The 227,126-nt window shown below is 46.9% G+C and overlaps 3 protein-coding genes and 2 long non-coding RNA genes across 7 annotated transcripts; 4 read left to right on the forward strand and 1 right to left on the reverse strand.

Annotated features, from left to right (window-relative positions):
• The first annotated feature begins 922 nt into the window (after nucleotides 1-922).
• LOC135904975 (uncharacterized) lies at nucleotides 923-14,405 on the forward strand. The gene is made up of 5 exons (XM_065435969.2): nucleotides 923-2,187; nucleotides 6,189-6,370; nucleotides 8,648-8,928; nucleotides 12,278-13,149; nucleotides 13,469-14,405. Exons 1-5 carry the CDS (start codon nucleotides 939-941, stop codon nucleotides 14,137-14,139), a joined length of 3,255 nt encoding a protein of 1,084 aa, XP_065292041.1. The 5' UTR covers nucleotides 923-938; the 3' UTR covers nucleotides 14,140-14,405.
• A 27,568-nt stretch (nucleotides 14,406-41,973) lies between these two features.
• Nucleotides 41,974-42,671, forward strand: LOC135905025 (uncharacterized). Its single transcript, XR_010565296.1, has 2 exons — nucleotides 41,974-42,086; nucleotides 42,269-42,671. It is a non-coding gene; the product is annotated as an uncharacterized lncRNA (long non-coding RNA).
• A 19,154-nt stretch (nucleotides 42,672-61,825) lies between these two features.
• Nucleotides 61,826-213,159, forward strand: LOC135904974 (serine/threonine-protein kinase TBK1-like). Of its 3 annotated transcripts, XR_010565273.2 has the most exons (22): nucleotides 69,047-69,231; nucleotides 86,549-86,665; nucleotides 88,556-88,696; nucleotides 103,578-103,707; nucleotides 114,761-114,851; nucleotides 118,830-118,920; nucleotides 140,411-140,568; nucleotides 144,116-144,226; nucleotides 147,655-147,834; nucleotides 151,382-151,568; nucleotides 154,182-154,363; nucleotides 169,520-169,621; nucleotides 172,128-172,236; nucleotides 178,635-178,759; nucleotides 189,828-189,904; nucleotides 191,424-191,463; nucleotides 194,244-194,345; nucleotides 195,401-195,497; nucleotides 201,427-201,623; nucleotides 202,587-202,628; nucleotides 206,607-206,678; nucleotides 210,501-210,556. XR_010565273.2 is itself a non-coding variant. In XM_065435967.1 (21 exons), exons 2-21 carry the CDS (start codon nucleotides 86,570-86,572, stop codon nucleotides 210,550-210,552), a joined length of 2,340 nt encoding a protein of 779 aa, XP_065292039.1. In that variant the 5' UTR covers nucleotides 61,826-61,968; nucleotides 86,549-86,569; the 3' UTR covers nucleotides 210,553-213,159. The 3 variants fall into 3 exon arrangements, 2 of the variants coding, with proteins under 2 accessions (XP_065292039.1, XP_065292038.1); XM_065435967.1 differs by lacking the exons at nucleotides 69,047-69,231; nucleotides 202,587-202,628 and adding an exon at nucleotides 61,826-61,968 and having other exon boundaries at nucleotides 210,501-213,159; XM_065435966.2 differs by lacking the exon at nucleotides 202,587-202,628 and having other exon boundaries at nucleotides 210,501-213,159.
• On the forward strand, nucleotides 66,329-67,044 carry LOC135905024 (uncharacterized). Its single transcript, XR_010565295.2, has 2 exons — nucleotides 66,329-66,438; nucleotides 66,958-67,044. It is a non-coding gene; the product is annotated as an uncharacterized lncRNA (long non-coding RNA).
• On the reverse strand, nucleotides 108,522-112,331 carry LOC135905023 (uncharacterized). Its single transcript, XM_065436022.2, has 2 exons — nucleotides 111,651-112,331; nucleotides 108,522-109,938 (listed from the first exon to the last, which is right to left on the reverse strand). The coding sequence occupies exons 1-2, from the start codon at nucleotides 112,121-112,123 to the stop codon at nucleotides 108,522-108,524; spliced, it is 1,890 nt and encodes a 629-aa protein (XP_065292094.2). The 5' UTR covers nucleotides 112,124-112,331.
• Nucleotides 213,160-227,126: the final 13,967 nt, after the last annotated feature.

The following is a 227,126-nucleotide window of genomic DNA, read 5'->3' on the forward strand; positions in this document are numbered from 1 at the left end:
ACAACCACGACTTCTTTTTGACTGAGCCTTGATAAAAACGCTCTTGTCTTGACAAATATGTTGTCAGGCTGGAAAAACTCATTTACTCGGGTAGGTTTTGCATGGACAAATTTTATCATTTCTCGCTTCAATTATAAATATCATCTTTTGTTCTTGCAATAGTTATTATTGCCGTCATATCTGTAGCATTTAACTCTTGTTTTCACAATTTTCAATTAATGATCTTGTCTATATTTTAGCCCAGATTTTTTATTTTCTTGAACCGTCGTACTACCCGATTCATGACCAGTCACCCAGAGTGGATTCCACCATTTCAATGAGGAATTTTAATAAATCAACCAGAGATCTGATGATAAGGGCAACGTTATTTATTGACAGTAAAAATTGGTGGGCGGTCTCCCTATTTCGGGAGTCCGTTGGATCTTGCAGCCGCTCTTACCCTTTTGGTCCTCTCCTGATAGATTGGTTGGTTGGTTGGCTGGTGCCTGGTGTTATGTCTCAACCCGCTACGGGGTATAAACCATGAATCGGTTCGTAGTAGGAGACAAAATGGAAAGATAAACATGAATTTTGTGAATAAACAGAAGATAATCAAACTACAGTCGCATTCATTAATGAATGATCACGCTGAAGGAATTAAATATTGTCCCTATCATGAGTTTTAGCGAAAAATTGAAGAGGAGGTGCTATTATTATTGTTGGTCATTTCTGAAAAAAAAAGACACTGAGAAAGTAACATTACAGTTTCTTTGTTCCGCTTACAAAATTAATGATGGCATCACATACGTTCCTACTGAAACAACCTAGTGCCGATGCAGTGCCAAGCGAAGTCCCAGCCCAAGCTGCCGAAGGGAATTGACCTTCCAGAAGCCGTTTGCTTTGAACCCTATAAGACATCAAGGAGGGCGATGAAGAAGAAGAAGTTCAACGTTTCAGACATGTTACCAGCCCAGCAGGCCGAAGAGAAGCAGCCGCGATCTTCCAGTCCAGAAGACTCGCCGCAAAATCAACAGAAGAAGAAACATCACGCCCGCCGGACAAGGAAGGCTGGTAAAAAGCCCGCACTCCATTCCTCTACCCGAACAAAACAACATCAGCATGCTCAAGTGACGGACGCTGCTGAGTCTGGCAAAGCAGAACCAGGAGCAGAATCAGCGCGCCCTAGATCCGGCAGCCTCGCAGCGAAGTCGACCAGCACTGCGTCAGACGGATCGGCGAAAACCAGCTCGGGTAGCCCTGGCGCTACTTCAATCAACAGGATCCCCGGTTCCGAGCGCAACACGATTCTCGAAGAACTGCCACTGGCCGGAGCTCGGGATCTCGCACCGACGTCATCCAAGAGACTTCGGGACGCCGAGGCTCACATACCGTCAGACGGATCGTCGCAAATCGGCTTCGGGAGTGTCGTTGCGACGTCACTGGTAGATAGGCCTCCCCACTACGAAGCTAACGCGATACTCGGAGAACAGCCGGGCACCGAGCCTGAGAGTCTCACGGCGACGCTGATCGACAGGGCTCTCGATATCGAGTTGAACGTATTGCCGGAGCGACTGCCTCACAGCGGTACCCCGGGGCTCGCGACCAAGTCACCCATGAGACCTCCCCCGGACTATGACGCGTACGTGCCGTCAGATCTGCCGCCGCAGACCAGTTACTGGAACGACGCTGAGCCACCGTCCAGCAAAGATCCCGACCTGCAGGGCCACACACCCCTCGGAGGTACACGGCGCACTAGTGCTGCAAGCTCAGCCGTGACATCAGCCAACAACAAATGTCGCGACTCCGCGTTGAGCACTCCCCTCCGAGGGTGGTGGGTTCTTAACATGCCATCGAATGACGCCGGTGCGTTGTCTCCGGAGAAGGAGCCGTTCGCGGGAACGATCGACGACAGGGAAGGTCGCCGTGGGGCTGACCGAAAGGGGACAGGGGCCGCCGAGTCGAGTACCGGGCCATTTCATAACCTTAAGAGCCCTGGCCTAGCGTCGGGCAGCCCCAAATGCGACTCGAGAAACGAGCGAGGACCATTCAAGCGCAAAACCGCAGACGCTGAACACAAGTCGGGTGGCAGAAGAGACTCCTCGTCGAGAAAGTGCGTCCTGACGGACAATGGCAGCCCGGACAATTCGGGGATGTCGAGGCAACGAAGATCCGGGCAGTTCCGAAGGGCGCCGAAGTCGGAGACGGATAGTGAGTAAACGTTCACGTTCCCTCAAGCCTGTGATTCTTTCGCCTTCACCCTTCACCACCAGGGAGCAAGGTGTTTTCTTTACACTTACTTGGACGCAAAATGCAAAAAACGATCGTGTACGAAGCATAGGTACGCGTTAAATGACGCCACCCGTTAAAATTAATCCGCAGTCGTCCACTGTACGGCGAGCCTCATAATCAGACAATCAGGAAATAAACCACCGCGTTTGTTAAGGCGAAAGCATTATTGGCGGCGAGGAGTTACGGAGTCGCCATCTATCGGAAGCGCCTCGCTGGCGTAGTATGAGGGATCACGTGGCGCGCTCCTCACAGGTTTTGCTGTCAGCGCTCACTGAAAACACCACGCGCGAGCTCTCCCGGACATTTCTGTAAGTACTTTCGAAACGAGAGAAGTTTCTTACTGTCTAAATAATAATCTTGGGCAAACTGAAAGCACACAGTCGTTTACAGACGCTATCTCTTTACCGAATACGTACAGTGAACGCCACTGCGCGCGGTCGTCGCGATAGAGTCTCCCGAACCGGCTTCTTGCGTGAAAGGTAGGTAAACGCTGAGAGCAAACTATGTAAAATATGTTCTTATAGTGTTTGTATAACGAAATGGAGCGTAATAGAATGAAGCCTCAATGCAGCAATCGCGCAGATTCGCAGCGACCGACTGCGCGTCTGCATGCTTGTCCGCGTACTGTTTCGCTTTCTCCGCGCGCGCGTTTTCGCACCGTGTCATGAGCTTTAGGCCGCAGACTATGAGCACTGGCAGTATACAAGCAACCATTGTTGCGTGGGCGCTATCAGAGCTGTTCAAAAATAATTTCATAGTAGAGACTTCGACGCCTACGGGGACTGTGATGTGCCGTCGCGACGATTCAATCTTTTTTTTTTCTTCTAATTTCTTTGACTTTTCAATGCTATTTTTCGAGTTGCGTCGCACTGTATGTTCATCGGTGTTCTCAGCGTGCAATTTCCCGCTGCTCCTTTTTTGTAATCCAGTGCGTTAATTCATAACACAAACATGACCATATGCCATGCTTTTTTAAAATGTGCTTCTTACCGCTGCCTTTCCACTCCACTGAAATTGCCAATATCTATAGCATCGACAAGTTCATAGACCAAACCGTAATGACATTAGTCGGGCAGCGGACTCGGGCGAGCGTCTCAGTGCGCGTTTTCAGAACATCGCAGACCGGGCGCCGTAGCAGAAATCTTCCTCGCGTCTGTGCTTGCTGCATACCCGAGTTGTAGCCGATGACTGTTTGCCGGTTTTATGTTTCGCGAGCCAAGCTTCACGCAGCTTCTTGTCCTGCGGTTACGTGTGAATAAGGCTGACACCGGCCTGTGTTACGTGCGTCCGGCCCTGCGGCACCGAGCAGTAGCCTACCATGCTGCGCGCCTTCAAAGGCAGCCACTACCTATTGTAGTGCTTTCAAGCATCGTAAAGGAGACACTCGAAGCGGGAAAATTTTGCCACTAAATGAGGACCGCAGCGTACGAGAAAATTTAAACTCGTTTTCAGCTCGCTTCGGCGCGCCCGAAGCAGCCGACGCGGCCGCTATGTCCACTTGATCCCTCCTAGCACGTCACGCCGACGGTGGCGCCAGCTTTTCCAGTGGTGGAGCTCGAGGCCAATACGTCCCAAGCGGCAGAAAACGCGGCGTTGTAGTCCACAACGAGTGCTGATAAAAAACATCGTCAGCGATTGCATCAGCGTCTTGTGTGGCCTCCGTAGTAACACCGAATTAAAGTTAGACCAGGGAAGAGTAAGGTGATTTAAGGTGGAGTAAGTGAAATTATGTGAATTAATGTGAATGAAGGTGAATGAAGGTGAGCTGAAGGCAATTACGGTTAACGCAGATTAGGGCAAGGTGGAGAAAGATGCATTAAGGTAGAGTTGTGGACACGTGACAATGCATGACGTCACGTATCATGGACGTAGCTAATAAAGAGAGAAGTCATGATGCTTTCGCATTCAAATATTGTAAGGATACATAAGTGACTATCAATTTTTATTGCGATTGTAATTATACAGATACTCCAAGCGCATTTCTGCCGTCGGCGTCGCCGTTGCGGTGAGGCTCCGCTCGAAGTCCAAGGGCAATAACAGCGTCGTCGCGCACCCTACGCTGCATGTGCGAATGAAAGCATGCGAAGGGAGCCGACGATCGGCAGCTTAATCTCGACCGCGCTATAGCCCCTTAAACTTCGTAAAGTAGTGCCACTCTCCTCCTCCGCCTTTGTTCCTCCTCATTTCTCCTCTCTTTCGCTCTCCCTCTTCGATCGTGGCGCTACCTACACTGCTCGAGCGTAGCAACGGCCCCAACATGCGCTCCTCGCCACTCCGTAGACGCTTCTCGAGCAAAAATGGCGCTGAAGCAAGGCACGTGGGCCCACGTGATGCTATTAGGCCAATAGAGACGCGGCGGCAGCGTCGGCCAGAGTGCGCGAGGAGGAGGCGGCATTCTTCAAAGCGTGGCACTACTGTACGAAATTTAAGGGGTTTTAGACCGCGCGAAAGAGACTTGAGAGGCACCCAACGTTTCGAGGCAACGTAGTAGGGGAGGGAAAGGGGCAGTGTACTACTCCGGTTGCAATTGCGCATGGGGCGGCTGCGCACGGTCACGTGGCCGTACGTTGAGAGCGAACTGCGTTAGGGGCAGAGTCTAGGGGCGTCGGCGGCTCGTAGCTTTGTGCGTGTTGTGTGTTTTCGGGGTAGACAGCCCGAATGTAACTTCGCTCGCTGCTGAAGCCGCGTTTCTTAACGCCAGCGTTTCGACAGTGAGTTCCCGCGTTCATTGAGTGAGGTGTCTTCATGACTGCTTGTGCGTGCGTAACAGCATTTAGTTAGTATGCCTATGTTTACAAATTTATACGGCCGATAAGACTACTATGCTTACTTCGTATAGCTTTCCACTAATTTGCTATAGCAATCGATACTTTACCTTTCGGGCGAAACTGCTTCTTTTCATCGTAATCTGGAAGTGCAGTGAAGACAATCAGTGCCATATTTCTTCCCTTCAAGCTCGGACCTGGCGCAACATTCGTAAAATCGCAGGACGAACACAAAATCGTAAATGAGAAATTCTGGAGATTTGGTAGGCATGCCATCCTATAACCTCCTAACGTCCGGAGCGCGTTTTCTCTCCCAGATTTTTCCACATTTGTAGATTATGCTATCTTGGCTTCCAGAAGAGTATAAAACCACAATCTATAGTATTTGAAATATTTGGGAGGGAGCGCGGCAATGGCCAATTGTCGTTCTTTATTCCTAGCTTTATTCGTGATATCGAAATGAAGCTATTGCAATCAGCGCCCAGATATTGCCCTCAACACAATCCTTCAACCATCGCAGACACCAAGAAATGCATAATCACACATGTATGCTTACGTAAGTACCAATAAATTAACGCAATTCTATCATTGCTGTAACATGCGCTCGCGCTTTGGCGGAGTTCCTATACCGCCATTTTAAAAGCTCCTATTCTGACGAGAAACAGTCGCACATGGATCATACTCTCCTGATGGCAGGACAGGTTCCAGAACAAACAAAAAAGCTTTTTGTCGGGTCACCGCAACGTTACTAGTCTAGTAACGTTGGGTCAGCGGTACTTTCGAATGCCGAGTGTGTGGGACGGTAGGCCTACACTCTAAAAACAGTTCGCGGCCTCTGGGGTGTATATTTGTCCCACAACAATAATCGTCATCAGCCTTGCTTGCGTTTCCTTTCTTGAAAACTTGGCGCTCGCTACTTTCCTGTCGAGAATGCTGCGTCACACTGTTAACGCGCATGCCGTTCGTGACTGGGAAGTACCGGGCTCGCAGCGTTAAAAAAAGAAAACGCGGGCGAGACAGATGACGATTATCGTTTGGGGACAAATATACACCCCAAAGGGTGCAACTGTTTTCAGAGTGTAGCGAGCTGTAAGCACCTTTTGCGGCCGCTGCGGTCGGGCTCCTCACGTGCTGCGTCCCGTTGGCCTTTCGCAGGCAACTCGACCAAACACCCATCGTCGGTGGGCAGCCTGACACCCGATGACACCCGCCTGTCGAAGGTCAGCCGCATGGCGGTGTGCACAGCTGTAGCCGCGTCGGTCACCGTCTTCGTCGTTGTGATGTTCCTGCTGATGCAGCTGCTTCCTGACGGAACCAGACATTTCCACGAGAAGAAGGTATACAGCCGCAACAGTTCTTGGGCAACCCTTATTTTCCAAGTCGATAGCACGCATTCGCAACTCGCATCGAATGCTCTCCGAGCGTGCTTAGTTCGTCCATGCTCCCACCGGGTGCACTGCACTGTTATTCAGCCGACTGCAACTCAGTTAAAAGGCAATCATTCTGGTACATGGTGGGCCCGCAAGTTAACTGCGTTTGAGCAGCAGTTGGCCACTATCGCGGTAAACTCGGCCGACGTGGTTTATTCAGGTGCGTTTATGTTCTCAGTGTATACAGTATACAGGGTACAGTGTATACCACCACCTTTTATATCTAAATTATCCTCGTTATCTCAGATATACATTCGGACTTCGTTTACTCTGAGATATCTTCGTCCTCACTTTTTTGTAGTTGAGACGTGTCTCATTGAGCAAGAACCAGAGAACAAATGCTCTATTTTTCTTAGTTACAACCACACGAAATAACTGACAGTGAAGCTAAAGAGAGCATAGAGGGTTGCATTGTCTCTTGGGTTAGCGTTCTTATGTTCGTTATTACAGCTATTTCAAAGAGAGCAGCTGTCACCATTGTAAGAAGATAAAGTCTGTTTCTTTTATTTGATATTAAAAAGAAAAAAAACAGTTCCTAGCCTATGCCAACGTACTTGCATTTCGGCAAGCACATCCTCCAACACCGATGTTTCGGCCGCACTTCCATTCTATGAATTTCGCTTTGCTGTGGTTTTGTTGTGTTCTGGTCAAAAGTTCCTAAGATTACGCAGCAATAAATGTCAATCCCAAATTTTTGTGAAAAAGACGCTCCGAAAGTAGCGAGTTTGAGGCAGTGTTGGAAAATTCAACTAACGAACACGATCACCTTCTTCGATCAATGAATGATGCAGCAGGTGACAATGGTTCGATTGGTCAACCACTCTATCCATCGATTTTAACCCCCCAATGCCACACCAGGGCTAGCTAGTGGAGAGTGCGTAAGACGTCGAATAATGTCACGAGTCGAGTTATTCTTAGGGTGACTTTGACGAAGCACTAAGGAACAACACTGCATCAGTTTAGGCGTTATAACCATTCAAAACTGTTCTGATTCATTGGCCGGGAAAAGGGTGCTTTATTTTGAGAGAAAATGAAGCGCCATGTTTCGCCTTACGGAACTTTTCGCCGGAACCATTGTGCGGGAACGCCTGCGTGGCGTCACGTATTGCTACTTGGGCCACTTTTCTGCGAGAAAGGTTTCGAAATTTGCTACGTCCAGCCTTTGGTTCCTTAATGGTATGTTCGACTGGTCGTTTCAGGGCCCTAGAGCACGTGTAAAACCAACACTGCAGCTGAAACACACAGACAAAATACAGTACTGTAGTTGCAGGCAAGTTTCTGTCGCAATGAAGGTAAAGCTACGGGCGCGTGTCTGCCGCACATGTGTTACCGCGCCAAGTAGTCCGCCAGCGTTTGACTGTGTTTTTGGCTGCTCGGAACAGACGCTGATTGGACGCAGCTTCACGTGCGACGCTTTTGCGTTTGCCCAGACGCGGAAGGGAAAAGCCGCAAAATAAGCAAGCTTTTACATTAAGTGATGTGTTTTATGTTATTTACCTGTTGCTAATAGGGGTTTGTTTTATCTTGCCCAGCTTAAACTAACGTGCATGAAAACACGGGGCTCTTTTCACAAGCGCTCTCACTTGTGCGCACTTTGCCTCCGTAGCTTTCCCTTCATTGCCACGGAAAGCTGTCCGCGAGTATAGTAGCATTATTTTGGCTTTGTGAACAATATGAGAGCATGATTGTGTAGTGAGGGCACTGTTTCCGGTGAAAGTGGTCCATACCGCTAAGCCGTCACTCGACTTGCATATTCATTCTACCCGCCGTGGTTGCTCAGTGACTATGGTGTTGGGTTGCTGAGCACGGAGGTCGCGGGATCGAATCCTGGCCACGACGGCCGCATTCCGATGAAGGCGAAATGCGAAAATACCCATGTACTTAAATTTAGGTGCACGTTAAGGAACCCCAGGTGGTCGAAAGTTCCGGAGTCCTCCACTACGGCGTGACTCATAATCAAAAAGTGGTTTTGGCAGGTAAAACCCCATAATTAATTTTTTTCGCTATTCGTTCTCGATGTGGCTAGTGGTCAGTCGTTTGCTCATAGTCAAGTGTCAGAACATGACTGGCCTCTGTCCAAGTTCACTTTAGAGTAACATAGTCAATACTCCTCCTCCGCCGTTCGGTCGGCGGGAATCGCAATCGTATCCGCGACCTCCTCCAACGTTCTGCCACTTTGCTCAGGTGTCCTTCTGGGTCGAGAACCTGGCCAACGCCTGCGTCACCGTGGACTGCGAGAAGGCTGTGCTCGAGCTCAAGTCGTCCATCGACACGTCCGTGGACCCGTGCAAAGACTTCTACGGCTTCTCCTGCGGTCAGTGGGGCCGCGCGAACCGCCACGCGAGTTACATGGAGGCCCAGCGTATCGCCTACGTCGATGCCGTGAACGCCGCTCTCTGGGATGCTGGCGAACTTGGCGCCGCGCCACCCGACGGCGTGACGCTGCCCTTCTCCGTGGTGTACAGGTATAAGCACATACAGTTTTACGGTTCGTAGGGCACTGACACTCGATCTGTCTTACGATATCTATATTTCTCTCAGTGGTTGGCACAGCAGAGACTTGTACTGGGTCGTTCACTGTTAAAAGGACGCTGAAGAGAAACACTCAGTCATTTTAAGCTCGCGAACGCATCATTCAAAACTTTATTTTCGTTGATTTAGCAGTAGGAAGGTAATTACTAGAACAGGATGGAACAGTAACATAGAACAGGATGGATGGATAGAACGAGATGGATTAGAATGCATTTTTTGTATACGTGGGTATTGTAGTCCACCAAAAATTATTCTGAAAAAATTCTGGGGTTCTCCGTGCCAAAATCACGATCTCATCCCGAGGCACGCCGTAGAGCAGGACTGCGGATCGATTTCAACCACCCGCGGTTCTTTGCACCAATGCACCGTTCTTGCACCCAGTAAGATCTTGATGAGGGCTAGTTGGTTCATACTTAGAACTGAGGTGAAACAGCGCGAAAAAGACGAGGACACAAGGAAATAGTATTTGTCTGCGGTATTTGTTTCCTTGTGTCCTCGTCTTTTTCGCGCTGTTTCACCTCAGGTCTTGCACCCAACGCAAAGCGCAATGGCGTTCTTGCAATTCGCCTCCATTGAAACGCGGCCGACGCAGCTGGGATCTCGTGCTGCGACCTCGTGCATAGCAGCACAATGCCAAAGCCACAAAGAAAGCACGACGGGTCCAAGAAGTCGTCGAAACTTGCTCTTTGACTTCTTAACGCGACAGCGTCAAGGAGCTCGTGTCGCAGAAAAGCCGGTGTCATCGGTGTCGGCGTCAGCGGCGTTAGCCGTGAGCGATAAATCCCAGCAGGCACTTCATGAATAAAAAAAAAACTTGCAAGATGGGCTGGGTGGGAATCGAACCAGGGTCTCCGGAGTGTGAGACGGAGACGCTGAGCCACGAGTTCGATGCTTCAAAGTGGTACAAAAGCGCCTCTAGTGAATGCGGTGTTGCCTTAGAAACAAGCTGTTTCTAAGGCTCAGGCGTGCGTCGCTTGCTCAGGCGCACATTTCGTTGCCGTGCCGAACGCTGCGTTGCTCGATGCTCACCGCGTCCGATGCGGGGCGCGTAGTCGCTGCGCTGTAGCCCATTGTCTTACACCCCTTGGCGGGTCGACGGGAACGCTATCGCGTTACACTCTTGAAGGCGAAGCTTCAGCGTCCTCCAGTTTTTTAAACGACAATGTAGTCTCTTTTTTTGGCAATAAATAATCGGCTAGGCCAGTGCCGAAGCAGTCCGTTTTCATGACGTATCGGTGAGCTGTTGCGGAAGATTCAAGGCCGCGTCGCCACCCGTTTTCCGTCCCTGCATAATTTGGGACTCTTCTGTGCCTCTTCTCAAAGTAAGACTGTATTAAAGCGAATAACTTCTACTGGCTCGTTCACCGCTGATACAAAGGCGCCGACGCTTATGGCACAAACTCCGACGTTTAGGCAAAGAATCTTGTGGACGTGCGGGGAAGTAGCTACTGCATCTTTAGAGTAGAGGGCTGCACACAAATGTCTCCTTTTTCGGATATAACACTCAAAAAACATTTGCGTTTTGAGGGTACGTGCTCATCGTCCTTCGCTTTAGAAATCCAATCTCAGACAGTGCGAAATACTATATCCGTATTAGCCTATATAATGGCTGCCCTTGAACGTCGTTGTTCGATGATTTCAACAAATGTCAGCCATATCCTCACACTCTGCGGAAAAATGTACTCTACGAAAATGCATTTTAATCCTCAGAAGATGAATTTCATACTGACACGTGTACTTATCTTTATCGGGAGACCACGTTTGGCCACCTAACAAATGTTATCGTGCAGCGCAGAACGCGCCTGCATGTAAAAGAAGTTTCTCGAATGTTATCTATGGTTCCGTCCCCTGTCTTTCACCGCAACTTGTGTTCTCTGATTGCATGTATGCGCGACGCGAATAGTGTAGAACTTTGTGGAAGACACGTGGGTCCCATCGCTAAATCTGGAACGTTCGATGGCTGATCTATAAAAGCCGACGCGCTTGACCCACTGATCAGATTTTCGACGATCGCCGACCGTGTTCGCCGCTATCGTTGTGCTATAAGTGTAGCCTCTTTTGTGGGCACAGGTTCGCCCAATAAAAGTTAGTTTTGTGGTTCACAGTACTGCTACTGTGTTATTCAACGTCACGACCACGTGACAATACGTATATTTTTTTCGTCAAGCATACCTCTCGCTTTAGGAATTTTTTGCACAAAGCAGAACCTTTGCAAGCGAATAATCGAACTGGCATCCCTACATGTAAATTTCTTACTTGAGGTGAACGTTACTTTTGCGACAATTCACACTGTAATTCAGTATTTAATTTATAATTGACCAGCACTATTCTAATGATTAGCCATCAATCAGTGTTGAAGAAGGAATTAGAGAACTGAAGCTAGCCAATGCGCAGGACATTTAATTACCATGAATCACAAGAATAGCATTCGTACTTTTCTTTTCTGAAGGAACCAGGTTTGAAACCAACCGTAGAACCAACATGGGTCTCTGAGTAGGTGCCACTAGACATGGGCCGCTCATCAATAAATTTCTTTTATGTATGCTTGGAGCACACGGTATGTGCCAGAGTTCACTTCTGGAATGTTCCACGAAATGTATTCTCATTTCTCTGGTTTTCCCCAAGGTATCCTTCCTCCTGCAGTGTAACTAGGATAACAGTGCGGAATGCAAGCTTACTTTGTGACACGGCTGCGGCATTCCACGGGAGGTGGAATGCAAAAACGCTCGTGCACCGTGCACGCGTTAAATAACCCGAGCTGTTCAAACTTAAACCGGAAACTCCCACTGCGGCCTGAGTCATAATCGGAGTGTGCTTTTCGCACGTAAATACCCAGATGTTATTCAAAATTTAACACATGTGTTGCTATTTACCTGACTACACACCGTGATATATCACGTAGAATATGTCTTCAATAATTACATCTAAATGACCAAAAACTCGCTGCCTGCCACGGGAACTTAGTTGATTCTCTCTCACCGAATGATCATATTCATTTCATGACTATAAATCATGTGCCTTTATGCTAGTAAGTAGAAAAGTTGCTAAATAGAATTATTGGGGAAAGCGCTGGTGCCAGGAGATGATGATTGCGGACACGGCCAAGCGCCATCTACCCGTTTGAAGGCATTTGGCCTGTAAATGTCATCGGCTCAGTATAAAAGCATTGATCGTAACCTTTCCACTGCATGCCACGTGCCTAGTGCATTGTGAGATCCGAGCACGGACAAATAGACCCCGGATTCGGCACTCATTTTGATTAACGTCACTGCGGCTGCGCAGGTCCTGCATCAAGTTCTTCGACCGAGCAGCCGTGGACATCGGCGAGATCTGGAGTACCTCCGGCATCGACGCCCACGTCTGGACTGCAGTGGCGAGCTTTGACAGCCTCTTCACCCTCGCCGTCGGCCACGTGCTGCAATACGCCATGGAGTCCGTCGTCGACGTGCGCTGGAGAGATGACGACAACGTCTCGTCAATGACGGGTGCGTACATCGCAGCGGGCACGGCCATCGCTCGACACCTTGAACCCCACTCTCGCAAGTTCCTCTTCGTACGCGCCATCAGAGCCCTCGGCGACATCGTGACGCGCGATCGCGTCCCGGACATTGAACACATCGATGACATCGTGGCTCAACGGATGTCCCAGCTGCGCTCGGCGTCCGAGACCATGGTGGTCGCTCTACGTGATCTGGACACCCCGAAGACTAACTGGTCGCGAGTTCTCGCAGATTACGCGAACATGGCCGGCAGGCCAGCGCCTTCGAGCGCGGTTGTGCAAGACCAGGCTGGCGTTCGGGGTGTTTTAGAAGAACTCGCAAACGCCGACCTGCGGGTCGTATCCGTGTACCTGACCCTCGTGCCCCCGGCCAAGTTCTTGGTCTTGGAGAGCGAAGTCCAGCGACGCGTCGTGTCTGGAGGTGACGACGAGCACAGGCACATCAAGCGCGAGGCATGTGTCCGCGCCTTGGAGCTGCTGTTCGGCGACGGCTACGGGTCGTGGCTCTCCGCGAACGTCCTGAGACCCGGAATCGCGGGCGACGTCGCACAGATTGTGAAGGACGTGGTGGCGGTCGCCAAAGACATGAACAAGGCTTTCTGGCGCATCCCTTTGAAACACGAACTCGTCGTTGCGCCAGCATGCTTCAGAAGCAGTGAGTAATGCGCGAAACTAAGCTAAACTACGTAAACCACAAGAGGGTTCCCGAAAGCAGTTTACTGTACAGACTATATACTCCGTATTCTTCAGCTTGACTTAGGCTGTCGCATTTAGTGTCCCTTTGGGGACATTTACCGAACAGACTAGTCATTCATTTTTCTTTTAAAGGCACACTAACGGCAAGACGACAGTATTCGGCGCTGTGCATTTTCGCTGCGTGCAAGCCTTCAAGATGCTATGAATGCAACATATTTCTACTCAATATCGAACATTATTCTAAACCGCCTTGTCCCATGTTTCGCTTTACTGAACAGTGATTCGCCGATCCGAGCGCGGGCTACCGGAACCACCAGCCCAGGATGCTTCCGTGCCGCCGGAGCTCAGAACGGACTTCGTCTCGAACACGATCCTCTTCTCCCGCCAACGAAGCCGCAACGGTGCGACGTGCGAGCCGCTGATCAGTCTGGCTGCGACTGTCATGCGTTGGGACGATGCTGAAGCCCCGCTGCGCCTTCTCGTGGCGGACTTCTACCATGCCGGCTCCACCGAGGCAGCCGTCAACTACGGCACGCTTGCGTACCACCTCGCCGCGCTCAGTTTCCGAACGACGCTGTCCAAGAACTGGACTTTGTCGTCCGACTATGCTCCCTGCATCGCAGACTACGTCCGTACCCGCCTCAGAATGTTCCCGCCTGGACTTAGCTGGGACCACATCATCGGTCGCCACTGGGCTCTCCAGGTGGCGCTGTGGGCAGCCGCGAATCGCGACTCCAAATTCAACTCGAGCGTAGCCCTCTCGAGGCTTTTCTTTCTGCGCTTCGGACACACGTGCTGCTCGCAAGCGATGGTCCCACTCCAACCTCGTGAATACGATGACGTCAGCGAGACATACAAATCGCGGGCGTCGTGCAACGCCATTGCCATGCCGGCGCCTGCCTTTGCCTATTCGTTCGATTGTGCAGGCATGGCCCGCATGGAGTGCTGAGTGCGCGGCACCTGGAAGATATTCGCGTCGCACCAAAGATTGACCACTTGTCCCCGTCCTCCCTGAAGTATGAACCCTGACGACGCAGCATTAGATTTCCTTTCTTGCTTTCTTTCCCTCTTTTTATTGTTTACCTAATGTATTAAATTGATGGTATCGTGTCTAGCTGCACATCCACATATCTGTCGTATCTGCGCATAATCGTATATGTTATACATATTTAATATAATGCCACAATGAGCCATTAAAAAGCATTCAAAATTCTACCATTTCGTTTTGATCCTCAAACATTCTGCAATAACGCCGTTTTAGTGTTTTTTTGCTTTTTACAGTTTACTCAATCCTCCTTGAATATACTTGATGTTGGATAATTTATTAATCATTGATTTTGGATCAAGTTGGATCAGTAATCGTGGGATAGTTCCCCATGGCACACTATCCCATGACTATAAATGTGCAAAATAATCGAAACTCACTGAGACTGACTAAAACAATGCACATTTTATTTAGGGCTCACACAGACGCGCCAAAATTGGGCTCACATGGACTAGCTCGGACTCGATTACCTGATTAAGTTTCCTGCTGGCTCACTCGGACTTAAGCTTACACGTATTCACTCGCAACACTGGATCAATCAGACCCACGAAATAATTGGCTGAGACTCATTCAATCTCGTGGAGTTGCGTGCGCTCACCTGCTTGATTCACACTTTTGAATTCACGCTTGGCAGATACGTGAGCAGCGGAGCCAACACAGCTCATTGGTGACGACAACCAGAAGGGTCAGTGGTGCTCAGGTATTTTGCACACACGTTCCCGCCTTATGGCCTCAATAACCAGCCGTCATTTATTTAATCTGGGCCAAAGATTCGATGCAATCCCTTCTGACACCGGTGAATAGTTGTGATCATGGGGTTGGCAACTTGGTATTTCAGTACACAGAAATTTAGAGCAGGGGGGGGGGGGGGGTGCATGCGTCCTGTGTTCAGACCATGCTACGCTCACTCACAGAATAACTTTCGCCCACTTGGACTCATTCGGGCTCACTCATACTCATGAGTACCTCGGGATTAGGGTAAGTCTACATATTAGTTAACCGACTTCTTCTCCCATGGCAATGTTTTGTGACGTTTGCTTCGCTATGCGACACGGGCCAACTGCCAATGGCGTAGGCAAAGTTTACTGCTCCGTGTGTGCATTTACGCTGCCATTTAGTTTTCTTTTATTTATTTAGTTAGGGACCCCAATGGAAGGTGTTACATGAGGGATGAGGTACGGAAGAAGCGCCTAAATACGTATGAGCGAAAATAATTGCATGTGAGCGATGCAGGTACACAAGAAGACAATTTTTAAAGCGTACAGTATAAAACTGCGAAATTATTGACGCATGTGCATTACACAGTCTTTGTTAACAGACGGAAAACTAATCAAGAAGATTAGTAGTCATTTAAACCACGAATAAATCACAATGAACAGTTGATAGCAGCAAAATTTTGTGGAACGCCGTTCCAGCGAGCAAAATGCTCTGAAAAATAAATAGCTTCCTCGGCCTCATTATAGAATTTGTCGAGCCATCAAATACATGAATATTAGCTGCATTGCTATTGGCAAAGATGCTGCAAATGAACTCTTGAACGCTATGCACTGTGAAGAGGAGCAATATCTGTTTTTTTTTTCATAAAAGAAAACACTCGTATGTCGCAAAAGTGCGCCCGAAATAACTGGCATCAATGCTTCCATGGTATGCGTCTATTCAATAAGTGAAGGAAATATCACGGAACTAAAGAACTATATGAGTTCTAAACCAGCAAAACATTGCATGCCGCTGATATGAAAGATGTAAAGGCGGTGAAATGAACAAACTGAGGACAAATATGTTAATGAAACTTTGTGCCTCAAGAGCCTTGTTTACATTTTTTGCACATATACAACGACCAGGGAAAAATCTCGACGCTGTCATTTCTCTAATCTGTTGCGCAGGAGCAGGTGTCACCGGTCATGTATTGTAATTGCACCGAAATCATAGTCGCAACAGAGAGCACATATAAAAATCAGGAGTTCTGCAAAATATATCAGGCTCAGTCAAATGAAACTGAGCGAGTGTAAACAGGGTACTTTATTTAAAAGAAGTCTCCATGACTGTTTGCACGTTTGTCCCACTTACTAACGAGTCGCGTGATGCCCGTCTCATAAAACTCATTGGGTTGCTGCTTCAAGAAATCCGTAACTGATTCTTTCACGTGATCGTCCGACACGAATCTGGTTCGCTTGAGCTGTTTTTTTTTTCAATTGCCCCAAAATGACGAAGCCCCAAGGTGACAGGTCTGGGCTGTATTGCGAATGTGTAAGCGTTTCCCTCTTGAACTTTACCAGTCTTTTTTATTAACCACATCATCGACGTGGGCACGGGCACTGTCGCGGAGCAAGATGAACTCATTCGTCAATTTTTGACGTCATGTGTTTTTAATTGCGACACACAGCCGATCCAACGTCTCACAATACCGGAAACGATTGATGGTCTCTCGAGGTTTAGCAGATCAGATCAGTAATGGCCCCTGACGATCCAAAAAAAGGCAACAACACCTTTCCGGCGGAAATGACGGCCTTGGCTTTCTTGGGGATGATGAGCTCAAATGTTTCCACCGTAAGGTTTGCCGTCGTGTTTCAGGCTCGTAGTACTGGCACCATGATTCGTGCCCGGTCACAATTGTAGGCAAGGAGTCGTCACCCTCATTGTGATGTCGGATCAGATGAGTCAAGGCTGCGAGGAACCTCTCCGTCTTTTGGCGGCTGTACAAAATCTTCGGCATCCATTACGCACACAAGAGCGGATAAACGAGATGTTCATGAATTATGGTGTGAACCGAATCGTGACTAATGTTCACACGCTCCGCCAGTTCATCGATGCTTATCCTCCGTTCTCGTCTAATCTGCTCATCAACCTCTGCAATTGTGCCGGGGGTGATTGCATGGAGGCTTTGGCCCGGTCTTGGATTGTCTTTGCAACTTTCTTGTCCCTCTTTGAACAGTTTGCTCGAAAGCTTCACAGTGGCCGATCAAACACAATGTTCGACGTACACGGAAGCCATACAACGACTAATTTCTTTTGGGGAAACACCTTTTGCTGTCTAAAACTTTACTACACCACGCTGTTCAACTTTTGGAGCGTCCATTATGTCACGCAACTATGTTCAATCCAGTGTGTGAGAGCATTAAAGAACATTTATCCGCACACCTGCGTGTCACTTCTGTAAATGAGAGATGCATGTGTGCCTGTGTGCTATGCGCATACCTCCCAGATAATGAACCGAGCCATTATTGCGCGGAGTGGGTTGGCTCACTTTCATTTGACTCGCCCTCGTAAATTAAAATGCGAAGATACAATGGAATATACAAATGGGAAGATACAATTTAATAAAGGGCAAAAAAAGTTCAGTGCACGGACACACAGAACCTCACAACCAGATACGTGTGTCTCCAATAAATCTACGTATCCAAGGAAAATTCACAGTATATGATGCGTCAAACAAGGCAAATAAACATGTTGCGCAATGACAGATTCACAGATCACAGAACCCCAAGGGCCCACTCTCCTCCCTCCATTCCTCTGAAGTATCACACTGGACGGAAGTCGGCGCGCCTTCCTCCCCGATTTTCTTCCTTGTAGACACAATACTGAGCCACTGTCATCGGCTCACCTATGCCCCCCCCCCCCAACCTATACTATCACTCGCACACAGCATGTGGCGCGCGGTCACGATGTTATCGCCCTTGGACTTTGTACGGGACATGAGGGCGACGGCGACGGCAGGAGTGCGCCTGGAATGCACATATAATTTCTATCGCAATACGTATATGTAGCTGTAGCGTATATGTAGAAGTAGCTTCCAAGATTTCAGTGATTCCGTATGTGCACGGCCTTTCACACAGACTTAAGAAGGTGGCTGGTAGTTACGCAGTGAAAGTGGTATTTTCAGCGAAAAACAAAATAGGTAGTCTGTGCTCTAAGGTTAAAAATAAGTTCGAAAGAAAGGATGATGCAAAGAAAGAATGTAGTGTCAAACATCCGCGCAAGAACCAGTTTGTTGATTGCGCGATGAACGTTGTATATCAGATCCCTATGACGTGTGGTCATGTGTACGTAGGGCAGACTGCGAGATGCATTAACACCAGGTTAAGGGAACACTTGTCCAGTCTGAAAGGTCGCCCTAGCACGCATTTGGCAATGCATTGCCAAGAACATGATTGCTCCCCTTGTCTGAGTAGCACCAACATTTTGTATAGGAACAGGAATCAAACCGCGAGAGAAATTGTAGAAGCACACTGGATTGGAAAACAAAAAGAAAAATGCATCAGCCATCCATCGGTTTCGTTGTTGGATAAAGAAAATTCACTTCTATCATCACATCTTTAACGCATATTATCATAAGCGGATGTTTCATGCACCTTGCTGTTCTTATGTTGACCGGGTGGCTTTGGTCCACGTCTTTGTTTTTTATCACAAGTGGTATATGCACTGTAAATGTGCTCTCTTGACTTGATCGCGCAGATCTGTGTGTATTATATGCGCTATAGGTGTGCTCTGTTTGACTAGATCGCGCAGATCTGTGGGTATATAAGCAGGTGGTTCTTCAAAAATAAAACCAGTTGTTAGAAAGCGCTCGTCCTTGTGTTTCTTCTCTTCTTCGTCCCTGTTTGTTGCGCACAATAAGTTTCAAGCTAAAGTATACGTCAAATGAAGCGTCCCATGGCCCATTAATTCCGCAAAAGAAGAAGTACCAAAATCGAACTTTCACCGTGCGACAATCCGCTGCGCCACAAGAGTGTCTTTCTTTTGTTGTTGTTTTTTTTTTGGGGGGGGAGGGCGGGGGCACCGACATGCAAGAATGAAAAGGAACCCATGTTGGCCACAATCGGATGCCTACTTGGCCACCTAATGTGGCTACCGAAGGAATATCGAAGAAAACGGGAGACGCTTGGTCCACAGGGGACCATACGCATACTGCTCGGTATCCTACACCAGCGAGACAATACATTCTGGAGAGGTCGCGCTCAAACGAACGCGCTGCAATCCGTCGAGTCCCCACAGTGATGGCGGTGAGGGAGCATTGTTTCTTTTTTTTTTCGTCTGCTAGCCAGAAAGCGTTCAAAACTCTGCCAGGCGAAAATCTACTGGGCCAGACAAAAATGAGCGCGCACCGAAGTGCGCCGCGAGGTGTTCGGGGAATCAGGAGTACAACGCAAGGCTGGTTCCGGCAGCCCGCGGTAGCGAGAACAGGAAAATTGAAGAGGATCAATGTTTTCTTGCGAATAAAAGTCAAAGCAGAAGAATAAATAAGAACGTGCTCACCTTTGCTGAAACGTAGTTACCTCCTTCTCTAAAGCAACAGCTATACGTTATAGATATAAGATATAAGATATACAAGATATAAACATGATTGTTAATTGGAAATTGTGAAAACAAGAATTGAATGCTACAGATATGATGGCAATAACTATTACAAGAACAGAAGATGATGATTATAACTGAATCGAGAAATGATAAAATTAGTCCATGCAAAACCTACCCGAGTAAACAACTTTTTCCAGCCTAACAAGATATTGCTGCGCCTGCAATCCGATGAAGAAGAGGACAACGCGGGTGTGCATGAGCGTTTTTGTCAAGGCTCAGTGAAAAAGAAGTCATGGTGTCACTCAGTAATAAAAAGGCGACTTATAATTACAGCAAAAGCATATTTCTATCTCTGCCACGTAAATCTATTTTGTAGTTAAAATGAACGTTATACTTCATTCCGATTTAATTTTACGTTTCAGTTTTTCTCTCTCCTCTTCCCCATAACTTTTAACCTTTACGAGCCGGCTTCTTGGCCAATCCCCCGTAGTTAAAGTGCTTTTTCTTCACTGGATTTAGGTTCCAGATACTGGCAAGTTCCTTTGGCACCATATGATCGACCTAAAACAGCATTTGTACCACCCGACGAACTATTCGAATTCTTGGTAATGTCTTTTGGCCTGTGTAACGCTCCAGACACTTTTGAGAGGATGATGGATAACATTTTACGCGACCTGAAATGGAACACATCTCTATGCTACCTCGATGACCTAGTTGTCTTTGCGGCTGATTTCCGAACACATCTCACGTCTCGAGCTCTTTCTGAAATTCCTCACTGACGCACGACTTCAACAAAACTTTAAAAAAAAATGTCGTTTGGGTGCCCGAAAGCTCACTATCCCTGGCGATGTTGTATCGTGATACGGCATCCTTCCGGGTGCATCGAAGCTCCGCGCTGTTGCCGACTTTCCACAGTCAAAGAAGTTAAAGGAGCTTCAAGGTTTCCTTGGTTTATGTTCGTATTTCCGACGTTTCACTCGAGATTTCGCCTCCATAAGTGCGCCCCTGACAGCCCTTCTAAGTGACGAAAGAGAACTTTACGCTTTGTTGCCCACCTGCGATGACGCCTTAAAGAAAGTAGGCCACCTGCTAACCTCGCCACCTGTCCTCCGCCACTGCGATCCTGCAGCCCCCACCATGGTCCACACCGATGTCAGCGGCGTCAGACTCGGCGCCGTACTCGCGCAACGAAAACTGGGGTTCGATGAATATGTCGTCGCCTACGTGAATCGAACGCTGACGAAGGCCGAGGCTAATTACTCGGTTACAGAGAACGAGTGTTTAGTCATTATTTAGGCCCTTGGAAAATTCCGTCCTTATTAGTGTGATCACCCTTTCGATCTCGTCACTGACCATCACACACTTTGTTGGGTATCTGCCGTTAAGGACCCATCTGACCGACTTGCTCGCTGGGTCCTTAAGCTACAGGAGCACGACCACCGCGTTTTCTACCGTCCCGGCCGCAAACACACGGACGCTGACCCCCTTTCTCGCTCACCGGTCTCCGCTGACTGCGCTTGCCCATCCGCCCTTGAGCCTATACTTACATCTTATGCACTGCGCAACATGCCGTCGGAGCAGTGCGAGGATCCCTGGATCAGAGCTCTCATCAGCATCCTTTTTGATCCATCCAGCTCTTCACCATCTCGCGCACTTCACTACTAGGCTACCCACTTCTGCATTCGCGTCAGCCTTCTTTATCGCAGTAACTACCTCTGTGGCGGTCGCAAGTGGCTTCTTTTGACAACCCGCCATCTCCGTGACCTTATTTGCGACACTTTCCACGCAGGCGCACAATGCGTAAATGTCGGCCTCTTCAAGACCCACGCTCGACTACGCCTCCGATTTTATTGGTGCGGCATGTATAAGTACGTCCGAATGTTCATTCGCTCCTGTGCTCTTTGCCAACGGCGAAAATTTCCTCCCGGACAAGTTTACCCGTCACAATTCCTTCTCTGCAATAGTCGACCCTTTGATCGGGTTGATATCGACAAATACGGACTGCTATCATCCACTCCAGCAGACAACCGCTGGATTATTGCTTCAGTGAATCACTTGACCCGCTGTGCTGAAACAGCCGCTCTGCCGACTACCACCATCAGCGACGTTGCATCGTTTCTGCTACGACATTTCGTTCTGCGTCCCGGTGCCTTTCGCGAACCTCTGATCGATAGAGGCCGCGCCTTTCTTTCCGATACTTTGAAGCCACTACTCGACGAATGCTGAATTGTCGACCACGACAGTACAGCGTACCATCCGCAAACTAACGACATGACCGAGCTCTTCAAGCGTACTCTTGACGATGTGCTCTCGATGTACGTCGCCTCTGATCATTCTAACTGGAACCAAGTTCTCCCTTTCGTGACGTATGCGTACCAAGTTCGTATCAAGCAGTTAGTATATTTTCCCCTTACTTTCTCCTATACGGACGAGAACCATTTAATACCTTCGATACCATGCTTTCATATACACCTGACGCGTCCGAAAGCACTCCCCTATCTGAAACTGCCAGACGTGCCGTGTAATGCCGCCTGCTTGTCGGCTCTTTTTATACCTTGGACCAGTGGCAGCAGCAATTCCGTCAACCTGCCGACCGTTCTGCACCAACCTTTTCTCCTGGCTCTCTCGTAAGGCTTCGGGTACCCGCTACCACACCCGACCTCTCCGCAAAACTTGCCGGAATATACCTTGGAGCTTACCGCGTTCTGGAGGAAACGTCCTGCGTCATTTACACCGTCGAGCCCCTCACGCCATCGATGGACCTACGCCATTGCGGCGGCGAACTTGTCCACTTCTCTCGCATTAAGTCGCACTACGACCCAATAGTGGTCTCTTTACCTTAAGCCGCCAGGATGGCGCATTTTTCTTCGGAGGGCGATTGTAACGAAAAAGATTAGCCTGCGCCTCAGCAACATCTGCCCTCCTTGGCAGAATGCTGGCGTCTGCTGCCCGTTCACCTGCGTTCATTGCTAGTAAATCTCTTGTACACACACACGCGCACACACGCACACACACACACACACACACGCACACACACACACACGCGCGCGCACACGCGCACACACACGCGCGCTCACGCGCACACACGCACACACACACACGCGCGCGCACACGCACACACGTGCACACGCACACATGCACACGCACACACGCACACACACACACACACACACAGAGGTTCACGGTACAGTCCGGAACCGACGTCACACCGACTTCGTAGAAGTCGGAGCTGACCCTCGCAGCGCGACCGGGTAGCCATTGTCCTGCGTCTTGGTCGGCGCGTTGGTAGGGGTCCCCGACGACGTTCCCGCGGAAACTCCCCCGCTCGCTGCCGACCCGGTTGGCGGTGTCGTGTTGCGGCACAAAGCGCGGTTCATCGAACTCATTCAGTCACAACGGCGACGAGGCTAGAGCGTAACGGTGGCGATCCTTGAAAGATGACGCCGCCGTCGTCGCAACTGGCTGGCAACACTTGCCCCTCAGCTGGTCCGTTCTTAACAGTATCTAAGAAGAAGTCGCTATATATCATGCGTCAAACAAGGCAAATAAACATGTCGCGCATACACAGATTCACAAATCGCAGAATCCTAGGCGGGGCGCTCCCTCCCCGCTTTTCCCCCTTGCGCACGCAAGACTGAGCCACCATCGTCGACTCACTCCCCTCCCCCTCCAGACTTTCACTCGCACATACAGCATGCGGCGCGCGGTGACGGTGTTATAGCCCTTGGACCTATACGGAACATGACGGCGACGGCAGGAGTGCGCCTGGAGCGTCCATACAATTGCTATCGCAATAATATAATAAGCGTATATGGCAACTGAAGCGTACCGTGACCCATTACCTTCCCGCAAGAGAAGAAGGAACAAAACTGAACTTTCACCATGCGACAATTCTCTGCGCCGCAACGACGTATCTTTTTTTTTTGGGGGGGGGGGGGGGGACCGGAATGAAAAAAATGCAGAGGAAAGCATGTTGTCCACAATCGAATGCCTTCTTTGGGCACCTAATCTGCCTACCGAAGAAATATCGAAGAAAACGGAGAACGCTTGGTCGACAGAGAATCATACGCACACTGCTCGGTATCCTACGCCGCCCAGACAAAGCTTTCCGGAGAGGTCGCACTCATGCGAACGCGTTGCAATCCGTCCAGTCCCCACATCGATGGCGGGGAGCGACCATTGTTTCTTTTTCTCGTCTGCTAGCCAGAAAGCGTCCAGAGCTCAAAATAAAAAGGAAGTCTCCCCGGAAAATCTACGGGCGCGGTGGTCGGCCGCGCTGCTCAGCTCAGAACTCCAAGACCAACTTTGGGCTTTCCAGCGAGCCATGGAGGCCGCAGGGGAGCAGCAGCCCCCAGTTGCCATCTAGGCGGCCCCAGGTCCAGGCCTCTAAATCGCCGGATTCCAAATAAAGTTATCTCACTCGCTCGCACTGCCAGACGAAAATCCGATCTGCCGGAGAAAAACGAACGCGCACCGAAGTGCGCCGCGTGGTGGTCGGGGCAACACGAGAAAAACGCAAGCGCTCTGGCTGGCTCTGGCAGCCCGCGGATAGCGAGAGCAAGAAAAGTACAGAGGCTCAATGTCTCCTCACGAATAAAAGTCAAAGTAGAAAAAAATTAATGAAGACGTCGTTACCTTTGTTGGCTTTAGTGTCTTGACATGGATGCTTTGGCGCTGGCGAAAAAAAAGTGTTTATGTTGTTTTCTGTGACATGACGGCACAAATGAACCACCACAACGCTTCGTTTCGTCTCATCGGAACTCGCTCCGTTCTTTGTCAACTTGTCTGATAGTGTGTTGATTTGGCTTGCCTCGTTGTATGGTCGGACGTACGACTTTTTAAAGTCATTGTATCTTTGGCGTCAAATGTTTATAACAACATTAAACCTACAAAGTTCCACAACTGAACACCTAAAGCACTATTTCGGAAATGTCAGTGCATCTTTCGCATCAAAAGTTTATGAGAACTTTATACCCATAAAGTTTCGGAATTGAAATCCACGCGCTCCGTAGATTCCGCGGCCTCCGCGTGATGCCGCTACGAGCCCGCTCGCCATACAAACGGCCTTCAAACTTTGTGCTCGGATGGTGCTCCTTGCTTTACCTTACTCCAGCACAAGTTCCAGTCTAAGTTCGCGATGTTCGCGCTGAAATGTCTTTTCGAGCCTGACAAAAACATTTTACACAAAATCTAGAATGACTTCCGGCGCCGGGGGTTGTTTTGGTCGGCGGTCCACGACAGTACGAAAGCGTATGGGTTTCCTTTGTAGCTTTGTGCTACAATTCGGTATGATGCCAATTTTTCCCTTTCATGTGGTTTCCTCCACCTTGCAGGCTCCCGCAGAACTGATTTGCCACTTTAAAACACCCGCGTTAGCAAACGTCTCCTGGGCGTTGGATCACGCGATTACCACTTAGCTGTTGACATTTATTTGCCTTTGATTTCCCCTCCCTTCTTTCGACCTCAAGAGTGCGCCGAAAACAGTTTTCTTCTCATTATTTTCTTCGAAATGCCTCCACGCTCAATCGAGGCCTGACAGCGTGCGGTCAACACAGATGAGCCAGGATTCAAAGTCATACTGGCAGAGTGGGCTAACCGTCCGCTGCAGGTGATGAATGAATGACGAGTCATTGGCAGCGTCGCTCAATTGGTCAGATGGATGGATGTTATGAGCGTCCCCTTTGTAACGAGCGCTGGGTTGCGCCATCAAGCTGTTATTTTATTGTCTAATGTGCAATGTTAAAAGAGAAAAAATAATGCACGATGAATTCCCATAAGCAACGTTTCTGAACCCGTATTGTGAACTTTCTTTTTATACGCCTCCGTTGTTTGTCGTTTCCCTACTTCCACCAATCTTCCACTGCCGTCACCCGCGAGATTATCTCAGCCTGGCTACCCGCTTGACGTTCTTTGTTGCCATGTTGCTCATCATACAGGCCACATGCTGGTAAGCTTCCTAGTTCTTTTCCTCCACTGAATTAATGTTACTCCTGCACAAATACCTGAACTCTCCCAGCCCGTTTACTTTCTTCAATATTCCTCCAGTTTGTTCTTCATAATTAATGTTACTGTGAGCTCCTTCCACTTCAAAATTTGTCTAGCCCATACCACCCTGCACAGGTTAATTTGTAGTCTTCCCTTGAACGCCCAATGTGAGGCGTCCTACTGACCTTTGGTTCTCATTGGACCACAGGTCTCCAGCGAAAGTTCAAAGGACATCCTACAACGAATATTTTGACGTCCGTCGGACATCCACGGAAGTCCCAACGATGTACTACGGATGTCCGTAGGATCGTTCGACGCAGAAGAAATGCATATCCAAAAAACGTCCACCGTACGTCAAAATCGGGTATTCGGACGTCCACAGGACGCTTAAAGACAACCCATTGGACCACCAACGTCCTACATGTCCAGCAGAGATCCGAAACGGGACATTCGAACGTTCCTAGGACGCATGTAAGCCTGTGGATCATTCTTGGATGTCCATGGGATCGTCCCATGCACACGAATTGACGTTCATAGAAACGTTCCACAAACGAATTAATAGGATATTCGGACGTCCAAGAGATGTTTAAATATGGATTATTCTTATTTCACAAACCCGAGTACGTCCTGAGGACATTTTTGTCAGGTTGTAGGGTGCCACTGGGACATTTTGCGTTGCCAGTGGTCCAAATGACGTTTCTGGGACATTTGGTTGAAGATTTAGGATATCCACAGGACGCCCATATTGATTACAAGTTAACATAATAGGGACTTTCGTCATAGAGTGATCTAGCAGTGCAGTAGGCCTGCTGTATTTTACACACCATTAACAAACTAATTTTGGCCTTGTGTTGTGTTGACTTCTTGGGCAATGATGAAAAGGACTTGCATGGCTCTTGATCCATCCCAGCGGTCCACATAAGGCGACCAAACATTCTTGTCGTGCCAGATTTGAAGTACCAGGAGACAGGCCAGGAATACACCCCACCGCAACTCAAAGCATGCTAAAGGCTGCAGTGCAGCTAAGCATTGTGCACATAATTTCCTTCTACAGTAAGCTAATACATACAACTTGATAAATGTGCATTAAATCAAAACATACAAGCTATACTTTCTTGTGCTAACAAGAACAAAGCTACAAAACTAAGTTCTGCAGGCTACTGAATCATTTGACTATCTCATTAAAAATATATTTCAATAAGACAGTGGCAGATCACGAGTTCAACTCTCATCCACACAGCAGTTTTCAGTAAAGCGCATCAATGCAAACAAATAAAATTCAATAATTTCATCATGCAAGCTCGGCCATTAGGAGTTATTTATGACGCACCGCAGTTATTAAAAGTTCGCATGAGTTAAACTGATTACAAATGCACTTTTTGTAGTAAAAAAAATTAATAATTCGCAGTGGGACTAATACGGAAGTTATCATGAGGCTTGCTGCGAGCTCACTTCCGTGGTCACAGGCAAATCAATGCAAAAATTTGCTGATGATTACAGGTATGATAACCACTTTAAGTTACCAGAGCCTTTGTCTAGGCCAGATTTAGTAGTTATACGCACTAACACGGGCTATGGTAAAGATGTCACAACTACATTAGGTCACATCCAGACACAAACAGCTGTTGCATGAGGATCCGTTTACAGAGCAAATGCGCTATGCACCCATAACAAATTCAGATAAATGTTACCAAAGCAAACACTGGCACTTTCGTGACTATTTCAGTTGAGCTAATATTTTGCAGATGCACCCCGACCAGTAAAAGAACTTTAAAAGACCTCTGCAAGGATGGGGGTACAAAAGAAATTAAAAGGAAGCCTACTGCGGGCTAGCTCACTTCAGCGGTTGCAGGCACATAACTGCAATATTTGGTGGAATGTTCACAGGTGTCTTAAAAATGAAGGAAGCTGCTCCAGACTTTCTGCAGGCCTGCTTCAGTGTTAGCACACAGTAGAAGTATTAAAGATTCCATAAATACACTGGGCATTAATAAAATTACTGAAGGATCACTTAAGCAGTTGCAGACACGAACATTACTGGAGAGTTTGCAGGTACAAAAGCAGTTACAAGACAGTTGCTTTGGCACAAAACCAAACTGATTTCGCAGGTACTAGAAGTTACAAGACACTTGCTGTACTTGGGTGGTCACAAGCACAAATTCACTGTATGTGTTCACAGGCTCGAAGGCCTCTAAGCAATAAACAGACGCTGAATGCGGCTTTTCCATGGTCGCAGCCAAATATTGCTGAAGCTTTCACAGGCACCTTGGTGACTACACAATTAACTAAAGGCTTGCAGCATGCTCGCTTCAGCAGTCATAGACACAAAAATGCATTGTATGAGTTCACCGGTACGAAAAGCCAACAGGATTTCTGTGGGCTTGCTTCAACGGTCTTACACAAACACAAGTTCATCCTGAAAGTTCACGGGTATCAAACAACCTCGATGGAAGTTACCAGAGGCAGAGCGTGGCTGTTCTTCCATGCCACCAGATACAAATACTACTGAAAAGATCACCCTTGTCTTGGCGACTAAATAGTTGACTCAGGCTCGCTGCAGGCTGGCTCAGCGTCCGCAGACAATTACATTGCACTTCATATGTATTAAGAATTTTAGTGGGGACTTTCTGTGGACTTGCTGCAAGAGTCACAGAGACAGAAATTATCCCAGAGTTGCAGGTACATCGGCCCGTAAGGAAGTGCCACGCTAGGTGCAGCCTTTCATCCATGGTTGCAGAAGAGAGCAGAAGAGCACGCTACACAATTCACTAGTCCTGCAGGATCGATTTCCAGTGGTCGCCGACACGAAAATGTACTGTTAAGATCAGAGAAACTAAGAAAGTTTTTCAGATTTCCGTGGGCTTGTTTTTGTGCTGATCATCAACGAAGAATGACGTCGACCCGAAGTGACACGAGGTTAATGGCAGGAACACAGAATGGCTGTAAATTATGCAATAAAAACATGTTAGAAATATGCATGAAAATTACTATTCACTATGTGCATGTTAACAACTTGCACTTTTTACAGCAATCTGCTGGTTCTGACAGCAACTTTGCTTCCTTGTAGCTTCATACAAACTTGCTGAGCTAACAGTTGTCAGAAAAGAAGTTGCAATGATTTCAACGCTGTACAAAGATAAAAGGAATTCTCCCAGTCTCTACGTCATCACAGCTATGTCAAGCGAGCTGATAACAGTAAAGAATGTCGCAGTTTCATCCGAAAAGCGAAGCAGTTATTGCGATAGTAAATTACCAGATAGCTATAAGTAAGCATTTGTACGTGTTATCGCCAGTGTAAATTACATCGCTCCCTTGTTAAATGAACAAATTTGTTGTGCGCGAAGCCAGACATGAACACGTCTCACTGACGGTAAACACGCTGTAGGAACGCTGGCGTGATGAAGCGAGGCAGCAGCGACAAGCGATCACTTCTTAATTGCTGCTTCCAGCTACAACGTGCTTCTAGAGCCAAGTTTACGTTGCGCGGGAACAGCTGCGCGGGAACAGCCACTCGCGGAGCCACAACTCACCGCAGCGCACGTCCGCGCCAGCGGAATATCGTCAGGAGTGTTCCTACCATTTCTATCGCAGTAAAAAAAAAGAGTTGCCGAATGTCGACTATATTATAGCTTCAATAAGAATACAGTGACAATACGGGGATGCAACAGTCTCGTAATCTAGTCCAGCGCGTCGAGCACACACGTCAGCACATACGCTGGGCCAACTGATAGCAAATGCGAGAAGGAAACTGAAGCAGCACGTTTGATCAACCGCGCTGTGTGAGAGGTGCTTCCATTCAAATACAAATGCCTTCAATAGTTCTGTTATTCGGAGCTTCCGTGGTTGTACGATTGTTCTTGCAATCGCGATTACGCAAAGAAAACTCAAACGGTACAGAAAGCTTAAGCGACATGGTAAATCACCTGACAGAAATTTAATTACCATTCAAAAGGCACAAACGTTCTCCATTACTAAAAAATTAAATGATTGAGTTTTACGTGCCAGAACCACGATCTGATTATGAAGCAGGCCATAGTGGCAGACTCTGGAATAATTTGGACCACCTGGGGTTCTTAACGTTCTTCTAAACCTAACTACACGGGTGTTCTCGCATTTCGCCCCCATCTAAACACGGGCGCCTTGGCCGGGACACCATTACTAAAGATACGACAACGTGCGAAGGTGCAGCAGTCTAACTACAAGCGTAAACGTTTAGATCGTTACAGACAGCTGAGACGTGCGTAAGCTTAATAGACCTCACCATCAAACTAGCATGCACTCGAGAGCATGTAAATAAACAGCAGTTTCATAAGTCGCTCAAAAGTTTCGCTATTTCCAAAAAGCAAGTGTGCAGCATTCTTTGGCACGAGCAATATACCGGCCGAAAAGTAACGTGACAATCCAGCAGCTTGGCCGGCCAACCATCACGTAGAGGAAGTGCTCGCATCGTGATACAAATACTTACAGAAGTTTAGTTATATCAACCCCACGTAGTTTTACGATTGCTCTCGCAATCGTGCTGTTGCGCAAAGGAAACTCAAACAGCAGACGAAGCTTAAGCGACGCGCTTAACTAGCGAGGTCGCGTGGCAGAAATTTAACTAACAGTCAACAGAGACAAAAGTTCCGCATTAATAAAGATATGACAGGGTGAGCGAGCAAAAGTATAAGTAGCGTAAACGTTTCGATCGTAACAGACAGCTGAGACATAAGCTTGACCTCACAATCATACTAGCGCGCACCGAGAACGGGATAAGCATCAGTTCACAAGAAGTCGCCGAACAGTTTCGTTACTCTCAGAAACGAACGTGTACGGAATTGTTTGACAAAAAGGCGTGGGAAAATTTAGCAGCGCGGCCAGCCAACCGTCACGTGCAATAAGTGCTCCGATCGCGATACAGGTGCTGTTACGAACGGCCTGCAGGGGTATTAGCCCCGAGAACGAACACGAGCGGCGCTGCGAGCGCCGCTCGCGTGACGTCAGGGAGGGGACTCGCGCCTGTCGTCTGCTACAGTTCGTGCGTTGTACGGGCGCTTTCTGCGGTGTTTTCGTTTGTTCGCCCTCGTTCTCTCTGCTTGTATACTTATGGTGGTCGTCTCAAATATATTTTTATGACGTCTTCCTTTGCGAACATTTATTCAAAGAGCTAATTTCTTAGACAACAATGCAGCTCTCGAAGGCAACGCTACAGTGCCAGCCGAAGCGACGCAGACCAGCCCATTGCGGGTTTTTCATACGCGGATAGACAATCGCAAAAGCATAGCCTATAGGAATCCAGTTATGATACCATACCTGCCGCGGTGCAACAAGTATGTCACAAAGCTGGCTATATATGACTACTACAGCAGTTACGTTGATTTTATTCCGCTAAAACAGGTTTGCTCACGACGAGTAGTTCATGGTATAATATCGAATTTTTGCATTTCCTTACAGAAACGCTCGGCAGTAGCACGGTGACTTAACTAATACTGGAGCTTAGATTCTACACGCCTCACTTGCTTCTTTAACTGCTTGTCAACATTAGGCGGTTCTTCACGTGTTTATTTTTTTTAAGCAGCGGAAATTTGAAGTAAAGTTAATGAAGGCTTACAGCTATTTACAGAGTACAAATAGGAATGTACCAATATATATTCCCTTTTCCGTGCTACACGTTCAACTCACCTCTTTAGAGCGCGTTTGTTAATGATTAATAATGCATGTTATGTTCCTCTTTTTTTGTCAATGTTACGAAGTGAATATCATTTATTTATTTCAATGCCGCAGTGTGTTTTGCATTGTTATCGTGGAAATATTTCACTGTGCTTTCATATATTGTATAACTGCAATGTTTTATGGCCACTATATAGATGTAATTTATATGGCGCTTGATGTGTTACCCCATGCAGCCATATTGTACCTAAGAGGGTGAGATTACCTCAAGCCGCGTCTGTGCGGCTTTTTTCCCTCATCCACCTCCATTTACCACTCCTCTGTACATGTGTGTGTGTAAAGGGAAATTAATAAATCAAATCACATCAAACTCACTTGAGAAATTTACTGGTGCTTGTTGCTTAAGGAATATACATGACGAATCTGTTTGGCCAACTGACACAGCCTGCTCGGCCCAATTTTTTTAGTGAAGTATGCCTGCTGGACCACATAGCTGCAGCCAGAAAGCAGTCGAAGCGTCAATGACTAGTAGTATGGGACATATTGAAGATATCGAAATTCCCCCTGTGGAGGGTCAGAAATCAAGTGAAAGTATATGCAAGGCTTGTGGTGCTTTCTTTATGAATGTTTGCGATTGGATTGGAGCAAACTTAAATTAGCCTGCAAGGTTCTCTTTTAAGTACCGACGAAGCGAATAGTTATCCGTTTGTATAATTAAATAATGCTGGATCGAGACAAGGTGAGACAAAAGGTGCTTGAATTTTCCTTTTGTAGGCAATCTAAGCTGCGTAGTAGTAGCTCGAGAATACTTTAGCCATTCCAGTTGGCACTGTAAAAAAATGCTTTATGGTTTTAGTTCGAAGTTGAAGTGAACTGATGGGTTTCGCGAACATAGCGTGCCTCGCCATACGGACAGTCGATTGCTACCGTTACGTGATCAGGGGTGTGCCATATTGTCGATAAAGGCTACTGAGGGCCACTATGATACATTTCATCACTTTCAATTGAGTGGCTGTCGATCTAAACAACGAAACTTTTCTCTCAGGTGATTGCTACTATGGTGTTTGTGAATTAACTATGTAAATACTCTACATGACACGCCGTCGTGTTAGCAGCCATGAGCAATTCGTTTTTTGGAGGCCTGTTTCAGAGGGGGATGAAAGTAGCAGCAAACATTTTCATAAGAAATGCGCGCCTAACTATTTTTTTACGCATTAATGAATGGCCATATTTGAATAGAACAACACAACAGAATAATAGGAATCATGATGATAGCTTCGCTGGGCAGTGTCTTTCTAATATCGGATAACATGTTGACGCCAATTACCAAATTTTTCTTCCACGTAAAATGCAATACCTCTCATAGCTAAATACTAAAGGAATGTTAAGTGTTTAGCGAAGCATCATACACAACTTCGCGCGTTGAATTTGCAGATATTCTCTTTTTAGTCAAAATTTACCGATAGACACGGCGCATATATGCATTGCAAAAACTTGTAGACCCCTTTAACGCTACTTAGCTTGCGATATCCAAGTCGCAAAGTTTCTCGACTCACACGCTTTTGAAGAAGAAACTGTGGTTAAGGTATTGCAGCTGAAAGAAGCCGACTTATTCTTCAATACGTACGGCTCGAGCCACCTATACCCCAATAATACACGAAGGGAACGAGCGCGCGCGCGGCAGCCGAGCGAGCCGGAGCGAGCGGCCTCCTGGCCGTGACGTCACTCGCGAGAGGGCGCCATTCCTCTTTCTCGGGGCTAATACTGACCTACAAAATTTTCCTAGCCAGCTGCTGCTGCTGGGTTGGCGAGCTTCCCAGAAGCGACCGTGGAACCCTTCCCCAACGTTACTAGACTAGCTTCAGTTGTAAAACTCCCCGCCCGCGCGCTTACAGTCGCTGTCGCCACTTCTGTGACAGCCGCCAGAGGGCAACGCTGTTCCATCGGGCTCCACTGCAGACGCCTCGTCACAGCCTTGAGCTCGTGCGGACGGGCAGTTTGCGCGTATTTCATGCTCGCTGACGTTCTCCCTTGTCCGAATTAGTGATACCACGAGAAAGCGGTATCCACCTACAGCAATAAGATTTATCGCGCCAGTTCGTTAATACTGAAAGAAGGGTAAACTGCACGAAAGGAAGAAACGCATACAGCGAAGCGCAGAAGCTGCGTTTCTAAATGTTGTTTCTTGCTGTCGTCTTAACGTTTCGCACAGTTTAGGCTCACGAGCCTGAATATCTGACCAAAGTGCGTGATTGTAGGATTATCTTCATCCCCACCGAAGCTTCTCACCACGCCAAAGAAGCGCTAGAAAAAGAAAGATGAGGTTGGTCTTTGTACACACAAGCCACACACACACAAAAAAGAAGTCGGATTTTTTTATTCCGTGAAGATGGTTAACCGGAGTAGCTGAAACGTGCGGCCCCTGTGTTTATCACTGGGTTAATCCCGAGGGTTCATTAAAGTATTTCTCAGTTATGAGCTTACATACACAATCGGCTGCGAGAGAGAACGACGTCACTGTCGGTATGTCCGCAGTTGTCGCTTGCGTTCGATGTCTCGAGTTTGCTCGGCGGCGTGGTTAGCAGCCTTCGCCTGCCATTTGCTGCTTGTGATTCTTCGAAATTAAATTTCTTCAAAATTAAATCTTTCCGTTACGTATGACCATGAGTGGCTCATACTCCCTTAAGCAATGGCTCATACCCCCGTAAACGCGGCCTCCCCATTACGACGACAGAAGTGAAGTGAAACTCTACGCTGGAAAGATGAACGGCCACACAGCCAGCTGTGGAAGACGACGACGAACGCCGGAGCAGTGGCACGAGCGCGTACTGTTGATTTCGCAGTGAGTTCCCGGTCGGCACGAGGAATCGCTCTGTTTCACGCCGAGCGAAGAGTCGCATTGCTGGGAGCACAGAAAAAGTGGTGCGCCGAACTGTCGACATCGTTCCGATAGCGGCCTATGCAGCCAGGTACGCAGCACGTCGGCATCGTCTGCTGATATTCTTAAGGAACTTGGCGAAAGCTACAGTTTCACGGATGAAATGCTTGCTGAAATTCGCCGCGAACAACGAACCACAGAATACACCAACGCTGCACCGAGTGCTTAGTCCGGCCCGCCCGCGTAGCCAGCTAGTCAGGAAGTGAAGCCGGGCGCGACTGCAGCGCCCCGAACGCGCGTGCTGGTGGCGGTTCCGCACAACGGCGCAGAGTTTTAAAACTGAAACTAGTCTAGTAACGTTGCCCTTCCCCACCTGCTGCGGCGACTCGCTTTGCAGGGGGCGAGGATGTGCCGCATCATCCCCTCGGCGCCGCTAGGACTAAACGCGGTCGGCTGACCAAATATTGTTAGTGGATTCGCCGTCACCATCACGGCTTGTTAGAAGTGGTGTAAATCCTGGGAAATGTCACGCGGCCGTCTCACGTGGCTTAGAAATCGTCGACAGGCGCGGCGGCCATTGTCTGCGGAGTCAACACTGGGATGAAGAGGCGCCTGCTCGGTTCAAGCACCGTGTCTGCGAGAACCCTCTCACCTTGGTGTGGTCAGTGCAACCTGTGCATAAGTGAGTGCATAAACCCTCCCCCTCAAAGGCGGATCGGCTGCGATGACTTTGGACGCTCCGAATTGGTCGGCGGTGAACTGCCGCTTTTCCTCACCTAGGGATCTAGGGAGGAGAGAGTGTATTTAAGAAGCCGTTGGCGGCTGCTCGGTGTGCATTCCTCTTTCATTCATGTTAGACTGATGAACTGTAACGTTCTCATGTAAATGTAAATGTAAAATACTATAAATAAACCCATATTCCTCGTTCACGATGAGAAGCAGTCCTTACCTTCAACAACGTCCTCACTGTGGATAAGTTGGACGACGGCACGGGCCAGCTACCACCTATTCCATGCCCGACCCCAACCATTACAGTGCCCACACGCGTTTAGTTATTTCAAACCTACGCCGTTTTACGATCCCTCTCGCAGTCGCGGTTACGCAAAGAAAACTGAAACGGCAGACGAAGCTCAAGCGACACGGCTAATCAGAGACGTTGGGCCCACGACACCAATTCAGCAGTCAACAAAGACCTACAAACGTTCCCCATTACTAATACGAAACAATAAAACCACGTGCGAACGAGCTATAGCCTAAGTAGCGTAAATGTTTCGATCGTTACAGGAAGCTGAGACCTAAGCTTGATCTTGTTACCCGCATAATAGAAGCCATCCGACCACGTGCAGATGGGCAGAAACCTAACAAGTCGCCCAAAAGTTTCGTTATTTCGAAAAATGAGCATGGCATGGCACTGTTTGGCCCAATGTGTATATATATATATAAATATATATATATATATATATATATATATATATATATATATATATATATATATATATATATATATAGTGAGCGCAACACATGCCTGACTTCAACTTCATCATCTTCGCATATCATCCATTGTACATCTTCATTTGCATGTATCATCACCAGCAACACAGCTTCATCTTCGTGGTAGCAGCACGAGGTCGGCCGCAATAAAGCGGTTCCTTATAAGTGGTGGACGGTGCTTTTCGTTCGCCCAGAGCTCGCGCACGCTCTCACTGGAGCTCCGCTCGGGTCGCCGCATAACACCACCCGCCATGCTCACTTGAGCGTGTATATGCTGCACGTGATGGTTAATTGGCCGGCCGCACTGCTGAGCTTTACCACCCTTGTCTTTACGACTGGTATACCAGCCGTAAAGACACGCGTGGTAAAATTCAGCAATGGGGCCGGGCCAATTAGCCACCACGTGCAGCAAGTGCTCCGATCATGATACAGATGTCTACATCTGTATTCCACGTCCCAAGTTCACGTACAAACCTGCACGCTTCATTCCTTCATTCCAAGATCAGCGACAAACTGTTCCATCATCCATAAAAACTACTATTTCCACTTATTGTATAGAATCCCGCCGCTCTTTGTAACGCCCTATATATATACGTCACATTCAGATATTGAAATAGACAATTAGTAGAGGAAATTCAGTTAATCCATCCTTACGCAGTTTTTACGATTGCTATCTCGATCGTTAAGCAAACAAAACACTAATAGCAGACGAAGCTTAAGCGACACGGTTATCACTACGAGCGCGTGATAGAGTCAACACTGACAAACTCTCACATTTAAACATAAAATGTGATCACGTGCGAAAGAACTAGTCAGCGCGCACGTTTCGTGGTTACAAAGCAGAGACGTGAAGTTGACCTTAACATCATACTAGCATGCATCCGTTCACTTGTAAATAAGGAGAAGTCTAGCAAGTCGCCCAGATGTTTCGTTATTATGACAACGTGCACCACACTGTTAGCCAGAAACAATATCATCCTTAAATACACGCGTGGTTAAAATCAGCAGCACGACCGGCCATCACGGGCAACAAATTCTCAGTAGGGATATCAACGGAAACGACAGTGCTGTTACTCCGAACGTACACGGTTTTACGATTACTTTGGCACTTGCGGTTACGCAAACAAAACGCCAAAAGCACACGCACCGAACTTTAAGCGACGCGGTTATCAGTATAGGAGCGCGCGAAAGAAACTTTCAACCGAGAAATGTTTCACTGTTTCTTACTAAAATTTGCGACCACGTGCGAGCGAGCAATTAAGCAGGCGCAAACATTTCGTTCGTTTGCATACATAACGAGGGTCCCGAATCCAGTAAAATTGATGCCTTCAGGTAGCATAAGTGGGTTTATTGACCAGTTACCTTCACCCACAAAGATCACGTTCTCGTGACACCTGCGGCAAGAAGGACGTTCCACGTCCGCCGCCAAGGTCTGTGAGTGGTGGCGCTGGCTAACACTCCCAGGGTTCTACTAGTAGACATAAATACCCAAGAAAGTGGATGGGGAAACGGCGCCGCGGTAGCTCAATTGGTAGAGCATCGCACGCGAAATGCAAATGTTGTGGGTTCGGTTGCCACTTGCGGCAAGTTGTTTTTCCATCCACTTTAATTTCCATTAATTTATCGTTTCTTCATTCCATTTATTAAACACAAGTAATTTCCCCTATGTTGTACTTGGCGTCAGTGTTTGTTGGCTTCTCATGATATGGGAGGAGTTAGCGGTTCTAAAGTTTCGCATTCACAAATTTCTTTTTGGTGGATCTCAACGCAGCGCAGAAATATGGGAAGGAGTAAGCTCGGAAGTTTGCAGAAAAGCTGTATGATGCGACCAAACGCAGCACAACAAATGGTCAATCACCGATTGATATTATCGTCGCCGCCCATTAGTCGAAAAGATTGCAGGGCTGCTAATAGAAAAACACTGACTGCATGAGCCGCCACTTATACCTCTTGATAGGCGTAAGACGCACAGGCGCGGCGGAAATAGAGCTGCAAAGCGCACGACGAAAACGTTCACCCAGAACTGACAAACGTTCACGCTGGAACTCATCACAGACAGACAGACAAGAAACTTTAATTGGTCCTAAGGGACTACGTTGTCGTAGTCGCGGGCTGCACCCCCGCCGGGGGTGGAAGACCATGATCTTCAGCCCTGTCGCATGCCCTTTGGACAGCCCGAAGCTGGACTTGAAGGTCGTCGCTCTTGACGGCTTCATCCCAGTCTTTTTGCTTGTTGAAAGGTGAGTGGCGCAACGCAGAACATTGCCACAGCATGTGGTTCAGGGTGGACCGTTCCTCGCCGCAGTCTGGGCAGCGGGGATCTACACCCGGAGTGTAGTGGCTCAGCCTTGAGCGAGACGGAAAGGAGCCCGTTTGCAGCATTCTCCGCACCGAGGCCTGGGGTCTGCCTAGCTTCGGGTGAGGAGCCGGAAACTCCCTGCGTCCCAGCTGGTAGTGAGCAGTGATCTCGTGGAAAATAAGCAGCGGCTTCGTGGTTCGGTCCATCCCCTGCGACGCCGGTCCCCTCGGACTGGCGCGGTTGATGAGACCTCGCGCCTGGTCGTGGGCCAGCACATTGGGTCTGATCGAGCCGGGGGAGACGTTCCGGCCCATGTGAGCCGGGAACCAAGAGATGACGCGACGGGTCATGCCTGTCTTGCGGGTCCTCAGCACCGCAGCAGCCTCGGCCGACACCGAGCCGGCGAGAAAGGCCATCGCCGCCGACCCTGGAGTCCGTGAAGATCTGCGCGCGCCCGGGTTCGCAAAGAGCCAGCGCCACTGCGACTTGCTCTGCGACGGACGCGTCGAGCGTTGGATAGACGCCACATTCGGGATCTTGCCCTAGGGGTCAACCACCGTGGCCACGTACGAGTTTGATCCGGTATACCGCGCCGCGTCGACAAAGGACGCCAGCTCTGGGTTCTGCAGGGCAGTCTTGATGAGTGCTCGGGCTCTGGCTGCGCGCCGGGCATCGTGTTCTGGATGAACGTTCCTCGGGAAGGAAGAGACTCGAAAGGCGTCCCTTTCACCCTGGCAGAGCGGGACGGCGCACGACTCCTCGGCCATGGCTGCCAGACCCGCCATCTCGAGTATTCGGAGGCCGGCCTTGGTGGTAGAGAGGCGAACGATCTGTGCTGTTTTCTGTGCTTAGCGCGAACTGAGCGTGTGAGAGCGCGGAGGGCAGGCCCCACGATACGTTCGTTTGAGGGATCGCCAGCCGTTTGTGCTCAGGCACGAGTAAGAGCGGGCGCGAGAGAGAAAATCTTGGGGCTTTTGCTCCTTGAATATATGACTCTCGTTTCGCCCGAGACGCCAGCGCTCGTTTCTCCCCTGGCGTAGCGATTTAATCTCCAACGGGGGTTTCCGTCGCCGCTTCCCCGGCCCCGTACACTCTCAAGTTCAACTAATGGCCACAGAGGGCGAAAAAATCGACCGCGCGCCACTGCTAACAAAGCCGACCTAGTAGCATCACCTCGGGATGCGTTCGTTAGTTCCAACATTTCCCGGTAGAGGCGTCGTAATAAGCGCAATTTTATCTTACAAACTTTCTCTTACAATTACCGAAGCATTTTCTTTTACATAAAAACAGGGCAAAATTATCATTGCTAATTAGATATTGTACTCTTTGTTAGTAAGTTTATTGTTTCTTCGCCATTATGAACGCAAATAGCGTTCAGCATCATCGATCTTTCACGTGACCTCTGGCCTGGATTTAAAATTTTTACCGGTATTTCCGAGTGCACGGCGGCACGGATTCATTCGTTCGTACACTCAAGACTGGTTGCTTCTTTGTTTCTAAAACTAGTTTCTTGTGCTTCTATGTAACTTGGGGTGAAGTTACGTGTTTGCAAGCGGACATGTAAGCCCGGCAGTTGGGTTTCGGTCGTGAGCCATTCGGAACAGGTCTGCATCGAAACGGGAGCTGGATTTTGCTGCGGCTGACAACGGCAATAACGGTGAGTCGTTTAACACCGCTGCTTCAATCGTTATATAATATCCGTCTCATTACCTTCCAGGCGGGCACAAGTTAACGAACTAGATCCTGCATTACATATGGGCAGTGAGGATCTCAGTTGCTGTTTCCTAAATAAACCTTTACTTGCGAGGCTGTCGTTTGGTTTACACACACAACCAGGAAAGAAAGAGCGATATCGGAACGCGCGTCTCATTTTTCATGTTATTGTAGCCGTGGTTGTAGGTGACTGAGTAGCCTTATCAATACACATATTAAACTTTTTTTTCGAGTCGGCCGGCAACGTCTTTCGTCCACAAAACCGAATAATCCTTTGGTAAAATGAAGTGAAAGTACAGAATTTAATGTATTAAACAGTTGCAAGCATGATAATTCACCCATATTTCGTACTTGTTGGTTCCAAATGTTCTTGCTGTTCAGATTGGTTTACCATAGGGCATTTATTTTTGCAGTAGTGAAGCGGTGCATCACGTTCTGGAGAAAAATAATGCATCAGTTCTAATAGCTTCATGACTTTCATGCATTTGCTTGAGTAACTAGCAGTGTGATCACTTCTAGATCATAAATGAACCCACAAATGTTCTCATTTGTGATCTTAATAGTACTTGCGCTGTTGACATGCATTGTAGTTAGGCAGACATCAATTTTATGGACAATAGCAATATTTATTTAACATGCTGCTTAAGCACCCTAGAATAGACAGTGTACATTTCAGGGTGTCTACCAAGTTGACATTTCCAAATTCCCTGAGTTTTCCAGGTTTTCCCTGAGCACCTTTGCGAAATTCCCTGAATGAGCCAGAACATTGTTTTATGTCAAGATAGGCTGACACCACGTTGCCCGATGCTGTCACTCCCTAGTAAGCATGCTGAAACAAAAAAAATGACTTAATCCAGTTTGAATAGTAAGGAGTAATATCTATTTTATTTAAAAAGAAAACAGAAGGAAGGTGATAGTAAAATGCACAGCGAAAGAAATGGTAAAGCCCATTCCAAATTGAGTCGAACATTTTCAAATACAAATGAAGAGGAGATGCATACATTAGTAAATATTTTTTTATATAAGCTATTTCTATCAACTGATAGCGAGCTCATCTGTATGAGGTCCTGAACTTTGTCACAACTAAGGTTCTCTCTCAGCAGCTGGGAAGTCAACCTCAACTGTCCTGACATACTCTCAGCTCGTACACATCTCAGTGTTGGGTTTCACTGCTTAAACAATTTATTTTGGTTTGGGTGAGGGACACCTGTGTCTCAGCGTCAGTCAACACTTAGTTTTTTTAGCTCAAGCTCCTTCAAAAAGGCGGCGGCACCCTTCCTTTCCCGTTAATTCCTTAGTGCGTCGGTCCTTTCTGTTCTCATCCTCCTCCTAGCACGCTTTCACCACATGGATCATCTGAAGCATCCTCTTGGTCAGTTGTAGAGTCAATATTTGATTTTTCGGACTTCCGAGGGGCCGCAAAAAAAAAACTGAAAAAAAACGGGCAGTCTGAAAAAAATTAATGCCTGTCTTTACCTGCCTTTAATGGCTAAAATTACCACAGGCACGACTGAAAAAGCTCTGAAGGCCTGCCAGTACGCTTATTAGGCATATCAGGGCTTGTACTGTGACAGGAGACGGGGTGCACGCATGTGTAATTAAGGAATACAAACTGTGTCCCGTGACAATTGCCCCCTTCCCACGCTTGTTATGCTTCACCGCCTAACATTAATGTACTGAGGCGAAGCTAAATTTCGGAGACTGGCATTACGCAACGCGCTGTGCTCTGCGAGCTTCAAAGCCAATTGCGAGGATTACAAAGGCGGAGTCGGTGCCATTGGTGATAGCGGCGAATTCTTTCAATGAAAAACACGGCACCGCACGGCAAGAAGCTTAATAGCGAACATAGAAGCAGCTAGGCCTAACGTTGCCGCGGTGGTGGTTACGGCTGCCAGTGGATCTGCCTGCGAGAGTGCCGGTTCGAGGCGGCGAGATAATCAAAATAGCGGCGGTGGCGGCTTTGATTAATGCCATTTCAGACCTGCAGTCAGGGAAATATACATTGACTATATGGAGTACGTGGTGGGCCGCAAAACCATGCAAATTATCGAGCATGTCCGAAAATCGGGCGTCTAGAAAACCGGTCGTTAACTACTCTGGCAATACATCGTGCCGATGACACGGCGTCAATGACGATTCGTTGCGATTCCTCTGTTACTGAAGCCAGCATTAACACGACTTTTGTTCCCTTTCAATAAAGTTACAGCTAATTTTCCCTGATAGAAGCACAAATTCCCTGAGTTTTTCCAGACTGTTCAAATTCCCTGAGAATTCCCGGTTTTCCCGGTTTTCCCGGTTGGTAGACACCCTGCATTTGCATGTGTTCTGTAGTCGCAAATAATTACAACATATATGTCACACCTTTTTGCATTTCATATTGCAAAACTTTGCTTTTTCAATTTCTGATTCAGTCAAAATTTCTGTTCCAGACATGCAGTAATGAGGACGGCACCAGTATAAAGCAACACACTCCACGCACTAAACAGAAGCTGCTGCCTGCTACGACAAGGTCATTGTGTGGACATTGGCTACTACTACAAGGTAAACAACATATGGTTCAGAAATAAATATGTTTGATCTATGCTGTATTGGCTTGCTGTTTGCAGCAGATATGAATGTTTGTTCATATATATGGTTCAGTATAATTGGTTCGAACATATAAAACCCACATAAATTTGGCTAATCTGTGCTGTATCTCACGTGTCACCGTTTTGCCCCAACAGAGTCTATGCCAAGCACATCTTGGTCATCACAGGAGCTCCTATCTGCACCAACAGGAAGGGGCTGGAGCCGAATTTGCAAGGCTTTTACACCAAGAACAAAGAAGCACATGCACAAGAATATGGATGAGATATCAAGTCTGCAAAGGACTGTGTTAAGACTGCAAAGAGCTTCAGCCACCATTCCACCAGCACGGACATTTGGCTGAGTCATCCAAGTAACTCAAAAAGGGCTTTCTAGAAATTCTTCGTCTTCAGATGCACCTGCAACATCTGACCAAGCACGGACGACGCTGGCCAAAAGATTGAGTTTCATCAGTTCGTCCTTAATCAGCTTCCAAGCCATGTTAATTCCGTTTGTGCGAAGTGCAATTTTTCTTCTATAAATGCAAGCTTTCTCATTGCCCATTTTTGTTAGAGGTTATTCATCCTCATCCAAATATAAAGGTCAACCTTTATATTTGGATATTTCGCTGATACTTAATACCAGTCACTGTCTAGCAGCCTAACATATCTGTAGCAGTATCTTCTAGTGTATGTTGTCATGCGCAATTACTCTCCTGAAATAGCTGATGCAGCATCGGCATGCGTCTTGCATTAACCTATGCACATGTGCTATGCACCATTTTACTTTTCTTGGTGTTTTTAGCCTTCAATGCTTGCAGAGCAGGGTGGCTTCTCTCTTGAATGCAAGCTTTCTCATTTTCCATATTCCTAGTCTCGTTGATAATTGCTCCTCTTCCTTGATAGCCTGGGTCTTTGTGCAAGCTACAGTGAAGTGATTGATTGCAGAATCTGGTTTTGCTGCCACACTTGGTTGTGGTAACTGTGTTACAGATGTGGGGGCCTGGTCAGTTGCATTGGTAAGCAGTCCCTCGAGGTAAGCATTTGCTCCTGCAGTCCGCAAAGCGACATAGACTCCCAGTATACACACACCGTAACTGGTGCGCCCCGTTCGTTCTGGCCTGCTGCAGCCATGGGCAAATTGTGCTTGTGGCCTACCTCGGCCATGATTTGCTCAAAACGGAGACCAGCATATGTGCTTACATGGTTCGAAGTGTATGAAGTTGATAGCCGTATGGGTGGAAAGGCCCGCAAGAATGGCTGCCGAAGGTGATGCCCACAAAAGCGACTTGTCCACATTGCGACAAAGTGGGACACAAAGTGTGAGCCACACATAGCGGCCCCCGAAAGAAAATAAATGTGCAGGTTGGAAAGGAGTTAACGCTAAAATGCCGGGTAGTCCATGTCGCTGTGTTGGTTGCGGCAGCAGATGCCTGCGTCACCTGATTGCTTCGCAATGGAAGTTGCTCATCTTCAACGGCAACTGTTGGTTCAAACAGGTGCAATGCTTTCTCCAATCTGTTTGTACCGCAGGTTGTCGCTCGTTACCAGACCACCACATGTGACAAAGGCAAGCATTATGCCTGTAAGATGGTTCGTAGCCAATGTATAATGTATTGTCTGAACCTCAAGCGGTGACTGATTGCCGTTTAATTTTGCTGTTATGTCACTTGGTTACGGTCGCAGTTTTATGTTTTTCGAATATTGCTGCCTGGTCGGTTGCACTGGGAAGCAGCCTCTCGAAGTAAGAATTTGATCCTGCAGTCTGCACAGCGACATAGACTCCCAATTTACGCACACCGTGATTCGTGCTCCCCGTTCACCCTTTCCTGCTGCAGCCATGGGCAAATTGTGCATCTGGCCTTTCTCGGCCGCGATTAGGCATGAACGAAGACCAGCATAAGTGCTTACATGGTCGGACGTGTATGAAGTTGGGTGGAAAGGCCCGCAAAAGTGGCCGATGAAGGTGATGCCCACGAAAGCGACTTGTCCATATTGAGACAATGTGGGACACCAAGTGTGAGCCACACATTAGCGGCCTCCAAAAGAAAAGAAACATGCAGGCTGGAAAGGAGTCAATGCTAAAATGATGGGTAGTCCATGTCGCTGTGTAGGCTGCGGCAGCAGATGCCTGCGTCACCCGACTGCTTTGCACTGCAAGTTGCTCATCTTTAACAGCGACTGTCGCCGCAAACAGGTGGGACACTCTGTCCAATCTGTTTCTGCTGCTGGTTGTTGCTCGTTAGTAGACCACCACGTGCGACGAAGTCGGGCACTACGCCTGTAGGTAGGCAGCTCAATGTACCCTAAGAGACCCGTGTATGTGAATGCTCACTGTTGCTATATGGTTCGTCGCCAATGTATGATGTATTGTCTGAACCTCATGCGGTGACTGATTGCTGTTTAATTTTGCTGTTATGTCACTTGATTATGGTCGCAGTGTTATGTTTTTCGAATATTGCGGCCTGGTCGGTTGAACTGGGAAGCAGCCTCTCGAAGTAAGAATTTGATCCTGCAGTCTGCACAGCGACATAGACTCCCAATTTACGCACACCGTGATTCGTGCTCCCCATTCACCCTTTCCTGCTGCAGCCATGGGCAAATTGTGCCTCTGGCCTTTCTCGGCGGCGATTAGGCATGAACGAAGACCAGCATAAGTGCTTACATGGTCGGACGTGTATGAAGTTGGGTGGAAAGGCCCGCAAAAGTGGCCGATGAAGGTGATGCCCACGAAAGCGACTTGTCCATATTGAGACAATGTGGGACACCAAGTGTGAGCCACGCATTAGCGGCCTCCAAAAGAAAAGAAACATGCAGGCTGGAAAGGAGTCAATGCTAAAATGATGGGTAGTCCATGTCGCTGTGTAGGCTGCGGCAGCAGATGCCTGCGTCACCCGACTGCTTTGCACTGCAAGTTGCTCATCTTTAACAGCGACTGTCGCCGCAAACAGGTGGGACACTCTGTCCAATCTGTTTCTGCTGCTGGTTGTTGCTCGTTAGTAGACCACCACGTGCGACGAAGTCGGGCACTACGCCTGTAGGTAGGCAGCTCAATGTACCCTAAGAGACCCGTGTATGTGAATGCTCACTGTTGCCATATAGTTCGTCGCCAATGTATAACGTATTGTCTGAACCTCATGCGGTGACTGATTGCTGTTTAATTTTGCTGTTATGTCACTTGGTTATGGTCGCAGTGTTATGTTTTTATAATATTGCGGCCTGGTCGGTTGCACTGGGAAGCAGTCTGTCGAAGTAAGCATTCGCTCCTGCAGCCTGCACAGCGACATAGACTCCCAATTTTCATGCACCGTGATTCGTGCTCCCCGTTCGCGCTTTCCTGCTGCAGCAATGGGCACATTGTGCCTATGGCCTTTCTCGGCCGCGATTAGGCATGGACGGAGACCAGCATACGTGCTTACATAGTCCGATGCGTATGAAGTTGATAGCTACATGGGTGGAAAGGCCCGCAAAAGTAGCTGATGGAGGCGATGCCCACGAAAGCGACTTGTCCATAGCGAGACAATGTGAGACACCAAGTGTGAGCCACACATTAGCGGCCCCCGAAAGAAAAGAAACGTGCAGGTTGGAAAGGAGTGAACGGCTAAAATCGGGTAGCCCATGTCGCTGTGTAGGCTGCGGCAGCAGATGCCTGCGTCTCCCGATTGCTTCGCAATGCAATTTGGGCATTTTTAACGGCGACTGTCGCTGCAAATAAGTGGCACACTCTGTCCAATATGTTTCCGCTGCTGGTTCTTGCTCGTTAACCTGACCACCACGTGCGACGACGACGGTGAGCCGTTTACGAGCTCGCGTCAATGATTCCAGCGTATCTCGACATGCAAATTTTATTTCTGCTATTGAACGAGAATGTACACTGCTTGTCTTCTGCCAATAAAGTCGCGCGTTCTGTTCACTCACTTGTGGCTTGTTTGTATGGGCGTCAGTAGAGGCTCTTGGCAATTAGAACGCACCAGCTAAGCGGCAGCGAAGGCATTGAGGCATGCCGCATAGCCTGCAGGGCAAGCACGGCACGTACCAGCGTACGCGACCGGCAAAAAACGGCCATATTGAATTTTGCGCTAAAAAAAAGTTTGCACTTCCGCTTCCGGATTGAGCAACGTCATCTGGCGTCCCCGAAAGTTAGTTCCATGCGCTGCCGCTGCTTATTTTCGAACCACTGCCAAAGGTACAGTTTCCCTTCTCTAAAGTTGTTCTTCATTCTATGGCTTCCCTTCGCGGTCGCGCCCGCGTTCAGTTCGCGCTGCGCGGGAAACGTCTCTTGTTTGCGACGGCGCCTCTTCGGATGACCGGGAATTATTATTGTGTTGTTAACTGTCACGACAGCAATGTAAACATGAAAAGGTTGATGCCACCAGTGAAATTCTGCCGATTCACAAGAAAATGGTACGAAAGAAGCAGACGACAGACATGGATTACTGCGGTGCGCCGAGCGAAGTAAACATCTGGCAAACGAAGCGAGCTCGTTCATTGATCACTCCTGAGTGTATGACGGTTTCTATATGTAACCCACGTGAAATTAATAATTACTCGGTACATAATCCTTTTATTCATATAAAAACTTTAAGTTCAACGAGCGCTTGTCCTGTCTTCTTTCTCGTGTTTCGTTTGTGTGTGCGCTGCCCAAGAATGGAAACCACGTCTGTTGTATGCGCTAGCAGTGGCCGAAGTTCCAGCGTGCCGAGAAATTGAATATGTGCATGATGCATTGAGCATGACCGGAGTTCATTCCCGCTTCACCACTGCACCGATCGATCGGGTTACTGGACGATACACACCCGCGTCTTGGTCGCGCCGGCATTGCTGAAGCAGGAATGATTAATAATACTTTCAACTTCCGTCTCTTGAGTACTGTTAAAAAATGGCCAAGCTGTCTACATTGCTGCCTCTATTCCATATTGTAGGGGACGTACTAGTTAAAGTTGTGTGCGCATGTCGTACATGTGCTATGCAGCGATATATCTTGTTTATTTCCGCACAGTGTCGATAGAAGTCCGTTGTCGCCATCAGAGACAACACGGATTTGTAGCAAACATAATGTGAGAAACTGCAAAAATGACTTTAGCTCGTAGGTGCCGTATGTATGTGCCGCATCGTATGTGCTGACGATTTTTCCGGCGGCACATACGATGTCGTTTCCAATTACCTGCTCAGCGTCCCTTACATGGTTAAGCAGACGCTGCCCTTTCGCCGCATTGCAGCCATAAAAATAATCGTCAAGCGTACCGATCTTCTTAAAGGCAAATATAGCGTGTGCAGTTTGTTTCACACTAAGGGGAAAACTCGGAACGTATTGCGTCGCGATGCGGCAAGCAATGGAGTCGTGCGGCGGCAGCAGCTCGAGCAGGCGCACACGCTTGAGGGGCAGTGTCGTGATCTGCGTCGTCTGCTACGGCGGCGCGCGCTGGCCGCATTTTCGGGAAGCGTGGTACTGTCAGGGGCAGTGCACCTATTTCATCGGTACTGCGGGAACTGAGCTGATATTCTTTACTAAACGTTGTGCGTCGCCACACTCTGATCCTTCATTGGCGATAATGGAGTTCCACAAACTTCTTTTGACAACATGGTTCATTTGTTCTTTCGAAGGGCCGGAGTACTGAGCGTATGCACGTATATTTCTTCACTGTGTGTGCTACCGTAATGAGCAGCGACAAAACGCACCAAGATGTGCGCGCAACGTGCTCAGTCTTTGTTTGACTCGAAAGGAAAACAAAGCACTCAACAATGGGAGTCGAACACGGTGAAACAAACGGACACGATTAAATGAACGTTTTAGGTTCAGACAATGAGCTGGAAGTGATTTTTCTCGATAATCATTCGCTACACCAGACAGACCCTGCCCGCCGATGGGGAATTGGACACGTCACGCTCGGAACTTCAGTTAGTATCTCGTCATGTCCCCAGCGGCAGCGATGACAGCGCTCATCCTGCAAGGCAGTGAAGTGTAGGATGACTTGATCAGGGATGTGTTCATTCGCTGCACGTCTCAGTCACTGACGATGGTGGATCGAAGCCTATCCTCGGGCGACTGATAGAGGGGATGTTGCGCCAGCGATACTTTCAACGAGCCCCAGACATTTTAAATGATGTTGGCGCCCGGGGATTGAGGCGGCCGCTCCAAGAGAGTGACTGCGCGCTCTTCTAGCAGTTCTTGCACAGCACGAGCAGTGTGGATCGGCGTCCTATCGCGTTAGAATATATAGTCGCCTTCCAGAAACGGGCCGTCAAGAATGTATGGAATCAGTACGTCGTCTATGACTGCCATGCAGCGATGAACTTACATTCGAGGCGTATCAGTGGGCGTCGCGCAACGCTTAGCAAAGAATACCGGCTCCTTTCACGCAGTAACGATGTGATCAGCGCCCTGCACCTGACAGTAGAACGTTTCTCGACAATGCGGCCAGCGTGCGCCGCCGTAGCAGACGACGCCGTTCAAGATCCCGCCCCTCGAGCATCTGCGTGAGCTGCTGCGCTTCGAGTTTTCCCCTAAATGTGAGAGAGACTGTACACCGCCCTTCGAAGGAAATGTCCATGCGCACACACCACGCGCGGCGCGAAACGTGCCCAAACACGCGCAGTGCAGGAGGCAATCAAGGCGGCGCGAACGAGAGATGGGAGAGGGGTACCACCGCTAATAGAATTTTGCTCCGCATGCGGCGCTCTCAACGCCGGCGCAGCAGCGCCGCTCTCGGTGCCGTTCTTGTCTATGGAGGAGGTTTCTTAGCGCGTGTTGTATGCGTTTGGTGGAGTTTGCTCAGCTGCTGGCTGCCCGCGCGGTGAGGCAGTGGGCGCGGACGCCACATGTGGTGATCGCTGTGTCTGAAGGGGCAAGGTTCTGGCTGGTGCTTTACGAAACGCTGGTCGCATTTTTCGTCGAGACGATAGACTGAATTTTTTTATGACCACTGCTCCAGGAGGGCACGTGTAACCAGCAAACGGGATGTTATAAATAAAGCAGGCGGCGCAGGATCTCCAGGGCACCCAAGGGGGAGCGGGGGCTCAAAACTGGAAGCAGGGCGGCCATTAAGTTGGTGCCGCAGAGGCCGAAGCGTGCCAGGGGGTGTTCGCATAAGAAAATTGGCACAGCCGATGTTTTACACCCGTGGCACGCGCAGGCCTCGGCGAGCCCTAACCCACGAAGCAGTCCGAGTTCAACCGTTGCCGCTTTGGTGTCCTGGAGGCGCCGCCAATAATGCGAAATGATGACATGTTGTTACAATTAGTAAATAACATGATTGAATATAATTACATCCAGCCGCCAACTTGTGACGCTGAATTCAGCGCTACCACGCCCCGCGACTTCTGCAACACCAGTCAGAACTTTGCCTCTGAAGGTACGACATCGGACTGACTTTCACGCGCCTGCGGCGCTGGTGCTGAGTCAGTCATCGTCACCGGCAGCCTTTCAGCCACCTGCGTTCAACCGCGGTTGCTAAGGCACTCTGCCTTCTAGATGTTCAGTATATCCGGCCCGGGCTCCACTACGGTCGCTACTGCTCCCGCAGAAACATCTGTGATGTTAGTTACAAGGTACATCGCCGCCAGGCGCGAGAAAGCTATGATCCGCCACGACTGACTTAGCACGAATGCCGCAGGTGCGAGACGGTAGATCTGTCCGACACAGCGCTCGCCAAATCGGGCGTCAGTGCCCGCTGCTTCACCTGTTATACCTTTTGCCGCGCCAGTAGCGAACGTCCGAGCGTAAACAAACTCGACCCCTCTCCGCAATGCCGGCACGCCCAACGTTTATAGATAGTTGGCAAGCCTAGGGACAAACAGCAACACGAAACCTCCTCCGTAGTGCCTAGGAAGAGTCATCTTTTCAAGGAGCAAAAGCCCCCAGATTTTCTCTCTCACAAACGGCTGGAGATCTCTCAAATGAACGTCTCGTGGGAAACGCCGCCCGCTCCCGACACTAGGAGAACCTGTCTTGCCTCTATCACGGCCGTACTCGACTCACTCGCGCGGAGAGAGTCGAGTCCGACCGTGGCTTGGGGTATGGGTGGCTCGAGCCTTACTTATTGTAGGATATGTCGGCTTCTTTCTGCTGGCATGCCTGAACCGCAGTTCCTTCTTCAAAAGCGCCTGAATCGAGAAAATTTGCGGCTTGGATATCGCAAGCTATGTAGCGTTGAAGGGGTCTACTGGTTTTGCAATGCAAATATGTGCCGTGTCAGTCCACAAATTTTGCGTAAAAAGAATGTCTGCGAATTCGACGCGCGAAGTTGTGTACGATGCTTGGCTAAACGCATATATTTCCCTTAGTACTTAGCTATGAGAGACATTGCATTTTACATGGAAGAAAAATCTTGGTATTTTGTGTCAACATGTTATTGGCGTTAGAAAGAGGCTGCCCAGCGAAGCTGTCATCATGTTTCTGATTACTCTGGTGAATTCTTCTTGTCAAATATGGCCACCTAATTCATGCGTAAAAGAAAGAGTAAGGCGCGCATTTAGTATGAAAGAGTTTGCTGCTACTTTCACCGCTCTCTGAAACAGGCCTCCATAAATCGAATTTCTGGCAGCTTCCACCACGACGGCCCGTCATGTAGTGTATTTACATAGTTAATTCCCACATACCATAGTATCAATCACCTGAAAGAAAAGTATCGTGGTTAAGATCGGGGGCCAATCAATTGCAAGCGATGAAATGTTTTATGGTGGCCCTCAGTAACATTTATCGGCAATATGGCACACCCCTCACCCAACGGTAGCAACCGACTGTCGTTATGACAAAGCGCGCATTGTTCGCGAAACGCATAAGTTCACTACGACTTCGAATTGAAACCACAAAGCAGTTTTTACAGCGCCAATTGCAATGCCTAAAATATACTCAAGGTACTACAGGGCAGCTTAGGCTGCCCAGAAAAGCAGAATTCAAGCACCTTCTGCCTCAATATATCTCGATCCAGCGTTGTTTAATTATAGAAACGGAGAACTATTCGCTTATTCAGTACATAAAAGAGAACCTCGCAAACCTTCATAAGGAAGACACCACAAGCCCTACATACTTCATTTGATTTTTCACCCTCCACAGGGGAATTATGATATCTTCAATATGTCCCATACTAATAATAAATGACGCTTCGACTTCTTTGATTGTTGTGTTCATATAGGAGGTTGTGGCCAAGTACTGCACAAGGGTGGCCAATCCTGCTCTGGTGAGGGAGTGCGTTACCGGTTCTGGTCACCGGGATCAGGCCACACTCCAGGCCTGTTGTGCAATTTTATCAACACGCGGATTCTTTTTTTTTAATCCGGTGGAAAATTGCCGGCACCGGGATTCAAACCACGGACCTCTTGCACGCGAGGCGGGTGTTCTACCTCTACGCCACCGCTGCGCCTTTCACCCCTGCACCCCTGCACCCCTCTGCACGGGGTGACAACGTGCCAGCTATTTCAGCCCGCTGCACATGTTCCAATCCAACCGGACGGGGCGCACTTCAGAGAACTGCGGATAACCGGCAGCCACGTGGCGTGGGGTCAGCTCAGGGGAGTTCTCGAGGGGAGGTAATTGGCGGAACTTCCCCATGAGCTTTTCGAGACACCAGACAATGTGTTACCCGGCCGCGCCACCCGGGATGGAGCAGAGTTCTACGAAGCCCCGCTGACGGTGGCTCCGGACCTTTACATCAGTGTGTGTGTGGCACGTGTATGCAGTGGCGTAGCCAGAAATTTTGTTCGGGGGGGGCTACGCCACTGGCCCCATATATTTATATACATATACATATACATATACATATATATATATATATATATATATATATATATATATATATATATATATATATATATATATATATATATATATATATGTATATATATATATATATATATATTTATTTATTTATTTATTTATTTATTTATTTATTTATTTATTTATTTATTTATTTATATTTATATATGGGGCCAGTGGCGTAGCCAGAAATTTTGTTCGAGGAAGCTTTAGCTCGGGTGCGTCTATTTCAATACATGTAGAAGGGGAATTCGTTTTTCCCTGCAACCACTTCACCAAATTTGAGGAGGTTTGTTGCATTTAAAAGAAAAATTTTAATTCTAGTGACTACTGGTTTCGAATTTTTCATTTAGGCGGTCAATTATTCATTAAAAGTTGGCCAAATCGAAAATTTTCAGATAACGAAACTATCAAGTTTAAAACTCCGTGACTCAACAATGAAAAATGATATCGCAATTCTGTAAATTGCAACTAATAGCACATCTACAGCGGACAAAATGGATATGTTAAACATGAATCTCAAAAAAATTTAGTATTGTGGAAATACGGCTTGTGCAGAACCCTTGCACACAATGTAACCAATTCTCGTAAGATACAAATTGACATAGCAAACTTGTCCGCTTTGACTGTTATAATAGATGCCGTTTACAGAACCACAATGTCTGTTCTTCATGCATAGCTATTAGATTGTAAACGTCGTGCTTCTATTTTTTCAGGCTTACGAATTTTTCAAAACTTTTTAAGCAAAATTCAGCCCTAAATCGAAGTTGTGTTTCCAACAGAACTAGGATTTAACTTTCTCTCTCAAATGCAACGAATTTCAACAAAAGCGATTAGCAGGATTGTCTAAGGAAAGCGTCTCTGCGTTTTACAAGTATTTGAATAGGCCGCGTCGGATTGGGCCCGAGCTAAAGCTTCCTCTTAAACAATTTGTCAAGGGGTCAAATCGATGAATAATAACTGCATTGTCATTTCCAAAGATGCTGCAAACGAATTCTTGAACGCTACGCACAGTCAAAACAATAAAATATGTATTTTTTCATAAAAGAATATACTAGTATGTGCCAAAAATTTTGCCCATAATAATTGATATCAATGCTTCCATATTTTTGTCTATTTAAGTAAAGAAAATATCACACGAACTATAATAAAAATATTTAGGATTTTACGTGCCAAAACCACTTTCTGATTATGAGGCACGCCGTAGTGGAGGACTCCGAAAATTTTGACCACCTGGGATTTTTTAACATGCACCTAAATCTAAGCACACGGGTGTTTTCGCATTTCGCCCCCATCGAAATGCGGCCGCCGTGGCCGGGATTCGATCCCGCGACCTCGTGCTCAGCAGCCCAACACCATAGCCACTGAGCAACCACGGCGGGTCACACGAACTTTAGAACTATATCAGTTCGAAACCAGGAAAGCAGTGCATGCCACTGATATGAAAAATTAAATGGCAATGAACTGAACAAGTCGAGGACAAATATGTCAACGAAACTTTGTCATTTAAGAACCGTGCTTACATTCTTGTATATATGCAATGGCCAGTGAAAAATCTCAATGACGCTGTAATTTGTTTTAATGTATTACGCAGGAGCAGCTGTCACTGGTCGCGTATCGTGAGTAATGGCACCGAAATCATAGTCGCAACAGAGGGCACGTATAAAAAGCAGGGATTCTGCAAGATATACGAGGGCAAGTCAAATGAATGTGAGCCAACAACGGGGTACTTTATTTAAAAGTAGTCTTCATGAGAATTTAGACTTTTGACCCATTGACTAACGAGTCGCGTGATTCCCGTCTTATAAAACTCCTTGGATTGCTGCTTCAAAAAGTCTGTATCTGGTTCCCTTGAGCTCTTTTTTCGGTTGCCCCAAAATGTAGAAGTCGCAAGGTGACAGGTCTGAGCTGTATGGCGGATGCTGCAGCGTTTTTCACTTGAACTTTGCCAGTTTTGTATTAACCACATAAGAGACGTGGGGACAAGCATTGTCGTGGAACAAGATGACCCCATTCGTCAATTTTCCACGTTGTTCGTTCTTGATTGCGACACACTGCCGTTCTGGCGTTTCACAATATCGGAAACAATTGATAGCCTCTCAAGATTTAGCAAATTCTATCAGTAATGGACCCTGAGGACCGAAAAAAAGGTCAACAACACCTTTCCAGCGGAAATGATGGTCTTTGCGTTCTTTGGGCGTGGTAAATTCGAATGTTTCCACTGTAAGCTTTGCCGTCGTGTTTCAGGCTCGTAGTAGTGGCACCAAGGTTCGTCCCCGATCACAAATGCAAACAAGAAGTCGTCATCCTCATTGTGATACCCGATCAGATGAGTCAAGGCAGCGCGAAACTTCTCCGTCTTCTCGCGATGGATCAAAATCATGGGGATCCATTGCGCACCAAAGAGCCGATAACCGAGAAGCTCATGAATTATGGCGTGAACCGAACCGTGACTGATGTTCAGGCGGTCTGCCAGTTCATCGATGCTTATCCTCCGTTCTTGTTTCATCAGCTCATGAACCTTTGAAGTTGTGTAGGGGTTGATTGCATGATGGTTTTGGCCCGGTCTTGGAATGTCTTTACAACGTCCTTCAAACCGTTTGCTCCAACGCTTCACAATGGTCAATGAAATGCCGTTTTCAACGTAAACGGCAGCCATACGGCGATTAATTTCTGTTTTGGAAACACCTTTAGCTGTCAAAAACTTCGCGACACCAAGCTGTTCAACTTTTGAAGTGTCCATTATGTGACGCAACCATATTCAACCCAGTGTATGAGAGCATTAAAGAACAGTTATCTTCACACCTGCGTGTCACTTTTGTAAATGAGACATGCCGTTTTCCTACGCGCATGCCTCGCAGATAATGAACCGAACCATTATTGTGCGGTTAGGGTAGGCCCACTTTCATTTGACTCGCCCTCGTACATTAGAAATGCAGATACAATGGGATATATAAATGCGAAAATACGGCTTGATAAAGGACAAAAAAGTGTCACTGGAAATAAAGTTCACTGCATGTATACACAAAACCTCGCAACAAGATATTTAAGTATACGTATAAGTCTCCAATGAGTCTATGTATGTAAGAAAAAGTAACTGTATGTAATGCGTCAAACAAGGCAAATAAACATGTTGCACAATCATAGATTCACAGAATCCTAGATTCCGCCCCCATTCCATCCACTCCCCCCGATGTATTGCGCGCGACGGAAGGTGGCGCGCTTGCTCCCCGCTTTTTAAAACCCCTCAATCTCCCAAAGTAGCGCCATTCACTTCTCTCCTCCTCCGCTCGGCGCCGCCTCGACGGTGGCGCCGCCGGCAGTGGGCCTGCCGTAGCAGACGACGGCTCACACGCTACGGGAGGAAATCTGCGGAAAAGTTCGTTCGAGTCCTGCGGAGCAGTTTTTTCAATCTAGATCTTGCTTTGTCAGTCGGTAACTGGCCTTAAGAATGTCGTGTCGGATTTGCGGAAGAAATAGAGAAAAGCACCATTATTCAAGGCGTATTTAAGGCGTAAAGCGCGCGCACGTTGAAAGTTCGTGTTGCTGAAACACGACACAAGCACGCGGTGTGCTCAGACACGCGAGTAATTACCAGAGTTTCAGGTTTTGACAGCGCGAAAGTATGTGCACGTGGTTTCGTAGGTTAATTTACGTACCTGCAGGATGCTTTTGTTCGGCCGGCGCGTGAGAGATTCCGACTGTCTGCGGTCAGCAATGCCTGGCAGCAGGGCCGTTTCTGTTCCGCGCCTTTTACAGATGTACGTAGCTCATGCACAGGTTGTGGTGGCCATGAGCAACGTTTTCACACATAGGCGGTATAGATAATTTTAACAACTTACCAGCATATGAAATCGTTATTTATTTATTACAGTGCAAATGGTTAGAATTTGATAGAAAAGAAAGAAGGAACTTGATGGGACAACTGGAAAGAGGTTCAGAAAATAATTATCCCCCTCCCTCATTGGCACCAGCAACACTTTTGTTGAAGTGCTAATTTTATCTCTGTATACTACGTGCGTCTGTATTCTTTTGCGTTGTAAGTTTTCACAAGGAAGCAGTGTTGCGTTAACTGGAACAGTCAAGGCACACAAGACAGAAGAAAAGTTGATTCTTGGGTTTTACATCCCAACACCACGATCTCATAAGGCACGCCATAATGGGGGCTCTGGATTAATTTTTTTTGCAGCTGGGGTTCTTTAACGCACCCCCAATGCACTGGACACGGGCCCGTTTTGACACGGGCGTCAAAAGAAGAGGTTGGAGGAGCCGTGTCACTTAACAAAGCCGCGCGTTCTTTGCCACTTGCTCGAAGTCAGCCCGCCCGATCTTGTGAATCCACACTTTTCTTCGTTTTGCGTTGCGCGCGGCGGATGGTAAAACAAAAAGCTTTTTGCCGTCACTGGGCCTGTTGTGGCAACCGTAGGCGCAGCAGCACGGCATCGCAATTAAGCACTCGGCCCTAACACATTGTATAAAACTACCGCGCTCCTTCAAACCGCCTGCCGTACTTCGTCGCGGAGGCCCAAAAATGGGGGTCGCAGGCTGTAAAGAATGGCGAGTTGCGCAACAAGATTGCCACCTTGCCACCCGATTACGACAAGGGGTGCAAGACGCGCACCTCCCCCTCTCCGTCGCTGCAGCTGCGAGGCGTTCAAAGAAGCGACCTTTGCGCTGGAATCCGCCGCCTTCCTCCAGCCCCTTCGACATTGTGACGGGACGAATTCGGTGTGTGGACAATGATTCCAGAGTTCCCCAATGCGGAGCTGATTTGACACGCCTGAAGAAGCTACCGCGGGAACGACTTATTTTTGCGCTTCTCACGGTTCTGCATGACGCAAAACAACGAGCGACCCTCGAGCGGCGTCGATATTTTCCGGAACGCCACCCCCTTCAACGCCGTCGCTTGGGCTTCGGAATGTGTGTGCCTTTGTGTCTGTAAACTGGTCTTCAGAGCAGCTGCGAGTTGGTGATGTGAAAACGAACAGCCGCCGCGTCGTAGGACCGGCGGATCGAGTGTATAAAAACTGTGGTTGTGCGAATGTTGGACACACTTCTCTTGAGCAGTCATGTTAGACTGAGTCACTTCTCTCATGCAGTCATGTTGGACTGTTACTCTTTTTCTCAAGCAGTCATGTTAGACTGAGTTAATTTCTGTAAATAAACCCTTTTTCCTCGTTCTCGATGAGAAGCAGTTCTTCACTTCATCAACGATCTCAGCGTAAATAAGTTGGACGACGGCATGGGCCAGCTACCTTCGAATTCATGCCGTACTCCAATCTTGGCAAAGGACCACGGACGATGGGATTGAGCCCCCAATCCTGACAAGGCCCAAGATTGGGGGTCGCAGCGCGCTGGAAAGAAAAGATATACAAAAGCGCGGCGCCTGCTCTGCGCCGGAAAGAAAAAAATATACAAAAGCACGGGGCCCGCTTTCACGTGACACAGATTGGCCAATGGGGGAGCGGAGGAAGCTGGGGCGACAGGAGGAGTGGAGGAGGAAGCGCCTGGGTGAGCGGGGTGGCGGAAAGATCTAAGAATGGCGCTACTTTTGGAAAATTGAGGGGCTTTACCGCTTTTCTCCTTTGCGCACACAAGACTGAGCCACCATCGTCGGCTCACCCATTCCACCTCCCCTCCTACGCTTTCACTCGCACATACAGCATGCAGCGCGTGGTCACGATTTTATCGCCCTTGGACTTTATACGAAACATGAGGGCGACGGCGACGGCAGGAATGCGCCTGGAGTGTCCATATAATTGCTTTCGCAATAATATAATAAACGTATCCGGAAACTGAAGCGTCCCGTCGCCCATTACTTTCCGAAAAAGAAGTATCAAAATCGAACTTTCACCATGCGACAATTCGCTGCGCCGCAACAATGTATTTTTTTTCTGTGGGGTGTAGGCACCGAAATGAAAAAAAGAACGCATAGGAAACTATGCTGGCCAGAATCGAATGCCTACATCGGACACCTAATGGGGCTACGGAATTAATACCGAAGAAAACATGGGATGATTGACCCACTGAGAACCATACGCATACTGCTCAGTATCCTACACCGGCGAAACAAGACTTTCCGGAAAGGTTCCGCTCAAGGAACACGGTGCAATCCTTCGGGTCCCCACAGTGATGGCGGCGAGCGACCATTGTATTTTTTTCTCGTCTGCTAGCCAGAAAGCTTCCAAAACTCTGTCAGGTGAAAATCCATTCGGCCAGAGCAAACCGAACGCCCACCGAAGTGCACCGCGCGGTGGTCGGGGCCATACGAAAAAAACATATGTGCTCTGGCTCGCTCTGGCAGCCCGCGGGTAGGGTAGCGAGAACAAAAAAAATTGAAGGGGCTCAATGTGTCCTCGGCAAATAAAAGTCAAAGTAGAAAAAATAAATAAGAACGTAGTTACTTTGGCTGGCTTGAGTGTCTTGACATGGATGTTCTGGCGTAGGTAAAAAAAAAAAATGTTGATATTTTTTTATGTGACATGACGGCACAAATGACCCACCCCAACGCATCGTCTCATTGGACCTCGCTGCGTGCTTTGTCAACCCGTCTGCTAGTGTATTAATTTGGCTTGTCTCTTTGTATGTTCCGATGTAAGACTTTAGAAAAGTCAATGGACCTTTGGTGTCAAATGTTTAAAACAGCATTAAACCCACAAAGTTCCGCAATTGAAAATTTAAAGCTCAACTTTGGAAATGTCAATGCACGTTTCACATCAAGAGCTTATTAGATTTATACCCATAAAGTTTCGCAATTGATATCCATGCGCTCCATAGATTCCGTGGCCTCAGTGAGATGCCGCGGCGAGCCCGCTCACAGTCAAAGCGCCGTTGAAACTTTGTGCTCGGATGGGACTGCTTGGCGTTATGTGACTGCCGGTGTATGGGCGTTGCCACGAAATCCAGCCCGAGTTCGAAATCTTTACGGTTAAATGTCTTTTCGAGCGTCAAAAAGACATTCTAGACAAAATTCAGAGGGATTTCCGGCGCCGGCGGTCACTTTGGTCGGCGGTGCATGAACAGCACGAAAAAATTTCGGGGGGGGGCTGAAGCCCCATAAGCCACCCCCCCCCCCTGGCTACGCCCCTGCGTGTATGTGAGCCCTCCTCCACCTCCAGAAAGGCGGGTCATCTTCGGTGACATCGAACGGTGACGTAGAACGATGACTGGATGAACGTTTCCTTCCGCTTGGAATCAAGGGGGGGGGGGGGGACCAAGTGTTTATAAGCAGCGATTGTTGGCTGCTAGTGTATGCTCGTCGTCGGGAGCTGAGTGCTCATTGTCGAATTAGCCTAGACCTGAGGAGGGAACGGAAGAAACTGGTACATAAGAAGCCGATTAATGAGTTAGCGGTAAGAGGGAAAATAGAGGAATTCCAGATCAAGCTACAGAACAGGTATTCGGCTTTAACTCAGGAAGAGGACCTTAGTGTTGAAGCAATGAACAACAATCTTGTGGGCATCATTAAGGAGTGTGCAATGGAAGTCGGTGGTAGCTCAGTTAGGCAGGATACCAGCAAACTATCGCAGGAGACGAAAGATCTGATCAAGAAACGTCAATGTATGAAAGCATCTAACCCTACAGCGAGAATAGAACTGGCAGAACTTTCGAAGTTAATCAACAAGCGTAAGACAGCTGACATAAGGAAGTATTATATGGATAGAATTCAACATGCTCTCAGGAACGGAGGAAGCCTAAAAGCAGTGAAGAAAAAACTAGGCATTGGCAAGAATCAGATGTATGCGTTAAGAGACAAATGCGGCAATATCATTACTAATATGGATGAGATAGTTCAAGTGGCTGAGGAGTTCTATAAAGATTTATACAGTACCAGTGGCACCCACGACGATAATGGAAGAGAGAATAGTCTAGAGGTATTCGAAATCCCAAAGTTAACGCCGGAAGAAGTAAAGAAAGCCTTGGGAGATATGCAAAGGGGGAAGGCAGCTGGGCAGGATCAGGTAACAGCAGATTTGTTGAAGGATGGTGGACAGATTGTTCTAGAGAAACTGGCCACCCTGTATACGCAATGCCTCATGACCTCGAGCGTACCGGAATCTTGGAAGAACGCTAACATAATCCTAATTCATAAGAAAGGGGATGCCAAAGACTTGAAAAATTATAGACCGATCAGCTTATACTGTCCGTTGCCTACAAACTATTTACTAAGGTAATCGCAAATAGAATCAGGAACACCTTAGACTTCTGTAAAGCAACGGACCAGGCAGGATTCCGTAAAGGCTACTCAACAATAGATCATATTCACACTATCAATCAGGTGATAGAGAAATGTGCGGAATATAACCAACCCTTATATATAGCTTTCATTGATTACGAGAAAGCGTTTAATTCTGTCGAAACTTCAGCAGTCGTGGAGGCATTACGGAATCAGGGTGTAGACGAGCCGTATGTAAAAATACTGAAAGATATCTATAGCGGCTCCACAGCCACCGTAGTCCTCCATAAAGCAAGCAACAAAATCCCAATAAAGAAAGGCGTCAGGCAGGGAGATACGATATCTCCAATGCTATTCACAGCGTGTTTACAGGTGGTATTCAGAGACCTGGATTAGGAAGAATTGGGGATAAAGGTTAATGGAGAATACCTTAGTAACTTGCGATTCGCTGATGATATTGCCTTGCTTTGTAACTCAGGGGACCAATTGCAATGCATGCTCACTGACCTGGATAGGCAAAGCAGAAGAGTGGGTCCAAAAATTAATCTGCAGAAAACTAAAGTAATGCTTAACAGTCTCGGAAGAGAACAGCAATTTACAATAGGCAGCGAGGCACTGGAAGTCGTAAGGGAATACATCTACTTAGGGCAGGTCGTGACGGCGGATCCGGATCATGAGACGGAAATAATCAGAAGAATAAGAATGGGCTAGGGTGCGTTTGGCAGGCATTCTCAGATCATGAACAGCAGGTTGCCATTATCCCTCAAGAGAAAAATATATTATAGCTGTGTCTTACCAGTACTCACCTACGGGGCAGAAACCTGGAGGCTTACGAAAAGTGTTCTACTCAAATTGAGGACGACGCAACGAACTATGGAAAGAAGAATGATAGGTGTAACGTTAAGGGATAAGAAAAGAGCAGATTGGGTGAGGGAACAAACGCGAGTTAATGACATCTTAGTTGAAATCAAGAAAAAGAAATGGGCATGGGCAATGAGGAGGGAAGATAACCGATGGTCATTAAGGGTTACGGACTGGATTCCAAGGGAAGGGAAGCGTAGCAGGGGGCTGCAGAAAGTTAGGTGGGCGGAGGAGATTAAGAAATTTGCAGGCACGGCATGGCCACAATTAGTACATGACCGGGATTGTTGGGGAAGTATGGGAGAGGCCTTTGCCCTGCAGTGGGCGTAACCAGGCTGATGATGATGATGATGACTTCTTTCTGGCTGCTGCCATATAGTCCAAAAAGCATATTTCACAAAAAAATATGGGCCGTACAGCGTATGTAAGTTCGCCAGACAGATTCGTCATGCATATTCCTCAAGCAACAAACACCAGTAAACTCAAGTGAGTTGAACGTGTGGCATGGAAAATAGAATATATATTTGTACATTTCTTTTCGTATTCTGCAAACAGCTGTAAGCCTCAACTAGCTTTACTTCAAATTATCGCAACCTAAAATAAACACGTGAAGAACCCCCTAATTTCGAGAAGCAGTTAAAGGGACACTAAAGCGAAACAATAAATCAGTTGAGGCTAATAAAGCATTGTTTGAGAAGCCTGCAGGCAGTCGTTTCAAAATAACAGTTTGATTATTAGATGATAAAATGAAGGTCGAAGTATCATTCTTTGAATTTCGCGCCGAAACCCCGACGCCGGTACGTCAATGTGACATCAAGGATTCCAAAGTATATGTGTTCGCATTTGGGCCACGTCGGCTGAGCAAAGGTTCCCGAAACTTGCCATGTTTAATATTTGGCTTCTTTAGAACACAATGTAGTCAATCTGTACCGGTGTAAATTAAGTAGGCCCTAAAAGATGCCATCAAAATCCATGATGTCACAGCGACCAGGTGCGGGAACTTGAAGGAGGCGTCGCCACCCGTCTTTCGTTCTTGCGCTTTTCTGGTTAACGAAGCGTCTCATCGTGGTAAGAATGGGGTTTTTGTTGTCATAGAAAGGTAATTTGCTGATGCAGAAGAAATCATTCTTATCTTTAGTATCCCTTTAAAGAAGCAAGTGATGCTGGTAGAATCTCAATTGCAGTGTTAGTTAAGTCCTCGTGTTACTCTGGAGCGTTTCTGTGAAGAAATGAAAAATTTAGATAATATACCATGAACTACTCGTCGTGAGCAAACCTGTTTTAGCAGATGAAAATCAAGGTAACTGTTATACACGTCATATATTGCCAGCGTTAATGACATACCCCGGCAGGTATGGTATCAACTGGATTCTTATATGCTGTGCGTTTGCGGTTGTCGTTCCGCGCATGAAAAACCCGAAATGGGCTGGTCTGCGCTCCTTCGGATGGCACTGTGGCGTTGCCTTTGAGAACTGTATTGTCGTCTAAGAAATAAGCTCCTTGAATAAATTTTCGTGAACGAAGACAGCGCAAAAATATATTTGAGACGAGCGCCGCAAGTATAAAAAATAGATGGAGCGAAGAAACGAAAACACTGCAAAGTCGCCCGGACACCGCCCCAAATGCAGTGTACCCTCTGCAGCAGACGACAGGCGTGGGTCCGTGCGCTGACGTCACGCGAGCGACGCTCGCGGCGCCCCTGTAGTTTGTTCTCGGGGTTAAGAACCGTAGTTTCATACAATAATTTATTATGTGAAACTCTATGTCGTGCGTGGTCCATGTGCTTTGCTTGCCAACTGCTGTTCTATTTAAGTTGTATATGCTTGTATCCGACATATTTTGTGCTGGAGTTTCTACGAGACGCAGTACGCAGTGCTTCTAAATTTGGCGCACTACAGTAAAGAGTCCAGGTACATTGTATATAAAAAAAAAATACTTCAAAGATTTGTTGATTGTTGTCGTTTTTGTTTTACTTCTTCACGTGAGTAATTCGCTCGCTCGAGTGGTCCGCGGGGAACGTGTGTCCTAACAACGCCTCCTCTAGAAAGATGCCTGCGGCGTCGCTCGCTTACCCATTGTAGCCGTCGCGCCTTGAGTTGCGGCCGGTTGTCAAGAGATGGCGCTACCTACAGCCCTATCTCCTCCAAGGGGGCTGGGGCGGTGTGGTGTCGCGGCGCGCGGCGGTAGCGGCGGCGGCTGCTTGGAAAGCGCGGCGACACAGGGAGACATCGCAACACATCTGTTCACTTGTACTTGAATAAACTGGTTGTGCTCTGGCTACTTTCGACGAAATTGTAGTTTCTTGCAGTTATGGCAATTGGTTCACTAAGTCTAAGTAGCGTTCACGAGTAACGTAACAAGAAGCCCGAAGCAGTTTGTTTTACACGTACACGCTCTCATCCTTGCATGTCACTTCGCGCAGCATTACTAGTAGCGCGTAATTCTGCTGAAAATTGTGGTGTACTCAAAGCAGGTTCAACGACAACATGAAAGCTATTCACTTGAACTTGGTGTGTGCGTAATGAAGGGTCCATCTTCTTTCTGGGGTTTTACGTGCCAAAACCAGTTCTGATTATGAGGCATGCCGTAGCTAGTGGAGGGCTCCGGATTAGTTTTGACCACCTGGGGTTCTTTAACGTGCACTACAACGCAAGCACACGTGCCTTTTTACATATAGTCTCCATTGAAATGAGGCCGCCGCGGTCACATTCCCTTAATTACAGTTTAAGCACCTTGCGGGACAGAGGTTTGCGGTCAAGGAACTTAACAACCGCATTCCTGTCGCTAGCGCTGACGGCATAGTTGGTGAACAGCGGCTTCATAAACTTCTTAGTGATGAGCTGCAGGAGAACCTTGCGATGGTCGCTGTCTGTGTTGCCACAGCTGAGAACATTAAGTTCCATGAGCGCTGCGACACTTCTCTCAACGCAAACCTCCAAGGGCTTTGTGAAATGTTTTCTGTGGGGAAGCACGTGGTCTACAAGCTTCCGAAGACCAATCAACAGTTTTGCGAGTTCTTGGCTCGGGTAGAAGAGCCCGCCCCGATCTTGGTGGGCAATGAGGCCAAGGAGAGGTGTGTTGCCTTTCTGACTCTGCAATAGGGCGATGCAGTTCGAGCAGTCAATGGTTTCACTTGCAGCTCTCACTATGAAGCCTCCAACCATGGCGACGCTGGCTTCGTCCGGACCTGTTATGCATGGTGTCAACGTTGTGAGGTGGTTCTTTAAGTCGTTCACTGCCTGGTCGAGAAACTTGTTACCGGTGGCAGGCATGGTGGGGCTGTGTTGAATGGGAAGCAGCTGCCTTGCGACGAATGATGTCGAGCTCTGAACGTTGCTCTGGTCGGAGGCAGCAACGATGCCTGTCTTTAGCATTTTTTCCAGCCCGCATATCGCGCTCTTCACGTCAAGTATATCATTGCTACCGCAACTTCGGCGCAGAAAGCCAAACATGGACTCTATCGGGTCACTCGACATTTTGCGTGTGAGCACAAACCGGAACTTCTTCACAGTCAGCAAGTGACGAATGCACTGCACATTTGACGTGGTCGCAAAGACAAGAGCGTGGTATGTTTCCTTGCTTAAAAAGCTGCCAGCTGCACTTTCCTTCCTGAGGTCTTCGATGTAAGCAAGAAAAACAATCTCGAGCCACTCTAATCTAGGATCATCAGCATCCGTAAACTGGCGGGCGTCGGCGTTGTTGCAATGGATGTGTTGTTGGCAGTTGCTGATGTCCATTAATGTAAACCACCTCTGTATCATTTGCATGAATTCAATTGTGGGTCCTGCTGAAGCGAAGTCCAGATCACATGTGTGGCCGGCCTGATCTTTGAGGTAGCAAAGTGCGGCAGTTACGGGAACTGAAAACAACTGAACCGCTGACCTGACGTTCATTTTTTCGATGTTTGTTGGATACAGGTGTTTTCTGGTCAGGAACCTTACTGGCCTCACTGTCGAGTTTTTCTGCATTTTATACAGACTTTTCACATACCTTGATGTGATCTGCTTTTCTTTACCGAATTCCTTCGCCAGAAACTGTGACCTCACATTTTTGATGATATGGCTTTGGTCGAAAGAAAGAAAAATCTCCTTAGAGGGATCGGCAGGGTGCGAAGCCTGTATGCTCGCCTTGCCTCCGCACAGAATATCCATCGCTGCCACATTCACCTTGTGGTTGTCGGTCACCAGCCGGACGATGTCGAACCCTATATCGGTCGTCTTCTTGAGCACGTGGCGTACAACTACTGCCAGCTGTTCTCCCGTGCAGCCTTTGGTAAAAAAATACCCTACAGGTATCTTAAACCTCGCATGCAGACCGCACAGTAAAAAGCACAAAAGAGAGTTGGCTAGGACTTCGTCTTCTGAGCTGGGAACAATATCTTGGAGTTCAGGGCCCATGTCAACATCACCTACAAATGCATCTCTTTGCTTGTTGTAAATCAGCTTCTCCCGAATCCTCATCTCGTCTACCACGAGACCGCACACCTTGGACTGAGGTGTTTGCAGATTTTGAAGTTCTGCTTCCAGGCGGCAACGTACCAGGTCGTTAAACCCGACTTCTCCGGCGACTGTTCCAATATATTTCTGTAGAGTGCTTCGACATGGTAGTCGGAGAACCCAGTCGAAAAAAACAATTGAAACCATTTGGAAATATCAATGGGTCCAACTGGAAACGGCAATTTCCAATTGGACCAAGTGTTTTCTCCAGCAGGACCATTTGGATCAGTTAGAACGGCCAATTGGTTCATATGGAAACCCTCCCTTCCAATTGGGCCAGATGGAGTCTCCAGCAGGACCATTTGGGTAAATCCGAATTGCCACATGGTCCAATTGGAGTTATCAAAACCATTTGGATAAAATTTAAGTGAGAAAATGTTAATGTCTCTTGTGTACAAAATTTGCAGATTTCTCTTTTCCTTTTGAGATTTGGACGCGAGATTCGAGATTGGATTCGTGAGATTGGAAGACACTATTTGTCATTTGGAGGGCAAGTAAATGGGGAACAACCGTAAAAAAAAAGTGGTCGCGATGTATTGATCATGTTAAACAGTAAAAAAAAAAAACTTGCACTTTTTTATGTGTTTCTTAAACACACGACTCAAACAACTTTTAGGCATAATGCAATTTGTAATTTAGCAATATTGTTTAAATATTAAATTTCACATCTATGAAATAATTCTTCCTTGGAATTAAATTTTGTCTCAGCGTCATTTTTTCCTTGGCGACCGAACGGGGCAGCATAATCGACATCAACATTAGCAACATGTGCTCGTGTGTGCAACAACCAACAACCATGGCAGCAACAAAAAAAGTCGTCGACAGTCGTGCATGCGTGCTGCACTGCATTCTGCGCTTTGTCCTGATCGCCCTGCGTGCTTCGTGCGGCACGAAATCGACAAACATTTGGCAATTGTGCCAGTGACAGACATAAAGAACTTCAAGCCTGACGACGACTTTTCGGCGGGTTTTTATATGGTGAAGTGGACAAATGCGGCCGGCACGTGTGCCCACTACCTTGCCAGAATTTTGCAGATCGGAGGTAAGTTGCCGCGTTTCCAAAGCTCTTGTAATTAATTTGCATTACTGCACTGCACAAGTGCACGGGTCACGCACACTCGCTTGAGTTAAATGATTGCACAGATATATGTATACGCTTTTGTGTAATGTAGCAAATATGCATGATGCACTGAACTAATTTCGACAAAAATGCTTCAAGTGTATTGCATGAGCGTTTCTTTAAAAGCAAGGTTTCCCCGAGAGCGTTGTGACAGCACTGGTGAAACGTATGAATCACTACGTGGGTGAGAACATTGCTGACATTGACAGAACAGCGAAAAATATATACTGATTAGAACAATTTTCTTGCATTTGCTGCTTGAACCTTAGCTACATAAACCGCAAATTGTTACTCTCTTCAACCTGGTTGGATTGCCGAATATTAAAATTGAGGTGCCTTTTTATCTAATATCAGCTTGCCTGTCGTGCCAGCTTTTGAGGGCAACAGGTTTTTCAGGATTCCATACACAATGCTGTCTTTCTTTTTTATCCATTTCTGCAGGTTGTGGCGCGACTAGACCGGAAAAGGACCATGAACAGTATCCCGCATTGCATTTTTCTTAGTAATAAAGCTTTAAATCCTACTTTTCACTTGTTGCCTCATTGTCACATGTAGTTATCATCTTAAGGAAGTAGTGGCTCCTTGATGTGAAGCAAGAAAAGCATGGGGAAGAGTATTAATGAAGAGATTCTCTTTCTGTGCTGTTCGTATTGTATTGCATCATATTAGATCACAATATATATGAACCAACTAGCCGAGCAACACGTAATAATGTGGTTCCTTATTGCTGTGCTAGGTTGCCAGATTCACACAGCGCAGGCAGGCGGTGCACAGTCGAAACCATTTGACCCGTCGAGCGGCTCCATTTGCACCATTTGGTTCCATGCCAATTGGCCCAATTGGTTCTATGCCAACTGCACATATGACCCAATTGGCAACAACCAATTGGTTTTATGCCAACTGCACCATTTGAGCCAAATGGTATACAACCAATTGGTTTAATGCCAACTGCACCATTTGAGCCAGATGGTATACAACCAATTGGCCCAATTGTTCCAAGTGGCCCAATTGGGTACTAATACACAAATGGGACCAATTGGAAACAAGTGGAAATTTTCCAATTGGGTCCAATTGTTTTTTTCAACTGGGAAGCCCCTCAGATCTGATGTGCTCGTAGGCCTTTGTCGACAGGTGTCGAATAACGATGCAATGTCTGATGGTGATTTCAGACCACTGTGGTTTCTTCGTCTTGTAATTCCTAACTTGGTCTCGAAGCAGCACTGCTTTCGCACTTCCGTCTTCTGCATCGGCCGCAACTTCTAAAAATGCACTCACTAAGCAGCTTTCCTTAAGCTTCTGCAGCTCTTGCTTGTACACGTCCACTGTTCTGCTTAGTCTATCAATTTTCACTCTCAGGGCGCGTTCTTTTTGTCGCCATCGCTTCCGCTGGACGGAAAAAGTTGAAGAATGCGGTGTTGGCGCTGTCTGTGTGGCGAATGACCGTTTAACAATGGCTTTGGTTTTTCGTTTCTTGTTCCTCAAAGCTGTGGCAACAATTGTGACCTGTTCGCTATTTTCTGCAGGCTCATGCGATGCGCCGATCGGTGCAATCGCGCCATGTTCAAAGCCGAGTGTGCTGCTTCTACCATCTGGGAATTGCCCGCTGGTTTGTCCAGCAGCACTTCGTGATGTCGCCAGCTCGGCAGGTTGTTCAGTTGAAGGTGCTCCCTTGCTTTCTGCGACCACATCTTCGTGTTGCTCGTCTCCACTCACTGACACGCAAGGCACACTTGGCGAAGGCTCGCGCTTGCGTTTTCCGGTTCCTCGATCTTCGGGTTTCGCCGGAGCGCCGCATTTCTCCGTGCGCGGCGTCCGGGCACTGAACACACTGGGCACTGCGCCTGGCTTTAGTAGACGTCGTCGTTTGCAGTCGTCTCGGAAATCAGATGGTTTGAAGTGCAGGCTGCACACAACAGTGTAATAAGATGTTGTGTTAGGTGCCGAAACCTCTCGCGCTATTGCAGTCATCCATCGCCTCCGCGTAGCGCTGTCGGATGGTAGCTCATGGAAGGACACTCCGGGCTCCTTTCGTCGTTCGCTTGAGGTGCAGCGTGGGACGCAGCAATAGCGCATCGCGCTTTACGTAACACACAGAACAAATAAAACTAGTGCTGAAGTGCGAAAAGAACGGAGCGATTGCAATTTGCAAGCAGCGAGCGGCGGCAGTCACGCAGATATACGTTATAAGTAGTTCTTCTGCTAGTAGATCTGCCAACACAATTTTAATAAAATAGTTAAACTTCATTAGATAAGTACTTATGAGAGACTCAAATCACTTTATTTGGGACTTTTTACTTTAAGCATTGTGCGCTTTTGTTTTCGTCTGCGTAAATTGTTGAAAACATGTGGAAGGCGTCGTCTGCCGTAGACACGTCGTCTGCTACGGCGCGCGCTCACAGCCGCGCCGGCCGCGCTTCCATGGGGTGATGTGCGCATGCGCGCATGTGTTGCAAGCGACCGCCGCAAGGATCGCTCGCTACCGCCTCACGCGGAACGGAGGAAGGAGGGAAAGGTAAGGGCAGCAGGTTTTCGGCGCACGCGGCAGGCATCTTTTTAAAGGAGGCGTTGGTCCTAAGCGCAGTGCGTTTCTGATTTCATCTACCATCGCGGACGCTGGCTCTGCGAGAATATCTGCGCGCTGTCCATGTGACAACACGGTCGCACAACGTCGGTTGACAGGTGGCCCAGGCGATTTTCGCTGCCCCGTCTTGTCTGGTGAGTAGTGGCTGGCGGAAGTAATGCCGTCACGATTTGTGGCATTGCCCAATGTAGCGCAATAGGGTTTGCCTGTTTTGTTTATCTGCAACCCGGCCAGCTCGTATCTCGATGGAATCCCGGTGTCGCTGCGTTCTGAACGTCTCCTGTCGTGAATCCTGGGCCTTGTTACTTTGCCCACGTTGCATGTGCGGTTCTGGGATTTTTGTTGTGGCCGGTGCAGCTGATTGCGCTATTGTTTCGCATTCAACTTGAAGTGGTGGCTAACTTCGTGCGAAACGTCACTTACTGCGAATTTTTGTCCCTTTACCTGGTGCATTTTCTCGAGCAAGACGGTGTTGACTTGCAGGAAAAACGGTGCTAAGAGGTCTTTTGTCTAGTGTGATAGTAGCCGTATTGCAAACATCAACGCTCGGCTGGTCGTGACCATGTTGTTCGGATTACCTTCAAGTGCTTGTTGACCATTGTCAAGGCCTCCTAAGGCGCGACATGCCTCCAAGTACTTGTATTAAAATATCGTTTGCCGTCTTGGCCGCAGCCGGTTCGTCTCCTTCGCTGTCAGTCAGCGGGTGTTATTCGGATGACGTAACGCGAATGCATCTTTTAGAACAACCTAGCGATGTCATCGCGAACGTATTGTTTTGCAGGCTGTTGACAACCGTCACATCTTGGTACCCGTTTCATTGTTTTTTTTTTTGGAATTGTTTTTTTCCTCTCCTGATGCTTCAAAACGACAAGCCCGCGTCGTCTTTCGTTTGTAAAGTCGTACAGGCAGTGATGTTCATTACTTCGTCTTAACAAATTGTATCAGCGGTTATTACATTCAAGTAGAAACAGTGTTCGCAAAGGTTAACACATTCAACTAAGCCTGAAGGCATCATTGTGTGTTATCAAAAGACACACAGCTTGCAAATTATAATTAAGAAATATGTGCGCCTTCTTAACCCAATTTAAAAAGGTAAAGCAAGAAATAGACTATTACAGGAATGCTTGTGTAGTCGTAAGCCACGAATCTATTTGTTGAGTTGCCATTAATTTAATTTACTGCACTGCCGGTAATCTTGATAAACAGTGCATACATAGTCTGTGCGAACATTACTTCAAGTCCGTTGTGCGAGGGCATCCCCCAATTCCAGGCACCTGGGCATACTGTGGTGTGCCAGGCTTTTGCATTCTTGTTGATCCAAAGTTCATGTCCACGTTGCAATCATTCCAATGAGCACAGTTTTGGCTGCTGCATGAGAAATAACATTGCCGAGAAGCCAAACTACACAGAACCAGGCATAGCTTAGCACTGTTCACCAAAAGTCGTAACAGTGCAGTGAAGAAAACACAAGAGTGCCATAGGAAAAATGTCCGTGCCCATTGCTAGTGCAGATTAGATTGGAATTATGTCCAGAACGTGTACCACTTCATTCTTGATTTAAAGGGCCTAGACCGCTCTGAGCATGAAGGCGATAGTGTGGTTTCTCTCTTATCTTCCCTGCCCTGCTTATGTGTACTCTCTTTCTGGTGGTGTGCTTCTTTAATAGACAAGTGGAGTCTATGCCAGTAATGAACATCACATTGGTGCTCTTTTCTAGTTCGAAAACACCCTCAATAGCTTAAAAGGACTCAGTTGTTTGGCTATGCTTTCAAGAAGAAATTAATGCCTATGTCATGTGACTGCTGTTTCCGTAATTGCTTTGTATAAGGTAGCAGACATTATTTTCGGCACTTTTGTACTTGTGTTCTGTGCATTTCTAGTTTTGACATTCCGAAACGTCGAACCTGTTATTGCACATTTTGGGCCTTCTGGCCTGCCGTATTCAATAAATGGATGAAATGCAGACATGTGAGGGGCATGGCTCGAAGGTCTGATATCCCTCGTAAATGGACTAATTGACGACTTTTACCCTGATGACGTGACATGTGTGTGACCCTGCTTGTATTATGGGTGAAGAAAAGACCGAAGAAGCCAGGAGGGAAGCACCATTGTTTTTCGTACTGTCAGAGGGTCCTTTAAGCAGTGCCTGAATTAGCACATGGTAAAGATGGTAAATCAAAACTAATTTGGTCTGATTCAAGTCCAGCTGCTGCAGTGATATTTATTCCACAAACACCTTAAGCATGGAAGATTGCTGCGTGCTTACGATGTTAAAGCTGTTTGTGTTTAATACTACAAGATATTTGCTTCACGGACTGAGATCACCTCTCAACTAATAAACAAAAACTTGCATAAAGGAGCAGAAACACGATTTAAATCTGGTTATGTTTTACTTAAAACAATAATTGCTTGCGCATGGTGATCTGCGAGCATAGAAGCTCGGAGAAGAATGAGGCAAGAAAATTTTCACTGCCAGATGTAAAGGACTGTGCTCCACCTTGCTCAGGACGGTAACAAGACCTGACAGCAAGCACTTTGCTGCAGTGTTTGTCATAATTGCAAGTTTCCAGCGACTTGTCCTTTTTTTTTATGCAAAGTGATGCAGCTTGAAGACAGGATGAAGTAATTAATCGTATTCATGCGTATTGAGGTTGGAAGCATCTTGGTGTTGAAGTCATGTCCACACCAATGCACGCTTAGTTTGAATTCCTGCTGTTGCACAGTTCAATTTTGTTTTATGGTGAGCCCATGTTGGCTCTATAAGCCCATCCACCTGAAAGGCGAAATTCGGGTCTTCTACCTAGTTCAACCTCAACTTTATTTTGCACCTTTCCATATATGGAAAGCTTGGAACGTGGCAGGAAAGCCAACAACTATGTTGGCTTGAAGGGCATTAGGCCTCCAATGACATGCATTGGCAACAGCTGCTGCGAAGAACATAACAGTGAGAGCAAGCGCTAAAAGCATGGATAGAGTGTAACATGTTGTGAAAAGATAAAAGCAATCAGACAGCAATAATGAAAATATAGAAAATAGCACGTCAACAAACAAAATGTACATAATGGTAAAGAAGAGTATAGGGACATGGTGTTGTCAGGCGACAGGCTAATGTACATTTTGCACAAAAAAACGAAGTAACAGTAATGGTAGCATTACGTCATCACTGCTCACGGGGAATCAAAATGAATACAACAAAACAAAAGGTGTGTGTTATTAGGTCTTGACCGTGTGCACTACACGATGCTGGCACTCCTATCCCAAGCATCGGTAGGGGCACTTCTTAAATTTTTCAGTAAAATATGGGAGTCTGGGGTAATGCCCACAGATTGGAAAAAAGCGGTAGTAGTTTCTTTTCTAAAACCTGGTAAACCCGCTACATCCCCTAGAAAGCTATAGACCCATTGCACTAACACGTTGTCTAGCCAAATCTTATGAGAGCATTATAAACATAAGACTCACATTCATCCTAGAAACAAAAAACCTAATAGACAAACACCAGTGCGGATACAAAAAGGGCTGCTCCACCACTGACCATCTCGTGCGACTAGAGCATGAAATACGTGATGCGTTTCTTCACAAGCAATACTGCCTTGCTGTTTTCTTTGATTTTGAAAAGGCGTATGATACCACATGGCGATATGGAATTCTGAGAGACCTGGCTGACATGGGAATTCGCGGAAGGATGCTAAATTCTCTATGCGATTTCATGTCAAATCGAACATTTCAAGTACGTCTTGGCACAATACTCTCGACTACATTCACACAAGAAAATGGCGTTCCACAAGGTTGCATTCTTAGCATGACGCTCGTCATAGTCAAAATGAACTCTGTAAATAAAGTCATCCCACCATCAGTTATGCACTCAATATATGTCGACGATTTGCAGAGAGCTTGCCGCGCCTCAAACCTACCCACCTGCGAACGACAACTACAAATAACAATAAATAATCTTACACAATGGGCTGATAAAAATGGTTTCCGGTTCTCAACACACAAAACTGTTACAGTTCTCTTTTCGCAGAAGCGAGGGTTATACCCCTGTCAAGCGGGCAAGTTAAGTGCACTTACGGGGAGTGCACTTCGGGACTGAGTCACACTTTAGGCAACGCGCTTCTTAACGGGAAAACAGAGTGCACTCGCAGTAAAAAAAGAAAAACGGCGACATGCTAAGAGCGCATTTTTAAAGATGTAAATTAGTAAATTAACAAGAGAAAGCTGCTAAAAAGCGATTGTTTTAAGTAGAATTAATATAAAAACAAACTTCATCTATTTGTCTCAACAAAGAACGAAGATGCTTTTATAATAAGTGTGTTGCAAGTCAATGCTGGCCAAGACGAATGCCTAGTCAATCCAAAACAGCATCGCGGCGTGCGGCGAGGTGGCAGGTGATCCTGCTCATGATCCTGCTAGAACAGAATATGAGTGAGTATATATGAGCAAAGATGGTGAGTTCGATATTTAGCTACACTGCAAAATGCCACGCACACGGCTCAAAGCACGACCGGCGTGGTCAGCACGCTTTCACACCAAAATAAACACGAACTGAATGAACATGGCGGCGCCGCAGTGCCGCATCATTCTGGCGCCGTTAGTTGCGTACATGATAAAATCGTATCTTTATTGTGCTGTTTCGCTTCTCGCTGAACACAAATTTTATTGTTAAAAGCTGCTCAATAACTGAAATGAACTTTTGTGTCCTTTTTCTATGCATTACATTTTGCGTCGTTGAAAGCGTTGGTGGCGAGGCCAGGCACTCCTTCAAACCGTTGGCGGCGAGGCTACACACTCGGCCAGCAAAGTGCGTTTCGTGAATGTACTCCGACTTGAGTGCACTCACCTGGGAGCACACTCCGCTGCGACGTTAAGATTTGGGAAAGTGCACTTAAAAACCGAGTGCACTCGCCGTACGTGCACTTAAAGGGACCCTGAAACGATTTTGGCGATTTTCTACAAACGTACTGAGTCGTTAGAGTAGGTTCTTCTGATCATTAATTGATGCATCTAAGTGCTCTGCGTAAAGCGTGTAATTTATTATAAGGTTTTAAAAATACACATCGCTGCCGATGGCAGCGCACTGCTCGGCGGAATTTTAAGCCGCCCCTACCCATATGGTGCAAATAACCCATATTACGTCACATGGGCGAGCTATATGATTGGCTGACCAGGGCGCGTGGTCGATAATTTTTCCAACTTTATGGTGAACAAATGATGCTCGTAATAGTTGGAATGTTAGTTACTTTGTTTTTGTAAAAAGAAAATAACTTAAAGAGAATACACAAGAATAGTTTTTTAGTACACTTCAGCACTTCCGGCACACAGCAAGTGCCGTCTGCTTGTGTTACAACGTACTCCATTTTGACGAGAGCTCCGCGGTCAGAGTAGGTTTCAGTCTTTTCGCGAGCACTATGATTCGACTTTGTTGCCTTGTGGACTGCAAACCTAGCGACCTGCAAACCGCGAGTCCAGTATTAGGGCAAACGCAAGCGCAACTTTCTGCCACATTGAAAAAAGCTAGAAAAACATGGTACGAAAGGAAAATTTTGGAATGCGATAAAAACGTAAAAAAGAAATGGGAAATTGTTAACTCCTTCTCAAACAGGGCAAATAATCGCGAAGCTATAACAGAAATTGCATATCAGGGTATGGTATACAAGACCGCCAAAGAAATAGCTGATGCGTTTGCTGATTTCTTCTTTAGCAGCGAGCTACAGCCACCTGCGCATGACAATCCCGTGCCCCAGCGCCTGCCACATTCTTTCTTTTTATTTCCAACTACATCTCAGGAAGTTCTAAACATTATAAACAACATGAAAATAACCGGCGCCGGCATCGATAAATTACATCCTTCCCATATAAAATTAATTGCACCCCTAATAAGTGATGTCCTTGCAGACATAATCAACGTCATGTTTAAATCAGGCAGTTTCCCACAACAGCTAAAACAAGGCAAGATCACCCCAATTTTTAAGAAAGGTGACCGCTCTTTAATTTCCAATTATCGCCCCATCTGTGTATTACCATTCTTTAGTAAGGTAATCGAAAAGCTAATAGAAAAACGTTTAACTAATTACCTTACAAAATTTAACATTCTCTCACCATTCCAATACGGCTTTCGCTCGGGTTACTCGACCGAACTGGCTCTCATTGCTCTAACCGATCAACTAAAACTAGCTATTGATGAAGGGAATTATGCAGCGTCAGTGTTTGTAGATTTAAGCAAAGCGTTTGAGAAAATAAATCACCGCATCTTATTTCGTAAGCTTGAATCATTGGGAATCACCGGCCCAGCGCTCTTGTTACTACAAGATTACCTAACAGACAGAATGCAAGTAGTAACCATTTCAGCCGTTCATTCTAAAACCATGTTCACTAATATTGGTGTGCCCCAGGGTTCCATATTGGGTCCGCTTTTGTTTTTATTATACGTGAATGATCTGCCTAACTGCCTGTCCTTTTCGAAATGTATACTTTATGCAGATGATACTACTATTATTAATTCCAATAAATGTATTACAACCTTAGTATCTAACCTTAATAGCGACTTACACAGCCTGATGGAGTGGTGCCAAACTAACCAGCTACAGATAAACCCGTCTAAAACAAAATTTGTTGTATTCACTTCCCACCAACGAACACTTCACTCCATTCCTCCTATCTTATTAGGCGGAAGTCCTATCACTGCAAGTTTTTCATGCAATTATCTTGGTATAGAAGTAGACAAACATCTTAAATTTACTGAACACATAACCAAACTAAAACAGAAGATTGCCTACGGGATTAGGGTACTTCTAAAAGCACGAAACATATTTGACCATCAAATATTACTATCATTATACTTTTCATTTATTCATTCCCACATCATTTACTGCGTTACTTGCTGGGGAAACACTTACGTAACCCATTTAAACTCATTGCAAATTCTACAGAATCAGGCTATTAGGATAATTACGTTTAGCCCATATAATAACAACGCCTCATATCTTTTACGAACTAATCACATTCTTACAGTCACACAACTCGTTAAATATAATCTAGGTACCTTTTTGTTCCGCCAAATCAATTACACACGACGCGGTAGCTTGTTACCACAGTCTTCTCTATTAAATACTAATATTACCAGGTTTGCAATAAATAGGAACTTCATTTTACCTAAAATTCATACTAATTATGGCAAACAGAGCGTCCATTTTTCATCTATCGCATTTTGGAACAAACTACCAATTTACATAAAAACACTTAAAATCCACGAATTCAAGAAACAACTAAAAGATTACATTATGTCGAATACTGATGCCTAGTCCATACTCATAACATTTCTTTCAGGGTCCCTTCATTTCATTTTCATTGCCATACCGTTAGGTTTCTGTTCTTGTATCACATATACATTAGAGTTAACAAATTCTACTATGTTCGTCACGTCATCTACGCAGTTACTTCATCAGTTGTGAACGAGATTGTGTTACAGAGATTTTTTTCATGACATTTATGCATATGTAATTCTTCAATCATGGTATTCATACTAAAACCTGTAATTTTTTAACAATGTGTTGAAAACTGCTGTGCTTTAGTTTTATTACGTTTACTTTGTAAAGGAGGTCCCATTGCAGTCTTTGACTCCGGGACCTCCTCCTGAATATTAACAACTTGTAATCATTCTAATGATCTCAATAAAAACCGATTCTGATTCTGATTCTGAAGGGGACAGGGTCTGGCCGCTTGACTGTGCCGGGATGAGCCACGAGATGAGCAGAAGGGCAAATGTGAACGGTCTGCACGGTGCAGCCACCTGGTGGCACAGAGCTCAACCATACACAGTAGCAGCCACGAAGTGTATTCTTTGCTGCTGGTGTGTGTTTTTCGCAGGAGTGTAATCATCAACACGTTGATTTATAAATGTTTAAAATGCTTTACACTTGGTTAGAGCAATATTAGCGCTTTGTTTGACTGGTTAAGCGCTGCGCCAGCAAGTGTCTGGACCGTGCAGACTGATCAGGCTGCTCACGTACGTCTACGCTAAAGTTCCTTCATCAGCTTGAGTTCATGCCTCCAGTCATTTGCCGAAATGACCAGCTTGCCTGTTTTTAGTGGAGTACCGGACACGTTCGGCGCTACGACAGAATGCTCGCAACGCACGCTGCTTCGATAGCTCTCGGTCGACGGCCAAGCGGCTTGCGGAGAGGTCTCGCGCGGGAGGGGGCGTGCTTCTAAACAACCGGAAGTGAGCGATGTGACGTTGCATCGTGACGCTGAACCAGTGAAGGCGGAGCTTAGCGCCGCTCGCTCGGCGAGCGAGTTGAGGAGGAAAAGCATAGCTAGGGAGGAGGGTAACTTCTAATCGCTTGCAGCTCCATTAATACGTAACGCTTCACTTAAATTGTGGTGCGAATGTTCTACTTAAGCTGTACGCTATGCGCCTACAAAATTTGTCCGAACCGTTTCAGGGGCCCTTTAACTTGCCCGCTTGGCAGGGGTATTACATTGCACTCCAGGTCTCACTTTACATGTTACAACGCTGCCCGTCAAAGAACACTATAAATTTCTAGGCGTAACGTTTGACACTAAACTGAACTTCCTGTCCCACATTAACGCAACTAAAATTAAAGCAAATAAAGCGCTAAATATCCTTAAGTAAGGTTTTATCACGTAAGCACTGGGGATCTGACCGAACATGTCTATTACGTATATACCGGTCCCTTGTACGTAGCATCCTCGACTACGGTAGTGTAGTTTATGGAGCAGCTAGGCAGTCCTACATTAAGCGACTTGATCCGGTTCACAATCTTGGCCTACGACTGGCGAGCGGTGCCTACAGGACATCGCCTGTACAAAGTTTATACGTTGACGCTAATGAGCCTTCATTACAGCACCGCAGAGCACAACTTACACTTTGCTATGTACTAAGAATTCGGTCATCACCACAACATATATGCTACAACATCGTAACACAGTGCCAATCACGAATACACTACACAAATAAACCAAACATGATTCGGCCACTCATCTTAAGACACGAACAATACTGTCAGACCTATGATGTTCCTCCCGAAGCCCTGCAGGTTGCCGAAAGGCCAGCAAGATTGCCCCCGTGGTGCAATTTTACACAGCTGTGTGACTGGACGTTAACACATATAAAGAAAAAAGACATTCCACAAGAGCATATAATACAAGAGTTCCGAGCTATCCAAGAAAAATACAAAAATTACACAGAATTTTACACTGACGGCTCTAAAACACAAGAATACCTAGGTGTCGGGATCATAACAAAAAATTGGGAAAATAGCATTCGCATAAATAATTTTTCTTCAGTCTTTACCGCCGAAGTTTATGCGATATGGATGGCAGTTAAGAAAATTACTTCCGACAAGCAGAAGAATGCTATCATTTATACTGACTCGTTAAGTGCCCTAAGAGCCCGTAACCTAAACTCCGCGTCTGAACCCCTGCTTGGCGATATCTTAAACATAGTATTTAACAAGAAATACGAAGGAACCATATGATTCTGCTGGGTCCCAAGCCATGTTGAGATAGCAGGGAATGAAGCTGCAGATAGAAGCGCATCCATGGCAGCGCACAAAAGCATCACACACATAACACTTCCATACAAATACAGCATCAGAGCGGTTCGTAAGGCCCTTGCATCAAAATGGAAGCAAGACTGGAACTCATACGTAAATAACAAGTTACATATAACTAAACCCCTGCTTCGCGAGTAGAAATCATGCACTCACCAAGAACGGTTCTATGAGGTAATGTTATGTCGACTTCGAATTGGACACACGCATCTAACACACAACTTTTTACTTCGAAACGAAAGTCCACCAACATGCGAGAAATGTCACGAAACGCTCACAGTAACCCACATCATTATATCATGCCCACACACTGAAACACAGAGATAGAAACATTTCAAAAATCTGTATCACTTACATATTCCTCTGCACCCTGCCTTAATATTGGGCGATGACCCACTAGTGCCATTCACTAACCTGTTCCAGTTTTTAGGTGAACCCGATTATCTACATCGACTTTAAGGTAATACAGCTATAACTACCTTAACATTAGATCTTATACTGTTCTGTGACTGGCGCAGGATGGCCTTAGTCGCCTTTGCGCCATTAAACCCGAATTAACCAACTAACATTGACAAAATGCGATTGCTCCAAGTAGTTTTGATATTGTATACAGTGCACTTTTTCATCTTTGCCAGCAGGCAAAATAAATGTATCGGATGAATGCAGAATTTAAAAATGTTTGTGTACTGAGCATAGTCTTGGCATATTTTCTTGCGTATGTCGCTAAAGTGAGACAAATAAGTTGCTTAATTTCTGCTAAATTTTGCATCAATCTCTAAAACTTTCGCTAAACCAGTTGAGTGAACTTTAATTTACTTGGGCATATCGGAACACTATAACATTAGCCAATGTAGCGTTAATAACCTGCTGCAGTGTCCACATTTGTCTAGCACCTGTGCAGGTGTTGCAGTAAAATATTTACTGGCAAGGTGTATTGGGCTTTTAATTTACTAGTGTATCTGCACAACAATGGATGAAGCAAGCTGAAATTTCGTGTTTACCTTCATATTGTTACGGTGGGAAAAAAGGACAAGGTCGTCGACGATGAAGACGACGAAGTGGCAACAGCTTCTCGGGATTCTCAGCTGCTGTTTATATACGCCTTGTAAACATTCTGTAAATAGTTTTATGCCCATGACATTTTGCTGGACGTGTGGGTTACATGTATTCGCCACGGAGCTCCTCAGTGGTCATCTTACCCAGTGTGGGACAATGCTTCCAGTGGAAGTCCTCTTTCCCCACCTTAACAATATTGTAAGGTTACAAACCCAAAAAACAAAAAAAAAAAACATGTCAGTGACACATTTCTTAGCATGAAAATAAAGGTGCTTGAGTCGCATTATCCCTGCAGATTATGTAGTTCTCGCACTCTTGAAAAGAGGACAAAATACTTTGACACGCACTTAGTCTTATGTTGTTCATTATGTGATGGTAGTTGCATCATCTTTACCATATTTCTACACCTTATCCACCTAAAAGCTTTGTGTAGTATTGATTTGTCCAAAAGGGGTGAGAAACAAAAACGGTGCATTCAGATTTGTTTGGACGAGTCCTATCCCGCCATCATTTATGCCGTTCTTCAGTCAACCTGTCTGATTATGCACTTGCAGTGTTCTAAATCTCGCCATACACTTTTTGCAATTAGTTTTGGTAAATCTTTTTCTGCTGCTGTTAAGGTTGTTTACCAGTTGAATGTATTTAGTGAAACTGTTAAACCTGCAGCGCTTACATTCATTCGAACCAGTTTTGTAGACAAAAAAAGGAAAAAAATATGCACTTTGTGAGCACAATGTGAGGCCTGCCAGGACCACTGTGCTGTGAAGCGCAAGCACCACTTATGTGAAGAGAACCATTGTTTCATCACGGTCACAGAGCTAACTTGCTGTACACTCAATTTGGGCCACTTGCTTGTAGTTCTTGAATAATAAAGTGCATCCTGAAAACCATTTCCAAAGCAACTTTTCTAATTTAAAAGTATGTAATATGTCCCCAAGATCCCAATTTTCATGTCACTAAAAGGTCGCCGCTCGCGAAATGGGCCAAAAAGTAGCTAAATCCAACAACAAAGTTGCTAAAATGGCAGCACTCACTGTGCACTGGGTGCATGGTAAAGGAGGCCAAGTGATAAAAATTAACCCTTTCAGTGTCACCGATGTGCCGATACATTTCTGCACTTTTGTCATGTCATGTCGCTGACGTACCTGTACGTTTTCCTCTTTTCAGTCGGACGTGCACAGTAACATGGAGTTGGCACACTCCGAGGTAGTTTCGCCATCTGTAGAATATTTCTGGGAACATGTTTTCTCGTCGCACTGGGTTTGCTCAGTCTAGGTTTTTGTTAGTGGGCTGCGGTACAATCCCCTTCCTGGGTGTGGTTGCGTTGTGCATAGGGTGCCTTGATGTCCTCCTTGCCCGCCTCTCTGGGCAGAGTAGGGACAACCATGCCATCTGCTAAGGCATCTGCTGTTGTATATCCCACCTTGTTTAGTGTGCTGTAAGTACACAAATATGCCACTAGATTCTCATCCGTAGGCGTATTTTGTGCTGACAAATTTGCTTAATGAGGTAGCAGGGCATAATAATAGATCAGGAAAGCTCACTTTTTCATCATAGTTTCACTCAACCTATGTTATGACGTGATATTGGCCTATAAATGCGGCACATTTTGCATCGAGGTGTAATGCAGTAATTGTTCGTATAGAAAGTATGCAATGTGGATCGCTGTTCTCGCACCACACACGGCAGGTACCATAGTTGACTGATCTTCACTGGCGTGGCGTGGGCTCATTCCCTTTAGTGTAGTTGGATGTTGCACCTGCCCCAGGCAAAGCTGGCTTGCAAAATGTCATGCTTACTAGTGTCATCACGGAGCATTAAAACACAAATTTCGATTGTTGAAATAATAAAAGCAAGAACACATAATATAATGAAGGCAATTATGGTGTTTATGTCAGTGTTGGGGAATATACTTGAGCAGCTATTTTCATGCCAGCTTCGAATGCACCTGTAGTTTAAAACAGCAGATGCATTGAGCATACAGAGAAAGCGTTTGAAGAAATAAAATAACAGAAAATGCATAGCATGGTGAAAATTGCATTGACAAATTGAACCAACCTCATAACACAATCTGTAAAGTAAAATGAAAGGGCGTATGCTGTGGCTATGTACAGGGCACAACAGGGCAGTTTCAGAGCTCATGGTAGGCTCACTACTGCCCACGTCTTGCTTCCATTTAACCACTCTTGCCCCAATTTGATGAAAGTGTATGTGTAGCTGCACTCTTGCACAGCTTGAGACAACTATCTTCTCCACGGCTTCCTTTTGCGACTCGCACATTTCTAGATTAGACCACAACATCCTGTTCAGTTAAGGAGTTACGACCTGCATGGGCAATTTTATGGTGAGCATGCTATCCAGCCAAATATTAATGCCCTTGAATTACTCTTCACAAGATTTCAGGGGTCTTATGACTGCATTGCCAGCAGAGTGAAGGTTGTGGCCATAACAAACATATTGCCTCGGTGCTCTTCGATAAGCATGCTCGTTGCTACTGGATCCCAAGACTGTGGTCTTGCGCGGTTCACACGGGTGGACCACTTTCTCAATGCTTGACTTTCGACACTTGACATGCTTGACATTCGCGATTCACTGAAGTAATCTTTTCAGGTCTGTTGGAAAGTGAAGCCTTCTCCAACCATTTCTGGAGTGGTTCGTGCACAACAGCACAGAGCACCCAGCCATTGCTTGCTGAAAACTAGGCCAGTGACTATGCATAGTTAACACGTGCTGATTCCGTGGAAGGTGCGTTAGGCAGTGGTGGACAGTGGCTATGAAAACCAGTCATGGCGTCGACACTGAAGTCCAAGGGCTAGGTGATAAATACATGTACACCTGTGAGCAAGAGTATATGGACCACAGACTCAGTGGAAAAAGCTTTCTTCGTAACTGCACTACAGCATCCCGCGCGGCTCACTGCATAGCTTCAGGGCAAAAAACCCACAATGTCATTTTGCCAAGTTTAGTGTACAAAGTGAAAAAGGAGAGTCACCTTTTACTGTTACATTTATTACATGTATGCACTTTTTTGTTCTTTGTGTATATGCCTGAAAAAAAAAAAAAATGCTTGCTGATGGGTGTTGCTATGTCTGGTATCTTATACCCGTGTCACACGGGCGTTTGGAAGGCCTTCCAATCGATAGTCAGTTGACTCAAAGGTCAAGTTCGAGCTGCTACACGGGCGATTTCGACGGCCGCCGAGTCAATAGTCTATCGAGTCAACGGAGCACCTTACAACTCTATCGAAATCTCGATGGCCTTTGAGCAACGGAAACGGAAACAGCGCGAACATGCCCTCTCGTTCACAGTGTGCTCCAACTCACGGTTAGAAAGAACAAATCAAACCAAAATGCTCTAAAAATACTATATATGAGTGTTATCAATTATTCAATAAAGTATTTTTGCCACTTGATATGCTCGAACTACACACACTCTCGACAACAGCGAGGTGCAGCGATGCAAACGTTGCCGCAGTTTCGCTACTCAACAACTTAAAAACTAAACATACATGTAAGACAATGTATAAACAATTGTTTTAATGTATACAGAAACATAAAAGAAATTATAGTGCTTTTTAAGTGGTTTTAATGTTGTTTAACTTTTTGTGACATGAAAACGAAAATAAAGATACGCAGCGCCACGCAATTTGGCGAGAAACACCGGTACCACTCAACGGCCTTTCAAAAGTGCCGTGTAGCAGCGCGGCAACTCCTTTGAGTCGATAGAGTTCTGGCGTTTCGAAGGCCGTCGACTGGAAGGCCTTCCAAATGTGCCCGTGTGACACGGGTATTAAAGGGACGCTGCAGAGGAAAATTATTTCAAAGAATGTCCCCACTCTATTTGGAGTGGCTGGCATGGGCATCCAGGCACCCTAGTTGTGCTAAGCGTCCACCTGCAGAGGGAAGGGGTTGCTCCTGAACTTTGCCCACTTCTGTCATAGCAATTCTTCCTTCAAACATTTGCGCTCAAGCGCAAGGCAAACACACCTCTCTTGTGTCTTTCTTCCACTTGTCATAAGTTTGTAGGTCTTTTTTTTTAATTTTTAGCTGACACTACGGCACTATTGTAGAAGCATGCATGTCGGAATAAAGATTGGAATGCGAGGACCATCCTAAAAGTAAATTTGCCATTATCTGTCTCATTTCTTTTTCTCTTGCATAACCGAAAATAAACCATTGTGTTTGTTTTATAATATCTGAGAGAAGAAAATACGCTAGGGGTGCATCACCTTTGAGAAGACCTGGCACTGAAAGGGTTAATTCGGACCACTGCACTACAGCGTCCCACGTAGCCCACTGCGTGGCTTCAGGGCGAAAAACCCACAGTGTCATTTTGCCAAGTTTAGTGTACATAGTGAAAAAGGAGATTCACCTTTTACTGTTACATTTATTACATGTGTGCACTTTTTTAGAGCGCAGCTCTTTGGCGTCCGTTCCTGGGTTTCGCGTCGGCGTTGTCGTCGGCCTCGTAACCTGCTCCGCCGCCGCGCATGCGCGCTGTCGGCTCTCCGGGCGAGGGAGGATGATGGAAGGGAGGAGGAGAGACTGTGGAGGAGGGCTGGCTACACAAATGGCTCTTTGGCGTCCGTTCCTGGGTTTCGCGTCGTCGTCGGCGTTGTCGTCGGCCTCGTAACCAGCTCCGCCCCCCTTTCATCCCCCCAGCGCTAGCAGCGACCGACTGATACCGCTTTCGTGAGTCCGCTACCGCACTCACGAAAGACGTCGTGCACTTCCTGCAACTCGCATTAACCGTCCATCGATCCACACCGATGTTAGTAGTGGGGGACTTTAATGTTGACATAAAGACAAACAGCAATTTCCTAACACTTATGCGGGAGAACATCCCGTTCCTCTCGCTCGTAACGCGTCCCACGGCTGTGACAACCTCGCGAGGCACTTGTATAGATCTCGTCTTTGAGAATCAAGCATTGGTGTACCAAGTCGAACATATATCAGTCTATTTCTCCGACCACAAAGCTTCCTTCATGACTGTCAAGAACTGTTAGTGGAGTCTTTGTTAAAGGAATACGTGTGAAAAATAAACAAAAAATTCTGTGATAGCGCATACATGTGTTGCTCGATTTCTTTGCCTCAATCTATCGAAAAGGTGAAACAGCTTATTTGCTGCGCTCAAATTTCGCATTAGGAAGTAACGTAATCGTCGGTAATTTTTTGTTCTTTGTGTATGTGCCTGAAGAAAAGGCTTGCTGATGGGTGTTGCTATGTCTGGTATCTTAAAGGGATGCTACAGAGGAAAATTATTTCACCTGTGTTAGTGAACTCTTCTTCTACGGTACCAAGGATGCCACATTTACTGTGCAGAGAAGCGGCTTGGTAAGCCAGAAAAGCCGCAAGAATAAAACACAAGTTGCGACGGGACCTTGAAAATCCTGCATCAGCTCACTGTGGCGGCATAGGTTCTGACGACATAGTTAATATTTTAATAAATTAAAATGGACTGTATTGAATACTAAAAAAGATAAAGATTTAACTTGGCAAGTTTTGCTAACTTTTACTGCGCCAACAACACCCAAATATGAAAGACATGCTTAAAAAATTTATGATGTTCTCTGATTTACCAGCACTGGGGTTGTGGTGCAAAATTAAAAAGAAAAAAAACATGGACTGACATTTGATTGCTTTAATTATCCACCTATTATCACAAAAATAGTTTCGCAAATAGTATCACAAATAGTATCACAAAATACTTCGGCAGTCCAAACTGATTATACCCGCTTTAGACGGTTGCCTTTGGCAATCATTGAAATCAACACTTGAACTTTAAAAGTGGCATTGAAGTGAATGGCTGTTGACTGTGCTTACATGGCTTTTCCGGCTAGACTTTGCTATCATGCGAGCACACAGAATTGCGGGTAATAATCGACAAAATGATGTATATGTTCTCGTTCCTTCTGTCTGTTTTCCTTTAAATTCTGTTTTATTTATTATGATGTAACATTTGCTTTCTTTCTTTAACTACAAAAAACACAATTGGTGAAATATATTTAAACATGAAGCTAAGATGGTTAATTCGTCTGTTTTCTATCTTTTGACTAGAGTACATGAAGGAAGGAACTCATGACAAACTCATTTGGTTTGACTGAGCCTTCACTGGCTGCCTGGTTGAATCGTGGCAGCGTACATGTGTAGTATTAGTATTAGTATATGTGTAGTATTTGTATATTAGTATTTTAGCATGGAGCTTGGGCAGAGGATCTTTCCAAGTGTTCATGAGAAGATCGGTCATGGTCCATGCTCACACAACACGCAGTGCAACAATGTGTGTTCCAAATGGTGCACCTTTATCGGTGGAGGCTGCCACCTCTCAGCTGCCCTACTGTCAACTGAGACCCTTGACCTCAGTTGAGGCCAATGATCACTAATATGTCAATGGCAGTTGGAGTTGCCAAGTAAACTTGGTGAACTCTCATTCACTTCAACTGCCATCGGCTCACTGGTGGTTGAAAGTGCCCGTTTAAATAGAGTATTACTGTTCCTGTTTGATGTTTCTTTAAAGAAGACTCAGATGAACTCTGCTGAGATGGCTGTGGCTTCCTCTGGCTGAGTGCGAGGTTCGTGGGGTCAAATCCCAGCCATAGCAGTTATGTTACTGCTGTTTGGAATGCTTGTATACTGAGATTTAAATTCATGCTAGACCTTCAGGTTAAAATTGGCCCATAGTCCTCTGTAACGGTGTCTATCATTGCCCACAATATACCTGCAGGGCATTGAACACAAACAAATGTATAGCAGTTGACGAAAGCATAGTTGCTGGTGCTCCCTAAAGCTCCTGAAGTCTGCAAAAACCTTTTGCTTCGGTGCAGAACGAACTTCTCGGCACAGTCATGTCTTACCTGCGGGGCTCGGCCAATTACGTCTGGAACACCAGGGATGTCCTTGGCAAGGGGGCCACCGGCGCTGTCTATCGAGGCGTCCACAAGGTTTGTTGGGAATAGAAAAAATAGGGGGAACCGAAAGATATTCGGGTTTGGAGTAACAACCATACGGAAATAAACAAGAAGAAAGGGGGTTAACCGAAGGGCCCGATTTTGATTAGTCATATCACGCGAGCGTTGCGGGATTGTTCCTCACCTGCGGCAAGTTGTTTTTTCATGCAATTTCATTTCCATTAATTTATCGTTTCTTTGTTTCATTTATTAAGCACAAGTAATTTCCCCTATGTTGTCTTTGGTATCAGTGTTTGTTGGCTTATGATATAACCATACTGAAACCAACAGACGTGAAGCCAAAAGAAAGGCATAGTGGAACTTGATCATTATAGAGTTTTGCCCTCGCTCTCACTGTATTACATACAGCAGACTACCCACTTACACACTGGGTCGTGCAATAAATTTCGCTAGTGTATGCAGACAGCCTCTATATACACTACGAAAGCACTCTGCATGGATTGCTAGAGGAAGGAGGTACTTTTCATCATAGACCTAGCATGCGCTTTCTTTCATGAGTTACTAAATGATTGTTTTCCTGTTTTCATTACATGTTTATTGAATGTTTTGTAGTGGGCAGCAGCAAGGCTATACCTTCGACACTGTTTACAGATTTAACCAAACTAGACTATGCACGAGAGTTTATTGGTCAGTTGCGTGATCCTAACAGTCGCATACTCGTGTGATGGTTTTTACCTGTGGGAGTGAGAGGTGCTGTTTAACACTCCAAGGGCTAGGTGATAAATACATGTACACCTGTGAGGAAGCGTATTTGGACCACAGGCTCGCCAGAAAAAGCTTTCTTTGTAATTAAGATACACAAACTGAAATTCAGGAGTGCACTAAAGAGTGTGCAATCCCAAATCAGGAGTACAGTCATGTTCAAGTTGTATTCACAGGCAGAGCAGAAAATTAGTTTTAACATGGAATGTGTGGTCCACATGCTCTTGCTCCTGTTAGTATGTAAATCCCCCAAAGTAAAAATCCTCACCTAGCTTAATTGGTAGTGTTACATGAGTAGTGGAGGCCCATTTATTTATTTATTTATTTATTTACTGGGGTGTATGAATATTTTAAACTTTCTAATAAATTGAATGGTGCCCTATTGCATACATTCTTCGAATTGAATAGTTGCTATTTGTAAGTGCAAATATTTTTCATATACTTTTAGAATATTTGAGAACATCAGCTGAACCCAGTTAGACATAAAATTGGAGAAAATGTATGGCAAATTTTCACCCCCATGGGCATGGTATAGACATAAAACAGAACTTGTGTAGTGGAGCAGGCTACATTGCTTAGGCAGCCATACTTTATAAGTCATACAGCAATCATTCATGCTCTCTGAAGAGTCGTGTGCATTGGAAGAAATGGCTTGTTTGCTCCTGATGCTGCATTTGTGCTTTTAATAAACAAAACTTACAACATATGTAATGCCGGAAACTTGCTAACTTTAATATTACTGGGATGCGAACGTCGTTCGAGAACTACCCGATATTATCTTCAATCCGATACAGGCACTATTCGATTTGGTTTTAAAATCACTATTTGCACACCCCTATTCATATATTTATTCATTTAGTATTTACTTATTTATTTGAAATACTTTTCAAGGCCCAAGGATATTACAGAAAGGAGTTAGTGGATACACTCGCATCAGCCAGTGCAAGAAGGGGGTAATTGGTGATTGCTGGGAGACGCCTTTGCCCTTAAGCAGGCTAAAAACCTGGCTGATGATGGTGATGAATCAATCATGAACTCGCATTCGTTTTGTTTTCCGGGACCTTCCAAGTGGAAATTTTAGTTTCTGGCCAGATGTTGACTTGCGAGATTTTTTTTTCTTTTTTCCTGTTAAATTCCTTTTTTGTGTGGTGATCGCTGCAGCAAACAGGTGAACCAGTGGCTGTGAAGACGTTCAACCAGGTCAGCCAGCTGCGGCCGCTCGAGGTGCAGATGCGCGAGTTTGAGGTGCTCAAGATTGTCAACCACGAGAACATTGTGCGGCTCTTGGCCGTCGAGGAAGATGTAAGTGTTCTTTCTTTTCTTTTTTTTTTTTGATGTTCAATATACATCAGGGGTGTGAAATTGTGACCTGTTTATCATTCAAGCGATCATGTGGCTTATATGAAAAATTAAGGCACTTGGGGAAAGTTTCTCTATGGACAACACACTAGGAAAGATTTTTTTTCTTGTTCAGTGTCGGCATTGATTACAGAGTTTCTGGCTAAATGTCTGAAGCCAGCACTGAATGACAGGCATGAAGCATCGTGCATCGGATCAAAGTGGGAAAACAGATCAGTGAAGGAGTTTGGCATGCAACTCACCTTCTTTTGACAGCACAGCCAGAGGAGATAGACCAATGTGAAATCTCTGGCTGCTGTGATGTAATACACATAGCATAAAGCAAATTCAAATGTGCACCTACGGATCACATATGACGAGAGCTGTCTGTACAGAATCCAAGTGAAGCCAAGCCATAGCTGGCTTAACAGGACGTCCACTTGCATCGTTCTGCCTGGTGTTGCCCCTTTATTGTTAAACAAGTTTGCAGCAATATACTTGTTCTTTTTGTTGGTTGTACTTATTGTGGTGTATTTTGTTCATTTAGGTGGAAAATAAACATCCATATTTTTTTTTTCCGATATCTTGTATGTCTCATTCTTAATGGTTAACCTCTTAACTGCTGTGGTGGATTACGAAAAATTTTTTATCAGTGCAAAAAATGTTGGCAGAAGTTGTTTATTATTTTCTTATGAAAATTGCAATAAATTGAATGCACACTCATTCGCAAAAAATGCCAAACAGTCACGATGAGTGTGCTATTGGAGCTCTTTGAGCCTAAAGAGGCTCAAAGAGCTCTAATAGCGCACGCGTGCGAGGCGGCCCGGCTCAGTGGAGCCCTGGACTAGGGGCCCATCCATGGCTGAAGAGGACCCAAGCTTCAAGTATGAAGACTACGACCTCGACCCGGTAAAACCTTAAAAGAGTCAATAAGGTTTTCCACTCCAACTTGTCATTGGCACAAGAGGATGCTCGTGATGGTGGGTTGTCTCATTATCGGCAGTTAAGGGGTTGGTGGCATCACCAGCTAAGTTACAGACCAGTGAGGGCTTTGTAGGCACAGCTATAATGCCCTCTGGACTGTTGCAAACTCATGCAGCCCCTACTCAAGGCTGTGCAGTGGGCTTTGTGCACGTGTGGAACTGTCCAGAAAGAGGAAATGCTTTCTCCCTCCTTTAGAAAGATTCCAACAAAATGTATTAACTGCACTTTGTGTGACCAGAGTAGCCAGCACTCATATGTCGCCCAAGTTTTGACGCCTTTCCCTCATTTACGTTATTGACGCTGTGCTGCTGCTTTCAGTACCAAGTGATACTCCTGTTGCATGGTCTCCAAAATTGGTCTACTGTACAGCCAAATCCTGTAGGCAGTAGGATTGGCATAGTGATATAGTTTGCCGTTGCCTCGTGAGTCGTGAAATTCCCCTTCTTTAGTCGTGCAGGAGTTGCAGCCCAATTGCAGTGTTGAAAAAAAACTCCACCAGTAGCCATCATGTTAATTGGTAGGTCACAGAAAGCGTGAAAGATGGCATGGATTTGAACAAGTTGAAGGAAAGGGTAGGTGGTCTTTTGAGTGAAGTTATTTACCATGCTAAGTGTACTCAATGTATGCATAGCTAAGTGCTCATGAAAGCATTGTCTGGTGGCTAGTGGCAAAACACATCCCTGTGCCCTCTTTCCATGTTAAAAAAATTTGCCAGGCCTCCTTCATTTTCTGATCGTCTCAGTGTGTTCTGCAACAATGTGTCATGTGTGCAATGCTGCATATTGTCATATTGCAGTGATAATGAACAGTCACCATTGCATAATGTAGGTCATGGATCTAACTGTTTATTGAGTGAATCTGTGCCCAGCAATACAAGTTACACCTGGAACAATGGTAGTGTAGGATTATGCCTCAGGAGCGAAGGAAAAAAAGACAGCTGGCCCGAATCAATGCTGTCGACCATGGTGAGTATGTAACGATAACCTTGAGACATCGCTAGAGGGCCCACAGTGTCTAGATGGACATGGTCGAAATGATGGCTGGATGGAAGGAAAGCTTGGGGAGGCGTCTGGGTATGACGGGTGACCTTTGTCGTCTGGCAGGGCAGACACGTGCATGTCCAAGCGCAGACATCTCCGGTAATTCCGGGCCTGACACCCGGAATTAACGGAGATGGAGAGTCAACCACAGAGATACGAGAAAGGGCATCGGTGGTGGTGTTGGCACTTTCCAAGGGGTGGATGTCGGTTGTAAATTCCAAAGTATAAGCGAGATGGCGGAGTTCGCATGACATGTACTTCGATGAGCTGATACAGAAAACAATAGCAATGAGCACACTCATCGACGGTCTAAAAATCTGATCTGCAGGTCAGGTATGTTGGCTTTTATAACATGACTTGCCAAAAGCTCCATCATAATCACTGGTGCTGCGTGCCGTCCAGAAAGTCCTACACAATTCATGTTGCCCATACAATCTGATATACCAGATTCAGTGACAACAGACAACAGATTGAACCAGGAATAACGTTTGAGAAACTTCCGATATAGAAAGGTGCATCTTGTGCTGAGCAATAACATTGCAACATTGATTGGCTCACGAAAAACATTCACCAATGTCCTAAACAATTTATACTCATGTCAGTGCCCCGCTCTTGAAAAGCATTGTCCCAATGCTGCAAACACGAAAACAAAAACAAAGGTACATGCAATGAAAAAAATAACAACAAAAAAGGTGCTGGTAGAACGGCTTAAGGCACACCACCTGCATTACTTCAGGGTGCGAGCGGCACCGCTGTGATTGTGTAATGCCGTCTGACGCAACCTCATAGTGCAGTGTGCAAATGTGTCGAAGGATCTTATAGGGTCCGAAATACTGTCGTGAAAGTTTCTAAGCCCTTGTTGGCGTATTGAGGTCCAAACCCAAACACGGTGGTCAGGCTAGTATTCCACATAGCGTCGTAGAAGATTGTAGCATCGCCTGTCGGTGTGCTGCTGGTTCTTGATGTGCAGGCACGTGAGCTCTCGGGCTTCTTCGGCATGCTGGAGATGGGAGGGGACATGCAGGTTGTCCTCGTCGGTGATGTGCTGCACCGTGGTGTCGAGCGTTGTCGCAGGGTTTTATCCGTAAACCAGATTGAATGGCGTCATTTGTGTTGTTTTTTGCGCTGCCATGTTGTATGCAAAAGTTACGTACGGAAGGATGGCTTCCCACAGCTTTGTGTTCGATGTTGACGTACATTTCTAACATGTTGGCGAGAGATTTAGTCGGATGTTCTGTAAGGAAATGCACCTGGAGATGGTAGGTGGTTGTCCTGCGGTGACTTGTCTGGCTGTGTTTCAGGATGGCTTGGGTGAGCTTTGCTGTTAAGGCCGTTCCTGTCAGTGATGAGGACTTTGGGAAAAGCCTATGGCAGGGAATTCGTTTCAGCAAAGCATGTAATGTAGTCCGTCACTGACGATCCATTTATTTTCATATGTTCCCGTCGGAACAGGTTCAACTGATCCAATCTGCAGTAACAGCTGGCAAGGGGACTAGATTGGCTATGGCAACCCCGCTGTCCTTGTTGCTGGTGTCCTGACAGTCTCAACACGTCTTGACTTAACGGGATACGTTGGTAGTCAGGCGTGACCAGTAGTACTGTATTTACTCAATTGTAACGAAAAATTTTCATGACTTTTGTTGCTTGAACTGGAACCTTGTGCTACGTTTGAATAATGTCAAAATTCACAATTTTAACGCAGAAATCCTATATTCCATGGCTTTTAGCGCTACAGTGGCAACCTGCACCTTTACGTCTTGATCCAATCCACAGACAAGTCGACCGAAGTAAAAACAGTTTTTTTGTTGGAATCAATGCAGTTTTCGGTGTACTTGTGACTCATGTTACAGTGCTGCAGTACCCTGTGGTCTTTCATGCTTCGACTCCACTTATTCATGACATTATGGTGACATAGGGCATTTGATATGATGCCTGCTTCTAGATACAAGCAATTTTGAGGCCGAGAAGGAGGGAAACTCCATCTTGGCTAGGTGGCGCGACATCGACATTTCGCGAGTGGCAGGACAAGCGGGAGGCCCTCTTTAAATGTGAGGCTGGTCGAAAGTGCTCTGTGGACCTTGTAGTGACTTAGTGCCGTCCCCAAATAAAATGGTTGTGTGGCCTTTTAAGAAGTACTTAATCTGAAACAAGCTCAAAGATGACGTGATCATGTGCGATCGCTTATGTAGATAGTTTCGCTTTCACTAGGCTTAGCTCATCCCAGCACAACATCCCACAAGATGTGCAGCTGATAGTGCTTTTGGCATTGATAACGAACTTGGCACAGCATCAAAAGCACTTGTCAGGGACGCTTTCAGTTCCGAATCATTCGAAATTTCATGAAAGTGAGGCTGTCCCTGAAAGTGAACACCCAAGAATACCGTCCAAGAAAAGTTGTCTCCACCTCAGACGGCGACAATAAGTGAAGAGAACTTGTTTCTGAATTATTTCTTGAATAAAGGTACCCTTTCTCCCATTCATCTCGTTACGTTTGCGGTTTTATTTGTTTTTTTATTTCTCGTGACTGGAAAGTAGACCCTCGCGTAAGAATCATGGTTATTTATCACATGCAGCTGGACCGTCACACATGGCATGTAGAACCTCTGATCTCAGTGATGAGGGTACAACCAGAAGGTAGTTGGCGTCGACTAGGGAGAAGTTCTTCTTTACGTGGGCTTCATTTTTCAGGGAAAATGAAGACAATCTGCACCTAAATACCCTAGGGATGATGTCGGCCTTTCCTTTGAAGTTCCGGGTCTCTTCATTGCTGTTCAGTATAATTGTCTGCGCTTATTATTCCCACGAAGGTGATGTAGCCTTGGTTGTCGCACGGCGGCAGGTCATGTGGTGCATGGGACATGCAGTTGGCATCGAATGTTTCTGACCTCAACTTGTAGGTCACGGTGATGTCAAATTCCGGCGCTCTGATGCACCACCATGCAAGGTGGCCTGCAGGGTCCTTCAAATTTACCAGCCAGCACAAGGTGTGAGAGTCGCATACGACTTTGAATGGCCTACCCTTCAGATCGGGTCGAACTTTTGCTGTAGCCCAATTGATAGCAAGTCAACATATTGCTGAGAATTAAAGTAAAATAACTTTTTGGAAGAATACTTCATCCTTTTAAATTATTTGTTGCTTTCCCTTTAGTGTCCTTTTAAAGGGCCCCTCACCAGGCTGCATTGCAAATTTTGGTTATACACTGGAAATGGTAAGGCGCCACCTAAGGAATGTTTTACCGAAATAATTTTCAGATAAGTTCATTATTCGAAGATAGAGAAAAAACTGTCCTGTTACTATGCCACCAGCAGGAGAGCATCACTGCCATTGGAGACGCTCTCTTTGCTTCGACTTGCATCTGCAAGCAGTGTTTCTTCCCTGCCTTCTTCCATAACGGAACCATAGAATAAAGAACAACTTTAGAGAAGGGAAACTGTACCTTCCACAGTGGTTCGAAAATAAGCAGCGGCAGCGCATGGAACTTACTTTGGCAGGCGCCAGATGACGCTGCTAAAACCGGAAGTGGAAGTGCAAGTTTTTTTTTTTTTTTTTACAGCAATATTTAATATGGCCGTTTTTTCCCGGTCGTGTACGCTTGTATCCGCTCGTACGCGCCGTGCTCGCCCAGCTGGCTACGCGGCAGCCGCGTAGCCGGTGCGTTCTAATTGCCAGGAGACCAAAGGGCCTCTACTGACGCCCACACGAACAAGCCACAAGTGAGTGAACAGAACGTGCTACTTTATTGGCAGAAGACGAGCAGTGTTGATGTACATTCTCATGCAACAGCAAAAAAATTTGCATGTCGAGATGCGCTGGATTCATTAATGCGAGCTCCTAAACGGGACTTCGTCGTCGCACATGGCGGTCTGGTGATGAGCGACAACCAGCTGTGCAGAAAGATTGGACAGAGCGTCCCACCTGTTTGAACCGACAGTTGCCGTTCAAGATGAACAACTTGCATTGCGAAGCAATCGGGGGAACCAGGCATCTGCTGCCGCAGCCAACACATAAACATGGGCTTCCTGCCACTTTAGCGTTCAACTCCTGTCCAACGTGCACCTTTCTTTTTGTTCTTTCGGGGGCCACTAAAGAGGGCGGCTTTGTCTCAATATGTGCATCCTCCGTTTCGTGGGCATCACCTTTCACAGCCACTTTTGCGGGTCTTTTCACCCACGTGGCTATCAACTTCATTCACTTCAGACCATGTAAGCATGTATGCTGGTCTCTGTTCATGGCAGGTCGCGGCCGCAGAGGCAGGCCACAAGCACAGTTGGCCCGCGGTGCATGTAAATTGGGAGTCCATGTCGCTGTGCAGGCTGCAGGAGCAGGTGCTTACCTCGAGAGACTGCTGCCCAATGCAACTGACCAGGCCGCCACATCCGAGAAACGTAACATGGCAACCATGACCAAGAGGGACAGCAACAAAACTCCCAATCCCCTCGGTGTACATGGCAAAAACCCAGTCTTTCAAGCAAGGAGCAATTCTGAATCAGACTAGCAACTCAATATGGGCATGACAAATCTTGCGCTCAAGTAGGAAGCCACTCCACTCTGCAAGTACTGAAGGCCACAAACAAGTGAAATGCTATGTAGCACGAATCGTCTCGAACAGGAATGGGCAATGAAAAAGCTCATATTCATGTGCGATACTTGGCACCAATGGAATAATTTGACAAGGCCGGCAAGCTAATTAAGAAAATGAAACCGACAGCATGAGTCACTGAAGCGAAAAAGAAAGGAAGTGTTGTGCCTAGATTTGCAAGACAACCCAACAGTTGCTTACTGTAGCTTCCTCAGTTTTCTTTTGGCAGCAGTTTTAGATGCTTTTACTCCCAGTTTTTAAACCGCAAATGCCAGAGGAAACGAAGGTGGACATAGAGCTGCAGAAATTGCCGTTTGCAGTCTGAACTACAAAACGGTGGATGACCGACCGGTCTCCTCGGCCACAATGGAGAACAGTTCACTTGTAACACCATGATGGTGTGCAATTGCCTCTATTGCTTGGGTAAATTTGTCCTCAAGCCTCGCGACATACCCATATGATGTGGTAGTTGGCACAGTGGGATGACCAAGAGCATTGCCCTTTATTTAAACACCCTTCTGTAAAAGTAGCACTCGTGGAGCTAGGGGCCCCTTCAATTGGACTGCCCAAACGCAATTGCAATGACCTAAGAAAGCCCTTGTCCTACCCGCAGTTGCTGTTGTCGGAAAGCTTGAAAAGCTTTGACACGCAACCATGCTGTTGCCAAATGAGCCCGAAGATATTCTCAAGTGGATCCTGACTAGCCCGCCGCGTCAGCAAGAATTGAAAATTAAAGATTCATGGAGGTCTTGCTACAGCAACAAGATTGCTTTGATTGTTACCTGCCATCCATACAAAAATCCTAGGTTGGCGAGGGCAACCAAACTTCCAGGACTTGATCCAAACCACGCAAGCCTTTAAACATTGAATGTGCTCTGTAGATGAGGTCATGGCACGGCTCATATGCTGCTCCTTTATGCGCAGTGCAGAACTCTTCAAAGCAACAAATAGCTTGTCCATCCTTTCTACAAAGCTGGCTATGTGTGGGGCAATAGGAGGCAGAACATTAAAAGCAATGAAGGGCTCAATTGCCAAATACACACTGTTGCCGAAGACCTCCGAAGCAAACATTTTCATGTTGCTGAAAGGAGTCTCGTACAAATGTCCGTCAGCATCCTTTGGCAGGGATGTTTAGTTTTAGGCGATGAGTGGACTCCCGAATATGTGTTTCCATGAAACAACATCCTTGCCAACCTTGAGGTCATACTTCCGTAAGTTGTTTCTAGTACACTTCAGTAAGTGTGACGGATCAAAAATAAAGCACACCTTCGTCCAATCCATTTAAAAAAAAAAGGACCTTCTTGGGTTATTCCGAGTACTGTCCCAAGTGCCCAATTGTTCGCAGCTTGGTCACAGATGAGTGCCTTTACATGGAGACCACAGTCCTTCACCTTACTTATTAGTTGTCCTAGCAAAATCAGAATGGGGCCAGAAGGAACTGTGCCGTCACCTATCATAAAAGCTACAGGTTGGAGCCACCGCTTCTCTATACCAGACACCAGAAACAAGAGTGCCTAGTTTGCTGCACGACGAGACCTTTGAGTGCCGCTGTCAACATAACCAACAACATCATGCTTAGAATTATACTGTAATTTTTACTGTTGGAAGTCTAAAGGTTTTTGCCAGGTACCAGTACACTTTTGAGCTACTGAAGTAGAGGTTAAGGGCAAACTGGCGGAACACTTTTAGCCAGCATCGTCCGTGCTTGTTCAAGGGTTGCAGGTGCATCAGTTGCAATAAATCACTTCACCAGTACCACTCACATAAGATACAGAATCTACTCTATACATAGGCCAATATCAACATGGCATCAACGAACATTTGCACACACGATTCGCTTGCGGCACATTCAGCAATATGACTACAGGCATAGCGCTTGCCTTCGTCGCACCTGGTGGTCTGTTAACGAGCGACAACCAGCAGTGCAAACACATTGGACAGAGCGTCCCACCTGTTTGAACTGACAGTTGCCGTTGAAAATGAGCAACTTGCATTGCGAAGCAATCGGGTGAACCAGGCATCTGCTGCCGTAGCCAACACAGCAACGTGGACTACCCGCCACTTTAGCGTTCAACTCATTTCCAACGTGCACCTTTCTTTTTGTTCTTTCTGGAGCCGCTAAAGGGGGCCGTTTTGTCTCAATCGTCCATTTCGTGGGCATCGCCTTTCCCAGCCACTTTTGCGGGTCTTCCCACCCACGTGGCTATCAACTTCATTCACTTCAGACCACGTAAGCACATGTGCTGGTCTCTGTTCATGGCAGGTCGCGGCCGCCGAGGCAGGCCACAAACACAGTTGGCCCACGGTGCATGTAAATTGGGAGTCCATGTCGCTGTGCAGGCTGCAGGAGCAGGTGCTTACCTCGAGAGACTGCTGCCCAATGCAACTGACCAGGCCGCCACATCTGAGAAATGTAACACAGCAACAATGAGGAAGAGGGACAGCATCGCAACGAATCTCTGCAAATCAATCACTTCACACCACTCATATAAGATACAGAATCTACTCTATACATAGGCCAATATCAACATGGCATCAGCGAGCATTCGCACAGACGATTCGCATGCGGCACATTCAGCAATATGACTACAGGCATAGCGCTTGCCTTCGTCGCACCTGGCGGTCTGGTAAGGAGCGACAACCAGCAGTGCAAACAGATTGGACAGAGCGTCCCACCTGTTTGAACTGACAGTTGCCGTTCAAGATGAGCAACTTGCATTGCGAAGCAATTGGGTGAACCAGGCATCTGCTGCCGCAGCCAACACATAAACATGGACTTCCCGCCACTTTAACGTTCAACTCCTTTCCAACATGCACCTTTCTTTTTGTTCTTTCGGGTGCCGCTAAAGGGGGCCGCTTTGTCTCAATATGTGCATCGTCCGTTTCGTGGGCATCACCTTCGACAGCCACTTTTACGGGCCTTTTCACCCACGTGGCTATCTAACTTCATTCACTTCAGACCGTGTAAGCACGTATGCTGGCCTCTTGTTCATGCGAAGTCGCGGCTGCCTAGACAGGCCACAAGCACAATTGGCCCACGGTGCATGTAAATTGGGAGTCCATGTCGCTTTGCAGGCTGCAGGAGCAGGTGCTTACCTCGAGAGACTGCTGCCCAATGCAACTGACCAGGCCGCCACATCCGAGAAACGTAACATGGCAACCATGACCAAAAGGGACAGCAACAAAACTCCCAATCCCCACGGTGTACCTGGCAAAAACCCAGTCTTTCAAGCAAGGAGCAATTCTGAATCAGACTAGCAACTCAATATGGGCATGACAAATCTTGTGCTCAAGTAGGAAGCCACTCCACTCTGGAAGTACTGAAGGCCACAAACAAGTGAAATGCTATGTAGCACGAATCGCTTAACCTGTACTTTGAATGAGGAGGAAGAATCGTCTCGAACAAGAATGGGCTATGAAAAAGCTCATATTCATGGAAAAAGAAGTGCGATACTTGGCACCAATGGAATAATTTGACTGGGAAGCTAATTAAGAAAATGAAACCGACAGCACGAGTTACTGAAGCGAAAAAGAAAGGAAGTGTTGCGCCTAGATTTGCAAGACAACCCGACAGTTGCTTACTGTAGCTTCATCAGTTTTCTTTTGGCAGCAGATTTAGGTGCTTTTGGCAAGCTTAACTCCCGGTTTTTAAACCGCAAATGCCAGAGAAGTCTAACATGGACATAGAGCTGCAGAAATTGCCGTTTGCAGTCTGAACTACAATACGGTGCATGACCGGTCTCCTCGGCTAGAATGGAGAACAGTTCACTTGTAACACCATGATGGTGTGCAATAGCTTCTATTGCTTGGGTAAGTTTGTCCTCAAGCCCCAGGACATACTCGTATGCTGTGGCAGTTGGCACAGTTAGATGATCAAGGGCTTTGCCCTGTATTTCAACAGCTTTAAACATCGTAAATAACTGGCTAGGATTTGCAACGTCCTGGTTACTCTCCTTCAGGAGGTTGTGGCATGAGCTGCACTGACTTTTCTTTAGGAATGTGTGAATAAGATATCCACACACATAGCAAACTATGTTTGACTTAAGCACATCATCACTTGCTTCTGCACTACTTTCAGAGAGCCCTTCTGTAAAAGCAGCACTTGTGGAGCTAGGGGCCCCTTCCATCGGACTGCTGAGGTTGGTCAGTTGCAGTGACTTAAGCTGAGTTAAAAGAAAGCCCTTGTCCTCCTCGCAGTTACTGTTGTCAGAAAGTTTGAAAAGCTTTGACACAACAGTGTACCTTAGACCTGCAGAAAACTGATAGGCATTTGGAGTTTCATTGCAACCATGCTGCTGCCGAATGAGCCCGAACATATTCTCAAGTGGATCCTGATTAAGCCGCCGCGTCGGCAAGGATTGAAAATTATAAGATTGGTGGAGTTCTTGCCACAGCAACAAGATTGCTTTGATTGTCACCTGCCATCCAGATATAGTCTTAGGTTGGCGAGGGGAAGAAAATTTCCAGGACTCATTCCAAGGCACGCATTTCTTCAAAAAATCAATGTGCTCTGTGGATAAGGTCATGGCATGTCTCATTTTCCGCTCTCTTATGCGAACTGCAGAGCTGTTCAAAGCATCAAATAACTTGTCCATCCTTTCTACAAAGCTGCCTGTGTGTGTGGCAGTAGGAGGCAGAACGTTAAAAGCAATGAAGGCTTCAATTGCCAAATACACACTGTTGCTCAAAACCTGCGAGGCAAACTTTACTTTCATGTTGCCGAAACGACTCTCATACAAATGCCTGTCGGTGATTTTTGGCAGGTATTTCAGCTTTAGATGATGGGTGGACTCGCATATATTGACTATGTGTTTCCTAGAAACAATATCCTTGCCAATCTTGAGGTCATACTTTCGCAAGTTGTTTCTAGTGCACTTCAATAAGTGCGGAGGATCAAAAATAAGGTATATTTTCATCCCATCCATTTAAAAAAAAAAGGGTCTTGTAAGGTTATTTTGAGTGTTGTCGCAAGTGCACAATTGTTCGCAGCTTGGTCACAGATGAGTGCCTTCACATGGAGACCACAGTCCTTCAGCTTACCTATTAGTTGTCTCGGCAAATTCAGAATGGGTTCAGAAGGAACTGAGCCGTCGCCTATCATAAAAGCTACAGGCTGGAGCCACTGCTTCGCTATCCCAGACACCAGAAACAAGAGTGCCGAGCTTGCTGCACGACCAGACCTTTCAGTGCCGGTGTCGGTATAACCAACAACAACATCATGCTTAGAGTCGTACTGCAGGTTTCGTTTGAGGGACATTTCATCAAAGATGAGAACGCATGCCCTGTCCATCAAATCCCAATTTTTCGTCTTTTCTTTTACAAAATCCAGAATCTCTGGCATCAATCCAGGCTTAAGCGATACTGCTGATAGCCAGGCTCTTAACGTTTTTACTGTTGGAAGGCTAAGGGTTTTTGCCAGGTACCTGTACGCTTTTGGGCTACTGAAATAGAGGCTAAGGGCAAACTAGCGGAACTCTTTTGGCCAGCGTCGTCCATGCTTTTTCAAGGGTTGCAGATGCATCTGAACACGAAGAATTTCTAAAATGTCTTTGTTGAGGTACCTGGATGACTCGGCCAATATCCGTGCTGGTGGAATGATCGCTGAGGCTCTTCTCAGTCTTGACACAGTCCTCCGCAGGCTTGCTATCTCCTCCAAATATTTTTGCATCTGCTTCTTTGTGCGTGGTGTAATAGCCTTGCGAATTCGGCTCCGGCCCCTTCCTGGTGGTGTAGATGGCAGTTCCTGCGATGAGGACCAAGATTTGCTTGGCGCTGGTTCTGTTGGGGCAGAAAAGTAATACATAAGATAACAGCACAGGCAAGAAGGTCAGCAGTTAGCCGCACACTAGCTGTGAACGCACCTTGAACGACGACTGGCGGAGTCGTGCTGACTGGGTCGTGAAGCCGAGTCAGACTGGGTTCAGTCATGCTTGGGAAAGGCTCTGTTGGGGCAGAACAGGAACACATCAGACGCAAGAACACAGGCAAGAATGTAAGCCGTTTGCCGTGCACCAGCTCTGAACGCACCTCTATCGACGGCTTGCTGCTGGAGGACCCCACGAGACATGCTTGGGACAGGCTCTGTTGGGGCAGAACAGGAACACATCAGACGCAAAAACACAGGCAAGAATGTCAGCCGTTAGCCGTGCACCAGCTCTGAACACACCTCTAGCGACGGCTTGCTGCTGGAGGATCCCATGAGACGTGCTTGGGACAGGCTCTGTTGGGGCAGAACAGGAACACATAAAATGCAAGAACACAGGCAAGAATGTAAGCCGTTTGCTGTGGGCAAGCTCTGAACGCACCTCTAGCGATGGCTTGCTGCTGGAGGACCCCACGAGACGTGCTTGGGACAGGCTCTGTTGGGGCAGAACAGGAACACATCAGATGCAAAAACACAGGCAAGAATGTCAGCCGTTAGCCGTGCACCAGCTCTGAACGCACCTCTAGCGACGGCTTGCTGCTGGAGGATCCCACGAGATGTGCTTGGGACAGGCTCTGTCCGGGCAGAACAGGAACACATCAGACGCAAGAAGACAGGCAAGAATGAAGAGGAGTGATCACACTACTAGTTCCACAAGCAAATGTATGAAAGACATGAAGCTATTAGGACTGGTGGACATTATTTTTCTCCACGAACGTCATGTACCGCTTCACTACTGCAAAAATAAATAAATTATTACCCTAAGGTAAAGGAAACCGACCACAAAGAAAATTTGGAACCAACAAGAACGAAATATGGTTTAATACAGCTGGTTTAGAACAACTGTTTAATACAGTAAATTCAGTGCTTTCACTTCAATTTACTTACTAAAAAAAGAAGGTTGCCGGCGGGCATGAAAATAAACCACTCAGTCGTCCATGCACACGGCTACAAGATGAAAATGTGACACAGGTTCCGATATCTCTTTTTTTTTTTTTCGTGAGTTTGTGTGTGTAACGACTGCCTGCTGCGAGTGTGCGGCGTTTCTCACACCCGCTGTCGAACAAAGTCTCCTTAATGTGACCAAGCAGCGCAACAAAGGAAGACAAGAATTAGAAGTGAACACTGACTCACAACTGCCCGTAACTAAAGGTTTACTTCGGTAACAGCAACGAAAGGTCCTGACTGCCCATATGTAATGCAGCATCTAGTTCGTTAGCTTGTCTCCGCCTGTAAGTTAACGAGACATAAGGATTCAGGCAGCGATATTAAACGACTCACCGGTACTGCTGTCCTCAGTCGCAGACTACGGTTCCCGTTTCAATGCAGACGTATGGCTCACGACCGAAACATAGCTTTCGGGCTTACATGTCCGCTTGCAAACACGTCACTTCAACCCAAGCTAACGCGAGACATCGAAGCGAAATGAACTTGTTTTAGCAACAAAGAAGCAACCAGTCTACGTGTATGAACGAATGAATCCGTGCTGTCGTGCACTCGAAAATACCGGTAAAAATTTTAAATCCAGGCCAGAGGTAACATGAAAGATCGATGATGCTGAACGCTATTTGCATTTATAATGACGAAGAAACAATAAAGTTACTAACAAAGAGTACAATAATTAGCAATGATAATTTTGCCGTGTTTCTTATGTAACAAAAATGCTTCGGTAATTGTAAGAGAAAGTCTGTAAGATAAAATTGCGCTTATTACGACGCCTCTACCGGGAAATGTTGGAACTAACGAACGCATCTCGAAGTGATGTTACTACGTCGGCTTTGTTAGCAGCAGCGCGCGGTCGATTTTTTCGCCCTCTGTGGCCATTTGTTGAACTTGAGAGTGTGCTACCCCTGACGGAACTAAGAGGATGCGTCGTGTTCATGTGACAATACCACCTCTTTGTTTGATTTTTTCTGCTGCATCACCCATTTTGAGCGGCGGCATTGGGCATTCCGCATTGGTTGATGAAACGAAGTCGCATGCCATGATCGGTGACATTGCAAACCGTGGATCTTGTGTGTGTATCCGTCAGTGCTTGTGGCCTTAACTCTCTCATTTGAAGCTTGGCTCCTATAAGAGGTGCATGACTTTCGTTTGAAATTTAATTTTGTGCATAGCAGCCATTTCATACTTCGCAGATGTGATCCCACTGTGTGATTTACACATTGCGCTTGTTTGTTTGCAATGCCCGAACCTGGTAAGGGGCCCTTTAAGCAGCAGTGCAGTTAGAGCTTAGACTGATGTTGAACACAGGCGTACTCCAAACTGACTAGGCAGCGGGACCTGTTCAGTGGTTTTATGCCTGTTGTCGCCCCCAGGTGGAGAACCACAGCAAGGTGTTGGTGATGGAGCTCTGCACGGGTGGCAGTCTGTTCACCATCCTGGATGACCCGGCCAACAGCTACGGCCTCGAGGAGCACGACTACCTCGTTGTTCTCCGTGACCTTAGTGGGTTTTTCTGCATCTCTCTCTGTGACTGTAATTCTGTTTGCCTCTCTCTTGAACGAGGTGCGCCTAATGCTTGACCTGATTGCCTGTGTCATTCTTTTGCTCATTATGAGGTTGTAGGCCTGATTGCCAGCCAGGGCAGCTGCATTTCAATAGGGACAGAAGGCAGAAATGCTCACGACTTTAAGGTGGGGGGGGGGGCACTAAAGGGACACCAAAGACAAATACTAAGTCAACAGGGACTGTTTAATTGCCATTCCAAGAACCTCGCAATGCTTGCTTCGTGACAAGCAATGACTTAGTTAACGAGAAAATTGTACCTGAAAGGTCGGAATACCTTTATCGCGATTCAAATTTCCTGCCACCCAACTGGAGAGTGGTGGCGCTGCGTAGGCCATCACTGCCCCTTGCAGCCGTTATGGAGTAAAACAGTGCCCAACAGAGTGTAGTAAGTTTTTTTCCACGAAACGCAAGCGTGAAGCCATGGAGAAACCAAGCCAAGACATAGCGATGGATCATTCTGGCATCCCGCGACATCACATGGAAGTGGAATTCTCTGCTACTTGCAGAATGTACAAGTTTCACGAGCCAGCAAAACCAGCGCAGCACTATGCAAAAACGAAGCTACTGAAACGTGAAAGCATGGGCAGCACTGAATTGAGCAAAAACAAAACCTTTCGACCGTCCGCGTTGTTGTCAAGTCAGTGAGTTCTTTTTCTAAAGATGAAATAAACCTGGACAGGTAGCATTTTCTTTCGTTTTATAATGCAATACAATGAAGTTTTTATAACAAGTGGTTGGGTACTAGTGACAAAATTTAAATGAGTGGCCTTCGCCATCGGGCAAGTACTTGAACTTCCCCGGGGAGTCTCTAATTATGTCCTGCATTTACCTCAATTCCTCGATTACTAAAGCTGTGTCCTGATAATATTGATGCCTTAGAGGTTCTCAAGCTCTAATGTATGACTTTAGCTTGGCTTAATATTTGTCTTTGGTGTCCCTTTAAGGGGGACGCAACTTTTTCATATGCAAAATGACCAAACAGCTATATTTTAAAAATCGCATTTTTAGTTTCTGTAATTCTTTTTTTTATCTGATTCCGAAATATATTCACTGAAAACCACGTAGAAGTGCTCTAAAAAATTTGTTGCGTCAACCAAGGTCGTAAAAATTTGTTAAAAATATGCAAAAATATGCTGTTTCAAGATGCAGCATCTCCGGAACAGTGCAACCGAGTGCTGCTTGACTTCGTTCGAAAGCGCATTTCTCTGTCTTCAAATTTGTGGCTTCAGCTATCTCCTCCACAGAGAAACAAGGGAACAAAAAGCAAATGATTGAAGGTCATTTTGAAGTCTCCAACCAGCCGTGCCTGCCACATGACTCCAGTAGGCTTCGCCATTGGTCGAGCGCTCACTTTGTAGGGGTGTCATCTGCTCGGCCTTTTGCACCTCGCAAGCTCTTGACCGTCTCCGTAATCTCGATGGGTGTGAAAATGGCTGCTATGCCTTTGTGGACATCGCAGAAGCGTAGCTGATCCATCTAATAGTGGCCGTCTCAGACTCGCGGCTAAGCATTCTGAGCATCGGTGATGCAGACTGTGCGATCAAGCTTTGCGTGCGGAAACCTCAGTCAAGTGGCTAAGCCTTTGGAGCATCAGTGCTTCGGAATTTGCGACCAAGCACATCGCACATGCAATCCTTGTACCCACGGCTAAGCGTTGCATGCATCGGCTCTTCTGGCTTGGCGATCAAGCACCTCACTCGCTGATTGCTCAGACCCGCGTCCATGTACTTTGCGCGCATACTCTGTGGACCAGGAGCTAGCATTTCGCACCTCAACGCCTTGGACTCTGATCAAGCTTATGTGCCGGCTCCATGGACCCGCGACTGAGCATTTCGTGCATCTGTGCCTTTGACTATCCGACCAAGCACATCGAGTGTCGACTCCTCAAACCTGCTGCTAGGCACTTCGCGCATCAGCACCTTGTACTGCATGAGTGAGTGCATAGAGCATTGACTCCTCAGACCCTCGTCTAGGTATTTTGTACATCAGCACGTAGGACCAGTGACCAAGTACGTCGCGCACCGGCTCTTTTGTCCTATATTGTCTCAATATCTCGTAACAGTATCTGTCATGCGACCCTCCTTCATAAAGAGAACCTCATCATGAGCTCTGTTCACTACGCCCCTTGAGCTTTTGCAGACACCAGGCTGCAGAAGTGTTACGAATTTCTGCGATCTAGAAATGGACAGACTTATCAAACCCAGAGCAAACACCTGTTCACCTATTCAGAAAACTAAGCCCACATGAAAATAATATGAAACACTGCAAGACTCTGTCAGGGTATCTACCAACTGGGAAAACTGGGAATTCTCAGGAATTTTGAGTAGTCCGGAAAAACGTGGGGAAAACCCTGGGAATTTGTGCCTCTATGAGGGAAAATTACCCGTAATTTTATTGAAAGGGTCGAAAGTCGCAGTAATGCTAGCTCGAGTAACAGACAGGAATCGTAATGAATTGTCTTTGACACCCGGTAGTTGGCTGGAGGAGTTGCCAGTGTACAGTCAACGACTGACTTTCCGGATTCCCGATAATTTGGACGGCTTCGCGGCCGTTCCGGACGTTTTGACGTGACCGCAGGTTCAAAACGGCATTAATCAAAGTCACCACCGCTGCCATTTTCATCACCTCGCCACCTCGAACCAGTGCTCTCGCGTGCTGATCCACTGGCAGCCATAGCCACCACTATGGCAACGCTAGGCCTAGCTGCTTTGACGTTCGCTATGAAACTTCTTGCCGTTAGGTGCCGTGTTTTTTATTGAAAGAATTCGCTGCTGTCAGCAATGGAATGGACTCCGCCTTTCTGGTCCTCGCAATTGGCTTAGAAACTTGGAAAGCACAGTGCATTGCATAATGCCAGTTCCCAAAAGTCAGCTTCACCTGTGTACAGAAATCTTACTAGGTGAAGCATACACAAAAGTATTGCAGTGAAGCATAAGTGTGGGAAGGGGCTATTGCCATGGGACACAGTATGTATTCCTTAATTATACTCGTATGCACCCAATATTTCCTGTTGCAGTAGAGCACCAATATGCCTAATACATGTACCGACAGGCCTTCAGAGCATTTTCGAATGTGCCTGTAGTGGCTTAGCCCTTAAGGGCAGTAGATGACATGCATTTATTTTTTCTAACTGGCCAATTTTTCGGACATTTTCGCGGCCCCTAGGGAGTTCGAAACATCAGACGTGGACTGTGCAACTGACCAAGATGCTTCAAATGGTCCGTGGGGCGAACGAGTGGCGGAAGGAGGACAAGAACAGAAAGGACCTATGCGTTGAGGAATGAATGGGAAAGGAAGCGTGCTGCCGCTGTTTTGAAGGAGCTTGAGCTAAAAAAAAAAGTGTTGGCTGATGCTGAGACGCAGGTGTCCCTCATCCAAACCAAAATAAATCTTAAAAGCAGTGAAACACAAACTGAGGCATCGTGCACTGTCTGAAAGTATGTCAGGACAGTTGAGGTTGACTTACGAACTGTTGAGAGAGAATCTCAATTGTGACAAAGTTGGGGCCTCATACCACTGAGCTTGCTATCAGTTGATAGATATAGGTCATATTCTAAAATAATTGCTTCTGTGTGCTTCTACTTTTTATTCGTAGTTGAGAATGTCCAACTTGATTTGCAATTGTTTTAAGACATTTTATTAGCTGTGCATTTTAGTAACTCCTCCCTTCTATTCTGTTATTGAATAACCCAAACACTACTGCTTCGTATTCAAATTGGGTTAAGTCGTTCTTTTTTTAAATTCTTTTTCATATGCTTACTAGAGTGACAGCATCAGGTGATATGGTTTCAGCCCGTCTTGACATAAAACATAGTTCTGCGTCACTCAGGGAATTTTGCAAAGAGACTCAGAGAAACCCTGGAAAATTCAGGGAATTTGGAAATCTCAACTTGGTAGACACCCTGCTCTCTACATAACTATGTGATACAAATGATTGTACTGTCTAACCACTCATACACAACAAACTAACCTAAACAACCTGAACAGTGTTCGAACAGACAAGTCCAGAAGTAAAACTGTAACAGTCTGAATGTTGTCAATCATCGTCACTGGAGTTCCCAAACGTGACATCAGACGATCCGCCTTTTTCATGGCACGACAGCGCATGCCACATGCCCTAGTGGATTAAGGGGAGATGCTACTCGAAAAAGTTTTTTTTTTATTTCTTGACCTAGCACTTTGAAATTTTAGGTATTAATAGAGTTTGTGATGCTGATTTCAAAGCTGTAATTGGTTTTCTTGTAGCTGCAATAGTTCCATAGTTCCAACAAATTTGATAACAGAATATAGGGCTTTTTGTGCACACTTTTTAGCTTATTAAAAATTTTCACACAGAATCCCAATATGGCTTATTTTGCTGCACATGAGCAGTATATTACTGAAAAGAACCTCAAATGTGGGCATAACATGCTACCTTTTTTTTAAAAAATCGAGAGTACCAAATCTATATTTTAAATCTCCCCCATCAGCATTTCAAGTTACGAAACAAAAAATCTGTAATGTATATTGCAACTTTATATAGATATCAGTACTCTAGAGTGTTTGAAGATGCTCTGTGCAAAATTTCGTCAAGATAGGACAATTTTAAATGCATGAAAGTTTGTGCACGACATGTCTGAATTGCCTCAAAATGAAAATTGAGAAAAACGCATTTGAAAGTTCTAAACATGTTTATTCTTCAAACTGCAGTGAGATTTGCATGAAACTTTATGCCGCAATAGAAGAATCCACCCTTTCCACAGTCAGTGCCTTTAAAAACATCCAGAACCATAGGTTTGTCCTTCTCGGCACTGGAGAATGGCGTCGTCAAGGCGCGCTCTCTTTGCCACGTGGCGACGATGAGCCCTTGCCTCAGCTGTCTCGCATGCAGACATTCTTTGAACTCTTCTGTGGTCACGGGATTGGCCCAAGGTGATGAGTTCGTCAGGTGGCAGTACACCAAGCTCTTGAAGGACGTGTTCAAAGCTTGAATGTCCTTTGTTGAACCATAACACAGCCATTGCGGCTGCAGTTTCTACCGCTGTCCGAGATGCAAACTTGGTCTTCGGACAAAGAAGCCAGATTTTGCTGTTCAAAGATTCTGCAGCATTTTGCGTCTTTCCTTGTAGACAGCGAACCAACAGTTTTTCATCCGTGAGGCGCTTGTATATAGGAAGCACGGCCAACCCCTGAGCCTTCGTGAGGATTGGGGTGTGATCTGGTGTAGGCTCCCCGAGAGCTTCAGCTCGCCTGTGTTTACACCAGGAAGTCGCCCCTTCTGGACAGTATCTGTGGCTTCCTGCGGTGTTGCTGGATGACGAGTGAAAGTACGAGGCCCAGATAGCACGATACATCTTCAGGAGATCACCCCTATTGGTGGTTATAGCAATACGATAATAGTTCTGCAGCTTCTGAATTGTGCCATCTTTCAACTTCTCTCCACGTGGAAGTCGTGTTGGAAGCTTCCTAAGTGCAGTGCCTAGACGCTTGGCTACGTGATTCGTGCATTCTTCCTTGTCCACAACTAGTTCACCATACACCTTGGCCTCAGCAACAGCGGTGTACGCTTTGCTATCCCCATCACTGAGAAACTTGGTGAGGCGCAATGGTGTCGCGTATGAAGGCGTCCTCCTCCATATACGCAAAGCTGCCTCAGTCTCCATAGCATGAGAGGAGCACTCTGTGTTTTTTTCACAAACGGGACTGTGAAATGCCTGCCATATTTCCTCCTCCGTACCAAGGTCTTGGTGTCGGCTACATGCAAGGCAGTAGTTGGAGAGCACCTCAAAATCTAGGCACAAACCAGTGTCCACAGACACAGCAGTGCCTATTCCATTATGGCTTTTATGTCCTCTTTTCTGCCATGTTCCATCATACATGACAGCAACATCAGCTCCACTCGCCTTCTCTTTTGTTATAATCCTTGCCTTCTCGAGATTTCCTTGCACAGCTTTGACAGCTGCGGCATGAACTTTTTTGCCAATTGCAATAAAACTCTTGTGATGCATGGGCGTTGACAGGCCAAGGATAGCGCAAAAACGCGATAGCTGTTCATGTCCGATGCCTATCGCACGCGCGGCCACTACAACTTTCACATTCACGGCGAAGCTGTCACGCGAGCTGCCGCTTCGATAGCTCCGGTCGGCACTGGCACCGATAGGATGTCCTTCTGGCACAACACGCCGTGAGCTATAGGCTACCCAAGCACCGCGAGCGGCGCCACTGCTCCTGACGGGTAGCGCCATCTGTGGCAGAAAAAGTCGAAACTGGGAATATCCACTGCGCATTTCTGCTGCGCCGCGCTGCAGCCGCTCGCTTTTTTGTGCACGTGCAGGGCCCTCTCCTCGCTTCGCACGTGCGGCGCGTCACAATGTATCGCCTTCAGTGCGGCTTCAAAAAGATCGGCCAGCTATTTTAGGAAAGCCAACTTGTTAAAAGGAGAAAAGCTCGTCAGTCACGTAAACTTTGTGGAGCAGACAATCAACGGCAACGAGGCACAGCTCAATGCAAAATGTATTTCCCAAGTGAGCGACAACATCGTGTACGACGTGTACCTCGAGTTGAGGGTCATTCTGTCATATGTTAAAAATACTGATTGTCTATACACACTGCGAAATGAAGCCGCGCACTCTCGGTGTTTTTCGTTGTCGAATATGAAGCGTATGCCTTAGTTGTTTTGATACGGCAGCCTTACAGTTGTTGTCGTCTACTGTCGGGGTCGAACGTGTGCGGCGTGCGAAAAAAAAAATAATTGTACGGCCATGGCATCCCACTGAAAAGCCTGGGAAGATACAACACTTGTGCTTCGCCCGTTGTAGGATCACCCACTGACTTGGTGGAGAGGCAGCTGAAATTTAAGCACTGCGAAGCTAGTTGAACTGCTCACCTCGTTGATTTCGGCGGTCGCGTCATGCCTGCACTCGAGTTTTGTGAAAGTATCGGCTTTACAGGTGCATAAAACCTGCTGCGCGAACGCAGTTCAGTGTGAGTGATGCAGAATTAAAGGCGCGATATGGTATCGTGCGCGTGATGCGCTCGCGTAATTAGCGCGCTGGTGAACTCACACTCGAAACACTGTGCTGAGTGTTTGTATTAGTAAACGTAAGCATATTATGTTGCCTTTATTTTCGCTTTATAGGGCAGCCTGGAGTATCGTGGCAGAGGTGCAAACTTGGAGTTAGATTTGGAAATGCGCACCATGTCATGTTGCTGAATATTTGTAGAGGCAAGTTTGGAAGGCAGCTGCATTTGAAAAGTAGTGGCAAATGGCTTCACTGTCTCACCCTTATTTTCATTCTTTCATAGCTGCAGTGGTCGTGCCATGAAAAGAGGAATTCTTGCTTTCGAGAAGGAGATGCACCTGCAAAGCTGGCATTACGGCTCAGTGCGAGCACGCACTGGCGCTGTGCATTTACGTCAACAATAAAGAAGTAAATTAATGCATCAGCCAGCCACAGACATGGGGCAAGCCAAGCGGAAAGCCAAAGAGACGCCTAGAACAAGATGTCTCGGACCTTTTCCCAAATGAGTTAGAAAAACATTCATGCTGTAGAATGCACTGCTTCAGTGAAGTAACTGTGCCAGTACTGAAGGTACGAGAATTAGGGGCTCGTTACGGCACAGGAGCCCACGACACATCAGTACTTCGGACCGCGCTTTCGCTTCGGCGGGGCCGCTTTTGCCATTGTGGACACTCAACTTCGCGCAAGAAGCCTTTTGACAACGTTCCCAGGTGGCGGCGCGACGCGCCAGTACCCCGGCTCGACTGAATAGCGCGGGCGCGCACGTGCAGTGGCCGCCTGCAAACTGATTGCGCCTGGCGGCGCGGGCGCCATCTATCCCCAGTTTTGCACTGATCGCTCGCTGGGGCAGCAGTGCGCGCTGTCGTCGCGCGCCCAAACTTGAGCTTGGGTTCCCTATGCGCGGCAGAAAGCATTGACTCGGGGCATTCATTGTTATTGCAGTACAGCTCGAGGAACGCAGAGAGGCCCTTACGTTTGCTTGCGGCGTCGCGGACGACGAGTCCAGTAGTGTGGCATGTTGGACAAACGGCACCGCTTACCATTGCTGTAAGCGCACCGATGTCGCAGATTACTCCGTTCACGGAATTATCACCAGTCATTGTTCTCTCGTTTTTGAAATGTCCTATCTTCTTTTCGGATGCGCTGACAAACTTGATCGTGGCGTCGGCGTCGTCGATCTCATCGCAGTTCCCGCAAGCCACCGTATCCCCGCAGCCTTGATTAGGCCTAGCGGCAGGCGAGTCGCGTTCTTCCACAGTTGCTTTGCGTTTCGGCCTACGTCGACGCCCTTGGTACTTGTTCTTGGTTCCATATTTTCGAGCTCGAAAATCACGCTTCTTTGAGTGATCCATTGCGGACTAGCAGAAACGTAGAAACGCACGGCAAGCGCTGACCGTCTCAAGCGCTCCGCGAGCCGAGCTGAGTACCACGTGACCAGTCGGGACGGCCGGATCGGCTGAAACTTGGCTGAAAACGGACTTCGAAACGGCTTCCTTTAACCAAAATACGAAACTGGAGGCAGTCCTGTATGCTAGAATAAGGCTTGATCTACCTCACCGAACAAACCGCACTAGTGGACGACGTCGAGTTTCCGAGAGGCGGGTGTTCTAAAACAGCCGTTATGCGCGCAAATTTGTGACTTAGAGAGCTACCTTGGCTGATGCAGATCGATTTTTCCCCAATTTCTCGTTCGAATTCAGCCTTGATATTTAGGAAAATAAGAGTTGAATGACCAAAAATAATTTTAGAAGCAAAATCTCAAAAGTGAAACTTTTCGCAAAAAACGCGATTTTTCGACCCGCATCTCCCCTTAATCACAAGACCTTTTGGAAAAGACACGCGCGCGGTCGCGCTGCATGATATGAAGGGAAAGTACCCCGGCAAAAAAAAAAAAGCGCACGGACGCTCACTGCAGCAAACACTTGTGCCGTGTACCGTGTTGAAACTCTACTGGAAGATCGACGGTGCAGTGCCAAAAATGTGCGTTGTGTAAGACTGCAACTCCACTTTAAAACAGAAAAGGGTCAGGGCTTCGTCCGGACTGCACCATGAACTATGTAGTTGCTGCCTTGCATTCACGGCTGTCAAATTTACCAATAAACCGCTGCGTTACACTTGAGCAACACTTCAAAAACACGTTGCTGACGCAGATTTTCTTGCAGCGTCGGCCTACTGTTGCTGGTGGTGGCAGTGCGTGCCTGACTTCATGTACTCGTTTAAGGCTTGGTAACACTGGGTCGATACGAGACACCGACGCCAATGATTCAGCACTGTGTCACTGAGACAATATGATCATAATAGGGCAACAACGAAGCAACCGACGGGCGTGAGTTGTCATATAGCGCGACGGGTTTTCTTGTCGACGGCACCAGGACTGGTTTCTTGCTTTCTGCTTAGCTTTCGGAGTTGATTTAATTGTTATCGTTTGACCTATTTTGACTCTGCCTTTTCTATCACGTTCCTTGGGCTGCAGTGCAGGTTTTGATATTCTTGCTTTCTTATCTTCACTTTTTCTAAATTTATGATGTGGCTGTTTGCTCACCCAAAAAGTGTGCCTGATGCGGAGGTAACAAACAAATGACAATCAGAACATTTTGTGTGGCAAAAAAAAAATGAAAAGGCAGAAATGCCACGACCTTCAGCCTGCATTTAGCTATGCAGCTAATATTCAGTGAGCCTTCCATTGGATTTTTTAAGCTTCCCAAAGCCTCCAAAAATTTCAAAGGAAAACATTTTTACTGAATGAAATGTTCTCAAGATATCACCCTTAAACTTGTATGGAAGTATCAGGGAGATATTCTCAATATCTCTGCCAATTTTCATCAACACTAAGTTAAGGGCTAAGTTAAGGAATAAGAAAGTTGGTTCTGAAAGCCATATTCTCCCCTTTAATGTGTACATATGTGCCACTCTTCAACGAACCTTTTTCACACCGACGTGGCTCACACCGACGTAGGATGAAGGACTGGGTAGGTACTGGGGTTCTAATTCTTTGTATGTGCCACTCGGTCTGTGCCGGCCTTCAATGAACCTCTGATGCCAACTGGGGTGGCTAGGTACGTGCCATTAGAAATGGGTCGCTCTACGATGATGAAAAGATCCTTTAAATTTCTCTAATGCTGAATTGTACCCACGTCACGCGAGTTCCTCAAGGAAAGCAGCCCGACGCTTTAGCAGGCTGTGCCATAAATGCATTGGGTGTGTGCTCCTTTTCAGTGAACGTCTTTCATGTGAATGCTTTAGTGAGCTGCGCCACGAGTGCACCGAGTATGAATTTCTCGCCAACCAGGCTCACTGAGTATGTGCCACTGGTCATGTGGCAAGTTGGAGAACAATTCCCTGCATTCGCACGTACCGGTGCACCATGCTCCTCATCTGCGAGGCCATGTGCGGGCTTCTCGGCAGCACCACTAGATGGTGCAGCATGTCCAGAAAGAAGCGCGAGAGATGAGCTTGGTTGCCGAATGTCGCGTTTCTCGGCGTTCACACACACCGGCACACCGTGCATTTTGGATGCCATGCGCAGGCTTCGCAGCAGCACCACTAGATGGCGCCGAGCATTCATAGGAAAGTGCAAAAGAGAAGTCCTGCTGCAGTACATGCTTCACACATAACTCGTTTCTACAGTGGCAATTCATTGTGTTGCTATGATGATTCAATGCTAAATGCATTTCCGTAGACAGTCGGGTTGGGGTGGGTTCTGTTGAATTTTGAGGTTTTGGTTGGATTTGTTGTAGGCTTGTTGTCCAAGCAGTGAAGATTAGCATTTCAGCATTGCATGAAGTAATGTTGGGTGTGCCGACAGTCCAGTTAGCAGGGAGAATAGGATGTGGGGTAAAGGACTTGCAGCAAGTGGAGATTAGGGAAGTTCTGTGACTGTAATTGCCCTACAGCCACTGTGCCATGTCCTCTCAAGATAAAGATGGATTGGAGAGGCTGGATAGTTAGTGAGTGAGCATGATTAATATTTCTTCTGTATCTGCTCGCAGGTGCGGGCATGAAACACCTGCGTGACAACAACATCATCCACCGGGACCTAAAGCCTGGGAACATAATGAAATATGTTGCTGAGGATGGCAGGTGAGGCTTGTTATGGCAATACAGCTACATTCAGAATGCACGAACGTGGGACAGTGGGCCCCAGTGGGACCACTGAGCTGCCAGAGCTGGACAGTCATTTTTCTGTGGTTGCTCCGACCACCGCCAGATGTATGTTCGCCACCCGTTCTTTCCTCTCTGGCTGGACACTTCTGGCTACCCCCGAGCTACCAGAACCTGCCAAGATGAGTTTGGTTTGGCAGCTCTCTGGAAGTTCTGTGGCTAGCAGATGACAAAAAGAAGTTATGAATGCTTGCTCCCATCTTTGGTCTCTTAGGACTTGTACCTTGCTTAGCCAACTGTCAACAATCACCTTTTGTTTTCATTACCGTAAAAACCTATATATAGGTCGACCCCTGCCCTTGGCTTGTCCACATGACAATTTCCAATGTGCTAACTGATGCCATATAAGATGACGGCCAAAGTTAGGTGTTCTTCTTTTCTTTGCTTTCTTCTGGAAAAAAAAAATCTGAACCTGTAATTTGGTTTATACATAATTCTGGTGATTATCTTCTAAAGCCCATTCCACCTTACAAGATCGTACAATGCAAGAGACGGCGAACATTTGAAGTTGTTAGTGCTAATTGTTGTTTTGTGTCCTGTGAAGCTTTGTGTCGTAAACAGCGCACAGCGATCTTATGCATGCTATCTGCATTGTCTCTTGCAGGTTGTAAACGCTTGTTCCCACACATTGGCGGCGCCTTTTGAGTTTATATTTCTCTGGTGGTACCCCTTCTTATACTTCTCGCGTCTGTGCAGTTATATTTCTTTTTTCTAGAGGTAGCGAAGGTGGTTATGGTTGCAGCTAGCTAATGTTTGCTGCATCGGACGTTTGGGTGCATGTAAAGGTGTTGAAACCGACTGTTCCAGCTATGTTGTTGATGTTGATGGAATGCACTGGTTGAGTAATGGCCAGCCGGTCTGTATAACTACATGTATGTTTGATTATATTGCAGCATTGAGAGAGTGCTTTTTAAGAGCAAGGCATTGACACATGTACTTGTTTATACTTTAGTGGGAATGACATTGTACCCGCTAACAAAATAGAGTTACCACTCAGTGCAAGATGCGACTGCATAATTTGGAACTTACTCGAATTTTATAGTTGATTCTATATGTTGTCTATGTTGTTGCCAAAAATTGTGTGATCAGATTGTATGCGCGACGCGAATAGTGTTGTACTTTCTGGAAGGTATGGAAGCACCAGCGACTATGCTAGAACCTTGGACAAATTATGTATAAAAGCTGACATGCTTGACTCGCTGATCAGTTTTCGATGATCGTAAGGTTTGCTGGCCACTGCCATTGTGATGAGTGTTACTTGTTTGGCTGGGGACAGGTTCACCCAGTAAACAGTCCTGTGACTTGCGTTGGGCCACTGTTATTGAACGTCATTGCAACATGACAATATTGCTCATGATTGAAGCTGTTCATGTGAAACTTCCTAGTTGGTCACAGACTGCCTGCGAGTTCATTACCGTGCGCTAGCCCCAGCTTCTTCAGCAAAGGGGCCAGAAGAGAGGTACCATCAGCTGAAACAATTTGCCAAAACCGAAGCCCAAGGAGGTTGGCACAAAAGCTTGCACCGATGTGCCCATCTTGCTGTTTCAGTCTTGTCACATCAAGATGAAACACCAACTTGTCAAAACACCAGTGGGCAACATGATCGCTGTGAGCGGGTATCCTCAAGCAATCGCTTTCTGGGATACGACCACTTTTATGAGATTTTGCGTTTGTCAGTGTTAGTTGCTCTGTGCAAAGGTAGCAGCGCGTGTCCTGCGCCGAGTCACGCAAAATCTCACGCAAGTAGTTGTATGCTCGAATGCGAATGCTCGAGAATACTGTTTCGATTTTGTGCTACACATTTCCAAGTAGTCAAAGCACAAGTGGCCCAACCACACTTTGTAATGGCGCAGTAGCTACAACGTGGCACAGCAAAGCTTGTTTTGTTGGATTACTCACAGGAAGAAGGGTTCTCTTCATTTCTTGAGATTAGTAGTATGACCTATGCACACGAGTAAGATGTGAAACTTTGGTGTGGTGTACCTATTGGTTGGAAGTTGGGGGTACAGTTACCGTGTTTATTCGAATCTAGGCCGATAGTTTTTTTAAAATAATCAATTCCAAACTCTAGGGTTGGCTTAGATTCGAGGATTTTAAAAAGTGCGCCATTTTTTTTAATAGTTTTTTACAAAATTTAATGCTTACAAATTTCAGGCAAGAAACCACAGTGCTGCACACGCTCGGGAGTATCCTGGCATTGCATAACAAGGATGTTTCAAGCTGTCACTCTCGGGTGAATAGAAACCTAGATATACCGTACGGACTACTTTTATTAGAGGGGACACCGTATAAGTGCGCCAGCACTGATTACAGCTCAGTTCTAGTCTATGACGGTATGGAAAATATTTTATTAGCAATATAATTCCTGTTCAACAGAATCAAGTGCTTTCTTACCCTCTGAAGCTAATGAATTAGTGACATTCTGTTGTACTGAATACCAATGAGATTCTCAGTTTAAGAGTGAGCCTGTGTTTTGTGGCAATCATTTATTTATTGCACAAAAAGCTTTGCTTTCCAGTTTTTCTTCAAAATACAGAAGGGCTATTGCAGCTTTATGGCAGCTGGATTATCATAAGGTCAACCTTTGCAACAGACAAAAGGTACATGTGTCACATGACTCGATCACTGCTCCACACGTAGCTGGCGCCAACAATAAAGAGCAGGAACTGTCTGCACCGTTTAATTGTCAGGGTTAGCATGATATGCCACCTGTCCTAGATCTGAAAGCTGCAGGGTCACGGCAAGTTCATGCTATACCCCCCTCCCCTCCATCTATGCTTCGTCCATACCAATACATGCAACCAGGTCGTAACACTTTTGCACCCACCCTGTAATTTCAAAGGTAGTCTTGTGAGGGGTCGCTCGAAGCTACAAAAAAAGAAGGGAAGAAAAAAAAGGAAGAATGATTTGAGTCTGAACGGCGCTGGGAACGAGAAGCTGCCATACCATATATCACAAAGATAGTGCCCGTGAACATTTTTGTTGCTATCCCGTGCACTCACTTTCGTTTGTGAGGAAGTTTGGCAGTTTTCCGAGTGTTGCGTGGCAGCTGCAAAGAGATCTGTGTCGACTTGGCACCAAATTGTAACTTTAGCCACTGATGCTCGACGAAGCATCGCTGATCATGCCTAATGGCTTAGGCAGCGTGTGGCCGTGACGAAAATTTGCTGCTGGCCGATGTGGTAACTGGCCGCAAGCCACCACGGAATGCTTGTCGCTATTATGTTTATACGGTTGGTCATCATGTGATGGGTTCGTAGGTGATGCGTGCAGTTTAGACTGATGGCTGTTGAAGCAACGTGAAGTTCGTTGCTGCATATCCAGCATGACTTGCATGCCTATCAGTGGCTAATCGGCCTGGTCCTCGCACTTTATGAAATACACACTGCTTTTGTTGCTGTTCCCTCTGTCCATGTTTTCATTTCAATTGGTCCTGTCGATCCTGATGCAATTTGTAACAACAGAGGGGGCCCCGCTGTTGCAGCACTATTCTGCTTATTGTAATGTTCAGGCACTGTGTGTGCAAACTCTGCCTCAGGCTGATGTCGAGGAGTGCCTGCAGCGACAAAGTCTACCAGTGCATCAGCTGGAGAGCCCCTCCGCTGTGCGCTTTGTGCTGCTTTTGCGCTGAGAACGAAGTGAAATGATCAACTTGACCAGTGTCAAGCACTAGGGGCTCCTCGGCGCACGCGACCTGTGGAATTGCACTACATGCTAAATATATTGCATTGTGCTACACCGAATATATTGAATATTTGAAAAATCGAATTGTAGACATTCAATTTGCGGATCAAATTATTTGAATGTTCACTATCTGATTTGATTCAGGGATATTCGATGTTTACACACCCCTACTTCTTTGTATTTCTGCTGCTCATTCAGTGCATTTGTGTCCAGGTTTGTGTACAAGCTGGCCGACTTTGGTGCCGCCCGAGAGCTCCAGGACGATCAGCAGTTCATGTCGCTGTACGGCACGGAAGAATATCTGGTGAGCAATAAGGCCCTATGCCATGCGCAGTTAAACCTCAGTACAACTAACTTCAATATAATGAAATTCTCAATATAACAATGTGTAACTTTTGATAACTTCTTGTCTCCAGAACACCAGGCAAATCTAACCTCAGTACAGTAAGACCTCGTTAAACCGTACCCGCTTAAGGGGAGAGGAGGGGATCAGAATTAACTTTTTTGTTTCTTGACACAAAGGGCTGGAATTTGGCACACACACTGCACATTGCAATAAAAAGACAAATCTAAAATTTTATTAGGATATCTTAATTAGTTTTTGTTTTATAAGAATTTATAAGTTCCTTGCTTGTGGAAAGCCTGGCACAGTAACGAAACATGATAGGGAGCTGGGAATACTTGGCATGTTTGCACAGATGTCTAATCTACATCAAGACACTGTTCGATTTTTTTTTTTTTAAGTGCTAATAATTTTTTGCTCAACATAACATGTACATGCCTGTGCTTCACTGCATGGAGCCATGTAGTAATTGTGAAATAATTAAATAATGGAAAGATAAAGAAACATTTCAAGACTGCCTTTAAGTGCAGCACAGCTTGTGGATCACAGCAAAACAAACTGGGCCAAAATCGGTCCAGCCATTGTTGTGCTACGCTTTCCACGAGCGAGGTCATTGACAAAAAAAAATGCAATTGGGAAAACTGGCTGCAAAGTTTTAACAGCACTCCAAATTTATTCAAAAGCACCAGGGCTGTAATATTTTGAATCATTGCTGTCAGGCATCTTCTTACACCTTTGCCTCATTGTTTGGTGGGCTTTGGATGCCTTCTTCAGGCGTTCTTTATCCTTTTCTTGTGCCGTCTGGAGTAGTGCATGACCACCATTTTCACTGCCAGACCAAGCCTGGTATCGCAGTGTACACCCACAGAATGCTGTTGGCATCTTGGGCACAGAGTTTTAGCGATCAAAAAGTTCATCGCGGAAACAGGCATAATAATGTACTCACAGTCACAAGGGGCTGAAATTTGTTCTTGGCATTGCTGCTTCCGCTCAGTCGCGGACACTGCGCGAAGGGAGTCGCGAACGCTGCATGCCTGCGCTTCTGCAGTCACCACTGACACAAAACGCGGCTCGAGGCGCGTCTGAATCGTGCGACGATTCGTCTGGTGAGCCTTGAGTCACCATACAGTATGTAGCTTGTCGACGGTTGGGGCTCACTCGCAGGCTGCGTGTCCCTGTCGCACGATGCATCGGAAACGCACACCGTCTCTGCCGGCGATGGAGACCGACCCGCATCGCCTCCAACAACGCGATCTCGGTTGCTGACTCGCCCGGCCGTACGCACAGGTGCGAGAGCCTCCGTAGGCACGTCTTTCGGTGGCTTGGTTATCAGTGTCGATGTCACAGGGCGATTGTCAGCTTCGCTGCTGGAATCGCACGGTGCAAGATAACGCGGCACGTTATCCGCATGATCAATCGGGTTCTCCGCTTCTCCTGCTGGCCGCCGTCTTTTTCTCGCCGTAGGAGGCTTGCGCTTCCGTTTTCCGAAGGCATGCTTCATTTAAAAGTTCTTTTCGAACGAGTGACGATCCATCACTGACCTGGGAGCTTTCATAAATCCGAATTCTGTGAGTGTCAAACGTAGAAACACGCCGGCGTGGTTTTCAAAGCAGACAACTGCGGTCCGCTGTGGTTGCCAGCTTGCCTGCCGCTGCAGCAGCAACCAATGGCGAGATGCCTATGAGTACGGCAACTGATCGGAGGCCCGCTTTCATCGCAGGGCCCGTGTGACCGCATGTAGCACACCCGCGCTTCTTTTGTGTTTGTGTGTTTGTTACAAGATGGCGACGACCGAAGAATTCAGAAAGGGAATGGCGAAACTTCGAGCTTTCGAACGGTACCAAGATGGCGGCGTTCGGTGGCGGGAAAGACGAGTTGGGGCTCCACGAACTGCAGTGATTTTACGCGATTTAAAGCTGTTTTCTCGCCCTACGCACTCGTAAATTAATTTTTTTTGGGCACTTTTAGTGCGTTTTCAGTCAAACCATTTTGATACAATGTATATTAGGCATTGCAGATACCGAAACGCGTCGTTGCCAAAAATCGATCTTTTTTTGCGATTTTTGCGATCTGATCCCCGCGTCCCCCCTTGAACAGTAGTTTCGGTTTAAAAGTAGTAAAGTCAATTCCCTGACTCAGCGGCCATTGAACATAATGTATTTTGTATCAGCATAAACCGTACCAGCTTATTGCGTACGCATCGATTAAAACGTAGCGTTTCCACTTTTCGTCGCGCAAACACGGCGGTGCATCGTCTCCATCAGAGATCAGTACAACAGCGTCCAAGCGCCCTGTGCGTTTGCACGTGAAGCCACATCAACATCATTTCGACGCCGTGCCAGAGAGCGTTGTGGCGTCGTGCAAGCGAGGACTTGCGTCATGCCGAAGCACGGATAAAAAAGACACCGGGTGCTCAGTGTTGAAGAAAAATTAGACATCGTCCGTGCTGTCGAACGTGACACGAAGTCGGCGCTGGCCCGCGACATGGATCTGCTGTTGACTACAGTGTGTGGCATTTGGAATGCGAAGATTTGGATTGCTCGGCAGCGCTGCTGCGACCGCGAAGGGATGTCGGCTACGAGATTCGACTTTTCGCCATCGTTGCCTCTGTTGTTGCCAAAGTGACGACTAGCGACAATGATGAGGACGACATGAAAAGCGACAGCACAGGTGATTCAGGCCTGACAGTGGCAGAAGCTGCGCATTACGTCAGCCTCAAGAATGCAATCGCCGCGACGAGAACAGGGGCGTGATAACGTAACTACAGTCGCCAACCGATTTTCCGGACTCCTAAAATTCGGACATGCCCGATTATTCGGTCAGCTTCGCGGCACCGCCATTCTCCCCATAGACCATAATGTATAACAACTGCCGAAAGTTCGGACGCCCTGCAACCCCTCATCTGATTTTTGGGACACTTCTTGAGCCAACTCGATCGAGTGCATCATGCACCGACTCTGACCGCGGCGCATAGTTCGACTTGCTGAACGCCATTTTTGTTTTGAACGGAGCCCCCTTGCTGCCCCACGAAGTGGCGCTACTGGAAATCCCCGCTCATCATCATCGTTTCTGCCTGGTTTGATAGTGGTCGTACAGTAGTTCTGGTTTCAGCTTAGTAAGCCATGTCAAGACAATCCAGCAGCTGATTTCTTTCTTTCGCGCACAACGCTGCGAGCAGCACGTTTTTCGTTTGTGCGACTGGTGTCGGCACGGTGGTGTTTGCGTTGTGTGCTCTGTCGAGGTTTTGGTAATCCAACGCGGCGTACGGAAATATCGCGTCAAGTGTCTAATGGCGCCAACAGTGCCCGCGCAGACTGCGGTGGGGAATGCCGGCAAGCGGGTGCCGGGAGGCCTCAGATTTGTCGCCTTCCGATGTGCTCCCTACTGACGCGGAAAATATTCTGCCGAGACCTGCGCAGTGGTTGCATTGCGATTCCGGACACCGTCTCATTTGACAGTTTCACAAGTGCTGACACTGCTGTACTGACATGCGCAGAACTCGACGACGGCGAGATCGTCAGGTTTCTGCTGCTCCGCCGGACGATGACTCCGAGTCGGAAGATGACGCACCATGTGCTACGCTGCCGTCGCATGCGGAGCGTGCACAAGCAGTGACTGTGCTTTCAGCCGCCTATAGTGACCGTACGACCCTCTCCGAGATTCAGGCTTATCTGATTGCGCGTAAACGGAACAGCGTGCAACGGCGCACTCATGATTTCTTCAAGCCTACTGCCGAGCCCAAATAAGTGCGTGGAAATAAAGGATTTCATTTTTTTTTTCTTAATCTGCTTTTTTGGACACCTGTTTATTCGGACATTTCCGCAGTCCCCATGAGGTCCGAATAAACGGTCGGCGACTGTATTCTGTGATAGGAGTTTGGACTGTTTCAATGTCGCGGCCGAATGCGCGTGATTGCTGTGCGGCGGCGACGGACGAGGAAGAAGAGAAGGACCGGTGTCTGGGCGAAGGTGGCAGCCATGCGATCTGCCTGAGCTGCCTGGGCTGGCCTTCCGAACGAGCGGAGCAGTTCGTCTACCCAAGGCCGGTGTTCCTGGGTGTGCTGGCAGAACAGGCCGGGCTGTCCTTGGGCTTCAACCGGCCTTCTCCACTGCTGGGCGAGCATCCGACGCCGGCATGTTCCTGTGCAGCTAAGCCTTCCGAACAGTCTACCCTGCGGCGGGCAGACGTCCCGACGCAGCTGTCGCGCGAGTGGCTCGTCGTGTGCCGGGCATCCGCCCCGGCCGCCAGCACCTGCGCCACTCGCCGGTCCAGATTCATCTTTGTGCCTCTTCATGCCGTGAGTGTGTGATACCGACGCGCTATCGGACGCCTTCCTACATTGACGCTGAGCATGACTATAGTTAAGCGAGAGACGTTTATGAAAGGAACTGTGTGTGTGTTATCGTGTATGTTATTCTAGTCCCGTCCCCGTGTCGTTAAAGCCTCTCTGTGTTCATTGTGCCATCCCTGCGTGCTTGAGGCCTGGGCCCACATCCTCCTATCACAAATTTTGGCGAGCCTGCCAGGATCTTCAAACGCACAGGAGGGGCGATGGAGCTCGAGAGGTTATACGTCATAGGGAAAGAGCTAGGAATGACAGGAGCGGAGTTAAAGCGTTGGGTTGATACAGAAATCGTGAGGGAACGCGACCAGCGCGCCCAACATCGGGAAGACGCGAGAGCGCAGGCAGAACAAGAGCGTCTACGATTAGAAGCGGAAGAACGAGTGCTAAAGCTCAAGATCGAGCTCCAGGAAAAGACTGCTGACGTACAAAGCGCACAGAGTGACAGCACTACGGAACAGTCGGTTACCAGGGCGGCTCCTGAGCTATTCAGTCCTCATAAGTTGATCCCACCCTTTAACGAAGCCCGGGTTGATTTAGACGCCTACTTGCAACGTTTTGAGCGAGTGGCAACAAGTCAGGAATGGCCTCGCGCAAAATGGGCGCTCTCCCTCAGCCTCTGCCTGACAGGAGAAGTGTTGACGGTCATAGGACGGCTTCATTCTAATGCAGCCCTAGACTACGACCAGCTGAAGGCTACTCTCCTTCAGCGCTTTCGGTGCACTGCTGAGGGATACCGAGAAAAGTTTCGAAACGCAAGGCCTGAAGACAATGAGACTGGCCTACAATATGTAGGTAGAAAATCGGGCTACTTTGACCACTGGCTTGAAATGCCCCATATTGAGAGGACCTTCGACTCCCTCAGGGACACCATGATTGCTGAACAGTTTTTGAGAAGATGGTCTGCGTCACTGCGAGTGTTCCTGAAAGAAAGAAACTGTAAGACGCTCGCTATGTTGTCAAAGAATGCCGATTGTTTTATAGAGGCACAAAACTTGACCAATTTAGGTAAAGAAAAGCTGTCCAAGGAGGTCGTGTTAGACTCTGCTCGCAAGACTGAACCTCCAACAGCGATGCCACGTGCAACTAATCGGTGGTTCCTGTGTGATAAAGCGGGACATCGAGCTTCGGAGTGCTGGTCCCAGACTAAAGAGAACTCTACAGGTTGCGGATGGTCCGGCAGAAAGGGACAAGGAGGTGAAACCTCAAGAAGGAAAAATCAAGGGCAAGCTTCGTGTATTCTGGCTCCATCGCAAGCCGAAAAGCCGACAGAAGAGAGTGGCGGATACGTAGTGCTTCAAGGTGGCGAAACGGTCCCAATAGTCAACATGACGTTAATGCGACAAGGTCCCAGATGTGGCAGTGGAAATCTGCCAGTGAGAAAAGGCTTTCTCGAATCACAACCGGTGTCTGTCTTACGAGACACTGGCTGCAATACCGTGGTCGTGCGACTCTCTTTGGTACCTGAGGACAAAATGACAGGAACAAAAAGTCCAGTGTTCCTGCTGGACCGCACAATCCACTACTTACCAGCAGCCATAGTATACTTAGACAGTCCGTTCTTTACCGGCGTCGCGCGAGTTAAATGTATGCGAGATCCCCTGTATGATGTGGTTTTGGGAAACATTGAAGGTGCCCGTGCACCTGATGACCCGGCCAATTCATGGTCTCCGCTGAAACATAACAGCGACAAGACGAGTTACCCTGCCAACCGGATGTCATCCACCGCTCAAGCAGAGCTACCAGACGTAGAGGGCCAAACGTTGTCCACAGCTAAAAACATAGCTGCCTCCTCGAGACATACAGAAGACAACGAATCTGGTACCGAGCTCGTTGCTGTGACAAAGGAAACGAAGACACGGTCCCTGCCTACACTGCCTGTCCCGGAACCTGTAGTCACTGGAATAGAGCAAGGCAAACTAAAAGCTTTACAGAGGAACGATGGGTCCCTGAGGAGTTGCTTCGAAAATGTCGGCAAGATGATGGTCGTGGATGGCCACGCAAGCGAATATTACTTAAAGGATGAAATTTTATACAGAAAGCACACAGTGCCAGGTGGGAAAATACTAGATCAGCTAGTGGTGCCAAAAGACCTCAGGGAGATGGTGATGAAGTTGGCTCATGAAGGGATCCTCGCCGGTCACCAGGGTATGACGAGAACGGTGGATCGAATTGTTGCTGAATTTTACTGGCCAGGGGTCCAGTCGGAGACGAAACGGTTTGTTAAGTCATGCGACGTCTGTCAACGAACGGTGCCGCGCCATTTAGTCGGACGCGCTCCACTGGGTACGATGCCTGTAATTGAGACTCCCTTTGCTCGCGTAGGCATCGATATTATTGGTCCTTTATCCCCAACTTCAGATAAAGGCAACCGTTACATCCTCACTATGGTTGACTTCGCCACCAGATACCCTGACGCTGTCGCCCTGCCGTCTACCGAGTCGAGAACTGTTGTGGAAGGACTCGTCGAAATGTTTTCCCGAGTGGGCTTACCGCGGGAGATTGTCAGCGACCGCGGATCCCATTTCATGTCAGCTGTGATGAAGGAGCTCAGTCGTCTCCTGTCAATTAAGCAATTGCCTACCACACCGTACCACCCCATGGCAAATGGATTAGTGGAACGATTTAACGGCACGCTAAAGCGCGCGCTCGGACGGATGTGCCAAGAGCGACCTAAATGTTGGGACCGCTACCTCGGCCCGCTACTCTTCGCGTACCGAGAAGTGCCACAGAGCAGCATCGGTTACTCACCATTTGAACTGTTGTATGGGCACTATGTCCGTGGTCCGATGGCTGTGCTACAGGAATTGTGGACAAATCCCCGTTTGGATAACGACACGAAATCTTCTTACGAATACATCATGGAACTGCGTTAACGGCTGGAGCGTACGTGCGCCATCGCCATGCAAGAGCTCACGAAAGCGAAACAGCAACAGAAAACGTATTATGACAGGAAAGCCAAGATGCGAGAGCTCACTCCGGGAGACAAAGTACTTGTTCTCCTGCCTGGTGAAAGGAATAAATTGATACTTATGTGGAAGGGACCTTTCAACGTTGTAGAAAGGACAAGTCCGTTGGACTATGCTGTTGACCTTGGGAGCAGAACAACGGTTTTTCATATAAATATGCTAAAAAAATATGAAGAGCGACCCAACAGCGAATTGCTTCCGGTAACAGCGACAACGGTGGGTACAGATGACGCAACAGGGCTAGAGCTTGAAGAGACGACGCCGCCTTACCCGTCACTTATCCAAACGCAGACATCAACAGACGTCGTCATTTCAAACCAACTGACTATGGACCAGCGACGCCAAGTTGAAGCTGTCCTTACAAGCTACGACGATATATTCTCCGATCTACCTGGAAAGACTGATGTCCTGCAATGCCATTTGGAATTGACTACTACTGCACCCGTACAAGTCCGGCAGTACCCCATGCCATTTGCTGTCAGAAATGCCGTGGAAAAAGAAGTCCAGGACATGCTGAAGTTAGGTATAATACAAAAATCAAAGTCAGCATATCAGGCACCCATTGTGGTGGTAAAAAAGAAAGACGGCACAGTGCGCCTCTGCATAGACTTTCGAAAACTTAATCAAATTCTTGTTCCCGACTGTGAGCCTATTCCTAGGGCAGAGATGATGTTTGCCAGGCTCACTGGAAGTCATTATTTTTCTAAATTTGACTTCACAAAAGGGTACTGGCAAGTGCCCATGGCCCCTGAGTCCAAAGAAGCCACTGCATTTTCATGCGACCCTGGACTATACCAATTTAAGTACATGCCTTTTGGCATTAAGACAGCACCTGCTGTCTTCAACCGATTAATGAGGGAGGTTGTCGGAGACATACCTTACGTCTACCATTACTTCGACGACGTTCTTGTGGCAACAAAAACATGGCAAGAGCATTTAAAGACTTTAAATTGCTTGTTTCATAGAGTGCGCGCGGCCAAACTAACCATAAAACCGAACAAAAGTGAAATCGGCTGCCCAACAACATGCTTCTTAGGCCATGTGGTAGGGCAAGGTGTTTTACAGCCCTTGAAAGACACCGCCAACAAGATCAGCACTGCCAAACGACCTGGAACGAAGAAGGAGCTCAGGGCCTTTTTAGGACTAACGGGATATTACCGGGACTTTGTTCCGAACTACGCTGAGCTTGCCCATCCACTCACCGACCTTATGAAGAAGGGCTCTCCGAACCGGCTGAATTGGCAGCCACCACACGAAGAGGCATTTATGCGATTAAAGGAGCTGTTGTCACAGCAGCCTATATTAAAGGCTCCCGACTTGAGCAGGCAATTTGTGCTACGCACAGACGCCTCTTCGAGAAGTCTCGGAGCAGTTCTTTTGCAAGAACACGACGGGCGTTTGCATCCCGTGTCCTACGCTAGCCGGAAGCTTTTGCCACGTGAAGCTGCCTACTCCACGATTGAGAGGGAGTGCCTCGCCATAGTGTGGGCTGTACAGGAATTTCATGTGTACCTTTATGGTAAACCGTTCATCCTACAGTCCGACCACCAACCACTGCGATACCTCAATTCGGCGAAGCACGTGAACAGTCGCGTGCTACGTTGGAGTTTACTCCTTATGGATTATGACTTTCATGTGGAGTATATTCGTGGATGTGATAACGTTGGTGCAGACTATCTAAGTAGAATCGCTACGGACACGGACGAATCTGTCATGAGAGCAGTAATTTGAACTATGTGATTTGTGATACTCCGGAGTGCTACCCTCCTCGACTTCTTGAACTTGGGGGGAAATGTGATAGGAGTTTGGACTGTTTCAATGTCGCGGCCGAATGCGCGCGATTGCTGTGCGGCGGCGACGGACGAGGAAGAAGAGAAGGACCGGTGTCTGGGCGAAGGTGGCAGCCATGCGATCTGCCTGAGCTGCCTGGGCTGGCCTTCCGAACGAGCCGAGCAGTTCGTCTACCCAAGGCCGGTGTTCCTGGGTGTGCTGGCAGAACAGGCCGGGCTGTCCTTGGGCTTCAACCGGCCTTCTCCACTGCTGGGCGAGCATCCGACGCCGGCATGTTCCGGTGCAGCTAAGCCCTCCGAATGGTCTACCCTGCGGCGGGCAGACGTCCCGACCCAGCTGTCGCGCGAGTGGCTCGTCGTGTGCCGGGCATCCGCCCCGGCCTCCAGCACCTGCGCCACTCGCCGCTCCAGATTCATCTTTGTGCCTCTTCATGCCGTGAGTGTGTGATACCGACGCGCTATCGGACGCCTTCCTACATTGACGCTGAGCGTGACTATAGTTGAGCGAGAGACATTTATGAAAGGAACTGTGTGTGTGTTATCGTGTATGTTATTCTAGTCCCGTCCTCGTGTCATTAAAGCCTCTCTGTGTTCATTGTGCCATCCCTGTGTGCTTGAGGCCTGGGCCCACATCCTCCTATCACAATTCCAAACGAACAGTATTCCGAACTCCGGCACCCGGCTATGAAAAAGGCGCCCCGGAACTTCTGCAGCACTACTGCGCGCGTGCACGGAGAATACTTAACGCCAACGAGAAATCTGCCGTGCGAGTGTTTGCCGAATGGAGGGGGCTGGCTGGGAAGCTGGCACAAAGCTTCAGTAAGTTTGAGGCCGCTGTTGTCGTCGTGCTAGGCCGCCGCGGCATCAAACAAAAACGACACTTGTGTCGCGCGAAGTGAATAAATATTTCATGTTTTTTCCCCTTTCATCGCACTTTCTCTGAGTTCCGTTTTCTACAGCGAAGTGGGCGATCTCAAGCTGTTTTGGTTAAACAGTACTACCGTTTAGTACGTACTTTTTCCGAGCTCCGGCCAACTACGGTTTAACAAGGTTTCACTGTATAATGAAGTGTGTTTACACATGATTTTAATATAACATAATTCCACTGCCGCCGTGGAGGAATTCCAAGGCAAATAATGGGAACTGCCATGATCGTGGATGGTCAAAAAATTGAATTATATGTGGCCGCTCGTAAATGCACCTCTGAAATATGGTGCCGCACAAGAGAGAGCAGCTGCCGAAGTGACCTTTGCAAGACCTTCTTGCCATAATGTTCTGTATAAAGTAAAAGTGCGATAAGATCCTATTGCATCCTGTGCCTCTGGGGTTGATGGAAAGCATCCAAGAATGAGCCCAGAAGGATGATGGATTGACGTGTGCCTTCTTTCGCTGCAGCCAACTATAGGGGAGGCGAGCACTTGTAGCAGGAAGCAGGTGCGTGGGCATTTCACCTGCCCCCTACTACACAAAGGCTGCGCGAGCTGAGATGACAGTGACTTCACGTGTGTCGTCTTCTCGTGCGTTTAGTGTGAGAGGTGTCATAATCTCTAGTCTCGGAGATGTAATGAAGCGAGAGACAGACTGGTATGCTCCCGTGTGCCTGCACTTTTCATGATAGGTTCGTCCCTTTGTGGGTGACATTACCAGCTGCAGGGGCAAAAAGTACAAGAAAATGTTGCAGGCCTTGCTTTATACTGCCAATGTGAAGATGATGTTGACACGGCCATCGACTCTCAAGTTCAACGAAATAATTGTTTTATCATCTCATTGAAACGCTTTCATTTCTTTTTCGATTGCCCGATAATCCAGAAAACTTTGCTGCCCCTTTCGAGCACGTATCCATTGATGACTGTACTTATTTGTAGGGATGTGCAAATACGAATGGTAGATACGAATCAAATATTTAATCAAATTGTGAAAAAAAAAGTTGAACAATAAATTGAATACAGTCAACGACCGATTTTTGGGGCCCCCGATCTTTCGGACATGTCCGATAATTTGGATACCTTCTCAGCACTGCCACATACATATAGAGACAATGCATGAGAGCATCTGAAATTTTTACTGCAGAAACCCCTTGCTGTACAATTTTCTGGACTTTTTGCCATGACCACAGGTCTGAAACGGCATTAATCGAAGCTGCCGCTGCTGCCACCAAATTGATTATCTCATCGCCTTGAACAGGCATACTCGCACGCAGACCCGCCGGCAGCCGCAGCCACCACCGTGCAGTGGCACCGCAAGGCCTACCTGCTTCAATGTTCGCTGACAAGCTTCTTGCTGTTCAGTGCCATGTTTTTCATTGAAAGAATTCCGCTGCTGTCAGCAATGGCGCTGACTCTGCCTTCGTAATCCTCCCCAATGGCTTCAAAGCTCGGAAAGCATGACGCATTGCCTGATGCTGGTTCCCAGAAGTCAGGCTCGCTTCTGCAGGCAACAGTGTTTCATGCACACATTCTTTCAGTGCTTAGCACGCTGTTGCCCATAGATGCTGGTGCCTCAGGTGCCAAGTTATGCAAAATCTTGCGAAAATGGTCATATGCATCCCCAAAAGCGGTTGACTAAGAATGCGGCCCCATCAAGCAAATTTTTTTATCCAGTGACTTCAGATCTGCATGAGATGCCTATTTGGTGGTACAGCATAGACTATTTATAATGTAACCGCCTATAGTGCGGGACCGCATATAATGCGGCTTTATGTGACCACCAGTACGCCTCCCATAGAGTTTAATGTGTCAGCGTACCGCTTAGTCGCACGACGGAAGACAGGGTATTGGCCTCGAGCTCCACCACTGGAAAACCTGGCGCCACCGTCCGCGTGACGTGCTAGGAGGGATCACGTGGACATAGCGGCCGCGTCGGCTGCTTCGGGAGCGCCGAAGCGAGCTGCAAACGAGAGTTGAAATTCCCTCGTACGCTGCGGTCCTCATTTAGTGGCGAAATTTTCCTGCTTCGAGTGTCTCCTTTACAACGCTTGATAGCACTACAATAGGTAGTGGCTGCTTTTGAAGGCGCGCGACATGTTAGGCTACTGCTCGGTGCCGCAGGGCCGGACGCACGTAACGGAGGCCGGTGTCAGCCTTATTCACACGTACCCGCAGGACAAGAAGCTGCGTGAAGCTTGGCTCGCGAAACATAAAATCGGCAAACAGTCATCGGCTACAACTCGGGTATACAGCAAGCACATACGCGAGGAAAATTTCTGCTACGGCGCCCGGTCTGCGATGTTCTGAAAACACGCACTGAGACGCACGCCCGAGTCCGCTGCCCGACTAATGTCATGACGGTTTGCTCTATGAACTTGTCGATACTATAGATACTGGCAAGTTCAGTGGAGTGGAAAGGCAGCGGTAAGAAGCACATTTAAAGAAAGCATGGCATATGGTCACGTTTATGTTATGAATTAATGCACTGGATTACAAAAAAGGAGCAGCGGGAAATTGCACGCTGAGAACGCCGATAAACATACAGTGCGACGCAACTGGAGAAATAGTATCGAAAGGTCAAAGAATTTAGAAGAAAAAAAAAAGATTGAATCGTCGTGACGGCATATCACAGTCCCCGTAGGCGTCGAAGTCTCTACAATGAAATTATTTTTGAACAGCTCTGATAGCGCCCACGGAACAATGGTTGCTTGTATACTGTCAAATGCTCATATTCTGCGGCCTAAAGCTCATGGCACGGTGCGAAAACGCGCACGCGGAGAAAGCGAAACAGTGCGCGGACAAGCATGCAGATGCGCAGTCGGTCGCTGCGAATCTGTGCGATCGCTGCATTGAGGCTTCGTTCTGTTACGCTCCATTTAGTTATACAAACACTATAAGAACATATTTCACATGGTTTGCTCTCAGCGTTTACCTACTTTTCACGCAAGAAGCCGGTTCGGGAGACTCCATCGTGGCGACCGCGCGCAGTGGCGTTCACTGTACGTATTCGGTAAAGAGATAGCGGCTGTAAACGATTGTGTGCTTTCAGTTTGCCCAAGATTATTATTTAGACAGTAGGAAACTTCTCTCGTTTCGAAAGTACTCACAGAAATGTCCGGGAGAGCTCGCGCGTGGTGTTTTCAGTGAGCGCTGACAGCAAAACCTATGAGGAGTGCGCCACGTGATCCCTCATACTACGCCAGCGAGGTGCTTCCGATAGAGGGCGACTCCGTAACTCCTCGCCGCCAATAGTGCGGTTTCTCCGAAGAGAAGGGAGCGCACACCCCGGCACTACATTGCCTGCACCCTCTATAAAAAGGGAGAAGAAAGCCACGAAACCCATCGCAAGAGGGGAGAAAAATAGAGGAGAGAGAGACTGTACAGCGTGCGAAGAAAGAAGCGCAACTAGCGGCCTTATCTTTTGCTTTTCTTTGTGCAGCGCCGCGAGGGCGGGGCCGAACCAGACTGAGCACCCGCGCCGCCGTCGTAACCGGTGGGTCCCACTCAGTGGGAGAGAAGGGGAAACGTTGGGGAAGTCCATTTGCTGGGGGTGGCCGGTTGACAGGCTGGCTTTGCACATGCGCCACTCTTCTGCCTTTTCTCCTGTGTGGGTGCGTGCAAGTCGTCATCTTGTGATATTGAAGTGTGCTGCCAGCGTCGTAGGCCTAGCTACCGGAAAACGCGTTTCCTTCTCTTGCGTTTTTGTCACGCTGGGCTAAGTTGCCATGGTGCCTAATCCTTCCAACTCAAGAAAACAGCAAGCTTTATCCCTGGAGATGAAGCAAAGTATTATAAAAGACGTCGAAAGTGGCCTAAAGAAGGTTTCCATCGCACAGAAGTACGGCATTGCCGACACAACAGTGTCGGCAATTTTGAAGAACAGGGACAAGGTGCAACAGCAACTGCAAGGAAATTGTGGATCACTAGAAAGAAAGCGGATACGTTCATCAAAGTATGAAGATGTCGATGCCGCTTTATTCAAGTGGTTCTGCGAGGTGCGAGCCCAGAATGTGCCCGTAAGTGGTCCGATTCTACAAGGAAAGGCCAGGTCATCTGCAAACTTGTTGGGCCACGATAGTTTCAACCCATTAAATGGGTGGATTCAACGATTTAAGGACCGGCACAGAATCAGCTGCCGTGTTATCTCCGGGGAGAGCACTCAAGTTGATGATTCTACTGTTCAGGCCTGGCTCAGTATAAACATGGAGACCATGCTGGCGAAGTACGTGGAGCGGGACATTTACAATGCGGATGAGGCTGGCGTGTTTTGCAATTTGCTACCAAACCGCACACTCGCACTGTCCCACGAACGCTGCTCTGGTAGAAAGGCTTCGAAGGAGCGGTTTACCGTTCTCTTCTGCGCCAATATGGATGGCAGCGACAAGAGGCGCTTATTTGTGATCGGAAGGTCGGCGCGGCCGCGCTGTTTCAAAAAAAGAGAGTGCCTGCCGATTACATATAAGGCCAACAAAAAGTCATGGATGACTCGGGAGCTATTTGCAACTTGGCTTAAAAAATTTGACGAGGACATGGTGTCAGAAAAGCGACAAGTTGTCCTAGTTCTTGACAGCTGCAGTGCCCATCATGTAAGTTTAAAGCTCAGTGCAGTGAGCCTCAAGTTCTTGCCCGCAAATACCACAGCCAAGAGCCAGCCGATGGACCAAGGCGTAATGCTGCAGTGAAAGCGCATTATAAAAGACGCATCTGCGAAAGAGTGCTGATCAACCTTCAGCGAGACGAAGCAATGAAGGTAAACCTGCGGAGTGCTATCGACATGATCACGGCATCTTGGTGGCAGATAAAAGCATCAACCATCGCCAAGTGTTTCGCAAAGGCGGGGTTTGTGCGCAACGCCGTGGTCAGCGATCCTGATGTGAGGAGCGACGACAGCCACCGAGGCGACGATGTCGACGAAGTCCTCAACGCGGATGATGTGTGGTCGGATCTGGTGAAAAAGAACATTGTTGGACAGGACGACACATTCGAAGGCTTCGTGAACGAGGATTGCGATGACTATGTCTGCAAAGAAGCAGACTCAGACGAAGCAATTGTAGCAGCAGTGCGTGATCGTGATGACAGTGTATCGGACGATGACGACGACGAAGGAGACAGCACACCGGACCTTTGGCACAGAGATGCACTGGACTACATAAGCAAGCTCAGGGTGTACTGCGCGCAGAAGGGCTTGAGCGAGAAAGCTTCCCAGCGTCTGATAGCTGTTGAAGATGAGATGGTGCATAATGCGGTGAGGGCTCAGCACCAGACGAAAATAACAGCATTTTTTCATTGATGAAGAAAAATAAAACGTTTTGTTTAGTGTCCAATTCTGGTGCTTTACTGTGCGTTAAGTTGTAAAATACATAATAAAAGGTGGGTTGACCATATTTGCATGTGAATAAGAGTCTAAAAATGGCGCATTTGATATAGTGCAGTACCGCTTATAATGCCGATTTTCCCGACTCCCGTGACCTAAGTTATAAGCGGTCCATGCTGTACCAAAACCAGCACTCTTGATGCAGGAGCCATATTCATTGCCACTCACATTCTCACTTCTCAACTCCGGTCCAATGCTTGGCAGCCCACGCTGCAGCTACCAACTCAAACTCCATTAACAAGCCTCTTTGTTTTTGCTGTACTGTGTTTTCCCTGCATAGCACAGACATTTAAAGGGAAGCTGAAACGGTTTTCAATTTCCATGAATTGCTGGTATTGGGAAGAACAGACCTAATAATTTTCTGTTCTGAAATTTGTTTTCTTTGTTTTGTTACTATGAGGTGCGGAAATCGCTTTCTAAATCACTTCCGCGGACACGCCTCCATCGCTTCCCGGAGCGCCGGGTGAGGTGATTGCCAGAGGAGAGTACCGGCGAGAGTGACGTCATTCGCGGGGACCGAGCTGCGGAATGGCGTGCTGGCGTGTGCTGGCATGCCTCTTTCTGTCCTGCGCTTTACTGAACGACACTATGAGAGATCTGCCGCTGCCACCATTCACGTTTGTTTTCTTTTGCAATATTCGTAAACTGTTCTTTCCTTCTGTGTTAGTGTAGCCAAGTAGCCTTACGACAAATGCGGAAACGCGTTGTTGCTAGCATTGCTATACTCTGTTTCATACATCAGGCGCAACGCTGTGGAGGCTTCAGATACTTCTTGCAGTGGCTGCGTTCGCACTTAGAAAAAGTTCGGTGTTTCTTGACCCAATTTTTGGGAAAATTTCTCGTATATAAGCTCAGTTCTGAATGAAAAAAAAAAAAAAGGAATTTACCCGTAGAAACAATCCTGTACTTATACGGCTGCTAACACGTTCTTTTAAATAAATGTTCTTTTCGGTATTTTTTAATTGCGCCCCGTCGCGGCAGCTTCACGTGCATGCTCGCGCGAGCAAACGCTGCTGGCACGCTGCGAAGCATAGACAGAAACGCGCGCAGTAATAACTTTTGGCGACCGGACTTCGTGCGTAGCTTCCACAGCGTTGCACCTGAGGTATGAAATGGAGTATAGGCTTGCCTAGTGACATGCAACGTACGGTTGCAGTTATCGTGTTTACCACACGGCGGTGCTAAAACTGCCTAATATCTTTATGTCAACACTAGCATGGAGCACGCATACCGATTCTTGATCGAGCCACAATCGCAAAGTCGCCGAACCATAGTATGAATATTGCACATATAATACCTCTGGCCATCTCTGGATGTGTATGATAAGCAACTTCCATGACTGTACCTCGCAGCACTGCATGTGCACACTTTGAATGGCAGCACTTATGTTCGCGATCGTGTATCAACACTAAAAAAATCCACGGGACTTTAGACAAGCAGCGGCAAGGTGCTTGACATCGCAGAATTGCACCCGTGTTTACAATCTAATGAGAAGTTAGTGCTTCGGCATTCTTCCAGCAGCAAGTTCCCAGTGACACTTAAGCGCATTTTTTCTCCCGTCATTGGAACGTGCAGCTACATGAAAAAAAAAAAAAACACACACACACACATACGTATCAGCTACGATTTCCAATGCGCGACAAGGTGCACACATCGCTCTCGCTGTTGGCACACTCAATATCGTCGTTGCTGCCGTTTCCGCCATCGTTTTCCGTATCGGCTGTGGGTTCGAACATGTACGTCGAAAATACAAGCTGTCCGAGACAGCGAGAACGTTCCATCTTACAACTTAGCTATAAAGCTAGAACAGCAGAACAGCGTGCTACCATAGAGAAAGGAATGGTGCTACGCTCTGAAACGGCAGCGCCGGCCGGCGACTGCCGCAAATGACGTCACAGCGGCCCCGACCAATCACGGTCAACAGCGGCGTTGGCGCGATGCCTGAGGCGCTGGTGCGCGTTTTCTTGAAAAAACAGCCACTTGCGTTTGTTTCCGCCCTTCTTGAACCAGACATTCGTGTTCAGGGGACTCAAAACTGTAGAATGCCGCAGAGAACTCATTTTTTTCGAAAAGTGTTTCAGCTTCCCTTTAACTCTGAGCCACAGAGTATGCACTGCAGATGGTATGCAAGAAGCGTTGTCACTTGTTAATAAATGTCAACGGCAAAACAGCCTTGCCATTTGAAACGGGCGATCACCCTCGCACACTTTCCCTTGCACTTAAAGCACAAAGTGTGCGGGCCATGATCTTATGGCACTTGGACTTTATACGGAACATGATGCGGCTCCACTTTGGCGGTCGCTCTTGATGCACTGCTCGCGATTTGAGTGGTGCATTTGCAAGCAGCCGCTCGTAATTCTATTATTTGCCCATGTGTGTTTGCAGAAGTTTCCATTTATTGTCTCGGCATTTCTGTGGGGCGGAAGCGAAATTTCGTTATACTGGAATCGCATACAAACATATTTCGTTATATTGAGGTTCTAAATACATGGTGTCCTATGGACAAGAGGCTACGAAATGTTAATTACTTTGTCAGGTTGAGAATTTCATTACAGTCACCGACTGTTTATTCGGACATCACGGGGACTGCGGAAATGTCCGAATAAACAGGTGTCTGAAAAAGCAGATGAAAAAAAAAATGAAATACTTTATTTCCACGCCCTTATTTCGGCTCAGCAGTAGGCTTGAAGAAATCGTGCATGTACCATTGCACGCTATTCCGTTTACGCGCAGTCAGATAAGCCTGAATCTCTGAGAGGGTCGTACGGTCACTATTAGTGGCTGAAAGCACAGTCACTGCTTGTACACGCTCCACATGCGACAGCAGCGTAGCACATGGTACGTCATCTTACGACTCGGAGTCATCGTCCGGCGGTGCAGCAGAAACCTGACGAATGATCTCGCCGTCGTCGAGTTCTGCGCATGTCAGTACAGCAGTATCAGCACCTGTGAAACTGTCAAATGAGACGGTGTCCGGAATCGCAATATAACCACTGCGCAGGTCTCGGCAGAACATTTTCCGTGTCAGCAGGGAACACATCGGAAGGTGACAAATCTTAGGCCTCCCGGCACCCGCTTGCTGGCATTCCCCAGCGCAATCTACGCGGGCACTGTCGGCGCCATTAGGCACTTGACGCTATGTTTCCGTACGCCACGTTAGATCACCGAAACCTCGACACAGCACACAAACACCACCGTGTCGACACCAGTCGCACAAACGAAAAACGTGGCCTGCTCGCAGCGTCATGCGCGAGAGAAACAAATCAGCTGCTGGTTTGGCTTGACATGGCTTACTAAGCTGAAACCGGAACTGCTGGACGGCCACTCTATCGAACCAGGCAGAAACGATGATGATGAGCAGGGATTTCCAATAGCGCCACTTCGTGGGGCAGCAAGGAGGTTCCGTTCAAAACAAAAATGGCGTTCAGCAAGTCGAACTAAGCGCCGGGTCAGAGTCGGTGCATGATGCCCTCAGTCGAGTTGGCTCAAGGAGTGTTCGAAAAATCAGACAAGAGGTTGCGAGGTGTCCTAACTTTCGGCAGTTGTTATACATTATGGTCTATGGGGAGAATGGCGGTGCCGTGAAGCTGACCGAATAATCGGGCATGTCCGAATTTTTGGAGTCCGGAAAATCAATCGGCTACTGTATGTTGAAATTTGTTATATCAATGTTGATATCGCTACACGTGTGTGGTATTTGATTGTTTGAACGAGGCACATGGGCGCCATTACACGAAAAAAGAGGAAGAACGAACTGGGCTCGCGCTGTGAATCTAACCGGTAAGCGCTGCAACCGCTGTTTTAAATACTATAACCTGTAAATAGTTGCTCTTCATACTGACTCGTCCTTTGCGTAACAACATATATCGAGGCTTAACTGTACCATGATTCTGGCATTGTAAAAGGCAGCTGCTGTAGCTGCAGCCGCCTTACTCCGCACTGCCATTTTTAATAACCCAGGAGGACAGGCTTCAGCTATGTGTCAACCAATGATGCCCTAAAGAAATCAGTTTTTCGGGAAGCTGGTGGCATTTAATAGCACAGCATTTGCACTAAAAATTACGAAATGACAACCCTGCATCTGGAAATCCCTGCACTAGCAAGAATCGTCAAATGAAATCAAGTTAAATCTTTAATTGACATTGTGTGTACAATGTTAAGTGCACCGGCATATTGTGCAGGAAACATCTGAACAAGTGAGACCCATCCTTTTCACAAAGAGGGTTAACGAAGTTCAACTGTATAAAGTTATGTTGTTCCTGTAATTGTACTAGAATACAGCTCAGGGACATGCGGCCGTAACAAAAAACAAGGCATGTCGTGAGCTCCCACGAGCAAACTTGGTGTTGCGCACTTGTCAGGAAAATGAAGCAAGTGAGAGTCAATTGCTTTTTTGTGTGCCTCACGAAAATGTGATTTGTGTATTACAGTATCGTCGAATTTGGAAGCGCCCACCTGAGAACAAAGTAATTGTCGGCTACGGGAGAGCCACGTGGCCGAGCATTTTGTGGAAATACTTTGAGAAGAAACGAGATTGAAGTCAGTTTTTCCAATGCATGCAACTTCAAATGAAACGTGAATTGCCGAATACGAAGTAAGCAGGTGGATTAAAAAGCATGCAGCAATAAATTATGTGGAACAGGAATGCATTCCTGTCCCAGGTAATTTTGGTGAAAATCGAGCAGCAGCAGCAGGAGAATATTTTCTTGGAAGTTAAGGAAAGTTGCAGCATCTCTGAAGTGATGCCTGGCATTGCTTCACTATGAAAAGGCGCATTCTTACAAATGTTCTGTTGTTGTCTTACATCTGCGGCCATGACTACAGTCGCCGACTGATTTTCCGGACTCTGAAAATTCGGACATGCCCGATTATTCGGTCAGCTTCGCGGCACCGCCATTCTCCCCATAGACCATAATGTAAAACAACTGCCGAAAGCTCGCACACCTTGCAACCTCTCATCTGATTTTTCGGATGCTCCTTGAGCCAACTCGGTCGAGAGCACCATGCACCGACTCTAACCGGTGCAATGTTCGACTTGCTGAACGCCATTTTTGTTTTGAACGGAGCTTCCTTGCTGCCCCACGAAGTGGCGCTACTGGAAATCCCTGCTCATCATCATCGTTTCTGCCTAGTTCGATAGCGTGGCCCAGGAGTGGCCTATGGAGTGGCTCTGCAGCAGTTCCGGTTTCAGCTTAGTAAGCCATGTCAAGACAATCCAGCAGCTGATTTGTTTCTTCGCGCACGACGCTGCGAGCAGGCCGCGTTTTTTCGTTTGTGTTACTGGTGTCGGCACGGTGGTGTTTGCTTTGTGTGCTGTGTCGAGGTTTTGGTGATCCAACACGGCATACTGAAACATCGCGTCAAGTCTAATGGCGCCGACAGTGCCTGCGCAGACTGCGCTGCGGAATGCCAGCAAGCGGGTGCCGGGAGTTCTAAGATTTGTCGCCTTATGGTGTGCTCCCTACCGACGCGGAAAATGTTCTGCCGAGACTTGCGCAGTGGTTGCATTGCGATTCCGGACACCGTCTCATTGACAGTTTCACAAGTGCTGACAATGCTGTACTGACATGCGCAGAACTCGACGATGGCGAGATCATTCGTCAGGTTTCTGCTGCGCCGCTGGACGATGACTGAGTCTGAAGTTGACGCACCATGTGCTACGCTGCTGTCGCATGCGGAGCGTGTACAAGCAGTGACTGTGCTTTCAGCCGCCTATAGTGACCTTACGACCCTCTCTGAGATTCAGGCTTATCAGATTGCGCGTAAACTGAACAGCGCGCAACGGCGCATTCACGATTTCTTCAAGCCTACTGCCGAGCCCGAATAAGTGCGTGGAAATAAAGGATTTCATTTTTTTTTCTTCATCTGCTTTTTCAGACACCTGTTTATTCGGACATTTCCGCAGTCCCCGTGAGGTCCGAATAAACGGTCGGCGACTGTATTTGGCTGTGTCTGCTGTGTAATTATTGCCCCAGGGTCATTTTGGAAGGGAGCTACTTGAATCAGTCAACCAATCCATCTGTTAATCAGTCATTCAATCAATCATGCAGCACCCCGACATGTATGAGCGTGCCGTGCTGAAGAAGAGCGCAGGCAAGTCCTTTGGGGCCACGGTGGACTTGTGGAGCATCGGGGTGACCCTGTATCACGTGGCAACGGGTGCTCTGCCTTTCCGACCCTATGGGGGACGCCGCAACAAAGACACCATGTGAGTGGGCCTCAGGCCATATGAAACCTGTGTTTCTATTTAGACAATTTTGATGGGAAGCTTCGTTCCAGAAGTTCACACCTAAGTTGTGGGGTTCTCACCCATTGCTCTTGGGACAAAGGAGTGACAACACAGTAGTGCAAACAATCACAAGTGCATTTATTGCACCTTTCATATGCTAATGCTTGCTAGCCGAGTTGCTATCCACAATGCATGCCGATGGGCAAACGACAAATCTAGGAAGTCCGACTCACCGCGACTGGATAGCGAGCGAATATGTTCGCCCCATGCTGGACACCAACAACGCCTGGTCGTTTGCATGGACAGTCACACGAACGGTGGTGCGTTTGAACGAGGCCTCGCGAGACAGTCATAGAAGCACGGATCAGCGTACACGCGGAACATCCCCACCGCTTGCCGACTCGGAGCCAAAGAGGAAGCGCCTACTCTCTGTCGCGCCCGACCGACCCTGCTGTCAGGTGGCGCAAGCAGAGCCACGCTTGTGCCATCTCTCGTAATGCGCTGCAGCTGCTGCCGGCACTAAGCTACACGGAGAAACCAGATTACAGGAGACTCGAGACATGCTGGGAAAACAATACCGTACTTACTCGCATAATAGGCGCACTCGCATAATAGGCGCACCCCCAGTTTGGTCGCTGAAAATTTGGTTTTTTTATTTCCGCGCATAATAGGCGCACCCCGAACTTGGCACTGTGATCAGTACCGCATTTACACTATTTACGCATTTACGCCCTCCTGCCCCTCCACCTCAGGTGAAAAAAAAAAAAAAACGCAAGCACATTTCACAACCCAAGCTTATCAACGCATTTGCTGGACTACTAGTCTCATTAGTGTTGCTGCCGTCGCAGCTGCTGAGGGCCCACAGCACATAGAACATTGCGAAAACTAGCTCTTCCATTAACTACCGACACCCCCCTCCCCGAACCGCCGCGAAGCCAGCGAGCACGACGACCTAACGCATCTGTAGAAACAAAAAAAAAGAAAGAAAAACGCATCAACGAGCGAAAAACAATTCTTCCATCTACTATCGATAACACCCCCCTCTTCTCCAAACCGCCGCGCGGATATAAGCTTTTCGCTACCTTCGCTTAGGCAGCTCGGAAAGCTGGGCGACTCTCGGAGGCCAGGCGACTCGACACAAGCGACAGTGCCATCGCCATCAATGCTCTACACATGCTGACATGGGCAAAGAAAAGACAAATCGCCACATCTCGCCATTTTGCAAACGGCGTGCAGTTCGTGTGGTCGCGTGTTCCGCAATGGGCAAGTACGGCAGCTACACTTCTGCATTCAAACTGAAAGCTGTGCAGTATGCACTCGAGCATGGGAACTGTGCTGCAAGCAGGCATTTCAGTGTCGGAGAGACAAGCATTCGCTACTGGTGGGGTCAGCAAGAAAAACTTCAGGCAACAAAGAAGTCACGACGGGCCTTCCGCGGTGCAAAGTCGGGAAAGTATCCGCAAGTAGAAGATCAACTAGTTCAACACATACGGGGCCTTCGACAGGACGGTTGTGCAGTGTCTCTCGACATAGTGCAGACGGAGGCGCGCAGAATTGCCCGAATGCAGGGCATCGAAGTGAAAGACTTCAAAGCAAGCTCCGGATGGACAACGCGCTTCATGCGACGCCACGGACTTACCCTGAGGAGGCGCACAACGTTGTGCCAGCGCTTGCCCTCAGCATACGAGGACAAGGTACTCGAGTTCCACCGTTTCGTCATACGGCTCCGGCAGCAGAAAAACTTCATTTTGTCACAAATAGGTAATGCAGACCAGACTACTCTCTGTTTCGACATGCCAAGAAATACAACAGTAGAGGAAAAAGGTGCACGGAGTGTGCTTATTCGAACATCTGGCGCTGAAAAACAAAGGTATACTGTCATGTTGGCAGTGACTGCGGATGGGCGCAAACTACCGCCTTATGTTATTTTTAAGAGAAAGACGCTCCCAAAGGGAAATTTCCCTCGAGACATACACGTGAGGGTCCAAGAGAAAGGTTGGATGTCCGCGGAATTGATGGTAGACTGGGTCAAGACCGTCTGGGGCCGGCGGCCGGGCGGCCTGTTGTATCCGGCCATGCTCGTTTTAGACAGTTTTCGCGGGCACCTCGTAGAACGTGTACGAGAGAAGTTGTCAGATGTGTGTACGGATATTGCCGTGATTCCGGGAGGCCTCACTTCCGTGCTGCAACCTTTGGACGTTTCCCTAAATAAGCCTTTTAAGGACAACGTTCGAAGGCTTTACACCAATTGGATGGCTGGAGGACAGCGTCAACTAACCCCCGGTGGCAAAATTAAGAGGCCGCCTATGGAAATGCTGTGCGAATGGATCGTGGAAGCTTGGTGAGAGATCTCGGATGACGTCGTCAGGAAAAGCTTCAAGAAGACTGGGATCTCCAATGCACTGGATGCAAGCGAAGACGACATGCTGTGGAGCTCAGACAAGGAAGACGAGTCTCCACCCGGCGGTGATGAGGATGTTCTCTCTGACTCGGACTCGGACTCTGAATAGTCTTAATAAATTTTACGTGTGTGTTCAGTCAACGTCTCTCGCCTGTTCATTAAAAGGTAAGTAGGTAGCTTTTATTTTCCCTTTTATGCTGGATTTATTGGTGAATTATGTGAGAGTAGCCATATTCCTGACATATGTTAAAATTTAAAGCGCGGGAATGCGAGTTGAAAAAATTTCGTAAATTTTACCCCGCGTAATAGGCGCACCCCGAACTTCGAGCCGGATTTTCTGAAAAAAAAGTGCGCCTATTATGCGAGTAAATACGGCATTACTTCGCTGGTTTCTTCGCACCAAAATACTCTCCATGGCCAGAAATAGATGTTAACCATTTGTTTCAAATTTATTTTATGTCGAATGGTGTTGGGGGCTTGGTGCGGGTAAACAATACATGTGGTGCACTTAATAACAGCCGACTTGCCTACTATGATCTGTGGTTACATTGTCAGCATCCAGCTGTAGTCTCAAGGTTTCACTGCAAAGTGCTGTGACATACCGTTTTTCGTGACTTTCCGGGCCTGTTTAATATAATCATATTTCCTGCCTTAAGCTGCAAGCAGCATGCTTGATTTTTATGCGTTGCATATTGCAATCGCTCAGTTCAGCCCTTGGGCGCGGCCGGGCAGCCACCAACCACGTGACGTCACGTCACGACAGCCGGAGGAAAAGCTGGGCCCCAACTAGCGCGGTCGCGCGTGGCCGCAGCCACCACCTGACTCCCGCTCCTCCCGCTAGCGGCGCTGCGCCGGCGCGTGACGCGAAAATCGAGTGCCGCCAAGCAATACCTCACCCTCAAAAAAAAAAAGACCGCGCAATATGAAACGCATTCTTGGCTTAACCAAGCTAAGCCTGGCCCTTTTTTTTTCACTATAAGTGATGCTCTTTTCTTTCCAATCAAAATCTTGTGGCACATTCTGGGTGGTTTTCAATCCTTTTAAAGACTCTCTGCTTCCAATAAAGATCGAACCCGAATAGTGTGTTCTGTGCCATGCTTGCCTGAAAGCAGGGGCTCTCTGCAGGTACTGCATCACCTCCAAGAAGGAGTCGGGTGTCATCTCGGGTGTGCAGAACGCCGAGAATGGCCCCATCGAGTGGAGCAAGGAGCTGCCCCGAACTTGCCTCCTGTCGCCGTGAGTACTGCGGCTTGCTTGTGGCGTTGTTGAGCGTCTAGGGTTATGAAAAGGGAGAGAGGTGGACCTTGGTGCTGTGTCAAGAATGGGACAGCATAGGCATCTTGTTGCATATGATTCAGTTGTGCTGTCTTCGATTGGTTCTTAGTAGGGATGAGCAAATACTCGGATATTCTATTTCGAATCGAACAGCGAACATTTCAATAATTTGATTTGTGAATCAAAAATCTAATATTCAGTCTCTGGAATGTTCGATTTTTCGAATATCGGTACCTTCGGTGAATGACCCGGCCGTGGTCGGTGCCTTGACATGTGCAGCGTTGCCACGGTGCGCAATTATATTGGTACAAGGGTCGACCAGGTCAACTGGATTGATCAAAACAATTAACGCTATGTGAAAAGAGGGAACAACAAAAGCAGCATGTGTGGAAAGCATGAAAGCATGTGGAAAGATCAGGCGGATTAGCCACCGGAAGGCAAGATGATTGCATTAAATTTGTGAGTTCAGTGTTCACACACACAGATTTGTGCGGTTAGAAGTTTTCTACCTACATGCAAGCACACAGACGAAAGTGGCAAGCCTGCAGACGCATGCCTGCGGTACTTGCCGGCTGGTTGAACGCAGACTCGAACGCCACTTAACGGCTGTCAATCTAACCGGTACGCGTGTTCTCGCGACCGACGTGTGATGAGCCACCCTTAGTAACACATTAGCAACAAGCTTTGCTCGATGGTTTACGGCTGTTATCACATCGGCCAGCAGCGAATTTTCGTCATGGCCACACCATTGGCCACACTGTCTACCCCATTAGGCCTAATAGGAGCTGCATCGTCAGGTGTTCGCGACTAAAGTTACAGTTACCTAATCAATGCATATCTATTCACAGTGGTCGCATGACCCTCTGGAAGCTGCCAAACTGCCTTGCCAATGAAAGCAAGTAGATAGGATGACTTTTGCATGTTCAGCGCCACCATCTATGCGAAATATCCTACGGTAAACCCTTCACTCAGAATGCCGTTTGTAGGCGCACAACTGCTTGACGTGAAAACTTGGTGTGAGAGGAAAATGGTTAGATCAGGTCATAGATACTAGAAGGTGCGTGAAGTATCCTAAGACTACTGGTCACGTTACAATGGTTTTAATACCAGCGTCCCACTGAAACGAAGTATTCATTGTACTAAACTTGCACAAACATATTGTGGATTACAGTAGAACCCCGCTGTTACGTTCCTCACTGCTGCGTTTTCCTGGCTGTTACGTCGTTTTCGTCCGGTCCCGGCATAGCTCCCATAGGATCCAATGTGTTTGGTACCCCGCTGTTACGTTGTAGCTGTGAAAACGCTCCCGCATGATACGTCGCAACCTGGCACCCCGAACCCAGCCGGGCAACGCGCGCCAGCCGCCATTTTGACGAGTCTTGGCCAGGCTTGGCTACGGAATTGGCTACAAGACCATGGTCTCCGAGATCACCCCCTTGCACGCGCGTGGGTAATCTCGGAGGCCATAAAAAGCGGCACATGAGTTGGAGAGATTGCCACTAGATGTCCACTGCCTCATCAGCCGAAGCGAGTAAAACCCGCGGGCCCGCAGCAATCCAGTCTTTCTTGTTTATGCGGTTCAACCCATCCGAGTCGTCCGTGTCCTCCCGTCAACATCTACGCTGCCTACGCCTCGTCGGGCCTCGCTAACACCGCGAGCGATTTGTCGTCCTTTGATGCCGTCGCGCAAGCGCAATGCGCTTTCCCTTGAGGAAAAGCTGGATGTTCTCAACGCATTCGACAGGCAACCAGCGTGGAAAAGAGTCGACATCGCCAAGGATCTTGGTCTGCCACCCTCGACTCTTAACAGTATTGTCTCGAAGCGTACCGAGATGCAAGGGAATGCCGCGCTCTTCAGCCCGAAAGCTAAGCAGGCTCGTGGCACCAAGTATGGAAACCTCGACGAGTCGCTTCTTACTTGGTTTAAACAAGCTCGCGCTGCCGGTGTTAACTTCGACGGCAGCATTTTGCTGGAGAAGGCGATGGAAATAGCCGATCGACTGGGCATCAGTGACTTTGCGGTGTCAAATGGCTGGATCGACCGTTTCCGGAAGAGGCACGGCATCGCGTATAAGACGGTATCCGGGGAAGCACCAAGTGTAAACTTGGAAACAGTCGACAATTGAAAGGCCACACTTTCTGCCATAATTGAGAGGTATAAGCCTCATGACACGAAACACAATGCCAATGCCGACGAAACGGGTCTTTTCTTTCGGATGCAGCCATCCAAGTCGTTAAGCCTGAAGGGCGAAGCATGCCACGGAGGCAAATGCAGCAAAGAACGATTGACGAGGCTCCTTTGCTGCAACATGGATGGCTCGGACAAGCTGAAGCCATGGGTAATCGGAAAATACCGAAACCCACGGTGCTTAAAGAACATTCGCCTGCTGCCATGTCACTATAGAAGCAACAGTCGTACATGGATGACGGGTTCTTTGTTCGAAGAATTTCTTCGTTACTTCGACAATAAGATGGGCTCCCAGTGCAGGAGTGTTGTCCTTTTTCTGGACAATTGTGCTGCCCACCCGAAAGACCCGTCGTTTCTTCGGAACGTTAAGCTTGTTTTTTTTTCCTGCAAACACTACAAGCCACTTGCAGCCGTTGGATGCCGGCGTCATAAAGAACTTAAAGCACTCGTACAGGAAGTCCACCGTAAAGCACTGTCTGGCGCGTATTGATCGCGGACAGCAGCCTACGATCGTTTCAATACTGGACGCTATGCACTATGTCGCTTCAGCGCGGTCTGCAGTGAGCGCGTCAACTGCACAGCACTGCTTTGCACGGTGTGGCTTTCACATGGACGGCGGAGAGGAAACTGCCACGGAAGCTGAAGAGACGGAAGCAGCCTCTCATGATCAAGAGCTGAGTGAAGCTTTGAATGCGCTGGGTGCCACGGGAGTCACGTATGACGACTACGTCGCCGTGGATGCTGCTGTCACGACGTCCGTGTGTCAGGGTATCGCCGAGATCGTTGCAGACTCGGTCGCGAGTGAAGCCTCAGACTGTGGTGACGACGAGGAGCACGAGCTGCATGATTCTGGGGAGTTGGCGGACCCGAGCTTTGGAGAAGCCGTCGCGGCTCTGGACCTCCTTCGCAGGTACGTCGCACCTCAAAGCGATGCTGAGAGCAATGCGGCTTTCCAGGCCATTGAGAAACGCGTGGTGTTATCCAGCGAGCGGAAAAAACGGCAATCGACCATTCTCGATTTTTTTTTAGACCTAAGCTCACTTGATATCGAAATGAATTGTTTCAATGCAAAGCTGCACTGTTTTCATCAATTTTCTGACCTTTCCTCACTGTTGCGTTTTCCCGGCTGTTACATTCTTTTTCGCGGTCCAGTGAAAAACGTATGAACGGGGTTCCACTGTATATTTGATTTTACTGACAGGGGACTACGAGAGAAGGTTGTTCCACTGCTGGCTGGACTACTGGAGTGTGACGACTCCAAGATGTGGACCTTTGAGCAGTTTTTTGAGTCAGTCACGGAGGTGCTTCGCTGTCGTCTTGTCCACGTGCTGTACCTGAACGAGGGACGCGAGATACATGCCTACCTGCCATCTCAGGCAACGTGAGTTCATTTTGACTGCTTTGATGGTGATCTCAATGGATGCCTTTGAACACCCTGCTGCAAGCTAGTTGTAAAGTTAGGTTGTAATTAAGTTGAATTAACATGATTTATAGTGAAGTAAAGTGAATTAAAGTTAGTGCAAGTGTGAGTAAGGTTACTTAAGGTGGAGCAAAGTGAATTGAGTTGAAGTGAATGAATGTGAATTAAAGTGGATTGAGGTGGATTAAAGGTGGTTCAAATTAGAGCAAGGTGGATTATGGTAGTGTGGTGAAGTTAGAGGAAGCTGACTTAAGGTGCAGTAAAATAAATTAAGGTGAATGAAGGTGAATTAAAGTGGATTAAGGTGGATTTGAATGCTTTCAAATTCAAATCACGTAAAGATACTTAAGTGACTGTCAATTTTGCCTGTATGACCCACCGTGGTTGCTCAGTGATGCTATGGTGCAGGGCTGCTGAGCACGAGTTCGAGGGATCGAATCCTGGCCACGGCGGCCGCATTTCGATGGGGGCAAAATGTGAAAACACCCGTGTACTTTGATTCAGGTGCACGTTAAAGAACCCCAGGTGGTCAAAATTTCCGGAGTCCTCCACTACATCATGCCTCATATTCAGAAAGTGGTTTTGGCACATCAAACCCCATAATTTCAATTTTGCCTGTATGCAAGATGCACTTGAATCTAACACATGCATTATTTATAAAATAATGACATACCATGACCCCGCATTCCCTCTCAGAAAAACAAAACATGCAGAATTTACCTTCACAGGAGGGAAAAAAAATTTCATGAGCTTTCATAATGAAAGTGTCATGTCGTCATTGCCATCGGCACTTCATTGCCCACAGATAAAAGCACACAGGGGTGGTATTCTCTAGCAATCACATTTAGTGATACTACTACTACTCTTGCGAGACGTTGCATCAGACTTGGCAAAGATGCATCGGACAGCATTCTTGGTACTGTGCACAGATAGGGAGCTTGGTACAGCACCAGAAACACTGGTGGCAGCTTATGCCATTGTATTCGGTGTTGAGTCACGCGAAATCTTGCGAAAGTGATAGTATCTCCAGAAGTTAGTGGCCGAAAAGACTGCTCAAGATCGTAGTCAAGCACAAAATCAGCCATCACCAATTTTCACAAAATCCTGCTCTGTTGCCATGTGATTATAATAACACTGTGTGTGACTGCTCTTGAGGCAGGTAGGCTGTTGCCAATGCCGTGAATGCGGGTTTGGTTTTGTATGCGGCTGTAACGCGTTGGGCAGTTTTCAAACCAATTTTCTCAGAAAGAAGGTGCATGCTATAGAAGGGTAAATACAGTACTTGAAGGGTTCGAAAAATTTTTGCAGCGGGAGATTCGTGAGGTGACATACTTCAATAATGTGGTCATCCTATGATTAGTTAGAAAAGTGTTTCGAGACACCTTTAACGTTACACCTGACATTTTTCTTTCCATCACTCATTGCCCGTTGTCCTTAGCTTGTTCGTAGCTTCTTCGTTAACCTCCAGGTTTCTGCCCCCATATGTTAGTACCAGTAGAATGCAATGATTATACACTTTTTTTTTTTCATTTGCTAATGCCCACCGTACGCGCTCCAACCAATTTTTAATATTCTGTAAATTTCCTCCTCATGATTAAGGTCCCCTGTCAATCGATAACCTAGATAAACATACTCTTGCACAGATTCCAGGGGCAGACTGCCAGTCATAAATTCTTGTTCTCTTGCCAGGGTATTGAATGTTGCTTTCGTCTTCAGCCCTGCTCTTACACTTTCTTGGCTAAGGTCCTCAATAATTTGTTGCAATTTATCCTCAGTTTTGCTGAACAGGATAATGGTCATGTGCAAACTGTAGGCGGCCAAGATATGTGCCATTGATGTTCACTCCTAATCTTTCCCAGTGTAATAAATACTTGAATACTTCTTAGCATGCAACGAATACATTTTCAGGCAAAGAAAAAACGGGCAAAGAAAAATAAATATGACAAGCACATATTTGTTGCATGCAGATATCAGCTAGACATATTTTAGATTTATATTGTTATATCCAATAATTTATTATATTTGTATTAATTCTATTGAGGGTCGATAGTAGACCATTTTAACCTTACTTATTAAAAAAAAGAAAGTAAAAGGCACCTGATGTTTTCGGCTAGCTTGCAGATAAAAAAGACGAAGTAAGCCTTGTGCCAGCTGGAGATCAGTTCTTAATGTCCCATGTCCTGCTAATTAAGGGTGGTGTTTGGTCTGGTGCATGGTGCCAAAACCGGTGATTCCGTCACTTTGAATTTTCGGCATTGGCTAGCCTTAATGCCATGGATGTTGATGCTATCCGCTCAGGTTTAGTTAGCTTTCTTTATTGATAGAGATGGTCTGCATTGTATTTCAAAAACGCCAGAGACAAACTAGCAAATTTTGAGAACCTTTGCTGAGCTGCTATGGCACAAATGCAAGAAAATACAGTTGAACCTTGTTCACATGTTACACAAAGAAAGGTGAGAAAAAAGAAGTGTTAACCGGGAGAACATACGATCTGCAGTCACTAAAAGACTTGGTTGACTCAACTGCGATTGCCTTCTCCGAAAGTTGAAGCATTGATTGAATTGACGCTGACACGCGCATCGAGCTGGTTGGGGTCCGAAGGGCCCAAGACACGAGTTGTCATTTTCCGGTTGCGCAGTATTTTAAGACTGCAGCAGAAAACAGGAATGAAATCGAACTGGTGGGCTACACCGGAATAAGATACCGTGAGAGTGAAACATGATTCTCACTTTGTGCCGCCTGCAGGGCACGTTTGTGGTAAAATATGTGTTAAATGCTTTTAGTACGCTTTCAACATTACTACACCATACTTGCTGCAAAACAGGTAGCTAGGTGAAGATGGTTATCGCATTAGAGTTAGTGGTGATAGCTATGCATGGGATGTGCGGCAACCCACAATTATATTCGCCGGTAGTGCAAGAGCAAACTGTGTGCATGCTAGCGTTTTCACAGGACACGGGTGGGCGAGTACTGCGGGGAAGTGGCCGCGACGGCACCTACTGCTCTCTGTCACTCGTGCCTCACGGCTTTTCTGTTTCTTGCAGAATCAGAATCTAGCAGCTGGAAAATGTATCTATGATCACAGTTTCGAAATGTACTGAACATTGATGCCGAAAGATTATGTTTTCTGTGAACATATTATCCTGTTTATTTGGTTTATGTTTTGTGTTCTTGGTTAGGAACGGTGGTGCTGGGAATTTGTATGAAATGGGGTCGTACCAGTGAGGCTCTTCTGTACTTCATAATCTGTGACATCACAGTGACATCCTGGTGCTCTGATGAAACTTGCATTTTCTTTTCTTTAATGAACTAAAGATAGAAAAAGATATATCTAAAGTGATTAAGTGTTCAATGCAAATGCAAAACATGACTGTTTATGCAATACTCAGTGTTGCTGGCAACATTGCGGTCAAGTAAGGAATGGCACATTTTAATAGCTGAGGTGACCCAAAAGTCGCCAATTTTGGCACGAAGCAGCTAGCACCCCTGGGGTCCCTCTCTGGTGCAGGCTGGCTGACCTGAAGGCCGAGGTGTACCAGCAGACGAACCTCCCGGCCGCATCGCAGTTGCTGCTGCTACCCGAGGGAGTGTTGTTGGAGAGCGCGCTTGGTCGTGGCAGTTCTGCGCATAGGCTACCCCCAACCACCTTGGAACGCCCCTACTTGCTGCTCGACATCAACTGCGCCCAAGTTCAGGCAAGTGCCAAGTAGAGTTGACTACTGTATTTACTACAGTGGAACCCCGGATATACGTCCCCCAGTTTTGCAACGACCCAGGTTTTATGTCGGATTAGCGCAGTCCTGGTGAAGTCCCCATAAAAGCAATGCATTAGAAACCCCGATTATCCGACGCAATTTTACGCCTGACCTGTGTTATACGACGACCCTCGCGAAGCGCGGGACGGAACGGCGGACGAAAGAAAAGTGCCGCGGTTCTCTTTCCTCACTCCGTCTCTCCACATGTGGGGCGCTTGACACCGCTCGACCGGTTCGCTCCAGCGCCGCTTTCTTCCCTGCCTCGTCTCATCGTTCGTTTCTCTCTTCCCCACCAGCAGCCGCGCGCGACGCTCGCTGTGCTGAAATAGCGCCTTTTCTTCTCCACAATCACTTTCTCCCTCTCTTCTCGGCGGCATCACCTCTTTGTCGCATTGGGGAAGCGTTTCTGTCCTCCCAGTTTCCTAGCAGCAGATCGCCGACTAGGTAGTGCAGAGAGGCTAGGTTTATCGCACGTGTTCTTCATCCTAATCCTAGCGACCAGCATTCAGCGGAGGTATTGAGAATAGTCAAATGAAATCAAGTTAAATCTTTAATTGACATTGTGTGTACAATGTTGGGAGCACCGGCATATTGTGCAGGAAACATCTGAACAAGTGAGACGCATCCTTTTCACAAAAAGGGTTAACGAGGTTCAACTATATACGACACACGATGTCCCGAAAGCGGACAGTTCTGTCGTTCGGCGATAAGCTGAATATTATCGAGAAAGCGGAAAAGCAGCATGGAGCCACGAAAGCCAGCATATTGCGCAGGACCTTAATAAGATACCTGAATTTTCGCTTAAGACGATCCTGGCAAACAAAGCGGTGATATCGCAGAATGCCAACAAGTTCGGGCTCAAGCAGAAAGCAGCAAAAGAAGCACAGCATGAGAAGTTAGAAAAAGTTCTCGTCAAGTGGCTGCATCAAACACGGAACTCTGCAATCAACGTTGACGGCGTCATTCTAAAAGAAAAGGCAGACCTTGTGGCATGCGTCTGGAGATTGTGACTTTCAGGCATCGAACGGTTGGCTGGATCACTTTAAAAAACGAAACAGGATTGTGTACAGCTTCTCCTGCGGAGAAAGCACTTTCATAGACATTTTAATGGTGAACGAGTGGATGGAGTCGCTGCCGGAGATGAATGCTGCATACAAGCACTGCGACATTTTCAGCGCCGATAAGAGTCGTATTTTTTACCATATGCAGCACGAGCAAACCCTTGCGTTTAAGGATGACAGCTGTCATGATAGCAAGCGCAGTAAAGAGCGTGTGACGGCACTATTCTATGCTAACGAGGACGGTTCTGAGAGGCTGCCCGTGCTCGTTGTTGGAAAGTTTGCAAAGCCACGGTGCTTTAAGAACTTGAAGACGCTGCCGTGCAGCTACAACTTCAACAAAAATGCGTGGATGACGTCTTCGCTCTTCAGCAATTTTTTGCAGCAGCTGGATAACAAAATGTGTGCTATGGCGAGGAAAATATTGCTTTTCGTGGACAACGCACCATGCCACCCACCCAATACGACCAGCCTGAGGAACATAAAGGTTTTTTTTTCCATCCAGCTGCACAAGCTGGCTGCAACCATTGGATGCCGGCATCATTAAGTGCATCAAGCAGGGGTACCGGAAACGGTTAGTGCAGGGTCAGCTGGTGGCTATGGAACGCAGCGAGTCAGCAAAAAAGATCACTGTGCTCGACACCATGCATATTATTGCCAGTTCATGGAACGTAGTGTTGCAAAGCACAATCGCTAACTCGTTCAAGCACTGTGGCTCGAGTTGGGCAATGTCCAAAAGGAAGTCCTCTGCGGCATCGCGTGAACAGGTGAAGTTCCGGATGCCGTCTTTGTGCTGTAGCACCTTGGCGAACACGGTAGGCACAGGCACGGCATCTGTGGCGTCGTCATTGTCCTCGTCAGATGTCATAGCGGTGTCGGCACTAGGCAAAGCCTCGTCGATGGCGTCATCCAGTGACCCAGATCGCAACGCCGCAGATCGCAACGATGTTGTCGGCCTCTACGTACTCAGCGAAGGTCGTGGTCTTGAGGCCTGAGGTCATGAGGTCTTGCTATAGAAGCATCCCTTCCTTGGCTCCTTTCCTCAAGCTGCTATTTTAATTCTAAACATTATGGTTTCTGCGTCATTCCTAATTGGTAATGGTAGTGTTTTATCTTTCTTCCTGTTTCAGTATCAAAAAGATCTACTTTTGGAAGCTTTTCATGGTGCATTTACTCGTATATATTTGAAATGTAAGATTTTGCACGAAAGTCTCTTTACATCTATGCTATCTGAAACTAGACTTTTTATGTTGTTTAAAACTTCAATGCAATTGACCATTAGTTTGTATTTTCCTGTAGAGTCTCTTCAAACTCTTGTATTGTTTGTGGTGTGAATTTTTTGAATACCTTTCAATTTGAATATTAAAACAGAAAACTGAAAGCCAGGGTTGTGTTCTTGATCCGCGGCCTTTTTCACGATTTTCATTCTTGCATTGTGCAACACTTACAGCGGGCCCTTACGACATTCTCACTTTGTCATTGCACATTGGTGCAGGTGCAGCCAGGCGCGGGTGCCCAGACAGCACGGTTCCCGGCGTTTGCCTCCCCTGCGTCGACGCTGGAGCACGATGCCTCCCTCGCCAAGACTTGCTGCAGCGTTGCACACGCGATGCAGCGGCTCCTTGACAAGCTCTGCCGCTGCCACGGTCAGCTGTCCAAGGCGCCTCATGCACTAAGGTCAGTAAAAAAGGGTGGCTGCATTCATTGGAAGTATAGCAGACGAAGTCTTAGTTCTTCATTCACACCATTTACGAAGCATTGCTTTGAAATCTAGGTATACTATGGGTATCAACCTTGTGGTGCTTAAAGGTGTTACTGAAGTGAAAGTATTATGTCCCGCTTTTCCTTTTACCTTTTTAGGTAGCTGTAAATACCATAAATGAGAATACGAACTCTCCATTCCTCAATTAATTGCATCACCTTTTATTTGATTAGTAGAAATGTGTGTCTGTCACGATTATCCCGGGTTCGTGAGCAAGGGAGGGCTCGAGGCAACCTCCGATAGACTTACGCTCCGCAGCATGGTGGTGCTGAACGATGACTGACCACGAGCAGCCTTGATTGTCGGTGTTTATTGCGATGCGGTGACCAATAATGCCTGCCGAGCTTGGCAGGCCACCGAGCCTGGCGGCGAACGAACATTGTGCCTCAGGGGGCATCACATGCTTGCTACACCCCCTTACCCCCAGTTTGTTTGTTAAATAAAAAACAAACGTCCATGTTCAAGATATGAGGCTCTGCCTCCACCCTAGCAGGGTCGACGGTGCCTGCTATCCAGGCGAGTAACGGTCCGGTGGCCTCCGCCATCGAGCGCTCCGCCTGGGCAGGGGTGTTGATGGCTCGGGTGTGGCCACGCCGGGTGCTGCCTGAGCCAGCCTTGCTCCGTCTTGAGGGTTCGTAGTGGTCGGCCTTGTGAGTGGTGCCGGGCTCGACACCGGGCCAACGGGTGCCGCACCACTGGCAACGGTTGCCGCCTCCGACGTGGGTGGTGCTCCGCTGGAAGCGGCTGGTGCTGCCGCTAGTCCTCCTGGAGCTGAAACTCAGTGGCAGTCGAGGGTGCTGGCCAGGTCCCGAGTCGAGGCCTGACATGGTCGGCGTGTCTGTGCCACATGGCCCCGTCTGGCATGCGGACGAGCAGCGATGAAGCGCTGGCAGGAGACACCACTTGTCCGGCAGACCAGGGTGGCCCAGGACGGAAGTTCCTGGCAAAAACTGGAGATCCCGACTCTGGCAAAGGCCCGGTCGGCACCCTTGGTCAGCAGCCAGCTTCTGCTTCAGCTGCTTCAAAAGCACTGTGGATTGGAGGTCGGATCCAAGACGTCCAAGGGTGTCTTGACCATCCAACTCAGCAGGAGCTCACAGGGGACACGGCCAGTGACATCGTGGGGCGTGGTCCGGTAATGAAACAGTATCCGGGCAATCTGCGTCCGGAAATCCCCAGTCTGGCTCTTCTTGAGCTTGTCCTTGATGGTTTGCACCACCCGCTCGGCTGCACCATTTGAAGCAGGGTGGTACGGCGGAACCATCATCCGGCGGATTCCGTTCTTCGTCAGCCAGGTCAGGTACTCCGTGCTGGCGAAAGCAAGCCCATTGTCGGACACGATGACGTCCGGCAACCCCTGGGCGCCGAAGACCTGTCGTAGCACTGCAATGGTCGCGCCTGCTGATGGAGTGGTGACAGGTAGAACCTCCAGCCACTTTGAAAAGGCGTCCACCACCACCAGGAAGTAATGGCCCTTGAAGGGTCCCCCAATATCCACATGTAGGTGGGACCAGGGTCTATGTGGGAACGGCCAGGGGGTGATCTCCACACGACGCGAGGCTCGCTGATGCTCCTGGCAGATTTGGCAGCTCTGCACCAAGTGAGTGATGTCCTGGTCCAGGCCAGGCCACCAAACATGGGACCGGGCCACCATCTTGGTCTTTTCTACGCCAGGATGACCCGCATGCAGCAACTGCAGAACCCTGGGCCGGAGACTTTGTGGGATCACCACCCTAGAACCCCACAGTAGGCAGCCCTGCTGCAAGCTCAGCTCAGTGGCCTTGTGGCTATAGACCTGCTGCACCAATTCCTCTCCACGGGACACCGCCTTGACCACCTGAGACAGGACTGGGTCCCGGCTGGTCGCTTGAGATACCGCAGATCTGGAGAGCACCTCCGGGTATGCATGTTCCAGCATGAACACTTCAGCAGGTTCTGGAACAGCATCAGGCACCTCTGGTAGGGGCAGGCTGCTCAGGCCATCAGCAGGTCCTTTCCCGGACGGTAAACCAGTTGGTAACTGTAAGCTGCCAGCCTCAAGGCCCAGCGTACCACTCGAGGTGATGCTTGCACAGGAACTGCCTTGTCAGGCCCCAGCAGCCCCAACAGCGGCTTGTGGTCCGTGATTGCGTCGAACTTTCGGCCCCACAGGTAGGTACTGGTGGAAGCGTTCGACACCGAACATGAGGGCCAAACCTTCCTTGTCCAGCTAACTGCAACGTTGCTATGCAGCATGAAGCCGTCGAGAAGCAAACGACACAGGGCATTCCTGGCCATCTTTGTCCCGGTGTGCCAGGACGGCTCCCACACTGTATGGCGACGCATCTACGGTAAGGACAACAGGCTTAGCGGGATCGAAGTGCACCAGCACTGGAGCCTTGGTGATTAGCTCCTTGCTGCGCTGGAAGGCCGGCTCCTGCTCCTTCTTCCAGACCCATTGTTGACCATCTCGAAGCAGAAGATGAAGCGGCTGTAGATGCTGTGACAGGTTCGGCAGAAAACTCCTGTAGAAGTTGATGAGGCCCAGGTAGCTCTGAAGCTCCTTGTCCTGGGGCTGAGGTGCCTTGAGCACAGCATCAACTTTGCGGGGAGCCGGGGCTAAGCCAGCCTGGGAAATGACATGTCCCAAGTACTCAACACTGGGGGCTAGGAAAACGCACTTTTCCAGCTTGAGCTTGAGGCCGACGTCTTGCAGTCGTGCCAGGACGTTGTGCAGGTTCTGTAGGTGGTCCCCCGTCGTCGCTGCCAGTAACCAGGATGTCGTGCAAGTACACCGCCGCATGCCTCATGCCCCTGAAGAGGTTGTCCATATCCCTCTGGAATATGGCTGGGACTGAGGCCACGCACCACGCCAAACGGTAAGCGTGTGTACTGGAAGAGCCCCAAAGTTGTCTCTATTGTGACATACTTCCGGGAGGCATCCTGGAGCTCCAGCTGCTGGTAAGCATCTCTGAGGTTGAGCTTCGTAAACTTCTGTCCACCGGACAATGCTGACCAGAGATCTTCAATCTGGGGCAGCGAGTACTTCTCGATGGTAGCGACAGGGTTGATAGTAACCTTGAAATCCCCGCAGGTCCTGACACTGCCGTCTCGCTTGAGGACTGGTACGATGGGAGCGGCCCATTCAGATGTCTCGACATGTACCAGGATGCCCTCTTGCTGTAACCGTTGCAGCTCCTGGGTGATCCTGTCCTTCAGGGCGAACGGCAGTGGTCGAGGCTTGAAAAAACGTGGCTGGGCTCCCTCAGGTACATAGATGCCAGCCGTCGTGCCGGAAAATGTGCCCACCCCTGGCTGGAACAGGGACTTGAACTGGTTCAGGAGGCTGGGGACGTCTTGCACCACATGCAGGCTGGCTTCCTGGTACTGTGGCAGACCAACGCCCAGTGCGTGAATCCAGTTTCGGCCCAGCAGCGTCGGCGATGACCCCTTCATTAAGTAAAGGGGAAGGGTTGCCTCCGTGTCGCCAAAATGAACGCTGACCTGTGCCTGACCCTGGACCTGGGAGAGTTGCCAGGAGTAGCTGTGCAGCATCACGCCTGAAGCCTCGACGGACACTACGGGGAAAGTACGCTTGAAGAGTTTCCCGGCCATTACTGACACGCTTGCCCCTGTGTCCAGATCAATGAAAATGGGGTGCCCGCAGATTTCGGCGGGCAGCATGTACGGTGGCACAGACGACGGTACAAAGCCTGTGTGCTACATGTCGAAAACCGGCGGGTTCTCGGCCTCGACGTGAAGCCTAGCCGCGGACGAACTTGAGCTGGCTGCCGCATGCCCCCGCCACGTACCCTTGTGACGGCTACCCTGGCCGTGGGCTTGTGTGTTACCTGGGCTTGAACCAGGCTGCTGCTGCTGCTGTTTGCTGTTCGTCCTCCCCCCTCGGCATACACGTGCCAGGTGCCCAGTTTTCCCACACGTGAAGCATTGTGCTTGAGAGAACTGGCACTGTGAGGGGGAGTGGGCACCACCGCAGCGATCGCAGGTACTGCCCTTTGTCGCCAACTCGTTCACTGCCACTTCCGCCGACGGTAAGCCAGTCGTATGGGAAATCTCGCCGGCGTCCTTGGCGACGGCTTCCATTGCTAGCGCTGCCTTCACGGCGTCGTCCAGTGAGGGGTCGGGAAGCTCCAGGAGTCGCATTTGCAGGGCGGGGTTGTTGATTCCTTAGACGAAATGGTCCCGGAGCATCCAGTTGGTCCCCGAAGGCGAAGGCACTCGCTAACCCTCGTAGCGTAGCAACGAATTGCCCCAGGGTCTCTCCTTCCCGGCGGCTCTGGTTGTTGAAGCGGAAATGCTCTATAGTGTGGACGGTGCTGGGTTGAAATGTGAGCACAGTATGGCGTGCAGCTCACCCAGCATTTTCACGTGCAGCGTGGCTGTGGCTTGAGAAGGTCGAGCAGGAGGCTGAAGACGTGGTTCTAATCATGCGCAGACGAGAAGATGAAGCCCCGGTCAAAATTAGGGTGCAGGACGCTGCGATCCCTGAGGTGGAGACGGTGCGTATCCTGGGATTATTGGTTAAGGGGGGACGCGGGGATCAAATCTTGAAAAACGACCCAAAAATCACTTTTTAGAAAGTTGCAGATATTGAATCTTTGACCCCTTTTCTATAAGTTTTCCAAGTATTTCCGCTGAAAACGACTGCTAAGTACCATAAATAAATATATACATAAGGCAATACAGCGAAAATTTCGTGAAAATCGGTGGAAAAGTCGCTGTTTTCAAGCGTCCCTAGCTCCGGAACGGCAGTGCGCGGCGCGGCCATGCTGGTACCGTTGAAAAGCGCGCCTCTTCGCCTTTTGACGCCTCTCTTTCATTTCCTGATAGAGAGAAGAGCAAGCATAAAAAAACAAAAAGTCTGAAGGTCGCGGAGCTGCTTGTCGCGGCCGCCGATTGGCTTGCTCCGTCACGTGCGTTGTATGAGCCGCCCCATTGGCCGGTTCCGGAGGCGAGCTGCTGCGGCGTCTGCTTCTCCCGTTTCTTCGCGCGCTGGCTGCTGCCCCTTTGTATACGTGTTGGATATTCGAGGTGCGCCGCCGCTTCATCGCTTTATTCGGATTTGAGTTTTCTATTTTCATTTTGTGGTTTCGAGCATCACTGGGCGGACGTGGACGACGAAATACGCGACCAAGCACCGCTTCGGCAGCCGCAAGCGCAAGCCGCCGAACTTCCGAAGGATAAGTAGTCCTAGCAGAGATGCGTCCGCGCGCGAGCTTAGACTATCGACGCATTGCCGGGCAGTTCGCAGACTGTTGCATACTTGAGTTCCAGTGGTGATTATACCTAACTAATAACGGCCTTTTGCGATGCTTCCGGGCCTGCAACGCCCCGCAAATGCTCCGCGACGTACCCCGATTGTGCCGCCGCCGTCACCGAGATGAACGACGAAAGTGCGGTCCAAGCGCGTGCGTCTGCCGGCCGTGAAGACGAACCGTGCATCAGCAACGGTCGCACCATACAGTCGCATCTTTAGTCACAAGTAATCTTGTCGGAGGTGTTGAATATGACCGCCGCCACTGTCCGCGCGTCACTTGGTTCTGTGCCGGCAAACGAACGGAAGATGGGGTTTACGGCTGGAGTGGCATGCTCGGTGGCGACGGACTCAAGCGAGTCGAGCGGCTAAGAAAGATGCCTTGTGCAAGAAGAGGGCACAAAAAGCACATGAAAGCAAGCATAAAAGATCCAAGAAGCCAAGAGATCAACCTGACACCTGCACCTACAAGGCCGGTGGTTTCTAGTCGAATAAATATGGCCCAGAACTTCAAACGCCTTTTTCTCAAAACTTTTTTCTGCCACCAAGGTCAACTTGCAAAGCCAATATCTCAGCCACCGTTATGAATATTTTTACACCGTTTGTTTTGTTACACTCATAGTGCACCACTGCACACAGTGACATGTTTTGTTTTCAAAATACTTGCTTCGATAATTTGTTATCTTTTGTTTTCACAGTCGAGATTTTCATGCAACTGAAGTAGATGCCAAAGAATGAAAATATAAAAAAATTCTGTTAGGCTAAAAAAATTACAGGAATGTCACTGTGTGGAGAATACATATAGGAGTGTTATCAATGTTTGCTTGAACTCCTAGCATCAATATACAGGTGTGCAGGCATTTTGCAAAAATGAAAGCAGAAAAATTTTGTAAACACTAAAGTACTTCAGATATTGCAGCCATATTTTCACAGTTTTGTTTATGTAGTATTATTAACCCCTGTGCAAAATTTCATCAAGATCGGCTGGTAAATAAAAAAGTTAGTTTTGATCCCCATATCCCCCCTTAACAACAAGGGTGTCAACGCAGCAATGATCACTCAACTCCGTACATCATGCGAACAAGTACTACGAATGATCACACGTATCACCAATAAAACCAGAGGGATGATGGAGAATGACACTCTTCGGTTGGTCAAAGCCTTTATACTCAGCAGAATTGTGTACGTAGCTCCGTACCTTCGGATGAGGAGGTGCGATTTAAAACATTTCGATGTCATGATCAGAACAGCATATAAGAAGGCACTAGGACTGTCGGTCAAAACATCTACAGAGCGCTTATTGCAGTTGGGGGTGCACAATACAATAGATGAGATAATTGAGGCCCACCTATCAAGTCAATATGCCAGATTGGCAGGAACAAAAACAGGACGCAAGGTACTAGAGGACCTAAATATCGGCTGTCCTTACTATACGGCAACACGACAAGACATTCCGAAAGAGTGGAGGTGCAAATTCGCGACCCTGCCCCTTCCTAAAAACATGCACCCAGAATATCATCAAGCAAGGAGGAGGGCAAGAGCCAAAAAGATGGACCAGATCTATTCTAAATTAGAGGGGGCCTTCTTCGTGGATGCTGCAGGTCCGGTGGGAGGAGTCTCCACAATATCGGTGGTGCATCAAGGGCAGACGGTCAATGGACTTTCTGTTCGGCACGGGGAAATTGCAGAATTGGAAGAGGCGGCGATCGCTATGGCGGCTTCGCATCCTAGTTCAGAATACATCATTACAGACTCGCAAACTGCCTATAGAAATTACACGCGGGGCCGAATTGCACCGCTAGCTTGCAGGATCCTCAAACAATCTGGGGTCTTCGCTTCGCGCAAAGAGCTGATCTGGGTGCCAGGTCATGAGGGTGTAGAGGGAAACGAGCGTGCACACGCTGCCGCCCGAGCTTTTCTCCCCCGGGGTCCCTCCTCCTCCCTCCCCGAAGACTCGGACTTCCCAGTGCCATTAATAACTTATGCAGACGTATTACAACACTTGCGCTTATCGCGACGAAAATACCCGGGCCCAGCTAAGGGATTGGACAAATCGGAGGAATGCCATTTACGAAGGTTACAAACCCTGTCATTTAATAATCCAGTGAAGCTGCATGCTATTGAGCTACAAGCTTTTTCAGCCGAATGTAAATTCTGCGGGCAAAAAGCAGATCTCTACCATATGGTATGGGCCTGCCAGGCTAATAGTGCCTTAGAAACTATAAAACACCCAACGTGGGAAGGATGGGAGGCAGCCCTGTCCAGCTCAACCCTCAAGGACCAGCGAGCCCTCGTGGAAAGAGCTAGGGTGGCGGCCTTAGCCAACGGAATTCCGGAATAGGAATCCGACCACCCTTCTCCTAACTCCCCTCTCCCTTTTTTTGCCTTTAAATAAAACGTTTTCATCATCATCATCATCCCGCTGTTTGGCCTCGGGTGTGTCATTTGCCCGGAAGAACACGTGGACTTGCTCTTCGTAAATTTGCCAGGCGGACCCATCTCCCTCGAATGGCTCGAGCCTTCCATACAGTGGCGTGGGATGATCTGCGGGTACTTGTCGGCTTCCTCATTGCCACTGTCACGAGGATCCCATCCTCGACATAAAAACGTTTACAGCGCAAACACATGCAACCACAAAGTAAGGGACAGGACACAAGCGCTGTCTGTCAACTAACGTTTGTTAACGGAAGACGGGTGCCTTATATAAGGGGAAAGGCATAAGCGAAAGGGCAAGGGAGTGATACAATCGGGGAAAATGATGATGCGCATCGATAAGCGAACGTGCCAGCAGTCAACGCATTCAGGCGCGAAGAAACAAGAAAACGATAAAACTAGACAAACACTAACAAAAGACGAGGGATATTAAGATACAATGAAATCAGAAAGCAGCCGCTTCCAAAAAATGAAGCTCTGCCGCAAAAAGCGATACAGAAGGGGTGCTTACGCACTTGCTGCCATATTTGTGTATGTAAAACGTTTCCAAACTGACGCGCGCCGTCTCGTCGGCACTCTTGCCGAGAATCTTCGTCTCTCCCAAACGAGCCTCGCATCCTGTGCATCCAATTACATGCGCGACCAAATGTGCGTACTTGTCCTTTAAGTTGCTTAGATTTCGGGCATGTTCCCCCAAGCGTTCATTAATGCAGCGGCCGGTTTGGCCGACATAAGCCTTTCCACACTTCAAGGGAATGGCGTAGACCACTCCTGTGGAACACTTGATGAAGGGCTTCTCATGTTTTAGCTGGCAACCTCTTTTTTTATGGTTGCAGATGCGTGGGCACAACTGTGCCAACTTGTTAGTGTTTATCTAGTTTTATCGTTTTCTTGTTTCTTCGCGCCTAAATGCGTTGACTGCTGGCACGTTCGTTTATCGATGCGCATCATCATTTTCCCCGATTGTATCACTCCCTTCCCCTTTCGCTTATGCCTTTCCCCTTATATAAGGCACCCGTCTTCCGTTAATAAACGTTAGTTGACAGACAGCGCTTGTGTCCTGTCCCTTACTTTGTGGTTGCATGTGTTTGCGCTGTAAACGTTTTTATGTCAAGTATGCACCAACTCGCCCAGAAAGAAGTTTTAATGAAATCCCATCCTCATCGCCAGTGTCACGATTATCCCGGGTTCATGAGCAAGGGAGGGCTCGAGGCAGCTTCCGATAGACTTACGCTCCGCAGCATGGTGGTGCTGAACGATGACTGACCACGAGCAGCCGTGCTCGTCGGTGTTTATTGCGGTGCGGGGACCAATGTTGCCTGCCGAGCTTGGCAGGCCACCGAACCTGGCGGCGAACGAACATTATGCCTGAGGGGTTGGTAGGAAAGAGGCGTTGGAGCATTAAACCAGTTGTTAGTCTGCGCCTGTGTCGTGTGGTTCTTTCTCTGTCTTGTCCTTTTTTGCGCAGTTTTTCTTTGTTCCCATAATGTCATACCAACTAGCCCCTCACCGTACGCTTCTAGGCATCACATGCTTGCTGCTGTGTCAAATCCAACACTCCTTTCAACGTGATGCAAGGGACTGCAGTAGAACCCTGCTGATGTGTTTTCTACGGGACTGCGACAGAAAAGTGTAGCAGTTGGGAAATATATACAGTCGAACCCAGCTATATTGATCTTGCAGAAAAACTCCTATCAGTTCGATATAGGGCATAATTCGATACAAGCCTGCTAAAGAATTGGACGTCATAAAAGCACATACCATTTATAAAGTCACTTTATTGATGAAGCTAGCTTAGTTTCACGTGAAATAGTCCTGCATTTTCTTCTGCTTGGGCAATTTCGCTGCCTGCGATGCACGCACTTCTCCACACTGTCTAAAGGGTCAGAGCAGCTGAGGCCGCAACCTAAAGAGTCTTTGTTTTCGGGCTCTCCCGTGGTCGCGACACCATTATCTGCACTCACAAACTTGTCGACCGTTGATTTGTCAAGGGCTTCTGGAAATTCTGGCAGCTCGCTCCAAACTTGGGCAACACTGGCAACGGCTTCGTCGCACCAAAGTGTAACATTAGTCGCAGACACCCTATGAAACATTGCCGATGAGACCTAATGGCCTAGGCCAGTGTTTCTCAAAGGGGGGTCTGTCGCAGCCAGTTGTGGGGGTCTGTGAAACCCACGACTATCCCACCCCCCCCCCCACTTGAATAAGTGTGTGTGTGTGTGTGTGTGCGTGTGTGTGTGTGTGTGTTTTAATGGCTGTAGTCACTGCACGCCTTGGAGGCATTCTGGTTGGGGACTTGAAATCTTTTCACTTTTCCATGAGATGTAAAGCTTTTCTTGCAATTTTCTACAACATATGCATGCAAGCATGCTTTTTCTAGGCTTGCATACTTGAAAATCAAATACAGAAACAGGTTGAATGTGGCTGCAGATATGCAACTCTTCTTAAGGCGGGACCCGGGTCTTGGGCACAGAAAATCTGCCCAAAATTCGACATATATTTCTGCGTTCCCGTCTTGTTTCCGCAGCCAGCTCCAAAATTTGGTAACGAAATACTGTGTAGTTCTGATATTGTGATCTAAAGATGCGAATCCGCAAGCGGCCAAAGGTGCATGCAAGTGCATTGTGTGTTGACTCTTCAAGCCTGCGGCGAGGAATTTCACACGTCGGCACCTCGAACTGCACGACTAAGCACATCGAGCGTTGGCTCCTTGTATCTGTGGCTAGGCATTTCGCACATCTGCACCTCGGACCCACAACCGAGCATATTGCGCGTTCACTCTACAGTGGAATCTTGATGATACGAATCTCGCGAGGTCACGAAAATATTCCTATTAACCGAAATTTGTATCATCGAAACAATTCAAACTAGCTAAATTAAAGAGGCAGAAGTGAGCTCACTCAAGCACACGTACGTAAAAAGCATTTATTTCTTGAAGAAAAAGTCTCAAATGTCCTTCTCCCTCTTTTTTTTGTCGGGTCACTTAGCAGACTTTGTTCAAATCCATAAAAGCGCGTGCACGTGTCCTCGCTGATTTCATCCGCGGCCATAGCACGCCTCAACACTTCGAGCGTGTGCAATGTTTAAGCTGCCGGTTGTGGGCCTTCGCTGTCGTCCACGTCTAACACAAAGAATGCGGTCTGAAGCACAGCAGCTACGCCGTCCGATGGCACGTGGAAAAGCACAAAAGCAACAAAAGCGCCACTGCTTCTAACTTTTCGTGCCCAGTCGCAGCCTCCGCGCCGTCTGGCGCCGCGTGCGCGCCACCGCACCGAACTAGAAGGGGAGAAATTGCGTGACTGCGCGCTGTTCTCTTTCGCGGCAGTCTAGAAGCTTCGGCTCATGCTCAAGGTTGCGTCCGTCCATGTGCTGGAATCATGCCAACTGTGGCCTCTCCTCTGCACAGCGGCGCAACCTCCTCCCCCCCTTAGGAACCGGCGCGCCGGCGGGGGTGCCGCTGTGCATAGCAACAGTGACGTCACGCAGCGGTAGAATGAGCGCGTGCACGCTTTGGCCATGCATCGGTGGTGGCAGCTGGACCGCCGCTCCTTCGACAGACGTCTCGTTGCAGTCGAGTGAGTGAGACGCATCGCTCGGAAGCGGCGCAGTGATTCCGCGCCAAGTGGTTCAGGGAAGCGGCAGCGGATGCCGGATTCCCCCAACACCGAATGCCAGAAGAACAAGGAGCGAATGCGCATGCGACGACTGAACATGTCACCAGATACGAAAGCAAGGGAGGCAGAACGGAAACGCCAACAGCGACTGATTAGATCGTCGAGTACCAAAGGCAGGGAAGCAGAACGAAAGCGGCAGCAACGACAGGCGATATCGCCGAACACCAAAGCGAATGAATTGGAGCGCAGACAGCAGCAGCAACTGGCCATGTCACCGAACAGCAAAGCCAGGGAAGCGGAGCGCAGACAGCAGCAGCGTCTGGCTTTCGCCAAGCACACTAGAATTTCCAGTGTCTTCGGTAATTTTCGTGTCAACCGACGCAGGTCGAAAATTGATTCGTAACAACCGTTCTCTAGCATGTTGCAAAGTAATGGGGCTCGGCCAGAACCACAGAAAAATTCGTATCATCAGGAAATTCATATTAGCCGTGATCGTATCATCGAGATTCCACTGTATTATCATATTGTCACAATAGCTCGTAACAATATCTATCATACCACCCCTTCATGAAGAGAACCTCATCATGATCTCTGTTCACTACGCTCCTTGGGCTGCCACAGACACCTGGCTGTAGAGGTGATCGAGGCATCATACAAAAGTACATTTCTGGAAAGCACCTAGCAACTGCATATCTATCAATGGCTCTCTGATCCTAAGTTCTACAGCCATTGTCGAGAAAAGATGACTTGGATGGCTGCTGACACTCAGAGCCTTCATTCAGTAACATGATCAATTCTACCAAAAGAAAAAAAATGCCTCACTGATTGTACTGGAGACTGCTATCAATCAGGCAGCCTGCAGGTACAACACTGGAACTATATTCATGCCCACACAGAGTTCTGCACGTCACTTGGTTCGAAAACCAGGCACCCTGCACTTTGTAGAGCAGCAGCAGCAAAGAATGTCATATAAAAAGAAAATGGGTGAGCAGAAGCACACCAGACTAGAGGCCACATGTACAAGAAGCCTCACATCACAAAACACCCCAAAGACTAAAGATTTGGTGCCTTTTAGAGAACTGAAAAGAACGTAAAATTTTGAGAGCCGTTTTCTCAAAACTGTTTTTTTGCCTTGTTCAGTTTCTGAAGCTGATTTCTTTGTTACCGTTAAGCATATTTTTACTCCATTCCTTTTGTCACATTCCTTGGGCTACAGTGCAGCTTGTGACATTATCGCTTTCTTATCTTGACTCTTTGTAAGTTTACGATATGGCAGTTCATCTACCCTGAAAGTGTGCTTGATGCGAAGGTAACATAAAAAATGGCACTTCAGAAAATTTACGTTGCAAAAAAAAAAAGAAGCAAGAATTTCACGACCTCTGGCATGCATTTGGCTATGCAGTCAATACTTAACAAGCTTAACAAGTTTTTTAAGTTGCATGTCTTAAAAATCCGGCATCTGAAAAGTCCTTCTAATCTATTGTGAACATGCTGCTAGTCGTGAGAATGTGCTGTTAAATGAGGTTTAGCCTCTAAATGATTTACAGTTGTCGACCAATAACTTGGACTCAATGAGAACTGCAGAAAAATGCTAAACATTTTATTTGGCAGATAGTGAGTGGCTCATTCTACAAGTGGCCAAAAATGTGTGTTGTATTCACGGTAGGGATGTGCAAATATTCTAAAAGTTTGAATATTATCAAATATTATATCTTTAATATGCATATTAAATTCGGAAAATAGATATTCGAGAATGTTTGAATATTCGGCTCGATACAAATGTTCGAATCAAATTGAATATATTTCTAGCTGTGCGGGAGCAAATGTGGTTCTTAGAATTCGTTTCTATTCAATCTAAGAATATTGGGGCGATATTGTGCTCAATTTTGTGATGATTTCGTACTACTAACAAAATTTCGCCTGTAAAGACACTTAGCTACTCAACGTCTAAACCGTGCGGGAAAGCCAGCCTCTCATTAGCAAGGGCCACGTGTTTGCGGACAGCAAGGGTGAACTTTTTTTTTTTTGCGATGACATCTCCAATTTTAAGCTTAGTTCTTCACAGCAAGTGCCGTGAGTGACAACTGGCACAGGGTCAAATACCTTCGAGTTAACAGGCATTTGATGCGGTATAATAAGGCACAAGCTGGTGAGGGCAGCTTGTAAGAATTACTGAGTTTTCCAAGTTAACATGAGCCAAATACGCAATGCTTTAGTATAATGGCTAACCAGTATAGTTTTTTTAATGTTGACAATGAAGTTGCAATTTTCCAACATAACAAATTAGTCCAACTTGCTAATAAATGCATGTGCATATTATTATTCAATATTTGACTCAATATTCAAAGCTACGTATTCGTATTCAAAAATTTTTATATTCGCACACCCCTAATTTTCGGATGATCATTTTCAGGTAGGCTGGTGCAAATATCAATTTTTTGGTTCAAAGTGAAGTCGAAACAAATATTATTTAGTGTCGAATAATTTCAAAGTGAATATTTTGATTAATTGTAGTATTTGTGTAAAGTTTTAAATATAAGCCAGATATTCCAAAAGCTAGTTGGTTCTTTAGGTTCATTCCTTGCAAAAGGGGAAACAGGCTGAACTTTCAAGTCAGTCTATTTTCAAGGTGTCTTTATTTATTTATTTATTTAAAATACCTTACAGGCCCCATGGGGGCATTGTGTAAGGGGGTTACAGAGTAAGCAGCGTTCTAATGTGGTACACAAAAGATACACCTCAATACAGGCCTCATCAACAATACTACCAAGATTAAAACATGAAACAGGAACAACTGAAGTAATGAAAGGCCACAAAGGTACACTTAAGGAAATAACATGAGTAAAACGTAACATAAGGCATTAATACTAGAAAGTAAAATGCACAAGAGATGAACATATCAGGGAGTACAATTCTTGAAGTGATATTCAGGGAAAAAGACGCAAAAAAGCAATAATATATACAGGGCATACAAGTGAACACACGACGCAGCATAAAATAGCACTTCACAAGAGCGAGATAGCAATGCATCAAAAAAAAATATCACAGGATGTTCGAAGCAGATTCAAAGTGTACGAAAAAAGATGAAGTGATTTGTAAGTGCTATTATGAAAAATGATCGTGTAGGAGATGACGAAATTTTTCTTGATCTGACTCGGAAGCAATCCACAAGCGAATGGAAAATAAATTCGGAAAATAGATATTCGAGAATGTTTGAATATTCGGCTCGATACAAATGTTCGAGTCAAATCGAATATATTTCTAGCTGTGCGGGTCCAGCATTTCAGCGGCACGTGTAAACAGAAGCATATCGTATTGGGAATTATGGGAACACATTCGCTGGAGGATGACATCTGACTAAGAAGCATGTACCCAGTATTCAGATTTGTTTGTCAGATGCAAAAATGCAAGTTCAACATTTCTTACAACTCCAGCTGCACAGAAAATTTTTTTACAGGCCCTTGCTCACCGTTATGCTTCTTTCTACCTAAAATTTTGTGGATGTTGAGGCCGTGAGAGCGTTTTGTGCTTGCCTGTCATGCACCATTGGGATGCTGCAAACAGCGACCTTGACTATGTGACACCAGCAGTTTGTGCTGTATTGCGCAAATTCAGCTTGATACTTTGTCTACCTGCAAGCTAAACTCATTCCATTCTGCAAGTGCTTAGATGAAAGAAGTTTTTTAATTTAACTGGGAAATCTGGGTACGTTTAGAGCACTGCTCGGAAGCCATTCCAATGTATGCCATCAACCTTTTTCCTTGCTGCAGTTGTGTTCTAGAAGAGCAGACTGAGAAGCAGCTGGTGAAGTTGAACCAGGCAAAGACCATCAACAACCTGCTCGAACAACAGCTCAGGATACTGTCAGTCAGGTGAGCCTGCATCAGGTGCCGCAACCTCTGATGACCGAACAGCTGTGGAGGGTGCCAACAATGCTTTGCCAATACACGAGGTGCTGTCAGCCTGTTAGGTCTGTGCATATTAGCAATAAAAATAAGGTTGGAGTGTTACTCGTGATGTGAAGCACTTATATGATAGCTCCCACAATAGTATGTTCAGTAAGATTTGCATTGTTTTGTGCAGTATTGCTACTTCTTGTTGGACTAGCTGGTTAATAATTTATTGCAGTGGAAAAAGACATGAAGTAACAAAGGAAACAATCAGGCAGGAAAGAATGTCGCTTGACAGAAATAAAAAAGGTCATTTCCTCCATTATTTTGTGTTTTTTGAACTCAAGAAGTTTTGTAGGGTATTTGTTTCAAGAAAAAATTTCCAGATGCGCATGAACAGCACTCTTCTGAAAACAAGAATTGCGTTCACACTAATGTGACAAGCATATCGTATCAACTTTTAATTGTATCGCATTTTATTCAAACAAGTTAACTCACTAGAAAGGTTGTACTGCATTAAATGTGCCGAACAGGGTAAGTTTGAAATGAAAGATGTGCATTTCAGTGGCACATGTAAACAGAAGCATATCGTATTGGGAATTATGGGAACACATTCGCTGGAGGATGACATCTGGTTTAAGAAGCATGTACCCAGTATTCAGATTTGTTTGTCATAACTGGCATTGCGGCATGGGAGTATATTTAGTAAGCAGTTCATTTTACCATATAACACATACGAAAGTTGACGGTGCATCGTCTGGTCATTTATATATCGAGTGTTGCTCAAACTGGTATTGCTGTAAGTGAGTTCGACTGTATGTGTACTGAATTACTGACATATAATTTGCTGTTAATGGGGACCTTCGTTGCAACCCTGCATGATCAGAAGAGCAGATTCCCTGGTTGTAATTTTAGCAGCTTTCTCGCGACCCAATGCAGAGTCATTCAAGAGAGATTTTGCATCGACGCTGGACATCGCCACTGCAACGACAATTAGTCACGCACATGCTATAGAGTATGGTCTTCCTTACACTCTTTTGTTCTGCAACCTTTTTTGCTCAGTCACTTGAAGCACGGCAAACATGCAAAAGCTTGTTGCTAGTCAAAATGGCAGAAGTGGCTTTATGTTGCAGTGTATGCAGAAGGAAAGCCAAGCTATTAAAGATAATGAAAGTAGCAGATATTTATCCTGAATGCCACATTAATGTGTGTAAAGTAAGGTTGGGTGAATATACAATATCTTCTAATACTCTATCGAATGTTATACTATTTGGTATTTGCTTTGGGTCTAAGTTCAGTATTCAAAACAAACTAGTATCAATTTAAAGACGTACACGGACAGTTTGGGTTTTGGCGAGCAAGTCACATAGCTATTCACACATCTCATAGCCAAGACAAGCTACTGTATTTACTCGCATAATGATCGCACTTTTTTGTCAGAAAAATTGACGCAAATTCAGGGGTGCAATCATTACGCTGGTTAAATTTCCTGCGAAAAGGAAAAAAAAAAAAAATCTTTTTTCGTCCCACGTTAGCTGCGGGATGCGGGTGTGGGACACCAAAACAAAAATTGCAGCCGGCGGAGCAAGCCGAATGCGCCGAACACAATTTTTTTTCTCTTGTGAGTACACTACGTGCATTGAAACAGTTTCTTCCATATCTGTAATGAATAATATCGTTAATATCGACAAGTTTGCGGCAATAACGTAGCCATGTCCACTTTGAGGGGACAGAAACAGATGGGCGCGCTTAGCTGCCAGTGACATAGGAACACATGGCAGGCATGCTGCAGAAACTGCAGCATTTGTCTTCACTACTGTCCTGATATGGCAGGTTTCTGCTGAGGTTGGGTGAATGTCTTAGCTGTGTTACAAGTGTCGGCGTATGAATGGGGTACACTTTAACATATCAATGTAAACTTGGCTGCTATCATTGCCACTCACGATTTGTTGCGTGCCCACGAGTGCAGACAAGAAGAACCACAAGGCGCCCTTTATGTTGTTGTTGACCAAAACCATTACGGAGCCTACAAATAATAAAGCTGAGGCAAGTTCAGTTGTAGCTTTCTTTTTGTGATGGAAGTGCATAAAGTGATGGAAGGAATGAAATGGGGCATCTGCTTAAGAATCTTTGGTGCGTGCAGACCGCTTGGTTTGCATTGAAGAGTCATTCGCGTAGCATTCGACAGATGTTTAACGCGATCATTATTAGCTAGACTTCGCGCACGACATATCGCTTCGGCTAGTTTGGGGTGCAATCATTACATGGAACATCAAATAAATCAAATTTTGACGACAAAATTCAGGGGTGTGATCACTACGCGACTGCGATCATTATGCGACTAAATACGGTACATGATTTCATCCAGTAATTCATTACATCCACATATGTTTATCGAGGTTTGAGTGATGAGACGCTTGAAGCGATCAAAGATGGCTGCGGGGTTCTCACTTGTCCATTTTCTTTTTTTCCTCTACCATGCATGCAGCCACTGCAACCTCTGTGACCTAGCAGAGCTGGTCCAACCACAGATGCAGTCAAACGAGCTGCAGCGGCTGGCGCAGACTCTCACCGATAAGCAGGAGAGCCACGCTGCTGTGAGTGACTTCCATCATAGCGGAACCCATCAAGAATGCGGAGTTGAATCTTTGCCTTCCCTGTTGTCTTGTACGCCTTGTTTGCGCTACAAATCACAGTCTGCTGCCATGCTTTTCAGAAGCCTTTCTTGTGCCGACAAAATCAAAACTTGCAAGGGTGGCCACTGGTCCTTATTTAGTTGCTGTAATCGAGAATATGACTGAATCCCGTCGGGTCGGGATGGAACGTGAGGAAAAGAAGACCAAGGACCAACCACAACAGATTTGGTAAAGTTGCTGGTCCTAGCGCTAGCTCTTTGCGAACAAGGCTCCCGTGTGGAAGCCAAAACATTGACTTTACTGAATATCAAATTTAGCTGCTGCATCAGAGGTGGACAGTTTGGCAGGGAATCGCAACATCATCTCTAACCTGTCTTCAGGATGAAGAGCATGAAAAAGAAGTGTGCAGATGTGACACTTGAAAAGGATGCTTGAAGGACGCTCGAAATAACTTTTGCCTCGGCTGGCTTAGTTTTTTGCTAGATTTACTAGTTATACAGGCTTCAAGTACATGATTGAAGAGGCCAAAAACTCCTCTAAATTGAAACTGTCACAAAGTTACTTCGTTAGATCGAGAAAAATAAACACACTATTTCAATGCAACTAAGATTGGGAAATGAAAAAAAAACAGGGTGTCTACCAACCGGGAAAACTGGGAAAACCGGGAATTGTCAGGGATTTTGAGTAGTCTGGAAAAAGTCAGGGAAAACTCAGGGAATTTGGGCCTCTATCAGGGAAAATTAGCGGCAATTTTATTGAAAGGGTCGAAAGTCACGGTAATGCTGGCTCGAGTAGCAGACAGGAATCGTAATGAATCGTCTTTGATGCCCTGTCGTTGGCAGGAGGACCTGCCAGTGTACAGTCAATGAGCGACTTTCCGGATTCCCGATAATTTGGACGGCTTCGCGGCGCCACCTCATACCCCATAGTGTCAACGTATCAGAACGTGTGAAATTTCCGACGCAAGAACTCTTTGCCGTCTGATTTTCCGGACGTTTTGCCGCGACCGCAGGTCCGAAACGGCATTAATCAAAGGCACCACCGCTACCGGTTTGATTACTTCGCCGCCTCGAACCGGAACTCTCGCACGCAGATCCGCTGGCACCCGTTGCCGCCACTGTGGCAACGCTAGGCCTAGCTGCTTCGACGTTCGCTATGAAGCTTCTTGCCATTGGGTGCCGAGTTTTTTATTGAAAGAATTCGCTGCTGTCAGCAATGGCACGGACTCCACCTTTGTCGTCCTCGCCATTGGCTTAGAAACTTGGAAAACACGGTGCGTTGCATAATGCCGGTTCGTGAAAGTCAGCTTCGCCTGTGTAGAGAATGGTACTCGGTAAAGCTTACGGAAAAGTATTGCAGTGAAGCATAACAAGCGTGGGAAGGGGCTATTGCCTTGGAATACAGTATGTATATCTTAATTATACACGCGGGCACCCGGCATTTCCTGTCACAGTACGAGCACTGGTATGCCTAATATGTGTGCCAACAGGCCTTCAGAGCGTTTTCGAACGTGCCCGTGGCAGTTTGAGCCCCTAAGGGCAGTAAATGGCACGCATTTTTTTTTTGTCAACTGGCCGATTTTTCGGACGTTCTCGCGGCCCCTAGGGAGCTCGAAAAATCGGTCGTGGACTGTGCAACTGATCAAGAGGCTTCAAATGGTCCTTGGGGCGAACGAGTGGCGGAAGGCGGACAAGAACAGAAGTGACCTACGCACTGAGGAATAAACGAGAAAGGAAGCTTGTTGCCGCCATTTTGAAAGAGCTTGAGCTCAAAAAGTAAAGTTTTGGCTGATGCCGAGATGCAGGTGTCCCTCATCCAAACCAAAATACACCCTTTGAAGCAGTGCAACACAACACTCGGGCGTCGTGCGCGGGCTGAGAGTATGTCAGGACTGTTGAGGTTGACTTACGAGCTGTTGAGAGAGAATCTCAATTGTGACAGAATTCAGGCCTCATCCCAATGAGGTTGCTATTAGTTGATAGAAATAGCTCATATTAGAAAATATTTGCCTTTGTATGCATCTCCTTTTTATTCGTATTTGATAATGTCCAACCCTATTTGCAATTTTTTTTTAAAACACTTTATTTGCTGTGCATTTTACTAACCCCTGCCTTCTATTCTCTTCTTGAATAACATAAACACTGCTCCTTAGTATTCAAATTGGATTAACTTGCTTTTTTTGTCCTGTGCTTACTAGAGAGTGACAGCATCAGGCAATATGGTTTCAGCCCGTGTTGATATAAAACATAGTTCTGCATCACTCAGGGAAATTTGCAATGGCACTCAGGAAAAACCTGGAAAACTCAGGGAATTTGGAAATGTCAACGTGGTAGACACCCTGAAAAATAGTTAGTTACATCACAAATTTCGTTAAGGGGGGACACGGCTCTTTGCAGCGAAAAAATCACGAAAAAATCAATTTTTTGAAATAGAAATTTTCGATATCTACAGCTAATATTCCTTTAATTCACAAAGTTTCGAATCCCGGGGAAGAGTATTTCGTCCGCAATATCAATTTATAACATCACTGTGAGCTGAATTCCGCGCCAAAACAGCCCTTTTTATCGCGGCGCGTAGCTCTTTTTCTACGCGCGCGATCGCAGCCATCTTGGTCTCGTTGGAAAGAGGAGCCTTCCTTCTTTAATTTCCCGCCAAAAGTGACTCCGTCGGTACGCCAGTGACGTTGAAATCCGGGGAGAAAAGAAAGCCCGAACGCGCGATCCGATTCGTTGACTAGCGCACGTGACCAAAAACGCGCGCTGTGGTTGGCTGCGCGAGGTTCCCATCGTCTGCTCCACTCCGCAGGCGACGCGACTGCGCGTCTCGTAGGTTTGTTGGCACATGCCCAACGATGTCCGATCCACCGGGAAAGTTCGCCACGAGGCATATGTTCGGCAAAAAGAAGAAGCGATCAGCTTATAACTTTCAAAAGCGCTCCATTCCTTCTGAAAGCATCGAGAGTGGCTCGCCGCCAACTGCAAATGATGCCGAAACCGCGGACGATGCCGAAGTAGGCCTAGCCAGCTCACAAATGAGTGAAATCGTTACGGACAGCGGTCGCGTTCGGCGTGACACTGTAATGTTGCAGCGTGCGGATTTGTTGCAGAGGGAGATGAATGCTCAAAAAAACTTCGAGTTCTTGCGTGAACGTCTGCAACAAAGCGGGTGCTGGATTTGCTCACTCGCGCCGACGGCGTTGCAGCCGCGCCAGTCGACGCCGAGGCAGGCTTCGCTATCCTCAGTAGGACTCCGTGAACGCACTGATGTCGTTTGTCAAGTGCAAGGTGTGCGGCGGCAGCGTCGCAGGAGGCAAAAGCGAACGGTAATCTGGCCACGCCATAAAGATCGTTATCACGTGCGCGTGTTGCGGCGATATCGCGTCGGGGTGGAGCTCGACCCGCATGCACGACAGCCTTGCCGCGCGCGATGCAAGCCACCGGGAATCGGCGAACGGCGCTAAACGATGTTTTTGCCGCATTTGGGTGGCCGTCGTCAGAGTGGGCTTCTTCAATTTTCCACTTCTGGCTACCCGCGGGCTGCCAGAGCCAGCCAGAGCGTCTTCGTTTTTCTCAGGTTGCTCCGCCCACCGTGCTACGCACTTCTGCCGTGCGTTCGTTTTGCTCGCGCTGGACGGTTCTGGCTACCCGCGGGCTGCCAGAACCTGCCAGGACGATTTTGGTCTGGCTGCTCTCTGGAAGTTCTCTGGCTAGCAGACGACTAAAAGAGGCGATGGGCGCTCGCCGCCATCTTTACGGGGACTTCACGGATTTCAACGCGGGCGCTTGAGGACTTAAATTTATCTCGCTCAGCCAACTGTATACGGTCATCTCCGGATTTCCTTACTTCTAGCGTTATCTTTTTAGGTGCTAACGCTCCGTTCCGCATCGCGAAGCGGTGTGATACGAGCCGTGGTGAACCGTTTGAAGCTTTTGTGTGTGTGTGTGTCCCCTGATTGCTTCTTCGCGGTGGTAAACAGCGCGCTGCGCTCTCATGCGTGCATGTTATCTGCATCGTGTTCCACGCAAGGTGTAGACGCTCATTCACACATTGCGGTACATCTTGGTTTCGTCTTTCTCTGGTGGCGTTCCTTTTCACATATTTCGCGTATGTATATCTCTCCTTTCTCTGCAGTTAGCGAAGGCTTTGCCCGTGTTCGCTCCGTCTCTCCGTCGTATGCTTAGGTGGCAGCTCGAAACCGATATGTGTTCAAACTGCAGGCCGTTGTTCTAAGAATACACTGATTGCACTCGGTACATTTAGACACACGTACATTGGCTTATTGCTCTCATGATTGCGACCAATGTTGTTTTTCGTGTGAAACGTTTCGCTGGTCACAGGCGACGTGCATTTTCACCCGCGTCCAGCTTTAAATGAGAAGCACCATCAGCCACAACAAACTTTCTGAAATCGAAGCTCAAGCAGGTCGGCGCGAAATTTTATGCGTATGAGACGTACCCGATAACCTGCTTTCTCATGTCTTGTGATGATACAGCGCCAACTCATCAATGTCGCCGGTGGGCGACGTGATCGCTGCGAACAGGGATCTTACAGCTATCGCTTTCGAGTATACAATCACGATTTCGCGTCTTGTCATCTGCCGCGTCGGAGGTCATCTGTTGCGCTGCGCAAGGCGAGGTTGGCCCAGTACGCGTCCTGCGACGAGTCGCGCGAAATCGCGCGAAAGTGATCGTATTCCTGAATGCAACTATACATTTTCAAGGCGGCAACGCATAAATGGGCCGACTATGCCGAGCGCGCGTCGGCCTCGACGGGCGCTGCCATGCTGGTAGCATGTTTACATTTGGCCAGCTGTACCGGCGTTCGATTTTGCAAACTTTGGGCAGGTTCGGGTTGTCTTGGGATCCCAGCCCACGTGACTTCCTGTCAGAACCGGAACTAGCTGGCTGCCGTCTGGCTACCAGCGGGCTGCCAGAACTGCGAAAATCGAAGAGGCCCAGTGACTACATTCCTGGTGGCTTTTAGCCACTTTCACTGCAAAATAATGCAAAATTATTTCTGTACTTTTGATTAAAAGCGAATGTAATCCTTTTTTCTCGTTTTCTCAAAACACCGACTTTTCACTTGTACAGAATGTAGGGTCAGATTTTAGAATTTATGCTTTAAAATTTTCAATTCTGCTTTAGATCAGACAGTAGGGTAGCCACAATTCGAACAGTAAAGATTGAATTGCTATAAAATTACTAATATTTGATATATCAAAATAGTATTCCTACCATTATGTTCCTTATGTTTTCTAGTACCCTGGCATGTGCTAATACGAATTTCGTAGCGCATTTATTTTTCCCCATTGTTTCTGCAAATTATGAAAAATGAATTTCATTTATCGAACTAAATGGCCTATTGGAAAAATAATTAGATATTTGAAATCAGCACAAAAGTCTTAACAAGAAGGGAAAGTTTCATGAATATTGATGGAAAACATCATGAACATTATTTGAATTACAGTGTCCCCCCTTAAAGAAGCGAAAGTTTCATTCTTGCCTGATTGGACCCCTGTATCATCCTTGATCAATTTAGTATTCAAGCATTTGCCGTAATCACCATGAACATGTCCTGAAATGTTTTTCCTCGTTTTCTCAAAACGACATTTTTGATGGTAGTGTAGTTTGGGAGTAACGATATCTCTGGTTCTACTCATCTTATTGCAATAATTCTTTTTTCGTCAGAAAGGTAGACAAATTGGGAGTGAAGTAGGCCTAAAATGTGAACAAATATCATTACAGAAATTTTGAAAAAGTAATAATTTCTGCAGGGCTTCACTAATGCCTTCTGCTTACAAAAGTTTGACATGCTGTAACTTCGGCATAAGTCAGTTTAAAACATTCATTCTTGTAGCACTGCAACCTCTGACCATTCAACATCATTTTGATGTGCCAGTCTCCTTCATTAAAAGCCAGCATTGTAGAGAGAACTTGCCTCCAAATTAGTCCATACAAAAAAACATGAATTGCTTATATTTTGAAAAGTACTTGTTGCATGGGAAAACCAATTGAATATTTGAAATCAGCATGTCAAAATACATAAGTGATAGAAGTTTTATCAAATTGTGGCCACAAATAAAAAAAGAAAATTTAAGTGGGGTGTCCCCCCTTAAATCAAGCTTCATTATGTCGAGGTTTGACTATTTGTTTCTGTCATGCTTCCGCACTGCTTCTTTCTGTGTGCGTGTGTGTGTGTCTGACATGCTTTGACTATCCAAGCAAGAAGTCTCTGCATGTAAATAAAGTTGTCTGATGGATGCTGATCTCTTGTTGCACTTTGACTAACACATGCGAAAAAAACAATAATAAAAATATAAAAATTAAAGTTCACGCTCTTGTGAAATGTGCTTCTTGCAGATCACGGAGCAGGTGTCGAAGTTGACTGCAGACGTAGCTCACCTAGAGCAGCGGATCCTCAAAGGGCGATCACTGCGGCAACAGTGGGAGTCGCTGTGTGCCGACGTGCCAAATCTCGAAGGATGGTTGGTACCTGCTACTCTTTGCACTGGCACATGTTTTCAGAGTTGGTGAGACTCTACCGTGCACTTCTCATGCGTAAATGAATGGCACGTGGCAGTTAGGGCCCGTACATGGTCGCTCCGCCCGTCCGTTCCGCCCTCGTCCGGTCGCGAGCGGAAGCCCGAAAGGCGGAAGGTGTCGCAAAATTCGATGCACGCTCAATCCGCACGACCGGAACGCATGCGCACTCCTATTGGGCGACGCGGCCTGTTGACAGCTGGCAACCGTTCGGCGGAGCAAAGGTGTTCAAGGTTGGCAACGACCTTTGACAGCAGACGACACTGGCATATTTTTGCAGATCTGATTTCAAGTTTCCGCGTTCCGGTGAAAAGGCGACTCTAGGCTGCCGCATTCTGTTCTTCAGCCGTATGTGTTGCATTGGCACCGTCATCCTTCTTCGAAACATTGCACAGTCGTCTTATCTGCGCCACCTTTTACAGATGTATTGCAATCGCATCACGTTGCAGCACGCGACGTATTCTCGGATGATTACTTTCAGTGCACGCTGCCTTGGCTGGTTGAACAAAACCTCTCTAATTATCCAACGTGATGCGTTCTACGTCACGCGAAACTGAGAGTGTCGCCGGAAGCGCGGTGGCGCGGTTTCTGTAGTGCTAGTGACAGCTTGCAAGAATACGGAACGCACGCACATCTGTCGCGGAATGCATTTGCGTAGGTCGCCAAGACGCACCTTTTTACCACTGAGCACGCGTGTGAGGCTCCGAGTACAGCTTGCTGACACGCTTGCTCGTGCTTTTTTTTTTTTCACTCTGCCAATTTTAAGAGAGTGCTTAAAGCAGTTGGATTCATGGAATGCATTTTCCTTAAATTATTTGCTCAGCGATGACTGAAGTTCTCACCATGTGCAAAAAAAAAAGTTATGCATAAGTGGTTAACTTCATGCAGCAAGGAATTGAAGGTTAAGCAGTGAATCTACAATTCATTATGACTGGCTTAAAGCAATATGTATGTATAGCGGTGACCTTATGCAGATATATGCATACTCATGAGATATGTTTCCAAGGGGAGTACTTATTTGAAAGCATATAATTTACATTGCTGATAGGAAAACTTATTTTGAGTGAAATCAAACAATTGCATTCTTTCTTGCCAGCCTGGCTACCCAATATGTTGCCAGCTTACTACTTAACATACCTAATTTAACATTTCAACAATGTACAAACATTACCAAAGCACACAAAATTAAGCAGTACCTTGACAGGCATGCTCCCTCTCTCACACATGGCACCAAACAAGGATATTCGACTCGAGATTGTTTGATACTGTCGGCATCATACATGCGTGTTCTATTTTGATTACTCTACTTATAAAAAATAAGCTCTAATCAGGTTATATGAGTTAGTTGGGCATGAGCTGCATGTTGTTTATGTATTTATGTAGTAACAACCTTGCTAGCTCATGCACAGCCATATTTTAGGAAAATGAAAAATGCATAGCATAACATAAACAGCTGGCTAGTGCCTGTATTTATTTGAGAGCAAACCGACATTATCAAGTGTAGCTTAGCAGTGAGCTCAGTGACCTCTTGTGGTGTGAAAAGGTTGATGTAGTTAGTAGTTCTGTGTTTGTCTTTCTTACTTAGTTGCTGTTTTGACATGCACATGACAATGAAATGAAGGTGCGTAGGGCAGAAGACAGGGCCTCGCAAAAAGCGAGGAAACATTCATTGTCATTTTTTTATTTCCATAACAAACCAGCGAATAGTTCCTTAGGTTCAGTTTTGTGAATAATGCACAAGGTGTTCTGCGTAAAACTGAAAGATTGTAGTGCTCTATTACCTATACACTATTTGGGTAGCCAAATGAACGATACTCCCATTAGCACAGTGAGAGCACAGAAATTTGCAGTCAAGAGGCCGCAGTGGCTCAGCCTCTGTGCCAAATGTAAAATTGTTCCAAAAGAAAACATGCATACTGGTGAATTGGGTATGCATTCACATCTACTATTCAAATCCACACATCACAAGTAATCTTTCATTCCTTGACACATTTCTCACCATTGTACAGACTTTGCTTCAGCGCTCTTTGTGTGCAGTAATATAACTTGGTAAATCAAAGCTGCGGTTATTCAGTACACTGAAAGCAACTTTGCGTGTGGGTTAGATAAAAATAATGCTCCTACATATGGGTCAGCTTAGTATTATCAGCCGTTTTGTTTACTAGTTCACTGTTACGCCTGAACTATACGGTGCCACTGGACAATGCTGTATCCCTGTAGGCACGGTAGAACAGCTTGGATATGCACAAACAATCCTTTACATCGCACTAAAATTAAGGTGGTGTAGATTTGCTGTCACAATGTGCTTGTAAGCATAACTGCCGAGCATTCAAAAAAGTGTTTGAAATGTAAGGGTGGATGCTCAGGTTTGCAGGTGTGACATTTTACATTTATAGTGCAAGGACACACCGACGAACAGGAGGGATACCACACAAATCCTCGTGTTGTGACCTCGCAGTCACAATGCAAGTAGTTTTCAGTGGTGTTTAGCTATAAACATGTGAAGCAATCTGTAAATTCAAAACTGTATTAAGTAAACTGAGACACCATGAAAAGCAACATAACACTACGGTCTACACATTTTTGTCACATCAGCTCTTTGTGGTGCAGGTCAAATATGTATACAAGCTATTTGTAGGAAGTAGGAAGCCTATCCAATATAAACAAGAAACTTGCAGGCAAGGTAATCACAATAAACCAGCTGAGACGGTGGTACTATTCTACTTGTTTTCGTTTGTGATAGCACAAGTGTTCCCACTTGTGCTGCTGGATGGTTGCGACTGATATGCTCGCGAAGGTTTGGGTCATTCACATTTCAAGGGATGAGTAACTGTTACATACGTAAATCATCTTCCTCTGCATGCAGCCGCTGTGGCTGGCAGTCGATCCCGTAGCCACATGCTTAGCAGCCAAACACCACAACCACTAAGCAATCACGGCGGGTAACTGCTCCTCAGGTTGTGCAATCTGTGTGGCTGTATCAAAGCACTGATGTAACATGTGTTTCAGTGGGGTCCAACTACAGCACAGAAGTTGTGGTGCAACTCTTCCTAATGGCAACATGTGTTGAAGCTGGGATACAAAGAGTTGAGCCTTTGTATCCGATGAGCATATGGTAAGTGGAAACTTTGTTTCCACTTCTAAAAATTTTTGAGTATGTTCTAAATGACATGAGCCAATGTTGTAATGCTATTTTAATTTTTATAATAGCTGTACACGTTTGTGTACATCAAGTACACCATGAAATAACAGTCATCGGGGTATGCTTGAAAGGCACCTTCAGCATCTGCACTTCAAACCGCAGCTATGTCGTAGCCATTGTAGGTGAAACAGCAGTAGTCAATGCGAAATTGACCGCCACTTTAGCAGTTTGCATGCAAACACACATTCATGTGGTGGCATTGTTTATTTTGGTTACCTGGCCCAGGCAAGTAATGCGAATAGGAGAACAATTATCAAACATCATTAGCTTAGTTAGGCCCAAAATACTCAGTCGGGTAACTATTCATAGCAGTAGTCGAGGGCACGCTTGAAAGGCACCATTAGCAGTCTGCACGTGAAAGCGCAGTCAAGTCGTCGCCACTGTTGGTGAAACGGCAGCACTCAATGCGAAAATGACAGCCACTGTTGGCAGCTTGCATGCAAACACACATTCATGTGGTGGCATTGTTTATTTTGGTTACCTGGCCCAGGCAAGTAATGCAAATAGGAGAACAATTATCAAACATCATTAGCTTAGTTAGGCCCAAAATACTCAGTCGGGTAACTATTCATAGCAGTAGTCGAGGGCATGCTTGAAAGGCATCATTAGCAGTCTGCACGTCAAATCACAGTCATGTCGCAGCCATTGTTGTATTTGTTTATCTCACGGCAAGTAACACCAATGTAAGCACAATTATTCACCCTGAATAGCTTTGCTAGCATTGTTTGTACTAAAAAATTCTGAGTGAAGTTTAATGTGTTTTATTGAGGCAATTATTTAATTCAAAAGCCATCGGCATAGTGATCGACGGCCAGGTTCAAACAATGAAATTTTGAAGTAATAAATGGTGAAAGTTGCAAAAGCTATCAGTGCACTGCTTTGCTGGGCTCCATTTACTGAAAAATGTCTTTGCAACGACAAAAGCATCAGACAGGAAATGACACCCCACTGCACAATGTTATTCGTGTTGAACTTTTTTGCCATCATATGTGATGGGCAGCGAAACCATCCGTTTACTAAGACTGATTGCATGAAAAATGCAACAGCATAGCAAGGTGCAGTTTCACAATATGGCACCCTTTCATGTGCACTTCTGGCGAGCTGCCACATGCACTGATGCATAAACATGAACTGAGGTAAGAGGCTAAGTTGCTGTGCAACCCCCATGACGCTTTTAAGAAAATCTATCTCTAAACCTTTCTGTTTTCATAGGCGATGAAAATCTGTTTTGAGCAAGTTGATTAATCACACTGCAGCAACAACACAAGAACCAAGGACAGAAAACACAGCGAGTAGGCAGACTGAGAAGACGAGGTAGACCAGTGAGAAAGGTTTTAATGAGATGGAAGAGGCCTGCCCTGCCGTGTACATGAGTTAGTGCTTTGAATGAGATTGGTTTATGAAAATGTCTAATGACTTTCCTGAAAGAAAACTAGCAAAAGCAAATGCTAATATAACATAAAAGGACAGAAATAATGGTAAGCGCAAGAACGCATGGAAACAAGCACGTATTCACACACAAATGCGAGAACTAAGAAAAACTCCAACGTAAAGAAATCTGGGAAATAGAAAAAAAATTGACAAACGCAAGAAAACATACATTTACAAACAGACGCGTGTCGAGGTATTATAGGAGCGGGTTCACAAGCTGCTGTGCTTACCTTCTCATATGTTTTCTTTTTTAACCGTTCTCTTAATACTGTCTCGGGAAATTTTAATTGCATTCATGACATTAGTGCTCTCAGGCGCGTCCACATTTCACGACAGCGCTGAACGTCTTGACGTATGCAATTATAATGTTGTTCCCTAATTTCCCCCCACCGATAGAAGCATCTTTAACCATGCAGTAACAACTTTTGAAACAAACGATAGATGTACGAAGCAGAAAAGGCCGGTGTGATAGGGCTTCTCTATCGGGCTACTACATAAGAAAACGCAATCGGCAACACTTATGCTCAGCTCACTTCTGAGCACACGAACATTGCGTAGTACGACCACTTCTACACCCAGTAACGCTGCAACACATCGCACATATATATCACGATTTGTAGCTCGCAAACGCACTTCATAACGGCAAGAGCACAGCTCGAACGTCGCGGTTACCACGGCGCATCGCAGCTGGCAAAACGGCTCATACGCAGTACAGCACACGCAGAATGGCAGCGATAACTAGGCGATAAAAACTTATCGCTACTGATCGTATCGTTACTTTTGGTAAGTTGCGAAGGGCTGGCGTTCACCACACCGCGGCAACGATCGGCATACACAGAGCAGAAACCAAACGTGTACGCTGGGTGCGCAAATCGGACGCTACTTATTTCGCCACGACTTGAACGTGTGTGCTGCTCAGAATGTACGTGTATGTGATGGAGTTCTCGTCTGCGACGCACACGCGAAGCATGGCACAAGAAATCACGAAGTCGACGGCTTGAAATATTTCTTCCGACGCTCTCGTAAACACAACACACACTTCCTGCGCTCCGTATGTTTCTGTTGGCGATCGCACGCACTGATGAGGTCTGGAAGCGTACACCGGCTTGCTTCTTCCGATGACTATCTCCGTGGGTGCCACATATCTCTGGTAAAAATCACAAACAGGAGAAAAAAATACTGTTTCTGACGCGGCTGTAGCCTAGGCCTTGCGTCCCTGCTTCGCTTCGCTTCGAGCACGCGCCATGTTTGCTGTGACGACAGCCGAACTATCCGCCTCGGACCAGCCAATGAGAGACGAGCAGGCGGCCGGACGGGAAACTTGCGTCCGCTCCTCGCTCGCCAGTAGAGAGCTATCCGCACGCGACCGGACGAGGGCGGAACGGACGTGCGGAGTGACCATGTACGGGCCCTTATGAAGGTTGGGAAATGTTTATAGGATACAGTCCATTCCAGATATATCATACCTGGACATATTGAATTACCGTCTATATTGAGCAGTCATGACATCTCCTTGAAAATCCTTTGCCTAAGTACAGTTCTTTGTTGGGTGTCTGAAAAGTAACTGTGCAGTAAGAAAATAAACAAAAAATATAATGCTAATTGTGAATGACATTGTAGTTTGACATGCAATATAATAGTGCAAGACCTGTAGTTTGTCTGATAATGTCTGCGGAGTACACTCTAGGACAAGTGTACGAGAGCAATCCTCGCACACTGCAGGAGCCATTACCCAGCACGCTGCTGATAACTCGAGCAATCCTCTACCGCTGTTTATAAAGTCAGGCTAAAGTAATATGAATGCTTGAATACGTCTTAAGGCATCAATGTTATTGACAACCGAACTTTAGCAATTCAGAAATTGAGTTAAACGGACGACACGATTTGAGGCTACACCGGGACAAGTACTAGTCTGATGACGTAGTGACTCCTCATTATAACTCTGTCACTCCTACTCAGTTACTCATAATAAAAAGATTATTGCATTGCAGGAAGAATATATTTTTGAGGTGACCCTCGGCAACAATGCAGGTGGTTGAAAGATTTCATTCTCGCTCTGCATTGCACCACCCATGCTTTCGGGTTTCAGTAGTTTCATTATTGCGTAGTGCTTCCCTGATTTTGTTGGCTCACGAAACTTGCACAAACTGCAAGTAGCAGAGAATGAGGCCCATTGCAACAAATGTCAAAGATCAGGCTTATGATTCAGATCCTCATTTGGAACTGTTGGCTCTGTCTTAGCTCGGTTTCTGGCTGCACTTTTACATTTTGCAGAAGAAACCGTAACACTGGCTGTCAGGTGCCGTTTTTACTGACTGACAGCAGTAAACAGCGGTGATGATGTATGCAAAATCATGACTCTGTTCGGGGGCAGGCGATTTCAATTACGCTAGAGGTATGCGGACTCCTTCAGACATGATTTTCTCTTGGAACTGTCTTTTCTTGGCACAAAATGAGCACTGTGAAGTTTCGTGAATGATATTTTGACAGTTCACATTGACTTAAGGGGGGACGCGGGTTTTACATCGCGAAAAATGGCCAAGAAATTGATTTTTTGAAAATCACATATTCAGTTTCTATAACCCCTTTTCTATCTGATACCCAAATATCATGCTGTAAACCACTTAGAAGTGCTCTAAAACATTCGCTTTATCAGCCAAGGTGGTGAAAAATCTCGCGGAAATCAAGAAAGAACAGCGTTTTTCACGCCACGATATTTCCGGAACGGCACGACCGAGCGCCACCATCTTGGTCTCGTTGGAAAGCGCATTTCCCCGTTTTCAAATTTGCCGCTTCAGCGATCTCCTCCATACAGAAACAAGCGCACAAAAAGCAAATAATTGAAGGTCGTGCCGGAGTCTGCGATGGGCTACGCCTGCCACGTGACTCCAGCGCGGTTCGCCATTGGTCCGGCGCTCGCGTCGTCTGCTCGGCTCTTTGCACCTCGCGAGTTTGATGTCTCCACTCGCCGTAATCTCGACGTGTCAAAACGAGCGCTACGTGGACATCGCAGTAGCATGGCCGATCCCTGTGCTTGTGGGTATTTCAGACTCGCGGCTAAGCATTCCGAGCATCGGCGACGCGGACCAAGATTCAGGACGCAACCAAGATTCACACGAGGAATCCTCGGACATGCGGCTAAGCCTTTCAGCACTCGGTGTTTCGAATTCGTGACAAATTCGTATCGCGCATGCAATCCTCGGAAACGCGGCTAAAGATTTCGCGCACAGGGAGTCTCTGACTCGGTGATCATGCACATCGCGCACGGACTTCTCGGACCGTCACCTAATCATTTTGTGCATCGGCGCCTCCGACTGCGCGAATAAGCGCATAGAGTGTCGACTCCTCGAGCCCACCGCTAGGTATTTCGCGCGTCGGCACGTAGGACTACGCGTATGAGCGCGTCGAGTGTGGACTCCTCGAGCCCGCGACTAGGCATTTCGCGCGTCGGCACCTCGGACTGCCCGAATAAGCGCATCGAGGGTCGACTCCTCGAGCCCGCGACTAGGCATTTCGCGCGTCGGTACCTTGAACTGCGCGACTAAGCACATCGCGCGTCGGCTCCTTGTATCTGTGGCTACGCATTTCTCACATCGGCACTTTGGACTCACAACCAAGCACATTGCGCATTCACTCTATTATCATATTGTCACGATAGCTCGTAACAATATCTATCATACCACCCCTTCATAAAGAGAACCTCATCATGAGCTCTGTTCACTAGGCCCCTTGGGCTGGCACACACCTGGCTGCAGAAGTGATCGAGGCATCATACAAAAGTAAAATTCTGGAAAGCACCTAGCAGCTGCATATCTATCAATGGCTCTCTTATCCTAAGTTCCACAGCCACTGTCAGGTGAAGATGGCTTGGAAGGCTACTTACACTCAGAGCCTTCATTCAGTAACCTGGTTAATTCTACCAAATGAAAAAATGCCTCACTGATTGTACTGGAGATTGCTACAGTGGAATCTCGATGATACAAATCTCATGGGGTCACGAAAAATATTCGTATTAGCCGAAATTCGTATCATCGGAACAATTAAAACTAGCTAAATTAAAGAGTCGGAGGTGAACTCACTCAGGCATGCGCACGTAAAAAGCATTTATTTCTTGAAAAAAAAAAAAAGTCTCTAATTTCCTTCTGCTTCTTTTTCTTTGTCAGGTCACTTAGCAGACTTTGTCTAAATCCATAAAAACGCGAGCACGTGTCGTCGCTGATTTCATCCGCGGCCATAGTACGCCTCAGAACTTAGAGCGCATGCAGCGTTTCAGCCGCCGGTGGTGGTCCTTTGCCGTCGCCCACGTCTAACAAAGAACGCGACCCAAAGCACAGCAGCTACTCCGTCTGACGACACGCGAAAAAGGAGGAAAAGCACAAAAGCAACAAAAGCGCCACTGCTTCAAACTCTTCGCGGTCTCCGCGCTGGCCGGTGCCAAGTCCGCGCCTCCGCACCAAAAGAGAAAGGCAGAAATCGTGTGACTGCGCGTTGTTCTCTTTCGCGGCCGTCAGTGGGGCTCATGCTCGCGGTCGCGTCCGTCCGTGTGCTGGAATCGTGCCAACTGTGGCCTCTCCTCCGCGCAGAGGCGCAACCTCCTCCCTTCCTTAGCAACCGGCGTGCCGGCGGGGGGCGCAGCTGCGCATAGCAACCGTGACGTCGTACAGTAGCGGTAGAACGAGCGCGCGTCGGCGGTGGCAGCTGCACTGCCACTCCTTCACCAGGGGTGCGATCTTGTACGCGTTCCAAAATCGAACGGAGGCGGTCCGTTCTTTCCGTCACGAAATCGGCGGTCCGTTCCGTTGCGTTCGTCCGATAGCATACGACACGGAGTGATTGACAGCAGATATCACTTCACAATTGACGTCATGGCGTTCGTCACCATTCAAACTGACCAACCGTGTGCGGCTCGGTGGAACGGACCGCCTCCGTTCTATTTTGGAACGCGTACAAGATCGCACCCCAGACGTCTCGTTGCAGTCGAGTGGGTGTGACGCATGGCTCCGAAGCGGTCCAGTGATAGCGCGCCAAGCGGTTCGGGGAAGCGGTAGCGGACGCCGGATTCCCCCAACACCAAACGCCAGAAGAACAAAGAGCGAATGCGCATGCGACGACTGAACATGTCACCAGATGCGAAAGCAAGGGAGGCAGAACAGAAACGCCAACAGCGACTGATTAGATCTCCGGGTATCAGAAGCAGAGATGCAGAACTAAAGTGGCAGCAGCGACAGGCGATATCGCCGAACACCAAAGCCAGGGAAGCGGAACGCAGACGGGAGCAGCGTCTGGCTTTCGCCAAGCACACTTTAGAATTTCCGAAATGTCTTCGGTAATTTTCGTATCAACCGACGTGGGTCGAAAATTTATTCGTAACAACCATTCTCTAGCACGTTGCAAAGTAATGGGGCTCGGCCGGGACCACAGAAAAATTCGTATCATCCAGAAATTCGTATGAGCCGTGATCGTATCATCGAGATTCCACTGTATCAATCAGGCAGCCTGCATGTAAATACAACACTGGAACTATATTCATGCCCACACAGAGTTCTACACTTCGGTTTGAAACCCAGGCACCATGCTCTTTGTAGAGCATGGTGCCTAATAAAGTTTCTTGTGCTAGTTCAGTGGCCAGTGAGCTATTATTTTGAGAGTGTGCAGTCACACATTTAGTATGGCCATTCTTACAAAACATAGAGCTTCGAAATGGTACCATTTGTATTGCTGTAGATTCACTTCAGCAAAAGCTACATTTGTTTGAAACTTCAAATGCGTTTATTTCAGTTCGATGATTTTGCACACTGTACTCCACCTTACGGGTGTTTTTTCTGGGTTGTCTTTGGCCAAAAATGACAAGGGTGGTATCATTTTATTCGTGTTGAAATGATCTGGGGGTGATGCTATTTTTATTACTCTTGCACCATCATGAAAATTACATTCAGGTATAGTAATCGCTGCTAATTAGAATAAAAGGTTCATAATAAATGTAAGGTTGTTTTCTTGTCCTCAAAATGCTTCCAAATGAATAAAAATAGCGTCGCCCCCTACAGTAGGTCTTTAGCAATGGTGTCATGCATTTAGTTTTTGGTTTAGCAAGACGGAATCATCAGAAAGCCCCGTAACGAGTTTGAAATTAATTTGACTTCAGGCTGCAATATTTTTTGAACTGCTATAGCTATCAAAAATCTAATTACAGATCTGAAATCAGCACAAAAAATTACCCCAGACAGAGAAGTTTGTTAAAGATTCACCCAAAAATAAGAAAAAATATTTTAAGACCCACTTCCCCCCTTAATATTTGCCTATAGTGTTTTTTTAACCCAGTACATAAGCTCTTCTGGATGTGGTGTTATTGATTTTATTTTTCTGTTTACTATTCAATCTAGCTCTGAAACTGCCACAACATATGTCCAGAAGATCCGTGAGAGCTGGCAAGCCCTTGCTAAAGACAAGGCACAAAGAGGTAAGTTTGGTTCTGTGTCTTTCTTTCTCTCTCTTCAGGAAAATTATGTGCACGTGGCATGGTCTTTCTGCTCGGCCATCGTGTGGAAGTACCTTTACTCGGTTTTGTACAATAATTACTAGGGGGAAATCTGGCACTAGTGTTTATGGGATCTGCAAACATGTTGCACGGAATTTCAGCCAACATGAAAATGATGGGCTGTACATGGATTTGCCTTTGTCTTTTGTTATGATATAGTACTCCAAGCAAATTTTAGCCTGATTTCAGACGTGTTAGCCCTGCACTAATTAATTCAAACGATCCCCTGAGCGTGCTGAGCTCATAAAGTGCATGACCAAAAGAGCAAGAGTGGTGCCATTGCACAACCAAAACAAAACAGTGTAATGAGAGTCACCATAGTTGTCAGTAGAAACCGTGCAGAAACCAGGAACCTTCTGAGTTTTTTTTTTTATTCTTGCATTTACTTCCACTTGTGGCACTGCTTTGGCTGCATGCCTTCAGAACTGTGTGGTTGCCATTTATGATTGTGTCGGTAGCGACCACGGATATGGCTGCATCACTTGTGGCAAGCAGTGCCTTGATTTTCACTGACTGCAAGGCTCATGCAATGCCACAAATATGATGGAAGCCGTTGGGGAGGAACAGCGATTGCTGCGATCCACGACTGGCATTGAATCCACCAGCTGTATTAACAGCTTTTCTCTACAGAGTAAGCGTGCATCGTTGCTCACCCTCACCACGCCGCCATTCTTTGTCGCCTGTACTCAAACGGAAAACTGAGCCGCAGCCCTAAAGGTACAAGCTGCGTGGCCGTCAACCAAAGTCCTTGCTTGTAGCGCGCCAATTTTGTTGAAGTTTTTGTTCAAGGTGTTCAAGCTCTTGCGCTCGTTGATACCGGTGCCACTATATCTGTAATTAGTCAGAAACATTGCCACTCTCTTCGTAAAGTGGCAACGCCACCTACAGCGTTTTCCCTCAGTACTGCAAGCGCACCGCGAATTCATCCGGTTGCAGCCTGCATGGCTAAAGTTGTCATTCATACTCAAGTCCACCTAAACTCAGTCACTGACCTTCGTTTGTGCTCATGTTAACTGACACTCGCTCTTGATCAGCTTCAAGCCCACTCAAGTTCATCGGCACTCACTTAATGTTACTCTTCCTCGCTCACTAACACTTAGCTCATGCCTGTCAAGTGAGCGTGGAGCAAGTATGTGTCAGTATGCTTATGAGTGAGCATGCCAACCTATGCTTAGATTTACATACTTAGATTTACGAAAGAACTCCAGGTGTTCAAATTCCCCCCCATCCCCACATACACTTTTGGCAGAACCTCTCGTAGCTTGTGCATTACTCTGGCACATTAAACACCGTAATTTTTTGCAACGAGCATTGCTGTCCCTTGGAGAGATTTGTGAACTCTTCTTAGCTGTGTTGTGCCATCAACTTTATTTTCTGCAGTTACATGCTGTCTCTGCTTCTGCCTCTTTTATTTTAACTGGTGTCTTCTTGTCGCTTTCAGAGTTGTCATTCCATGAGAAGCAGTTCCACATCTTGGAAAAGTAAGTGCGAGTTTGTCGCTTCTGGACTCTGATTTTCTATCTGTTATGATGTGAAGGAGATTGTCGTTCAAACGGAGAATTAATTTATTTTGTGGCTGAATCGCTGTTCTTCATCTGTCTTGGGTGAGCAAGTGGGAGTAAGAAATGCTGATGGCCATGTTATATCGAGCACACATGCATGCAGACAAACACAAACACTCGGATGCACACACTTTCGGCTTTGAATGACAAAATGCAAAGCAAGTTAATAAGGGTTCATGGCTGGAAAAGCTAGGCATACAGTCGCCGACCGTTTATTCGGACCTCACAGGGACTGCGAAAATGTCCGAATAAACAGGTATCCGAAAAAGCAGATTAAGAAAAAAAAATGAAATCCTTTATTTCCATGCACTTATTCGGGCTCGGCAGTAGGCTTGGAAGAAATCGTGAATGCTCCATTGCACGCTGTTCTGTTTATGCGCAATCAGATAAGCCTGAATCTCTGAGAGGGTCGTACGGTCACTATTAGCGGCTTAAAGCACAGTCACTGCTTGTACACGCTCCGCATGCGACAGCAGCGTAGCACATGGTGCGTCATCTTCCGACTCAAGAGTCATCGTCCGACGGTGCAGCAGAAACCTGACGAATGATCTTGCCGTCGTCGAGTTCTGCGCATGTCAATACAGCAGTGTCAGTACCTGTGAAACTGTCAAATGAGACGATGTCCGGAATCGCAATGCAACCACTGCGCAGGTCTCTGCAGAACATTTTCCGCGTCAGTAGGGAGCACATCGGAAGGCGACAAATCTTAGGCCTCCCGGCACCCGCTTGCCGGCATTCCCCAGCGAAGTCTGCGCGGGCACTGTCGGCGCCATTAGACACTTGACGCGATGTTTACGTATGGCGCGTTGGATTACCGAAACCTCGAAATAGCGTTCAGCAAGTCGAACCATGCACCGGTCAGAGTCGGTGCATGGTGCTCTTGACCGAGTTGGCTCAAGGAGTGTCCGAAAAATCAAACGAGAGGTTGCAAGGTGTCCGAACTTTCGGCAGTTGTTATACATTATGTTCTATGGGGAGAATGGCGGTGCCGTGAAGCTGACCGAATAATCAGGCATGTCCGAATTTTTGGAGTCCGGAAAATCGGTCGGCGACTGTAGTTCTAAACAAGGGCACAAGAGGCATTTTCAAACCTCCCATCTTTAGAATATGAAAAAATATGGCAGTGAATACCAAGAAATACAAACCTTCTTGAAACATGCACAAAATTGTTTGGTTACTCGAGTTGTTGTTTGTTCAATAAAGTTTTGCGGAGTTTGTTCTACAGGGGCGCTGTGATCAGGTATTATGCTCTGTAGTCGCAGCAAGATTGATCTGTGCCACAGACAAACAGAAATGTCAGTGACATTCATGCAATATTCACATAGTAGCAGCCAAAATTTTGCTTGCTGTTGCACCTTGGTCCTATAAATTGGTGTTGCTACCGCCGTCAAGTCTGAATTATCCATCGGTTTGAAAAAATTTGTCGGCAGCTGTATTTGTGCTCTTTTGGAATCTGTTTTTCCCCCGAACTAGGCACAAATGAAAAATTGTATAATTGATATGAGTACCGTAAACAAGCTCCAAAAGTTCTACAGTTTACGATAAAATTCTAAAAGATGGCAGGTGTGCATTTGTGTTGTTCCTTTCCTTCCTCTTGTGCTCGTTCTTTGCAGATCTGCCTTTTCATGTCATGACTCAAGTTAAGGTCGGCCATTTTCGCTATCACTCTCTCTGTTGTCATGGAGAACTGCTTCAAAATTTATAGGGTGGTGTTACCACCTGTCCTTCACTCTGACAGTATTTTAATGCACTAGCACTAGAAGCGTCACAGTTGAAAAGAGAAAATGTGTACATGTGTTAAGTGTGGAAAGCTTCTCACGTGGTTAACCCTTTCAGTGTCGATTTTTTTGGCTATATGTGACCATATGTGATGAATTCGGATTTCGCGGGACTGAAGAAAATGTCCGAATCAGCCGAACGTCGAATTATCGAGGGTGTCAAGAAAACAATAAACAAATGCTGTCCACATCAACACACTTTTATTGACTGAATGAATTGGCAAATCCTGTTTCTATTTTGCACAAAAGCAGTACAAAAGCTGCAATTTTCATCATCTCATGACTGATAAGCGCTTGCAGTGACAAAGGCCTCTGGACTTCCTTCACAGATGCAGCCGCGGCGTGCATCTTCAATGATACACTCCTTTAATTACCGCATGCTCATCTTGATTATTTTTTTTCCACGGAGCTGGTTGCCAACAGATCGTTCGTCCATTGCAATGTCGCTGGTGCTCTTCATCCTCGACAGCTTTGTATTGAGTCAAAATGAAACTACTGTATGCCGCATTCACTGTGGACAAACTGCAGCCGATATTTACACTACCATGGATGGCTACCTTGCGGTTCTGAAGGCACATTGCCGATACATGCACTGAATCAAAACGTAACTACCATTTGCTGCAGCAATGGCAGATGAAATCGTTATCACTATCGACGTGATCATAGATGGTGATTACGCAGTTATGAAGGCAGCCGGCCGACATGGTGTTAAGTGCAGCGGTAAACGCAAGAATATAGGGTTTAGCAACAAATAGGGACCAAGCATTCTGGCGTTGCTGTCATTCACGTATGATTTCCACTTCACGGCCCCTTTAAATAAAGTATACACCTGCTGGGACCAGAGCACGAGTCCGGATTATCAGTTTTCCTAACAAGAGATGAATTAAGACGGTTTTACTGCATGTTTATTTGTGCACTCAGGAACAAGATTCGACAGACATGCCAGAAGTTGCTGTCATTGCTGCAAGAACGTTGCCTGCAGGCTTGTCACAAGATGGCACAGGCATTGGAGACGTGGGCCAAGTGAGTGCACACTGTAGTCATGTTACGGTGCTTTATTAAAAGATACTAACACTAAGAGCAAAGTGATCGCATTTTTCATGTATTCTTCATTTTTCATCTGTGTACTCTTCAACAATTAAAGCCAACATGTGTTAAATCCGCCTTCTAGGAACTTCAGATATTGTTAGAGTATGTGTGGTTTGAGTAAAATTTTACCTGAAACAAAATTATAGGCTATGGTGCAAACAAATATATGCAAAGGTGTTTACTATCGTGCCATAGTGAAATGTGAGAACACCTCTAGCAATTATTTGCTGAATTTTAGTTGGCAAGGTGTGACTGCAGCAGCTGCTGGTCGTGCGGCCCTGAAACTAAATGTCTGGGCGTTAGTCATGGAAGGTTCAGTTTCACTGTCCAGTGCATGAAGGTGAATGCGCATCCTAGTTTATTTTTCTTCGTCGAACTTGCAGCTTACCACACACTTGTCCCTTCAGTGTAAAGAATGCCAGGCCTCTTGAAACATTGCCGTGAATGAGCACTGGATGCTTATCGGACGCGGAACACTCATAGCGACTAACGAAAACATAATTTACAGTCAATTCAAATGCATCAAACTAAGAGCGAAAGAAATGCATGAGTGGTGTTGGCTTTACTCCTTGGAAGTGCCATCGTTCTGAGTGTTGGTGCCACCACGATTGGAGCAGTGGCTCTTCCGACAAGTATCGACACTCCTGAGAGCACTGTTTGCGCAGTACAAGCTAGAACAAAAAAAAAGGAAAAATCTTTCCGAACAAGTGCTCAGAATAGCCGTATAAAATTGTAGCCGTGCCATAGCATTCCTGATATATTGTTTGTCTCGCCTTTATTGCCAGTGCCGTGCTTTGGTTTTGATTATAAGTTAAGCACCTGGAGTTGGCACTTTGGTTAAGCACTTTGGATATTCAAATTTAAAAAAAATGTCAACTTACAGTTATGTAAATGGAATGGAAAAATATCTGGAATGTTAATATAGCCATGGTGTAATGAAATCTACGTGTTGCAGACTTTGTTTTAGCTGAAGTGTGAATGCTTTTCAGGGATGCATTAGAGATATACGGGCGAAGTCGGCACCTGGACACTGAGCTGGACAGTTGCCTGGACATGCTGGCATCTTATGGTGCTGCCGTCAGCAAGGTATCATACTTTAACTGCTGTCGTGGGTCACTGATCTCGGGTTGTGCGGATGTTACTAGATGGAGTTGGGAGAGGCAGGGCAGTACAGCAAACAGATTTCAATTATTCAAAACTCAAAAACTTAAAACTGAGTTGACTCAAAACAAAACCCAGTGACGGAATGGTAACATTTATGTAACCCAAACATGTCCTTATCCCTGTCTACGACAGTCCTAGGCATTTTCTATACGTAAGTCAGGCAACCCTGGCCTATGGCTGCAGTGTTATCAGAATGGAGCGTTCTTAGACTTTTGTTGCCGCATGCTTCTTCCGAGTCAGATGCATGTCGGATCTTCATCATGGTTGGTGTTCTCGCTGACACCGTAAACGTTGCTGCCTTGGTGTTGGCTAGTCAGCTTGTCCATCTCTGATGCCGGTGTCCCAAACTCCGTCGGTGACGTGGCACTCCAGCCTCACTGGTTAGGCCTAACTCCGGGTTCCGCCGCTACTTCTTCGAGTGCCAACTGGACTCCCCGGGGTCTATCATACGTGCTGGTCTGCCTCCAAAGGGGGATCCTTCCTGGAGTGCCCAGCACTGCCATGAGAGGCTGCAGCAGGTCCAAGGAGCCTTGCTCAAACATCGCCGAGGTTAACGGCCACACCCTGGCCTGCCAGCGTTGCGAACTTGACCGAACCTCCATTCCTCCTGTTGTCAGTGCAATGCTGACACTACAACCTTCGTGGCCCAGAGCCGTGTCAATAATGCCAGCTCGGTGCCACTTCTCCCTCGATCACAGCTCGGGTCATGCGCCTCAAGCGCTCATGCAGTTGGGACTGCTACGTGCACATTGTCCTCTTCCTTTCTTTTTGCGCCACATGCCTCTTACATATGACAACTGCTCTTTGTACTTCTGAAATTAACTTAAGGAGGGATGCGACTTTCACATCGTGAAAAATGGCCAAAAAAATATAAAATTTTCTTTGAAAATTGCATTTTCAGTCTCTATAACTCCTTTTATGCCTGATTCTGAAAGTTCATCACTGAAAACCGCAAAGAAGTGCTAAGAAAAGTTGCTGTGTCAGCCAAGGTGGCGAAAATTTTCGCAAAAATAACGAAAGTACTGCGTTTTTCAAGCCACACTATCTCTGGAACGGCACAACCGAGTGCCGCCAGATGAAAGCGCACCAGACCAGAGGCCACAGGTCCGAAAAACCCCACATCACAAAAGACACAAAGACTTGAAATTTGATGCCTTTTAGAAAACTGAAGAGAAGGTGAAACTTTGAGAGCTGTTTTCTCAAAACTACTTTCTTTTTTCTTTCCTTCCCGCTCAGGTTCTGGAGCTAATTTCTTCGTTACTGTTTAGCCTATTGGATGGAGGCGCCATCTGTCAGAAGCGGCTTGCTTGCGTAATATAAGGGTAAACGCGATGCGCTCCTCATAGGTTTGGCTCTTTGGCTATTTTCTTGATAATAACACCACGTGGGCACCCTCCTAGACATTTCTATAAGTACCCGCAAAATGAAGGAAGTTTTTTTACTGTCAAAATAATAATCGTGGGCAAACAGCACAGAATGGTTTACTGACACTGTCTCCTCACTGAATATGTACAGTGCATGCCCACTACACGCAGTCGCCGAAGTAGCTTCTTGCGGGAAAGGTAAGCACTCTCCGAGAGCAAACCATGTGAAATACGTTCCTATAGTGGGCTGTCCGTGTAACCAAATGGAGCATAATACAGTCGAACCTCGATATATCGAACAGCGCGGTGATCGCAAAATAGTTCGATATAGCCAGAATTCGATATATAAAATCACGTAGAAAACGCGTCAAAAACTAGCGCAAATCAATCAATGAACCAATCGTGGCGCAATAGATACTCACATGAAGCTTCAAACAAAGTATTTATTTAGTTCGCTGAAAGTACTGAAGCAGCGTAGCCTGCTTCATATTGGCAACCGCGTGCTTGACCACGGCGTCCTCAACATAGTCTAAACGGTCCACAAGAGACAGTCCAGTGCCTTCTATTGCGCCGCAGTAGCGGCGTACAACGGCCAAAGCAGCTACAGCCTCAGTTGCAGTCGGGAGTGGGGCAACATCAGCGTTTGCTGGATCAGCCTTGGCAGCGTCTTCGTTTGGCCGCTCAGCAGTCACTTCTGCCGCGATCTCCACGTCTGTTAACTCCGCCACTGTTCCGGTGCTGTCGTCACCGCCAACGAAGTCCGCAATGCACATGATGTGTGGCTCAGCACCGACAAAGCGCTCCAACTGGCTCCACCGCCGCCTCGATCACGCGCGCACGGCGGGGCAAGCCTCGCCGTGCGCGCGTGGTCGAAGCGGCTTGCCCCGCCGTGCGCGCATAGGTGCGCGCGTGATCGAGGCGGCCGTGCTGGCTCCAAGCCGCCGCATGTGTACGCCGCTACGTTCAAATGGCGCCCTCGGCGCAACCGATGTGGGCAGCTGTCGTACGCAGCAGTCTGGAACGCCGATCGTGCCGCCGCTATCTTTGAGAGTGTTGCGGGAAAGCTCGCCTCCTGTCAACAGAGCGCACTTGGTCTGGGGCGGCGGAGTTCGATATATCCATTTTACATCCGGCCCCGTTCGAAATAAAGAATTAAAAATGCATGCGATTTTCCATGTGATATAGAAATTGTTCGATATACGCAATAATTCGATATATCCGTGTTCGATATATCGAGGTTTGACTGTAGAATGAAGCCTCAATGCAGTGATCGCACAGGTTCATAGCGACAGACTGTGCATCTGCATGCATGTCCGCGCGCAGTTTAGCTTTCTTTGTGAGTGCGTTTTTGCACCATGCCATAAGCTCTAGGCCACGGCATTGAGCATTTAACAGTACACAAGCAACCATTGTTGCGTGGACGCTATCAGAGCTGTTGAAAAATAATTTCATTATAATTAGGGACTTCGACGTCTATGGCGTCTTGTGATGTGCCGTCGCAACAATTCAATCTTTTTTTTTAATCATTTCTCAAGTACTGTCACACTGTGTGTTTATCTGTTTCTTAATCCATTACATTCATTGTATGGTGCTAACACAAACATGAGAATATGCCATGCTATTTTTTTAATGTTCTTAACGTTCTCTTTCCATTCCAATGAACTTGCCAATATCTAGCATCAACAAGTCCATAGACTAAAGCTTCATGACATTAGCCAGGCGGTGCACGCGCGCAAACGTCTCGGTGCACGCTTTCTGCTACTCATCGAGCATCACAACCACGACGCCGCATCAGAAATCTTTCTTATGGAAATGCTTGCTACGCACCCAAGTTATAGCTGATGGCTGCTTGCTGGTTCCCAGTTTTGCGATTCAAGCTAAGTGCAGCTTGTCCTGCAGGTGTGTGTGAAAGCTGACACTGGCTCCATTGCGTATGTGTGCCAATTTTCATCAAAATCCATGAAGAAATAAGGAAACTGATTTTGAAAGCCTCGTCCCCCCTTAAACCTGGCTGCTGGGTACCTGTCCTGAAAGAGAGGCATGCAAAATCTTGAAAAAAAAAAGAGAGAAGAAAAAGAACAGGAGTTCTTGCATTTGCTTTTTTGTCCATTTGGTGCAGTGTCGGCATCGCATGCCTCTCTACCATCTCCTTTCCACCCTTCAAAACTTGAATCAACTGCTCTGGCAGGGATGGAGGGGGATGCTGGAGAGAGGTGTAAGAGGGTGCAATGGTGATGAAGGCGGCTTCTGCGATGTGTGCAGCATAAAGGGGGGGGGGGTGGGGGGGGGGGCGAAGTATGTGGTACATAGAGAAGGACAGTTGTTAACGTTTTATTTTCTAGTTCCGCCCCCCCCCCCCCCAAGGTTTTTGCACTCTCTTTCTTTTTTCTGCACACACAGCCTCCAGTAGTCAGATTTAATTGTTATAACCGATAATGTGGTTACAGTGTTCATTGCGATATCCAATATATTGTTAAAACTGCTATTGTTATTAGTGGGTTCGACTGTAATTGCTTTTAATTCTGACCAGCTTCCATGCTGTTTGTGGCACTGCACACCTTTCACTGAACCAAAACAAAAGCAGCACTTGCTGTAGCTGTAGATGAACCTGTGGTTGTTGCTGTTGTCATGGTTATGGATAGCAACCACTGCTCCTGAAAGCAGGCAGCCAATGTGATGTTATGCAGGGCACTAAGCACAGAAATAGGGGTATATCGGTCATGAAGCATTCAATTCACCTTTGTACAGTTCTTACTGATGGCTATGGGAGTGCAGACTCCACTGCTTTGTTGCAACTGGGGCTAGAGCTGCCCTTACTGCTTTTGTTCTTTTGCATCACACATTTGTGGTGCCCTGCGCTTGTAGATCCAAGGTTTATTGGAATTGATGGTGCATGGCTAAAGAAGTGTATGTAACTAGTGTTTTATGCCATTAAATCAAGTACTGTATGCTTGATGTGAGTGGAGGGCAAGTCCAAACTGTTTGATTTTTCAAATTAATGACATCTTGCTGTATTGCTTTACATGAAGCAGGAGCCTCTAAACTTTCACCTGAGAGTGTGCGAGCTTGTTTGTGGAATGTCTTGAAATTCTTACCTCTCTTTATGTTCATTATGGTGAATCATTGGAAGTGATTGGCTACTGAATTGGCTGGACATCAGTAGGCATAACAGAAAAAAACTTCTGGCAGAACTAGAAAGGGTAAAATCTATAACTGATGTGGTAGCAGTGCAATGCAATGGTGGCGAGTAATAGCATCTTTCTGGTACTACAGTTGACAACCAATAATTCAGACTCCACGGGGAATGTAAATAAGTCCGAGCTATTGAATGTCTGAAAAAAAAAAAAAAACGATTGTATCCAAAAAATATCACTTTATTTACATTTTAAGGCCCCTGTGCACGGAACAAGTGGTCGATGCATTGCTGCATGCACTTCCGCTTACGTGAAACCAAGTCTGCCTGTATTTCTGCCAATTTTTAGTTTCAAAGGCTTGAGTCAGATCCGCATGTGGAAGGCTTCAGAGCACATGGTACATCATCATCCGAGTCAGAGTTGCTGTTTGATGGTAGGAGAACTTGCTCAATCATTTTGTCATCGTTCAGTTTGGCACATGACGAAACCGCACTGTCGGCGTCTACAAAGTCTCCAAATCTAATGGTGGCAGGAATTTGCACACTGCAGCCAGGCAAGTCATCAATGATGTCCGCATTTGAGCTCATTGTGGTAGGCCGTAGTTCAGCCTCTTCAGTTGCGGAGTCAGGCTCATTCAGACTGTGACTCGAAACTCATTTGGAGTCGGACTGCGAGGGCACTGTTGGTGCCATTTGACGCAGCCTATCTATAACTTCATGAGAAAGACTTGTCACAGCCAGCAGAGTGCTGTGTGGAACGCAAACTAAACAAACAAACACAGCATGGCAGAACGCTATGCACAAGGCAAACTCAACAAACAAAATGGCGATAGTGGGCCATGTGCAGGGGTACCGGAAAAGGAATTGATGCAGTTGCAGTTAAATCTCAGACGTGTAGAGCAGCGATCAAGGCCTCAGAGATTACCATCTAGTGTACAATCTCTGAGGCCATACTTGATGTCTTGCCAAGGTTGCCAGAGGAGATAATGGTGGCAGAGTTGGCGAACGCTACAGCCACAGACAGAGTTCAGATGATCGAATGCAGAGCTGGCGGCTGTGCAAAATATTGGTTGTCTTTATACATTAAGTCTTGGGGCCATTGGCGGTGCCGTGAAGCTGACTGAATTACCGAGCATGTCTCAATTATCGGTGTCCGATTTATCGGTCGGCGGCTGTATAGCTATTGCTAAATTTGAGCCTAAATGCGTGATTGGTTTAGTTTGGACAGTCTTTCTTGTCTAGCTCCCTTATCTTATTTATAAAACATTCAGTATATCTTTCCTAACCAAGCAAACAAAATGAGTCACCTCACTTGAGTCGTGGTCTCTCTTGCCACCTGCCTTCTCTATTTCAGGCTGGTGAAGTGTTCCAGTCGACAGCGAGCAGCCTCGTCTCGGATCTCAAGGCCCAACAGCAGCATTCACCAACCACAACACTGCCATCGACTGTCACGATAGCATCCAACACTACCATGCTTTCAGCTGGTGACCTGCCATCTACAAATGGGGCTGGTCCCAGGAAACAACGCCTTCCCCGGCAATTCACACGCGGGTAACGTTTGGCTGTTGTTTCCCTGGTTCTATCTTCTGAAGCTTACTATATTCACTTTATTCAAGCAGATCTGCCTTTGACCTAACCACGGTAGCTTAGTGGCTATGGCATTGCGCAACTAAGCTTGAGGCCGCAAGTTCAATCCCAGCTACATACAGCGGCCACATTCCTATTTGGTGGAGTCTAGAACGTTCGTGTATTTAGATTTAGGTGGAACCCCAGGAGGCCAGAATTATTCCAGTCCGCAACTACGGCATATCTCATAATTAGATCAATGTTGTACGTAAAGTTCCAGAATGTTTTTTTTTTAAACATCTCGCTTTGAAGAAAATGATAGCCAGCTGCTGTGATCTTTGCAGCCAGTCGTCTTCGAAATCATACAGTCGAACCACTTTACAGCGAAGTCGCATCGGACATGAAAATTCTTTTTCGTTATACCCTATATTTATAACTGTACACGCTAATTGAGCAAGAGCAAAATCTTTACTGGGCATTCTAGTCTGCATAGAGCTCGCCGTCATTCAGCTACCATGGGAATGATGGTTAGTACATGAATAGTGTTGTATTTGTGCTTTTGAAAAAGGTGTTACACTGCGAACACAGAGGTTACTGGCGGCACACCTTTGAGTATTTCATATGGTTGTAATAAAGTTGCGTGGCATCTCAACACCAGCAGCTGAGGACAATGACCCATCACAGAACACCTGCAACAAAATTAGAAAAAAGAAACCGTTCCTTCCATGTGGTGTCATGAACTAAAGTATGCAACCAAGGGATGATGCTGTCAAAATCAGAACTAATATCATCATTACATAGTACTCAATATGGCCACTGAAGTGGCAACTTGTGGGGCTGGCTGGTCGTGCTGCTCGCTCGCTGGTTTTGGGCATTTTCTTACCGCTGTCTGAATGGTATTCGCGTGTACGCTGCTCTAACATAACAATACTTTTATTGTGTCGCCAGGTGACCGAGAGGCCTCAGTTCGCAAAAAAATACATCAAACAAGTAAGCTTACCATATTTTTGCACCTATAAACCCGTACAGCAGCCTAGTAAGAAAAAAATAAAAATGAAATAAAATCTGCACATATAACCCGTGGAAATAACTGCTACAAGTACGCTAAAATCCTTGCAAGAAGTCACTGTTCACGGATGCACAACTCATCCACATTGTATTTTCAGCCAGCAGCTCTTCTTGGATTCTGATAAAGCTGAATTCACACAAGGATGTGTTCACGGATGAATCAGTCACATGGCATGTCACGTGAACCGGATCACTTAGCAGCTAGCATTCGCACGATGGAGGATTGCAGTGCAGACAGAGCAGCCCTTGCATGGAGCAAACACCACCAAGCCGTATCGCGAAGTGCTTCGTGTGGACCGAGGGAGCACCATCGTGTGAAAGTTTCATCATCAGCTTCTGCTGCGCTAAGACAACTGTTGAGCACAGCTCATCGTGATCCGGGGTCTAGCGTGCCGGAGCCACGTTGCACTATTCACTAACTACCAAACACAAAATGGCTCTCGGTAAAATGGAGAATGGACAACCATGGAGAGGAGCTTCAACACGCAAGGGTGGGAAAGGCTCGTAGGAAATAGCAAATCTAAATGGTCAAGAACCTGGCCCTCAAGTGTGGCTTCACGGCAGCACGTGCCATATCGCCATGGAGCCACACTTCAAGGCAAAATAGCATATAGCATGGACCTCTACCTTACTGTTCAATTTTTTGCATTTTTGTTGAGGGTTAGACGCACAAAAATATGGTAAATTGTTTATTGTAGATGGTGCATGAAGCAGTACATGCCCAGGTGAAGTGGACTTAACCCTTTGAGGGTCGAATTATTTTGAAAAAAACTTTCCCAGGTGGTCAAATTACTTTATTGCGGATCTTGAATGTACAAAATGTATAAAGTCGGGAATAATTAGTAAAAAATAATTAAGGACAGTATTTTGGTGTCGGCATCACTCAGAACTGCAAAATGTTCAATAGTATTTCCGAGCGTGGTACTCCTTGAAACATGGGTCTATGCACAGCGCCTTATTGTAGTCTGCACACCTAAAATGCGTGTCTGTTCTCTTGGAGTGAGGAGTTGTGTTGGCGCACACATGACATCTCTGCGTGCGGCTGCCTTGGGCAGAGGTCTGAGGCACCCTCTCGCGTAAGCGCGTTGCCGCGGAGAGCGAGAATATCTCGTAAGCGGTGCTGACAAACAAGCTAAGAGCAGTGCCGATCAATATAGAAATCAACTTCCGCCGCCCCTGCGAGAGCGTGGCGACAAAGAGAAAAACCACGTTTCGCGTGCCTCCGTTGCGATCACGCGGTGGAACCGAAACTGCGAAAGCGCGGTGCCACTGAGAGCGAGAATACCTCGCAAACGGCGCTGATAAGCAAGCTAAGAGCAGCGCCAATCAAGATAGAAATCAACTTCCACCACCCAGCAAGAGAGTGCCGACAGAAAAAAATGATGTTTCGCGCGCCTCCGTTGCGATCACGCGGCGAAACCGAAACCGCCTAAGGGGCATTGCCGCAGTCTGAGCGACGCGCTGAAGCTAGCAATCAGCTAGCTCTGTTTTATCTCCCCAAGAAGGTAGCGCCAATTTCAAACGCATCTTGTAAGTGCTAAGAGGTGGCAGCACCTCACGGTGAGCGCGTATCTTCATTATGGCGCGAAATTTCAAACGGAGGGTCGGAACCGTACCCGTACGACAAAGACCTTGCGGGACAGAAAACCGTCGCTGCACATGTACGGCAAAAACCTTCAAAGGGTTAGATGCTGTCAGTCACTGAGTTTGCAATACACAGAAACACACATAGCCATCTATTTAATGGAATGAAAAGCAGAAATCAAGCAGATTTAGCTCCTCGTCTTTGGCGTGCCATTTAACGTAGGTAGAATGAAGCTTCAGACAACAATATTTATGCTGGGCAACCCTCGTGCTGTACTTGCCTGCGTTGCTGCTTGTGTTTCACACTCTACATATACTGTCTGCGTTCAAAGATTTCAGCTTGATTAAGACGGAAGAACTTCTAAACATCAAGCAAGAAAAAATCGCAAAACTTCAGGAGCTTTCATGAACGCTTGTTACGACCGGTCTTAGTTTAGTATTACACTGGTTTAGTCTGTAAGTGCACCTTTTTCTTAGTGTTCAGTAACTTTGTTGTAGCGTGTTTTAAAAAAGTTGTTTTACTATGAAGGGTACTAAATCGAGTATTGAAATGAGTCCTTAAAAAAAACTTTTGGGCACCTTGAAAGTCCTTAAAAACCCTTGAATTTGTGCCTTCAAAGCCTGTACAAACCCCGAATTTAGTAGAATCTCAATGATACAAATCTCTCTGGATGGCACAGAAATTCGTGCCAATCGAAATTTGTATTATCCAAAATCCTTTTAAAAAATTCGGAAGTTAAGGGAAGGAATGAAATGAATGAAAAGACTCTGTTCCAGCAACAAATTTTCGTACTAGCTAGCACCTTTTCTTTCTTTTTCTCTGACCAACACTTGTCGCGTGGCCAGATGTGGCAGGTAACGAACGATGGAAGTCCTCTGCCGTTTTGCGAGTAAAATGCTGCTGTTCATAATATTCACCGTTTTAAAGGGACACTAAAGTGAAAAATGATTCCTTCTGCATCAGTAAACTACCGTTCTACAATACCAAAAACACCACTCTTACAACGATAAGACGTTTGGTAAGCCAGAAAAAACGCAAGAACGAAATATGGGTGGCGACGCCTACTTAAGTTCCCGCACCTGGAAGCTGTGACGTCTTGGATTTTGATGGCATCTTCCAGAGCCTACTAATTATATATAGCGGTACAGATTGACTGCATTGTGTTCTAAAGGAACCAAATATTCAACATGGCAAGTTTAGGGAACCTTTATTCTGCTAACGCGGCCCGAATGCAGAAACATACTTCGGAATCCCTGACGTCACGCTGACGTACTGGCGCTAGGGTTTCGGCGCTAAATTCAAATACTGATACTTGGACCTTTATTTTCTCGTCTAATAACTAAACTACTTTTTTTAAATGACTGCCTGCAGGGTTCTCAAACAATGCTTTATTAGTCTAAACTAATTTATTGTTTCGCTTTAGTGTCCCTTTAAACACATTTGATTGGTGGCCACCACTATTGGAAGTTCAAAGCATAAACTGACAGAGATATTAAAATGAACCTGCGTGATGCTTCTCAGTTAAAACGATCACCTCGCTCGGAAAAATGCAATTGATACTAATGGGCTGCTGCTTATCGCTGGACAGTGAGGCCTCAAAACATTGATTCAGATAATGAAGTACAGACTCGAATAACAAAAGTTCAATAAAAACAATTGCCTGCTTGTTTTGTTAGAGATGACATATTAACTATGTTGGATGCTTACTAAAGCTACATATATAGATCAAATATTTAGCCACATTGAGCTTACCTTGCATAACAAACAAATCAAAGCATGTTATACAGTAGCTCCACTTGTGCACTTTATGCTGAAATGTGGCGTGGTTGTTTTTTCACCTTCTATGGTGATGGGCGTGGGCAAGACCAAGAAATGGGCATGGGCAGGACATATAATGAGGAGGGAAGATAACCGATAGTCATTAAGGGTTACGGACTGGATTCCAAGGGAAGGTAAGCGTAGCAGGGGACAGCAGAAAGTGAGGTGGGCGGATGAGATTTAAGAAGTTTGCAGGGACAACATGGCCAAAATTAGTACACGACCGGGTTAGTTGGAAAAGTATAGGAGAGGCCTTTGCCCTGCTGTGGGCGTAACTAGGCTGATGATGATGATGATTGCTGAAATTTGAGGGAGTGTGGGGCCTGGAGCCGTCTGCAGTGCTAATAAGCAACGCAATGGTAACAAGTGTGTTATTTCGCAGAGGCACAGCGGCTTGCACAAAGCAAAGGCCACAACCTTCTGGTGTCAAGCTTAGCATTTTAACTTGCACAAATGTTACATAAAGCTCTCTCCCTGCTTTTCTCTCCCCTCCGCAGGCTCCAGAATCTGGAAATTTGCACCGCTGAGCTGCTTCAGCTCATGGACGACAACTACGCTGTCACAATGAAGTACGGACGTGTTTCATTCTTCTTTTTATATAAAATAATTGAAAGGCATGGTGTAGAAATAGGTTACAAGAAAATAAAAGCTGCAGTAGAGAGCCTTAATGTCTTTGTTCACACTACAGAGAAAAATTATTTGAGCTGTATTTGTATTACCCTTCTACAATGCCAGAAAAAACATACTTGCTTTGAAAAGAGGCTTGGTAAGACTGAAAAGGTGCTAAAGTGAAAGATAGGTGGTGATGTATTATATGGATGTGTTATATTAGTACATATTATCTGTATTATATACCTGTACTAATTATATACCTGTAAGAAGTGTGATAACACTTGGATAAAACTTTCACTTGATGCCACCTTGAAGCTCTTGCACCAGCTCACCAGTACATCATGGGCAGTGTCTGATCTGGCCTGGTTCATATTATGTCAGTGAAGATAGAGTGCATTGTATTCTAAAAGATCCAGAGACTGAACACGCAACGTTTCAGAAACATTACTGTCACAATTCTGCAAATTTGAGAAAAATACTTTGAAATTCATGATGAAATTTATGACGCTACATTGATGTATTTGTCACTGGAGTTTTGGCAGGAAATTCAAGAAATGACGTTTAACATTCACTCCCTGTTTCAATAATCAATGTCTTACTGTAAAATTAAAAAAAGTTAGATTTCATAACGAATACTTTATCACTCTAAAATGAATTAGTGTTTCTTATAGCGTCCCTTCGGTTTATATGCAGCAGCCGTCCAACAATCTTTACAAGTCCTTCACACATTTAACGAGCAGATGACCTCTCACACATTTCTAACAGAATGGAGGTTGCATTAACAAGTGTAGCTGAAGAGCCCGCGAAAGAAAGCATCAGCTGGTAACCCCACACGTTTATGGGAACAGGGACAGCTTGTGCAGACAGGGCAAGACATTTCATGTGCGTCGAAGTACGAGTGGCGTGAGTTCAGGCTAGCTTGTGTCACCACGCTCTCCCACAGAGACCAATCGGAGCTTGCAGTTTTCCGAGCACTTCAATGGCGGGCAAGTTCTTCGTGGCATCCTACTGCGGTCACCTACTGTAGTCATATCTAGCTGCGCAGCGTACAACCTCCAGAACCGACACTAGCCCTCAAAATTCTCTAATGTCCTTGGCACCACAGGTGGTGCTCACTTTTCTAAATTCGACCATTTTGCCATTTTGATATTTAAGCAAATTCTTGTGCCGAAAGTGGAAAAATGATGTAAATTGTGCCACGGTGCATCAGAACAGCTTTGGCTTTGGCACGCTTTAGCGAAAGGTCACCGGCATGGTGCAGGGTATTGTGTCTTTGGTCTTGGAGCGTGCGTACATAAAAGCAACTTTTGCATTCTAATTTCCAGTGGGCACGAACAACCACACCCAGTAAGCCCCGTGAATAAAACCAGGGTCCTTGAGAAGTACAGAAGGATCCTGATAAAACTGAAGGTAGCAACATTCTTTTATCTGGCCACTCGATCCAGCGAGCGAAGGCAGGCTAGGAGGTCAGGGGCTTATCCGTGCCTCCCTGTTGGCGGAGTGGAGTCATTGGGCCAGCATCGCTTTTGCGAAAACTCGCACGAGCATCAGTGCCCTTCGGTTCCTTTGTTTTTTTGTTTTAACTCATGCTGGTGCTATCACAGTTGCTTTAGATCGCCTTGTGCAGTCCCATGATAGGGGTGATCGCGAATGCTGATATTGCATGGACCAAATTGCTGTGCTGTGCAGTTGCTGCAATCAAAAAGTGCAAACTGAGAGGGCGAATGACAAGGGGACTCGGTAAAGGAGAGGCCAAGAGAGGAGGAATGCTGCTTCCTTTAGCTTATTCAGGGGGGCTTGCACCTAATCATTCTATGGGAACTTCAGATAGCTAGGTGCGTATAGTTAGTCTGGTGAGTGGTAAAGTGAAGTCAGTGACATGCAAAATCTTGGTTTGAGCTAGTCGGTGCTGTCACACCACCTAGAAATGTCCTTGAATAAGCCACTGTGGTGTTCACTAACCCTAGCTCCACAATTTCTGTTGGAACATGCTTCCAGTCACTTCACCAGCAGCTAATACAAAAATAGTACGATAAATGCCTTCAACTTTCTTCTCTTCAGCACTTTTTCAATGCTTCAGTGGCTGTTGCCCCACTTAATTGTAATAATGCTCTAAATTTGCATGCTCCATATTGCTCCAATTATAATATATATATGCTACAGACTGCTCCAAAAATCAAAATTTGTCTGCTCCGATCTGCTCCAGGAGGACATATTATCAGCTCCAAAAATTGCAACAAAGTGACCCTGGGCATTCCCATCCCTGTAGTGTCCACACTAAATTGATGTGTGAAAAGTAGTAGAGTGAATGAAAGGCTCTGCAAGAAGGTTGCGGATTGGAAAAAAAAAAAAAAAAAAGGTTGCCACAACATTAAGAGACAGGAAGGCAGTGATGTGGATTACAGAGCTAGAGAGGGTAGCCAATGTTCTAGTTGAGATTAACCCTTTGAGGGTAAAGTTTTTTCACCAAATGGGACGTCACCCCCAGGGTAAAATTTTTTTATTGCAGATTTAAAATCTTCAGATTGACCTACTTCGAAAAAAAAAATTTACTGCAATTTTTTTAGTGACCATAAAGTGGCAAAAAAATATTTTCCATAGGTAACTACGCATTGTTTATTCATGAATGCAGATGGGCTTCTATAAATACTTATAGTAAGAATAAAAAAGTTGATACACTGAAATAGATGTATTCCGATTCGGCACTTGGGAAGTAGTCGTGTTGGAGGAATCACCGCTCGACGCACTTGCAGCAAGCAACCAGCGTGCATTCCTGTAGCGTAATCGAACTGTAAATATGAGCACACACAAGAAAACTAGATGGTTGTGTGCCTGTCGGAAAAACCAAACTAGTCAGAAACCTGCACTAATCTTCGTTCCGTCGCTAATGAGGGGAGGTCAGCTTTTGCGAGCCAAGTGCAGAGAAAAGGAAGGCTGGCACGGCAGCATCGTTTGTATATACCGGCGCCCACCTGCGAAAAGATGTAATCACATCTCTGTGAGCAACGCATGAGCAAGCGTCTAGCAGTGATCTTTTGAGAGATCAGAAGCCCGATAGACATCAATTTTTAGGTGCAAACGAACAGAAACACCCTGCGATACGAAACTAAACCTGCTGCATGCCCTCGCATGTGTGGATGTGTGAGCGGCCACTGAAACATCAGTGTAAAAAAGCCATGGAATGAAAACCGGCAGACTGCGGAGAAAACAAAAATCATTGTATCCAGACAGGTTGGCAGGAGGCACTTGCTGGGCAACAAATAGTTTAGAAACTGGTGCATTTTTCAAACGTGCAGAGGGCGCCATAAACATATGACACCGACCATTTGGGACTTGTTTGCGGCGCCTTATTTTTATGGCATAGATCCTCAAGAGTTAAGAGGAAGTAATGGAGTTTGGCATGTAATGCATTGAGCAGATAACCATTGATAACTATGCTAGGGTTACAAAACTACAGCTGCAGAAAGGGTTCCAAGAAATGGGAAGCACAGTAGAGAATGGCAGAGAATTGGGTGGTGCAATAGTGATATATATGCAATAGTGCAATAGTAAACTTGCAGGCAAGGCTGGAGTTCAGTTCATGGGCACAAACCAGGGATAATTGGCAGTTTCAGGGAGAGGCCTTCCTCCTGCAGTGGATATAAATAGTGCTGTTGTAGTTGGTGAATACCCTTCAGGGCACCATTTTTTCATTGTCACTTCACTGATCATCTGGATGGTCATAATTCACGGTGTGTCTAACTGGGCTGCAATGTTTCTGTGTCCTGCTGTTCTTGCAGGCTCTTTGAGCTGCCATTCCCACCTCAGGCAGCAGCTGGTGAGGACTCGTGACCTGGCAGGCCTCCACAAATGCAAATGATCATTGGTGGCATGTGGCCTTAAGTGGTATTGCAGTAGCATGTTATCACATCTGTTACCTGCCCGCGGCAGTATTAAGAACTGTGCCCTTCAATGCATATTGTTGATGTCACACTTGAAGTGCAGATATGTAAATGTACAGATTCGTGGACCATCCTGCGATGCGTGATTATATGTGCGGCGATCCATAATTTTACGTAAAGTCGACTTGAGATCACTATTGTGCTGTGACCTTATTAAGGTGGTTGCTTTATCTCAGATCCAACTTCCTGTTGAAGCACATGGAAAATGTAGAGATACTGTATTTAGGACAACCATTGAGGCTAGTTGCATGAACTGTGTTGAAAGTCAAGAATTTTCATGACAGATGGTAGCACAATTTTGATCTTGTTCCTTTATAGCGCCCCTCACCAGGTCTGGCCATTTTGAGCTGACAAGCACAGAGCATACAATGCACAAGGACACATCATGTGTCCTTGTGCACAGCGGGAAAAATTGTGCGCTGCCCAAATGAGACAACAGCTCGCGCGCAACGCTGTCAGTGGAAGGGTGTAATGCCGAAAAAAAAAAAAAACGAGAAAAAAATGAAGGCCTGTGACATATGCGCCACGCGATCCTTGAGGTCTGGTATGGGAGAATGCAGAAAAGGAATTTCGCTTGTGAAGGCTAGACAGGGCAAGTGGAGAGAGCGTCTCGCTTGGCAATGGAGCCCGCCCGCTGAAGTCATGGGTTCGCGGCACTGAAATATTTATATCTCGGCTATTAATGAGCCGAATTGAAAATTTTTTGCTGCAGAACGCTCCCTAGAAGACATATAACAACTTGCAGCATATGACCAAATTTTGCTATGGCGCCTGGTGAGGAGCCCTTTAGTATTTAGAAATTAAGGAAACATTAAAATTTTTAAATGAGAAAAGCTTAGAAAATTGTCTCTCGTTTATCTAGTGAGAGTTGTATGTTTTTTGAAGTGGCTCTTCCGCTGTTGATGGAGGAGATAAATCACATGGAGAAGATTACCTAGAGAGAGTGTTTCTGCATATTTCCAACTAGATATTGGAGTTAGGCCTAATTAAGCCTGATGTAAAGCCTTGTCTTGCACCACTGTGGCTGTGTTGGAAAAGATGCTGGTGTTTGGTTGTGTACCTATTTGTAGCCCCCTTCATTAATTTTCCTTCAATGTGATGTTGCTGTCTATTTGAATTAAAGCCTTCCTACATGAAAACAGTACAATACTTAGTTTAATGATAGTGTTGATTGATTTATTGATTGTCAAGAAACTTTTAAGTGCATGAAGTAAATGTAGAGTGCTCCGTGCCACGAGATCCTGATTGTGTTCCAAAGTAACTGCCGTGATTGTCAATTTCCTACGTAACTTATTTTGCTGAAACCCCCGGAAACAGTTGAATGAGAGTGCATGCAAGTTACGTGAGCTCATTTTTGCATTTGACACATACGTTGACATACTAGGGGCTGTATTTTGTAATGACTGTGCTTTTGTATTCTGGCTGGCCAATCATTAGGGGAAATTGATTTGTTTTTTTTTTCGTAATAATCTTGCCTGTAACACACGAATAACAAAATTATGATAAGTGATCAAGCCATTTACACTGTCCTTTGTTATGCTAATCAAAATAAAGCCTGTCACTTTCTGTCTCTTCTTTTTTCCGTTGATGTGATTAGTCTATCTGTAGAATTGAAGATGGTTTCTCATTTTGTCGGGAAGCATTGTTTTCATCTCTGAGCAATCAAGTCTGTAAGGATTGCTTGAGCATCTCTAACAAATCAAATGCATTAAATTAGGTCATGCCTAGGTATTTGCATGTTATTGTTATCCTAGTAGGCCAGAGGCAATGGAATTGTAATGAAATGTTGATTGATAGAGGTGTGGAAAGCTTGTGAATTGTCGTCTCTGTAAACCATTGAGTGTTGAAATCCTGTCAACCATCGTGCAATCATTTATTCTTGTGCTGTCATATGCCGTGGCTAATGGAATGTTTTTCCTGAAGTGAATTAGCGTTGGCCACAAGAAATAACAAGGGTCATTGTTTGATGACGCATGTTAGTGGTGGCTCCTGCAGGCAGGGGTTTGCATTGTTCCTTCAAGGTTGCTCAGAGAGGTTAGAAAAATGGAAAGATGTAGGAATGAAACTTTATTTGTGCGGCTCCCGCATGGTTGAAGAAGCAGTCATGTGGTGCAGAGAAGCTGCCACTAAGACATGAATAGACGAAAGTTGGTGATGGCAGCACTGCTGCAACACCATATTTTGACACTTTCATTGATTGCCAATACCCAGGCGGCTACTTCCAAAGTGACTCTCTTGCTTTGATCTCCTGCGGCCGATTCAGACGATGACCCTTTTGTTTTGTTTTTCATATTTTTTACTCATTCAAGATTTTCAGATTGATTTGTAACAGCAGACAGCTGTGTGCAGTGAAGGATCCTGTGCAAGGTGATATCTCTATGCATACAGTGGGATATTTTTATTTGCTGAGAAAGACACAAACAACTGGTGAAGCTTGTCTGTGTTTAGTTCATAATAAAGTGGTTCACAAGTGTTCCAAATAAAGCAGCTAAATTCATTGCTGGTGTCACAAGAAGCCTGCCCCCTATATGCGTGTGGCTTTCTCTCTCAACCTCAGTTCACTTTGCTCACAGGATGGCAGACTTTCACACGACTCTGCTCCCTAAGGAAGCATGTGTAGTAGCTGTAGTGGGAACTAAAGAATGACGACGAAGAAGCTGTGATGTATTGCCAACGCCTTGGCGAAAGGGTTTTCCTATTTAAGATATAGATGAGGGCAAGTATTCTCGTTGAAATGTTGGTACCAATTCAAGGCTTCCTAGTTGTCTTCCTTGAGCTCCCTCAATGTCGCTTGTGAGTGTATTTGTATGTACCACGGGAGAGTATCTTATGTTTTTTTCACTGCATACCTCGGCCCATATTCTGAAACATTCGTTTTCCACAAAACTATCGCCTTGGCCACGCTTCCGCAAACGGCGCTCACTGATTGGCGTTTCTAGCAAAACCGGAAAATAAACACCATTTAGTAGTTCCGGCCTACACCATTTTAGTGTCGTGGTGTTGATGGGTGCTCTCGACATATATTGAATAAATGAACACGTCATTTGGTGTTCAGTTGGCGGTGGAGTGTAGTAGAGATAAGATAGGTGATAGTTTATAGTAGCTTTTTTGGTGGCGTCTTACACACGTTATTTCACAGCTATATTTGTTGATTAATTTAAAATAAAACATTTCACACTTCCTTATTTAATTTATTTTACCTAAAGGGGCTGCAATCAACCGTAGTCGGTACACAGAACCCGTACCGCGGCCACTACACTCGAGAACTACACTACACTCTTTCTCATGCAATGTGGAGCGTGCGACATCGCATGTTGGTAGTGCACGCTGACGTCACGGGTAAGCAGTCGCTTGATTTATTGAACGTGCCTATCGCGGAAGGCGAACGTCTCTGAATACGGCCCCCGTAGACAAATTGGAGCTCATTGAAGCATACGTTTATGCAAATGAAAGAAGTAGACAAGAGTTCCAGGGGTGGGAATTCTGTTCCAATTGCCGCATTTTGATATTCGTGCAAATTCCTGTGCCGAATTTCACCGATAGTGCAGAAATGGTGAAGACTGCACCAAGAAATATCCAAAACAGCTTTGGCTCAGTCACTTGGAGCATCGGGTATATGGGAGTCATCCAGGTGAACCGTTAGCACGTTTATTCAGAAATTTTGTGCAGAAGTGTTACTTTTCGGTGGGTTTAGTTTAACACCATGCTTGCAGGCATCACTTACCTCTTTCTTCCGCAACAAATCTGAAGTGCAAATGAAGTACAGTGACACTTCTAGAAAAGCATTGGTTTCGCTGCAAGAGATTGGTGGTGTGATCTGTCATGACTATGGTGAAGCATGGCTTTCTTGTCATTATTTTAGTGGCATCGCTGCAATTGATGCATACTTCAGATTTACTTGAGGTTATTTATTGAAAAATGTGTTGAAGAAGTTGTATGTATTTAAGCTTTTGGTGTTTTCACCATTATTGTATGAGGGACATTCCTAGAGTAAGTTTCGTCAGTTATTTTCACACGGAAACATTATCGCCAAAAAAAAAATGCACCATGGCATCACAAACTATACACCTTGCACTATTTTTCCACATAGTTGCCACCAACATTGAGACATGTTGTAGTGCGCAATGAGTTTGCAGAAACCACTCGGTTAAAACTCTGTACCCTGCGACGCAAGGCCCGAGACGTGACCTCTTCGCCATACAAGATCATACAAGATCTGTAGGCGTTCAGGGATGAGGGACACAGTAGTCCCACATGCCCATTCATACAGGAAAGCGGCACGCACTCCCATTGCTGACCACATTGTCGGCACACATCTGTCTGCCATTGTAATTTGTACTCGAATAACCATGGGCACGGCGGTCTGCTATTACTCTCTATTCGGCACTCAGCACATGCGTCATTCCTCCTCCACTGATGCTGCTGACGTCGTTGAACCAGCAATGGGCATGAATTCTTATGACGATTGTTTCTTTCACCTGGTGTACCATCTTCTCTATAAAAAATATGACAAAGCTTACTTTCGAAACGTCCCTCATACTTTTTTATAAACAGTTATGATTACATGAATGATCATGAATAGGAGGAGGGAAGAGCGTGCGTCTCAATTTTGGGCACTCCTCAGCCCCTAGGTTTATGAAAATTTCAGTGCGAACTAGCTTAAACTGGAAGTCTTATTTCAGTGCAATCTGGAAGAGTTGTATGTACCTGGCACCCATATTTTCAAAGCACTTGTAGAGGGAATGTTTAGGAAACTAAATAAGTATCTTCACGGCATCTGTCATCTCTACGTATCGCGAGGTGGTATCGGCAATATCACTTTATTGCGATCAAAAAAAAAAAAAAACAATGGGGGAAACAGGCTATCACATGTATTCATATACAGTTAAACCTCATTATAATGAACTTCCTTGCACGCTAGAGATTGAGGTGCCATTGTCGGCTCACCCTTGCGTGCTTCAACTCGCACGTACTGTACAGCATACGGCACATGGCGACGATATTATTGCCCCTGGACTTTATACGGAACACCACGGCTATGCCGATGGCAGAAATGCACTTGGAGTGTCCGTATGATTGATGTCGCAATAAAAACAGATTTAAATAGCTTTACATTATATTAGCCCGGGTTGATCGCGGCTGTCTGAGTCTGCAGTGACTTATTGTGACTGAGAATTTGTTACCGCGTCGATTGGACCTCATAATTTGGGAACATTTTCCGCTGTCTTCATGAGCGCTGGCGTGGGAATATATGGTTCGATCGTAGTGCCACTGACGTTCTCGGCTTTACAGGAAAGCATGTGCCGTGCCGCCTCTCGACACACTCTTCCACATAAAATCGGCCCCTTGGGTTACCCCCTTTCTTCTCATTATCTTCCATATTCTAGTATGCTATAGCAACAAAGTGCACTTCTGCTACGTGCTTCATGTTGGTTTCATCACGGTTTTGAAGTGTGCTGCCATATTTCATTTACCATTATTCCGCTACCCGCCGTGGTTGCTCAGTGGCTATGGTGTTGGGCTGCTGAGCACGAGGTCGCGGGATCGAATCCCGGCTATGGCGGCCGCATTTCGATGGGGGCGAAATGCGAAAACGCCTGTGTGCTTAGATTTAGGTGCACGTTAAAGATCCCCAGGCGGTCGAAATTTCCGGAGTCCTCCACTACGGCGTGCCTCATAATCGGAAAGTGGTTTTGGCACGTAAAACCCCATAATTAAATTTACCATTATTCCGCCAAAATTTAGATTGACCTGCTCCAAACAGCTTCAAAATTAAATTTTATCTGCTTCAAATTGCTTCAATATGAAATTTAGACTTCCAAAATGCAATTTTACGTGCTCCAAAAATTGTACCAAAATTTCATTGGGCAGTCGCACCCCTGAATGAAGTATTTAAGTTTTCATAACCTCTTGTCCATTGAACACCACCTATTTAGAACCTCAATATAACGAAGCGCGTTTGTATGCTATCTCAAAATAGCGAAATTTCACTGCCGCCGCAAAGGAATGCCGAGACAATCAATGGAAACTTCCAGGAAAGCCCGGTCAAATGATTGAATTACGAGCGGCTGCTTGCAAATGCACATCTGAAGTCGCGCGCTGCGCAACAAGAGCGAAACCACCGAAGTGGAACCGCATCGTGTTCCGTATAAAGTCCCAAATGTGACAAGATCCTATCGCACCCCGCACAATGTGCTTTATGTGCGAGGGGGAGGCGCAATATGATTGCTCCACGAGTGACGCCTTCCCGCGCAAGCAAAAGAGGGGAGCGAGCTCGCGGTAACGCGATCAAGAACGCGCCAGGGGGAGGTGGAGTGCAGCAAGTGGCTGATAATTAACTGAGTGCATGATAACTTGTTTGTAGCTTATTCAGTGTATTGAAATATCAAAAGCAGATCGTTACATGTGGCCTTTTTGGACATTACAGGAGCCTACGACAACGTAGACCGCAACATTTTGTGGGATATTCTGGAAGGCGAAGGCTTAGGTAACGATTGTCTGCGTACAGCTTTTGAGAGAGAGTTACCTAGAAAATACCGTTTGCGTTTAATGGGAAGGGATGAGGAGCGAGGAGAAAGTTCATATCAACAAGGGACTGAGGCAGGGGTGCCCTTTATCCCCGCTGCTGTTTATGATGTACATGGTGAGGATGGAGAGGGCGCTAGAAGGAAGTAATATCGGGTTTAATCTCTCGTACAAACGGGCAGGTACACTAATAGAGCAGCAACTCTCAGGTTTATATTATGCGGACGACATTGTGTTGCTCGCTAACAAGCAAAGTGATTTGCAACGTCTGGCTAATATCTGTGGACAGGAAGGCAACGATTTAGGCTTGAAGTTTAGTGCTAGAAAATCAGGTGTTATGGTATTCAATGAAAACAGTGAGCAGACAGTGGAGATACAGGGCCAAGAAATGCCTCGGGTAACAGAATATAAATACCTTGGTATATGGATAAACGAAGGCAATGGACATATGGAAACACAGGAAAAAACCATAACAGTAAAGGGGAAGAGAAATGCAGCCATAATGAAGCACAGAGCGCTATGGGGATACAATAGGTACGAGGTCCTCCGAGGTATGTGGAAAGGTGTAATTGTTCCAGGACTTACATTTGGAAATGCGGTTGTTTGCTATAAATCAGGGGTACAATCGGGACTCGACGGGAACCAATGATCAGTGGGTCGCCTCGCATTGGGCGCTCACGGGAAGACTACAAATGATGCTGTGCAGGGGGATATGGGCTAGACTAGTTTTGAAGTGAGGGAAGCTCGCAGTAAAATTGAGTACGTATGAAGAACGGCTGAGGAATATGGAAGAAAGTAAATGGGCTGGGAGAGTGTTCAGGTATCTGTACAGGCAAAACATTGATTCACAGTGGAGGAATAGAATTAGGAAGCTTACCAGCAAGTATGCGGCCTGTGGGGTGGGCAACACAGCAACAAAGAAGGTCAAGCGGAAAGTCAAAGAGGCTGAATTAATCTCATGGGTGGTGGCAATGGAAAAAAACCTGCCATGAGTAGCTACTTAAGAGGAAAAAACGAATTCAGGAAAGAAACCATTTATGATAACTCGAAGGGAAGCTCCACCTGGTATGGGTGCCAGGGCACGTAGGGCTCACTTACGAGTCAGCAGACGCACTAGCAGCGGCATCTCTTAAAGGCCTGGTACTGAGGATCTTAAAACCTTCGGCATACGTCACTTCTGCAAGATTTAAAAATTTTTCCATTCAAGAAGAACATGCCAAATCATGTGTATTAGATAACGCCGATTTTCAGCACCTTAAGTTTCCTTGGCACAGCGGATGGTGTGCAACGAGAAAATTTGAAGTTTCATTTGCGCGTCTGCGTTGCCGAATACCACGGCTTAATTTCTATTCTCATAGGTCTGGTTTGGCACCTTCTCCTAAATGTTTTCACTGCAATGAACCCGAAACTATGGATCATTTTTTTATTGAGTGTCGTAGGCTCAACGTGCATAGAAAACGACTTCTACAAGGTCCCTTCCGCCAACTTGGATTAGCCATCACGCTACCTATCATTCTGTCTGTGGGGGCGTCGGCACTAGGACACTGTAATAGGAACTTATGTGATGCCATATATAATTTTATAATGGAAACAAGGAAACTTCCATGCTAAATTTACTGTTTTATTTTCCAAAACAAGAAACAAACAAAAAATATTAACTTCTAATTTTAAAGGGCCCCTGAAACGGTTCGGACAGATTTTGTAGACGCGTAGGGTACAGCTTAAGTAGAACATTCACACCGCAATTTAAGTGAAGCGTTACGTAATATTAGAGCTACAAGCGATTAGAAGTTACCCTCCTCCCTAGTCATGCTTTTCCTCCTCAACTCGTTCGCCGAGCGATCGGGGCTAAGCTCCGCCTTCGCTGGTTTCGCGTTACGATGCGACGTCACATCGTCCACTTCCGGTTGTTTTGGAGCCCGCCCCCGCACACGTGCAACCTTTCCGCTAGCCGCTTGGCTGTCGACCCCAAGCGAGAGCTATCGAAGCAGCGTGCGTTGCCAGCATTCTGTCGTAGCGCCGAACGTGCCTGGTATTCCGGTAATCACAGGCAAGCAGGTCATTTCGCCAAATGACTGGAGGCATAAACTCAAGCTGATGAAGGAACTTTAGCGTAGACGTACGTGCGGCCTGATCGGTCTGCACGGTCCAGCCACTTCTTGGCGCAGCGCTTAACCAGCAAAACAAAGCGCTAACATTGCTCTAACCAAGTGTAAAACATTTTAAACATTTATAAAAACAAAGTGTTGATTATTACACTCCTGTGAAAAATACACACCAGCAGCAAAGAAGAATACACTTCGTTACTGATGTGTATGGTTGAGCTCTGTGCCACCAGGTGGCTGCACCGTGCAGACCATTCACATTTGCGATTCTGCTCATCCGTTACGGCACAGTTAAGCGGCCAGACCCTGTCCCCTTGCGCTTTCATTTGCCCTAATACCGGACTCGCGAAACGCTATTGCGTTAGTAATCTTCCGGTGTAAAGCGACGGCCACAAACGCGCAAACCCTGGCGCCGATCGGATAGCGGCAGTCCGATGCGCAGCAGCCGGTTCGCTCGTATGCTGCCTTGCAGAGGGACACGATGTCGCAACTTGACATATTGCCAGTCGCCACGTTAGCAGTCCACAGAGCAACAAAGTCGAATCATAGCGCTCGCGAAACGACTGAGACCGACTCTGACCGCGGAGCTCTCGTCAAAATGGAGTGTCTTGTAACACAAGCAGACGACACTTGCTGTGTGCCGGAAGTGTTTAATTGTATTGAAAAATTGTTCTTGTGCATTCTCTTTATGTTACTTTCTGTTTATAAAAACAAATGAACAAGCATTCCAACTATTACGAAGATCGTTTGTTAACCATAAAGTTGGGAAAATTATTGATCACGCGCCCTGGTCAGCCAATCGGATAGCTCGCCCCACTGAGGTCTTATGGGTGATTTTCGTCATATGGGTAGAGGTGGCTTAAAATTCCGCCAAGCAGCGTGCTGTGATCGGCAGCGATGTGCATTTTTAAAGCCTTATAATAAATTACACGCTTTACGCGGAGCACTTAGATGTGTCAATTAATGATCAGAAGGACCTACTCTAACGACTCAGTACGTTTGTAGAAAATCGTAAAAATCGTGTCAGGGTCCCATTAAGAAATTATAGCATGAAAATTATTATTAGCGATTAGAATTAATTTAATGTCACATATTCAGTAAAAAAAATCCTATTTACGTATTCATTCTTTTTCAACCCACTGCCGCCCGATTCATGGCCAATCCCCTGTAGTGGGCTGTGCTATATCTACAGGCTCCAAACCAAACCAAACCGAAGCTCATTACTTTTCGAAGCGAGATCGGGATGCCTTAGAACACGCACCTATAAAGCGAGATATAAGAAAGAAGAAGAAGCATGTGCTTGCTGCGGTAAAGCTAGGGAAACGACGGAGCATATTTTATTAGAATGTGAAGACGTCTACCCAGAAGTCGATTTAGGCACCACTGGCCTCCTTTAAGCCCTTGGGTTCAGCGGGGGCAGTGGTAAAGCAAACAGGTCCGCAATAGAGATTAGTAAGAGGCGATTGGAGGATTGGTGGAAGAAAAGTAGGGAAACGACAAAAGGCGGAGACGCGCAAAAGCACTGTTCGCAATAGGGGATCAGAACATTTGGACGTGGTAGTTCATAGTGTTTTTTTTTCTTTTTTCATTGGTTAACCTAGATAGGATATTAGGCAGCATAGTAACAAGAGCTTGGTGGCGCAACCCACCGCCCCGTTCCAAAGGGGATGCTCATAACATCCATGCATCCATCCATCCATTGCTTCTTTGTGGTACGTTGGCGAGCAATCACTGTCGCAGGAGGCCTGACACTGAAACTAAACTTCGATGCGGACTACTAAAGCGCTGTTTAAGTTTCCGCATGACACAAAACTAGACCAGCGGATCTAGCAGGGCCTCTGTCTAACGTACATAAGCACTCGCCACTTCTTTCATCATCATCATCCATCCCAGTACTTTCACTCTCCTTTCCTCTTCGCCAGCGCTGAGGAACAGACTAAAGCGCACTTGCGAAGGTCGACCTGTCTTTCCTATAAATAAAATTTATCGATCTAACACATGTCGCCGGAAGTGCGAGGGCTTAGTCGTCCCCTTGAGCCTGCGGGTGACGAGCAGTACTGGTGCGGTGAATGACCGCGACAGTCCTTGAAGATGAATTCAATGAATTCGTAAAAAAGACACGGCCTTTGTCACTCAGCCATTCTTGAACACGTCACATCGCCCGAAGTGCTGCGCAGAGCTGTGCTACCATGGTCGCCGTAGCACAGCGACTGCCATGCAATATGCTCAGAGGGGACCCATAAACTCTCGTGGGCGGTGGTCGAAGGCACGTACCCGGAAGAGCAAATGCCACAGTGGAGCAACCAAACTATGGGAATGATTGTTGATGTCGAAATAAACGCGTCACTGACAACGCCCTCGGAGTAGCAAACGCAAATCTCGAAGGCCATACTTTTGCTTTCAGCATTCGCAGGTAAAGACTGCACATCCGGAACACAGGGACTCTAGCTCAGAAGCCCGATATTGAAACCATTAAAGGGACCCTGGAACGATTTTGACGATTTTCTACAAACATACTGAGTCGTTAGAGTGGGTCCTTCTGATCATTAATTGACACATCTAAGTGCTCCGCGTAAAGCGTGTAATTTCTTATAAGATTTTAAAAATGCACATCGCTGCCGCTCGCAGCACGCTGCTCGGCGGAATTTTAAGCCGCCCCTACCCGTATGACGGAAATCACCCATATGACGTCAGTGGGGCGAGCTATCCGATTGGCTGAGCAGGGCGCGTGATCGATAATTTTTCCAACTTTATGGTGAACAATTGATCTTCGTAATAGTTGGAATGTCAGTTAATTTGTTTTTGTAAAAAGAAAGTAACACAAAGGGAAGGCACAAGAACAATTTTTCAGTACACTTAAGCACTTCCGGCAGACAGCAAGCGTCGTCTGCTTGTGTTACAACGTGCTCCATTTTGACGAGAGTTCCGCGGTCAGAGTCGGTCTCAGTCTTTTCGCGAGCACTATGATTCGACTTTGTTGCCTTGTGGACTGCAAACCTAGCGACTGGCAATATGTCAAGCTGCGACATCGTGTCCCTCTACAAGGCAGCATACGAGCTAACTGGCTGCTGCGCATCGGACTGCCGCTATCCGATCAATGCCAGGATTTGCGCGTTTGTGGCCGTCACTTTACACCGGAAGATTACTAACGCAATAGCGTTTGGCGAGTCCGGTATTAGGGCAAACGCAAGCGGAAGGGGACAGGGTCTGGCCGGCTGACTGTGCTGGGATGAGCCATGAGATGAGCAGAAGGGCAAATGTGAGTGGTCTAAAGCCCTTCAATCTCCCAAAGTAGCGCCATTCACTTCCCTCATCCTCCGCTCGGCGCGGCCTCGACGGTGGCGCCGCCGGTGGTGGGCCTCCCGTAGCAGACGACGGCTAACACGCTACGGGAGGAAATCCGCGGAAAAGTTCGTTCGAGTCCTGCGGAGCAGTTTTTTCAATCTAGATCTTGCTTTGTCAGTCGGTAACTGGCCTTAAGAATGTCGTGTCGGATTTGCGGAAGAGATAGAGAAAAGCACTATTATTCAAGGCGCATTTAAGGCGTAAAGCGTGCGCACGTTGAAAGTTCGTGTTGCTGAAACACGACACAAGCATGCGGTGTGCCCAGACACGCAAGTAATTAGCAGAGTTTCAGGTTTTGACAGCGTGAAAGTATGTGCACGGGGTTTCGTAGGTTAATTTACGTACCTGCAGGATGGTTTTGTTCGGCCGGCGCGTGAGAGATTCCTACTGTCTGCGGTCAGCAATGCCTGGAAGCAGGGCCGTTTCGGTTCCGCGCGTTTTACAGATGTACGTAGCTCATGCACAGGTTGTGGTGGCCATGAGCAACGTTTTCACACATAGGCGGTATAGATAATTTGAACAACGTACCAGCATATGAAATCGTTATTTATTACAGTGGAAATGGTTAGAATTTGATAGAAAAAAAAAGAAGGAACTTGATGGGACAACTGGAAAGAGGTTCGAAAATAATTATACCCCTCCCCTCATTGGCACCAGCAACACTCTTGTTGAAGTGCTAATTTCATCTCTGTATACTACGTGCGTCTGTATTCTTTTGCGTTGTAAATTTTCATAAGGAAGCAGTGTTCCGTTAACTGGAACAGTCAAGGCACACAAGACAGAAAAAAAGTTGATTCTTGGGTTTTACATCCGAACACCACGATCTCATAAGGCACGACATAATGGGGGCTCCGGATTAATTTTTTTTCCAGCTGGGGTTCTTTAACGCGCCCCCAATGCACTGGACACGGGCCCGTTTTGACACGGGCGTCAAAAGAAGAGGTTGGAGGAGCTGTGGCACTTCACAAAGCCGCGCGTTCTTTGCCACTTGCTCGAAGTCAGCCCGCCCGATCTTGTGAATCCACACTCTTCTTCGTTTTGCGTTGCGCCCGGCGGATGGTAAAGCAAAAAGCTTTTTGCCGTCACTGGGTCTGTTGTGGCAACCGTAGGCGCAGCAGCACGGCATCGCAATTAAGCACTCGGCCCTAACACATTGTATAAAACTACCGCGCTCCTTCAAACCGCCTGCCGTACTTTCGTCGCGTAGGCCCAAGAATGGGCGTCGCAGCGCGTTGGAAAGAAAAGATATACAAAAGCGCGGCGCCTGCTCTGCGCCGGAAAGAAAAAATATACAAAAGCGCGGGGCATGCTTTCACGTGACACAGTATGGCCAATAGGGGAGCGGAGGAGGCTGAGGCGACAGGAGGGGTGGAGGAGGAAGCGCCTGGGTGAGCGGGGTGGCGGAAAGATCTAATGGCGTTTTTCACTGGTCGATTCGGAGCAGGATTTCTCGCTCCGTGGCAACGAATCCGAATTTCACTGGTCGATCTGGAGCGAGTTCGCGCGTTCCACTGGTCGTTTCGGATCAACTCGCTCCGCGCCGGATCGCTCTCACTTGCTCCGCCGCCGAGGCGCGGATTCGGGCGGAAATAGCTCGCGTCACTTCCGTCTACAAGCGAAATCGGTACCGGTTGGCACGCACAACTACAGAGGCTAGAAGGTTCTTCTAGCCAGGCCTCGAGCTCCACCACTGGAAAAGCTGGCGCCACCGTTGGCGTGACGTGCTATGAGGGATATGTGGACATAGCGGCCGCGTCGGCTGCTTCGGGAGCGCCGAAGCGAGCTGAAAACGAGTTTAAGTTCCCTCTTACGCTGCGGTCCTCATTTAGTGGCGAAATTTTCCCCTTTCGAGTGTATCCTTTACAACGCTTGCAAGCACTACAATAGGTAGTGGCTGCCTTTGAAGGCGCGCAACATGGTAGGCTACTGCTCAGTGCCGCAGGGCCGGACGCACGTAACGGAGGCCGGTGTCAGCCTTATTCACACGTAGCCGCAGGACAAGAAGCTGCGTGAAGCTTGGCTCGCGAAACATAAAACCGGCAAACAGTCATCGGCTACAACTCGCGTATGCAGCAAGCACAGACGCGAGGAAGATTTCTGCTACGGCGCCCGGTCTGCGATGTTCTGAAAACGCGCACTGAGACGCTCGCCCCAGTCCGCTGCCTGACTAATGTCATGATGGTTTGGTCTATGAACTTGTCGATGCTATAGATACTGGCAAGTTCAGAGGAGTGGAAAGGCAGCGGTAAGAAGCACATTTAAATAAAGCACGGCATATGGTCATGTTTATGTTATTCGAATTAATGCACTGGATTACAAAAAAGGAGCAGCGGGAAATTGCATGCTGAGAACACCGATAAACATACAGTGCCACGCAACTGGAGAAATAATATTGAAAGTTCAAAGAATTTAGAAGAAAAAAATATTGAATCGTCGCGACGGCACATCACAGTCGCTGTTGGCGTCGAAGTCCCTACAGTGAAATTATTTTTGAACAGCTCTGATAGTGTCCACGCAACAATGGTTGCTTGTATACTGTCAAATGCTCATATTCTGCGGCCTAAAGCTCATGGCACGGTGCGAAAACGCGCGCGCGGTGAAAGCGAAACACTGCGCGGACAAGCATGCAGACGCGCAGTCGGTCGCTGCGAATCTGCGCCATCGCTGCATTGAAGCTTCGTTCTATTACGCTCCATTTAGTTATACAAACACTATAAGAACATATTTCACATAGTTTGTTCTCAGCGGTTACCTACCTTTTACGCAAGAAGCTGGTTCGGGATACTTCATCGCGGTGACCGCGCGCAGTGGCGTTCACTGTACGTATTCGGTACAGAGAAAGCGTCTGTAAACGATTGTGTGCTTTCAGTTTGTCCAAGATTATTATTTAGACAGTAAAAAACTTCTCTCGTTTCTAAAGTGCTTACAGAAATGTCCGGGAGAGCTCGCGCGTGGTATTTTCAGTGAGCGCTGACAGCAAAACCTATGAGGAGCGCGCCACATGATCCCTCATACTACGCCAGCGAGGCGCTGCCGATAGATGGCGACTCCGCAACTCCTCGCCGCAACATTGTTATGGTGGCTAGCCATCATAACATTGTGTTGCTTCGCAAAATGGCTGCGTTTGTTGCTGCTGCAGAGCTCGCGTTTAGCGATGAGAGCTCGGACGACAGCGATTACTAGGTGACGCAGGTGCTGTACGAAGCCTTCTATGCACGTTGTCCATGCATAATCCTTGCGGGCGCGGCATGGAAATGACGGACTCTGCGATAGCCGTGGTCAAATTACGCACGGGGGACGGTGAGTTTGGTTGCCGTGGAAACGTAGAGAGCAGAAGTCGGGCATGGTTTCCGGAACCGGTTTGTGCGACGTGCACGCAGACTTCCTGTGTGATCCCCCACGGAGCATTTTTGCGCTCCGCTGGCCGATTCGGATTCGCGAAACCCGAGCGCTCGCTCGAGGATTTCGGCGGCCGCTCCAGATCGACCAGTGAAAAACGCCATAAGAATGGCGCTACTTTTGGAAAATTGAGGGGCTTTAGAGTGGTCTGCACGGTGCAGCCACCTGGTGGCACAGAGCTCAACCATACACAGTAGCAGCAACAAAGTGTAGTCTTCTTTGCTGCTGGTGTGGATTTTTCGCAGGAGTTTAATCATCAACACCTTGTTTTTATAAATGTTTAGAATGTTTTACACTTGGTCAGAGCAATATAAGCGCTTTGTTTGAGTGGTTAAGCGCTGCGCCAACAAGTGTCTGGACCGTGCTGACCAATCAGGCTGCTCACGTACGTCTACGCTAAAGTTCCTTCATCCGCTTGAGTTTATGCCTCCAGTCATTAGCCGAATGACCAGCTTGTCTGTGGTTACCGGAATACCGGACACATTCGGCGCTACGACAGAATGCTCGCAACGCACGCTGCTTCGATAGCTCTTGGTCGACGGCCAAGCGGTTAGCGGAGAGGTCTCGCGCGTGAGGGGGCGTGCTCCAAAACAACCGGAAGTGGACAATGTGACGTCGCATCGTGACGCAGTGCCAGTGAAGGTGGAGTTTAGCGCCGCTCGCTCGGCGAGCGAGTTGAGGGGGAAAAGCATGGCTAGGGAGGAGGGTAGCTTCTAACCGCTTGTAGCTCCATTAATACGTTACGCTTCGCTTAAATTGTGGTGCGAATGTTCTAGTTAAGCTGTACCCTACGCGCCTACAAAATTTGTCCGAGCCGTTTCAGGGGCCCTTTAAGCCACGGACGCATGCATCGACAAACGAATGAAACGCCCTTATGAATTTATCGCGGGCATGCCAGTGCCTTGAGACGCTTGACGCGTTTCGATTTGGCCACCTGGACAAGCTCAATCATTGCAATTAATAGCAATTGTACGCGTTCCCGGCGTCTTGTGCACTTCGAAGAATATAGACTGTTTTTTCGTAGGCGCCACCATATTAGGGTGGCTAGAATGGGTGGCTAGAATTCTAGCCACCCTAGCCGTATTGCGAA

The sequence above is a fragment of the Dermacentor albipictus genome, chromosome 6, assembly GCF_038994185.2.
Source record: "Dermacentor albipictus isolate Rhodes 1998 colony chromosome 6, USDA_Dalb.pri_finalv2, whole genome shotgun sequence".
NCBI classification, from domain to species: Eukaryota; Metazoa; Arthropoda; class Arachnida; order Ixodida; family Ixodidae; genus Dermacentor; species Dermacentor albipictus.

Excerpts from the sequence above, each read along its gene's own strand:
- LOC135905023 (XM_065436022.2), bottom strand. The coding sequence starts at position 112,123 with ATGGATCACTCAAAGAAGCGTGATTTTCGAGCTCGAAAATATGGAACC. Across the intron at positions 109,939-111,650 it reads CATAGGGAACCCAAGCTCAA|CTCACGGCGTGTTGTGCCAG; the intron begins GTTTGGGCGCGC and ends GGTAGCCTATAG.
- LOC135904975 (XM_065435969.2), top strand. The coding sequence starts at position 939 with ATGTTACCAGCCCAGCAGGCCGAAGAGAAGCAGCCGCGATCTTCCAGT. Across the intron at positions 2,188-6,188 it reads GCCGAAGTCGGAGACGGATA|GCAACTCGACCAAACACCCA; the intron begins GTGAGTAAACGT and ends GGCCTTTCGCAG. Across the intron at positions 8,929-12,277 it reads CCCTTCTCCGTGGTGTACAG|GTCCTGCATCAAGTTCTTCG; the intron begins GTATAAGCACAT and ends GCGGCTGCGCAG.
- LOC135904974 (XM_065435967.1), top strand. The coding sequence starts at position 86,570 with ATGTCTTACCTGCGGGGCTCGGCCAATTACGTCTGGAACACCAGGGAT. Across the intron at positions 86,666-88,555 it reads TCTATCGAGGCGTCCACAAG|CAAACAGGTGAACCAGTGGC; the intron begins GTTTGTTGGGAA and ends TGATCGCTGCAG. Across the intron at positions 147,835-151,381 it reads TACCTGCCATCTCAGGCAAC|GCTGGCTGACCTGAAGGCCG; the intron begins GTGAGTTCATTT and ends TCTCTGGTGCAG.